At 38.2% G+C, this 282,381-nt stretch overlaps 1 protein-coding gene across 1 annotated transcript; it reads left to right on the forward strand.

The window, feature by feature from the left end:
• The first annotated feature begins 20,265 nt into the window (after positions 1-20,265).
• SPATA16 (spermatogenesis associated 16) lies at positions 20,266-243,422 on the forward strand. The gene is made up of 10 exons (XM_029215182.1): positions 20,266-20,880; positions 75,908-76,053; positions 118,543-118,632; positions 155,176-155,260; positions 176,603-176,750; positions 195,216-195,362; positions 196,391-196,503; positions 208,444-208,608; positions 211,222-211,305; positions 243,106-243,422. The coding sequence occupies exons 1-10, from the start codon at positions 20,266-20,268 to the stop codon at positions 243,295-243,297; spliced, it is 1,785 nt and encodes a 594-aa protein (XP_029071015.1). The 3' UTR covers positions 243,298-243,422.
• Positions 243,423-282,381: the final 38,959 nt, after the last annotated feature.

Genomic DNA, 282,381 nt, shown 5'->3' on the forward strand with positions numbered 1-282,381 from the left:
GTTTTCTTGGGGAGTTTGAGACATACTTGGTAATTTTTTGGGGTTTTTTTGCTGCATTGGGTCTTCATCGCTGCACAGGGGCTTTCTCCAGTTGCAGCGAGCGGGGGCTACTCTTCATTGCCATGCGCGTGCTTCTCATTGCAGTGGCTTCTCTTGTTGCAGAGCATGGGCTTGAGGCATGTGGGCTTCAGTAGTTGCAGCACGTGGGCTCAGCAGTTGCGGCACGTGGGCCCTTGAGCACAGGCTTGGTAGTTGTGGCGCATGGGCTTAGCTGCTCCACGGCATGTGGGATCTCCCTGGACCAGGGATCGAACCCGTGTCCTCTGCATTGGCAGGTGAATTCTCAACCACTGCGCCACCAGGGAAGTCCAGTAATTTTTTATTAAATGTTGACTATTTTGTATAGGAGCCTGTAGAAGATCCAGGTGATGTATCCTGCTCTATAATGGATTCATCATTCCCTTCACTAGGCAGACAACACAGTAATTCACCTTAATTTAATCGGGGACTGTTGCATGTTGAGACTGGGTTGCAGGCCTGGAAATGGTCTATCTCTAGTTCACTCTGGTTCTCAAGAGTTTTCAGCTGTAAGTCTGATGTTTCTTTGAGGCCATATCTCCTGCAGGTCTCACAACACTGCCAACACTTTGCATTGCTTTGCAGAGGCTTTCTACTTAGGTCTTTAGCATCTTGCCCCATGTAGCCCCTCAAGTTAGCCTTTTCTCTGGATAGTAAACATCTCTGTGCTTGAATTTCCCCAGATATCTACCCAAAACCATACTGGTTTCACCCAGTACCCTAAGTAAAATGCTGAGATTCTCAGCCCCCTCCCCATACCAAATTGGCAAACATTGCCCTGATACAAAATGGCTGTGAAAGTCAGCTCATTTCCATAAAGAAGTTATACCCTATCCATTTCTCATTGCCTCCCAGTACACTCATACTGATTACCTGGTATTTAATCCTGCTTTTCTACTTGGTCTCAACAGAAATTCTGGTCTGCTACAAACTACTCCACCTGGATAAGCAGAAGCTAACATGTAACTGAATAGTTCAAATGATATATTTTGGCAGGTTCAAATTGTTGAAATAGTAATTTTGAAATATGACTTTTTTTCAAGTTTGATACACATCAAAACTATTTTTTTCCCCAAGAAGTTCTTTGATTTCATGGTTCTCTTTTTCTGAGATCAGTGGGGAAATACTAGTGGATGATTAATATACAACCAGTTTTCAAATATTATTCAACTCTGTAAACCTGTAAATCTTCATTAAGTGTAATTGAAACATGATTGAAAAAATAAAAATTGTATTTCTAAACTATTTTGATATCTTCTCTAGCTTAATTCCAAAATTAATTTCTCTCACAGACAAATGTATTGATTTGTCTGTGAGAGAAATTATTCTAGAAAAAGTATAATTATTTATACTAGAAAAAGAGTCAGAAGAAATCTTCAAATAATAGTACTAAAAACTATACAAGAAATTAAATTATTATTTTTCTTATTTTATTTATCATGGGGGAAGAAGGGGCAGTGTAGTGTGGTTGAGAGGAGAGGCCCAGGGGACTCTCTTTGCCCCTTTACCCCCTTTTTATATCCCAAAGGAAAGTAGAGGGAAGCTGCCTCTGCCTTGAAATGAGGCTATGTGCTTCAAACTGGGGACAGGGATAAGAAAGGATCTGTGCTTTGGGCAACCTGAGCCAGAAGCAGAGGGGTATTGGGGAGGATACATGATACTTATTGCTTTGTATGTTTCACTGGGAAGGAGGGCACCACCAACAGTAGCTCACAGATTTGTAAACTGAGCCTACTGGCTTCAAGAGGGGAGCAATGAAGTCAAATTAAATATGAGTCATTTGTGCAAAAATAACAAACATATATACAAGATCTAAATAGTTCCATTTGAAAGAACTTCATAATTATCTTTAGTAAAATATCAAACTAAAACTCTTGCAAAGAATCAGGTAAACCCTACTTTTGGCTCAGAAATTTATGATGTGAAATGGCTTGGCATGCATAGGAAGGTAGATAAATAGTTCATATTCTAATCCTTCTCTCTCTCTCTCCTTCTCTCTCTCTCTCACTCTTTTTCTCTTCTCTGCCGGGTTCCATGGTAAGTGCATATAACATTGTACCATTAAGCCACAGGCAAATCATACAAAAATACCCCAACCAATAGTTTCTCAAGTGTTAAAAATGCCTTTTATTCTTCAGCCTCTAAAGGAGAAGACAGTTTAGGGTAAGTTAAAAGGCACTGTAAACATACTAGAAAATATTAAAATGACAATAGTCATAATTCTGTTATACAATATGTTTGGAGATTAGGGGATTTCTACGTTCACTCTCTACCTGTCTCCACCCCACTCCAAAAAATAGTTTACAGAGATTTATAATGATCTTAGGTGAAAATAAATATCCAGTTCAGCCTCAGGGGAAAATAATTTAGGAGCAGTCTCATATTCATGCCTCAGGTTCTACTTGTGAGGTAAGAGTGGCAAATATTAATTATTCATGCATTACCCATGATGCACCCATTTTATGGATCATGCACTATGTGACTGGTTATATGTGATAACAGTGAAAATAGATTAGCTATCCCTCTTTGTGTGGATATTCTCTAATTTTACCAATTGCTCTCCAGGACACAAAATTCCCAGAGAATAAATATCCTGAGATTCCATTTTTATGTAAATATTAGTCGCCAACTTTTGAAATTTAAGAAGAAAAATGATGTGTGTGTGCACATGCGAATGTAAACAAAGCTTCACAATGTAAAGCAAAGCATCAATTATTAAAAGTCATTAGTATGCTTTATATATGAATATTATGTTTATAATTTGCTCATGATATAGTATATATACTATATGTAACACCATAATAGCTACCCTTTGTAGAGAACTTATATGCTAAATGATGCATTAGTTCCTAACGAATGTTGCTTTGTTAATCCTTCAGTCATCCCTATGAGGAATGAACTGGATGAAAAAAACAAGATCCATCAAAGTAAAATAACTTACTGAAAGTTTCTTCAGCAAAGAAGAAACAGTTAGGATTTGAGCTTATATGTCCTCAACTCTAAAACACAGGTCCTGTCTACTACGCCATTTCAATTCTTGAGCTTGGAGCACCCTCCCAGGAAAGTCAGATAGCAGTTCTGAGCTCTTACTCCCAAGCTCCTATGAAGCACAATCCATTTTATTCACCTTTATAATTCCCCAGGAAAGAGCCTAGTATTTTCCCCTAGTAGGAACTCAACAAGTGTTGACTAAATGGATGAATGAACGTCTAACAATAGTCGATCCTTATAAACTTCTTTTTCGGGAAGCTAATCATATAGACTTTAAAGTATTTCCTTAGCATCAGATAAAGGAAGCATCTATCTACCTATTAGACTGCTTCATCAGTGCCAGCCCAGGTACCAGTTTTACCACAGCAACATGAAATATATACATCATTGGCTCAGTGCCAGCATGGTCACCCAACTACCTATATCAGACTCCAATGGAGTAGACTGACCTTGGACATACTTAGAGCACCAGTAAAGTAGCATTACCAAGAGAATAATTCTCTAGGAAAACCTTGCATTTAATCACTGTATTGTGTTACATAAGTGAAATCTCATTGATCTTAAGAAATGTACACTGAAGTAATAAAGGGTAATGAGACATGATACCTGCAACCTAACCCACAAATAACTCTGAAAAAAATAAATAATATAAATGTATATGTGTGTATGTGTCTCTGTATACCTGTCTACACTACACACACACACACACACACACACACACACACATACACACAATTATAAATAAGGGCAAAATGTTTAAAATTGGTAAACCTGGGTAAAGGGCAATTGAGAGTTCTTGATATTATTCTTACAACTCATCTATAAATTTAAAATTATTTCCAAAAAGTTAATTAGTTCCTTTTATTTCTTTTTTTAATATCTTTATTGAGTATAACTGCTTTACAATGTTGTGTTAGTTTCTGCTGTATAACAAAGTGAATCAGCTATATGTATACATATATCCCCGTATCCCCTCCCTCTTGTGTCTCCCTCCCACCCTCCTTATCCCACCCCTCCAGGTGGTCACAAACCACCGAGCTAATCTCCCTGTGCTATGCACCTGCTTCCCACAAGCTATCTATTTTACATTTGGTAGTGTATATATGTCAATGCTACACTCTCACTTCATCCCAGCTTACCCTTCCCCCTCCCCGTGTCCTCAAGTCCATTCTCTACGTCTGCATCTTTATTCCTATCCTGCCCCTAGGTTCCTCAGAACCTTTTTTTTTTTTGATTCTATATATATGTTTTAGCATACAGTATTTGTTTTACTCTTTCTGACTTACTTCACTCTGTACGACAGACTCTAGGTCTATCCACCTCACTACAAACAACTCAATTTTGTTTCTTTTTATGGCTGAGTAATATTCCATTGTATATATGTGCCATGTCTTCTTTATCCATTCATCTGTCAGTGGACACTTATGTTTCTTCCATGTCCTGGCTACTATAAATAGAGCTGCAATGAACATTTTGGTACATGACTCTTTTTGAATTATGGTTTTCTCAGGGTATATGCCCAGTAGTGGGATTGCTGGGTCATATGGTAGTTCTATTTTTAGTTTTTTAAGAAACCTTCATACTGTTCTTCACAGTGGCTGTATCAGTTTACATTCCCACCAACAGTGCAAGAGGGTTCCCTTTTCTCCACACCCTCTCCAGTACTTATTGTTTGTAGATTTTTTGATGATGGCCATTCTGACCAGTGTGAAGTGGTACCTCACTGTGGTTTGGATTTGCATTTCTCTAATGGTTAGTGATGTTGAGCATCCTTTCATGTGCTTCTGGGCCATCTATGTGTCTTCTTTGGAAAAATGTCTATTTAGGTCTTCTGCCCATTTTTGGATTGGGTTGTTTGTTTTTTTGATATTGAGTTTCATGAGCTGCTTGTATGTTTTGCAGATTAATACTTTGTCAGTTGCTTCATTTGCAAATATTTTCTCCCATTCTGAGGGTTGTCTTTTCATCATGTTTATGGTTTCCTTTGATGTGCAAAAGCTTTTAAATTTCATTAGGTCCCATTTGTTTATTTTTGTTTTAATTTCCATTTGTCTAGGAGGTGGGTCAAAAAGGATCTTGCTGTGATTTATGTCATAGCGTATTCTGCCTGTATTTTCCTCCAATAGTTTTATAGTGTCTGCCCTTACATTTAGGTCTTTAATCCATTTTGAGTTTATTTTTGTGTATGGTGTTAGGAAGTGTTCTAATCTTATTCTTTTACATGTGGCTGTCTAGTTTTCCCAGCACCACTTATTGAAGAGGCTTTTCTCCACTGTATATTCTTGCCTCCTTTATCAAAGATAAGGTAACCAAAGGTGTGTGGGTTTACCTCTGGGCTTTCTATCCTGTTCCATTGATCTCTATTTCTGTTTTTGTGCCAGTACCATGCTGTCTTGATCACTGTAGCTTCGTAGTATAGTGTGAAGTCTGGGAGCCTGATTCCTCCAGCTCCATTTTTGTTTCTCAAGATTGCTTTGGCTATTCGGGGGTCTCTTGTGTTTCCATACAAATTGGGAAATTTTTTGTTGTAGTTCTGTGAAAAATGCCATTGGTAGTTTGATAGGGATTGCACTGAATGTGTAGATTGCTTTGGGTAGTATAGTCATTTTCACAATGTTGATTCTTCCAATCCAAGAACATCGTATATCTCTCCATCTGTTTGTATCATCTTTAATTTCTTTCATCAGTGTCTTATAGTATTCTGCATAGAGGTCTTTTGTCTCCTTAGGTAGGTTGATTCCTAGGTATTTTATTCTTTTTGTTACAGTGGTAAATGGGAGTGTTTTTCCTCAATTTCTCTTTCAGATTTTTCATCATTAGTGTATAGGAATGCAAGAGATTTCTGTACATTAATTTTGTATCCTGCTACTTTACCAAATTCATTTATTAGCTCTAGTATTTTTCAGGTAGCATCTTTAGGATTCTCTATGTATAGTATCATGTCATCTGCAAACAGTGACAGTTTTACTTCTTCTTTTCCAATTTGGATTCCTTTTATTTCTTCTTCTTCTCTGACTGCCGTGGCTAAAACTTCCAAAACTATGTTGAATAACATTGACGAGAGTGGGCAACCATGTGTTGTTCCCAGTCTTAGAGGAAATGGTTTCAGTTTCTCACCACTGAGAACAATGTTAGCTGTGGGTTTGTCATATATGGCCTTTATTTTTATTTTTTTTAACATCTTTATTGGGGTATAATTGCTTTACAATGGTGTGTTAGTTTCTGCTTTATAACAAAGTGAATCAGTTATACATATACATATGTTCCCATATGTCTTCCCTCTTGCCTCTCCCTCCCTCCCACCCTCCCTATCCCACCCCTCCAGGCTGTCACAAAGCACCGAGCCGATATCCCTGTGCCATGCGGCTGCTTCCCACTAGCTATCTACCTTACTACGTTTGTTAGTGTGTATATGTCCATGACTCTCTCTCGCCCTGTCACAGCTCACCCTTCCCCCTCCCCATATCCTCAAGTCCGTTCTCCAGTAGGTCTGCGTCTTTATTCCTGTCTTACCCCTAGGTTCTTCATGACATTTTTTTTCTTAAATTCCATATATATGTGTTAGCATACGGTATTTGTCTTTTTCTTTCTGACTTACTTCACTCTGTATGACAGTCTCTAGGTCTATCCACCTCATTAAAATAGCTCAATTTCGTTTCTTTTTATGGCTGAGTAATATTCCATTGTATATATGTGCCACATCTTCTTTATCCATTCATCCGATGATGGGCACTTAGGTTGTTTCCATCTCCGGGTTATTGTAAATAGAGCTGCAATGAACATTTTGGTACATGACTCTTTTTGAATTTTGGTTTTCTCATATATGGCCTTTATTATGCTAATGGTAGGTTCCCTCTATGCCTACTTTCTGGAGAGTTTTTATCATAAATGGGTGTTGAATTTTGTTGAAAGCTTTTTCTGCATCTATTGAGGTTATCATGTGGCTTTTCTCCTTCAATTTGTTAATATGGTATATCACATTGATTGACTTGCATATACTGAAGAATCCTTGCATTCCTGGGATAAACCCCACTTGCTCATGGTGTATGATCCTTTTAATGTGCTGTTGGATTCTGTTTGCTAGTATTCTGTTGAGGATTTTTGCATCTATGTTCATCAGTGATATTGGCCTGTAGTTTTCTTTTTTTGTGACATCTTTGTCTGGTGTATTTGTCTGGTTCTGGTACCAGGGTGATGGTGGCCTTGTAGAATGAGTTTGGGAGTATTCCTCCCTCTGCTGTATTTTGCAAGAGTTGGAGAAGGATAGATGTTACCTCTTCTCTAAATGTTTGATAGAATTCACTTGTGAAGCCACCTGGTCCTGGGCTTTTGTTTGTTGGAAGATTTTTATTTTTTTTATTATTATTATTTTTTTTTGCAGTACGCGGGCCTCTCACTGTTGTGGCTTCTCCCGTTGCGGAGCACAGGCTCCGGACACACAGGCTCAGTGGCCATGGCTCATGGGCCCAGCCGCTCCGCAGCATGTGGGATTCTCCTGGACCTGGGCACTAACCCGTGTCCCCTGCATCGGCAGGCGGACACTCAACCACTACGCCACCAGGGAAGCCCCTGTTGGAAGATTTTTTTTTTCTTTTGCGGTACGCGGGCCTCTCACTGTCGTGGCCTCTCCCGTTGCGGAGCACAGACCCCGGACATGCAGGCCCAGCGGCCACGGCTCACGGGCCCAGCCGCTCCGCGGCATGTGGGATCCTCCCGGACCAGGTCATGAACCCGCGTCCCCTGCATCGGAGGCAGACTCTCAACCAGTGCGCCACCAGGGAAGCCCTGGAAGATTTTTAATCATAGTTTCAATTTCAGTGCTTGTGATTGGTCTGTTTATATTTTCTGTTTCTTCCTGGTTCAGTCTTGGAAGGTTGTACTTTTCTAAGAATTTGTCCATTTCTTCCAGGTTGTCCATTTTATTGGCATGTAGTTGCTTGTAGTAATCTCTCATGATCCTTTGTATTTCTACAGTGTCAGTTGTTACTTCTCCTTTTTCATTTCTAATTGTATTGAGTTGAGTCTTCTCCCTTTTATTCTTGATGAGTCTAGCTAATGGTTCATTAATTTTATCTTCACAAAGAACCAACTTTTTGTTTTACTGATCTTTGCTATTGTTTCCTTCATTTCTTTTTCATTTATTTCTGATCTGATCTTTATGATTTCTTTCCATCTGCTAACTTTGGAGTTTTTTTGTTCTTCTTTTTCCAATTGCTTTAGGTGTAAGGTTAGGTTGTTTATTTGAGATGTTTCTTATGTCTTGAGGTAGGATTGTATTGCTATAAATTCCCTCTTAGAACTGCTTTTGCTGCATCCCATAGGTTTTGGGTCTTCATTTCTTCATTGTCATTTGTTTCTAGGTATATTTTGTTTTCCTCCTTGATTTCTTCAGTGATCTCTTGGTAATTTAGTAGCATATTGTTTAGCCTCCATGGGTTTGTACTTTTTACAGTTTTTTTTTCCTGTAATTGATATCTAGTCTCACAGCATTGTGGGTGCAAAAGATACTTGATACGATTTCTATTTTCTTAAATTTGTCAAGCCTTGATTTGTGACCCAAGATATGATCTATCCTGGAGAATGTTCCATGAGCACTTGAGAAGAAAGTATATTCTGTTGTTTTTGGATGGACTGTCCAATAAATATCAATCAAGTCCATCTTGTTAAATGTGTCATTTAAAGCTTGTGTTTCCTTATTTATTTTCATTTTTGGATGATCTGTCCATTGGTGAAAGTGGGGTGTTAAAGTCCCCTACTATTACTGTCGATTTCCCCTTTTATGTCTGTTAGCATTTGCCTTATGTATTGAGGTACTCCTATGTTGGGTGCATAAATATTTACAACTGTTATGTCTTCTTCTTGGATTAACACCTTCTTGATCATTATGTAGTGTCCTTCTTTGTCTCTTGTCTTTATTTTAACGTCTACTTTGTCTGATATGAGTATTGCTACTCCAGCTTTCTTTTGATTTTCATTTGCATGGAATATCTTTTTCCACTCCCTCACTTTCAGTCTGTTATGTGTCACTAGGTCTGAAGTGGGTCTCTTGTAGACAGCATATATACGGGTCTTATTTTTGTATCCATTCAGCCAGTCTGTGTCTTTTGGTTAGAGCACTTAATCCATTTACATTTAAGGTAATTATCAATATGTATGTTCTTATTACCATTTTCTTAATTGTTTTGGGTTTGTTTTTGTAGGTCTTTCCCTTCTCTTGTGTTTCCTGCCTAGAGAAGTTCCTTTAGCATTTCTTGTAAAGCTGGTTTGGTGGTGCTGAATTCTCTTAACTTTTGCTAGTCTGTAAAGGTTTTAATTTCACCACTGAATGTGAATGAGATCCTTGCTGGGTAGAGTAATCTTGGTTTTAGGTTCTTCCCTTTCATCACTTTAAATATGTCCTGCCCCTCTCTTCTGGCTTGCAGAGTTTCTGATGAGAGATCAGCTGTTAACCTTATGGGGATTCCCTTGTATGTTATTTGTTGCTTTTCCCTTGCTGCTCTTAATATTTTTTCTTTGTATTTAATTTTTGACTGTTTGATTAATATGTGTCTTGGTATGTTTCTCCTTGGATTTATCCTGTATGGGACTGTCTCCGCTTCCTGGACTTGACTATTTCCTTTCCCATGTTAGGGAACTTTTTGACTATAATATCTTTAAATATTTTCTCAGACCCTTTCTCTTTCTCTTCTTCTTCTGGAACCCTTATATTTTGAATGTTGGTGCATTTAATGTTGTCCCAGAGGTCTCTGAGACTGTCCTCAATTCCTTTCATTCTTTTTTCTTTATTCTGCTCCCTGGCAGTTATTTCCACTAATTTATCTTCCAGGTCACGTATCCGTTCTTCTGCCTCAGTTAATCTCCTACTGATCCCTTCTGGAGCATTTTTAATTTCATTTATTGTGTTGTTCATCATTGTTTCTTTGCTCTTTAGTTCTTCTAGGTCCTTGTTCAATGTTTCTTGTATTTTCTCCATTCTATTTCCACAATTTTGGATCATCTTTAGTATCATTACTCTGAATTCTTCTTTAGGTAGACTGCCTATTTTCTCCTCATGTGTTTGGTCTGGTGGGTTTTTACCTTGCCCCTTCATCTGCTGCATATTTCTCTGTCTTCTCATTTTATTTAACTTACTGTGTTTGGGGTCTCCTTTCTGCAGGCTGCAGGTTTGTAGCTCCTATTGGTTTTGGATTCTGCCCCCAGTGGGTGAGGGTGGTTCAGTTGGTTGTGTAGGCTTCCTGGTGGAGGGGACTAGTGCCTGTGTTCTGGTGGGTGAGACTGGATCTTGTCCTTCTGGTGCGCATGGCCACGTCCGATGGTGCATTTTGGGGTGTCTGTGAACTTAATATGACTTTAGGCAGCCTCTCTGCTAATAGGTGGGGTTGTGTTCCTGTCTTGCTATTTGTTTGGCATGGGGCGTCCAGCACTGGAATTTGCTGGCTGTTGGGTGGAGCTGTTTCTTAGTGTTGAGATGGAGATCTTTGGGAGACCTCTCGCTGATTGATATTTATGGGGCTGGGAGGTCTCTGGTTGTCCAATGTCCTGGACTTGGCTCTCCCACCTCAGAAGCTCTGGCCTGACACCTGGCTGGAGCACCGAGACCATACCAGCCACGTGGCTGGGAAGGAAAGGAAGAAAAAAAAACACAACGAACAAGTAGAACCCCAATCCAAATCGTAAAAGCAAAACTAAACAGACAAAATCACACAAATAAACATACACACACGGTCATGAAAAGAAAACAAACAACAACAACAAAAAAATACAAACTGTCAGCACCCTCGGACAGAGGGTAAAAGCAAACCTAAACAGACAAAATCACACAAAGAAACATACACGTACACATTCACAAAAAGAAAAAAAATTTTTTTAATATTAAAAATAATTAAATTAAAAATAAAGAAAGAGAGCAACCAAACCAATAAATCCACCAATGATAATAAGCACTAAAAACTAAGATAAACATAAAAACCAGAAGCAAATTAGACGCAGAAAGCAAACCCCAAGTCTACAGTTGCTCCCAATGTCCACCACCTCAATTTTGGGAACATTCGTTGTCTATTCAGGTAATCCACAGACTCAGCGTTCATTAAGTCGATTGTGGAGATTTAATCTGCTGCTCCTGAGGCTGCATGAAGAAGTTTCCCTTTCTCTTCTTTGTTCCAACAGCTCCTGGGGTTCAGCTTTGCCAAAACCTAAAGGCTCTTCCCCGCCCAGACAGGAGGGTGTTACAGCAGCAGTTGATTGGGGCTCTCTTGCTCACTCAGGCCAGGGGGAGGGAGGGGTACAGTAGTCATAATTCGAATGCAGGATGAGCCTGCAGTGGCAGAGGCTGGCATGACATTGCTAAAGCCGGAGGTGTGCCATGTGTTCCCCCGGGGAAGTTTTCCTGGATCACGGGAGCCTGGCAGTGGCGGGCTGCACAGGCTCCCGGGAGGGGAGGTGTGGACAGTGACCTGTGCTTGCACACAGGCATCTTGGTGGCTGCAGCAGCAGCATGAGCATTTCATGCCCGTCTCTGGGGTCTGTGCTGATCGCCCATCTCTGGAGCTCGTTTAGGTGGTGCTCTGAATCCCCTCTCCTCATGCACCCTGAAACAATGGTCTCTTGCCTCTTAGGCAGGTCCAGACCTTTTCCCGGACTCCCTCCTGGCTAGCTGTGGCGCACTAGCCCCCTTCAGGCTGTCTTCACACAGCCAACCCCAGTCCTCTCCCTGGGATCTGAACTCCGAAGCCCGAGCCTCAGCTCCCAGCCCCGCCCGCCCCGGCGGGTGAGCAGACAAGCCTCTCGGGCTGGTGAGTGCTGGTCGGCACTGATCCTCTGTGAGGGAATCTCTCAGCTTTGCCCTTTGCCCCTATTGCTGTGTTAGTGCGTGGAAACTTTTCCTCCTTCACAGCTCCCTCCTAGAGATGCAGGTCCCATCCCTATTCTTTTGTCTCTGTTTTTTCTTTTTTCTTTTGCCCTCCCCAGGTACATGGAGAGTTTCTTGCCTTTTGGGAGGTCTGAGGTCTTCTGCCAGTGTTCAGTAGGTGTTCTGTAGGAGTTGTTCCACACGTAGATGTATTTCTGATGTATTTGTGGGGAGGAAGGTGATGTCCACGTCTTACTCCTACACTATCTTGAAGGTCTCAATTGGTTCATTTTAAAGATACATTTCCTACCTCTGGGTAGATATAACTTTAAAACATGTTTGAGAAAAGTTAATAATTTAAAGGGTAAATCAAAGGATAAGAAATCTTTGTGGTTACTGTTCATTAATTGTGTGACTTTCTGCAAACAAAGCACTAAACTGTTCAATATATGTTTCTTCATTTGGAAACTGCAACTGCGATAACCATTTACCTTGTGTATTATGGGGGAGGCAGTGGAGTGAGGTAGAAAGAACTCTGAGAGTTGCAAGATGTGGCTGAAAGCACTGATTCGCTGTGTGACCATGAGCAAGTCATTTCACCTGCACAAGACTCCATTTCTTCATCAGCAAAATAAGGATATTAGATGAGAGCGTATTGGGAAGGCTGTCCATCTCTATCCTTCTACAATTCTGAGTTATAGTTTAAGAAATAAAATGTTAAAGTCTAAGAAGTAAGAGCCATATCAACAGAATTAAAGAGATGGCCAAAGTTGGGGGAAAAATTTTTTTTTCTTTATACATCTGTACAGTCTCAGCCTCTTAGGTAAATAGAAACTTGGATTACTTTTATAGAAGGACAGAGCAGTGTTTGCAAAGAAACAGAACTTTCTCTCAGGATGCCAGTGAATTTGGCAGGCTGATTGCATTTGTGTTTCAAGAAGAAATGTAGCCAAATGTCTCTGAAGTACATTGAAACATGACTTGCCCTACCCTCATATTCCTCCCACAACAAATGAGTTACTGTTTTTACAATCAAATTAGATTAAGGATTTTTGAGAAGTACAGTTGTGTCCTCATGGACCACACTTGTAAAGATAGCAAGTTGTATCATTATCACTTCCCCCAAAAGCTCTGATTTTTCTGATGCTTTTGGTTCTGAATGAGCCACACTTTATGTCAACAAAGCATCAGGGAAATTATTTATTTCTCAACAAAGACTAAAGTAAAAGAGACCAGGATAGGCACATCATCAATATTGTTGAATGAGAGTAGCAAACAATAAAAATAGGAAAAACAAAACAAAACAAAAGACAGAATAAGGATGCCACAGTGTCTGGAGAAGCATTCTATAGTGAAGTCAATTTGTAAAAAGCTAGCTTATATTTAGGTGACTCCCAACTAAACTGTCTAAGTTTCTGTAATATGGTACAGCAGGAAAAAAGAGGTAATTTTGTATTTTTCAATAAATGTACAATAAAATAAGATACAGTCATCTGTTTGTCCAGTTAAAAAATATTAACTATATGCTTACTCTGTGTCTAGAACATTCTGAACATATAGCAGTGAACTAGCATACAAGGCGCATTCTCTCAGAGAGCTTATATTCTGTTGGATAAAAGGTATATATGAATGAAATATATATATATATACACACACACACACACATATATACATATGAGTAAATATATCTGTGATAAGTGGTATGGTGAGATTTAAAATAGATATATGACTGAGCGTTGTTACTTTAATTCATTAGAGAAGGTTTCTTTAGGAATGGACATTTAAGTTATGATCTGAGTAACATGAAAAACAGTGAAGAGAACACTCTAGACCAACTAGTGCAAAGGCTCCAAGGTGGGAATGAACTTGTTAAATTAGCAGAACAGAATAAAAGCCAGGTGGCTGGAATACAGTAGACAAGGGAGGAAATACATGATGAATTTTCAGAGGGTGCAGGGGGATAAGGGATTTGTATTCTATTCTAGGTGTTGTGGGCAGCCATTTAAAGGTCTTAAGCAAGAACATGGTGGGATCTGATTTTCATTTAAAAGGACGACTTGGGCTGCTGTGTGTGAGAAATCAATTGCAATAGTCTAGGCAGGAGATCATGGGGCCTAGAGGGTATCATCATGAATATGGAAAGAGGTGGACCTTTGAAAGAAAGAGTCAGTAGGACCTCATGATGGATTGGAGTTAAGTAAAGGAAAGGATCAAAGAAAACTTGTAAAGTTCTGTCCTGGCCAATGGATGTGGGGGCATGTACTCGAATGGGGAACACTAGGAGATGGGCAACTTGAGATGAGATTTAAGAAACCTGTTTTCAGCTTGTTAGTTTTAAGATGCATATTAGACAAACCAAGTAGAGATGTCACATAAACAGTGGGGTACACAATTTTGAACTTCTGGGAGTATTACATATTACATACATTATCTTTTTTGATTCTCACGTGATTCTCCTGTACCCAATCATTCCCGTTTCCAGAGGAGGAAAATAACATTTAGAGAGATTGAATAACTTCTCCTAGAGCATACAGTTCATACATAATAAATCTAGAATTCAAACCTTTCTTGCATCTCCTAACAGGATGTTCTTTCCACTGCGTGAAGAACAATGAAGGCACCTTTCTAATGCTCTCCTCTCCCTGATGCAACACAGCAGTTGTTCACAGTGTACCAGGTACAATGAAGCACAGTTGCTTTGATGCCATTATTCCCATTTGGTGACTTGGTGATCAGCAAACGGTTTGGCAATTTCAAGTCTGAAATCCCTGGAATCCACTCAGTGTGGAAGTGTAATGTCCACATTATTTTTTTCCTGAATTTAATGACTTCTGGAATACAACAGGACCATCCTTACACTGGCAACTAAAGATCTTATGAAAAACAATTAAATTCTAATGTGTTTCTCAACAAATTTGGTTCATATACTTGTTAACCATAAATCACCACTTCATTTTGTTACCATTTTAAAAGGAATCCTACCCAATAAAACAGCAGTAAAATTGAATGCCTAGTTACTAAACTTTTTAAAATGTTTTCTAAGGTAGGGAAAGTATAAATCCCAATCAATGATGGTGAAATGCAGAGGAATTTATTATCCTGTGGTCCAAAAGCTATGGAATTTGACATCAAATGTCCCAAGTTCAAGTCTTAGGTCTGGTAGATTCTCTTGGTGATCCCTCAAGTTGTTTAACCTCTTGCTTTCCTCATTAGTAAAATAAGGGTAATAATATTTATGCAAAAGAGTTGCTGTGAGAAACAAGTGGAATAGTCCAGTGAGATAACTTTGTACACTGGGAGTACCTGTTGGCTGCTATTATTATTCATGTAACACTACACAGTATGTTTTATTTTGTGTTTCTTAATAAGCGTCATGAGCCCAATTCACTCTCCCTTCTGATAATGGTGAGCTATTCCTTATGGTTACCTGGATAAAAGAGAAGAAAAATCGCCTGTATAGGGATGCCTCTCATTCTTCCTCCTCTCAAAAGCAAATCTCTTAAACTCCATCAGTCCCATGTTCCCACAGAAGCATGTTCATTATTGCTACCATACTACTCACACCAACCATGCACTCATATGAATAACAAATGTGTACTGAGGACCTACTATGTTCCAGGCTCTGAAGGAACTAAACATCAGTATAGAAAAGACTGTGATACATTTCTGCCCCTCCAGCAGTTCACAGTCTTGTAAGAGAATGTCTCCTCTGTATAAAGTTATTTCTCTGTACATCCCTCTCCCCATCCTACACCTTTACTCCCAGCTATGAGCTCTAGAATGCCAAGAACGCTGTCTTGGTCATCCTTAGTTTCCTTTATAACACGTAGCACAGTACATTTCTCTTGGTAGGTGTCCAATAAATAATTATTGGATCAAAAAAAAATCTTTCGTAGTGTGTTTTTTAAAACATCAAGGTGTACTAGTGGACTAACAAGCAAGATGTTTTTCCTTATGATGTCTCTCTGGTTACATTTAACAACAAGTTAAAATTAGATCTTTTTTTTTTTTAAGAAACAAAACCATAGCAACTGTGATGTTGAATGTTTCAAAGAGCAAATTTTTAAGGGTTCTCTTTTACTGGATTACCCATGTTTGAGCTGCCTATTTCAATCAAAATGCTAATAAATAATTTGTTTTACTAATAGCCATGTAAACCACTGATTGTATCTATGAAGCGATAGAATCTCCCACGTAAAACAGAATGCTTAATGAAATGCTTGTAGAAAAAAATAAATGTGTTGAAAATCCACTGAAAAAATTTTTAATGGTTACCCCCTGGAAATGATTGAACATTAACCTCTCCTTGTTTCTAGTACGTGTATTTATTATAAAACTTTCAAGATTGTTCTGTTTCATATCAATATTTGCTGGAGATCTTTTCTTAAGGCATGCCTCTATGAGGAAATCAATCTTACAGTCTTCTAAATGAAAGAATGGGCATTTTTACAGAATGTTATCAGTGAATACTTCTCTGACATACATAATGATTGTCTAATAGTTTTCTCTAAATGTATTTTTATTGAAATAATGATTAAAGTGTAACTCAGTGCCTCAGGAACACTGACTAATGTCATGTTAATCAACTTGACAACTAAAAAAATAAAATAAAAAAATGAAGAGGTTGATAGTTTAAATCTAGTGGTAGATGATTCACTTGAACTATCAAAGAAGAAAATGTACTTTACCCAGGACCAAATTTAAAACAAAACCAAACAAAATCTAGCGAAACACCTCTCACAAAGTTACAAAACCATACCTTAAAAAAAAATCCAATTTTGTTTCTCTTAAAATGTTTAAATTAGCCTTTGATTCACAGCATCCATATTGATCAACATCTATTGAATGTCTACTCTATGCAAAGCATTGAACTAATGTCAAGATAAGTAAAGCACATTTCTACTTTTAGGGAGCTTAGTGGAAGAAATAAGTCATTCGTGCATAATTGCAATGTAGAAAATAGGACTATGAATGCCATCAGTATTCTGAGGAGGGAGGGGCGGATAACTTCTGGCTAGGTTTGGACAGGTAGAATGAGGAGAGAACAGGAAGAGGGCGAATTCTTAGCAGACAGACTGAAAATAAGTATCTTTACGGAAGTAACAAGAAGTTCCCCTTGACTTCAGAGCAGTTTACAGAAGGTGTGCTAAATAAATCTGGAAACACACATTGAGCTAGCTGGTGAAAGGCCTTAAATTCCAAATTATTTAAATGGAGTTGTATATTTTTTTTAAAAAGCGGTAAGTGAGCAGTTTCATAACTCTTCTGTACACATGCAACAATTTTTATAAAGAACAGGCTCTAAATCTGAAGCTGACGTCACCCTGTTTGGAACAACACTGAAAAATATTGGTTGGGTTTGGCCATGCTTTTTCAGCCTGTACATTTACACCCTTTTTTTTGACATTAGGATATTTATTCTGGGTTTTTGTGGGGACCTGAATTATATGTTTCTTGGACAAATTTGGAATACTTGCTCTTCCAGATGCTTGAAAATGTTACAAATGTTTTTCCGCTGATTGCTCTATATATACAGTGTAAACTTTTTCCCCCTCTATTATTGTTTCTTGTAAAAAACTGCACTGAAGAACAAAATTATGATTTCTATAGAGAGGTTTAAGGACTAATGAAGAAATACCCAGAAACCTGTTTCTTAAAAACAATAAAACTTTCTTGCAAAGAAAAAGGTGCAAAGTTGGGATGGGGGTGCAGACAACTGACAGGAAGATTGGACTAGGGGAATTTGAAGGAAAAGAGGCAGAGGGAGGGAGGGAGGGAGGGAGGTGGAGGGGAAGAGGGAGAGAGAGAGAGGAAAAAAAAACAATTACCTTCTACAAGAAGTGGTTGTAGAGATAAGTTTATATGTTCAAGAGATATAAAATAAATATGAAAGAGAGAAGTAATGCTGCTATAGATGTTAAAACTGTTACTAACTACAACCAACTACAGATATTCTGACACATTTTAGCTACTGCTGCTTGAAGTAGGGAGAGAGTTTAGAAAAGATACGTGGGAGATACTATGAAAATTTTGAAATAGCTCACCGACATTTCCTGTTTGTATTTTCGAAGCTGATTGTAAGAACAGATATGAATCAGAGATCCTTAAAATCAGATATTTTGAGCTTTAAACAAGTCTCAAGTGCTTCACATCTCTTTTGCATTACAGATAGTATTTGACAAAGAGGGGAACACAAATATAATTTCTATAGTATTCATAAGTGTCAAGCTTTATTTGGAACTTAGCCACACTGCAGTATATAAATTTACTGAAAATTTCACATGACGCTTAAAAGAATCATACAATGCATGTGGGGCATTGGAGTTGTGCTACTTCCATTTCTGCATCTCTGCTACTGAAACTTATCAGTATAAATGTATATCTCAAGTGTCCATCCACTGGAGATCTTAATTCAAGGACTGAAGCTAACTTTTCTCAAACTAAACCATATGCGGCATAAAAGGGCAAATGTAAGATAGAGTTATGGCAGACAGTTTTTTCCTCACCACCCTGAGTAGCCACACTAGTGGTCCAAAAGATATATTGGATGCCAGCAATGAATCCAAGAGAGGAAAAGGAAACAGGACCCTTCCTGAAGTAAAGCTGCAGTAATGGGTCTCATGATGACCAGTCATGGCTATCTCCTTCAATATTGAGCATAACACAGACTGGCAAAATTTTTAATCTTTTAGGTGTCTTCCCCCTCATAGACACAAAACTCTAATACATCATTATAAATCACTGGGGAAATATTTTTCTAGTATTCAACTTTTGCTAATTAACATCCAAGATAGCTGTTATTAAAATTATTTGGAATGCCATCTTTCGTATGAGATAATTTGGATCATCACAGTAGATGTTTCGATACGTCCACGTTTGACCTAAACCTTTTTCTGATGACACAAGTACAGTGGTGGGGAGGAGGAAAGTGCCTCAAAAGTTAGAGTCATACATACAGTTTTGTATCTTCCTGTACTTTCCTTAAGAATCACTGTGTCAAATTTCAGGGTCTTTTAAAGGTTTTCTGGGGCAAACCAGTCTTTCAAGCAAACAAATAAAAATAATCAACATTAACAAAATCATAAGATTTGACAAGCTAGTCAAGACTTTATCTTGAGTCAGGCACTGTCCCTGTAGTAGATGAAAAGAAGCAAGAATGTTAGCTTTTATCTCATTATTATCTTATTGTAATACTCAGCCCTTCTTTCTTGCATTTTCTCTTTTCCTTGTGTTCTGATGTGAGTTTCCTATTAGCTATCCTAAGGAACAGCATGCTTTAGAGGAAGTACCCCAGACTAGGAGTTAGTGAGCAGAAGTCCCAGGGAGGAAATAGCAATCCAGGTTCTGCTAATGTGACTTTGACAAGCAAATTACCCTCTCTATTCCTTAGTTTCTTTGAAAAATGTGGTCCTTACTCCTATTTATCCTACAGAGTTGTTTCCAGGACAGGATATGATAGGTGAAAGAGTCTTAAAAATAGGAACCGAACTGACTACATCATTATTAGGTCTTAACACATTTTATATTTTGAAACTAACCTAGAAGCAGAAATTGTATGCAGAAACCTTTGAGTCGAAAGACTGTTAGTTATATTTTTTGAACATAAGTGATTTAGGAAAATGCCTCATCTTCATGTAATACAATATTGATACCATTGCTACAAAAATATGAATAGAGTAGACTGAAGATGAATATGTGACTCCATATTTAATGAGAAGGTGAAGGCCACGTTCTTCTGCTTTCAAGTTCTTTCTGAATAATAGTTACCTTTAAAGCTGTTTAAACTTGAGATTCCCATTCCTAATAGAAGAAACAAATTGAGGAAACATTGTGCTCGTAACATTTCTAGAAGCCTTTCAGAGGAAGCAGCTGTGGTTTCTTTAGACTCGCAAGTCTATAATGCAGGTTAACAGTATATTTTATAATGAGTTCTAGACCACCTGCCTTTCTGAAGAAATTAATATTGAGATAGACTTTTTGGGGGGGGTCCTCTTTTGTCCTCAGTGGCTATGCATAAGCTTTTCCTATTCAATGAGTTTGGGCACCCCATAAAAATGTTCATTCAACGTTGTTCAGCTATAGATGGTTATTTTTGAAAGACATTGTCTAAATGTGTTTTCAACAAATTCTTGGTGAATTCTGAGACTGAAACATATACTTCTCTAGTAAAACAGTCAGATGATGTACATACAGTTTTACTTTAAGGTGATAAATACCTATAATGAATTAAACAGTGTTTTCAATGAATTTGACTATAGTCTGACTAAATTAAAGCCACTGGAATTTCAAAATTTTGTTGTAATTATGTGTCTTCTTCTCACCCCTACAGGTGTTTCAGGGGGAAATCAATGGATTCAGGAAGCAGTAGGAGTTTGGAGAATACAATAAATAGGGTCTATCCTGATCAACTTGTTCCAAAGATAAACACAAACAAGAAAATGTCCACCTTAGCAAACCCACCCAGCATCCTGGAAATGCCACAAGAGATTAAGAAAAGCTGTGGAGATAAACAGGTAGAAATCACAGCTGAGAGAATAAAAATGGCAAAGAGCATCAAAAAAAACCAAAGCAATGATTTAGAGAAAGTGGCCTTTAAACGGAAGGCAGAAGGTGAAGAAAAGCCAGCTGGAAAGAAAGAGGCAAAAGTAATAGACTTTGACAGCCCATTGATCACCATGCCTCTGCCTCACATCCCCTTAAAGAATATCATGGATGTGGAGGTGAAGTTGGTCTACGTTAATGAAGAGGACGTGAGCTATGAGTTTATAGAGTCCTACATGTCCACTGGGAATCGGCCAACATGCCAAGCTGCTGAAATAGTAGTAGACCCTTTCCGTGTACCTAATTTCACCTTTCTGCCTCAGATTGACAAATGGCTTCAGGTAACCTTAAAGGGTGCCAGCTCTTGCTACAGACAAAAGAAATACGCCGTGGCAGCAGGACATTTCAGAACAGCACTGGAGGTATGGGATTAAAAAAAACATAGATTGGTGACGGGAAGCTGTGAAAGGGAAAGTTGTGATTACATTGAGCAGTTCTGATTATACTGTAATGAACAGCGATCATGGGGTGAAAATATTGAATGATATCAAGACTATGCAGTTCTCAGTTTACATAAATAAGATGTGCCTGCAAATTAATATGCTTGTGTGTACTTGACATACAGAAATCACCCCAAAAGCACATCTCATGCATTTTCTCTAACAAATTCTGCAGTGGGTAACATATATTAAAATGCAGTTGGTTTTGTAATTTAGATGTATACCTATAAAAACCATAAAGTCTTAGTACAGTGGTGATGGGTAGAGTATAGATTCTCTAGAAATAGGCAGTTAATGAATATACAAATTGTCCCCTTTTGATATGTAGTCTTCATGATTAAACATAACCATCTTACTTTTTAGCATGGGCTGATAATTTATGTATAATACTGATTAAAAACAAAACAACACCATTTTACCTTACCATCAAACTTCCCTTCCCTTCTCATTCTACTGAGCTTTACGAATAATTATTTTTCTCTCTGCAAGCAGGTAAGTTGGTCAATATCTTGGCATAAAGAAATAGCCCATGGGCTAAAATAAACGTGAGAATCACCAATAAAACACAAAAAAGGTCATGGGAAAAACTGCACCATCTCATGACCCACTGAACTTATAAAAGGACCAAAGTGTGTAACTAGAACTCCCATTGGCTTGGCAACATTCATGACTGCATATTTAATTAACTACAAAAAATAGTTCAAGGCATTTTATATATGCCTGGTGGCCACTGGAGATTTACAAAATGAGTTAAGACAAGGTGCCTCCCTCTAACAGTTGGTGAGGGAGAGAAAGCAGTAAACAGTTAAATAGAGATGGCATAAAGGAGTGACTGATCCACCATGGAACCTGGGGCATGGGCAGGAGTCAGATGTGAGATGTTTGTGATGGATATTTAAAAAGTCTTATTTACACTGCTACTTGCAGGTTAAAAATGACTACATCTACAATGAATTATTAGTGGACAATAGTAGACAATGGTGCCACTAAATATTTAAAAAGAAATTCTAGGCACAAAAAAGGAGGCCCAAAGAGACATGAAGTGGTGAGACAGTGCACAAATAGATGCATCTATAAATATATGTCCTTATAAAGGGTCATTTACACAAAGAGGCAAAGAGTGATGCACTATGTAAACTTCTGAACTATGTAAAAAGTGCCCCCAAATTAAGTTATCCACAAACCACTGAGAACCCTCTGCTGTTCTTTGAGCTAATGACCAGAAGCTACTGACTGGGAAAAGGAAGCTAAGTAAAGACTCCAGGAAGAACCATGGGCACTTCTGCTAGGGCTATTTTCAGCTGAAATTTGGTGGCGGTGGGTGGGGCGGGTATGCAGGGCTAAAGGTGTAATTTTTTTTTTTTGCGGTACGCGGGCCTCTCACTGCTGTGGCCTCTCCCGTTGCGGAGCACAGGCTCCGGATGCGCAGGCTCAGCGGCCATGGCTCACAGGCCCAGCCGCTCCGCGGCATGTGGGATCCTCCCGGACCGGGGCACAAACCCGTGTCCCCTGCATCGGCAGGCGGACTCTCAACCACTGCGCCACCAGGGAAGCCCTAAAGGTGTAATTTTGTAGATAAAGGAAAAGAATCATTTTGGCAATGGGAAAAAAAGGCATAAAATAAGAAAGAACATAAAATTCAAGTTAAGCCTATGTAGAAGTAAAAGATATTTGCAGTATCTGGAAGAAAATATCCGTTTTTCCCATAAAACCCAGTGTTCAGAAGTGTAAAATTTGAATCAGGTTTTAATGACCCCAAGATCTGTACTACAACTGTACTAGAAAATGCTTGTGTTCTGACTCTGCTGTGCACATCCTCTCTCTCTCCCATTCCCTCTCCCATTCCCTTTCCCTCTCTCCCTCTCTCCCTCCCTCTCTCCCTCTCTCCCTCCCTCCCTCCCTCTCTCTCTCTCTCCCTCTCTCCCTCTCTCTCCCTCTCCCTGCCTCCTCCCCCTCCCTCAAGGGTTTTTAGGAAAGTGTTGGATGCTGACACAAATTACTGGTAATTAACAAAAGTAATTAGTTTGAGACCAAAACTTAGCTTAGACATCTGGCCTAGCTTTTGTCTAATTACCTTGGGAGTTAACTTTTGAAATCTTACCTAGAATGTCTCTTAATAAACCAAAGTTACTGGGAATAGAAAAGATTTTTAACCTCTTTAACTCTTTCCTCTCCTGAATTTAACTTCTCTTGAATTTAACTTCTTCAGTATTAAGTGTTCTCAGGTATTACTTCATGCATCTCTTGCTTTTCCTTAGGTCCTAACATGACTGAGTAAGATAGGATGGATGACAGAGACCAAGGCATAATGATAAGGATCACACCTGAAAGATAAATGCAACAATGAATATTTCAGTGTGTGAAGTTAGGATTAGATTTGGCTACAAGTGACAGAAACCCAAAATACCTGTGTCTAAAGCAAGAGAGAAGTTTTTGTTTGTTTGTTTTCATATAAATGTTAGGTAGTCAAGCACCGGTATGGTATGACCATCAGGTACCAGATTCTATTTTGTTCCTTAACATGTGACTGTGACCTCTTAATCCAAAATGCCAGCTCCTGTTGGTGTCATCACGCCCACCTTCTAACCAGCCATAAGAGGGCAAAAGGAAGGAAAGAGTCACCCTGCGTCCTTCCAAGCACACTTGATGGGAAGTTGCACACACCATTTCCATTTTTTTTTCATTGACCCGAATTTGGTCATGTGACTGCACAAAGCTACAAGGGAGGCTGAAAATTATGGTCTTTATTCCCGATGGCCCTAACATTCATGGTCACTAACATTCTAGCTGTACTTTCATGGGGAAAGGAATAATTATTAATAAAGACCTATAGGAAAACTTAAAGGTCTGGGAATGTGCTAATCGTATTTTTCTTATTCCTATTACTGAAGAAGAAGGGGAGGATGGGTATGGCTATTGAAGGATAGCTAGCAACTCTCCCATGAAGTGATTATTACATGAGAGGCATTGTGAGGCATATAAAATGCTTGGCAACTGAGAGGTACAGAGTCAGCTGTAGAAATATACAGAAGACTGGTTGTGGTTAAAGGTAAGACCACAAAAAAAGAAACAGAAAGTAAAAACTGGGGAAAGGCCCTAGAAATTTGTGAATATTTATTAATAGACACAATAATTTCCAACTTATCTAATCAATGCATTAGAATGTTCTGCTTAAACATTAGTTTCCCTGTGCTCTTGACAAAGTATTAACTCCTTTTGTTTCTATAACATGGTCACAAACTAGACAGGTAAATTTCTGATATTTTATAAATGAAAAAGATAAAAATGATATGCAGTGATTCAGAAGATAACAGTTTAGCTTCCAAAAAGCAGTCAACTTTAATCTTTTAGGATTTTAGAACATGGGAGGCATTTACTTAAATGTGCTTAATGAAATAATTTATCTTTCTGTGCTTCCTTTTTACTATATAAAGTTGAACCAGTTAAGTAGGTTAGATTAGTCCTTAGCTCTGTGACTAATTCATCAATCCTTGTTAAAATCAGTCATCAGACTTCCCTGGTGACGCAGTGGTTAAGAATCCGCCTGCCAGTGCAGGGGACACGGGTTCGAGCCCTGGTCCGGGAAGATCCCACATGCCGTGGAGCAAGTAAGCCTGTGTGCCACAACTACTAAGCCTGCGCTCTAGAGCCCACGAGCCACAACTACTGAGCCCACGTGCCTAGAGCCCATGCTCCGCAACAAGAGAAGCCAACACAATGAGAAGCCCACGCACCACAATGAAGAGTAACCCCCGCTCGCTGCAACTAGAGAAAGCCCGCGTGCAGCAATGAAGACCCAATGCAGCCAAAATAAATAAATTAATTTTAAAAAATCAGTCATCACTTGCTCTTGTGTTTGAAATCACAGCGGAAATCATACCAGATGGGCAAAAGGTACAAATTGAAGATAAAAACCATAAATTCATATTAAATCACAGTTTTATGCCTAGATGCTATTACCTATAATTTTTAAAGAACTATATAAATTCACCCCCTATTAAAATAGTAGGGATTCTATAAAAAATAAATAAATAAATATAAGACATTGGCCTCATGGGCCAATGAGGCATATTAGGCAATACACACTATTTCCAATAAATTGCTTGGCTGTCAACAAAAAGTAAGAAGAGATTAATTAATAAACATTCTAGCTGTACTTTCATGGGGAAAAGAATAATTATTAACAAAGACATAGGAAAACTTAAAGTCTGGGAATGTACTAATGGTATTTTTCTTGTCATTTATAAGTTAGCAAAGGTTCTAATAATTTTGTGGCACACAACCTAAACCATACCATAATTTCAACCTTACTTATAGGATCTTAGTAATTGAGAGGCTTCCACCTTTTGAATCAGATCTATACCCACCCTTTAAGATTCACAGCTTCAAACAATCCCACTGAACCAGCCAAAGAAGTCAGACCACAACTTATCCCTCACCAAATGGAACTTTCAATTCTTCCAATTTCATCATGTAGGAATCCCTTGAGGGTTCCACCTTGAGGTGCTAATATTTTTCTTTTTTAATATCTTGGCGCTCCAGTCACTGATCTGTGAAGTTAGAGTAATAACTCACATTTATGGAGCTCTTTCTATGTGTCAGGTGCTGTATTTTACATTCTGGGAATATTTACGTTCAATATTCCATTTCACTTTCACAATAAAAATGTGAGATGGGACTATTATTCTTCTGTTGCTAATTAGAAAACTAAGGGATAGGTAGGTTAAGTAACTTGCTCAAGGATCAACAGCTAGCAGTGGTAGTAACAGGAGTAGTTGAACCAAGGTGATCTGGTTCAGAGCTCACCACCTTAACCGCTATGCCTTTGCTACTCGAAGTGAGAGTTTGTTGGAATTACAGAACTTTGGACTGTGCCAGACCAGCAGAATCAGGATCTGCATTTTAACAGATCCCAAATGGTCCTGGTACACACAGGAGTTTGAGGAGCATTACACTCTGTGAGATGCTGACACTAGACAAATTTGCCCTCCAATTAAAACTGTGCAGTTTGGTCCCCAATGTAAAATGCTCTCTGCCCCTTGCTAATTTCATAGGAAAGAATTTCCTTTTAAGCAATTTTTTCTATAACAATTGTTCAGAATTGGGGGATTTCAAGGACCTTAAAACTCTTGTTAAAAGTTGGAGGGGGGAGAGGATTGACCTTGTATTTGTATTGTACAAGAACATTACAAAAATTACCATCTATTATCATTATTTAATTAAAATATGGAGCAGCTGAACACCAAAAAATAGAAAATAGAAAGGGCATACTCTCAAAAAAGGGCATATGCTCAGAATGAAGGATATTTTTTAAATAGATTATAATTCAACTTTATGAAAAGTTGACTAAATTGTCTTTTTTTTTTCATTGCCCCTTGGATCAGTAAAGTATTGGTCTGAGAACCAGCTTTTGGGAACCACTGTTCTAGAACACATTCCCTTTATGGTAAACATTAGGTATCCAGGACCACTGAACCCGCACCAGGGCCTTCTTATGCGATTACTTCCAGTGTAATGGAATTTGGTATGAGGCAGGTCCATTTTGGAGCCCATGCAAGGGGGTTTATTTAATGAAGTAGCAAAGATATCTCATTATAGGGCAGCCTCACCTATAACTGCTCTGCTGAGAATAATTCTGTAGCAAATCTCTAGGGCATGAAAATGTGGACATCCCAGAAAGCTTAATTTAAATGGATTCTAACACAGATAGTTCCTAGTCCAACATAATCAGGAAATCAAGAGTTCACCAAATTCGCTGAATGCCTGAGCTGTCTTTTTACACATCTGTGGATTTGCATAGAGATTCAGTATGCATTTCTTAAACTCCTGCTGGGGGTCCAGGCCCATTTATTTAGATAATCATCAAAACAACCCTCAAAGACAGATATTATCATTCCCATTTCACAGATAAAAAAACAAAAACAAAAAACTGATGCTCTAAGAAGTTAAAAAAACTTAAAGTGCCCCAGCTAGTTTGTGGCAGGGCTGAGGTCAAATTCAGGTGCCCTGGTTTCACATCTGGAATTCTTTACACTCTTGCTTTTCATACTTTAAAGTTTATAAAAGTTGTATAGGAATATTGTTAAAAATGCATGTGGTCTGTGGTAGAGCATCCAGATGCCTCATTTCAAATAAGCTCCCAAATGACGTCCATGCCGCTGGTCCAGGGACCACTCTGAATAGCAGAGATTTATGCCACACCACTGGTAGGTTTGTAAACACCTGCCATTGCCCATCTGGCGAATTAGCAGTAAGCACTTCGATGTATCTAGCTCACTTAACCCTAGGTGGCCACAATGATCCAGAGCTCTGATGGACAGAGCACTGAATTTGGAGTCAGATTATCTGTATTGGATACTGCTTCTGGTACCTAATTGCTGTGTGACTTTGAGCAACTTTCTGAACCTCTTAGAACACTGTTAAGCAGGAATGGTAAGAACTAATGGCCAACCACAAGGTGCTTTCACAAAGGACTGCTTGTTGGGAAACATGACGAACTCTAAATCCATGTTCAAGTTGTCATTGTGTTTCATTGTTTTTTTTGTTTTGTTTTAACATCTTTATTGGAGTATAATTGCTTTACAATAGTGTGTCAGTTTCTGCTTTATAACAAAGTGAATCAGTTATACATATACATATGTCCCCATATCCCCTCCCTCTTGCGTCTCCTCCCCCCCAAAATCCCACCCCTCTAGGTGGTCACAAAGCACCAAGCTGATCTCCCTGTGCTATGCGGCTGCTTCCCACTAGCTATCTATTTTACATTTGGTAGTGTATATATGTCCATGCCTCTCTCTCACTTTGTCCCAGCTTACCCTTGCCCCTCCCCGTATGCTCAAGTCCATTCTCTAGTAGGTCTGCATCTTTATTCCCGTCTTGCCCCTAGGTTCTGCATGACCTTTTTTTTTTTTTTTTTAGATTCCATGTATATGGGTTAGCATACAGTATTTGTTTTTCTCTTTCTGACTTTCTCTGTATGACAGACTCTAGGTCCATCCACCTCACTACAAATAACTCAATTTTGTTTCTTTTTGTGGCTGAGTAATATTCCATTGTATATATGTGCCACATCTTCTTTATCCATTCATCTGTCGATGGACACTTAGGTTACTTCCATGTCCTGACTATTGTAAATAAAGCTGCAATGAACATTTGGTACATGACTCTTTTTGAATTATGGCTTTCTCAGGGTATATGCCCAGTGATGGGATTGCGGGGTCATATGGTAATTCTATTTTTAGTTTTTTAAGGAACCTCCATACTGTTCTCCATAGTGGCTGTATCAATTTACATTCCCACCAACAGTGCAAGAGGGTTCCTTTTCTCCACACCCTCTCCAGTATTTATTATTTGTAGATTTTTTGATGATGGCCATTCTGACCGGTGTGAGATGATATCTCATTGTAGTTCTGATTTGCATTTCTCTAATGATTAATGACGTCGAGCATTCTTTCATGTGTCTGTAGGCAATCTGTATATCTTCTTTGGAGAAATGTCTATTTAGGTCTTTAGATTCTTGACATAATTACAGTCACCTAGCGGAGCTATTAAACATACACACACACACACACACACACACACAGGGGTGCCCAAACCCACCCTCAGAAAGTCTTATACAATTGTCTGAGGTTCAGGCAATGACCATGCTTGGGGTTCTGGTATTTTGAAGTTCCTAGAGCAGCTAAAAACAGTTGAGAACTGCTCACACAGAAGATCCTTCTCCTTTAAAATTACCTACAATAGATGTTAACCCATGTGTGCTTTTTTGAAGGGAATTAAGAGAAGTAATATCTAAACATTCTAAAGCTATTACAAAGCATCAAGAAAAATGTGAATGTCACTGTCGTGAAAACGTACTCTTTGGAAATTTACATTTAAAACAATCTTCTCATATTCGCTTAAAAAGCAAATTAACTCAATGACTACTTTTCTATTAACACTAGTAAATAGGTTGATACTAAACACCAGTCAGTGGTTAGTTAGCATGTGTCTCTAAATTCATTTCATTAGTGATGACCTCACAAAAAATGAGTTACTAATCTACAGGAAGCCGAGCAAGATCTTTTCAGTGAGCAGGTTCATTTTCATAGTTTACGGGTCATCGTTAGGGGTTGGATTCAAACGACAGTTAACCTTAGGGTATTTTTTTTTTTTTTTTTTTTTTTTGCGGTACGCGGTCCTCTCACTGTTGCGGCCTCTCCCGTTGCGGAGCACAGGCTCCGGACGCGCAGGCTCAGCGGCCATGGCTCACGGGCCCAGCTGCTCCGCGGCATGTGGGATCTTCTCGGACCAGGACATGAACCCGTGTGCCCTGCACCGGCCGGCGGACTCTCAACCACTGCGCCACCAGGGAAGCCCAACCTTAGGGTATTTTTAAATGCTGTTAACTCTGTTTACATTGTTGTGAATCAAAACTCAACCAACTCACTCACTGAAGTCTTAAACAACCCTAAACTGTAATTCAATTTGATGATTCCATGTGGAGGTTCACACACATTAAAAAAAAAAGACGACTCGTATCCAAATATTGGATAATGTTGCCCAACATTTCTTCCACTATCCAACTTTCTAAATTTCTTGCAAGGCTTCCAAAGCCAGATAAAGTTTAAAACAGCAATCCTCTCTCTTTCCCCTACCCCTTTCCAGCTTTCATACACAACACAGGGTGATGTTCAAACAGACTCTGCATGTAATGAGCAGATGAGGTCCACTTAAATTTGTTCACAGTAATGTAGAACAGAGTAAGGTTGTGGTTACTCTTTTGATTCAGATGATCTAGAAGAAAGTTAGGGGGAAACTTTTATTTAATCATCTAGTTTAACACTTCGGTTGCCTCATTTGACATTCACTAAAATAGAGAAGACTTTCTTTCCACCTGAGAGATGATTCTGTTTCTATCAGAGAACAGGATGTAGATAGGCAGGGTGTAATAAAAAAGGGGAACCAAATTTTCATTACACTGTCTCAGTATGGTTTCATTATTTTGAATGAATTGTTATGAGTACTGAGAACATTGGATTCATATATACTTGAAGGTCACCACCAAAATATATTTTATATCCAGAAATAACTTCTGGAGTACTTGCTTTGGGATATGATGATGATTCAAATTATGCTGCTAATCTAGGAGTAATTAATCATTGACTTTGTGGGATACGTTTTGCTAAGAAATCAACCACAAATTATTAAGTGACAACTTTCTCACTACTTTCTGTCAACTTGTTGGGTGATGTTGGGGTAAGATCACATTATACGACAGGGATTTGGTTCTCAAAGAACTTAGATTCAAGTTTTAGAGAGAAGTTCTATAACTGTAAGGAAATTAGGAATCTATCAAGTGTTCAGTGATGTGCAATGGCCGTGTAGAGCAAAGCTTTAGGATAGGAATGTTTGATGGAGTTTGTGATACACATTTATGAGCATGAACTCGGTGGCAGGCACTTTATCTATACTAACACCTCTAATTCTCACAGTAACCCAGTGAGTTGGGAACTATTATTATTCTCTATTAAAGATAAAAAGATAAAAATGCATAAAATACAGAAATGCTGAGAGGATTTGTGGTGAATTTAAAGGTTTGAATGAACCTCAAAAATAAATAACTGGGGGGCTTCCCTGGTGGCGCAGTGGTTGAGAGTCCGCCTGCCGATGCAGGGGACACGGGTTCGTGCCCCGGTGCAGGAAGATCCCACATGCCGCGGAGCGGCTGGGCCCGTGAGCCATGGCCGCTGAGCCTGCACGTCCGAAGCCTGTGCTCCGCAACGGGAGAGGCCACAACAGTGAGAGGCCCGCGTACCGCAAAATAATAATAATAATAAATAAATAAATAACTGAATGGAAAAGCGCGTGGGTAGAGGGGACAGAAAATGAGTATGATATTGGAGATAAACATTGCTAACAGGATGGAAAACTTGAGGAAAGATGCATGAAACCTAATAAGGACAGCAAAGAGATGGGCAGGCCAGAGGAAGGCGTTATTGTGAAATAAAGGTGGAGAGATAGAGCCAGATGCTGGATGGTCTTAAAAACCAGGCAGAGGAAATCGGAATTGGTATTTAAGGCAATAAGTGGATTCTTGGATAGGGAAGTAATGATGTGAAGAAAAAAAAAAAAAGAAGAAGAAGGATTGCTTGAGAATCAGTGAAAAAAATATTGAATCGTTACTACTTTATCAACACTATGCTGGTTACTACTACAGGAGCTACAAGGAAGTATAAGATTTCAATCTTTATCTTCAATCTTTATCCTTTCTTCAGTTACATCTATAATATAACTATACTGTTCTTATAGCAGACATTTTATTTGCTATGATCCAAGTGCTGATTTTGGGAGAAAAGAGCCAGGGGGATGAAGGTGTGAAGGAACTAGAAAGAGAAAACTCCAGGGTAAAATAGGAATGCATAGAATGTTCCTATGGAAGAAAGTGCAGGGCAGAATAGGGAGAAATAAACCTAGAAGAGCTAGCAGGTTGCCAGGGGTCCATGCATACCTTGTCAAGATCTTGGACATTATTCAGTAAATAACAAGAGGCCTCCCAAAAGCATTACTGTGGGGAATGACGGTGTCAATTACATATTTATTTATTTTTGCTACATCACTCTAGTGTATGTAGAGAACAAAAACAGTGCTCAATCTCTGGGTTATATCTTATTACTGGGTTATGAAATCAGTTTAATGGATTGTGACCAGCATTATGTTTAACTTATATCAATAGAATAGAAATACAATAGAAAATATCAGAGTTCATGAAATACTGGAAAGTTTTACTCTGTGAAAATTTTGATCCTGTTATATACCCAGGTATATCTATATCTATCCATAAATAGAAATGTACCTAGGAAGAGGAGAGAGAAATAAATTAATTGTGCTGTCTATCTAGCTCTGTGTGTGTTTGTGTGTCCCTGTTGTGATGTAAAATGTATTTCTTATCATGGATCTTGGTCAAAAATATTTGAAAGCCACTGGTTTAGAGGCAGATTTAAGAGGGAAAAGACTAGAGGCCATTAGCAGGTTATACCATGACAATCTTGATGAGAAAAGTAAAGGGCAGAACCAGATAAGCAATAGTAAGTATAAAGAGGAGAAACCAAAATAAGGGAGGGAAGAAAGGAAGGGAGGGAGGGAGGAAATAAAGAGGGAGGGAGGGAGAAAGGAAGGGAGGGAGGGAGGAAATAAAGAGGGAGGGAGGGAGAAAGGAAAATGTTCACAACTTAGTGGCAGTTGAAAAACAAAGAAGCATTTTCTAAGTATCAAAGCGCCACCAACTCAGGAACCTGAGGTGAAGAAGATGAATGCAATTTTGGATGTATTTTGTGTGAAGGCTGCTGACAAGCTCAGTTGGTGCAGCACATTTGTTGCCTAGAGACAGGTAGGTAGGAAGCACAGAGGAAAGTTTATGACCAAAGATAGACATTTGGAGGAATCATCCATACTTGATGCCACCTGAAGTGTAACAAGAAAGAGAGATGAGGAAAGAATCCTGGAAAACGTGAATAGCTAAGAAAAGACTACCTCTCAGATTAAGAAATAATGAGACAAAATTAATTAGGAGAGACCTCTAAGAAGTTACTCCTCATGGACTGGAGGCTTTAGGAAAATATCTAGTTACAGAGTTTCTAAAGGTAGCATTTAGAGTGAAAAATAATCTTTGGCTGTCAAAGGTCTATGAAGAGAACAATTTTAATGGGTATCACTGAAACTCAACTAGAAAGCAAGAATAGGAGTGGACATGAGCTTAGCAAGCCCGGAGATGAAGTATCTTGGATCTGAAAAGTTAGACTAACCTTGTTCATATGTACCGTATTTAGAACGTGGACTAAAATTAAGCCAGCAAAATTTATACCCTGAAATTTCAGTGACATGATTAGTCTTTGTACTCATTATATGGTTGAGCATATGATATAATCTCAGTAATCTCTGTTAAAAGAATAAACCATCATCTGAAACTAATGCCTGATTTCATTGCTTGTAATCAAGGGTGTGCTTCTAAGACACAGCCTTTCTCATAGAGCTAACTGCCAGAAGCAATGGTGACATTTGGAAAGGGAAGAAGTAGGCACAGTGTCTAAAACATTTACCTCGAATGGAAGATGAGAAATGGAACAGTATTTCGAAGGGAATATAGAGTGAAGGGCTGATTTTTACTTTTTTTTAAGGATATGGACACTCGTCATGATTATACTGAAAGAGCCCTTAGAGACAGAGAGAGTAAAGGTAATGAAAAGATGATTGAAGGTGTGAGATCCCCCAAGGAAGCGTGAAAGGATGGGGGTCTGGAAACAGATGGAAAGGTTAGATTTGAACACATGGAAACCTGTTCCCCTGTGATAGGAAGGAAGAGTTTTTAAGACTTGAGGGTAAGTTGAGAGAATTTTTTGATTTTTTAATTGAGTCAGAAGCAGTTGAGGAATTTGAGAAAGATTGGACAGATAGCAGAGAAAAATTAGACAAAGCCTAAATAGGATTAAGGCAGAGGATTCAGGGATCCCTAAGAGGGACCATGAATCTATAGTGAGAACAAACTGCAAAGTTATGTGATTTTCTACATTGTGTCTCTGAGCATCCACAAGTTTTCATGGACTCAGACTTGAGGTTTTGATGAAATGGATGAGAGGGCAGAGCTACTGTGATTAATGATGAGAGAATGATTACCATGGTGGACTCCAGGTCTGGGCTGGGTAAGAAAGGACAGAACAGAGGGTATGTAGTGGCCCAGGGCCTGAGAGTTAAAGAAAAGGCATTTGAGGAGAAGAGAGGGAAAGAGCTGAAAGGCTAGAAGATTTGGTCAAGGAGTAGTACTGGAGTATAAGATTTGAGAGGTTATAAGTTTCATGAGATCGGGCTACTAAATTAGAAGAGTTCAGGAATTAAAAAAAAAAAAAAAAAGCAAGAGGCCAGGATATTAGATGAGTCATCCACAGCTGGATACTGGATATCTGAAGTCACTCAGGATGATGTTATGACAAAGAGCAAAGAGGAACCATAATCCAGGTGTCAACTCTTAGTAAATGTGGGGAAATAATGAGGAGTTTGTTAGGTGACAGTTAGAGAGGGTAGGATAGCCAGATGACACGGTTCTGTGATACTGTGCTAAGGGACAGGAAGGACAAAAACCTCCATGTGACAGAGGCTTTAGAGGACAAGGGCTCCTTGGAGGGTCCAGCTTAAATTGAAGAACATAGAAAGAACCTCTTGATAAAGCGTATGGGGTGATTTGTTTACAGTGGGAGGGACCATGACCCTGAGAGTAGATCAGAAAGGAAGGAAGGACAGATTTCACAGAGAAGCCACAGAGCACAGCTGGAATGAGACTTTGGGAATGTCTCATTCAAAGAGGGGTTGAAACATGCTTGGAGCAGCAGGTATGAATTATCCCTCCCCTCCATTCTGACTGGTCAGTGGTCTAGCCCCGGTGTATCCACTTGTGCTCAGTCATAGAAAGCTCAGCGAGCCTTAGTCTGAAGGAAGAGAAAAGAGGGTTTTCATACCCAGCAAAGCATAAGGATAATTTTCTTCTTTTTGTTACTCATACCTCTCCCATGTCCTTTCTTCCTATGTACAGCACTAATCAAAAAACAGGGTTATTAGAATTACTACAATGATAAATTGCTTTCATAATACATCTTTGAAGTTAATCAGCAAGGTTGTTTTTATATCTTGGCATGTTCATTTACATGCATTGGATTTTTCTCGTTTTTTGATATTTGGAATATTACTGAATAATAGTTTATGACTGCTTTAGGAGGAAACATATCAATACATATAGTGAGAAGCACACCTTTTTAATAAAAGAGTTACCTTAATTTACCTGAGTGCTTAAAAAATTAATTTAAAATATTGATAAATAAGAATTCTCAGTGGCTTTATTAACATACTGTGTGTGTGTGTGTGTGTGTGTGTGTGTGTGCGCGCGCGCACTCTGTGCTTTTAGTATACTCTATTTGGGATGTTTCCTAGAGCACTGGCTTTGAGATAGGGTGATAATTATTTGCTGGCATGTAAGATTTAAACACAACAAATAAATTATTTTAAATACCAAGCATAATGGTGAAAAATGAAAATTAATGAAACAGTCAATATTCACACTTTCTGATGCCTTCCTAAGGTGTGAATGTTGAAAGCCGGTAACCTCACACCAGTTGTTTCTTCTGTTTTTATTTTAATCATTTTTTAACTTTAAAATTTCACTCAGCAATGGACCAAAAAAAAAATACTGGAAGTAGTTTAAAACAGCTCAGTCCTGATACAAATCTCAAATTAGGAATGAAGGAGATGTCCTACCATTTGTATGGGTTATGGGAGCAGCAATCAAGTATCCACTTAAGCAAAAGAAGTAAGTAAAATATTATGATCTCTAGCACCAGAGACACATGTCATCGTAGAGTATGGGAGGCCATTGCTGGCACCAGGGGCCCACTCAGCATTTCTGGCTCCCACAGAGTTGTCCTCAAAGATACTTTAAAGGGCTTCCCTGGTGGCGCAGTGGTTGGGAGTCCGCCTGCCGATGCAGGGGACACAGGTTCGTGCCCCGGTCCGGGAAGATCCCACATGCCGCAGAGCGGCTGGGCCCGTGAGCCATGGCCGCTGAGCCTGCGCGTCCGGAGCCTGTGCTCCGCAGTGGGAGAGGCCACAGCAGTGAGAGGCCCGCGTACCACAAAAAAAAAAAAAAAGATACTTTAAAATTGAGTTATTGTATATTTCTCTCCACGTTATTGGCATGAACACTGAGGGTGCATTCTAAAACAGTCCCTACTGCTAAGTGATGGATTCAGGCAGAATTCTTGTCAGAGGAGGTGTCCAGAGAACAGGATCTCACATGTGGTGACGCCCATTTATGGCATCATACAGTTGCTGCCACTGCCACGAGTTAATTTAGGCTAAGGAGGAATATGAAAAAATGAAAATGAACGCCAAAAGGCTTAGCTGAAGCTGGAGAGAGGTGTAGGTGGCTGTGATAGGTTTCTGACCTCCACTTAAGTGCATCCTGATGACAGGTACATGCACAGTGCAATCTCAGGTCAATCATCAGCTCACCCCTACACAGCATGACTATCACAAGTGGGAGGTGTGCCGCTCACTGTGTTTGGATTATATATTTTAACTTTCTCAACTTATTTTTGGAATAGGTAATATATTTGCATAGTTCAAAATTCAAGAGGTATAAAATAGTATGCAGTGAAAAGTCCCCTTTCTAGCCCTATCCTCCAGCCACGTAATTTCCAAATGGGTAACCACGGTTTATCTTTTAAGTTATTAAATACAAGCAATATGGTAGTACATGATATTCTTTCTGCAACTTGACTTTACTTAGAAGTAAGTCTTAGAGGCTGTTTTATATCAGCATATATTTCCTCCTCTTTATCATTGCATAATATTCTATTATTTGGAAGATATCTACTCCCCACTGATGAACATTGATTGTTTCCAGTGTTTTGCTCTTAGAAATAGTGCTGCAATTAATAACCTTGTATGCATGTCATTTTGCACAAATGCAGGCGTGTCTGCAGGACACATTTCTTAAGTTAGAATCCAAGAGTTTGCACATTTGAAATTTTAATAAATATTGCCAAGTTATACTCCTATCAGCTGTGTATGAGAAGACGTATTTTTCTTTATTCTCACCAAACCAGTGTGTTTGTCTAGGAGTGCAATGGTTTTCAATTCAAAACAAGTTTGAAAAGTACCTTTTGGGCAAATGAGTTTCCCCCTATACAATTCTGGTAATTCTTTGCAAAGTAGGAGAAAACGACTTCCCTTTCATTTGTGTTGGGTTATAAACTTGCATTAGAACTCAGTTACCATCCTTTAGGAGTGCCCATGCTGACCCGATTGGCCATTTCTTACAGAGTGAGGTAAATGTCTCTAAAATGAAGTGCATGCTCATATTTTCAAGAAATGGGATATTAGTTAAGCAATAACATTTAGAAAAAATATTCCTAGTCTATAAAAGTCAGAAAGCTCTTTATTAGTAGTAAGGTTATTATATAAAAGCATAATTTCTCTTATATTTAGAGACTGTAAAATCTTTGGCACTTTAGGAATTGTGTATTATTTGAGGTTGTAACATTTTAGATTTTGATGTCATTTCTAATGCATCAAATCTAGCATTGTTCTCTCCTAGAAAATCCTTAGAGGAAAAATAAACGTGGTAGAAGTTAATAGCTACCTAAATGTAGATTTCACTTGGAATATTCATCTAATAATGTGTTTTATAGGTAGCATATGGTAACGCAGTCATATTAATTTTGGATGAATTTTTCCGTATTAAATTTTGTTGAAAGTGTTACATTTTAATTACTGTCTGGTGTAAACCATTGATTTCAGATAGAAAAATAATGTGACTCCTCCTATTACATATTTACTCTAGAACAAGAAACAAAAAGACTGTCAATAATGGCTAAGTCAATAATGATACCCAACTTGGAAATTCCCTCTGACTGGTGGGAGTGATTTGATGGAAAGGCTGTTTTTATTCCATGACATCAGTGCTGAACTTTGAGTAGCAACTGCCTCCAGGATTACTATTCTTTAAAAAAAAACCTGAAATCTATAGATGGATTACAGATACATAGGTAGATTTAAAAATTCTCTTTATTCATTCTCCATCTCTAAGAAACAAAGGAGAGGAAAAAACACTTCCCAGCCAAAAAAAAAAGAAAAGAAAACAGTAGTTTTCTATTGTCCTGAAATTGCTTCCATTCAAATACTTACAGGTACAGTCTTAACTCTGATTTGCTCTGTTGTTTGTGTGCTTAAGTCAGCATTTATTAAGTGGTGCCAGCTATTTACCGACTACACCTCTTTCAGTTCTCACAACCACCCAAGGAAGTAGGATTATCATTAGCCCCATTTTGCAGATAAGGAAACTAAGGCTCTGGGAAGTCAAATAACTTGCTTAAGATCACCCTACCTGTAAGCAGTAGAGTTAGAGTCTGAACTTAGGCCTATGTGATTCCAAACATATGGTAACTATAACCACTACGTAATGCTGCCTACTTAGTAGTGGAGCCACTTTTCAAATAAAATTCCTAAATAGAACCATGAGTGATATTCAAAATATTTTATAATCAACATAGCCAAATCACAGCATAATCATAAAAAGGGCACACACTAATGAACAGATGCCTACAACAAACAGCTGAATATGAGCTCAATAAATTTAGACAAATAAAGTGGAAATGTTCTGAGGCGGCTATGGAGGGCCTATGACTCACCTCTGTGGCCTGCCCATCACGGGAAGAAGCTCATTCCATCCTCACTTCCCCTTTCAACTCCCACCTCACAGAAACTGGGGTTTGGTAATAATGAAAAAAACAAAAACAAAAAAAACTCTCATGAAGCCACATACTGTATTTATTAAAACATGAGCCAATAGAAAAGTTTATATTCCTTTTACTTGTACTCTTTGTAACTAGAGATTAATCCCTTTAAAAAATCTTTTGACTAGACCTAAGTCTAATATTTCTAGTATCATTTCATAGGGAAACCTGGCCTTGTATATTTCAGCTTGGAAATATATATACCTGCTAAGAAATATATGTCTCTCCTTTATGGTCATTTACTGAATGTTCACAACTGTATACTTACAATTCCCCTTTAGCTCAAGATTACTTTCCTTTTTAAAATGTTATGTAGAGAGTATAATGTCCAAGAGGGGATTTGGCTTTTAAACATTCGATTCATTCATTTAAACAGTTACCAGGTAAACTGCACAGTGGGAAACTGGATATTATTCTTACTGTGAGAAAATCAGACAAGTATTAGAGGGAAGAGTGTAAGACAAGCCTAGTAATCACGAACATTCATGTATTGGAGCCTCAATACATCAGTGATTGAGCCAGTTAGTACCTTAGTTTCTTTTCAGAAAGCCCATGTGCTGGCTTACTATACAAAGAAACATAGCTAAAATAAAAGCAAAGGAACACAAGTCAAAAAGGGACTCAAATAGGGAAGGGGCAGAGGAAGTAGGACGGGAAACAGGAAACAAAGTAAATCAGAAAACCTATTCTCTGCTTACAGAGAGCCAAGGTGAAAAGGGAAAAGGAATTCATTTAGCTAGCTCACATTTACTAATTTTAAGTAATACTGACCCATAGGAAGAGACAGTCTTTTTATTACTACTGAGTTCTCAAAGAAATTTGTTATGTAGGAATCTTTATGAGGAGTATCAATACCTTTTGAGATCATTGATTTGGAAATATAAGTATAATTTTAGGAACAAGCAAAAGCAATGGCTCTGTTTTTGTCTCAAAATGCATAACTTTTGAAGGCTTTTATCTTGTGGCATTTGCATGCTTAATATAATCTTGATACTTATAGTACCATCATATACATATTAACCTCTGGGAAATTTTTATTTTGTATTGCAATGTGAATCAACAAATTTTTATTATGTGCCTGTTCTAGGTACATTAGGCTCTGGGAGTGCAGTCCAAAACAGTCATATTCTCTCCCTTTGTGAGGATTCTTGTTCAGAAATAAAAAAGCAATGAAAAAAAATGTGTGTGTTCCAGTGAAGGAAGAATGAGATGCTATGGCATCTGACAGCATCTAAAGCTGTGGTTCCCAGATTTTTTATTTCATGAATGAGTATGATGTTTTTTAAATGGGGGTCAATATAGGTTGCCAATATTTTATTAGCCAAGAAAAGTCATTTAAAAGAGAAAAAAAAAAAGGCACTGCGGTGGACCCTTTAACAACATGGGCTTGAACTGTGCAGGTCCACTTGTATGCGAATGTTTTTCACCAAATGAGTACTTCAGTACTGCGAGGTCCATGGGTGGCTGAATCCGCAGACGTGGAACTGAGGATATGGACAGCTGACTGCAAAGTTTTATGCGGATTTTTGACTGCGCAGGAGTTGGAGCCTCTGTTGTTCAAGAGTCAACGGTACTGCCTTCTAACAACATCATTTCATTGAAAGGACACTCTAAATTAAAAATACAGGGGAGAACGTAGTCTTAGAATGAAGGGCAGCTTGCCAGGGATGAGGGCCCAGGCGGCCACAGGAAGCCAAGGATACAGCATTACATTTAGTCTTCATGTCTCCATAGGCTCCTCTTGGCTGTGACAGTTTCTCATACTTTCCTCATTTTTCATGACCTTGACAATATTGAGGAGTACTGCCCTATTCTAAAGCCTCAGTGTCTTCTGCTTCAGTTGGCAGAAAGAGACAGTGGAGGAGCCACTTTAGATTCACAGAAACCCCAGCTTAGAGGAGTTGCCCATCCTTTTTATTTCTGGTATGGAGCAATGGAGATCACCTCTAGCATGCAGTGCTAAGGCAACATTTCCAAATTGAATATTCCATTGGTCAGGCTACTGCAGGCAGCCTGGCTTTAGGAAGACCATCCAGGTGGCTGACAGTCTTGGTGCTCCAGCCGGGTGTCAGGCATGAGCCTCTGAGGTGGGAGAACCAAGTTCAGGACACTGGTCCACCAGAGACCTCCCAGCTCCACGTTATATCACATGGAGAAAGCTCTCACAGAGATTGCCATCTCAATGCTAAGACCCAGCTCCACTCAATGTCCAGCAAGCTATAGGGCTGCACATCCTATGCCAAACAACTAGCAAGACAGGAACACAACCCCACCCATTAGCAGAGAGGCTGCCTAAAATCATAATAAAGTCACAGACACTCCAAAACACACCACCGGACATGGCCCTGCCCACCACAGAGACAAGATCCAGCCTCATCCACCAGAACACAGGCACCAGTTCCCTCCACCAGGAAGTTTACACAGCCCACTGAACCCACCTTACCAACTGGAGGCAGACACCAAAAACAACGGGAACTACGAACCTGCAGCCTGCAGAAAGGAGACCACAAACACAGTAAGTTAAGCACAATGAGAAGACAGAGAAATACACAGCAGATGAAGGAGCAAGGCAAAAACCCACCAGACCAAACAAATGAAGAGGAAGTAGGCAGTCTACCTGAAAAAGAATTCAGAGTAATGATAGAACAGATGACCCAAAATCTTGGAAATAGAATGGAGAAAATACAAGAAACGTTTACCAAGGACCTAGAAGAACTAAAGAGCAAACAAACAATGATGAACAACACAATAAATGAAATTAAAAATTCTCTAGAAGGAATCAATAGCAGAATAACTGAGGCAGAAGAACAGATAAGTGATCTGGAAGATAAAATAGTGGAAATAACTACTGCAGAGCAGAATAAAGAAAAAAGAATGAAAGGAATTGAGGACAGTCTCAGACACCTCTGGGACAACATTAAATGCACCAACATTCGAATTATAGGGGTCCCAGAAGAAGAAGAGAAAATGAAAGGGACTGAGAAAATATGTGAAGAGATTATAGTTGAAAACGTCCCTAATATGGGAAAGGAAATAGTCATTCAAGTCCAGGAAGCACAGAGAGTTCCATACAGGAAAAATCCAAGGAGAAACACACCAAGACAGATATTAATCAAACAATCAAAAATTAAATACAAAGAAGAAATATTAAGAGCAGCAAAGGAAAAGCAACAAATAACATACAAGGGAATCCCCATAAGGTTAACAGTTGATCTTTCAGCAGAAACTCTGCAAGCCAGGAGAGAGTGGCAGGACATATTTGAAGTGATGAAAGAGAAAAACCTACAACCAAGTTTACTCTACCCAGCAAGGATCTCATTCTGATTCGATGGAGAAGTCAAAAGCTTTACAGACAAGCAAAAGCTAAGAGAATTCAGCACCACCAAACCAGCTTTACAACAAATGCTAAAGGAACTTCTCTAGGCAGAAAACACAAAAGAAGAAAAAGACCTACAATAACAAAACCAAAACAATTAAGAAAATGGTAATAGGAACACACATATCAATAACTACCTTAAATGTAAATGGATTAAATGCTCCAACGAAAAGACACAGACTGGCTGAATGGATACAAAAACAAGAAGCATATATATGCTGTCTATAAGAGACCCACTTCAGACCTAGGACACATAGAGACTGAAAGTGAGGGGATGGAAAAAGATATTCCATGCACATGGAAATCAAAAGAAAGCTGGAGTAGCAATTCTCATATCAGACAAAATAGACTTTACAATAAAGACTATTAGAAGAGACAAAGAAGGACACTACATAAAGATCATGGGATCGATCCAAGAAGAAGATATAACAATTGTAAATATTTATGCACCCAACAAAGGAATACCTAATACATAAGGCAAATGCTAACAGCCATAAAAGGGGAAATTGACAGTAACACAATCATAGTAGGGGACATTAACACCCCATTTTCACCAAATAACAGACCTTCCAAAATAAAAATAAATAAGGAAACACAAGCTTTAAATGATACATTAAACAAGATGGACTTAATTGATATTTATAGGACATTCCATCCAAAAACAGCAGATTACACTTTCTTCTTAAGTGTTCATGGAACATTTCAGGATAGATCATATCTTGGGTCACAAATCAAGCCTTGGTAAATTTAAGAATATTGAAATTGTATCAAGTATCTTTTCCGACCACAACACTATGAGACTAGATATCAATTACAGGAATAAATCTGTAAAAAATACAAACACATGGAGGCTAAACAATACACTATTAAATAACCAAGAGATCACTGAAGAAATCAAAGAGGATATCAAAACATACCTAGAAACAAATGACAATGAAAACATGATGACCCAAAACCTATGGGATGCAGCGAAAGCAGTTCTAAGAGGGAAGTTTATACCAATACACTCCTACCTCAAGAAACAAGAAACATCTCAAATAAACAACCCAACCTTACGCCTAAAACAATTAGAGAAAGAAGAACAAAAAAAACCCAAAGTTAGCAGAAGGAAAGAAATCATAAAGATCAGATCAGAAGTAAATGAAAACGAAACGAAGGAAACAGTAGTTAAGATCAATAAAACTAAAAGCTGGTTCTTTGAGAAGATAAAATTGATAAACCACTAGCCAGACTCATCAAGAAAATAAGGGAGAAGACTCAAATCAACAGAATTAGAAATGAAAAAGGAGAAGTAACAACTGACACTGCAGAAATACAAAGGACCATGAGAGATTACTACAAGTAACTATATACCAAGAAAATGGACAAACATGAGGAAATGGACAAATTCTTAGAAGAGCACAACCTCCTGATACTGAACCAGGAAGAAATAGAAAATATAAACAGACCAATTTTAAAATTGGTGATTAAAAATTTAAAAATCTTCCAACAAACAAAAGGCCCAGGACCAGATGCCCTCACAGGCGAATTCTATCAAACATTTAGAGAAAAGCTAACACCTATCCTTCTCAAACTCTTGCAAAATATAGCAGAGGGAGGAACACTCCCAAACTCATTCTACGAGGCCACCATCACTGATACCAAAAGCAGACAAAGATGTCACAAAGAAAGAAAACTACAGACCAATATCACTGAAGAACACAGATGCAAAATTCCTCAACAAAATTCTAGCGAACAGAATCCAACAGCACAGTAAAAGGATGATACACCATGATCAAGTGAGGTTTATCCCAGGAATGCAAGGATTCTTCACTATACGCAAATCAATCAATGTGAAAAACCATATTAACAAACTGAAGAATAAAAATTCAATACCCATTTATGATAAAAACTCTCCAGAAAGTAGGCATAGAGGGAACTTATCTCAACATAATAAAGGCCATATATGACAAACCCACAGCCAACAACATTCTCAATGGTGAAAAACTGAAACCATTTTCACTAAGATCAGGAACAAAACAAGGTTGCCCACTCTCACCACTATTATTCAACATAGTTTTGAAAGTTTTAGCCACAGCAATCAGAGAATAAAAAGAAATAAAAGGAATCCAAATTGGAAAAGAAGAAGTAAAACTGTCACTGTTTGCACATGACATGATACTATACATAGAAAATACCAAAGATGCTACCAGAAAACTACTAGAGCTAATCAATAAATTTGGGAAAGTAGCAGGATACAAAATTAATGTACAGAAATCTCTTGCATTCCTATACACTAATGACTAAAAATGTGAAAGAGAAATTAAGCAAACATTCCCATTTACCACTGCAACAAAAAGAATAAAATTACCTAGGAATAAACCTACCTAAAAAGACAAAAGACCTCTATGCAGAAAGCTATAAGACACTGATGAAAGAAATTAAAGATGATACAAACAGATGGAGAGATATACGATGTTCTTGGATTGGAAGAATCAACATTGTGAAAATGACTATACTACCCAAAGCAATCTACACATTCAGTGCAATCCCTATCAAACTACCAATGCCATGTTTAATAGAACTAGAACAAAAACAAACAGATGGAGAGATATACCATGTTCTTGGATTGGAAGAATCAACATTGTGAAAATGACTGTACTACCCAAAGCAATCTACACATTCAGTGCAATCCCTATCAAACTACCAATGGCATGTTTCATAGAACTAGAACAAAAAATTTCACAATTTGTAAGGAAACACAAAAGACCCCGGATAGCCAAAGCAATCTTGGGAAAGAAAAACGGGGCTGGAGGAATCAGGCTCCCTGACTTCAGACTATAGTACAAAGCTACAGTCATCAAAACAATATGGTATTGACACAAAAATAGAAATACAGATAAATGGAACAGGATAGAAAGCCCAGAGATAAACCCACACACCTGCGGTCACCTTATCTTTGATAAAGGGGGCAAGAATATACAATGGAGAAAAGACAGCCTCTTCAATAAGTGGTGCTTAGAAAACTGGACAGCTACATGTGAAAGAATGAAATTAGAACACTCCCCATACACTCAAAATGGATTAAAGACCTAAATGTAAGGCCAGACACTATCAAACTCTTAGAGGAAAAAATAGGCAGAACACTCTATGACATAAATCACAGCAAGATCCTTTTTGACCCAGCTCCTAGAGAAATGTAAATAAAAACAAAAATAAACAAATGGGACCTAATTAAACTTAAAAGCTTTTGCACAGCAAGGGAAACCATAAACAAGACAAAAAGACAACCCTCAAATGGGAGAAAATATTTGCAAACGAAGCAACTGACAAAGGATTAATCTCCAAAATTTACAAGCAGCTCATGCAGCTCAATATCAAAAAAACAAACAACCCAATCCAAAAATGAGCAGGAGACCTAAATAGACATTTCTCCAAAGAAGATATACAGATTGCCAACAAACACATGAAAGGATGCTCAATATCACTAATCATTAGAGAAATGCATATCAAAACTACATTGAGGTATCACCTCACACCAGTCAGAATGGCCATCATGAAAAAATCTACAAACACTAAATGCTGGAGAGCGTGTGGAGAAAAGGGAACCCTCTTGCACTGTTGGTGGGAATGTAAATGGATACAGCCACTATGGAGAGCAGTATGGAGGTTCTTTAAAAAACTGAAAATAGAACTACCATACGACCCAGCAATCCCACTCCTGGACATATACCCTGAGAAAACCATAATTCAAAAAGAGTCATGTACCACAATGTTCATTGCAGCTCTATTTACAATAGCCAGGACATGGAAGCAACCTAAGTGTCCATCAAGAGATGAATGGATAAAGATGTGGCACATATATACAATGGAATATTACTCAGACATAAAAAGAAATGAAATTTAGTTATTTGTAGTGAGGTGGATAGATCTAGAGTCAGTCATACAGGCTGAAGGAAGTCAGAAAGAGAAAAACAAATACTGTATGCTAACACATATATATGGAATCTTAAAATAAAAAAATGGTTCTGAAGAATGTAGGGGCAGGACAGAAATAAAGACGCAGACACAGAGAATGGACTTGAGGATGCAGGGAAGGGGAAGGGTAAGCTGGGATGAAGTGAGAGAGTGACATGGACTTATATACAATACCAAATGTAAAACAGATAGCTAGTGGGAAGCAGCCACATAGCACAGGGAGATCAGCTTGGTGCTTTGTGACCACTTAGAGCATGGGATAGGGAGGGTGGGATGGAGACGCAAGAGGGAGGGGATATGGGGATATATGTATACGTATAGGTGATTCACTTTGCTATACAGCAGAAACTAACACAACATTGTAAAGCAATTATACTCCAATAAAGATGTTAAAAAAAAAAAAAAGAATTAAGGGCAGACTTTCACCAAAAAAAGGAAATAGACAAAGAGAATTTTCAATCTCACCTTGAGGCATATATAATGTTTTAGCTGCAGAAAAATCAAAACAAAACCCGATTTTAATTGTAATTTGTAGAATGTGCTACAAAAAGCATAGTGCTTTGAAAGAAAGTATCAGGAGTAGCCGCTTCAGAAAAGGAGGAAAAGGAGCTCTCCTGAGAAAAGGTAGAACATTTCATGTGAGGCCCAGAGGATGAGCGAAAGCCAGACAGGCAAGGAGGAAAAAAACCAAAACATTCCCTGTCAGGAAGGTTTAACACTCTCCCCTCCTTATTTGTGTTTTGCAGTTGCCCTAAAACAGTACCACCAGCTTAAACACAATTTATTACCTTAGTCTCACTGATGAAATGAGACTCACTGACTAAAATTAAGGCCCCGGCAGGAGGACTGCATCCTTCTGGAGGCTCGACTTCCTTTGCCTTTTCCCACTTCTAGAGGAGGTCGCCTGCAGTCCTTGGCTCGTGGCCCCTTCCTCCATATCTACAGTGTAGTATCTTCAAATCCCTCCCGACCCTGGCATTGACTCTCTTCTGCCTCTCTTCCACATTCAGAGAACCCTTGCAATTACACTGAGCCCACCCAAATAATCCAGGATGATCTCTTTATCTTGAAGGCAGCCGATTAGCAACCTTCATTCCACCTGCAACCTTAGTTCCTCCTCTCCTTGTTGCATGACATATTCCCAGGTTCCAAGGGGTAGGATGTAAACGTCTTTGGGAAGCCTGTGTTCTGCCTACCACACCCTCTGACTCATGGAGAACACAGTATATGCTAAATTGCTTCCATCTCAACTACTGGCTTGTGAAGAACTGTGAAGAGTATGAGATATTACTTTGCTTGCAAGCTAATAGGATGGCCTGACAGAGTTTGTGGATGGCAGTAGAAGGCATGAGACTCCTGGGTCACAGACAAAGGACTTTACTATTTGTGGCAGAGCAAGCAGCATGCGCATCACCACATTTGCCTCAGCTCCCCTTATCTCCAAGTCCCACAGGAGTGATACAGATGAGGCCTGATGGATACCTACACCCACTATGGACTGTGTTATAGGAGAAGAACCTCAAGTTTAGGGAGGCCGGATCATTTATAATGGGCAGTAAGCATGCCTTCCCTTTTTCTCAGAGGGAGACACTACCTCTTTTTTCCAAGGCTGTTCAATATACAAATATCCTTACAAAGATGATCCAGAACAAAGAGTGGTTACTGCCTCGTTTGCAAGATGTATGAAAAAACTAGAGAACCTTGGAAAATTGTCCACAAATATCCCTACACTGCATCTGCTTTTAATAACCTGGTCTGCAGCTTCTGAAATGCAGGGACTAGTTCTTTGAAAAACATTTTAAAATCAATACATTTTAAGTTAAAAGGTTTTCTCTTTTCAAATATAATTTTTTCAACTTTTTACTTGTTCAAGTCAACCTCTATTTATACATTGCATTGAAATATTTTTCTAGTACCTAATATGTTCCTTGTTATCCTTGCCTTATCGTCAGATAATTCTGTATGAAAACATGTTGACTTTTTGGCTAGTTTAATAAACAAATGACTAATGCAAAAAGACAGCTTGACCTCAGTTCATAATGAGGAAATAAATATTAGCAAATTTACTAATGAGGGCCCTGATACAAACAGGTAATTATGAAGAGAACCAGGTGCCAATATGACCTTAATGTGAAATGTCATTCTATGAAAAGAGTGACTTGAGAGGGGGCCTTTACTAAGAAGTGGAAGACAAACAGATTCGTTCATTTCTACATATTAAATCCAAACCCATTCTGAGAGCAAAAGATGGCTGCAAAGTTAGAGACCCAGTTAAATACGCAAATGATTATACTTGATATTAGAAGTATCAACATTTATGAATTTGCTAATGTGTCTCTTCCCTCTTTTTCTGACATTCTTTTAAGTTAAAACTACTGATTAGATAGGTTTCTAGTTTTAAGGGCAAAGAAGGTTACAAGGAACATCTTAAAGTATCTAATGATAAAAATGAGCTGGATCAGAAGAAAAAGGAAATGAAATACATTTTAGCCTCTATGTGCAGAAATGATGGTAGTAGATGCATATCAATAAGACATACTCTTTGAGCAACTTTTTCTTCGAAGTGGTAATACATAAGGCAAGTTGTCAAGGTCCTCCTGTCTAGTTGTCCTGAGACCAACACTGTGATATCAGACCAAGGGAAAGATGGCAGCCTTTATTCCTAAAAGAGAGTTGCTCAGAAGCCAACTAGATTATATTTATACTCTACATATGTAGTGATTACAATCTTGCCACTCACATTTTATCCTACTAATGCTTCTGAAAAACTGAAATAAATCACCATCCTTACTTTTACCATATCCTTGTGCTTCACTAGATCATTGCTCTCATGTTAAAGTTATCAATTTGCGTACTATGCTGAGAAAAGAAGCTCTTACAAATTGCCAAGGAGCATGACAAACGGCAGCGGCTTTCCTTGACAGGTAAAACGCTGCAGAAATTCAGTGGAAGGCATTTAGGAACCACAATCAGAAAACCTGCATTTGAAATCTGGCTCCTCCCCATCAGACCTCTGTGAGCTCTAAGCCTCAGCTTCCTCATCTGCAAAGAAAGGATGAAAGTGTGACGCCCTGTCTCTGATCTCAGGGTGACATGATGTGGCGTTTGTGGGAGCACCTTAGCTCATAAGTGTAAGACTTTTTTTTTTTTTTTTTTTTCAATTTGGATTTCATTCTTTGTTTTATTTTTGTTTTGGAATTTTCATTGAGGGAGTTCAGCAGCACCTGTTAACAACAGGATTTTTAGTAAACAGTCCATTTGAAAAATCCGTAAATAGTACATTTGAAACTATTTAGTAAATAGTTCATTTGAAAAATAGTACATTGAAAAATAATAGTACATTAGTAAATAGTACATTTGAAAAATAGTACATTTGAACATTTTTTAATCATTTGAAAAATCAGTAAATAGTACATTTGAAAAATAGTATATTTAGTAAATAGTACTATTTACTAAACACCATTTAGTAAATAGTACATTTGAAAAATCAGTACATTTTCAAATAGTACATTTGAAAAATTTTTAGTAAATAGTACATTTGAAAAATGTACTAAAAATAGTACATTTTTAGTAAATAGTACGTTTAAATCAGTGATTATAATCCACAATTTAAGACCTGCTCAAGTCAGAAATCTCCAAGCAGGTCTCACAATCCCACCCACGCCTTAGGGCCTGCTGTGCGGAAAGGGCTGCATGCGCTGAGTACAGGAGGAGCAATTTACCGGCATCTTCCCATTCCCTCCCGCCTGGAGTCCCAACCCCTTCCCTGGCGCTCATCAGTGACCCATCGGTGCCTTTCTCACTGCCGACTGCAACACAGCTCACCATGCTATACCCCTGACGGTGACAGCTCCTCATTCTCACCTTTCAGGTCCTGACACAAAACTGCCACCACCATTTCTAAAGGTCCCCTCAAGTCACAGAGACTTTCATAGAGACCTCATTTCCTGCAGAAACTAATGGGCCCTATCCTTGTCTCCCCTACAGCTGTCACTGATACAGGCAATCATGCTCTCCGTCTCCTCAGCTGTTAACTACACGTCCTCCTCTCCCTCCCAGTTCTTTCCTGAAGCTTCCTTTCAGGTACTGATTTCCTCAGCCATCCACAGATAAGAACATTTCAATAGCTAAGCCAAGATAAATTTGCAGCGGCCATCAGATGCTGCCTCCTGCCTCTAAAGGAGAAGAGAATGCTCCGCACAAGATGGGTGTTTTCACAGCCTCTGTCAGTGTTTCCTCTAACTTTTAGTCACAACCTGAAGTGAATTATTACTTTGAAAGCAAGTTCGTCCCTTATGTCCAAACCAATTCTCTACCAAGATAGTTTGAGTCTTATTTCTCCTCTTTGGTCTCCTCTGGAGCACTTGTCTATGATTTGGGCATGAGATAGAGGGAATCTCAAAGTTCAAAAGTCTTCTGGTCCAATTACATATCTACTTTTAAAAATACCATCACCGGGGCTTCCCTGGTGGCGCAGTGGTTGAGAGTCCGCCTGCCGATGCAGGAGACACGGGTTCGTGCCCCGGTCCGGGAAGATCCCACATGCCGCGGAGCGGCTGGGCCTGTGAGCCATGGCCGCTGAGCCTGCGCGTCCGGAGCCTGTGCTCCGCAACGGGAGAGGCCACAACAGTGAGAGTCCCGCGTACCGCAAAAAAAAAAAAAAAAAAATACCATCACCGCCAGTGGGTTGTGCAGGCTGAAAGGAATTTGGTTCATCGTAGGCGATCTGTCCATCCTTGAACAGCTCTGACCAGGAGAAGTGTTTAACTGAGTTCACTGAAATCTGACTTCCTGAGTGTTACATCCTCTGGCTATACTTTTTCCGATCAGGCCATCACAGTATCTTCCATGGTCACTCGCCTGTCTAGTACTATTCATCACTGCTTCTCCATCATCTAACATAGGCTCCCAAAGCATAGCAGGCTCTTAAGAAACATTTGTTGAATGAATGAATGTTTGTGGCCCTTTCTACAAGACTGCAATTTGTATCTAAGACATTTATGAAATATAATCTTGGTCTTCTCCAGGCTAGAAGTCCTTAGTTTTCAAAAGGAAAAGTTTCAAGTTCAAGTTACATTTCCTTTCCTCTGGGCTTTCTCCAGTGTGTCAAAATTTATCTCAGTAAACTATATAAAAATTAAAAATATAAATTACATAAAAAGATAAATTATAGTAAAGAGATAAATTACATTTAAATATACATTTTATGTATATGACTATATAATCATGTGTGTGTGAGTATAAAATTCAGTTAATCTACTTTTCTAAATAAAGTTATGTTAACGTATAGAGCACGAGTAAACAAAAACTAATTAAAAGCACTCTCTTAACTGAGAAAAAATATACCTTGGCACTCAAAATCTACTCACAGCTAAGTGGTTTTATTTAGTATTATTAATTTTTTTTAACATCTTTATTGGGGTATAATTGCTTTACAATGGTGTGTTAGTTTCTGCTTTATAACAAAGTGAATCAGTTATACATATACATATGTTCCCATATCTCTTCCCTCTTGCGTCCCCCTCCCTCCCACCGTCCCTATCCCACCCCTCCAGGCGGTCACAAAGCACCGAGCTGATCTCCCTGAAATTTTTTGTTTTATACAGAGGCTTTGTTATAATATCATTAAACTATTTTTAAAAGAGAAATTTGAACCACAATTCTACCACCCTGCTGCAGCTGTTATCATTCTTGTTTCCCCCCATCTTGTTCATATATAAAAATAACTTTGTTATTGTAAATACATGGTATACATTTGCATTGTACTTTTTTCACTTAAAATTATATTACACATATTTTTCATATTATCATTAATCTTTATTTTAATTTCATCAGCTTATAGTACTTCATCGATTTGATATACTATAACCATTTCCCAATTAGTCCTGATTTAAAATGTTTCCAGTTTTCTTTCTCACAGAAAATGCTGTTAGGAATATTACACATATATAGATTTTCTTCCTAAATATCTTGTCAAATTTAAAAATATTCACTTCTCTCTATTATCATTTGAAAGGATTTTTCAGTTTCTATGCGTATGAGTTTTGGTTATATGTATACTATTTATTTCCAGTTTTATATGAATGTAGTTAAAAGCTAAAGCCTGTCACATTTTGACTTTTAATTAAAATTATTCATTAAGCCCTAAAACATTAAAATGTTTATAAATTTCACAGATATACTTTCAAAGACATAGCCCCTTTTAAAAATGATTAGCATTTTTTTCATTCTAAGAATATTTATAAATACCTAATTGATGCCAGGCACCAGGCTAGAAACCTGTGATGCAAGCATGAACAAGACAGACCCCTGCCCTTATGGAGTTTAAGGTCTAGCAAGAAACAAAGAAGTGAGAATAAACTGTGATAAGTGTTATGATAGGACGGTTCAAGGTGCTACTACCCTCAGACCCAGGCAAAAAGGGTCCTTGGCCTCGGCCCCAGGTTTCAGAGAACCCCACTCTGGCCCTTCCCCAGCCATGCCCCTTTCTCACCAGGCAAAGAGACAACAGGCATCTGTGGGGCATCCTGGATATGCCCATCTGGAGCCCACAACAACCACTAAACCTCCTGTGAATAGCAGGGATGCCAGAATTCCCTGCTCAAAAGGTCCAAACCCACTCCTAGGGCCAGAGCAGACTTCTCTAGAGCCACCTGCTGAATGTGGAGCCTGTGCTTATGTGTCTACCAGTGAACACGTAAAACACAATGCTTGGGGAAGGTTGTGAACAGGGACGGAATGTGTGGTCTGGGTTGCCCACACACAGGCAGAAGAAGCCCCTGGCAGCTCTGGTCAGAGGCAGGAATGGGAAGGGAAGGAGGAGTGGCCACAGAGTGAGGACAAGGGGCTAGGCCACTTCCCCCCAAAGTCATGTTCCAGCTCAGAGCTCTGAAGATTCTGAAAATTGTAATTTGAACCTTGTTTTCCAGGTGGTTTTGAGGATATATTTGTCAAGGTAGGGGGATGGAACATATTTCATTTAATGTTTTGTTAGCATGACTGATAGTTTTAAAATATTTAGATATATGGGACGTATTCTTTTCATTTGTATTCTTGCCCCAGGCCTTAACAAATGTTGGGGCAGGCTTGGTACAAGGTACCACGGGGACGCCTAACAGGAGGATCTAACCTTCGATGGGGGTGTCATAGAAGGCCTCTCAGAGTAAACCATGGTTCAGGAGCCTAGGCTCAGCCACATGATATTCCACTTATGTAACCACTACATTTATAGGCTAACGGTGGAAAAGTCATATGCTCATCTTAATAAATGCCAAAACTGTATTCGATGGAATGCAAGAGACAGTCATGTTCAAATTAACACTTAAAACCCTAGAATAACAACATAGGTAGCACAATAAATGCTTTATCTATGAAATTAAACACTGACATCACATATACATGTTAAGTACCAACGGTGTTCCCTTTAAATTTAACCAAAGATAAGAATTTCAACGATCATTCAATTCTTTCACATGGATGTTAAATCTCTAGCCCATTCATTTTGGCAGATATTAATTTCTTTTCCCTTTTCCAATGGTTTAATGAACAGTTTTAAGTGAGAAGAACTGTGCCGTGTCATTTACTCCACCACTTCTTTAAAGTCCTTTACCTTTTTCTGGTTTGTCGTTGTTGCTAGTCTATACACCCTCTTGAAGGCACGAGTTCCATAAAATTACTACCTGCTTGCTAAAATATACTTTTATTTCAAATTTTCCTCTTTCAAGATTCAGTGGAAGCCTCCATTTTCCTCCTTATGATTTTGTATTTGTTTGGTCAGCCATTGCCTGGAGCTGGTGTTTAGACCAGGAAGCGACTCATTATTCTCCCAAATGGTTCCTGTGTCTCAGTTATTAACCCGTATCAGCTGGAGGCAATGGCATTCCCTCTACCCTCCAGTCTTAACACACAGCCAGGAACTTGGCACAGGAAAAGTGTGGTGGTGGAAGTTCTGGCCTGGCTGGCTACGAGGAGCAAGCGGTTAATTGAATAGAAACAAGTCATATGGCATGTTTAATTTGAGTAAGAATACAAGTCTATTTTAAAGTTGTTTGCCTGGTCACTGCCAGGCATCTGTTAGCTACTGTGTTTACAGATTCATTCTCTCTGTCCTTCTCCTTCCCGATGTCTCTTTCTCTTGTATTTCTAAACTATAAATTCCCAGATAAGATTTTGATTTTTGATACTTGATACAGGACTGTTCTTAAACAGTGACTAAAGGAAAGACAAGACATCTTCACAAAGCAGCAGTTTTGGTGTTCCTTTCTGGCTTCTTCTCAAATTTTACAATAGAACACGTGAGAACTGGGATGCTGCCTATTCTCAAAGTGTATTTTCGGAGAAATTATCTCACTCCGAGCTTGTATGAGATATAATTCTCTTCTCCCCTACAATTTAGGATCCATGATAATTTTCTGGACATCAAGCATGTTTATGCAAAACTCTTCTACTTTAACGAGAAGACAGGACTTGAAGATATGTGCTTTTGATCATCCCTGCAGGACCATTTTATAAGTTCATAAATCAGGGAATCCACTCAGGATTCGTCTAGCGACACCCTGTTTGCTTACGTTCCAAGTCTTGGCAAGATCAGAAATTGCCTAAAACTGATTCTCCCATTATTCATCAAGTATAGTTTTGACAACAAAAGTGATCTCCAAGATACTGTTTCCATAAAATAACAAAATTCTCCATGGTGGCGTCCCCATATGTCTCCACTGGGCCTCACTTCCCACCATCCTCATCCTCCTTTCTCCTCCATCCCCATTAACCCCTACAGCCCCGGGTCTCAGTGAGAACCATCAAACGACAAGTGAAGGGCACTGAAGTGGCTTCACCTAGCATTTTGGAGTCTCAACGTGAAAAGCCCATTCTTGGTTTCTCCTCCTTGAAGGAGAGGGCTCCATTCACCTCTGCAGTGCGCTTGCCTGCTTTCTGACTCTCCAGCCTCTGCCTAGGCTTTAACTAACTACTTGATCCTCTGAGGAATTTCTTTTCTGACCCCTCCCTTCTTCAGGGTACTTCAGAGGATTCTGGTAAAAAGGAGCCCTGGCCTGAGCCTAAAGGAATCTCTTACCTTAGGGCACTGCCAAACTATAAGGCTTGTGTTCTGTCCCCTCCCAGACTTCTGTTCTAGAAAATCAAGTTGCATACAACCCCACACACCTAATGCATAATGAAAAGAACATTACCATAACTCAACAATGATAAACATTGTTGACATTTTAGGGTATGGTGTGGCATGGTATGGTATGGTGTGGTATGGTATAGAATATGTAATATATGAGACATAATTATACTAAACAATTATTCATTGTGTATATAAAATTCAGTTTTAACTAGGTGTCATGTATTTTTATTTGCTAAATCTGGAAACCCTATTACAGCTCTAATCCCAACAGGCTTGTTTTCCTTCACATATATCCTGAATAATTTCACATTTTCACTAAAATAGTGTTTCAGGAGTAATTTTTCCCAGGACATTGATAACATTTGCTACTCATGCACTGGGTGGAAAAATTGTTTCCTTTATTCGTTAGTAGTATGTTAATGAAGAAAAGGAGAGAGATTTTAGTTTACACTTTTATGTTACCGATTGGGAGTTATAGCTTCCACATGTACTAACTACTTGATCTCTGTATACACCAATTATTTCTGTTGATTCTGAATACTAAGTGATGAAAGAAGACTTTTATTTAAAAGTAACTAAATGATAAAGTTGCCAGACAAATATCATACAAAGGAGAAATAAATTCATGTGGAAAACATATAATAATATCATTGCTTTTTCTTCCCTAATGCATTTTAAAAAATGTGAGAAACACAATTTTTGTAACCCTCTACAAAGGTAAAAAAATATATATTATTTTATCAATGATGGGGTTTCATTTCAGGGATGGAGCTTAGATTTTTTGGCTTATTTTAAATGAGGAGTTCATCATGGTTATGTTTTTTTCTTTTTTATGTTCACCATAATATTATCGACAATGCACTCCTTGAACCTAGAAGTGATTTCAAGTCATAATGAGGACTGCATACAAGATATTTGTGACTTGTCAAGCTCACCAGAAATACAGAGAATTGCACCTGAACTTCTGCCCTATCTATATCAACTCACTGTCGATCTTTTGACAGTATTATATTTCAGACAGTAACTTTATAAATTTGGGCACCTAGAGAAATTCTTCAACAAACTAAAACATTTTCAGGCTGACATTAACGCTAGACATTTTTAGGTATCACATGTAGGCCAGAAATGTAAAATGGGTTTGTGCTGCAAACTTTTCTAAGTTCTTGTAATTAGTGTAACCATAATAGGTGGAAAATAATGGCAAGCTTTCCTTCTTCTCATCTGCAGACCTGTTTCCTTCTATTCATTATCACCAAAGGCTAGTGTGAAAGATAGCCTAAAGGTTGGGCATTGGAGAGTCTGCAGCTTCTCAATGGGTATTTTTGGAAAGTGATGTGGCATCAGGGCTCACCAGGACCCTGAAGGAAGATCTGCAATACTAATTCGGGGAAAAGCAGTTCTCATTCATTTGGCTTGTTCTGATATCATTTCTTGGCGGTAAAAAGAGGCTAAGATAATGTGCAAATCTGACAATTGGGAAGTCGATGAGTTAAAGTAGTACTTGATATCATCTCTCCCTTCTGGTCATCTGGCCTCTGTGCTATTTTGAATATTATTTTCAGTGTTGAAATGATTTTACATGGTCAGAATCACTCAGGTACGGTCCACAGTAAATATGACATGGCAACAACGAAAATCAGAATCAATGCATGTTTCTAGTTGGTTCAGCCTTCAAATATATTTAACCAGTTGGTGTGTTTTTTATACAAAGAACTCTCCATCCTAAGGATATGTCGCTTTTAACTGTTTTTTTTTTTTCCCCTCAATACATTTGTCCTTTTAACTTTGCCCTGACTGATAAGGGGCAGATTCCTATAGAAAGATATACACACTTCCTGTCTGAGACCCAGCACTATAGTACCAGCACTGTAGTAGCCAGCATTTAAATAGTACTAGATTATTTTTAAATGCAGTAGTTTAACTATATATAAAATAAATAACTAATAAGAACCTACTGTATAGCACAGGGAATTCTATTCAATACTCTGTAATGACCTATATGTGAATAGAATCTAAAAAAAGAGTAGATATATGTTTATGTATAACTAACTCACTTTGCTGTACACCTGAAACTAACACAACATTGTAAATCAACTAGACTCCAATAATAATTTAAATAAATAAATAAATAAAATGCAGTAGTTAAGAGAACACCCTCTGGGCTCTCAGTTATGTGAATTTGAATCCAAGATTAGTTGTTTACTATGGCTTTGTGACCTTGAGGAAGTTATTTAAACTGCCTACACCTGAATTCATCTATCAAGTGAAAATAATAAGGTGAAAATAATATTGTATCTATCTTATAAGGTAATACAAGTAAAGGGCTTAGCAGAATCCATGGCATATGAAATCAGTTTCATTTATTACTATAAGAATATTATTAACAAATTTAAGTTACATTATAGTATAAGTCACTAGAGAAGTGTTATAATTATCACATTTCCTCATGAATTTTCTCCCCTCGCATATGACTAGCTAAAATATTGAGGTAGAAATATATTTTCTCCTTCATATATTTTTCTCCTAGGGGTTCCTGCTATTAGCTAGCATATAGACACAGACAGGAGATGGGAAGTGTTGTCTTTGTGTTAAACCTGTATTTCCCAAACAAGTTTAATACAGAAACTCACTTCCTATTTGCCTGGGTGAATCTTTCCCTTTCTTTCAGAAATGGAAAACATTTTCACAGAGCCTTTAGGAGACTCTGATGCCAGGGTATTATTAGTGAGAGAGAAAGTAATCGTTCCCTTCTTGTGCACTTGGACTGAGAGCCATCAAAGTAAGTTATCACCTGTTCTCACATCCCTTGAAATCCTGATAAGTTCTCTAGCAAAAGTAGTCCTTTCTGTAATGTCTCACCACCTGCTCTGGGAAACAGTATGCCTGCTTTTACGCTGAAACTTCAGTGGTTGTGCTTTAAAGAAAGTTTTATCCTTGTATGGAGGAATGACTTGTGTGTACTATAAAAACTTTTCTCTGCATAGATCCATAAATATTGCTTTAAATCCCTTTCAGGAATTCAGATCCTCTTATCATTGCTTTTATGCCTCTTTTTCCCCTAAAATATTTAGACTTGGAAACGATACTATTTTTACTAAACTCTCACCCTTTCTACTTTTTTTCAACTAAAGTCATGAGAGAGAGATGAAGTCTAATTTGTAACATGAACTATATACATTTGGAATCAGCAAACAAACCTTGTAAACAAAACATTTCAGAAAGAAACATACAAAGATAGGGGAAACATACTGAATTTGAAATGAGAAGAATTATTTTTAGTTTCTTCCACGGCTATTTATGAACCCTGTGACCTTGGGCAGGTTACCAGATTTCTCTGAATCTCAGTTTTATAACCCACAAAATGGGACTCAGTGGCTGCCTGACCTGCTTCTTAGAGCTTTGGTGAAGAGATAATGTATACAAGGTTATATAAATTCGAAATCCCCACGCAAATATTTTTAGTAGTACAGGATTAACTGTTCAGCTGCTCTCCAGAAACCCCCTTGAAAGGTTCTGAAGAGTTGCTGCCCTCATAACCGGGGATCATGCACTGCCCTGCCATGTTCACTACTGCCGGAACATCATACGCCACATAATCTTTCTTTTGACATTCGAATATATTGATAAGAGAGGGATTATGCAAAAACATACTGACATTTTACCGAAAGATAAGTGAATAATTTTCCTTTATCCTATTTTTAAGAGCAAACTCTTAAAAAAGTCACAATACTGATTAATATAATCCCCTCATCTACATAATATAATATATTCTTCAAACTTTTTACTATCCCTGACTGGCTATAAAATCTCAGCTATTTTAAATGATTTTTTTTTCAGATTTATAACATTCTATAAAAATTTTAGGTGCAAAAAAATATTTTCTACTGAGCCAAAACTGGCCTAGCCTCATGTGTGTTTCTTTAAAAGCTTTATTCTCCATGGCCTAACATCAAGGTGATAGTTTAAACATGTATTCTGAGAAGGAAAATATCCATTGGTATTGCTAATCTAAGAAAAAAACCAAACTTTATACTAACCAGAATTTTACACCTGACGTATAACAGTATGGATTAAATGATCCCAGAGCTCCATTCTTTCTGGGCCTAGAAAAAAAAAAAATCTCTTGACATCCACAAACGTTAATTTCTAGTATGCTTTAAATATGCAAATAAACATCTCTGAATGTTTAAAAAGAGAATTTTAAAAGACAGTGAGACATACCTGGATTTGACTAACTTAATAGTAACATGAGTAACATATACATTGAAATAGAGTATATCAGCTCACACCAATAATATAACTACATTGCCTTCTGATCAGATGTGCTAACCCTGCTTCTTCTTCTCCTCAAATTCTTTTTAGAAACATTTATCTCAAAATTGAGGTATTAACCAGATGCCAGCCCCACTTGAACTAAGAAGTAAGGAAGATGGAAGTTGCCTTAGGATAGCATTTCCCAAAATGAATTTCACAAAATTCTAGGCCCTCAAGATGTTCTTTTTAAAAAAATGAGTTTGTTGCAGGAAGGGAATTCTATGGACAAATAAGTTTGTAAAATATTGTATGCCGTATCTTCCTCTTAGATATTTGCATGTCTTAGTATACATTAGCATGTTAAGTAGTTTTAATAGCTCTAAACTACTAAAACTACTTAACATATCACCTGCTTATTTGATCTGAGAAACGTTTTTGATCTAATAACTCCTTAACTTTCTGTGGAACGTACAATTTCAGAACTGTTTCTGTCCTGAAGGAACCTGTGGTACTGAAAGAAAAGGAAAAAACCAGTGGTAGCAGAGACCCAGACTTTTATCTTGTATCATAACCCATGCGGCACACCTTCACATGAGGGTGAATGGATGAGGAATTTGAAAAAATAATTTAGAATTTAGAGAAAGAAATCTATTTCTCTCCTTGTAGTAGATTAAACTATTGGTTCCAATTCTTCTCTCCCACCCCCACCCAGTCATAGCATTATTCATCCACATCCCACCAGTCTCAGCCCTTGACATGGGGCTTGGCCATGTGACTTGCTTTGGCCAATGGGATGCGAGTGGACCTAAAATGATTGAGTCTTTAAATGTGCTTGTCCAGTTGTCTTACTCTCTTCTACTCCTGCCTTTTCCATGAGAAGATCATGTCTCAGATAGCTGCTGTTATAAGCCCTAGTTAACCTGGAATTAACTACCATCTTAGAGCCAAGCCTAGCTGAACATAGCCTAGATTGGCCAACCTTAGCCAACCTAAAGGTGTGTGGACAAAAAATAATTGCATATTGTTGTATGCCAGTGAGTTTAGGGGCTAGTTTGTTCTACGGTGTTTTCATGGCAATTGCTGAATTATATACTGCTCCACAGGCGTTTGCTCCAAAATAATTAATACTGCTATAAATGTCCATAATAGCTAAAAGAGAACATGGTAATGAAATCAAGTGATGTATCACAGGGCACTGAATTTGTGGATCATTGTTTTATTAATTCCCTTTATTCTTAAATTCTTGAAAATGATGTCCTGTCAAAAGCATAAAATTTTTTGATATCTTACTTCTTTTAGTACGGTTATCCCAACAGTTTTAAAGAAAAGAGACCCTCCCAGACAGCTCAGCTTTCCCCACTTAAACAAAATGAAGTAATGAAAAACATTTAATTGACATGAATATAAATTTTAAAAGAAATACATCTGCAGTTTAATATATTAAAACCAAGGATTCCACAGAAACCCCAATTATTATCAAATGTCCTCAAAATATTAATTTTAGTTTTACTGCTATTCAGCAAAGGGGATGAAGAAGTACATCAAAAACTCTCCTGCCTAAGGAACTAGTCATTCTGACATGACAAACTTTGGCCCAGCAGGCACCTCACTGCTACCCGCGAGGCCTTCATCCCCGGACCCCAGGCAAAGACCCTGTGTTCTTGACAAGAACTGTGCTCTTTTTCTCCCCAGAGCACCTCCATTCTCTCTTCTTTTTCTCATTTTTGTGCATCATCTCTCATCCTTCTTCTCTCCATTTCTACACGTTCTAGATTCCTCTGCTTCTAGTCATCCCTCTTTCTATAAAATGGGTGATTATAGGAATTAAGTGATTCTTGTATATAAAAGTGCCTTCCCTGGTTGCTCAACAAATATTGATTTATCTCTCTATTTTCCTGACTATCCTACCTATCCTACCAATTCCTTAATGGTAGTCCAGAGAGCTACAGACAGATACATACATACATACACACACAGATATCTATATCTCACTAGCCTACTATATAATCTGTCTCACTGCATGTATGAATATGAAAGAAGTAGTCATAAATAAGAAACCAGCGTTAACGGTAACTGCTGGGATTCACATCTGTCCTTCTAGGATTTGACTGTGACTCATATTAATGGCCAGCTGAGGAACACACTATCTAAGAAAAACAGGATCTAGGTGAGACAGCAGATCTGGATTTGAATCATAGCTTTAGAACTTACTGTCTGATAAGTTAGTACCCTCTCTTCAACCCAATTTCCTCACCTGAAAATTGGGAGTAATAATATTTAACAGGATACCGTCTATAAAAGATAATATCTAATGGAATACTACACATGAAGAGCTTAGCACAATGCCAAACACACAGCCAGCACTCAATAAATGCTAGCTATTATAATTATCGTACAAGAGCTGAGTTTGTAAGTAATAGTATCTTTACTTTATAATATAAACACCTTGAAACAAGCACACTATTAACATTATCTTCATTTTAAAATCACTACCTTTATGAGCTGAAATGCAGAGACAAGAAGGAAGGAAGATTTATTGTATTAATTCATCTCACTCCCACCATCTTTCTAATCTGCTTTACACATCAGATAGCTAGAGTTTAGGGGTATCCCTGAAAAAAAAAAAAAAACTGAAGGTTAATGTGTATCATTTACATGCTTCAGAGCATAAGCAAATTACTGGCTGGTCAGATCAAGGTGAAACGCAGTGGAATGAACTCACTATGGCCACGCCTCTATTTTAAGGCTATCTGTAAGGAAAAAAAAAAAAGATTGAAGCATAGCTATTTTAACAAATAGGAGTAGGAGTGATTAATTACTTTTTACTGTCATTCAACAGTGTGTCACCCAGGGAGCAACCTCATTTCTCCAATTGCGCTATAAATTTAATAGCGGTCACATCATGGCCTACTTGGCTGAAAAGCATTGCTCCTGAAACCCTGATGGTACTTTTAAGTCCGCTGATGTGTGAACATAATTCTCTGTGTCTCTTAGCTCCACATACCCTGTCTCTCCCAGGGATACACTTTAGTAGATCTATGTGGCACCATGTGGAAAGTTACAAGGGATGAGCTCTCTGATTCTTTCCTCTTTCATGTAACAAGATGAGATAAAATTTAAAACCAATGGGTGTTATTCTACAGTGTCGATATTCTTTCCACTCTGTTAAGGGAATATAAAAATATATTTATTAAAATTGAAAACTATTAGTTATGAGACCATTGCAGTCTGAACATTTAGTTTGGTATATAAAAAGGGATTGTAAAGATCCCATTGAAAAATTTGCAGGATAGGATGGTGGTTAGCCATTGTGCCTAAAGCCCATCCCTCTATTTGCAGTAACCCACAGGAAGAAATTTCTAAAAAGTAGGATCATCGCAAAGGCCTGCCAGACACCAGGTAGAATTTCCAAAAAACAAACCGTCAAGGAAGAACAGATGTTGGAAAGTAGATTATCACCTATATCTACTGCATGCCCAACTCAGAGACTCATGTTCAAGGACTCATTTCTGGGGCTCTAAGTGCTATTTCATCCCCTAATTCCAGTATTAGTACTCTCTTTTTGTATCTATGCGTAAATGTTAATCCATTCAACATTTAGGAAGTGGAAATGGACAAGAAATGGTTTATTTCACCTTGAGATATGAAGTTAATGAGAAGAAGAGGTGGTGAAAGAAAGAGCAGTGAACTCTGGAGGTTGAAATTTCTTTGGTTTTTGTTTTTTTCTCCTTACAATTCTCCCAGCAAAGAAAGTTCTATAGGTAAGTTCTAACAGTACCAAGGTGAGCTGCAAGGAGAACCAAGAAGAAGCTACCAACCCAGTCTCTAGTAAACATTTGGCGTGGACCAGGCTCCTGTGCAGTCAGACCTTAAGAAAGATTCTACATGGTGAAAAAAAAAAAAAAAAAAAGGAAGCATTAAACTCAGGTGGAATACTGAAGTCATGTTTTCCAAGAGAAAACCACTGGAAGTTTTCATCAGCAGTTCCACTGAATGTCCAACAGAGGTGTTAGGTACTAAGATTTAAAAAAAAAAAAAGAAAATTCAGGAACAGAATAATTTAGGACAATGAGCCTGATGTGGAGGAAAGAGGACTTTCCGTTAAAAAAAAAAAATCAGTTTTAGCCACTGTTAACTGGGAAAATCACTAGACTTCTCTTAGCATAAGATTTTTTTTTCTTTTTTAAAAAAATTATATAAGTTTCAGGAGGTTATCATTATAATTCAATATCTGTATACTACAAAGTGGTCACCAGCACAAGTCTATTTACCATCCATCACCATGCAGTTGACTTTCTTCACCCATAGGTTTTAATACCTGTCAAATGGGAAAATTTGTTTTATCTACTTTGTGGAGATACTAAAAAGTTAGATCTAATTATATACATGAAAATCTCTTAGAAATTTTAAAAATTCATGAGTAAAGGAGTCTTTAATATCTTTCCTGTTTTAGAGATTGTCCTCTGTACTTCTGATTTGATACTATCACTTATTGATTCTTGTTGCTTCCAGTTTAAAATTATGCTGCAATTTAATTTTTGATTTCTTTATAATTTATTTTCTTCAATTACCTAATCTCACTGTTTCAAAATAACAAATGTATACTGCCTTTACAAATTATCTTTTCTATTTAGATTCAAGGGAACATCTTCAGAATCCAGTGCTAGAACAGGGAAAGAAATGCAGAACATGCCAAAACACCAGGCATCCATGACTGATCTCATAGAAATTAACAAGAAAAAGAGTAAGAGCATAAAAGACAAATGGTAAAGGATCTGACAGATAATCCATAAATAATGAAATATAAATGACTAACAAATATGCAAAAAAAGGTCTAGTCTTACAAGCAACTAAGAAAAGCAGGTGGTAACATTTTAAAGAATAATAAGAAGCCAACACTTTCTTAAAGAGTTACTGGCAAAAAAGATGGAAGTAAAAGCAAATTCTCTTCCTGAGTAAAGCACACAAGCACACAACACACTTCTATATTAGAAAAACTAAAATAAAAGCCCAGGACCAGGTGGCTTCACAGGTGAATTCTATCAAACATTCAGAGAAGAGCTAACACCTCTCCTTTGCAAACTCTTCTAAAATATAGCAGAGGGAGGAACACTCTCAAACTCATTCTACGAGGCCACCATCACACTGATAGCAATACCAGACAAAGATGTCACAAAAAAAGAAAACTACAGGCCAGTATCACTGATGAACATAGATGCAAAAACCCTCAACAACATACTAGCAAACAGAATCCAACAGCACATGAAAAGGAACATACACTATGATCAACTGGGGTTTATCCCAGGAATGCAAGGATTCTTCAATATATGCAAATCAATCAATGTGATACACCATATTAACAAACTGAAGAAGAAAAACCATATGATCATCTCAATAGATGCAGAAAAAGCTTTCAACAAAATTCAACACCCATTTATGATAAAAACCCTCCAGAAAGTAGGCATAGAGGGAACTTATCTCAACATAATAAAGGCCATATATAACAAACCCACAGCCAACATCGTTCTCAATGGTGAAACACTGAAACCATTTCCTCGAAGATCAGGAACAAGACAAGGTTGTCCACTCTTACCACTATTATTCAACATAGTATTGGAAGTTTTAGCCACAGCAACCAGAGAAGAAAAAGAAATAAAAGGAATCCAAATCGGAAAAGTAGAAGTAAAACTGTCACTGTTTGCAGATGACATGATACTCTACATAGAGCATCCTAAAGATGCTACCAGAAGACTATGAGAGCTTATCAATGAATTTGGTAAAGTAGCAGGATACAAAATTAATGCACAGAAATCTCTTGCATTCCTATACACTAATGATGAAAAATCTGAAAGAGAAATTAAGGAAACACTCCCAAAAAGAAATTTTATTCTTTTTGTTGCACTTTTTGCAACAAAAAGAATAAAATATCTAGGTATCAACCTACCTAAGGAGACAAAAGACCTGTATGCAGAAAACTATAAGACACTGATGAAAGAAATTAAAGATGATACAAACAGATGGAGAGATATACCATGTCCTTGGATTGGAAGAATCAACACTGTGAAAATGACTATACTACCCAAAGCAATCTACAGATTCAATACAATCCCTATCAAACTACCACTGGCACTTTTCACAGAACTAGCACAAAAAATTTCACAGTTTGTATGGAAACACAAAAGACCCCAAATAGCCAAAGCAATCTTGGGAATGAAAAATGGAGCTGGAGGAATCAGGCTCCCGGACTTCAGACTATACTACAAAGCTACAGTAATCAAGACAGTATGGTACTGGCAGAAAAACAGAAATATATCAGTGGAACAGGATAGAAAGCACAGAGATAAACCCACACACATATGGTCACCTTATCTTTGATAAAGGAGGCAAGAATATACAATGGAGAAAAGACAGCCTCTTCAATAAGTGGTGCTTGGAAAACTGGACAACTAAAAATAAAAGAATGAAATTAGAACACTCTGTAACACCATACACAAAGAGAAACTCAAAATGGATTAAAGACCTAAATGTATGGCCAGACACTATAAAACTCTTAGAGGAAAACATAGGCAGAACACTCTATGACATAAATCACAGCAAGATCCTTTTTGACCCAGCTCCTAGAGAAATGGAAATAAAAACAAAAGTAAACAAATGGGACCTAATGAAACTTAAAAGCTTTGGCACAGCAAAGGAAACCATAAACAAGGTGAAAAGACAACACTGAAAATGGAAGAAAATATTTGCAAACCAAGCAACTGACAATGAATTAATGTCCATAATATACAAGCAGCTCATACAGCTCAATATTGAAAAAACAAACAACCCAATCCAAAAATTGGCAGAAGATCTAAATAGACATTTCTTCAAAGAAATACACAGATTGCCAACAAACACATGAAAGGATGCTCAATATCACTAATCATTAGAGAAAAGCAAATCAAAACTACATTGAGGTATCACCTCACACCAGTCAGAATGGCCATCATGAAAAACTCTACAAACACTAAATGCTGGAGAGCGTGTGGAGAAAAGGGAACCCTCTTGCACTGTTGGTGGGAATGTAAATGGATACAGCCACTGTGGAGAACAGTATGGAGGTTCCTTAAAAAACTAAAAATAGAACTACCATTTGACCCAGCAATCTCACTACTGGGCCTATACCCTGAGAAAACCATAATTCAAAAAGACTCATGTACCACAGTGTTCACTGCAGCCCTATTTACAATAACCAGGACATGGAAGCAACCTAAGTGTCCATCCAGAGATGAAGGGATAAAGAAGATATGGCACATATATACAATGGAATATTACTCAGGCATAAAAAGAAATGAAACTGAATTACTTGTAGTGAGGTGGATGGATCTAGAGTCAGCCATACAGAGTGAACGAAGTCAGAAAGAGAAAATCAAATACTGTATGCTAACACATATATATGGAATCTAAAAAAAAAAAGTTTCTGAAGAACCTAGGGGCAGGACAGGAATAAAGACACAGACATAGAGAATGGACTTGAGGACACAGGGAGGGGGAAGTGTAAGCTGGGATGAAGTGACAGAGTGGCATGGACATATATACACTACAAAATGTGAAATAGATAGGTAGTGGGAAGCAGCCACATAGCACAGGGAGAACCGCTCCGTGCTTTGTGAACACCTATAGGGGTGGGATAGGGAGGGTGGGGATATGGGGATATATGTATACGTATAGGTGATTCACTTTGTTATACAGCAGAAAGTAACACAACATTGTAAAGCAATTATACTCCAATAAAGATGTTAAAAGAAAAAGAAAAACTAAAATAAATGAATTAAGTATTAAGTAAAGATACTAGTTAAAAAAAAAATTACAAAGAAACAAAGCAAAAACCCAAAAACCCTTAGGAAAGAAGGGGGGGATAACAAAGCCAACATAAAAACCAAAATCAATGAATTAGGAAGCAGAATAGCAGAATTAATAAATTAATCTAAGAGTGTGTTGCTTTTTAAAAAACAGGATAATCAAACCCCTGCTATTCTAATTAAGAAACAAACAGAGAAAACAAAACTATATAGCACCAAGAGTGAAAAGGGGAATGACACCACTGGTACAACAGGCATTTAAAATGTTCTAAGAATATAATGTTCTTCACTGTAATGCCAGATTTTAGAGTCTGAATGAAACTGGTAATTTTCTAGGAAAATATAAATTAACAAAATTGATACACAACACTGAAAACCTACACAGTACAATAATAAAAAAACAAAAAAAAAAGAGGTGAAATGAGCTGGGCTGAAATTTTTTTAACTATTTATTTCCAAGTGTTCCAGAGTGTTGAAAAGACAGGGATCTTTCCAATTTGTTTTATATAGCTAGCATAAGCCTGACACCAAACCGTGATGAACATAACTCAAAATAAATTATATATTTGGGAAAAAATCTAATTATATATTTACTAAGTGAAAATAAATCAATATGAATTAGAACAGCCCAATTTTAAAATGAATAAAATTCATGAACAGCATACACATACACATGGCCAATAAACATGCGCGGTTGATTTAGTAATCAAATTAAGGTGAGGTGCCTTTGTTACTCATCTGATTAGCAAAGAATAAATAGATTAAAACATTGCTAACACCTAGTGTGCGTGAGGATATAGAAAAACAAGAACTTAAATACCTTGTTGGTAAAAGTGTAAAACTTTTCTGGAGACCACTTTCATGATGTATACTTTCTAAAATATGTTTTATGGGTTCTAATATATATGCCTGACTCGGCAATTCCGATATGTAAGAGTATATTATAACATATAGAATATGAAAATTTAGAAATGGATCAAATGTGTGGGCAAAGATGTATATACAAGGCTGTTCAATGTACCTTATTTATGACATTAAGAACTTTCAGTGTCTCTGGAGAAATTTCTCACTAGGAAAAACATTAAATGGGGATCTGGTAAAATTATGCAGCCATTTAAAAAATGGTATAAATCTATATTTATTAATGTCCAAGATACAGTCAAAGAAAGAAACATAATAGTATGGATCATGAATAATATCATTTTCATAAATGGAAGGAGAAAGACATAGATAGATGACAGAGAGATGATAGACAGACAGAGAACTAGCTAAGATAGATATATCCACACCAACATCTAACATCTAACAGTGGTCATTTTTTAATAATAGAATTGTGAATTTTTTCTCTTTATATTTTCTTAATTATCTAAATTTCTAACAGTTCAGTACAGTTCTTTTCATTATCTGTGTTAAAGAACCAATTCTCTTTGGTGTTGGTTTTGTCCCAATCTGTTGTGGAATGATACTTTATTAAACAGAGTAAAAATAAATTACTAGAAAAAAATGAAGTAAAAATATGACATAAAAATACAAAAGCTAGGGCTTCCCTGGTGGCACAGTGGTTGAGAGTCCACCTGCCGATGCAGGGGACACGGGTTCGTGCCCCGGTCCGGGAAGATCCCACATTCCGTGGAGCGGCTGGGCCCATGAGCCATGGCTGCTGAGCCTGGGCGTCTGGAGCCTGTGCTCCGCAACGGGAGAGGCCACAACAGTGAGAGGCCCGCGTACCAAAAAAAAAAAAAAGCTAATTTTCATTATAATTCAAGAAATATAATATTTCTCTATCAAACTACTATGAAAGTTTCTAAATGCTTACTCTGTTTCTGTGCTAATCTCATCATGGATCAGCAGCTCATGAACTGACACTGTAGCACTGGTGCAGTGATTAAACACACAGACTCTAGGGCCAGACATCTAGGCATGAATCCAAATTATTGTGTAGCCTGAGATGATTACATAACTCTCTAAACTTCAGTTTCCTCATCTGTGAAATGAGTAATGAGTGCTATGCACTGAATGCTTGTCCCCCCCAAATTCATATGTTGAAACTCAATCATATATGTGATGGTATTTGGAGGTGGGGGCTTTGGGAGGTGATTAGGTCTTGAAGGTGGAGCCCTCATGAAGAGAATTTGTTCCCTTATAAAAGAGACCCAACTGAGCTCTCTGGTCCTCTTTCTGCCATGGGAGGTTACCATGAGAAGTTAACAATCTGCAACCTGAAAGAGCGCCCTCACCAGAAGTGGACCACACTGCACCCTGACCTTGGACTTCCATGTCTCCAGAACTGTGAGAAGTAAATGTTTATTTTTTAAGCCACCCAGTCTATGGTACTTTGTTATAGCAACCTGAACTGACTAGGACAATGGGCATGAAAACAGTGATTATCAAATGAGGTAACAGACGGAGTGCTCTTAGAACATTCCTTGTAACATAATAAACACTATTTAAATGTTTGCAATTGTCACCATTATAAAAAGAAATAGAGTTAATAGTAGAGTTAATATAGGGAAATAAAGCCAATAATTCAGTAGACAATCCTGAGACACTCTCCCAGAATGCAGTGGTGAAATAAAACAGAGAACCTAACAGACATGAAGAACAGAGATGGAAATGCAACTTAATTACTTTCTTAAGAAAGAAAACATGGCAGTTGGGATGGGAACAATAATCAAAGATGTAAGTGAAGAAAACTTTTCTAAGTTAAAACAAAAAACAAGAAACCTGGGTATGGAAACACAAAGACCTTACCTCTTTCCGGGCAAAACAGATGAAAATAGAACACATCTGGATTCATGGTAGCAATAATTTTGAATTACAAGAAGATAGAAAAATGTATCACATGCGTGGGGAAAACCAAGAAATTTCAACACAGGAAGTTCTTTTAAATTATGTCTAGTTTAATCCAAAAAAGTATTATTTTTTTCCTCCTCTGCATGCTAAATATGAGAACATAAATGGAGAACTATGTGTTTACAGAGAAACGGTTATGTCTCAAGAAACATACACTCAGCCACATTCCTTTACATGTATAAAGTCAGCAAAAATACATTCTCAGTTATGCGTGAGCTCAGAGAAGTTACCATCCACATAACCTCTCTTTGAAAAATTACTTGGAAGTGGGGCTTGCAAACTGAAAGATGTTTAAGAAAAAATAAATAATGAAGTCATAATACAAAAGGACCTGCCACCTTCTCCCTGTGAATATCACTAAGTACAACCCTCACCTCATGGCCAATGTCCTTAAATAAGAGACCACAATAATGAGAATGTGGAGAAACTGATGCATTCTTTCACAATGGCTGCCAAATAAAACTTCAGAGCAAACTTCATTAAAAATTATTACCCTTCATTATAAAAATCAGTCTATAATTTGACAAGAAAAAACCCAAGAAGATTATTTCCCTCAGATATGATTAATCTTCTCATCCCAAATCTCAGTTAAACATGATAATGTGCTAAAACAAAAGGAGGGGGATAAAATGAAAGACAAACCTTAACATGATTATTTTTTAATTAAACTTTACTTTGAGATAACTGTAGATTCTTATGCAGTTGTAGAAAATAATGCAGAGAGATCCCATTTACTCTTTATGCAGTTTTCTCCCACTGGTAAGCTCTTGCAAGACTAGTACCATCACCAAAATATTAAGATTCAGGCATTCCACCAATCTTAAAATTTCTCCAACTTTACTTGTACTCGTGTGTGTGTGTGTGTGTGTGTGTGTGTGTGTGTGTGTCTTTACTTCTGTGTATCTACCCACCAAAGTCAAAATACCTTACAGTTTACAGTTCTAACACTACAAGGATTCCTTCCTGTTGTCCTTTTATAACCACAACACCCATTCCATCCCTAACCCCACACAATCACTAATCTGTTCTCTATTCCTATAATTTTGTCATGTAATCATACAGTATATAACCTCTAGGGATGGGTTTTTCTTCACTCAGCATAATTCCCTAGAGATTCACTTAAGTCGTTGCATTATCACTCACTCATTCCTTCTTATAGATGAACAATACTTTACAGTATAGCTGTATCACCATTTTTTTAATCATTCACCATTGAAGGACATCTAGATTGCTTCCAATTTGGGGCTATTATGAATTAACTTGCTATAAACATTCACATATGGATTTCTGTGTGAACATAAGTCTTCATTTCTCTGGGATAAGTGCCTAACGTTGAGTTGTACAGTAGTTGCATGTTTAGTTTTTTAAGCACCCGCCATATTGTTTTCTCCACTGGCTGTACCATTTTACATTCCTGTCAGCAATGTGGGAGTGATCCAACTCCTCACCATTCTCAGATTTTGGTGTTGTCACTATTTTGTATTTTAACCATTCTAATAGGTATGTGGTGATACCTCATTGTAGTTTTAATTTACATTTCTCTGATGACTAATGATGTCAAACAATAAACATGTCGAACATCTTATTATGAGCTTATTTGCCATCTGCATGTCCTCTTCAGTGAAAAATCTGTTCATGTCTTTGCCCACTTTCAAATAGGAGTCTTTTTTTTCCTTAACTGTTGAGTTTTGATTCCATTATGGTAGCGAATATACTCTGAATGATTTCAGTATTTTTCAATTTGTTGACGTTTACTTTATTGCCCGTGATATGCTCTATATCGGTGACTTTGCCATGGGTGCTTGAGAAAAATATGTATTCTGCTGTTGTTAGGTGGAGTGTTTTACATATATGTCAATTACCATTGGTTGACTGTGTTGCTCAGATCTTTATGATCTTTGCTGATTTTCTTTCTAGTATTTCTATCATTTGCTGAGAGTGGGATACTGAAATATCCAACTATAATTATAACATGAGTATATTTTAATACGTTTTAGATTTTAATTGAAAACATAAAAAGAAGCACGGCATATGAAAAAGAAATGCAAAGATTATATATGATACATAATTTATTATAAAAACATGAAAAGGATGTTAGGAATATGTAAAAATTAATGGCAATTATACATGGTGATAGGGTTATGGGTAACTTACTCTCCATCTTTAGATTTTTTTGTAATTTCCAAAGCAATATAAAAACCTTAAAAATTTCTGATTGGATGAATGATATATACTCTTATTTGTAGCTAATTGATAACTCAAATAATGCCACATTTTTCAAGATTTATTGTTCTCTCCTAGACCTTCAGGGATCACTCAAAATTATGTCCCAGGAATATGGTGGGCAAACACTCACCATACAGTATTCTAATAAGGGAGAATCTATTAGCAATATCAATCTTATTAATGATGATACTAATTAAAGAAAAATGTGTGGCTGTATTTTTAAGAATGGGACCATAATATAATATTTAATCTTGGTTATTTCTGCTATTATTGGGCTTTATATTATTTTTATCTGTGTTTTTAAACAAAACTTGAAATTCCTTTTTGCCACAATTTCTGAAAATAGGTTTGATATTTATTTCTTAAAAGAACTTTGAGATACCTTAGAAAAAGGTTTTATAACTCTGAAGTATTGCCATCCTGTTTTCAGAAAACTATCAAATATATTTTGTAAAATACATATTTTTTAATTAAAATTTGAGCTGTGATTCTAATTTACTACTGAAATTTCATTTTAATCTACCTTCTCATGAAAACAACAACAATACACATAAGAGTCTTCACTGCATTTTCCCTTAAATATTATGCTTTTAACTTGTCCATGCTTCATTCAAAAATATTTTAGGCTTCTTTTCAAAACAAAAAACCAACACATAATTTTTGTTTCCTAATTCAGTCTTCTCACTGATATACTATATCAGGTACTTTAAAAGTTTTTATTGCCTTATCTCCATGAGTTATTTCACCAAAAAGGTAAAGTGTATAGCTTTAGACAAATATAATTTGAACTAAGTCACCCTTCCTACATTCAAACAAATACCTCTCACATTAAAGTTCTTTATCTTCTAGAGAATTAACTTCTCAGTCTCTACAAATGTCTGCATGAAAATTTTAAAATTCAGCAAAATATCTGTAATGTTCTTTATAATCCTGACACCAGTACTTTGTCTATATTTACTATAATTCTACCTTTAACTTCAACATATTTATAACAATTTGCAAAGCTTATTTCAAAGATGCCCCACTTTGGCAAATAAATAAAGCAACCTTTGATAAAATCAGAAAGTACTCTATCTTAGAGTACTTGACTGATAAACCAAGATCACCACAATTATACATAAGCCTACCCAGCAGGCTGCCTGTTCTCCCATTTTAATGTGAACTGAAAAATTATCCCTGTCTCTCCTTGCTGTCTTATAGTTTGGCTTCATAAAGTATACTCTTTAGTGTGTTAAGATTGATCATTTTATTCCTTTTCTGGCCTTGAATCTCACAGAAGTAGAGAATATTGAAGACATTAGCTCAGGCATTTATTCTTCACTTTATCTCAATGTTCACAGGCGAAGTCTTTAATATTATTAAATCTGAAGGTCAGCTTCCTCTTACCATGTAGGATCTGAGTGTCCTTGTAGATGCTACTCCCTGAATGGCCCACATATTCATTCCACAAAACGTGTGCCTGAGAAAGGAAACATGCCTGCTCCACCGCAACAGAGAGGGACACAGCGGAGGAAGGGGCAAAGGACACATACACTGTGGGTCTTGTTTGTTTCTCTTTTGTTTCTTTAAGATTTTATGTGAAAAATCCATGAGATGTGAGCATTTAAGACTTGAAAAAAATGCTGATTTAATTTAGAGGATAAAATTAATCAAGAGGTTCTAGAATTTTAATATGATGATATGCTGGCAAATAAAACTACGTAATTTCTACTCATTTTGTTTTCTACTGATTTGGGCTTTATAAAGAGCTATGTCATCCAAAAACCTTTTTATCTTCCCCCTGAAAAACTGTTGCTTTAGGTATCTCTGGGTCCTACAAGATCAGGTTGGCCCTACAGGATCAGAGGAGAGGTGTGGTCTCAAGCTGTCTTGTTCAAACTATAACACTTTCTCTTAAGTGATATTTTATTCCAACTATATTGACATTCGTGAGGTCAGACTCTCAGGAATAGTTACTAAATCAGTGTTAAATGCTTTGTCTCTTTTATTATCAATTTTATCAGGTAATCTTTATAAAGCAACCAGACAACATTGACTGAGGTCATTTACTTTGTATCTTCCACAAGAGTCTTTGCTTTTTTTCCCTCCAAATAATTGAGAACTGTACTCTGAGGACCCTTATAAGAACATGAATAGAATTTGACTCTTTTCTAAAGGATAATTTGAGGGGAAAAATTTTACATTTGATTGTGTGCGTATAGTTGTTCAGGAAAAGGAATAATAGATTACATATCTAAAGAGCTCTTATAATTAGTAAGAAAAAGATTATGGAAATAGGCAAGGAACAGAAAACAGGAATTTACATGGAATTAAAAATAGCCAACATTTATTTAAAAGACCTATCTAATGCAAATTAAAATGTAAGGGCAGTAATTTTTGTCTGACAATTACTAGTAATTACTCAATAATTATATATTGACTGAATGTATGTATTATAGTAACAAATTTATCCCATCAAATTGGAAATTTTAAAAATGATATGAATTCTCAGACTTGACAGGATATCCAGGCAAAAGATAGTAGCACCAGGTAACTACCAATTCAAACTAGGGATGTTTAACATCTAGATTCACCTTCAGCTCATAGTTGTTGGATAAAATTAAGAAGAGAAATACATTTTCGAACAGAATATAGTCATTCTCAACCCATTTGCACTTTAAAAAATAACTGACAACAATGTTAATGTAAATGAGGTTGCAAGGCAACCTCAACTTACTCTATAAAAGAAAGATTAGGGGACTTCCCTGGTGGCATAGTGGTTAAGAATCCACCTGCCAATACAGGGGACACAGGTTCGAGCCCTGGTCAGGTAAGATCCCACATGCCGCGGAGCTACCAAGCCCATGCGCAACAGCTACTGAGCCTGCGCTCTAGAGCCCGCGAGCCACAACAGCTGACTGAGCTCGCGTACTGCAACTACTGAAGCCCGCGCGCCTAGAGCCCGTGCTCTGCAACAAGAGAAGCCACCACAATGAGAAGCCCAGGCGCCACAACCAGAGAAAGCCCGTGCGCAGCAACAAAGACCCAACGCAGCCAAAAAAATTTTAAAACAGAAAAATTAGTTTAAATAATATCATTTAAATGAAAAGGATTTAGAATACAAGAAATTTTACACTAAGGTATATATAAATAGATATTAACTCCAAATATTACTATCCCTGGTAAGAAAAGCATAGAGGATATAGAAAAGAGCAAAGAAGCAGATATTCGGAATAAGGTCATTAAACAGAGGTGGAGTTTCTCCTCCCCCATCAGCCTTGATTCTAAGACACAGTAGAAAACTCTGAGGGAAAAAAAAAAAAGTGCCGATCTATCCTTGTCATATTATTGACACTTCTTAATGTTTGGGCTTCTCCTCCCAAAATTAATTATTTTCTTCTTCTACAGTTTATCTGTGGTGCCCAGAAACCACTGACTTCCTGGAATTTTTATTAAGAATTCCACATTCCTGCCATGTTTTTCAGATACTGTGCCCTCCGCCAATAAATTCTAATAAATTTTCACTTCTTTTCTTTCAATAACATCCTAGAGAATATGATTCAGACTCAAATTAATCACCGATCATGTTAATGGCTCCTAGGAGTTTACTTCCGATACCCCTTATTATATTAAATCAACTTGATAGTGTGCTAGATCATTGCTCAGCTGGGTTTTCATAAAAGCATTGGTATTTAATATGATTTATATCTGGTTTTCTGCTAATATCTTTGCTTATTGTGTGCTTTATTTTTAAAACAGACATTCTTAGCTAATGGCACCCCTTTAAAATATATCATACTTTAAAAATATTTTACAGGAAGCATTTTACAGTAAAATATGTTACTTATATTACAGTCACTTAATAGTGAACAGGAACAATTTATTTAATTTACAATCAAAATGTTAATATTTGACTTGTAGTCTGGAAAAAGTACATGTACATATATATGTTTTGCTTGTTTAAAAGATCAATTATATGTCAAGATTATTAGAAAATTTGAAGCACTGTATTTTTTTAAAGCTTTGCAGCAAAGGGGCAGCTCTGGGAAAACCATTTGAAGCATCTGCTGAAGATGTAGCAAGTGTGGCGAGTTTCATTGAGACAAAGCTTGTTACATGCTATCTACGGATGAGGAAACCTGACCTTGCCCTGAATCATGCGCACAGGTAAAATGAAGTATTAATAACTACAAGTAAGTACTATCCATGCAAGCAGAGGGTATTATGTGAGCTTGTATGATTAACTTAGATTCCATCTAACTTTAAAGACAAAACAAAAAACATTTCTTTACTACTCGATTTATGTTAAACTAGGCAATCATAGAGATCACAAAGGGCATCTCAAAACCTAATGGAAGAAAGAGAGCCATAAATAATTATCCATAAAGCCAGACAAAATAAAAAGGCAGATAACTGTAGTAGCAAATTAGGGCAGGAAGAAAGGAGGGTACGAATAAGGTTAAGTAAGGAACGAGAAAGATCAGAAGAATTTCCAAAATTGCCCAAAATACAGAGAATGGTAGAAGGAAATTCCAACTGTGAAACATGAGCAAAGACTTGAAAGCTTATCGCTTATTTGGAGATAGCATAGCTGATTCGAAGGATGCTATGCAACGGTGAGTGTGACAGCTGTCCAAAGGTGTAAAACACTTTTTAATCTGTGTCCTTAAAGATTTCTTTTGTATGTTTCTATCCCTCTTCAGAACTCTGTTTTAGCTTGTGGCTTCCTAGAATCCTCAGGATTACCCAGCCCTATCTTTTTTTTCTATAAAAATGTCCTGTTTCCTAAAGGCCTTGCTCTTATCATGGGTAATATTCAGTTTAATCTATGGCAAAGATAAAGTGATTATGTTATGTCTTGCAAATAACTCTTTTCTTAAAATTATGAAGCCTCTACCCCTCTCTGCCTGGCTTAGAGTGATTGACCTAAATATTTAGTCTTGTTCATTTTCTGATCTCACACATCCTGGACTTCTTTTGGATACATATAATAAAACTAATATCAACATGAAAACATAATGCCTGCCCTGTTAATAACCACGAGGAAACACAGTTATCAATTATATTAATGTCAGCAGGAGATCCGCCAACATGCTAAAAATCATTTACAACTCTACATCCACAATGATGTAAGAGTTCCGCCAAAGATTCTTCATGGCTCTAAGGAGACCTCAAGCTTGTAGGCTTAAGCTTGACATCAAGGACAACAAAACCACTTTTAAATTCATAAGATAACCTGCTTGAAAGAAATTTTCTTGCTGTAAGTAAACTGCAGAACCTAAACACAGATTCTCTTTGACACCAAAGAAAATTAGACTCTATAGTTTCTGGAAACACCTTATGCAACCATCATTTTCAAACCCAATATCAGGACATATGGTTATGTCAAAGAATTTCATTCCATTTCCATTTGAAAGGAAAAAGCCACTTGGGTGACTTGTGAGCTCAATGGAAGAAAATATTTAAAATTGGGAATAGCCCAGAAAATCTATAGGCATACATAAACAACACTGAATTGAGATGCACTTGAAAGTAATTATTTATCACCTTCTCCACAGTTTTCACTACACATAAGAAGTGCCATCAAAATGGCCTGCATATTAAGGAAACTATCTCCTGGATATTAGAATGGTTTGATGGATTTTCAAATCATTTTTAATAATAAAAGGATTCAAAATGGTATGGTCATGTCAATATTTAATTCAGTGTTATAAAAACAAGTAATGAACATTAATCAAAATTGTACTATAAGAAACAAGGATGCAAGGATTAGTTTCAATAGATTCACTATTTAGGCTTAGAAACTTTTATTTTAAAACTAAGCATGCTCTTTCAAGACCTTGAAAATTACTGAAGGGAGGATATATAATGATGAATAGTAAACTAATCTTCCCCATTATGCTAGGATTAACTTTTGTATCCTTTTTATTCTATTGTAAAATAACTTTTGCTTCTTTTTCTAAGTTGAACATTAAGAAAGGAAAATCAATAGAGGTTAAACAGTCAATTCATACAATTAATAATGCACCAACTGAAATAAATCATTTTGCTACCCAGCAAAATGTCATATTGCAGAAGACAGTGCCTACGATTCTAATATTTAAATGTTTTTAAAGATCTCAGATTTTAAAGTAGAGCCTGAAACATAAATATATTTCTCAAAATAAATAAATTAATCAGGATACTCAGTCTATAAATAGCCTACAACCATTATACACCATTATACATTCAGTTATACACTGAATGCAGAATCTTGCTTTTGTATTATCACCACATTGTGATGGTTGATACTAATCATGGATCAAAATTAAAATATTCCCTTTTTGCATTTATTTGCATTTGCTGAAGCATCCTTTCTTTAATTTTATGTAAATGTGAGGTCTACTGCATATCTTTAGGAGATCTGTTAACACAAAAATTAGCTTGAAAACCATCACATAGTTTTGCTTCTGATAAAAAGTAACTGCATGTTGTTCTGTCATGTAGAAGACTACAAGAACCATAACTTTATGGTTTTAGGTTCAACAAAGATACATTTTGAAATTAATTAGGCAAGTGTTGACATTTAAAATATGATAATAAGTAATACAAAGGCTTTAGAAACAACTGTTAACAAGTTTTCCTTTTTTTAAATAACATATCCGAAGTGGCAAATATGGATATCATTTTTTTTTTTTTTTTACTTCAACCAAAAGTGATGCCTAGACTCATCAGTCAAACATATCAACTCTGTGCTCACTTCATCAAACTAGTGTCACTGTTTATCAGAGGTGTCTTGAACATTCCTAAGACTGATTTCTAATTACTGCTATCTTATCAAGAATAGAAATCCTACTATAACTCTTTTCCTATCATATAATTATATGTTTATTTGTATAACTGTAAAGATTCTAATGATGCATATCAAGTTTTTTGCATATTTCCCACCTTTATATTGCTGTTGTTTGCTTGTTTTTGCTGCAGAATTTTGATGCCACAAGGTGGCAGGCAAGACGAAGTCTAAAATAGCAAATATGTGGAAATGAGCCTCTTTTCAAAATTGTAATGGTGTCATCTACATTCACTCATTCATTCAACAAATATTTTTGAATGCTCACCAAGAGCTTGTGCTAGGCAGTGGGGGTGGTAGTTGTAAACAGGAAATATGTGGTGTTTATGCATATTAGAAGAGGTAGCAAAGTTTAAAAAACAAATACTAATATGAGAAAAAAGAGTGTGTGGTAAATGCAACGAAGGTAATAACATAATTTCAAGTTGCAGAGGCAGCATTGTATGTTAAATCAGAGCATGGAGTCTGAATCTGACTGCTCAGGTTTTCATTCTGACTCCCCCACTCACCAGTTAGCCTGAGTTTAATTCTCTATAAAATTGTGTTATAATAACACTACCTATTTCACAAATACTATATCACAAGGTTTTGTGAAAATTAAACATAAACCCATAGATTCTTTACTCCACCCATGATAGAGTTACTGGTACTGGGCCTGCCTTCCTGCTATAAGTAAGTATAAAACTGGACAAAATATATGAGACAACTCTGTTTAGGCACTGGAAAATGGTCATAGCAGGACTTTGATCCTTGAGAGAAGGACAGTATACATGGTGAGCCCCACAATTTTCTTAGCTTTTTGCTGGGGTTCTTTTCCTGCCCTTACTCAGGGAGTTGGAGATCACGTTAAATGTTAAACTGAAATCTCAATGGGCTGAGGAAGCAGAGATTAGAATATGATGCTGCCAAAAAAGCTGTAATTTACAGGGCAGGTGACCAAAGGAGAAATAGCTTTGTGAGTAGGTTGGGGTTAGAAGACTGCATGAGGATTTGCTGCAGGTTCTTGGCCAATATAAGAAGTGAGACGTCAGGTAGCAGAGACTGCCTGCTATGGGACTAAGTGCTAAGTGAAAATACCAGAGGACCTGCAGTGATGGGAGATACTGAAATACCAGTGTGAAGAGACTTCACTGAGTACCTAAAGCATTCAGCTCAAACCCCAGAAAGACCCATGCTTTAAGAGTTAGTACCATGACCTCCAGAATGGATCACTCCTTAGGATTAAACTCAAAGGCAAAACAGACCTGCCTTAATAGAGACTAAAACCATGCATGACAAGAACAAGAGTATTTTTCATTTAATTGCCTGATAGGAAAAATATTCAACAACTTTGCAGGGATGATGTCATAATCCCAATTCCTTACAAAGTTTCATCCAAAATGTCTAGCATAAAATAAAAATTTCTGTACATTCAAAGAAATAGGGAGATGAGACTCATATTTAAGAAAATAAATAGTCCATACAATCAGACCCCAAGATGACCCAGATGTTAGAATTGGTAGAAAAAGATTTTAAAGAAGCTACAAAAAATAGATCCAAGGATCTTCAGGCAAAGATGATCATAATAAGTGAAGAAATGAGAATCTCAACAGAAAAATAGAAACTATAAAAAAAAACAAATGGAGATTTCAGCATGGATTAATGAAATATCTAAAATAAAAATGTACTGATTGACCTTGACATCAGATTGAAGACTTAGTACTAAAGAAAGGATTAGTGAACATGAAGACAAACCAGTAGAAATTACCCCATATGAACACAGAGGAAAAAAAGATATTTTAAAAAACTAACCAATGCTTCAGTGACCTATCCTCAGAGACAGTAACAAGCAATCTACTGTCCCAAAGGGAAAAGAAAGAAAGAAAAGGGCATAAAAGTAATCAGTAGAAGTTTTCCAAATGTGTTTTTAAAAAAGTAAAATCTAGTTAGCCCCAACTAAAATAAATACAAAGAGAACCACATCTAGAAACAGCATAAGCAAACTTTTGAAAACTCAAGACAGAGAGAAAATATTAAAGGCAGATAAAAGAAAACAATATGTTACACACAGGGACAATGATACAAATAACAGGTGACTTTTAATCAGAAATAATGGAGACCAAAATACAATGGAACAGGAAGCTTAAAGTGCTGAAAGAAAAATGATGCCAAACAAGAATTCAACAACAAAAAAAAATTCTTGAAAATGAGAGTGAGATATAAATACATTTTTAAATAACTAAAGTTAAAAATTAATCTTGAGCAGATCTGTACTTTGAGAAATGATAAATAAGATATTTCAAGCTGAAGTAAATGACAGTAGAGCAAAATTTGGATCTACAAAAAGGAATGAAGAGCATCAGAAATGGTAAATTAAGTGAGTAAACATAAAACACTATATATCTTCTCAAAATGTATTTAAGGATGAATGACTAAGGAAAAAATAGTGTTCTATCATATTATCTAAGGTAAAAATAATAAATAATAAGATTACATATTTTGATGTGCAATATTTGACTACAATATCACAAAAACCTGTGGGAGGAGGCACAAATGGAATTTTACTACTGAAGTTTTTACATGAGGTAGCACAATATTAACTCTAAGTAGCCTGTGTTAAATTAAAAATGCATGTTATAGTCCCTAGAGTAATCATTAAAAATATTACGAGTATAGCTAGAAAGCCAATTATGCACTTAAAATTATATACTAAAGAATATTTAATTAACTGAAGTCAAGAAAGGAGGAAGAGAAGAACAAATAATGGATGGGACACTGGAAGATAATAGCAAGACAATAGGTTTGAACAAAATCATTAATAATTACACTAAACATACTACACTAACTAAATAATCCAATTATAAGGCAGATATCATCAGTCTGGATTAAGTCACAAGATTCAACTATGTTCTATCTACAAAAAGACATAGTTTGAAAGTAAAAGGAAGAAAAATGACATACCATACAGTAAACATAAAAATCTGTTTTTCTGTCGGGCTTGGCTATGTTACTATCAGACAAAGTAGGTCTCAAGAAAAGGAATTATTACCAAGGATAAAAATAAGGCTCAACAAAATTTTGAAAATTTGAAATCTGACAGAGCTTTTTCTCTGACTATAATGCAATTAAATTATAAATCATTAAGATATCTAGAAAAACCCCTCCAAATACTTGGAAATTAAGCAATATACATCTAAATAACCCATCAGTCAAAATATAAGAAAATAAAATAACAAAGGCATGGATTTGAATTTCTGCTTCATCACTTACTAGCTTTGACTTTCACAAGTAACTTAACTTCACTTTGCCTCAGTTTTCTCATCTTTAAATCTAAGTAAACTGGTTAAAATCACTCCTAAATCTTAAAATATATCAGATTTGTATTTTGTTTCAATCCCACCACCAATAACGAATGCAGATTATTTTCAATGGTAATAACAGCAATAAACTCTATATATGCATAGAGGACACTATTATTTTTAAAATACCCTTTAGATGTGAAAAGATGTTCAACATCCTTACTTATTGGAGAAATGCAAGTCAAAACTACAGTGAGATACCACTTACACCAGTCACAATGGCCAACATTAAAAAGTGTACAAACAACAAATGCTGGAGAGGGTGTGGAGAAAAGGGATCCCTTGCTACATTCCCATTAGTGGTAATGGGAATGTGCTGCAGTCACTATGGAAAACAATATGGAGGTTCCTCAGAAAACTAAAAATAGAATCACCATATGATGCAACAATCCCACTCCTAGGCATATATCTGGACAAAACTATAATTCAAAAAGATACATGCACCCCTATGTTCATAGCAGCATTATTCACAATAGCCAAGACATGGAAACAACCTAAATTAAATGTCCATCAACAGACAAATGAATAAAGAAGATGTGGTACATATATGCAATGGAATTCTACTCAGCCATAAAAAAAAGAAAATAATGCCATTTGCAGCAACATGGATGCAACTAGAGATTATCATACTAAGTGAAGTAAGTCAGAAAGAGAAAGACAAATACCATATGATATCACTTATATGTGGAAGCTAAAATATGACACAAATGAACTTATCTACAAAACAGAAACAGACTCACAGACATAGAGAACAGACTTGTGGTTGCCAAGGGGAAGGCGGGGTGGGGGAAGGATCAACTGGGAGTTTGGGGTTAGTAGATACAAACTATTACATATAGAATGGATAAACAACAAGGTCTTACTGTATAGCACAGGGAACTATATCCAATAGCCTGGGATAAACCATAATGGAAAAGAATATAAAAAGAAGAGTGTATATATGTGTATAACTGAGTCACTTTACTATACAGCAGAAATTAATACAACATTGTAAATCAACTATACTTCAATTAAAAAATAAGATAAAATAAAATACCCTTTTTGAACCCAAGATATACTGAATAAAGTAGACAATTTGGAATACTCTATGAAAATACAAGTTTGGGGGGCATCATTATTTATAACTTTGAGGATAATTAAAATGCTCAGAGGTGATATAAGCTTAAACCATTACAGATATTCATGAGTTTTAGAATAAACTGGTTCATAATAGAAGTAACAGAAATTTTGAAAATTTCTTGCAGATCTCATGAAATGAGATATTTAAAATACAACATGCTCCTCTTTACCATAACTGAATGTTCAAAGTTTGGCCAGGAGTGACATGAGAGATATGGCAGAACAGGATGTTCCCAGCTTGTATCATCCCCTGGCAACAATAACTTGGCAGCCATTCACAGACAAAAAGTGTCTTTGTGGGAGCTTTGGAATCCAGGCAGGACACTGTGAAACCTCAGGGGGGCCCACAACCAAGGAAGTCTGTTTTAATAAAGCAGGCCCAAATCAAGGGGGATGGCACCCCTATAGTGTCCCTAGCAAGACTCAGAAACAGTTCTGACCCCTGTGGATTTGTCTATAGCCCCATTTGACCTTGGTCCTGCCACCAGCACAGGATGCCAAGGAACCTCAGAGAAGTCATGCCTGTCTATGCCTCAGTAATAAACCCACAGCTATGGACACTGAAGTAACTCATGATCTGACTCCATCTCCTTTCAGCCACCATCCATAAGCAGTCCTACCAGCCCAGGGACGTGGCTGGAGACATACTTATTTGCATCCCCAGAGATCCTGAAATGTCCCTGTGACACAGCTCTAGCCCCTCCCCACTGCAGTCAGGGAACAGTTCTACCCACCTAGGGATCTGGTGGGAGACATGACCATCCATGCCTTCAGAGCTATGACTTCAGATCTCATTTCCAGTTGTGTACCCTGAAGGAATCTTGGGCCTCAGTTCCAGCTCCTATCAACCATAGTCCAGAGCCAGCCAGTCTGTCCAGGGACCCACCCAGTGGCCCAGTAGAAGCCCTCCCAAGGACTCAAAGAGAGGCATATCTTTCCACATACCTGATAACAGGACCACTGTCTGAAGACCCAACTGCAGACCCTGAAGTGGAACCTTGTCCCAGCACCAGCCCTACTAATCAAGGTTCTAGAGGCAGTTCTGTCCACCCAGGGACCAAATAGGATCCACCCCAGCCCAAATCCCTGGTAAAAGGCTCACCAAACACAGAGCCCATTGTGAACACAGCAACAGCCAAGTAACCTAGCTCTAATCCATCTCAGCTGTAATTCTGCAGGTAATCTCATCAGCCTGGGAAACCAATAGAAGCCAACACTGGAGCACCTAAATATTTAAGGCAAACATTAACAGACTGAAGGAATAAATAGACAGCAATACAATAATAGTAGGGAACTTCAATACCCCACTCTCAATAATGGATAGATTATCCAGACAGAAAATCAATAAGGAAAAAACAGACTTGAATAACACTATAGACTAAATTGATATAATTAACATATACAGAACATTCCATCGAACAGCACAAGAATACACATTTTTTCCAAGCACACAGAGAACATTCTCCAGGATAGATCATATGTTAGCCCACAAAGCAAGTCTTAACAAATTAATGAAGATTGATATCATATAAAGTATCCCTTGCCAACCACAATGATATAAAACTAGGAATAATAATGGGAGGAATATTGATAAATTCAGAAATACATGTAAATTAAACAACATACTCTGGAAAATCCAATAAAAAAGAAATCAGAAAATATCTTGAGACAAACAAAAATGAAAACACAACATACCAAAAACTTATGTAATGCAGCAAAAGCAGTTCTAAGAGGGAAATTTATAGCAGTAAACAACTACATTAAGAAAAAAGGAAGATGTCAAATAAACAAGCTAACTTTACACCTCAAGGAACTTGAAAAAGAAGAACAAACTAAGCCCAAATTTAGCAGAACAAAGGAAATAATAAAGATTAGAGCAAACCGGATGAAAAAGAGACTAAAAAAACAATGTAAAAAATCAACAAAACTAGAAGATGTTTTGAAAAGATAAATAAAATTGACAAAAGTTTAGCGAGACTAACCAAAAAAAGAGAGAGGACTCAAAATTATAAATGAACGAGAAGACATTACAGCTTATATCACAGAAATACAAAGGATCATAAGAGACTACTGTGAAATATTATACACCAACAAATGGGATAGCCTAGAAGACATGGACAAATTCCTAGAAACATACAATCTGCCATGAAAAACATCATGAAGAAATAGAAAATCTGAACAGACTAATAATAAGTATGCATTTTGAAGCAGCAATCAAAAGCCCCCCAACAAAGAAAAGACTAGGACCAGATGGCTTCACTAGTGAATTATACCAAACATTTAAATAATTAACATCAGTCCTTCTCAAACTCTTTCAAAAATAGAAGAGGAGGAAATACTTCCAAACTAATTTTACAAGGCCAGCATTACTCTAATACCAAAGACAAATAAGGACACTACAAGAAAGGAAAATTACAAGTCAATATCCTTAATGAACATAGATGCAAAATTCCTGAAGAAAATACTAGCAAAGCAAATTCAACAGCACATTGAAAGGATCACACATTATAATCAAGTGAGATCTATTCTTGGGATGCAAGGTTCCCAGGACATACACAAATTAACAAACATGATAGATCACCTTAAGAAAATAAAAGATAAAAATTATATGATCATCTGAATAGATGCAGGAAAAAAGCATTTGACAAAATTTAACATTCTTTCATGATAAAAACTCTCAACAAATTAGGTATAAAAGGAATGTACCTCAACATAATAAAGACAATATATGACCATCATACTCAACAGTAAAAAGTTCCTCCTCTAAGATCAGGAACAAGATAAGGATTCTGACTCTTGCCATTTTTAATTCAACATAGTGCTGGAAGTCCTATACAGAGCAATTAGGCAAGAAAAAGAAATAAAAGCCATGCAAATAAGAAAGGAAGAAGCAAAACTGTCTCTATTTGCAGATGATATGATCTTATAAATAGAAAGCCTTAAAGCCTCCACCAAGAAATTGTTAGAACCAATAATGAATTCAGCAAAGTTGCAGGATACAAAATTAATATACAAAAATTATTTGCATTTCTATACACAACAGTGACTAACCAAAAAAGAAATTAAGAAAACAATCTTATTTACAGTAGCATCAAAAATAATAAATAATACTTAGGAATAAATTTAACTAAGGAGATGAAATACCAGTACACTGAAAACTGTAAGACTTTGATGAAAGATGGAAGAAGACACAAATAAATAGAAAGGTATCCTGTATTCATGGATTGGAAGAATAAATATTGTTAAAATTCCATACTACCCAAAGAAATCTATATATTTAGTGTAGATTTATACACTAAATATAAAAAAGTTCAATGGCATTTTTCAAAGAAGTAGAAAAAAATCAGTCAAAATTCATGTGGAAGCACAAAAAAACTGAATAGCCAAAGCAATCTTGAGAAAGAAGAACAGAGCTGAAGGCATCAACTTCCTGACTTCAAACTATATTACAAAGCTATCAAACCATAATCGTACTGGCATATAAACAGGCACACAGACCAATGGAAAAGAATAAAGAGCCCAGAAGTAAATCCACATGTATATGGTCAATGAGTCTAAGACAAGGATGTCAAGAATACAAAATGGGAAAAGGATAGTCTATTTAATAAATGACATTGAAAAAACTGGATATCCACATGCAAAAAAATGAAATTAGACCCTTATATTATACCATATACAAAAATCAACTCAAAATGGATTAAAGACTTAAATTAAGACCTGAAACTATAAAACTCCTAGAAGAAAATCATAGGGAGAAATCTCTTTGACATTGGTCTTGGCAATGATGTTTTGGATATGACACCAAAAGCACAGGCAACAAAAGCAAAAATAAATAAGTGGGGCTATGTCAAACTAAAAACTTATGCACAGCAAAGGAAATAACAAAATGAAAAGGCAACCTATGAAATAAAAGAAAATATTTGCAAACCATATATTAGGGGTTGCAAACCATGGCAAGGAGTTAGACATCCAAAATATAGAGGGAAGAGATATGGGGATATATGTATATGTATAGCTGACTCACTTTGTTATAAAGCAGAAACTAACACACCACTGTAAAGCAATTATACTCCAATAAAGATGTTAAAAAATTAATATATATATATGGAACTCTTACAACTCAATAGCAAAAAAAACACGCTGATTTTAAAAATGGGCAAAAGATTGGAACAGACATTTTTCCAAAGAAGACATTAAAATGGCCAACAGATATATGAGCATCACTAATCATCAGGGAAATGCATATCAAAACAATGAACTACCACCTCAGACCTGTTAGAATGGCTATTATCAAAAAGGCGAGATAACAAGTATTAGCAACGATGCGGAAAAAGGGAACCCTTGTGCACTGTTGATGGGAATGTAAACTGCTATAGCCAAAATGGAAAACAATATGGAGGTTCCTCAAAAAATGTTAAAGGAACTACAATATGATCCAGCAATCCCACTGCTGGACATATAGCCAAAGAAACAAAGTCAGTATCTTGAAAAAACATCTGCACTCCCATGTTCACTACAACATTATTCACCCCAAGATGTAAAACAATCTAAGTGTCTGTTGACAGATGAATGGATAAAGAAAATGTGAAATAGATACATACACACACACAATATTATTCAGCCATAAAAAAGTAGGGAATCCTGCAATTTGTGACAATATGAATGAACCCAGAGGACATTAAACTAAGTAAAATAAGCCAGACACAGAAAGACAAACACTGTATGATCTCACTTATATGTGGAATCTAAAAAGTATAACTCAGAGAACCAGAGAGTAAAATATTTGTTGCTAGGGCCTGAAGGTGGGGAAAATGTGGAGATATTCGTCAAAGGGCATAAACTTTCAGCATGGTGACTATAGTTAATAATACTGTATTGTATACTTGAAATTTGATAAAAAGATGCTGAGAGTTCTCACCACACTGGGGAAAAAAAAAAAAAAGGTAACTATGTGAGATGTGAGGTGATAGGTGTGTTAAGTGATTGTAGTAATTTCACAATGTATACGTGTATCAAACTATTACATTTTCCACCTTGAATACATACAGTTTTTGGCAAGTATGCCTCAATAAAACTTAGGGGAAAATTAAAATAGCTAAGCTAAAAGAAAAAAAAGTGGCCATTAAATTCAACAAGTCAATAGCATTCGATGAAACAAAACAATTCTCACAATCTCAGGTGAACTTAAAACCACAATACTAACAGTAAAACAAAAGAGGACATTGCTGGAGCCAGTTTCTTATGAAAACATGTTTAGGCTACTAAGTATCAGTGTTGATACTACTTATAGGGGGATAATAATAGGAACACAAAAGAAAAAGATGTGATCTTACCTGAAATATACATAACCCTGGGTACCTCACAGTGCTTTGCTTTGAGAAAACATATGGGTGACTATTTTGATGACATTGCCATTCATAAAAAGACATTACATTATCCATGCTGTTTTTCTAAACTCTTAAGGAAAGGGCTTCAGTTTAAATATCCCTGCTCTTCCTATTCCTATCCTCTGTGTTCCCTAAATTACAGGGTGTTACTTTCAGTTGAATGAAATAAGCATAGTCTGTATGTGTTTGTGTGCCCGTGTATGCTTGTATGTTTGCATGAGCTTGCAAGTGCGGAGAAAACAAGGGGAAATCACAGCATGCCATTTTAAGGATATCAGGTTGGACTTTTAGCAAGTAGGCACTTTGCCTCTTTGAGAAGTTAGGCATATTAAAATACTGTACGAATCATTAGTACATTTATGTCTCTTTCTATTTTACCCCCATAAAAATATATTTACCTATGCAATAAAAAGATGCTTTCACTGAAGATTGTATTAAACACTCCAAGTTTTCCTTTCAACCCTAAAAAGGAATATAAAACATGCCAATTTCTATGGAAGGGCAAAGATTGTGTTCACTGTTATCATACTGCAGAGAACAGGTACAATACCTCTCTGCAGTGCAAAGCTGACCACGTTAAGCAATTGTTCTCGAGCAGGAACAAGAACAAGCATTTACTGAACACCTGCCAGGTAGCAGGTGTGAATTAGGCATTTCATATGCCATTTCAGTTAATCCTTCCAAATAACTTCCTGAGAAAGTTTCCTTACTACCATTTACAGATGAAGGAACTACATCCCAGCAAATCTATGATATCACAGTAATTTTTCTTTCTTCTAGATATTCTGGCTGTCATCACATTTCATCCTAAATTATGAAAATCATAGCATCTTTAAAAGTTGAAGGGGTTCCCATACTGACGATGGTGGCAGTGGGATGTGGTGGGCATTTTCCCTGTAATTAGAAAATCTAGGTGCAACTACCATTTCACTGGTTGTTTTGCAAAAGCCTTGATTTCCTCGTGTATGATCTGTGGATAATAATGCTTAGCTTGGCAAGGTAACTACAATATTGATGCAACATAGCTTTTACATCACAAGATTCTAACATAATTACCAGTTTTCACCCTTCCTTTACCTGAAGCCTGCCTCTTCTTTGTGATCATCACATGAATCAATAAAAATAGCCTTGTAAGGTAAATACATGGCCTTATTTCTGAAAGAAATAAATAATAAGAAAAAAGATAATGAAGATTAAAGCTAATAAATTCCAGAAAACAATTAAACATGGCCATATATTACCCAAGGAATATAAATGGCTAAGTGTCCCAGAGTCATTATGTGCTTATCTTAGTAAGAACCCAAGAAATAGGACACTGATGGCTCAGATACCTTATTAGAAATTTATTTTCTGCAGAAGGAGGAAAGGAGGAGAAGGAGGGGAAGGGAAGAGAGGAAGAGAGGAATGGGAGGAGGAAGAGGAAGAGATAACAATGACCATGTCTGATATGACAGGAAAATTTGAACACGTAGCAAAGGCAAAAAAACAAACAGACAAACAGAAAAAAACCACAAAAGTTATTGACCCCTTCTTAAGTTTTCAATTATAGGCAGGTTCTGAAGCTGGGTCAGATTCCTTGAGTTGCCTGTCCAAGTTGCAAAAGATGTGATAAAAGGATCATACTCTGTTTATATTACAGAGTAATATAAACAAATATAATAATGTAAATATGTAAACGTATTTACAACCTTTCATGGTTATATCTGTACCACTTTTCATTATAACAAAGCCTGCAATAGATTAATTAAAATAACCCCACCTACAGCATTCCTCTACTGCCTCCATGACCCTTTGCCATTCCTCCCATGGCTCCTCACCGGAACACATCACCTCCTACCCTTACATTCAAGTTGACCGCATTTTACTTTACAATCATCTTGCTTGGTGTTTTATTTCTTATCCTAGCTTCCACTCTTTTTCTTCTAACAATTTAGGCTAGTCTTAACTCTGAGGTCAGTTATCTATTCAGCTTTTATCTTTCCTTTCCACTTACTCATTGAGATAAAAATGGTTCATAAATTAAGAAGCAGTATATTAGTGTATGGGAATGGTATCTGATGCAACAATGCATCTGTCAATCAGGACCTCTATAAAACGTAAATCTACCAGTTATTGTTGGTTTATTCCCTTGTTTTTGATTTCCATATGGTTCTTGGAAAACAGAACAGACAGCACTAATGCACAGTTCCCATGCTGAGTACTGCCTTCAGGAAACGTTCATTTCGGTCCTCGAAGCTGGCAAGAAGGCTGCACAGACACTCCTTGTGGGTGGCTCTGTTCTTACATTATTTAAGAGGATTCTTTTATATTTGTTTCTCACTTTCTAATACACCAGCTTTTTTTCTTAACATCTTTACTGGAGTATAATTGCTTACAGTGTTGTGTTAGTTTCTACTGTGTAACACAGAAAATCAGCTATATGTATACATATATCCCCATAACCCCTCCTTATCCCACCCCTCTAGGTGGTCACAACCTACTGGAAAGCAGTTACACAGCACAAGGAGATCAGCTCGGTGCTTTGTACACCAGCTTTAAAATCCATTCTGACGGGATGAACAAGTCACTTAGCCTTTCTGCAATTTCTTCCTCTGTAAATTCTCACTGGGATATTAAAAGTATTGATGTACTCAGAATTTTGAAATGTTCTAAAATTTGTAATTGGTGTGGCCTGGGGTAAGTACACATAATGAGAAAGATGAAATGTTTGTTTCTACTTCCTGAAAGGTCAATTGATTTTTTAAAATGTTCTAGATTTTAAAGGGCTAATTCTGTAACTACAAGTAAAGAAGAATAGAGGAGCTGCAAGTTTGCTTGTAATGTAGTGAAACAAGCTTCAGAAACCAAAGTCCTGGATTTGAATCTCTGCACATCATTGAGTAACCTTGACTTTCACAAGTCATTTAACTTATCTTTGACTCAGTTTCTGTATCTCTGAACAAGGGATAATAACAATACCTTCCTATACACTTGTAAAGGGGCTGAAAGGATATTATAGATATGAAAGTGTTTTGTGGGGGGGGGATCACAGGGTGGGATGAATTGGGAGATTGGGATTGACATATATACACTATCAATACTATGTATAAATTAGATACCTAATGATAACATACTGTATAGCACAGGGAAGTCTACCCAATGCTCTGTGGTAACCTAAATTGGACGGAAATCCAAAAAAAGAGGTGATATATGTATATGTACAGCTGATTCACTTTGCTGTACAGCAGAACATTGTAAAGAAACTATACTCCAATAAAGATTAATTTAAAAAAGAAAGTGTTTTGAAAATGGAAAATGTTTGTGCAAATCTTTTTTTTTTTCTTTTATTTACTAAATCAGAGTTTCTAAAAGTATTCCATCTGTCCTGCAAGATGTTCCACGAAAAAGAAGAGGACTCCGGTCTAGAAGTTCATGAAACAAGAAACCCTAATCCTTTCTTACAGGTTTATCAAGCACACTAGCACATTAAGCCTGTGAAAAGTCCTACAGTCGAAAAAGTGATTTAATTTTTTTTATTTTAACGTTTTTATTGGAGTATAATTGCTTTACAATGGTGTGATAGATTCTGTTTATAACAAAGTGGATCAGTTATACATATACATATATCCCCATATCTCTTCCCTCTTGCATCTCCCTCCCTCCCACCCTCCCTATCCCACCCTTCTAGCTGGTCAAAAATCACAGAGCTGATCTCCCTGTGCTATGCGACTGCTTCCCACTAGCCATCTACTTTACATTTGGTAGTGTATATATGTCCATATATACACTACCACTCTCTCACTTTTTCCAAGCTTACGCCTTCCCCTCCCCGTGTCCTCAAGTCCATTCTCTAGTAGGTCTGTGTCTTCATTCTCGTCTTGTCCCTAGGTTCTTCATGACCTTTTTTTTTTTTTTTTTTTTTAGATTCCATATAATGTGTTAGCATACGGTATTTGTTTTCCTCTTTCTGACTTATTTCACTCTGCATGTCAGACTCTAGGTCCGTCCACCTCACTACAAATAACTCAATATCATTTCTTTTTATGGCTGAGTAATATTCCATTGTATATATGTGCCACATCTTCTTTATCCATTCATTTGTTGATGGACACCTAAGTTGCTTCCATGTCCTGGCTATTGTAAATACAGCTGCAATGAACATTGTGGTACAGGACTCTTTTTGAATAATGGTTTTCTCAGGGTATATGCCCAGTAGTGGGATTACTGGGTCATGTGGTAGTTCTATTTTTAGTTTTTTAAGGAAACTGCATACTGTTCTCCATAGTGGCTGTATCCATTTACATTCCCACCAACAGTGTATGAGAGTTCCCTTTTCTCCACACCCTCTCCAGCATTTATTGTTTGTCGATTTTTTGAAGATGGCCATTCTGACCAGTGTGAGATGATATCGCACTGTAGTTTTGATTTGAATTTCTCTAATGGTTAACGATGTTGAGCATTCTTTCATGTGTTTGCTGTCAATCTGTATATCTTCTTCGGAGAAATGTCTATTTACATCTTCTGCCCATTTTTGGATTGGGTTGTTTGTTTTTTTCATATTGAGCTGCATGAGCTGCTTGTAAATTTTGGAGATTGATCCTTTGTCAGTTGCTTCATATGCAAATATTTTCTCCATTCTGAGGGTTGTCTTTTCATCTTATTTATGGTTTCCTTTGCTGTGCAAAACCTTTGAAGTTTCATTAGGTCCCATTAGTTTATTTTTGTTTTTATTTCCATTTCTCTAGTAGGTGGGTCAAAAAGGATCTTGCTGTGATTTATGTCATACAGTGTTCTGCCTATGTTTTCCTCTAAGAGGTTGATAGTGTCTGGCCTTACATTTAGCTCTTTCATCTATCTTGAGTTTATTTTTGTGTATGGTGTTGGGGAGTGTTCTAATTTCACTCTTTTACATGTAGCTGTCCAGTTTTCAGCACCACTTATTGAAGAGGCTGTCTTTCCTCCACTGGATATTCTTGCCTCCTTTACCAAAGATAAAGTGACCATATGTGCATGGGTTTATCTCTTGGCTTTCTTTCCATTGATCAATATTTGCGTTTTTGTGCCAGTACCATACTGTCTTGATTACTGTAGCTTTGTAGTATAGTCCGAAATCAGGGAGCCTGATCCCTCCAGCTCCGTTTTTCTTGCTCAAGATTGCTTTGGCTATTCGGGGTCTTTTGTGTTTCCATACAAATTGTGAAATGTTCTGTTCTACTTCTGTGAAAAATGACGGTGGTAGTTTGACAGGGATTGCATTGAATCTGTAGATTGCTTTGGGTAGTAGAGTCATTTTCACAATGTTGATTCTTCCAATCCAAGAACATGGTATATCTCTCCATCTATCTGTATCACCTTTAATTTCTTTCATCAGTGTCTTACAATTTTCCGCATACAGGTCTTTTGTCTCCTTAGGTAGGTTTATTCCTAGGTATTCTATTCTTTTTGTTGCAATGGTAAATGGGAGTGTTTCCTTAATTTCTCTTTCTGATTTTTTATCATTAGTGCATAGGAATGCAAGAGATTTCTGTGCATTAATTTTGTATCCTGCTCTTTATCAAATTCATTGATTAGCTCTAGTAGTTTTCTGGTAGCGTCTTTAGGATTCTCTATGTATAGTATCATGTCATCTGCAAACAGTGACAGCTTTACTTCTTCTTTTCTGATTTGGATTCCTTTTATTTCTTTTTCTTCTGATTGCTGCAGCTAAAACTTCCAAGACTACATTGAAAAATAGTGGTGAGACGGGGCAACCTTGTTTTGTTCTTGATCTTAGTGGAAATGGTTTCAGTGTTTCACCATTGAGGACGATGTTGGCTGTGGGTTTGTCATATATGGCCTTTATTATGTTGAGGTCAGTTCCCTCTATGCCTACTTTCTGGAGGGTTTTTATCATAAACTGCTGTTGAATTTTGTCCAAAGCTTTCTCTGCATCTATTGAGATGATCATACGGTTTCTCTCCTTCAATTTGTCAATATGGTGTATCACATGGATTGATTTCCATATATTGAAGAATCCTTGCATTCCTGGGATAAAACCCAATTGATCATGGTGTATGATCCTTTTAATGTGTTGCTGGATTCTGTTCGCTAGTATTTTGTTGAAGACTTTTGCATCTATGTTCATCAGTGATATTGGTCTGTAGTTTTCTTTCTTTGTGACATCTTTGTCTGGTATTGGTATCATTGTGATGGTGGCCTTGTAGAATGAGCTTGGGAGTGCTCCTCCCTCTGCTATATTTTGGAAGAGTTTGCAAAGGAGAGGTGTTAGCTCTTCTCTAAATGTTTGATAGAATTCACCTGTGAAGCCACCTGGTCCTGGGCTTTTGTCCATTGGAAGATTTTTAATCACAGTTTCAATTTCAGTGTTTATGATTGGTCTGTTCATATTTTCTATTTCTTCCTGGTTCCTTCTTGGAAGGTTGTGCATTTCTAAGAATTTGTCCATTTCTTCCAGGTTGTCCATTTGATTGGCATAGAGTTGCTTGTAGTAATCTCTCATGATCCTTTGTATTTCTGCAGTGTCAGTTGTTACTTCTCCTTTTTCATTTCTAATTCTATTGATTTGAGTCCTCTCCCTTTTTTTTCCTGATAAGTCTGGCTAATGATTTATCGATTTTGTTTATCTTCTCACAGAACCAGCTTTTAGTTTTATTGATCTTTGCTATTGTTTCCTTCATTTCTTTTCATTTATTTCTGATCTGATCTTTATGATTTCTTTCCTTCTGCTAAATTTGGGGTTTATTTGTTCTTCTTTCTCTAATTGTTTTAGGCATAAGGTTAGGTTGTTTATTTGAGATGCTTCTTGTTTCTTAAGGTAGGATTGTATTGCTATAAACTTCCCTCTTAGAACTGCTTTTGCTGCATCCCATAGGTTTTGGGTCGTCATGTTTTCATTGTCATTTGCTTCTAGGTATTTTTTGATTCCTCTTCGATTTCTTCAGTGATCTCTTGGTTATTAAGTAGTGTATTGTTTAGCCTCCATGTGTTTGTATTTTTTACAGATTTTTTTTCCTGTAACTGACATCTAGTCTAATAGCGTTGTGGACAGAAAAGATACTTGATACGATTTCAATTTTCTTAACTTTACCAAGGCTTCACTTGTGACCCTAGATATGATCTATCCTGGAGAATGTTCCATGAGCACTTGAGAAGAAAGTGTATTTTGTTGTTTTTGGATGGAATGTCCTATAAATATCAATTAAGTCCATCTTGTTTAGTGTATCATTTAAAGTTTGTGTTTCCTTATTTATTTTCATTTTGGATGGTCTGTCCATTGGTGAAAGTGTGGTGTTAAAGTTCCCTACTATGATTGTGTTACTGTCAATTTCCCCTTTTATGGCTGTTAGCATTTGCCTTATGTGTTGAGGTGCTCCTATGTTGGGTGCATAAATATTTACAAATGTTATATCTTCTTCTTGGATTGATCCCTTGATCATTATGTAGTGCCCTTCTTTGTCTCTTGTAATAGTTTTGTTTTAAAGTCTATTTTGTCTGATATGAGAATTGCTATTCCAGCTTTCTTTTGAATTCCATTTGCATGGAATATCTTTTTCCATCACATCACTTTCAGTCTGTACGTGTCCCTAGGTCTGAAATGGGTCTCCTCTAGACAGCATATATATGGATCTTGTTTTTGTATCCATCCATCCAGTCTATGTCTTTTGGTTGGAGCATTTAATCCATTTACATTTAAGATAATTATTGATATGTATGCTCCTATTACCATTTCTTAATTGTTTTCAGTTTATTATTTTACGTCTTTTCCTTCTCTTGTTTTTACTGCCTAGAGACATGCCTTTAGCATTTGTTATAAAGCTGGTTTGGTGGTGCTCAATTCTCTTATCTTTTGCTTGTCTGTAAAGGTGTTAATTTCTCTGTCAAATCTGAATGAGGTCCTTGCTGGGTAGAGTAATCTTGGTTGTCGGTTTTTCTCCTTCATCACTTTAAATATGTCCTGCCACTCCCTTCTGGCTTGCAGAGTTTCTGCTGAAAGTTCAGCTGTTAACCTTATGGGGATTCCCTTATGTGTTACTTGTTGTTCTTCCCTTTCTGCTTTTCATATTTGTTCTTTGTATTTAATTTTTGATAGTTTGATTAATCTGTGTCTTGGTGTGTTTCTCCTTGGATTTATCCTGTATGGGACTCTCTTTGCTCCCTGGACTTGATTAACTATTTCCTTACCCATATTAGGGAAGTTTTCAACTACAATCTCTTCAAATATTTTCTCAGTCCCTTTCTTTTTCCTCTTCTTCTGGGACCCCTATAATGAGAATGTTCGTGCATTTACTATTGTCCCAGAGGTCTCTGAGACTCTCCTAAATTCTTTTCATTCTTTTTTCTTTATTCTTCTTTGCAGTAGTTATTTCCACTATTTTATCTTCCAAGTCACTTATCCGTTCTTCTGCCTCAGTTATTCTGCTATTGATCCCTTCAAGAAAATGTTTAATTTCATTTATTGTGTTGTTCATGATTGTTTGTTCGCTCTTTTGTTCTTCTACATCCTTGTTAAACGTTTCTTGTATTTTCTCCATTCTATTCCCAAGATTTTGGATCATCTTTACTATCATTATTCTGAAATCTTTTTCAGGTAGTCTGCCTACTTCTTCTTCATTTGTTAGGTCTGTTGGGTTTTTACCTTGCTCCTTCATCTGCTGTACGTTTCTTTGACTTCTCATTTTGCTTAACTTACTGTGTTTGGGGGTCTCCTTTTCACAGGCTGCAGGTTCATAGTTCCCGTTGTTTTTGGTGTGTGCCCCCAGTGGCTAAGGTTGGTTCAGGTGGGTTGTGTAGGCTTCCTGGTGGAGGGGACTGGTGCCTGTGTTCTGGTGGATGAGGCTGGATCTTGTCTTTCTCTTGGGCAGGTCCATGTCTGATGGTGTTTTTTGGGGTGTCTGTGACCTTATTATGATTTTAGGCAGCCTCTCTGCTAATGGGTGGGGTTGTGTTTCTGTCTTGCTAGTTGTTTGGCATAGGGTGTCCAGCACTGTAGCTTGCTGGTTGTTGAGTGAAGCTGGGTGCTCGTGTTGAGATGGAGATCTCTGGGAGATTTTCGCCGTTTGATATTACATGGAACTGGGAGGTCCCTGGTGGACCAATGTCCTGAACTTGGCTCTCCCACATCAGAGGCACAGCCTTGACGCCTGGCTGGAGCACCAAGAGGCTGTCATCCACATGGCTCAGAAGAAAAAGGAGCAAGGAAGTAAGGAAGGAACGAAGGAACGAAGGGAGAGATAAAATAAAATAAATGTTATTAAAATAAAAAACAAAATAATTATTAAGGAAAAATTTTTAAGTAATTAAAAAAAAAGAAAGAAGAGAACCAAACCAAAGAACAAATCCACGAATGATAACAAGCACTGAAAACTATACTAAAAAACAAATGGACAGACAGAACCCTAGGACCAATGGTAAAAGCAAAGCTATACAGACAAAATCACACACAGAAGCATACTCATATACATTCACAGAAAGAGAAAAAGGGGGAAATATATACATATATATCTTTGCTCCCAAAGTCCACCTCCTCAATTTGGGGTGATTCTTGGTCTATTTAGGTATTCCACATGAGTATCTCTGGGGTCCGTGGTGATAGCCACGGCTCGCGCCGGTCTCTGGAGCTCCTTTAAGCTTGCTCTTAATCCCCTCTCCTCACGCACCAGGAAACAGGCAAGACAAAGTCTCTTGCCTCTTCGGCAGTTCAGACCTTTTCCCGGATTCCCTCCTGGCTAGCCGTGGCGCACTAGCCCCCTTCAGGCTGTGTTCACGCAGCCAACCCCAGCCCTCTCCCTGGAATCCGACCGAAGCCCGAGCCTCAGCTCCCAGCCCCCGCCTCAGCTCCCAGCCCCCGCCCGTCCCGGCGGGTGAGCAGACAAGCCTCTCCGGCTGGTGAGTGCCAGTCGGCACCGATCCTCTCCACTTTGCCCCCCGCACCCCTGTTGCTGCACTCTCCTCCGCGGCTATGAAGCTTTCCCCCTCTGCCACCCGCAGTCTCCGCCCGCGAAGGGGCTTCCTAGTGTGTGGAAACCTTTCCTCCTTCACAGCTCCCTCCCACTGATGCGGGTCCCATCCCTTTTCTTTTGTCTCTGTTTTTTCTTTTTCTTTTGCCCCATCCAGGTACGTGGGGAGTTTCTTGCCTTTTGGGAGGTCTGAGGTCTTCTGCCAGCGTTCAGTAAGTGTTCTGTAGGAGTTGTTCCACGAGTAGATGTATTTCTGATGTATTTGTGGGGAGGAAGGTGATCTCCCTGTCTTACTCTTCCGCCATCTTGAAGCTCCTCCCGTTTGTGCAAATCTTAACCTTAAAGTCACCATCGTGTTTTATTTTCAAACACATCATGTAACTAACCTAAAATTTTATAAGATTCTAGAATTCACAAACTTCTTTTCATGAGCACATTTGCTCTAGTTAACAGTGTTCATCAACAAAGTGAAAACTATTTTGATAGTCCTCACGTGGCTGTTTTTAGCCTCCTAATTTGTTGCCTTTACGTGCAAAAAGATTTCCACACACGTCGTTAAAAAATGGACTAGTTTAAGACCTAAAAGTGAGGAAGTCTAGGGAAATACAAGCTCCTGGTGAATATTAGATGTCCAAAAAATGTTAGAAATAATTAATTTTGAGGGAAAATGGAGGACTATCCACATTTCCAAATTCAACCAACACCATTTTAAGGGATTAAAGCTTATTCCTACTGATTCTGCTTCCCATAGACTAAAATGTAAAATTGACATTTCAGTCTTATTCTCAAAGCAACTTCCTTCAATGTTTTCTCACACTCTCAGTCCTACAGGTCTTTCTGGGGATCCTTGGGGAAGTCACAAAATAGGCCATTACATATAGGGCTACAAGTAGCAAGAGAGAAACCTGGAACAGGTCAGTTTGGAGAAGGTGAAAAACATAGCCTAGATGCCTACCCCTATTCATTTCACAGCTCTTGCCAGCCTGTGTTTGATATTTAAAATTTTCTCTTTACTCCTCTGGATTCCAGAAAGAAATCTCGTGTTGGGTGAGCCTGACTTGCTCTCACTCTCACAGTTTGCCTTAAAAGAGCTGACTACCTTACAAATAAAAGTACAACTCTCCTATCCATCTTACTTTTTCACAACTGACGAATGTGTATTTAATGGATATGGAATTTTCATGAATATTCCATTAATATTTTATATCATTGACAACAGAGTACTAGCCTCAACAAGCATTTTGCAGATTCTGAGATTGTACTGTTACTGCTGTATTTACCCAAACCCTTTCTCATTTCCTCTTTTGTTGCTATAGCAAGAATTCCTCATGTTCATCCTGTGACCTTTCCTGATTTTTCATAGAAGTCTGAAGAGCAGACATATGTTAAGTTACAACTGTTAAAGAAGAGATGACTCCTTAGTGGCATTGCCTATGCTCTGCTCACAGGTCAGAGCTGTGACATATACATTTCTTAAGAATCTTATTCACTGGAGGAAGTGCAGACCATGTGTCTTTCCTAGGTCACCTGGGGCAAAATAATTTGGTAATTAGATATACATGGTCTTATGGTATTAACAATTATTAAGCTTTTAATAGGAAAGATGATTTTCCCACAGAAGACAGTTAATTTCACAGCAGTATTTGTTTTTTTTTAAGTGTTTCACAATAAGAGATTAGGAGAAGAAAGAAATCTAATAATATAACTTTACTATGTATTTAACCTCATTCTTTTTGATTTTTTAGACTTTTATTTCCCATAAACTTTCCTTATAGAACCTGTTCAATACATACAGGCTCTGAGAAAGCAGTTTTTGGTTTTTGCTGAAAGAAAATAATATGAGAATAACATTGATAAATCACATATACAGACCCCAAAAAAGAAGGGGGAAAGGTATTTGGTTTTAAGACTGAGGGCAAAAGGATAGTGTGATATAATGGAAATTATTAAACAAGTATGTCCCAAGTGCCTCTTCATCTTCTTTCTTGTAGTTAAAGCCTTCATGCAAAGTTTACTTGTACAGTGGTCCTCAAACTGGTCTTCTGACCCCATTATATTTTTATACACTACTGAGGATCCCAAAGATTTTTTTGCTTTATGTAGGTTATATTTAGAAAGGTTTATCATATTAAAAAAAATTTTTAATTATAAACTTAAAAATATATAGTTACTAATTTAATAACAATAAACCCATTATACGCTAACATAAAATGCATACTTTATTAAAAATAAGTATATTTTTAAATGCTCACAGGAGTAGCGTTGTTCTACATTTTTGCAAATCTCTTTTTTAATATATGGCATCATAAAAGAAAACTGGGTTCTCATATCTGATTCTGCATTCAATCTGTTGCAGTATGGTTGAACTATATGAAGAAATCCAGTCTGACACAAGATGTATTGTTAGAAAAGGAAAGAGAATGTTAATAGACTTTTCAGATAATCCTGAATATTCTTCTTTGATACTATACCAAGACTTGACAAGCAGTAGTTTCTTAAAAATTAATTGCAATGTGGATTCTGAAACCATATCGATCAACTTGTACTCTGCTTCATTAAAAGCCATTGGTCTTCCTTACACTTTGAATGGGTTGTTTACCAATGCATGAGTTAGTAACATCATACACTGGTTATGTGGGAAATAATGCATCACTTGCAGATTTCTATTATGCAATAGTAAATTTCAAAAATCCCACATGTTAATATCACCAGTATCATCAGAAAAGTCTTTAAGCATTGGGTGGCTGTCAAGCTCACAGTGACAGATATAAGTTTTCCAAAATTCTAATTTTTGCTTGAAAGCTCAAACTTTTAGCACTGGCAATAAATACTGTCAGTTGTGTTCCTTTAAGTGACAGGCACACTCATTTCATTTTCAAGAAATGTATGCCAAATTCCAAGTCTGATAATCATAGTTTGCTAGTTGTTCTTCCAAGTAAAACATGATGTTCCATGGAAACAGCATCTAGGTCAGCTCACAGATGCAAACAATGGCATGAGTGCACAAGTGCTTTTCCTCAAGGTAGCCATCATAGCTTGTTATGCTGGACAGAAGGGTTTTCTGCATATGTCCCATCTCATCACACCAAATATTAAAAAGACACATACTCAAGGGTTGAGATATGTAATTTTGGGGGCGGCAAGTGCATACAATGGTGAAGAATACACTCAATTTCTCTACAACCGTTTGCTATCACTGATTTGATTCCTGCAAAAGAGCCATCAGTTTTACCCACCATGGCTTTTGCAACATCAGTGCGAATATCAACACAGTGAAGAAGGAAAACGATATCTTAACATTATTATAAAAATAATAATAATATTGTAACACCCCCCTTGGCAATCTGAAGACCACACTTTGAGAACCACTACACCAGTTTATAGCATACATACTTAGGATCCTCCCAGCCTTTGTATCTCTCATCTTTATTCAGAATAGTTGCAATGACTGTCTTCTTAAAAAGTGTTTCTAAATGAGGTATTACTTCACACCAGTCAGAATGGCCATCATCAAAAAATCTACAAACAATAAATGCTGGAGAGGGTGTGGAGAAAAGGGGACTCTCTTGCACTGTAGGTGGGAATGTAAATTGATACAGCCTCTATGGAGGATAGTATGGAGGTTCCTTAAAAAACTAAAAATTGAACTATCACGTGACCCAGCAATCCCACTACTGGGCACATACCCTGAGAAAACCATAATTCAAAAAGAGTCATGTACCACAATGTTCATTGCAGCACTAGTTACAATAGCCAGGACATGGAAGCAACCTAAGTGTCCATCGACAGATGAATGGATAAAGAAGATGTGGCACATATATACAATGGGATAATACTCAGCCATAAAAAGAAACAAAATTGAGTTACTTGTAGTGAGTTGGATGGACCTAGAGTCTGTCATACAGAGTGAAGCAAGTCAGAAAGAGAAAAACAGATACCGTATGCTAACACATATATATATGGAATCAAAAAAAAAATGGTTCTGATGTACCTAGGGGCAGAACAGGAATAAAGACACAGACGTGGAGAATGGACTTGAGGACACGGGGAGGGGGAAGGGTAAAGTGGGACGAAGTGAGAGAGTGGCATGGAAATACATACACTACCAAATGTAAAATAGATCGCTAGTTGGAAGCAGCCACATAGCACGGGGAGATCAGCTCGGTGCTTTGCGACCACCTAGAGAGGTGGGATAATCACAGTGGGAGGGGAGACGCAAGAGGGAGAAGATATGGGGATATAGGTATATGTATAGCTGATTCACTTTGTTATACAGCAGAAACTAACACAACATTGTAAAGCAATTATACACCAATAAAGATGTTTAAAAAAATGTTTCTATCATGTGCTTGCTATGTAATCCCTAAAGCCTTAGTAATTTCTTCCATAAAATTAAAAATCTTTTAACGAATGAACAAATCCTTAATAGGATTCTGCCTTCCCCTATAGTGAATTTATTACTTTAGCTAAGCAAATTTACATGGCACTTTTTATTACAGTTTACCATACTCTATCACCAAGATATTTGGGGGCCACTCTTCCAATTTGGATTTTCTACCTCTTCCCTAAATGTAATCACTTCAAAGTGCAGCTCAAGACTCACTTCGTCCAGACGTCTTTCCAAAGTTTGCAGTTTCCTGTCATTTTAGATCCTCTACACAAACCTTTTGGTTTTTTCCATTGCTTTCATGTGTCCACAACTGTTTCAAGTTTCCCTTTATTTACTGTTGGTTATGTGTGTATTTCTATAGTTTTTACAATTGGATTAAGACTTCTTTTGGAGGCTAGTTCTTAGAACCTAACATAGCTTTTTAAACAAACAAACAAACAAATATATGCTGTTGTATTATATTCACAGAAATGGCAGCACTTTTAAAGATATCTGGAAAATGTATTCTTTCCAAAGTAATGTGAGATGACACCTTTTTTGGCACAGGTCACAGCAGGTTGAGACACAGTACTTCCAGACAAAGAGAACTGGATATCAAGACAGGAGATTTAGTCACCTTTGTCAACAAAGAGTTAATAAACATATTAGAAAACCCCTTTGAATTTCAAAGAGAAGCCATTAACAGTCTCATTTACAGTATTAGTAATTAGTAGACTTCCCTAATTGGAGTCACTTTGAGTGGTGACTCCACTTATTTGGTCTATAAATAAACATTGTATCCAAAATCGAGAGCCTTTCCCATAATCAAAGTCCATATCCAATTCAAATTTGGCTTTCAATTTGTAAACTATAATACAGTATATAAACTAAGGGTTTGGCTGGAATGGTCACCCTATACATAAATGCAATGCTCGTTGTGGTACATTTCCACTAATTTTGTTAATTCAACAAAGGAAGATCACAGGCAATTGTCAGAAGTCCACATGTTTCATCAAGCATGAGTCACATTAATATTTATCCTTTGGTATAGGAGCAAAAGGGGGCTTTATCGTAGGTAAAGTACTGTTCCTGGAAGACATTTATTAGTCTCCAGATCAAAATATCATGATGTCAATATGAACAATTTTAATACTTAATATATGAATAGCTTTGACTGTGCTATCAAAAATCCCTCTAATTCTCATATTTTAAAAGAAATAAGCATCCCATTTCATTATCCAGTAAAACAATATAGTAGAATTCACTATAATTTATTTCAGTTCATTTTAAAGATTCTTGCATAATTGCTGGTTGAAGACAGCATGAAAAATAATAGAATGCAGGCAGACATTTATTTCCATACAATGGGGCTACTCAAAATATTAGTTTAAGTATGTATTTACCCTTCTGGTTCTTTTCTTTAGAACCTGTACAGTGTCTGGCACATGGTTTACTCTCAATAATTGTTGCTGAATGAATCATAAGTAATTTCTGGTAGGTTAGAACAGAGGGGAATTTAGTAATTGTACTTTTCAAAGCAATCATTCTAAAATGCAGCCCACCCAAGTGACACAGAGAATAGAAAAAAACATGTGCTATTTGTCATGCTGTTCTTGAGCCACCGCCACCACTGCTCCAACTCAGTATTACACAGACAGATGAACAGGGCTTTACATCTACAACTTTGGTTTCCGAAACTTGATAGCTTTTCTACAAGAGAGTTGATAGCTGGTATTTGGCTCATGAACCCTACAGAAAAGATAATAGGGCCAACACTGTATTCTTTTTTAAGAGAAAACGTCAAGAACAAAAACTGAAAATGTCAAAAGATAGGTTGATATACTGTATTACTTAAAGACTGTTTTGTTGGGAGAACTGACCAAGTGATTTACTAACAGCTTTTACTGGACAGTCTTTGGCTTACAATGTAGATGAAAAATAAATGGGAATCCGTTTCATGTTTACTCTATCTAGGTATTTGACAGATGGAGAAAAAAATGGGAAGACACAATTACAGTCTACAAAAATGTGGGTTTTTTTTCAGGTTTTCAAATTATGAAAACTAATTTTGTAGTGGGAATTTTTTTCAAAGGGTCTACTTATCTATATCTCTACATCCTTTTATTACATAAACTGCCTTTCATCCCTCATCACATCTGCACACAGGTAGGGATTATGAAATTGTGTAAAGCTGACATTCAAACGGCATATAGGTGCAAAAGTCAGTGGAGAGAAGACCTGAGTATATTCAGGTCAAAACACATGTAGATCTCCCAGCGAATCTTAGACAAGATTGGGTTCTCTGGTGGCTCCTGAGGAAGACTGTGTTCAGTCACTCAGTAACGTTGCTTTATTCCACAAACATTCATTGAATGCCCATTATGTGTCATGAATTTGCTAGAGGTCTCCAATACAGAGTAAATAATAGAGTGAAAAAACTAAAAGAAATAGAGAGAAAAAGAAATGGTCTCCGTTGGTCAAAAAAGGCGTATCATTGCACACTTCTAAAGATCCAGTAAGCTGCCATATTTTTGATGATTATTTGATATACGTTAACTGATGATATTCATGTTGATGAAGAATATGGAAGACTAAAATGAATATGGAAAAATATGGAAGCCCTAAAAGCTCCTTCTAAAGGTTCCTATTTCTTGGTATTGATGACCCATTAAATCTGTTATTTGATTCCCTTAATCTTCACTCTAGTTTTCTAAACAAGGAAATCTCATTCTCAAATTCTAAAGTAAAATATACTTAAACATTGATCCTAGTCATTATTTAATGTGTATTCACTATTAGCTTTATAACAAGGACATACAATATAACATCTCCCTTCTAACTATATATTTTTCAGAACTGTGACAATATAGCAATTTTTTAAGATATTTATCCTATTGACTCTTGGTCATGTCGAGAAATTAGGTATTTGTTGCTCACTTGAGTAATTCCATAATTCAATATTTTCCACATATAATTAATTGTAATTTGGGGGATAAAACATCAGGGATGATATTCAAGTTACTCCCCTATTTGGCTTCTTCTTTAAATTTGTTTTCTTCTGCTGTGCTATGTACATGCTGGGATCTCTAGAAATAGTTGAGAATGATTTCTTGTTGTTGTTTCCCTAAAGAGTTAAGTTTGCTTTCATACTTTTGCAAAAACATGCTTTGCCACTAATTTGGCAGAGCTATATGCATTATTTGACAACAATCTACTGTAAATTTCTTATTTCAAAAGCCAATGCTTTTAATTCTAATTTTATGCTCTAATACTTCATAAAATAGTTCCATTTATCCCATGTAAATTAAATTGGGTCATTTCATTGTTCTGTCTTGCTTGTCAATGTAAGATATTTAAAGAGAGTACATGGACTTCTCGATTCTTCTCAATACGTTAAGGACTGTTATACTTTATTTTGGCTTTTAATTCTAATTATCAATCTTTCATAGTGAAGCAAGTGACCAAATAAAATACAACCACTAAGATTTCATTGAACCCTTGTGTAGTGACAGCACTATTGCTTAAGTTTCCTTTACATTCCTATTCCTTTCACCCACCCAGGAATTCTGGTTACTAGATTGAGATTTGGTATTATACCAACAGTCCATGGGGAAAGAAGTTCTAAGAAGCAACCACATGGAACAATTGCTGATCTTTCTGTAAATCTGTTACTTAGGACACAGATTGTTACATTATAGGACATCTTTGGATAAGGTGATCTTTCCTGTTGTGCTACAAAAAATATTTGAATTGAGCAACTGGCTTATTTAAAACAAACTCTATGCCCTTCTTTCCATTAGCTACCAGCAAACCTAGAAGAAAACATGTAGTCCATGTCAACCAAACTCTTAGAATCTTGTGACACGTCTTTTATGTACTAACGTCATCTAGGTGTCAGCTTAACTTCCCTACATTTAATCTTGCTTTCCTCATTCAGTTATTTTTTTATTTTTAATTGTGATGAAACACATGTAATGTAAAATTTACCATCTTATCCATTCTTTAAATGCACATTTATTTTGACTTAACTTCATAAATATTCTATAAGCTGCCTTAAAATCTACCTAAAACAGAACATAAATAAATAATAAAATAATCACTCATTCTTCAATATTAGGTATTCTGAGATTTTTCTACAATATTTTAATTTTTTGGACCTTGTTATGAACTCTTTTTTTATTTGTTAATGGTATGAATGTAACAAACACTGCTTGCCTATCTGAACAAAAATTATCTATGTGGGGAGACAATTCTCCTTGGGTTGTAAACAAGGCATTGACTGGCCTTTGCTCTGAACTATCGTTTCAAAGATGACTGTGTGATAAACAACCTTGGAAGAAAAGGCAAGTCTGCTTATAGGCTTGAAAGATGAAGATAGTGTCTCCCTCTAGATCTATAAACAGGCATGCTTACAATCCATTATAAAACATCTGTATTCTCTAAGCTCAGGATTCCTCTCCTATAATGCAACCTACTGAAATATGAAGGCTGCACCTGGATTTCTTTGCATTGCTATCTGGGAATTTCAGCTCAAGGAACCAGTACAACAAAAGACTGATACATTAGCTACTGCTGTTGCTATGAGTAAGAAACTGTCCTTTGTCTCTAGCCTTGGAGGTTCAGGTCTTCTACAAGTACCCATGAAACTATGTCATGTTAACTTGTGAGCCTGAAAGTGGGGGGACACTCAGACCCTTCACAGTGATCAACAACGTATTCTAAGAGATTTTTTGTGAATATCCTTGAAAGTCATTTAGCCTAATCTCCCACTCAGTCAAGAATTTCTTCTACACATCCTGACAGATGGCATTCTAAATATCACTTCAGTGATTCCAGTAAAAGGAAACTCTTCTCAAAGCCTATTGCATCGCTGGTTATTAAGTCCCTCCTTATCTTGAATTGAACTATCTGTAACTCTATAATACTGGGTTTTGCCAGATCTCATCTGTTTTTACATAGAATAATTATTCTATTTTCCACATGGCAGGCCTTTGTATCTGAAAGTACTTACTTAGTCTCCACTAATCTTACTTTACTCTCTAAACATATCAATTTCATTCTATATTCTTGACACACTATGTTCTCTAGATCCACTGGACACTCTAGACACAACCCAAAATGGTTGTGATAGATGTGTCTATATAGCTAAAGCAGAATTCAGTGGAAATATCATTTATCATTTGAACAGAATGCCTTTGATTCATTTGACATAAATTTTATGTACAGTTTTTGTAGCTCTATCATATTGTCCTATCATGTTTAGCTTGTGATTAGTTAAAATATTCAGACTTTTTCCACATGGCCACACTCAAGCCATGATTATATTTGTAAAACTGATTTTTAGAATCCGTAACATAAGATTTTTAACCTGCCCATATCATTTTGAATTTTGCTTCTGTTATCAGTGGTATTATTCTTTGTTAGGTAAAATTTATGCCATCTAAAACATTTATAGGCATCCTTTCAATCTCTTAATCTTAGTTACTAATGGAAATATTATCCACAAAAAGGGCTAAGGACAAGCCATTAAACTTTCATAATAATCTAGACATAATAATCTAGACATAATAATCTATTGAATGATGCCATTATCCAGCATAAATATCACCATCTTATCCACAAGGATATCATGCTTTGGCGAAATAAAAATGTTTCATATCCCTGGCATTCTCTAGGTCTACCAACTATTTCTAAAAGAATATGTCAGCATTTCACTAATATATTAAGAAGAATGTCATTCAGGAGAATGAGTCACTGCTAGTTTACTTTGCTAATGACTAAGCAAGGTAAAGGAAACTGAATTTAGGAATCTTGGCCTAAATAAGAAATTGCTTCCCTGACCCCTAATCTCATAAAAAGACTAAAGCCTTAAGCCCCTGAAGTAGTGATAACTAATGTTCTCACTCACAGATTTCAGGCTTCTGATGGAGACGTAGAAGCAAAACACATCTGTCTCTGGGGCAACAGGTATGAAATTCTCCTGCCTCCACTGCCACTTTTGGATGTGGTTGGGAAAAGTCTATAACGTTATTGTGGTGATCGTTATAAACTTGTCAAAATGCATCAAACTGTACACTTTAAAACGGTGAATACTACTATATGTAGATTATACCTCAATAAAATTGACTTAAATAAAAGTACATTAAAATAAGAAGTTAATTTTCTAAAAATTAGAGAATAAATGGAAAGATGTAAAAAAAGAACATGAAATCAATATTGCCTTTAAAAACAAACTGAATTATGAAATGGTAATAATCACCATTAAAACTTAGGTCTAGAAAGATCTCCCAAGGAATGTGAGTGAAGTAAAGGTATCTATCTTAATCCTTGACTTTAACATTCTGTTTATCAATTTAATGCTTTTTTTGAATTAATCCAAGTCATCCTTACAAAAGAAAAGGACAAAGGACACAATCATGTTGATAGATCCAGAGGATGTTTGAAAAAAAAAGTAAGCATTTATTTCTGATAATTGGAAAATAATACTTTTTCTCAAATTAATTCATAATCATAATTATCAGTGAAGTACTAAAGCATCCCTAGATCACCTCACTTATTTAAATTCCTTTTAAAAAAATTTTAGCCTATGCAGTAAGACAAGGAAAAAAAATGTAAATATTGAAGAGCAGTACCAAACTTCACTATTTGCAGATGATGTGAATAAAACTAAATTACTGCAATATTAAAAAACAGAGATACAAAACTAAGTAATTTTAAAATACATATCTAAATGCTAGCAATAAGAAGTTAGGAAGTATAATAGAAAAAATCCCATTCTTATCAGACATACATGCGGTGCTTCTCAAACTTTACTGTGCATACAAATCACCTGAGGGTCTTGTTAAAATGCAGATTCAGTAGGTTTAGGGATCAAGACTTTAGAGGTCTAGTGAGCTCCCAGGTGCGTGAGTGCACGCTCACACACAGACACACGAATATTATCGGTATAATTCCCATCGATAATTTTTAAACTTTAGAATTAATAAGAAATTTATAAAACCTCTTTTTTTTAAACATGTTTATTGGATTATAATTGCTTTACAATGACATGCTGGTTTCTGCTTTATAACAAAGTGAATCAGTTATACATATACATATGTTCCCATATCTCTTCCCTCTTGCGTCTCCCTCCCTCCCACCCTCCCTATCCCACCCCTCTAGGTGGTCACAAACCACCTAGCTGATCTCCCTGTGCTATGCGGCTACTTCCCACTAGCTATCTATTTTACGTAAAACCTCTATTTTATAAATGGTAAAGGAAGGTTAAAATATTACTGGAAGACATAAAAGAATATTTGAATGAAGAGAATGTCAGGTTCCTGGATTGGAAGACTATAGTATAAAAATGTGTGTTCTTCCTAAAATTGCTTAATGCCTTTAACACCAATGAAAACCACTAAATGTGAGGGGTTTTGCAACTTTAAAAAATGAAGATTATAAAGTTCATCAAAGAATAAATATGCCATACTAGGTCAATTTTTTCACAAAGAGATCATTAGGCAGTTCTTTCCCTTCCAGAGATTAATGACAAGAATTAAAGAGCAGAAGCAAGAAGAACTACAATCCTGCAGCCTGTGGAAAGAAAACCACATTCACAGAAAGATAGACAAAATGAAAAGGCAGAGAGCTATGTACCACATGAAGCAACAAGATAAAACCCCAGAAAAATAACTAAATGAAATGGAGCTAGGCAACCTTCCAGAAAAAGAATGCAGAATAATGATAGTGAAGATGATCCAGGACCTTGGAAACATAATGGAGGCAAAGACCAAGGAGATGCAAGAGAGGTTTAACAAAGACCAAGAAGAATTAAAGAACAAACACCAAGAAGAATTAAATAACAAACAAACAGAGATGAACAATACAATAAATGAAATGAAAAATACACTAGAAGGAATCAATAGCAGAATAACTGACGCAGAAGAACGGATAAGTGTGCTGAAAGGCAGAATGGGGGAATTCACTGCCATGGAACAGAATAAAGAAAAAAGAATGAAAAGAAATGAAGACAGCCTAAGAGACCTCTGGGACAACATTAAACACACAAACATTGCCATTATAGAGGTCCCAGAAGGAGAAGAGAGAGAGAAAGGACCCGAGAAAATATTTCAAGAGATTATAGTCGGAAACTTCCCTAACATAGGAAAGGAAATAACCACCCAAGTCCAGGAAGTGCAGAGTCCCAGGCGGGATAAACCCAAGGAGAAACACATCGAGACACATAGTAATCAAACTGACAAAAATTACAGACAAAGAAAAATACTGAAAGCAGCAAGGGAAAAATGACAAATAACATACAAGGGAACTCCCATAAGGTTAACAGCTGATTTCTCAGCAGAAACTCTACAAGCCAGAAGGGAGTGGCATGATATATTTAAAGTGATGAAAGCGAAAAACCTACAACCAAGATTACTCTACTGGCAAGGATCACATTCAGAGCCTTCGGAGAAATCAAAACTTTACAGACAAGCAAAAGGTAAGAGAATTCAGCACCAACAAACCAGCTCTACAATGCTAAAGGAACTTCTCTAAGTGGGAAACACAAGAGAAGAAAAGGACTTACAAAAAAAAAAAAACCAAAACAATTATGAAAATGGTAAGGGGAACATAGATATTGATAATTACCTTAAATGTAAATGGATTAAATGCTCCAACAAAAAGACGCAGGCTCACTCACTGAATGGATACAAAAACAAGACCAATATATACGCTGTCTACAAGAGACCGATTTCAGACCTAGGGACACATAACAGACTGAAAGTGAGGGGATGGAAAAAGATATTCCATGCAAATGGAAATCAAAAGAAAGCTGGAGTAGCCATACTCATATCAGATAAAAGAAACTTTAAAGACAATTACAAGAGACAAAGAAGGACACTACATAATTATCAAGGGATCAATCCAAGAAGAAGATATAACAATTATAAATATATATGCACCTAACATAGGAGCACCTCAATACATAAGGTAAATGCTAACACCTATAAAGAGGGAATCGACAGTAACACAATAATAGTGGGGGGGGGCTTCCCTGGTGGCACAGTGGTTGAGAGTCCGCCTGCCAATGCAGGGGACACAGGTTCATGTCCCGGTCCGGGAAGATCCCACATGCCGCGGAGCGGCTGGGCCCGTGAGCCATGGCCACTAAGCCTGTGCGTCCGGAGCCTGTGCTCCACAACAGGAGAGGCCACAACAGTGAGAGGCCCGCATACTGCGAAAAGTAATAATAATAATAATAGTGGGGGACTTTAACACCTCACTTACACCAATGGACAGATCATACAGACAGAAAATTAATAATGCAGAGTGTCATACAGGAAACAATAGCTTTAAATGACACAACAGACCAGATAGATTTAATTGATATTTATAGGACATTCTACCCCAAAACAACAGATTACACTTTGTTCTCAAGTGCACAAAAAACATTCTCCAGAATAGATCAGATCTTGGGTCTCAAATCAAGCCTCGGTAAATATAAGAAAATTGAAACCATATCAAGCATCTTTTCCAACCACAACGCTATGAGATTAGAAATCAATTATAGGGGAAAAAATGTAAAAAACAAATACACATGGAGGCTAAACAATACCTTACTAAATAACCAAGAGATCACTGAAGGAATCAAAGAGGATATCAAAAAATGCCAGAGACAAATGACAGTGAAAACACAACGATCCAAAACCCATGGGACGCAGCAAAAGCAGTTCTAAGAGGGAAGTTTATAGCAACACAATCCTACCTCAAGAAACAAGAAAAATCTCAAATAAACAATCTAACCTTACACCTGAAGGAACTAGAAAAAGAAGAACAAACAAAATCCAAAGTTAGTAGAAGGAAAGAAATCATAAAGGTCAGAGCATAAATAAATGAAATAGAAACAAAGAAAACAGTAAAGATGAATACAACTAAAACCTGGTTCTTTGAGAAGATAAACAAAATTGATCAACCTTTTCAGCCAGACTCATCAAGAAAAAGAGGGAGAGGACTCAAACCAGTAAAATTAGAAATTAAAAAGGAGAAGTTACAATGGACACCACAGAAATACAAAGCATCCTAAGAAACTACTACAAGCAATTCTATGCCAATAAAAGGACAACCTGGAAGAAATGGACAAATTCATAGAAAGGTATAACCTTCCAAGACTGAACCAGGAAGAAATGGAAAATATGAATAGACCAATCACAAGCAATGAAATTGAAACTGTGATTACAAATCTCCCAACAAACAAAAGTCCTGGTCCAGATGGCTTCACAGGTGAATTCTATCAAACATTTAGAGAAATGCTAACACCCATCCTTCTCAAACTCTTCCAAAAAATTACAAAGGAAGGAACACTCCCAAACTCATTCTACAAGGCCACCATCACCCTGATAACTAAACCAGACAAACATACTACAAAAAATGAAAGTACAGACCAATATCACTGATGAATATAGATGCAAAAATCCTCAACAAAATACTAGCAAACAGAATCCAACAATACATTAATAGGATCATACACCATGGTCAAGTGGGATTTATCCCAGGGATGCATGGATTCTTCAATACACACAAATCAATCAATGTACTACACCATATTAACAAACTGAAGGAGAAAAAACATATGATCATCTCAATAGATGCAGAAAAAGCTTTTGACAAAATTCAACACCCATTTATGATAAAAACTCTCCAGAAAGTGAGCATAGAGGGAACCTACCTCAACATAGTAAAGGCCATATATGACAAACCCACAGCAAACATCATTCTCAATGGTGAAAAACTGAAAGCATTTCCTCTAAGATAAGGAACAAGACAAGGATGTCCACTCTTGCCACTATTATTCAACATAGTTTTGGAATTCCTAGCCATGGCCATCAGAGAAGAAAAAGAAATAAAAGGAATACAAATTGGAAAAGAAGTAAAACTGTCACTGTTTGCTGAGGACATGATACTATACATAGAAAATCCTAAAGATGCCACCAGAAAACTACTAGAGCTAATCAATGAATTTGGTAAAGTTGCAGGATACAAAATTAATGCACAGAAATCTCTTGCATTCCTGTACACTAACAATGAAAGATCAGAAATAGAAATTAAGGAAACAATCCCATTCACCACTGCAACAAAAAGAATAAAATACCTAGGAATAAACCTACCTAAGGAGGTAAAAGACCTGTACTCAGAACACTGTAAGACACTGATGAAAGAAATTAAAGATGACACAAACAGATGGAGAGATATACCATGTTCTGGGATTAGAAGAATCAATATTGTGAAAATGATTATACTACCCAAAGCAATCTACAGATTCAATGCAATCCCTATCAAATTACCAATGTCATTTTTTACAGAACTAGAACAAAAAATCTTAAAATTTGTATGGAGACACAAAAGACCCCGAAGAGCCAAAGCAATGTTGAGGGAAAAAAACGGAGCTGGAGGGATCAGACTCCCTGGCTTCAGACTATACTACAAAGGTACAGTAATCAAGACAATATGGTACTGGCACAAAAACAGAAATACAGATCAATGGAACAGGATAGAAAGCCCAGAGGTAAATCCATACACCTATGGTCAACTAATCTATGACAAAGCAGGCAAGGATATAGGCTGGAGAAAAGACAGTCTCTTCAATAAGTGGTGCTGGGAAAACTGGACAGCTACCTGTAAAAGAATGAAATTAGAACACTCCTTAACACCATACACAAAAATAAACTCAAAATGGATTTGAGACCTAAATGTAAGACCGGACACTATAAAACTCTTAGAGGAAAACATAGGAAGAACACTCTTTGACATAAATCACAGCAGGACTTTTTTTGACCCACCTCCCAGAGTAATGAAATAAAAACAAAAATAAACAAATGGAACCTAATGAAACTTAAATGCTTTTGCACAGCAAAGGAAACCATAAACAAGACCAAAAGACAACCCTCAAAATGCGAGAAAATATTTGCAAATGAGACAACAGCCAAAGGATTAATCTCCAAAATATACAAACAGCTCATGGAGCTCAATATCAAAAAAACAAACAATTCAATTAAAAAATGGGCAGAAGACCTAAATAGACATTTCACCAAAGAAGACATACAGATGGCCAAGAGGCACATGAAAAGCTGCTCAACATCACTAGTTATTAGAGAAATGCAAATCAAAACTACAATGTGGTATCACCTCACACCAGTCAGAATAGCCATCATCAAAAGATCTACAAACAATAAATGCTGGAGAGGCTATGAAAAAAAGTGAACCCTCTTGCACTGTTGGTGAGAATGTAAATGGATACAGCCACTATGGAGCACAGTATGGAGTTTCCTTAAAAAACTAAAAAGAGAATTACCATATGATCCAGCAATCCCACTACTGGGCATATATCCGGAGAAAACCGTAATTCAAAAAGAGTCATGTACCACCATGTCCATTTCAGCTCTATGTACAATAGCCAGGACATGGAAGCAACCTAAATGCCCATCAACAGATGAATGGAAAAAGAAGGTGTGGTACATATATACAGTGGAATATTACTCAGCCATAAAAAGGAACGAAATTGGGTCATTTGTAGAGACGTGGATGGAACTAGAGACTGTCATACAGAGTGAAGTAAGTCAGAAAGAGAAAAACAAATATTGTATATTAACACAAATATGTGGAATCTAGGAAAATGGTAAAGATGAACCAGTTTGCAAGGCAGAAATTGAGACACAGATGTAGAGAACAAACGTATGGACACCAAGCGGGGAAAGTGGTTGGGGGTGGTGGTGGGATGAACTGGGAGATTGGGATTGACATATATACAGTAACATGTATAAAACAGATAACTAATAAGAACCTCCTGTATAAAAAATAAATAAAATTAAATTTTTTTAAAAAAGGGTATGGGGCTTCCCTGGTGGCACAGTGGTTGAGAGTCTGCCTGCCAATGCAGGGGACACGGGTTCATGCCCCGGTCCGGGAAGATCCCACATGCCGCAGAGCGGCTGGGCCCGTGAGCCATGGCCGCTGAGCCTGCGCGTCCGGAGCCTGTACTCCGCAGCAGGAGAGGCCACAACAGTGAGAGGCTCGCGTACCGCAAAAAAAAAAAAAGGGGGGTATGTCATTTTAGAAAGAATTGAATAAAACAATAAAAGGATAAAAACTAGGCTTTACAATCAGCACTAGCATTTTCATGCCAAATATCTAACTGGGCATATTATAAGCACACAGTGAATGCTGCAATAATTATAAGGGAGCCAAAAGTAATAAACTGCCAAATATAATATCTCATCTCAAATTTCTAAACTTCCTTTTATAGGTAGACCTCCACCTGTCAGGGTAGACTGGGTCCTGGTCTTTTCGGTCCCTCTTCTGAAGCTGTGATTTATGTGGCTTAGTATAGGGTGGTGTTATGGTTTAAGAGAGGCTAGTCTAGTTTAGCAATAGTGATCTCTAAACTCATGTCCTCTAATGTATTTCTTCAGCACCAAAGAAAGGACTTGTAATTACAAGCAACTTTTAAAAAATCTATTCTTTTTAAAAATTACACTGAAACAGTGTTTATCTCATCAACCCTCACTACCCCCAAAAATCTCCTCCTCCACCAAGGCCACTCTGATCATTCCTCCTCTCCCTCCTCCCTCTATTGTATTAAACCCTTCTCTCACACTCCTGCCCACCACACCCCATCCTTTTCTTCAGCCTAATCCATTTTTATCAAAAGAACATGTCCGGCAAAGTGAGATTCTTTGGAGAATAGCATAGCAAAACCAAAATACCACATCATGGGCAAAGAGATGTCAAAGGCAAGAAATGGTCATTCAGTAAGGATTTTGTCTCATCACATTTGCAGACATTTGCTAAAAATGCATAAGTGAGTAAAGATTACAAAGTAAAAGGAAAGAATTAGCTACAATGTGGAAGAAAAAGTTCTGGTCAGAGTCGGAAGACCCAGGCCCCTAAACAGAGCACGGTTCTTTTCACTCTGATCTAATTTTACAAGATTACTTTTACACAGATAAAATACACAAACATGCTTTATAAATGTACTTTCTCCTGAATTAATATAAAGTATTAGTAGTAGATATTAATAGTTCAGTATGGATGTGGAATAAACTTATGTAATAGGCTTTAAATTTCCAATATTTTAATCAACAAAGCAAATGGTCTGTGTTCTTGGGAGATTAATGTATTCATTTGTACAAACTACTAAGCATAGAATGCAGTGAAACTTTACTAACTCAGGCCCCGCTAATTCAGAAATCATAGAGAAGGAGTAAGGTAAAATATGAAGTGCTGTAGCTAGAGATGGGAAACATAATAATAAACTTGAAGCAGCACTGCAACTAACTACTTTATGATTTTAGAGAGGTCCCTTAGCCTCTCTGGATTCTGCTCACTTGTGTTTAAAGTGAGCTGAATTATTCAGTCAATCCATCTCATCGTCATATAATTCTATGATCCTATGTACGTCAGATAGATGCTTCTTTTTTTACTTTATTCTTTCTATAAGCAATGTTTCTGGGAATGGAATTATTCTTGTCTGGATTTTTTTTAGTCTGGAGTTCATGAATAGCCTTAAGGGGTCACATGAATTACCTAAATTTGGGCAACCATGTTTATGTGCATTTTTCTGGACAGAGATCCATAGCTTTCATCCAATTCTCAAAAAGCTCTGTGAACCTCCCCAGAAAAGATTAAGAACCACTTACTTCAATAATGAACTAATTCCAAGTGATTCTCAGCAACTTGTTAAAAACAGGCTCACAAAAAGATTGCTTAATAATCCTGTGTTGGTTCTGTAACATTTGTATCTTACATCAATAACACAACACTCTATTATGATATAAGCTACACCTTAAAATTTAACAAATGGCTGTCTCCTCATTCGGGGATGAATCATGGTCTATATCTGTCTAGTTCACCTCATTATATCAAATGCCTTGAACAGTGCCGGGTTCTCAGTGAAGCAAGGAAGAGGAATGGCTGCCAGTTTATCTCTGGAGGAAGAGGGCAGCTATGGAGTGATCATCATCTCATCTGAGCTGGAACTGAGACTGCAGAACTCTGAGATAATGAAAAAATCAGCAAGCAAGGATAGATAATCTTATCCAAGAGTCAAGCCTTGTAATTTCAATAAAAGAAAATGGAAACCCAAAGTGAACAAGGGTCTTACCAAAAGTGGCAAGTTCAGGACCAGATTCCTTAGCCAATGGTACAGGGCTCCTTCCATTCCACTACATTGTCCATCTGGGGGAAGACAAAGAACCCAACGTGGAGTGCAAGCAAACATGTCACCCAAATTCCAGTTCCTTTCTTTTAACTGAAATTCAGCAGCTAACAATCTCCCCCTTCATTATAGGTAGACATACCATAAATATGTCTACCTGTGATCTTTGCCTGATTTATTAATATATAACAAACAAAATAACACCATGTCTTATATGTAATATAAGTGGATTCAAATTTGTTGCCATTGTTATATCTATAAAAGTTAGCCTGTGCTATAAATAAAATTGCTTTTATCATGCAAACTTAATTTTTCAATAATGCTTGTTTATTTGTCTTAACTGACAATTACAGGAAGAAAAATGATCCATTTACTGGTATCTTTTAACATATATAGTATGTAAAATTGAATGAATGTTATTTCATTCCTATACACTTCTGGTAATTGACTTTTAAAAGCTTAATAACATTTGCATTTCTTTTATCTTTTCAGGAGCATTGTTTTAAACCCAGCCTATTTCCGAAATCATCTTCGTCAGGCAACAGTGTTTAGATGTCTGGAGAGATATTCAGAAGCTGCCCGGTATGTTTGTTATAACTTTTGTGAAGACTTATTTCAAGTTAAGCTAATTTTATTCTCAGCTTCTGGTAATAGCGTAATAGAACTTTCCATTTCTCACATGGAATATGATTTTACCAGAATTATTGTCTTATAAACATCAAACCAACAATTGTTGACTATCTTTTTCTTTAATTAAAGCCACTCTGTGTTCATAGCTCTTAGTAAAATTCAAACTTTCCAGCCATGAGGTCACTGATAATGATGGGAGAACTTCCAGGGAAGATTAGAAATGAACTTGACCTCTTGCTCTCAAGTACATTCCTGATCCTGGTTGTAAGGACACAATTTTGTGGCTATCTCTTTCTTGAGTTCTGGAAATAAAATCTAACCCACATAAAAAGGATACCAGCTGCCCATTTCTAGAGAAGACGGCATCAGTTATAACACCAAAGGTTGTCAGAGGTGTCCTAAAGTGTTGTCTCTTGGACCCACAGTATGTTTCATAAAAACCTGGGGAAGAAGCTCCTGATATTCTCCTCCCCAGAACCTAGACTTACGGCAAAGAATTGCAAGATTTGTGCAACAGCCTCTATGCTACACTCAGAATTCCTTTGCACCTGTGACAACCAACGCTTTTTATTCCTGAGTCAAGATCGTCATATCAGACTCCCCTTCTCTTTGATAAATTCTCTCAAACAATTTCCTTCATCTCTCAATGTATAGGTACCTATTGTTTCTTACCCATCCACTTTACCACCCCAGGAATTTATCAAGAAAGTGTGAGTGGTTTCTATACATACTCCAACCATAACTCCTAGGGAGAAAGCCACAGTAATAGGAATGGGGAGCCTAGGTTGCTGGTGGCTACTATCTCTAGAACATTTGCAAATAACATTTTCTTGGAAAATGAAGTTTAAGAAATTTAAATAGATAATAGAATGATTCCATAAAATTAATACCATGAGTTTGACATGAATTCCATTTTATAAGTTGGTCTTAGGAATTGCTTGAACTCAATTAAACGATGGATACGGAAGGCAGAATTAATCTCAACTACTCTCACTTTGCAGTCAAACAACCAATATGCCACAATATCTATTTACCTGTATGTCAGTGTCCACTTTTAAAAATTAAAATAGGTCTCTATCAATCTCGTTTTTACATTCTATTTTTCCTTATACTCTTTTCCTGAATGTTTTATCTTACATTACCCACATACGACTTCTTCCTACTTTTTTTTTTTTTTTAGTCCTACTTTTCATTTTGTCTACTGAGTTGTCCCTGTGGCTTATTTTCTTCCCACATACACTATGCGAATGAGAGGGAATTTAAGCGATGATAGTAAGCTTCCTTCTGTCCCACGCTTTGTAAAGGTCACTAGCTACAAATGAAGCTAATAAGCTCAGCATAAACAGATACAGTTATCTGTAAAATAGTTTCCTTTAAGAGGTGGTTCACTAATGTGTCTTCTGACTCTAATCAAGAGATAATAGGAGAAAGCTAGATGCAACTTCAGAACTAGATTGTAACTAGTTAAAGCTGCTAGTAGTGTGCTGGGTTAGCTTGTACAGACTCTAGAGAGCCCACTGTTAAATATTCAGGAATATTGGGAGAGCCAGTTGTTAACTGTAGGAGAAATTAGCATTGCTGGGAGAATTTACACTATGAAAACTGGCAAATGCTACAAACCCAGGATTTTGGAGTTTGCGGGAGAGCCAGATACCAGTAGATCACTGACTATAACTTAATTGTATCAGCCTAACTGCTTGAGTTAAAGTGGTGATAAAAGTTCTCTATAGTTCCTAAAATAAATGAATAAACAATGAGAACTTGAAAATTAGGAATTTGTCAGTGCTTACCATGTAATATTGGCACTAAATATCCATTTACCTTGACATGTATATCCCTGAAGTGCAATAAGTGTATCTGTGTAATATCATTTGTTGACTAACTTGACAATGATCCTTGAGAAAATTCCTGATAATTGTTGGCTATAGTGGTGTGGACTTTCCAACAGAAAAGCAGATACAAGTGTTTTCCATCTTGGTTTCCTTGGCAATTATAATCCTTAATGCCGAGTATTAGTCATCCTCTTTTCCCCTCAAGGGAAAGAATACTATGAACCATGAACACGAATATCTTAGTTTCTCTTAGCTATTTGATTTCTAGAGTAAAACACTAAACACAAATCAATGTATTAAGCATTCATATTTATCGATCAATTGCTTGGATACTTCGATAGTTTGGTTCAGGTCTCTTACAAGCACATTATATTAAAACTAATTGAAAAAGCCCACATATCAAGGTTATTTCCTCTAAGAAGCCCATCAATCACGTTTCTGAGATTGAGAAGCACCCACCAAAGAATGCCATTACCATGTAACTTAGGAAGTCTTAAAACCATGATTCCCAGTGAAGTAGATCATCTTCCATCTGGTCCAAGACAGTGCATTTACAACCAGTCCCTGGAAGCTGGGTTATCTAAAATTTTCTCAACCCTGGTTGAAAAATAAATATAAGAGTGTGCACATAGTAGTAAAGTCATGTGATAGGGTCATGCCTCCTACAGTGAAGATTCACGAGGCACAAAACAGATGACATTGCACCGAATCTTTATTTAAGACCACCCTGTGTAAGAGGAAGCAAACAGAAGGTAACACTAAGCGAGAAAACACAACAAAGCCTCTTTATCCATCACTAAGGAAGAATTAGCTGTGTGTTTCTACATACGTGAACTAGACAGGAGACACTAGAGCAGGAATAACACATTCAAATGCTTACAAAGCCCACGCATATGGTGTGTGAATTATAAGATAAAAGGGTGTTGTATGAACTACAGAAGACTGGAGCTCACTAACTACAGTGACTGTACAATTTCTCTCTCAGACTGAACACTGTTGAGGGTGAAAGTGGGCACACGTAAGAATTATACTAGGAAAACAGGCATAAACCAGGACTATCATTAGCACACTGGCCATGTAGTCACCCTACCACTGGCCCTTCTGAAGGGAGTAGCCTTACTCAAGTCCAGCTAATGCTACTGTATAGAAATATAGGTTCAGTGTTGCAGATTTTTCAAGAAATAGTATAATAATTCAGAGCTTTCCAAGAAATTTCTTGACTTTTAATTACTTCAAGTTTTTCAAACACGGTATCATCATAAGAAAGCTGAAGTAGTCCCATTCATGAAAATGTAATCCTCTGAAGAATCAATTGGCCAGGTGACCAATTTGCAGAATTCACCAAGTTTCAAGTTTACTAGAACCTTATTTTAAGAAATAATCTTACTGACAAATTAATATGAATACATTTTCTTATGTACATATTCCTCATGAATATATTCAGCAAATCTTGTTAATTTCTGAAAATTTTCAGTTTTTAAAAGCTATGGTTATAGAATGATTTATTCTCATAAATATGTTCTTCTTGTATGATTATTACTCTACTGTTCTTGAATATTCTATGACTATTTTCTTCTTATTAACATAACCAAAATTTTAATTTGGAAGTTTAACAATTTATACTAATTTCTTTCTCATATTTTAAAAGCCATTTTTTTTGTTTTTAACATTTCATCATTTTTAAGATCCATTCCCCAATTTTTGGAGAGTGAGCAAATTTGCCTGTGTGATCAAATGTATTTTTAACTGTTTATAGAATTTACAACAACTTGTATTTAATGAGGAGGTTTTAATAGCATTCTACTTTATCTCCTGAAGCTAGAAAAAGCCAAGATAGGGAAAATGAACAGTGAGCAACACAGCACAATCTGGGCTGTGGATCCCACAGAGGGGAGACTGAAGAACAGAGAGAAACCATAGACCACAGAACCCTGGAGCCCTGGCTCCTTCGAATCCGTCTGTAGGAGTAATACAAATTTTTTTAAAGAGTTAAAATAAGCTTTCTTAGTAGATAAGCATATTTATAAATTTAACAAATTGGTCATTTGACAAACTCACCATCTGATGAATTGATTGGGAGCCCACAGAAGGCTGTGGGCCACATCATCAGATTTGAAGCCGGAAACTCAAGTCCTCTCTCCAGCTCTAAAGGAATGCTGGAGTTTAATTCCTCAACAGTAAAGGCTGAGCTTCCTCCTACCAGCATGAGGATTCCTTCCCGCATCAAAGTTTGTGCAAGGGCAGCTGGGGGAAGATTTTAGTCTAAAAACAGCAGTCCACTGTTAGAAAAAGGTGTTACCTTACAGAGTTCAACAGCTTTAGTTTACTATCTACAACAAATCTGGTCTGCTCTATATTTTGAAATAATATTATTTAGCACCACGTAATGTATGTAATATTGTGAGAAATAGAGTAAATAATACAATATGTAGTATAAAATTTTTTTAATCTTTGCCCCGCTTAAAGTACTACACTGAATGACACACTGGATTTCGGAGCTCTTGTATATTACATGTGCTTTTCAGGATTAAAAAAACAAATTGGTGGGCTTCCCTGGTGGTGCAGTGGTTGAGAGTCCGCCTGCCGATGCAGGGGACACGGGTTCGTGCCCCGGTCCGGGAACATCCCACATGCCGCGGAGCGGCTGGGCCCGTGAGCCATGGCCGCTGAGGCTGCGTGTCCAGAGCCTGTGCTCCGCAACGGGAGAGGCCACAACAGTGAGAGGCACGCGTACCGCAAAAAAACAAATTGGTGAGATGCCACCAAGTTTTATCTGTCTGCTTGTTAATACACTAAGAATTTTCTCCCTCAGAGCTATTTCTCAGCTTTGCCTCTCTCACTCTTGACCTCTGACAGTGCCTTTCAGTTCACTCTTATTTTATCATTTTGGCTACCTGCTATTCCCATCCTCCTTCTCTGCACTTGCCTTTTTTCTTGTTTCATGATGCTTACCTTTTCTGAAAAAAATAAAAGTCCCTTCTTTGTGAGTATCCCCTTGCTTCTGGTCATTAATAAGCCATTCTCCAAGCATCTCATTCATTCTGTAAGACTTTGACTTTCCTTGGTAATTGCCATTATTTTAACTAATTAGTGGTTACATTTGTTTTTGCTTTATGTTATTTTTGATACTCTGAGACAAATTAGAATATTTGAATTTTCAAGAAATCTGCTCTATGGATGAATGTACAATGAAAATCTCAAACAATAAATTCCTTAAAACACAGATTCTTTTAGAAATGAATTGTCAGCTATGGCTAAGGTGTGACACATTAGAGTATCAATGTTTGAATGAGAATTAGTTTAAACACTTAAGGTCTGGGCTCTGCATGGGTATCAGGATGTTCTAGGGATGTTTCTTTGCCAGGTAGTACGTTACTGTTAAGCCAAATCAAAACATGATATTTCAAGATGCATGAATTCATAGCTACCAAAGCCAAACAGTAGAGGTTAGTAGAGGTGGGAGTAGGTGAGTTTCCTGAGACCCAGCAGGGGATTTGGGGATTTGATTTTGTTGTTGTTTTCTTATGTAAGTTGGTCTTACTGGAAATTAAAAATAATGCATATATAAATCACAACCTGTCAAAAGAAAAGGGTGACCCCAAAATAAACTGAAGTGCTTGTTCAGAAATCTGGTAACATAAAGCAGGGGTGTTGCTGTAGATAAGCAGTCACTCAGGGGTAGTAGTACAGTAGCAACAAGGAAGAAACTGTGTCAGCTTTTTTGGTGTCATGGAACTCTATGATTTTAAATGAGATTATTAGGTATCTTGCAAGGGAGGAGAATATACTGACAGGCAGACTCAAGACAAGTGATTCTGAAGAGATGATAGTAGTGTTGGGAGCTTATTTTAACAGTTCTGATTCAATCGGAAGTGTAAAATCCATTCATTCACCATGCAAGATGCTAAAAATACATCCCAGGGTTTTTTGGCTAAAGTAAGTTCTCATTTATGCCCACAAATAAATTAAATGAAGACTATAGGCTAATTTTTATTCTTAAATTGGCCATCTGCCTGAAGGGCTTTCTTTCTTTTTACTGGAGGCAGTTCACCACTGCGAGAACAGCTTTAGTGTGGTCTGGCATTAGTCAGTCATATGTAACATACAGTTAGGCATGATCATTCCACCACTAAACTGACTTTCCTTTTCCCTACATATGACAAAGCTGCATGAACCCTAAGCACTGTGAAAATGTTGCTTCCTTATGGATTTCTAAAACTGACATTAATAAAGAGATATTTAGTCATTTCACATGACTTAGGTTAAATATAAGACTACAGCACACCCAATTTTTATATGTGTAAGGTGTACTGTTTGTGATTTCAAGGAAAAAAGTGAACACTAAAATATACTACAGCTTCAAGTTTCTAGCCATCTATTAGGTATTAAGGATTTAACATTGCAGATTTATAAATGTCTAATTCTACAATAAAAAACGCTAAATGTAAGGCTATAATGACATCAGGTGGCTTAAAAAGTAATTTCTGTTGCCTTAAGAAAAGCTTTGGACACGATCCAAATTATAAGTAAATTACTGCAAGGACACATAATCTTACATAAATATAGAAAAAGATTTTACATCAGGCTGTTAACAACAACATCTGAAAATCCATCAGAGAAAAATGAACATTGATTGAATTTGTGAATTACCCATCTTGCTGATGTTTATGATGGTATTTTTGTCCCTTTTCTCTTTTGAATGGTATGCTATGCATTTGCATTACCTTTAAACATTTCTAAAATAATTTAGAAATGCACAATTCTTGGACTGTGCACACTGTCTGCAAATATTGGTCTAGAAAACATGTAGCAGAGTACAGAGAAAGATTTCTCTTTTTTGCTATAGATCCAACCTTGCATCTTTTAAAACGTGGGTGGAGCAATGAAGATAATGTAAGAGAGAATGCAGAAAAGCCCTAGAGTGTCACGTTTAAAATATGAAGAAATAAAGATCTCTTCCCTCCCTTCTTCCCTTCAATCTGACATCCATCTGATTCCATATTTTCTACAATAACAGAATGTAGAAAACCAATTAAACATTCAAAAGTTTAATCCAAAGGAGCTACAGTTTAACTCAGAGTTCTGTGCTGTTTTCTAATATCTAAGTGTTGCCAAGTGAATCAGAGTATAGTCTGTAAATGTTAAATTTATGGTAAATGGATCAAAAGCTCCATGTTTTTAATCTGTAACTTGGAGATAATAATAGCATCTCTGTCACAGAGGTTATTATGAGGATAAATGAGACAATTTATATTGTGCACTTAGCACAGTACTTGGCACATCATAAACTCTCAATAAAGAATGAGCTATTATCATTGTTTCTGTTGTTAACAATTAGAGCTCTTTGAAGATAGCTGAAGCTACCTCAAGAGACAATGAGTTTCTCAACACTGAAACCAGAATTTGTTGAGCAGTCCTGTAGCTGAAGTACTGCACTACGAGAGACGAGCTTGCACCCCAAGACTATTTGATCCCATCTCACTCTGAGTCAGCACATCTGTGTTTTTGGAAAGACCACTGTTAACATAGGGGTTGAAGGACAAGATTCTCGCTGCTTTAAGGAGTTAAAAGAGGCAAGACTGTGACTTTAAAAAAATTTTGTGTATGAATATATTATGAATGTTAGCATCCTGTTTCAGTCTGAGTGATATCCCAATTATTCTTTAAGGGAGTTACAATGTGGAGGTCTCTGGGGTTGGCAGGTGGAACTTTAAATCACACAGAGAAAGAGAAGTGTTCAGTCACCTGGTTTTTATGCCAATTCTCCCTTTTTTCCTTTCCTCAGTTCTGTCAAAAATAGCAATACCTTGCAAAAGATTTAGGCTGGAAATACTAACACTGCCAGAAACTGAAATTCTTCACCCTTCTTTTTAATACCCGCATTGGTCCATCATGCTATTTTGCACATAAATTAATTTTGATGCCACTAATTGTGAAAATTGCTTATAAGTCAAAAGTTCTGATTTTGTATCTGTCTGCTAAGGAGGAATCATCTACAGTAGAGAATTACAGTCAAGGCAGAAAGAACTGTGTTCTACTCCCAGGGCTACAAATGACTAGCTATGTGTGACCTCGGGCAAGTTAATTAAGTAAGCTCTTTGAGTTTCGATTTCCTCAACCATAAAATGAAGATAATAATACTACCTTACAAAGTAAGCATAAGGATTAAATAAAATAATGAATATAAAACACTAAACTCAGTGCCTGGCACATAATAAGTCCTCAGTTAATTATTGCTGTTGCTATTGTTGTTACAAGCTTTGAAGAATGAGGTTTAAAATCCTAGTACATTCACTCTGAATTAATTCTATTGAGTGAAACTTTGGTATAAGCATTATACTACTCAACTACTACCCCTATTTATCTCCATTTTAGCAGCTATCATCTATGACCTCCTGCTCTTTGCCAAACTTTATGTCAGATGCTTGTCTTGCATCATCTTTGTTCCTCACAACTCTGCAAAGAAATTATATTCTGCATTTTTTAGGTGAGAAAACTTAAGCTACAGTTTGAATGACTTGTCAGAGATCACACCATTGATAAGTAGCAAATCTGAAATTCGAGCTTAATCTTATCATCAAATGCCTATTCCTGCACACACACAAAAAAACACACTTGGCATTGTCAGACTTTTTCATATTTGCCATTTGGGTAAGTTTGAAATGGCATTGCCTTATTGTGATACACATTTTCTTTTTTATTATTATTACTAATAAGCCTGTGCATTTTTAATATTTATTGGTTAATCATGTTTCCTCTTCAGTGATATGTTAATTTGTATATTTACCTTTTGCTCATTTCTTATTGAATTGTCTTTTTATCATTAAATTTAGGAAGCTTTATATATTCTGTATACTAATAACTTTTGGTAATATGTGTTGCCAGTAATTTTTTCCAACTTATGGCTTGTATAATCATACTCTTCATGATATTTTTGATAAAAAATAAGCCTAAAGATTTAGTTTTAATGTAGTCAAATGTATCAAATTCCTTTACGATTTGCACCGTTTGAGTTTTAAGAAATATTCCTCTATTCCAAGCTCATCAAGATAGGCTCCTGTATTGTCTTCAAAAATTTTAAACTGTTCTCTTTGCCTTTAAAGTTTTGACCCAATGCTAATTGATTTTTATGTATGGTGTGAGGTAGAAATCTATTTATCATGTTTTTCCCTCAACGGACATTCAATTGTCTTGACATTATCTTACTAAATCCTTTCGCTATTGATCTTCAACGTTGATTCTGTCTAGATCAGTTTTACACATATGAATATGCTGATTTCTGGTCTGCATTCTACTGATTCATCTATTTGTCTGTTGCACTGCCAAGACTACACTATCCTACACAGAATGGTTTTATAAGATATCTTGATACCTAGTAAAGCAAACCTCCCCAACTGATTCTTTTTCAAGAATGTTTTACCTATTATTGGCCTTTTACTCTTCCACCAAAATGGTAGAAAGAGTGAATCTGAATTCCAAACCAGGATAGGGTAACTTCTGGTTAGGAATTCCCAAGGAAGACTTTCTTACTTTTTCTTGCGCTCCACCAGGATTCAAGGTCAAGACTGGCATGCACTTCCACTATTTTGCTCTGTAAGAGTTTCTCCTAGCTCTTTCATGGAAAATGTTATCTCTTAAAGAAACCATTATGCAGGTGTTCTTCTATTCAATCTTCACTATACTTGGACCTCAGGCTATGTCTCCTTTCCCCTATGCACATGTCTTCTTAAAAGTCAGCTACTAGACGAGTAAATATTAACCACAAGCAAACCAGCTGTCCCCAAATAGGAGAGACAGAAAAAGAGAATCCCAAGTTACTGGAGGAGAAATCTCTGAGCAGAAACCTCCATGGAAACCAGTGCTAGGATAGGAAAACCTGAACTGTAACTGACAAATTTCTGGAGGCTCAATGTTGAAAACTTTGAGAGGTTAAAAATTTCAGGGTGTGTGGGGTGCTCCAGTCATAGGGAGACCCCTACACTTTTGTGAGTTTTATCTCCAGGTGCTCTACCAAGTCCTCACAGTGAATATGGGAGGAAAATTCCACCATGCTTCCAGCAGAAGGAAGGGAAAAGAAACCATTTTGAAATATGCCAGAGCATTCTGTTCTCTTTAGGAAGTCCTGCCTTCAAGTGAACCTACTTTACCAGAGCCTGACATACCTGAAGGAAGAGAAATACCCAGCTCCAGCTCATTCTAGCCTTCCAAATGAGGAAAGAGGAATACCCAGCTCCAGTCCTTTTTTGCCATTGCATCACACCTAAATGGGGTTACAAACTGGGAAGCACTGGTGAAGTTCACAGTCCAGGAGCACAGGTTCACCTAATGTAAATCATAGACTGAGACCTAATCATAGAACTTCAGAATGCTTCCCCTCCCCCAAAACCTCACCACTACATACCAAAAGCCTATTTACTGCAGTTCCTTCTACCTAAGGAACTACCCATACTTCATGTCCCCCTTGTAACAGAAAGTTGTAATGCATACTAAAAAGCTAAAAGACAGAGTGTGAAGAAACTGAACAAGCATCAGAACCAGAATGATATGTAGCAAGAATGTTGGAATTATCACAATGGGAACATTTAAAAATACATAATTAATATACTAAGGGCTTTAAAAAAACAAAACATGCAAGAACAGATGGATAATGTAAGCAGACAAATGAAAATTCTAAGAAAGAAACAGAAATACTAGAGATCAAAAACAATGCAACAGAAATGAAGAACGTCTTCGATGGGCTCATTAGTAGAGTGCATATGGCTGAATAAAGAATCTCTGAGCTTTGAGGACATGACAATAAGAATTTCCAAAATAGTACACTGAAAAGCAAAAAGGAAAGGGAATGAAAAAAAAACAATATCTAAGAACTACAGGAAAACTATAAAAAGTATAACATATATGTAATGGAAATACAAGAAGGAGAAAAAGGAACAGAAGCAACATCTGAAGCAATAACTGAGAATTTCCAAATATTATTGTTAGACACCAAAACACAGATCAAGGAGCTTAGAGAACACCAAGCAGGACAAATGCCAAAAACCTACACCTTGGCATATCATTTTGAAATCACAGAAATTCAAAGATAAAGAAAAAATTCTGAAAAGAAGCCACAAGAAAAAAAAAATCTTACAAATAAAGAAGCAAAGATAAGAATTACATCTGACTACTCCTCAGAAACCATGCAAGCAAGAAGGAAGTGGATGAAATATTTAAAGTGTTGAGAGAAAAAAACCCACCAACCTAGAATTATGTATCTTGCAAAAGTATCCTTCAAAAGCGAAGGAGAAATAAAACTTTCTCAGACAAACAAAAATTGAGAAAATCTGTTGCCAGTAGATCTGCCTTGCAAGAAATGTTAAAAAAAGAAAAAAAGTTCTTCAAAGAGAAGGAAAATGATATGATATAGGGCAGAAACTCAGGTCTATAATACATAAATAAAGGGACAGCATGAGAGAATGAATAAGTGAAGGCAAACTAAAAACATTTAATTTTTTTTACTCTCAAATGAGCTAACTGATAAGTTTATTGAAAATAATAATAGCAAAATATATTCAATTATGAATGCTTGTGTCTATGTATATAGGCACCTATGCATGCTTAGAGATTAGTGAAATGAATGACAACAATGATACAAGGGATGGGAGGGATGAATTAGGAATATTTTGTTATTTTAAGGGACTTGCACTATCTGTGGAATGGTATAGTGTACTAGCATATTTGAAAGTGTACTTGGATTAGTTGTAAATGTATATTGGAAATTCTAGGGCAACCACTGATAAAAGTAAAAAAAAAAAGTATAATTGATATGCTAAAAATGGAGGAAAAAACTGAATCATATAATATGCTCAACCAAGAAGAGAAAAGGCAGAAAAATTGTGGAAGACAAAAATAGGAAAAATGGCAATATAAAACAGTAACAAATATGGTAGATATTAATCCAACTCATCAATAATCATTTTAAATGTTAACGCTCTAAATATACCAATAAAAGACAGAGACTGTCAGAGTAGATAAAAAAATAATACCTAACTATATCCTGTCTACAAGAAACTCAATTTAAATATAAAGACATATACAGATTAAAAGTAAAGGGATAGAGATATACTATGCTAACACCAATCAAAAGAAAGTGGGGGGCTTCCCTGGTGGTGCAGTGGTTGAGAGTCCGCCTGCCGATGCAGGGGACACGGGTTCGTGCCCGCGGTCCAGGAAGATACCACATGCCACGGAGCGGCTGGGCCCGTGAGCCATGGCCGCTGAGCCTGCGCATCCGGAGCCTGTGCTCCGCAACGGGAGAGGCCACAACAGTGAGAGGCCCACGTACCGCAAAAAAAAAAAAGAAAAAAGAAAAAAAGAAAGTGGGAGTATCTGTATGAATTTTAAACAGAGCAGACTTCAGACCAAGGAAAGTTTTCAGGGATAAAGAGGAACATTACATAATGGTAAATGGATCAATACTTCAAGAATGTATGACAATCCTTAATGTGTATGTACCTAACAACATAGGATCAAAATATATGGGACAAAAACTAGAGAAATGCAAAGAGAAATAGATGAACCCACCATTATAGTTGGAGATTTTAAGACCCCTTCATCAGAAATGAAGAGATCCAACAGGCAGAAAATCAGTAAAGACAGTTGAACTCAACAACACCATCAATCAACTGGACAAAATTGACATCTATAGACTACTTCATCCAACAACAGCATATTATACAGTTTCCTCATTCTCACAGGAAATATTCACCAAAACAGACCACTTCTAGGCCATTAAATACACCTTAACAAATTTGAAAGAACAGAAATCATACAATGTTTGCTCTCAGACCACAGTGGAATTGAACTAGAAAAGAATAACAGAAACATAGCTGGAAAATCCTCCAGATACTAGGAGGTTAAACACACTTCTGAATAACACATGAGTCAAATAAGAAATCTTAAGAGAAATTTTTAAATATTTCCAACTAAAAGAAAATGAAAATACAACTTATCAAAATGTGTATGTGCAGCAAAAGCAGTATTTAGAGTGAAATTTTTAGTCTTGAATGCATATATTAGAAAAGAAAGATCTGAAATCAATAATCTAAGGTTTCACTTTAGGAAAGTAGAAAAAGTAGAGCAAATTAAATCCAAAGTAAGCAGAGGAAAAGGTATAATAAAAATTAGAGCCAAAATCAATGAAATTGAAAACAGAACATTATTAGATAAAGAATCAACAGAACAAAAACTGGTTCACTGAAAAGATCAATAAAATTAACCAGCCACTAGCTAAGCTAAGAAAAATAGAAGGGCACAAATTACTATGTCCAAAATGAAAAAGAGAACATCACTACAGATTCCTTAGACATTAAAAGGATATTAAAGGAACACTATGAACAACTCTATGCCCACAAATTTGATAACTTAGATTAAATGGACCAATTCCTTTAATGACACAATTTGCCAAAATCCACAAAGAACAAGTAGACAATCTAAAATGGCCTATACCTACTAAAGACATTGAATCAATATTTGATAACCTTCCAGAACAAAAACAACCAGGCCCAGGTAGTAGATTCACTGGTGGATTCCGCCAAACACTTAAGGAAAAATTATACCAATTATCAACAATCGCTTCCAGAAGATATGACCAGAGAAAATACTTTCTAACTCATGCCATGAAGCCAGCATTACCCTAATCCCAAAATAAGACAAAGACATTACAAACAAACAAACAAAAAATATATATCTCATGAACCAATATCTCTCATGAACACAGATGCAAAATCCTAAACAAAATATTAGCAAATTGAATCTAGCAATATATTAAGAGATTATATACCATGACCAGATGGGATTTACCCTAAGTATGCAATGATTGTTCAGCATTTGAAAATCAATTAATGCAACCCATCACATCAATAGGCTAAAAAAGAAAAATTACATGATTATATCAATAGATGCAGGAAAATCACATGACAAAGTCCAACATCCACTCATGATAAAAAGCACTCAGAAAACTAGAAATAAAGGGGAACTTCCTCACCTTGATAAAGACTACCTACAATAAAAACCTACAGGTAACATCATGCTTGATGAGAAACTTGAAGCTTTCCCACTAAGATCAGGTATAAGGTAAGGATGTCCCCGTTCACAACTCCTTTTCAACACTGTAATGGAAGTTCTAGCTAAGGCAATAAGACAAGAAAAAAAGTATACAGTTTGGGAAGGAAGAAACAAATCTGTCTTTATTCTCAGATGACATGATCACATGTGTAAAAAATCTGAAAGAATTGACAAAAAACACCTGCAACTAATAAGCAGTTATAGCAAGGTTGCAAGATACAAGTTGAACATACAAAGGTCAATTGCTTCCTATATACCAGCAATAAACGGGTGGAATTTGAAATTTAAAACACATTACCATGTACACTAGCATCCAAAGAAATGAAATACTTGGGCATAAAACTAACAAAATATATTTGAGATCTACATGAAGAAAACTATAAAACTCTGATGAAATGTATCAAAGAACTAAATAAATGGAGAGATAGTCTATGTTCATGGATAGAAAGACACAATATTTTCAAGATGTCAGTTCTTCCCTCCTTGATCTATAGATTCATTCCCAACCAAAATCCCAGCAAGTTATTTTATGGATATCAACAAACTAATCCTAGAGTTTATAGAGAGAGACAAAAGATCCAGAATAGCCAACTCAATCTTAAAGGAGAAGAGCAAAGTTGGAGGACTAACACTACCCAACTTCAAGATTTACAATAAAGCTACAGTAATCAAGACAGTGTGGTATTGGGAGAAAAAATAGATACATAGATCAATGGAATAGAACAGAGAACCCAGAAATATACCCACATAAAAAGAGTCAACTGATCTCTGACAAAGGAGCAAAGGCAATATAATAAAGATAGTCTTTTCAACAAATGGTGCTGAAACGACTGGACATACACACACGTGCACTCACACACACACAAATCTAGACACAGACCTTACATCACACACAAAAAAATTAACTCAAAATGGATCATAGACCTAAATGTAAAACACAAAACTATAAAACTCCCACAAGGTAACACAGAAACTATGTTACTACAATGGTAGTTAAATGTCATTAAACATTCGTCAAAACCCATAGGATATACAACACCAAGAGTGAACCATAACATAAACTATGGACTTTGGATGATAACAATATGCCAGTGTAGGTTCATTGATTGTAACAAATGGATAATGAGGTGTGGGATGTTGATAGCGGGGGAAAGTGTGAGTGTGTAGGGACAGGGAGTATATGAAAAATCTCCCTACCTTCTACTCAGTTTTGTTGTGAACCTAAAGCTGCTTTTAAAAAATAAAGTTTATTAATTAAAATTTTTTTTTAATTTTCATAATTTTTTAAAGATCCTCTAATGAATGCTAAAGTTAGTAGGCAAACATTTGAGGAGAAACATGATATTAGCATAGACTCAAAATATCTCCCCAAATATTTCTCAATTGAAAAGGGAAACCTAGTAACTTGCTGGTGAAGAAAAACGGCAAATACTACCTTAATCATATTATCAAGGTTAATATCACCAGTAATAAAACATCAACATTGTACCCCTTGGTTGTATGCAATGAGAAAGACAACACGTTACTTCTATAGTATTCTTGCCTAAAATACATAATTTCACTCTAATCATGAGAAAACATCAGACAAATTCAATTTGGGACACATTCTATATAGTAACCAGTCATTACTCATTAAAAGTATCAAGGCCATGAAAGAAAAGGAAAGAATGAGAAAATATCAAAGACTGGAGGACACTAAGGAAACACAACTTAAAACGTGTTGTGGCCTCCTTGACTGGATCCTGGAACAGAAAAAGAGCATGAAGGAAAAAAACTGGTGAAATTTGGAAAAGTCTGTAGTTCAGTTAATAACAATGTGCCAGTATTAATTTCCTGGTTTTATTCATTGTACTATGGTTATGTAAGTTGTTAAAATTAGAGAAAGCCAGGGGAAACTGGGTGGAAGAATATATGTTAACTCTCTGTTCTATTTTTGCAATCTTTCTGTAAATTTTAAATTCTTTCAAAAAAAAAATTTAAGAACACCTGTTTGTTATGTTTGTTTTCAGTCTGTGTTGTTTAAGAGTATCAGCTGTTCTGAATAGGGTTTCTCTGATCATCTTATCCACCATAGTCCCACATTTGAAAGCCAAGACTTAACATTTTAAAGACACATTTATCATCTTTCTCTCCCAGCCTATTTTGGGATATCCTTTGCCTGCTATAATTTAAGAACATGTTCTTTTTCTACATTTTATATCTCCTACAGAATCCATCTTAATTTTAGCTTCTGAAGCTTATTCTGCTATTCTTTTATACTTTTCTTTAACTACCTGAATCACAAAATCAGGTGCTAATAACTTCATGAGAGTTGGGGTTAGACAGTCAGGATCAGCAATCCAGTATTATCACTTACAATTGTGTTGGCTTCAGCAAGACCCTTAGTCCCTATGAATGAGTATAATAATAATGCTAGTATCTGGACTCAAGTCTCTAAAAGCTATTATGAGAACCAATTTTCTCTTTTCCCCCAGGTTCCCTGACATCACAGTCTCTAAATTTTTTCCCACTTCTCTAACTTTTCCTTCCCAATCTCTTATTCCTAAACCCACTGCTTAAAAATCAGTATTTTCAAAGGTTCTATCCCCTTGACTCCTTTTTAAAATTGTGCATTTTCTTTTCCTTGGCCAGTCAATCGCCTCTCCTGGCTTCAACTAATCAATATACTAATGACTCCAAAATTCATGCCTACATTCTCAGATCTTGCTCCCAGCCTCCACATTTATATATTCAAGCACCTTCTGGTTATCCCCATTTGGCTGTATTATAAGCATCTCAATCAAAACATGCTCTAGGCTTCTCTGGTTGCGCAGTGGTTGAGAGTCCGCCTGCCGATGCAGGGGACACGGGTTCGTGCCCCGGTCCGGGAAGATCCCACGTGCCGCGGAGTGGCTGGGCCCGTGAGCCATGGCCGCTGAGCCTGCGCGTCCGGAGCCTGTGCTCCGCAATGGGAGAGGCCACAGCAGTGAGAGGCCCGCGTACTACAAAAAAAAAAAAAAAAAATGCTCTAAATTGAACCCTTTATTGCTCTCAAAAACTTAACTCTCCAGCATCTTTATTGTTGAACATAAGGGACTGATTAATTAAATAGTGAAAATACCCACAGAATACAATGCAACCATTTAAATTAATGGACAGATAATATTTACTAATGTGGAAGATATTCTCAACATATTCATTTTTAAAAGCAGGTTAAAGAACAGTATGTATAGTATGCTTTATTTAAAGAACAAATTTGGACACATCTCTCTCCAGACTAATTACTTCAAATGGCTCTCCATAATCTACAAAATAAATCCTGGCGAAAAATTAAAGGTCTCAGGCTTCCCTGGTGGTGCACTGGTTGGGGGTCCGCCTGCTGATGCAGGGGACACGGGTTCTTGCCCCGGTCTGGGAAGATCCCACATGCCGCGGAGTGGCTGGGCCCGTGAGCCATGGCCGCTGAGCCTGCGCGTCCGGAGCCTGTCTGTGCTCCGCAACGGGAGAGGCAAGGACACAACAGTGAGAGGCCCGCGTACCGCAAAAAAAAAAAAAAAAAATTAACAGTCTCATAATTAAGACCCTGTTTATGTCTCTAGACCCCTTTACACACATACAAACACACACACGTGCACACACTTTTCAATACTGACATACTACCCAAGCACAGCATGCTGTTTCATGCTTGTGCACATTTTCATACTCTTATCTCAGAACAGCTTTTCCCTCTTTGGTCACCTCTGAAGCCTTTCTTGGGGCCCACTCCCCTGGGAAGGTTTCCTTGTCTCCATTTCCTCCAAATAGGATCAATTATTCTTTTTTCTGTACTATTTTTGTACCTTCTTTTTACAGCTACTAGTGCATATTTTATGTCATAACTATTTCCTTAAATGTCAATTTATCTTAAAAGACCATTGGTTTCTTTAAGATGGAGAACTGACCACTTCACCTTTCGTACCTTCACTACCCATCTTCACGACTCAATCACATTAGTCACAGTATAAATATTCGTGGAACTGAAATTAGAATGCATATGAAAGCACATATCACAAATAGAGTGCTCTGAAATGAAAAATGGTATTATTGCTATTTAAATTCATGCTGTAACAACTGACATTTTAATCAGCATTACAAAGAACAAATTCTTGCAGAGGGGGCTTCTTATCTAGATTAACAAAATCTAGAATCTAATAGTAAAGTAGGTAAGATCCCCTTAGACCAGATGTCTATACATAAAAATACAGAATAAAAGAGAGGCACCATCTTCCAAAACTTTATAAAAGCCAACAAAAGAATTTACTGGGAATAATTTGACCTAGGCTCTGTAATGAAAACTTTATGGTTTTTATCTACATCTTACATGACTTGAGTTTCCCCAAGCCTTATCAACTCATGAACGCAAATCAAACCATAATAATGGCAGCAACTCAATATACTGGCTTATATCCCCACCTGCATAATATAAGACTTTACTTCTACCCCAGCTTTCTTGGGATTCTTGCAAACTGACTCACATGCACTCCAGAAAAAGGATACAGTTGAATAACATGATATGAAGAGGTTAGCATTTAATGTCGTTATCTAAGACCCCCGCCCAAAAAAAGAGGTAAAGTCAAATATCCTTCAAAGTCTATTGTCCACTATCATCATGTACGTGGTTTTGCATATACAACATATATACGAATATGCTCACAAAATAGGTAATGGTTATTGTAATGTTCAGTATATAATTCCAAAGAGATAATATATTCAGAAACCATCGCTCAAGGATATCTCTGCTTGGAATACTTCAGCAAATTAATGAAGATTCTCTTTGTTGGCCCTTTTTCATCCTCATCATTCCATCTTCCATAGATGACTTCAAACTTGCAATGATTATTGCTGATTTGACTGACTCCATTCCCTGCCTGTGGGCTTAAGCTTATTGAATAAAATGGTGAGCTCAAACTGGGCTCTATTTAAATCTTCATCTTTCCTTTTATCTTTTGATCAATATTTTGGAATCCAACTAGGTTAAATGCATGCATAATGTGACCTTGCTATTACTGGGGTTTCACATCAGTCTTGAGTCTCTGGGTTCCTCACCAAGGAAATGGGAACAAGTTCCAGCCCCAGGGGCTAAAGGAACTCTCTATCTGCTAGCATAATGTGGATACTTCCTTAGGGATCCCATAACATTCTTTTCCTAGGTTTGTTGTGTTCTAAGTGCAATTGCTCAAAAGAATATCTTTGAGTCATGGGTCTCTAACAATTTATTTCTGTGAAAGATTTTGCTTTCCTCAAATAAATTCTGTTAAGTCCTGTCCATGGCACTAGGTTCCCAAATCCCTGCCTCTCCTGCACGAATGACTGCATGCATTCAATCAGGGATGCAAGCTCTAACCCTTTTTTTTTTTAATGTCAAAGAGGGTTTTTCCTCTAAGAGTTTTATTTTTTTTTTTACATCTTTATTGGAGTATAATTGCTTTACAATGGTGTGTTAGTTTCTGCTTTATAACAAAGTGAATCAGTTATACATATACATATGTTCCCATATCTCTTCCCTCTTGCGTCTCCCTCCCTTCCACCCTCCCTATCCCACCCCTCTAGGTAAGCTCTAACCCTTTGATGGGAAGAGTCCTTTCTTGAAACACGAAGAGCTGAAATGGATCCCATCTGTACAGGGCCTTGAGACCTCTTGTGTCTCACCTTTTGATCATCCCCAGGTCAGTAGTAGCAGCTCAGAAGTTCATTAACAGGCTTATTATTAAATCTCTTCTACCCAGAATCAAGTGGATTACATGAGAGCAATACGAAGCAGGGTCTCCACTACACTCACTGTGAATATTAGATGCTTATAATTAACATTGAACCACCCTGGCCTTCACTCCTCCCTGCCAACACACCTAGAGCCCCATACCTTCCTTCAAGGGATACACTTATTCTCTTAAGGTTTTCATGAAATTTAGAATTTTAAGATGTTCTTGCTGCAGCCTACTCTTCTGTGAACTGGTATGATTTGTTTCTCCATGCCCACAGAACTGTTTCCTTCTTTCCTTAAAAAAACAACTCACATCAAAAAATACTTGCCAGCTGTTACTGCCTTCTGAAATTATTTATTTTTAAATTTATAAATATGCTACCATTACTTAATGCCTATGGGCACATTTGCAAAACCAAAATCACAATTTAAAAAATAAGGCAAACTGTGGTTTGGAATAAAAAAAGAGAGCATTGTCTCTGCCTATATTACACCCCCTTCGAGCAAACATCTAAATAAACAGATGGACAGTGTACTGTGCCCCCAAAGAAATGTAAATGCTTCCTCAAATCAATACCATGAACAAGTTCAGGGGTGCAAAAGCTTCTCCTGAAAATGAAAGGGTGATCATCTTGTAAACTTAACATCTGCCATGCTAGAAGCTAACATCTCCCTTCTAAGGTCTTCCATGCATTCTATCCCAAAAGCTCAATAATATAAATACTATTTTAAATGACACATAATAAGTTCTCAATAAACAAATAGTTGTTTGTTTTTAACATGCAGACCACTTTAATTCCCAACTCTTTTGCTTTCCTTATGCTGATCGCCATATCTGGAATCTCTCTCTTTTTTTTTTTTTTTCCTTCAACCTTGCTGTGTTCTCTTTTTATCTAAGGAACAGTCAATAGAAATTTTACTTATCTTAATGTAGTTGTTTGCGTGTGTTGAATAATCTACGAAGTAGTGAAAATACATCAACGCTTATTAGCCAGCCTTTCTGATTCCAACCTATAAATTAAAAGCTACAAAATGAGCATTCGGAAAGCACCATTTCAGCACAAATCAAAGGCTTCTATGGATTACATCTCCTGAAAAATTCTATAAGAAAGTCATACAGCAAGCTGTCTGAGGATAAATACAGGTATCTCTAAGAAAATATATATATATCCAATAGAAAAAATGCACATGTATATGCATTTTTTCCATAGACTCCTGAGTCGGGGAAAAAGTTAAATCAAATTATAAGAATCTATTGCAGAACATTACTACGCGAAAGAAGCCAATCTGAAAAGGCTACATACTGTAAGATTCCAAGTATATGACATTCTGGAGAAAGCAAAGCTATGGAGACAGTAAAAGTTCAGTGGTTGCCAGTGGTGGGGGTGAGGGAAGGGATGAATAGGTAGAGCACAAAGGATTTTTAGGGCAGGGAAAATACTCTGTATGATGCTGTAATGGTGGAAACGTGTCATTATACATCTGTCCAAACCCATAAAATGTACAATAAGAGTGAACCCTAAGGTAAACTATGGGTTTGGGGTGATTATAATGTATCAGTGTAAGTTTGTCAATTGAGACAAATGTACCAGTCTAGTGGGAAATGTTAATAATGGGGCAGAGGGTATATGGGAGATCTCTATCTTCCTCTCAACTTTACTGTGAACCTAAAACTGCTCTAAAAAATGAAGTCTTAAAAAAAAAAAAAGAATCTATTGCAGACTACTATATAATCAGCTGTGCCTGGAAGAAGGAATAGAACAAGCAGAAAATGAGATTCTTGTCCTTGAATAGCTTACAATTCTACTGGAGAAAAGGTAAACAATTCTCTCTACAGAGTATTAGACAGGTTCATTGAACCATGGAGGGTGGCATGCCACAATGCATTCATGCTGTAAAACATTTCCCCTTAGATGATAGGAGATCACATCATTTATCATCTAAATTAGGAAAATTTTGAGAGTGAAAGAGGCCCTATTGATTACCCTAGGACAACAGGCATAGACTAGGACTGTCTTGGGAAAACCCAGGTGTATGTTCACCTTAAGCATGGAGTCAAAAACACAGGCATCACAGTGCTGACCACTCTATCCTGAGGATTCCCCCCAAGCAAACATACTGCTCTCAAGATGTTTATCCATCAAGGTAGTCTGAAGTGTAGAGGAAGATGAAGGACAGGGGACCTAGAAGCGGTGGAGATCACTTTGTTTTTCTTTTCTATTCTCTTCCTTCTTTTTTTTTTATTGGGGTATAGTTGCTTTACAACGTTGTGTTTCTGCTGTATAGTGAAGTCAGTCAGCTATATGTATACATATATCCCCTCTTTTATGGATTTTCTTCCTGTTTAGGTCACCACAGAGCACTGAGTAGAGTTCCCTGTGCTATACAGTAGGTTCTCATTAGTTGTCTATTTTATACATAGTAGTGTATATATGTCAATCCCAATTTCCCAATTCATCCCACCTCCCTCTTCCCCCTTGGTGTCCATACATTTGTTCTCTACATCTGTGTCTCTATTTCTGCTGTGCAAATAGGTTCATCTGTAACATTTTTCTAGAGTCCATATATAGGCGTTAATATACGATATTTGTTTTTCTCTTTCTGACTTACTTCACTCTGTATGACAGTCTCTAGGTCCATCCACGTCTCTGCAAATGACACAATTTCACTCCTTTTTATGGCTAAGTAATATTCCATTGTATATATGTACCACATATTCTTTATCCATTCCTCTGTCGATGGACATTTAGGTTGCTTCCATGTCCTGGCTATTGTAAATTGTGCTGCAATGACCATTAGGGTGCATGTATCTTTTTGAATTCTGGTTTTCTCAGGGTATATGCCCAGGAGTCGGATTGCTGTCATGCAGCTCAATATCAAACAAACAAGCAACCCAATCAAAAAAATGGGAGGAAGACCTAAATAGACATTTCTCCAAAGAAGACATACATGGCCAACACACACATGAAAAGATGCTCAACATCACTAATTATTAGAGAAATGCAAATCAAAACTACAATGAGGTACCACCTCACACTGGTCAGAATGGCCATCATCAAAAAATCTACAAACAGTAAATGCTGGAGAGGGTATGGAGAAAAGGGAACCCTCCTCCACAGTTGGTGGGAATGTAAATTGATACAACCACTATGGAGAACAGTATGGAGGTTCCTTAAAAATCTATTCTCTTCCTTCTACTGACTGTTTCTCTTTTAAAGATCCTAGTTCTTATATATCTCTCATTGCTAGTCATGCACTTTTTGGCCTGGGTCACACCTCAACTGTCTGTAAAAGTTGACTGCCCAGCCTGGTCCATACAGAAAGAGGACCAAAGAGGATCAGAATCACCAAGACCTGCTCTTTCACCAGGAGGCACGTCCCACTCATTTTCTCTTAGAAGTGGACTGGATGAGACCATCACACTTTATTTACAATGGGTGACAGCACTGCACTTTTTCAGCTACTCAGACATAAACTCTATGATCAACATCTTGGTGTGTCCTTCCTGCCCCCTGCCACCCATCATCAGCCACAGTGCCTTTCACAAAGCGAGTGGTCAACAGCTTTTGTTTGAATGAATGAGTAGATAAATGAGGTGATAGCTATGCCTAGAGACAGGAGAATAAGAGCTTTTCTACCCTCCTCTACCTGCACAGAAATATCCAAAGGAGCAAACAAATATCCTAGCATGTGTGCCATATTTTGCTTCCCCAATGCACATTTTTTTCCTGAAGGAATAGATCTCAAAATATTTAATGTAATTCAGCGGAAAATTTGGTTCCACATGTAGAATCCCATTTTAACTTCAACAGCACATATGTGCCTCCCTTCATTTAACAAAATCATTAGCAAATGGTTACTGACCACCTACTATGTGCCAGTCACTGTTCTAGATGCTTGGGGATATGGTAGCGAGCAAACTTTCAAAAGTCTCTGTCCTTATGGATATTTCAACTCATTCATTTGATAATCGTGTAGCAAGTCACTGGTGAATTCATAATGACGAATGAGATGTGATCCCTGCCCTCCTCAAAATTGTACTATATCAGAGATGCCTTTAAAGAATACCAATAGCAGGCTTCCCTGGTGGCGCAGTGGTTGAGAGTCCGCCTGCCCATGCAGGGGACACGGGTTCGTGCCCCGGTCTGGGAAGATCCCACATGCCACGGAGCGGCTGGGCCCGTGAGCCATGGCCGCTGGGCCTGCGAGTCCGGAGCCTGTGCTCCACAACGGGAGAGGCCACAACAGTGAGAGGCCCGCGTACCGCAAAAAAAAAAAAAAAAAAAAAACCAATAGCTAATTCACAAGGGATAGTTAAAGGGCTCTAAGAAAAGCAAAGTGTTATGGCAGGGTGGAAGACAAGAATAAAGAATATTTAAATGCAGTATTGGTTAAAGTAGGCTGCACGAAGAAAGTGGCACTCTCATTGCACTCTCACAAAACTATACTACCTATATTAGTTATAAGGTTCTGTAAGTTTTTCAAGTGCAAGAAATGACTTTACTGATAATGAGAAAATCAATACACTTTTGAAGCAGTCTCAATAAGCCTGTTTGGATATAAGCTCCTCAGTGAAGCACTGTGTATTTCATTTTCCTAAATACCAGTGTTAGTGCCTGGGCAGAATAAGAATTTTCAAATTGAGTGCTTCCCAAGTATCAGGCACTGCTCAATGTGCATTACATATAATGGCACATTTAATCCTCCTGACAATCCTATGAAGGAGGCAACTGTTATTATCTGCACGGTAATATGAGGAAACTGAGGCACAAAGAGATGAAGTCACTTGTCCAAAGTTATACAGAGAACAAATGGCAGAGCTGAGATTCAAACAAAGGCAGTCCAGCTCCCACATCTGAGTTCTCAATCCCTGCACTGGATTGCCTCTCCCTTAATCTGATGAAAATAATTTCTTCAAAGTTATCAATGAAGATAATGCCTTCATCTTCAGAAAAGACACAAATGTACAAGACCATTTAATACTGCAACCAAAAGAAGTGACTAATGTGTCATTTTTTGGTACTTTAAGTCATTGAGGGAAACATTTTGGGGACAGGAGATTTTTTGATGCCTCACAAATTATCTACTTATTTTGAGATGTACCGCTGCCTTGAAAAAAATATATGCTTGAATGAACGAAGGTATTGAGAAAGGCAGAAACTGAATCCTATAGTACTGACCCGAGGCCAGGGGAAGGTGGGTTTCATCGTGGGGGATCTTTGGTGGCCAAAATACAAACAGAATACAGTGGAAGGAAAGAAAAGAGATGCCAGAACAGAGGCATGAACTATTTAAAGGGGTCTAGAAAAGTGCAGAAAGCAAATCTGAACACATCATAATTTTGCCTAATGTCCTCACTGACTACATATCATGCATAAAAATCAGCAAATGCTTTTATGTTACTTGTATAACCTTCTGCTATCTTGGAAGAGTGCGCCAGTCTTCCACCAGTGAGCTGTTAACACTTGGAGAACAGATTCTTTATTGTATCTTGACGAGATTTTCACAAATAGGTTTTGTTTTTAGTAATGGTGTTTTGTTAAGGTGGTTCTTCTATTTGGATTAAATTGAGAATGCTGCACATAAAATTGTTTTTAAAGATCCATTCTCCTTGGGTCACAAGTGTCCTGTGTAACAATTTCAACGTATAAAGATGTTCTCCATGTATAAGCTACCTCTCTCCGAGCTCTACATTCAACTCATTCTGACCTTTCACACCATTCCTATCCTTTCAGTACAGAAACCAAGCTTGCCTGAGTTGGGAGCATCGGATTCAACTTGAGACGCTCACCATCACCACATTCACCCTCTGGTTGACAACACTAATGTTAATAACAATGGTATCAACCTAAAATGTGTAGGTTTCATTTCATAGATTTCAAACCGTTTTACAAATATTATTACTTTTACACGCACACACACACACCCTTCCAGAATATAGGTATTATTAAAAATCATCTTCATTCTAGAAATGGACCACAGAATGTTAGGAGGAAGACTTGGATTAAGTGACTTGTCCAAGGTCAAGCATGTTCTAAAAGAGTAAGAGGCATGACCCATGACCTGGGTTCAGCCTTCACATAGGACCACACATGCAACATTCCCCCTTTCCTTTTCTCCCTCACTACTTGGTGCTTAGGCTATTACACCTAAGGGAATCTTTTCTAAGACGAATACACTCTTCCACCACTGGGCAGATTTCTTCTGACTTGTCTTTTTTGTTTCATTTTGGAGCCGAAAAATTATCCTGCTCAAAATCGGTAAGGAAAAATGCTCTTGATAATGTAGTCTCGACTAAGAAATGTTATGAAATAAAAGACAACCTTAAAAAATTGAAAACCTGTTCCATCAACCTTTTTTTTAAAAAAAAAATGTATTTATTTATTTATTTTTGGCTGCATTGGGTCTTCGTTGCTGCGCGCGGGCTTTCTCTAGTTGCTGCGAGCGGGGGCTACTCTTTGTTGCAGTGCGCGGGCTTCTCGTCACAGTGGCTTCTCTTGTTGTGGAGCATGGGCTCTAGGCATGGGGGCTTCAGTAGTTGTGGCTCATGGGCTCTAGAGCACAGGCTCAGTAGTTGTGGTGCAAGGGCTTAGTTGCTCCACGGCATGTGGGATCTTCCCAGACCAGGGCTCAAACCCGTGTCCCCTGCATTGGCAGGCGTATTCTTAACCACTATGCCACCAGGGAAGTCAACAGTTTGGCAAGAAATTAGCATCAAGGAACTCCAACAAAAGTTAATAAAGTCTTGTAAAAGATGCACAAGAAAAGAATGGCATTATGGAAAGAGTACATTACCAGAGTTAAGAGGCCAAATTTTGATGACAAATATATGTTTCAATTCTGACCCTTTCACTGCTTTTTTGGAAAACTAGTCTCCTCAATTTGAGGAACCTCAGTTTGGTTCTAAGAATTAAATGAGATGTAAAAGCAATTACCATGTACATGGTAGGCACTCAAGAAATACTGGTTGCTGTTACAAATAACGATACTATTACTGTTGTTGCGTGTAATGGTTATCAACTGAGAATCTAGAGACAGGCAATATTTGAAATTCCAGGCTAGTAGGCAGACAGTGAACTTCAGGAAAAACTCTCATCCATTACTGGACAATCTTGCAGGAGCAAGCATGGTTAGAACTCCATAATAACCACATTTGGAATGATAATCAAGGTAGGAACACATTAATTAGATTTGGTCTGCAAAAGATAGAGACTTGGTCTCGGGGACAACTTTCAAAGAATTAAGCAATTAGTTACAGAGGCAGACTTGTTACAAAGGTCCAGAGATGAAACTATAACTTCTTCAATGTCCACCAACTACTGAAATGCACGAACCCACAGGATTATAGGAGCTGGGCCTCCTGCTGAACCACGGATGACTTAGGGGTAATGGAGTGGGCGAGAGGATGACCAGGGCAAAGCACAAACAAAAGCAGATATAAATTACTGAGCACTGTATTTGTCAGGTTCTCCAGAGACACAGAACCAACAGGAGATAAATATACAGAGAATTGGCTTATGCATTTATGGGGGCTGAGGAGTCCTATGATCTGTAGCTGGCAAGCTGAAGACTCAGGAGAGCCAGGGCTACAGCTGTAGTCTGAGCTTAAAGGCCTAAGAACCCAGAGAGCTGATGATGTACATTCCAATCCAAGTGTGAGTCCAAAGGCAGGAGAAGACCTGTCTCAGCTTGAAGACAATCAGAAAGTGAACTCTCCTTTACTCAGCCTTTTTTGTTCTATTCAGGCCTTCCACAAGTCGGATGAACCACCACCACTCTGGGGAGAGCAATCTGCTTTACTCAGTCTACAGATTTAAATATTAATCTCACCCCCAAACACCCTCACAGAAGCGCCTAGAATAATATTTAATCAAATATCTGGGCACACCGTAGCCCAGTCAAGTTGATACTTAAAATTAACCCCACAAGCACCTACTATTTACCAGGTACTGTAAGAGGCACTAGAATGGTAGTTCCCTGTGGTTTAGTCTAGAGCTGCTTCCAGTGCTGATGGAGATGTTCTGTGTCATGCAACATAGTAGCCACTAGCCACATGTGGCTGTTGAGCACTTGAAATGTGCCTGTGTACCTGAGAAACTGAATTATTTTAATTTTAACTCATTTAGATATAAATAGCCACATATGGCTTAGTGGCTACCATATCAGATAATACAGGTCTAGGGAAAGAGGGTAATAAACAAGTAAACCAACAAGTAAGTTACACAATGTGAGACTCACGCAGGAAAAGGATAAGGTTCTGGCTGAGGTAGGGCAGAACTTGTTTAGATAAAATGGTCAGAGTAGGCCTCCCTGAAGAGGTTATCAATGTTTAAGCTAAAGCCTAAAGGCCTAACTCTTGAGAAGAAGCAGCCAGACGAATAATTGAAGAAACAGAGTCCAGGCAGGAGGAACCACACGCACAAACGTCCCAAGGTAGGAAACTTCGTATTTGCTTTGAGCAACTGAGTAAGCCACACTTGACTGGAGGATGATGGAAAATATGTTGAAGAGGAAAACAAGAACAGCCTATTACAAGAGTGGGAGGCCACCATAGGAGCTTGGGTTTTATTGAGGTATTTTACAGTTATGTTTTTTAAAGATCATTGTGGCTGACTGCTGCGTGGAAAATATATGAGCCTGCAAAAAGATGCATCGTGTGTGTGTGTGTGTGTGTGTGTGTGTGTGTGTGTGTGTGTGGTTGCTTGAGTGAATCTGCTAGTTTGGCTCTCCTCCCAAACAGAAAATAATCTTTTTAATACTAGTGTGTATTTGTATTCAAAAGGAATACGCACTTTGCATCAATGTTAATTTATGTGAAAGTAATGGCATGTATATACATACACTCGAGCTTTTTTAAGTACAAAAAGAAGGAAACAACATGTTAAATATGTCGAAAATAAAGAAGAATTCTGTAGTTAAAACTATCCAGTAGGGCTTCCCTGGTGGCGCAGTGGTTGAGAGTCCGCCTGCCCATGCAGGGGACACGGGTTCGTGCCCCGGTCCGGGAAGATCCCACATGCCGCGGAGCGGCTGGGCCCGTGAGCCATGGCAGCTGAGCCTGCGTGTCCGGAGCCTGTGCTCCGCAACGGGAGAGGCCACAGCAGTGAGAGGCCCGCGTACGGCAAAAACAAAAAAAAAACACAAAACTATCCAATAGATACATTTCTAAGAAGTACCCATACCAGTTACATAAATGAAATAGCTGCATACAAACTCCATAAGATTGTCCTTGGACTCTTGAGAGAGGTCAATTTCTGGTTGTAGAAGAAAGAAAAGGAGGAGGAATTTGAAACAAGTTGAAAAGACAACCATGAAACTGACTAATGTCAAGCAAAGAGGACCCACAGAGAAAGATTAAAGCAATTGGAGTTAATTAACCTAGGGAAGAGAAGATTAATAAATTATTGTGAGGATATGTATGCTATTCAGAGGATAAAGTCTACTTGGGGTTGCAAGCATCACTGGATAGAAAGCTGAAGCCTGCAGACTAAAACTGCAGAAGACGCTGTTTATGGCTGTGAAACTCTGGAAACAGTGAGGAAAGCAGAGTAATATCCTTCCATGGAGGTCTTTAAAACAGAATAGATTCTCTTCATCAGTCTCATTTGAAAGGTTGAAGTGTGATCCTGCCCAAAGGCAAGGTGCTGAACAGAATGACTTTTCAAGGTCCTAGCCAGTCAGCCCAATGTGACCACGCAGCTGATGGTGTGCTATGATTTTCTTTTGTTTACCCATATCTTACTGTTTTACACCACCATGTGGCCACACTGAGTAGAAATGCTATAAATTTTGAATCTGAACATAGGCCTTGAGAAATGTCAATAATTCTCATACTTTTAGAATTGCAGTCTGTTTAGAAATATTCAATGTGTAACGTCACCTGGCATGAATATATTTATATTGTACATAGTGACCCTTTTTCAGTATTAATTTGGAAAACAACACTGATACTTATCGTATAAATAATAACATGTCAAATTCTTTTATTGTGTATTTGCTGTTTGATAGAAATAGTATTTGATTCACAATAAGCTGAGTTCATGACATAAAAATCTTTTATTTTAGATGCATATATATTTGAAAGCCAGATTCTGACCCTTTTACATTTAACAGATGTATTAAGTAAATGAGACTTCAGAAAAAAAATTTTTTAATGAATTCAAATACAGTATCAAAAGAATGGTAGATTTGCTTGCAGAAAAACAATAATTGTTGACACATTTCTACAGACATCATGTTAAAAATAATTTTAGGGCTTCCCTGGTGGCGCAGTGGTTAAGAATCCGCCTGCCAATACAAGGGACACGGGTTTGATCCCTGGTCCGGGAACATCCCACATGCCGTGGAGCAACTAAGCCCGTGCGCCACAACTACTGAGCCTGCACTCTAGAGCCCACGTGCCACAACTACTGAAGCCCACACACCTGGAGCCTGTGCTCCACATCTAGAGAAGCCACCGCAATGAGAAGCCCGTGCACCACAACGAAGGGTAGCCCCCGCTCGCCGCAACCAAAGAAAAGCCCACACACAGCAACAAAGACCCAACACAGCCAAAAACAATAAAATAAAATAAAATAATTTTTTAAAAAATAATAAGAATTTTAAATCCAACACGTTAAGACACTGTGCTTCCTGGTACTTTTCCTCTTTAATTTATGTAATAAATACATCAGCATCCATTAGCATTTATTAAACTCTCATATGAGCTGAGTGTTGCATTGGATTCTACATTGGAGAAATTAAATTGACAAAGCCCAGTCTGTCCCTCCATTCCCATGTCACCTCTAGTACAAAAGCTTTCTGTTAAATACAGACAGTGAGGTAGACCTAGGGCAAGACTGCTTGTGTTACAATCCTAGTAAACTATGTAACTCTGTAGGCCTCAGGATTTTTGTAATGAGAATTAAATGCTTTTAGTTTAAATAAATAAATTAAATAATGCTTCATCACTTAATCAACAAACATTTACTGAGTGACAACTACACTATATAGTGCCACACTAACAGTGCCAGGCAGTATCCTAGGCACTGCAGAGAGAGCAGTGAATCAAACAGACCAAAACCTCTGCCCTCTGGGAGCTTCCATTCCAGTAAAGAGCCAGAGAGTAAATATTTTAGGCTTTGTGGGCCATAAGGTCTCTGTCACAATTATTCAACTCTACTACTGTAGCACCAAAGCAGCCACAGGCAAAATGTAAACAACGCACAAGTGAATGAGCATTGCTATGTTGCATTAAAACTTAATTAGCAAACCCAAGTGGCAGACTAGGTTTGGCCCACAGGCCATGGCTTGCTGACCCCCATAGTAGAGGAAGACAACAATAAACACCACCAAGATGAAAAATAATAAAATAAACACGATGTGGAATGGCGATAAATACTGTGGAAAAAGCAAAAACAAGCAAGAGTATGGATGGTATTGGAGTGCGTCAGGGTAATCCTTACTGAGAAAATAACACCTGATAAAGACCTGAAGGAGGTGAGCAAGAGAGTCAGGGGGTGTCTAGGGAAAGAACATTCTAGACAGGGACTGTCAGGTGCAAAATCCCAGAGGCAATAGAGTACCTATTCTTTTTGAGGAAAGCAGGTGGACAGTTTGGAGCAAGTAGGAAATAAGATCAGAGAAGTAATATGTGACCAGATGGCATGAGGCTCAACTGCCGTTTTAAAGACTGGTTTTCACTCTGAGTGAGAGAGAAGGCTTTGCAGTTTTAAGCACAGCAGTGACCTACTCTGGTGCACTAATTTTAATGGGATTGTTCTGTCTGCTGCGTTGAGAATAGACGGAGGGAGAAGCAGGGAGTCCAGTTTGGAGTCTGTTGCAATAATCCCGGTAAGACATGATGGACCAGATGGTAATGCTGGAGGTGGTGAGAAGAGGCAGGATTCTGAAATAGGTCAAAGATAACCTGACCAGAATTTTGTCTCAGATTGGATGGGAAATGTGAGAGAAAGAGGGGAATCAATGATGACTCCAAAATTTTTTGCCTGAGAAACTGGATAGATGGAGAAGACTACTAGAGCTTGGGGAAGAGGAAAAAAGGAAGATTAGGGTCCCAGGTATGGAAATAAGTTTGAAATACCTATTACATATCCAAGTAGAGATGTTGAAAAGGCAGCTTTTGTAAGAGTCTGCAGATCCAAGAAGAGGATTAAACTCAGGGTATAAATGTGCGAGTTGTCAACCAATGGATGGTGTCTAAAACCATGAAACTGGTGAGATCACCAAGTGATTAAGTACAGAAAGAAAGAGAATGGGTCCAAGCATTGGGCCCTGGGGAGCTCCTAGTTTAGGAGTCCAGAGAGAAAAGGAGACAACAGCAAAGGAGACTGAAAAGAGCAACCAGTAAGATCGGAGGGAAATCATAAAGAGCAGAGTTGTGGAAGCCCAGTGGGAAGTAGGTACTGGAAGAGAGAGCAATCGCATCAGTTACACCTGAGAGTATGTGTAAAATGAAGGCTGAGAATTGAGCCACTGTGTTTAGGAGTGTGGAGACCATTAGTAGCATTGACAAGAGCAGTTTCAGTGAAGTGGGAGGCATAAGAGCCTTGTTGGAGTGAGTTTTTTTGAGAGGAGTTTTTGTTCTTTTGTTTGATTGGGTTTTCTTTAAGAGAAAGAATTAAGTTAACTGGAAGGGAAGTGAATCAAGAGAGGTTTGGGGGCTATCTTGTTTTGTTTTAAGGTGGTAGAAAGAACAGCATTTTTGTGTGTTAGTAGAAAAGCCCCAGGAAAAAAGGAGAAATTTGAAGACAGAGCAAGAGGGAAAGAGAGAGAGAGAAAGAGAAAGAGAATTGCTGGAGCAGTTTCCATGGGTGGGCAAGACAGGATGAGATCTGGTGCAGAACTGTGGGTGGGCTGGATTCACATTCTGCATGTAAAGGGCTTATCATGGTACTCACTCAGCACTTAGTAAATCTCAAAACCCACAGATATTAAACTACTAGAGTCTGTCATACAGAGTGAAGTAAGTCAGAAAGAGAAAAACAAATACCATATGCTAACACATATATATGGAATCTAAAAAAAAAAAATTGGTTCTGAAGAACCTAGGGGCAGGACAGGAATAAAGATGCAGACATAGGGAATGGACTTGAGGACACGGGGAGGGGGAAGGGTAAGCTGGGACGAAGTGAGAGAGTGGCATTGACATATATATACTACCAAATGTAAAATAGATAGCTAGTGGGAAGCAGCCGCATAGCACAGGGAGATCAGCTCTGTGCTCTGTGACCACCTAGAGGGGTGGGATAGGGAGGGTGGGAGGGAGACGCAAGAGGGAGGGGATATGGGGATATATGTATATGTATAGCTGATTCACTTTGTTGTACAGCAGAAACTAACACACCATTGTAAAGCAATTTTTCTCCAATAAAGATGTTAAAAAAAAAAAAAGCGTTGGCTAATGTGATCTTACCGTTCCAGTGCAGCTACAACATTCAGTAGATTAATGAAAGTAAGCTGAACAGAATAAAGATGATGACAGGAGGACATTTAGAAGCAACAGTGAATCACACTGACTAGCATCTAGGATATTGGTATAAAGGTAAACAAAGATACCTGAAGAAAAGTAGGAAGAGTGATGGGTTACTGTTTCCTTTTGACTCATGAGGTGAGTTAGCCAAAACCAGGATCCCACTTGACTCCTTGTAGATACTCTGGGTTAATTAATTATCTTTGCCCTTTCAAAACTCAGCATGATGAAAAACCGCTACTCTTGCCTCACAAATACTACATGGTATACGTAATGTTATTTCCATGCCCTTTTCCTGTTTTTCCACTGATTTTAACACTGATACATAAATGCTAAGCTGTAGGACAGAACCATGGTAAGGAACCAGACAAAGGAAGGTGGGTGGTAAAAGTATAACTGCCATTTCCACTGGGAATAAAATGGGGTTGGAGAAACAACATATTAAATTGTGTTCCTAATACGAACACAGCTCTGTGCCAGGTACTGGAAGAAATACACTATACTTATGAAAAATATCCCAGCAGACATGCAGCTCTATGAAACCATATTTTGTTATTTAATACAGGTATCTTTTTATGATTATAATAATTGTGCTTCACTGAGGGCAGGTAGCAAATTTCAATGAATCTTAATTCCTCACTTATTTCAATATAAATTTGGAGATGTGTTCCTTGGGAAAAAGACTTGAGCCCCCAGGTGGCATAAAATCATACTTCAGAAAGTAGCAGTTTGGTGGACTTCCCTGATGGCGCAGTGATTAAGAACCCATCTGCCAATGCAGGGGACACAGTTTCAATCCCTGGTCCAGGAAGATCCCACATGCCGCGGAGCAACTGAGCCCGTGCGCCACAACTACTGAGCCTGCGCTCTAGAGCCTGCAAGCTACAGCTACTGAAGCCCACACGCCTAGAGCCCATGCTCCGCAACAAGAGAAGCCACCGCAATGAGAAGCCCGCGCACCGCAACGAGAAGAGTAGCCCTCGCTCCCCACAACTAGAGAAAGCCGCAATGAAGACCCAACGCAGACAAAAAATAAATAAATAATTTTTTTTTTAAATCATGCAAATAAATAAAATTTAAAGAAAAAGAAAGTAGCAATTTGACAACACATTATAATAGAAAAAGCAACTTTTGGAAAACATTAATAAAAATGCTAAAACTCCTAAGTTTACAATGGTGAACTCAAAACCAACTCACCAAAAGCTTTACAAATGCAGGAAAGCCCTAGAAGCCCACTGTCGTGACCTACCTCCTCATCTCTCACAGTTGTTCCAATCCAAGGATGGCAATAACTAATATAATAGAAACAATCGATTCAGATTTTGCTTAACTCAGGATACTGTGTCTATGATCCAGGGTTATCTTTAACAGTTTTTGCATGTTTCAAAATTGTAAAGTTTCTTTCCTGAACTCTGCTCAGTAATTTTAGTACAATATGTATGTTGTCCCTGAAATATTTAAGGAGGCCTGTGACCAGAATGTATAGAAGCTGGCCTCTGACTACTGACTGACAATTACATCAATGCTTGCCACCTGTTGCTCAACCTAGTAATTTGTTTATCTTAGAGTTAGGCAAACCATGCCAAATCTGACCCAGCACATATGTTTAGTAAATAAAGTTTTAATAGAACACAATCACCCTTATTTTTTAACTTATTGTCTACAGCTGCTTCTGAAAGGCCAAGGTGAGTAGTCATGGCCCACAAAGCCTGAAATATTTACTATCTGGCCCTTTACAGAAAGAGGTTGCTCACCCCTGGTTTAACTAATAGCAGTGTCCTCATCAAGCAATGTTTGCTTGAGCCATATTTACACATCCAAATGCTGAGGGAAGGAGGAATCAGAGTGCAGAATCAAGTCATCACGTCAGAGGACCCAACTTGTATGAATACAGTGTGCGCTGTCCTTGGCAGTGAGACTTTACATTCTTCCTTGATTTCTTATAAATCCAATTTATAAAATAGATTTCTATTAGGTGAGAGGCATCTACATGTCAAGTAGACTTCCTTTTTAGGTTGGCAGGGGAAGAAAATTTTTACAAGTGTTTCAATCAAAATGCAAATATTTGAAATTTACTTTGCCCCTCTCTAGTCTGAGTTTTATAACTTGTTTTCTACCCTGTACATGTTCATGCAATATGAAAACCTCCTAGCTCGCTTTATCTTATCATTAAACTAGGGCTTTGAAAAGTATAAAAGGATTTCTGAAAGATTAGTTATTCTTAAATTATTGCCAGTTATTTTGAAATGTCAATGGATAGCTTCTTTCCAATACCACATGTGTAAAAAGAGAAATGCTGAGCTGCGCAATCCTTCAAATGGTGGTATTTTTTCCCATTGTTAACCTTTAGAGTCCTAATTTTTGTCTGTCCTGAGCGAGAATCTAAACATTCTAATTCTTCAGCAGAGTACCATAGTAAGTTTATAGCTGCTCTGCCTTAGACAACGTATATATTTAGGGAAGGAAAATTTCTAATTCAATTTACAATTATGTCAGGAAACAACACGTATCTGCAGGCAAAGATAAGAAAAACATTCAGGGTACACAGTGATAGGTCTGCTTAAATAAATAAACTTTTGGTACTAGTGATTAGGTACACAGGATTATTATATGTCTAATTGGCCAACGTGACAATTTGGAATTACTTCCAGTCACATTTAATTGGATTTGGAATCTCTGGAGAAAAAAAAGGCCTAGCAGAGAAACAGCCATAAAAGTAAACTGTTTTTCCAAAGGGTGCTAAGCAATGAATTAATATCCATTGCACAGTAGTTTTTAATATGCCCTCAGCTTAGTAAGACTAATGCAGTGGTCGTACACACTACATTCCAAAACTAATTCAATTAAACACAAAGGCCGGGGAGGGGAGTGTTTGTTGAATTGGAAATTTTTTATTTTCAATTTTAAGGAGCCTACTTTAATCAGAGGTGAATAATCTTCAACTTAGGTAAAGTCTGAGATATGCTTTAGTACCAGTATAATAGTTAGCTATATATGCTGCGCTAGGTTTGAAGGTGTTCTAGAGTCTATAAAATATATGTTACTCTATAAATGCTTTGAAGCTTAATAAGAGGTAACCAAAACACAAAGCATTCTCTCATAGTCTTTAAATATTCTTATACTGTACAAACAGAAAAGCAATGTCGAAGACAAATGGTGTGTTGCTTCTCTTACAGTTTTAGTTTTGGTACCAAAAAAAAAGACCTACTTTCTACATTCTAAAATGTGCCTTATGCTTTGCTTAATAGTAGTCTAGTCACATTTATACGTTACAAAATCTTCTTCTTCAGTATTTATATATACTGCCTGTTATAGTTTTCCTTCTGTCCTATAAATTTGTTTTTTAAAAAATCTGTCCTTGTTCTTAGGAGTGCCATGATTGCTGACTACATGTTCTGGCTCTGTGGAGGAAGTGAACAGTCTATAAGCAAGCTCATCAAACTATACTGGCAGGTAAAAATTGATGTCCCAACTAGGGAGGAGGAGCCCATTTCATTTTTAGAACCAAAATGAAGGATTGGTGCTTAAAAGACTGCTGAAAAAGGTAGCTCTGGGCATATCAATCAGAAGGACACTACTCAGTAGTAATGTATTTATAATGAAGGAGATTTTCTGAGACTAATTTTTAAGGGCAAAATTCAAGGTTGTTAACCCTTGGCCCATACTTCAGTTTTACAACCCAATATAAATTTTACACATCCCAGGAACTACTTTCCCAGGCGTGCTGCTATAATGACATGATCCTTTAAAAAATGAACACTGTATTTTCATAGATTCTTCTTAATCTATGACCTGTAAAAGCAGATGCTAGAAGTACTACAAATTACATAATAAAGGAAAATACAAAGATCCATTGTATTTGTGGGGTAACGTAGTATTTGAAACACTTAACCAGTAATAAACTGCAGATCATCTTTTTTATTTGTTATTCAAAATGGCAGCAAGAAGTCATACCAAAGGTCAATTAGATGTCAAGACGAGAGTCAGAATTTCTTAGAATTATAAAAATTTAGAATTCACTAGTTCAGTCTCCTTCGCAACATACAAATCTATTCTTATCCTATCCTCTCCCCACAAATTGTCAATGACTTTCTGATGAAATATATTCAAAGTGAAGAGCTCACTTATCCCCCAAAAAACAACATCTAATCTGCTAATTATTAAACTGTTTTCCTCATTAAAATAGATTTCTACTCCCTTAAAACTTCCATCAAGTAGTTCCCAGTGAGGCCACATGGACCCAATGGAAACCCACTTCCAAACGAAATATTTTCAAATATTTGAAAATCCAGTACAGAAGCTAACTCCCTCCTCCAAATCTTCTCGTCTCCAAACTGTGTGTGGCCTTTTTTTTCTTTGTATTTCAAGATGGTTTAATGTAATTGAACATGAACCTTTTCAACCAACTAGAATAAGATCTGCTAAAACCCTAATATGAAAGTGAGAAATAATTGTCAGCAGTCCTCTGATACTTCCTGATTTTTCCCACATTTTCACTATTGTGTCTTGGCCCCTAGTTTTCTGTTTCTATATCACATGCTGTCTTCAGTAAACAATAAAGTATTAGGTTTATCATATAAAATTCTCATTAATTTGTATGGTTCTGTCTAAATACTTGGAGCTCAATTTACCTAAAAATAAAGATTTAAATTAGTCCTAATATACTTGACACTTGTAAATTGACCTTAAAGTAGATAAAATTATTATTATTTCAAAAATTATTAATTTGCTAATAAGTGCAGACTCCTAGGGGAGTCTGGAACATGCAAAATATAGCAGCTGCTTATGTATGTAAGTAAACAGTTGTAAAAAAATTGCTAGATATGAAAAATAAGCAAATAATGTCTATTGCACAGATATAGTAAAAAGAAAAGGGCTTTTTATTGAAGTATTTCAGAGGCTTTTGAAGGAAGGCGGGAAAGGAGTTGAATCTTGAGGGTCAGACGATATTCAGCAGGCCTGGCATTTACTAGTTCGCAAACGAGTGTTTGTTTCAATTTATTCATTCATTAAACAAACATATATTGAGTACCTACTGTTTTATCTACATTGAACTAGGAAAAAATAGATTCAATGTTGGTGCAACCTAAGATAGGTTAAGAGCTTGAAATTTCTGTAAATAAATTTTTGTCTGTTTTCTTTAGCTTTCAAAGAGCATTAATATCCCTATTTTATTTACCTAAAATAAAATAAAATTTTTTACTAAAAAGCATCTCCACTTACCAATACGTGCATGTTTGCTACACAAAAAAGGAATAAAAAGAATACTATTATTTTACTATTCTGCATTAATAAAAGGAACAAAAACCTATTTGTCCCTGTATTCTCTTTTTCTCCTTTAATTTGAAGCAACGTGGTATACTGAAAAACGGTCCTCGTCTGGAAGTCAGATCTGACTCAGTCCAAGTTCTAACACCAACGTCTAACCTAAAACAGGCTAGTCTCTAGAGGTACTTCAAGTAGAAAATAAGAGGTAACTAGCGTAAGACATTTGAGAAGGTCTATTCTTTTTTTTTTTTTAATTTTTTATTTATTTTTGGCTGAGTTGGGTCTTTGTTGCAGTGCACGGGCTTCTCATCTTGGTGGCTTCTCTTGTGGTGGAGCACGGGCTCTAGGCACGCGGGCTTCAGTAGTTGTGGCACACGGACTCAGTAGTTGTGGCACACGGGCTTAGTTGCTCCGTGGCATGTGGGATCTTCCCAGACCAGGGCTCAAACCTGTGTCGCCTGCATTGGCAGGCGGATTCTCAACCACTAGCGCCACCGGGGAAGCCCAGAAGGTCTATTCTTAAAGCCCATCTTAGCTCTAAAACCTCATGTTTTCAGGTATATCCAAATATGATGTCATACACCTACTGAATGGGAGAAAATATTTGCAAATGATATGACTTATAAGGGGTTAATATCCAAAACACACAAACAGCTCATACAACTCAACATCAAAAAAACAAGCAAACTGATTAAAAACTGGGCAGAAGACCTGAATAGACATTTTTCCAAAGAGGACATGCAGATGGCAAACAGGCACCTGAAAAGATGCTCAACATTGCTAACTATCAGGGAAATGCAAATCAAAACCACAATGAGATATCACCTCGAACCTGTCAGAACAGCCATCATCAAAAAGACCACAAATAGCAAATGTTGGCGAGGATGTGGAGAAAAGGGAGCCCTCTGACAGTGTTGGTGGGAATGTAAATTGGTGCAGCCACTATGGAAAGCAGTATGGAGGTTTCTCAAAAAACCAAAAATAGAATTACCATATGACCCAGGAATCCCACTCCTGAGTATATATCTGAAAAAAATAAAAACACTAATTTGAAAAGATACATGCACCCCAATGTTCACAGAAGCATTATTCACAATTGCCAAGATATGGAAGCAACGTAAGTGTCCATCAACAGATGAATGGATAAAGAAGATGTGGTATATATATATATATATATATATATATATATGCATACATACATACATATATACATATATATGTATAAATACATATGTGGTGTATACACACACACACACACAATGGAATACTACTCAGCCATAAAGAAGAATGAAATTTTGCCATTTGCAACATGGATGGACTTGGAGGGCATTATGCTAAGTGAAATAAGCCAGACAGAGAAAGATAAATATTGTATGATGTCACTTATATGTGGAATCTTAAAAATACAATAAACTGGTGAAGATAACAAACAAGAAGCAGACTCAGTGATTACCAGTGGGGAGAGGGAAGAGGGGAGGAGAAATATAGGGGTAGGAGATTAAAAGATACAAACTATTATGTACAAAATAGGCTACAAGGATATATTGTATGACACAGGGAATATAGCCAATACTTTATAATAACTATAAATGGAGTACAAGCTTTAAAATTTTTGAACCACTATATCATGCAACTGTAATTTATATAATATTGTACATCAACTATACTTCAATAAAAAACAAATATGATGTCACAAATTTAAGGAAATTTGTAACATAATTACAAATATAATTATGTTATGGAAAAAAGTAACATAATTACAAAACACGTCCTGCAGATAAGTTCCATAAACAAAACCCTTCTAACCTTCCTCAACATCGGCACACCACACCAGTATCTCAATAGTTATATACTTCCTTCCGCTAGCCACCCTCTCCCTGATCTTAATTCAAATGCATACATCTTCCCCCAAACCTTGCTCTGTTCTAAGTCAAAAGGGGTTTTTGGAACAGTGCCAGAGAGTATGCAGTCCATGCCAACTTTAAAGACAGGGCTGTCCCACTACCCAAACCACCATGGCAATTACACTGTTGAATGTAAGAACGCCCCACACATCACAGATTAGAAATTATGTCTGCATGTACATTTGTAGACATCCATTAAGGCTGAAGAGATGGGGGCTATTTTCACTACTTTTGTAAGTGGAGAAGTTACTATATATCTGCCTTTCAACCACATAAAATCCCTACCACCCTGGTCAGTTATTCTCTTAGAGATGTTAAACAGGAAATGGAAAATTTCAGAATGTAAAAATTTAAGAACAAGTCTACACCTACTTTCACAGATCGTTGACTTACAATCTCTTAGATGCAGAAGAACAGACCTTTGCCTTGGTGAGCTCAAGAACACCTTTTAATTGCATTAGGAATACTTTTCATGTCAGCAACTCAGCAAGGAAAAAAGGCATAAAGCTCTACACTATATGACAGCTCATACTGGGATATATCACTTTCATTAAAAGTGTTTGCACCCATTATTCTATAATAGTATCACCTCTTCAGAGCTAGAGAGAGTTGGAAATACCTTGTCACACCGTACCTGCATTCATACTTCTACAACCTGATACTCATCTTCTGTTATCAGCCAGCCTTCTCTTCTCAAACACCCCCAGACCTCATCACAATTCTGAACTAATTAGCAAAATGGGAAGTCCCTAGTCAGGCTGGGAATTAGCCATTTTGAAGCAGCAACTCTTGTGTATTTATATATTGTTCCTAAAGTAATAAAATTATTCCAAGAAGAACTTCAGAGTAAACTCTAGTCTACCTCCCAAGCCCCCTGACCCTTAGATCCAAGGATAGATTTAATAGCATCAGGAACTGAGCTAGATTTAATAGCATCAGGAAATGTAAAAACAAACAAGCCTTCCTCTTCCACTCCTGTTTCCCTCTCCTGTTTTCTTGCCTTCGTTTTCAGCCATGCTCTCAGACACGTGAGTTATCTGGTGTGCAGCTTTATCTCCTGCAATGTGAGGAACAGAGCCAACTCTGGTCTGCATCACTCAGCAAAGCGGAGTGAGAAAAGGTGATAACAGCTACTTTTGTTTCAGAACTCCCATGAAACGAGTACAGAGGAACCCCACTAAACAGGGGCAAGCTGCCCGATCAGTTCATTCCCCACCTTGATTGTTCATTTTAAATTTTCTTTCTTTCTCTCTTTCTTTCTTTCGTTCTATTTTCTTTCTTCCTTCCATTCTTTCTTCCTTCCTTCCTTTCCTTCCTTCCTTCCTTCCTCTCTCTCTCTTTCTTTCTTTAGAGTCATAAAACCCTCTGAGAATCTGATTCAACTGATAAGTATCCACTTAAAAACAATACTCATAAACACATACACAGAAAAAAATGTGCTATTATTTATCTCATTGCATTGGAAATTGATCTAAACATAGTTAACGAAACAGCATTGACAAGGAATTATGGCTTTCTCACACTTGTGAGAAGGTTGTACACTTTTTCTGGAATAAGAAACCGAAATAACATATTTGACATTGCATCAATGTCAATGTTTCATTTAATAGCAATAAGAGGTAAAATTCTGATTCACAAAGTCTGATAGCAAATGGAGCCAGAGCTCCTGTAGCTCACAATATCTCACATGGGGCATGTATCAAGAAATACCAAAATTCATATTACATCATTTCCTTTGTCCTCAAGTCAATGAGCTTATCTTTGTTAACTTCATATTATCAAGGCTATCTATGTCAGCAATTTGTTTCCATTCTAAAGTCATCTGGACAAAAAATGACCTTCATACGACATAAGCCATTTGCAGAGTGTCTGTAGATTTTTGTCTCTAGAAACTCTCCAGACTTTATCAGTCTCACCTCCAATATTAGAAAATTCAGATTTCTGTCTGACTCCAGCAACCTCATTCAGAATAGCAGCTCGACGAAAAAAACTCATCATTCTTCAGCAGTATCTCTAATAGTAAATTCAGCATTTTGATCAAAAGATTTGCCTCATTTATGTAACTAAGATATGAGCTGTTATAAAGCTAGTCCTGGAATGAACTTCTCACATCCAATTTGTTCTAAGAAGGGGTTTCTTTTCTCTTAAAAAAAAAAGTTAAAAGGAGTAACCAAACCAAATATCTCCTAAATCTCTTCTCTGGATTGCCAACACACTTCTCTAACAGGAAAGAACCTCATGGTGTGCTCTTATATCTTGACAAAGATTTACTGAAAAGGCAATGATTTGAGTTCTTGGCTCTGAGGAAGTTGAAGACTTTCACAGCAGTAGAAGGACCTCTTCGGGGATTGTTGGAAGGGCTGTTGACTCTAACACGGGCCCATGTAAAAAGCCTGACATGTGGAGCATCTTTCCTTAGTGAAGCAGCAGAGGCTGAGGAAGTGCCAACTTCTCGGGTCCTCCATCTGTGCAGAGAATACCAAGACTTCCCATCCAATTCAAGTTGTACTTGGCATTGAAATGTGCACCATCTTAAAGATATCAATGGCCTAAATGGTTTCCAAGGTGGGCTCACCAAAAAGAAATATTTTTTGGTGTAACAGTCTACTTTCAAGGGACAAAATCAGGAGCTGGCTGCCCTGAGAGACAAAAGATTTTCCCCAGGCACATGCTTGAGGAAGATGGTGCACAGTTTGTGGTCCCCTAAAGCACCTCCATGGCTTTCGGGGGTTCACAGACCATAGGATAACACACTTGCACTACTCCTTCTCTTTCCAACAGCCCTTTTTCACTTTGGTATTGGGCCTAACAGGAGACATTTACTGCTTCCAGCACTCAAAGCAAAAAATAGCACCCAGAATGTTAGTGTCATATAGTGCCTCCTCAGACTGCACTGTAGACATTCAAGCTTGAAACCTTTCCAATCCAGTGTCTCCAGATTCCTCTTAAGTTAGTGGATAGCCGCCTTCTTTACTTTCAAATTGTATTTGTCATTCATACTCATTCAGCACATATTTATCAAGTACTTATTAGTGACCATGTGTTAAGCACGGTGCTATGTGTTGGACATACAGCAGTGAAAGAAACAGACATCACCCTGTCTTCAAAAGCACATATTCTAGTGCAAAATACTTACCAAGAAAAACAACTGGGACTTAAAGTAGACATCACTTCTTAATCTGTTTTTCTTCCACAATACCGTCAAAGTACCAAAAACCATCATGGTTTGACATGAAACTCAAACCAATAAAATTGAGAATATTTTGGTATAGTGTTTTGTTTGCAATTTTAAAATTCAGTGCTTATGTTAATTCAACAAGTATTTTGTGTGTGTGTGTGTGTGTGTGTGTGTTTTAAGTTCAGAATTGCAGACAACCTTTGTGCTTTAGTTGAGTTTGGGATTCATAGGAATATTTGGAGAAGGTTACAGTTTTCCAAGAGTCTTTTGTCTCACTGGTCTCTGTGCTCACAGGTGTCTTCATGCAAATTCTAAGGTCTTAGCTATTAGCTTCTTCTTTCAGAAGTGGTGATCAAGGTAGCAGCAAGCTAAAGGATTTCTCTGCACTAACCAGAGAATGATGTAGGCTACCTTAACACTGAACAGAAGTTGACCTCTTAGACTTAACTTTACACTCCAGTTCTTTGTTTTTCTTCTTGATATTGTAAAATCATCCCAATATTAGTCATTTACCTGGTAAAAAGTTATGATATCTCACTTAGAATAAAAATAAAATCTTTAATATGAAATTACAGGCAAAGTAAGGTCAAGAAACCACAAAATTTTTATTATCTTTAACAAAACACCTACATATTCTGGAGAAGAAAAAATGTGTTCTCTCTAAAGATTTTCTTCTTGTGAGAATTTTTTCCACAGAAGGAACAAAATAGAAATACCATATGAGCATTTCTCTTAAATGGCCTGTACTTACAGTTTATTTATTTATTTATTTATTTAGCCTGTCAGACAGAGAGTTTATAAAATATTTGGACAAGGCATGCCTGAGTACAATCTAGGGCTTATAGTATTTGATTTTTGTTGTTGTTTTATATATATATATAGATAGATAGATAGATAGACAAATATATTCAATAAAGCCTTTATTGAATTTTTTACAATATTGCTTCTGTTTTATGTTTTGGTATTTTTGGCTGCAAGGCATGTGGGATCTTAGCTCCCTGACCAGGGATCAAACCAGCACCCCCAGCACTGGAAGGCAAAGTCTTAACCATTGGACCACCAGGGAAGTCCCTAGGGCTTATAGTATTTGGATTAGATATAATTTGAGAAACACCAAAGCTACTAACCTAAAAATATTTTCCCTATCAATTGCCATATATTATGCTTAAATTCCCACCATTTGGCATTAAGTCTCTAGTCATCCCCAAGTAATATGAAAAAGAAATTTTATCTAGAAGTGCTTAACTCATTAATGGGTGACCCCTAGACACAGTTGTGGGAATTAGTTTGAGACTTTCCTCATTTCTTTGGAAACATGAAAACAGAATCCTGACGGAAAAAGATGCGGAAGGAAAGGTAAGCTCTGATGAGGAAAGGTGACAACGTTCTGGAATATAGGGAATGTAGACTGAGCAGAGGGATCTTATGGAAGCAATGGATATCTGTGCTTCACTCTATGAAGGAAAAGAAGCAAAAAGAAACAGGCAATATAGAGCAGTAGAATGAAGTCAAACCTCAGATTCACAAGATATAACTTCTAATTCCAATGACAGGATTCAATTGTGGCTAAATCACTTCATTTCTGTATTAGTCAGCTACTGATACAATAATGCTGTATAACAAATCACTCTAAAACTCAGTGACTTATAATAATCATCAGGTTAACTTGGGTTTGACTGATCTAGGCTGGTCTTGGCTGGGTGTGGTTAGGCTTAGCTCTAAGCTGCAAAGAGGCCCAAGTGTGATCCACATGTCTCTCATCCTCCTTAGACCAATGGCTACCTGATGTCTGTTCTTCTTATGGCAAAATGCAGGATTCTAAGAGAGAAAGCAAAACCACAGAAGCACATTTCAAGCCTCTGCTCATACCATGCCTGAAACATTCCATTAGCCAAAGAAAAGCATGTGGTCAAGCCCAAGGACATAAATTCTTCTGCTTACTGCAAAGCCATGACAAAGCTATTGATATGATATTGCTATAGGGAGGGGGGAAATTGAGACCAGCAATGCAATCTACCACAACTGCTCTAGACTTTAGTTTCTGCTGCTATATGATGAGGAAGCTGGCTTAGGTAAATGGTTCTCAAACACTGGTCCAGCTGCATCAGAGGCACTTGGGAAAACATTTGAAGTATTAGATCCTTAGAGTCGGGTGAGGTCCTGAAAATCATATTTGCCTACTGACCCCCTACTAGGTGATTCCACTGCATAATCATGTGCTAGATGGTCTCTAAGACGATTTATAATTTTTTTTAAATTAATAACCAACTTAGTCTACCACAGAGTTTATGTAGGGCTTCCCTAGGTGCAAAGGTACAGTGGCAGATGACCTGCACAGGTGATGCTGCCTACCTGACAATGTAACTGATATAATCCATAAGCCCCAGATTCTTCCCTCCCTCAGTCTTTCCACTATATATAGATGCCTCCAGTAAATGAGGCAAACTGTGCTTCCCATTTTTAAAGGTCAACAACTGCTCTCCCCTCTCACCATGATGTCAGTCAGGTTTTCTTGCCCATGTCCCATCCTGAAAGCAGACTCCTTGGCTGCATCAGGATCCTTTCCCACATTCAGTGTTTCATCTGGACAACAATGGGTACTGCAATATTTTTTAGTCACTTGCCTACAAAGAGATTTGTCTATTAAGCTAGGCAATATTAAAATTCTCATTTTATGAATTCTCCTACTTTTTAGTTAGAAGACAGGCTAAAGAGGAAGTGTCCAAACTGAGATGAGAGGTAAAAGAGAGCTTCTTTTCCTAGGTCTTAGATAAATGTAGAAATGAATTTCTCATCTAATTATTCATTCCTGTTTATATATTCTTTAATGATACGTTTCTGTGGTTACCAGCGTTGTTAAATGCTGCCTGTGTTTCATTTTGCTTTGATGCTATTTGAGGTAGTATGCCAGTAAAAGAGGTTCACTTTTAAATGAAAGATGTAATTGAGGCATGTATTTGATCCAAGGTTGAGTGTTCCCGTGAAGGAGATAGTGACCGTGACATTATTTTCTGTTTGTATAGTTTTGCATAGTTTTTCTGTTGATGTTCTGTGAGTGTCCCAGGGACTAGGAAGGAAGAAAGGAAGGAGGAAGACAGGGAGGGAGGGATGGAGGAAGGAGCCTCAACCATACACATATTAAACTCATGCCTACATATCAGTACTATATATTTGATGGCACTGATTTGACCAGACTGTCAAGTAGGTAAGGTTGCTTTATACCTGCCCCATCCCCCCCTTCTCCCCACACTGTCCCTCCTCCTCAGTCCCACATGTACATGTGAAGAGGCAAAGCCTTCTTTGAAAAATGAGTCAAACACTCAATTACTTCACCTCAGTGTGAATTCTAGTCAAAGTGTCACTTTTCGGAGGTTGTCTGCCTTTAAAACCCTAATTCTCACTGAGAAATAAACGGCTTTGTCTCCTGCTAAAACAAGTCAGGCATCCTGATCATACAAGAATGTGGAGACAGGGGCTTCCCTGGTGGCGCAGTGGTTGAGAGTCCGCCTGCCGATGCAGGGGACACGGGTTCGTGCCCCGGTCCGGGAAGATCCCACACGCCGCGGAGCGGCTGGGCCCGTGAGCCATGGCCGCTGAGCCTGCGCGTCCGAAGCCTGTGCTCCGCAACGGGAGAGGCCACAACAGTGAGAGGCCTGCGAATGTGGAGTGGAGACAGAGCCTCAGAATGTGCCCTGCAGGGGGCAGCACACTTCACCTGTACATCAGCCCTATCTATCTGCAAGTTGGTAATTCAAGCTCCTTCGAAAACAGTGACATCATACCAAGCAAGAAAATTAATCCTCAGCCACCCCCAAAGAAATATTTACTTAGTACTCTTCTTCAGAAATGTGTGTGTGTGTGTGTGTGTGTGTGTGTGTGTGTGTGTATCTTTTTCATGGTGCTGGTTTGCTTTTACAGTAATATCCATAGGTGATTAAACAGAGTCAGCTTTTCCTTTTCTTTTTTTCCCTCCTAAAAGGTTTTTTGGGTTTCCGACAGTTCTTACGGGAGAAAAAAAAAAGTAACCTCTAAATTTCTTTTCATTTTCCTTCATTTGAGAATGATGTGGGTTTCAGAAATCTAAGGCAATTTGGGCCTTCTTTTACCTGAACAAATTTAGGTATAACTATGATTCCCAGAAGTCCTGTGGCTATTCTGCTCGGTTGCCATGAGGTTATTTTATTTATTGATACATAGAGGCTGTGCCTTCCAGTTCAAATTTGTGAACACGTTGACTCCTTCTTTGTTTTTGTTTGCATCCGAAAATCAAAAATTGTTATGAGAAAAACCAAATTTAGAGGGGTTTATGGTTATCTTTCATATTTCCCACAGATACTTATGGGTTATTGATTTACAAACTTGCTGATAAATTGAGGTCACATTTTTTTAGCAGTTGGAGATGTGGAATAACTATTCCATGAAATTATGAAATTTTTAAAGCTGTGCTCACCCAGGTATAAGATAATCTGTGAAGCTCAAAGCTTTTACTGTTTGTATTTATATTCAGCCATCTTTTTGATGGTGTTGCACACCAATTAAAAATAAATTCTCCTCTTTTCTTGAAGTCATATGATTGTATTTTCCTCACTGATTTTTTTGTAATAGATCTTTATTGGAGTATAATTGCTTCACAATACCGTGTTAGTTTCTGCTGTACAACAAAGTGAATCAGCTATATGCATACATATATCCCCATATCCCGTCCCTCTTGAGCCTCCCTCTCACTCTCCCTATCCCACCCCTCTAGGTGGTCACAGAGCACCGAGCTGATCTCCCTGTGCTACGCAGCTGCTTCCCACTAGCTATCTATTTTACATTTGGTAGTGTGTATGTGTCAATGCTACTCTCACTTCACCCCAGCTTCCCCCTTCCCCACCGTGTCCTCAAGTCCATTCTCTATGTCTATGTCTTTATTCCTGCCCTGCCACTAGGTTCATCAGTACCTTTTTTTTTTTTTTTTAGATTCCATATATATGTGTTAGCATATGGTATTTATTTTTCTCTTTCTGACTTACTTCACTCTGTATGACAGACTCTAGGTCCATCCACCTCACTACAAATAACTCAATTTCGTTTCTTTTTATGGCTGAGTAATATTCCATCGTGTATATATGCCACATCTTCTTTATCCATTCATCTGTTGATGGACATTTAGGTTGCGTCCACATCCTGGCTATTGTAAATAGTGCTGCAATGAACATTGGGGTACATGTCTCTTTTTGAATTATGGTTTTCTCAGGGTATATGCCCAGTAGTGGGATCGCTGGGTCATATGGTAGTTCTATTTTTAGTTTTTTAAGGAACCTCCATACTGTTCTCCATAGTGATTGTATCAATTTACATTCCCACCAACAGTGCAGGAGGGTTCCTTTTTCACCACATCCTTTCCAGCATTTATTGTTTCTAGATTTTTTGATAATGGCCATTCTGACCAGTGTGAGGTGATTCTCACTGAGGTTTTCTCATCTGTAACGTGAGATAATAATGCTTGTTTTCCAGTGTTGCCTTAACAAATAAACAGAATTTATTTACAGCACTTAGCCAATGTCCAGTGAACACACTATTAATAAATGAGTTTTCCAGATTTATCAATGAATTAAACAAAATCTACATAGGTAGAGTGCAAGAGCAGGTTGCTCTCTGGTGAGAGTCAGTTCATACAACCTATGTCTTGTCTTCATATTAAACATCCTAGGATTCTTTCAACTTCTTCTACAATATACATTTTTTTCGAGGGCAACCTTGACTTTTCCACTCAAAGTTGTCTTGCATAGCAGCCTGAGAGATAAAACAAATTCTTGGTAGAAAAAGCAGTACAAGCGTGGGAACCCAGTTCTTGTCCCAATCTTACCATGCTGTGGGTGCCAGCCATCCATACCCTAAGACCACCAGTCAAGAAATACAATCAGGGACTTCCCTGGTGGTCCAGTGGTAAAGAATCCACCTTCCAATGCAGGTGACGTGGGTTCCATCCCTGGTCAGGAAACTAGGTTCCCACATGCCACAGGGCAGCTAAGCCCGCGCGCCACAACTACTGACCTCGCGCGCCTCAATGAGAGAGCCCGCATGCTGCAAACTACAGAGCCCATGCGCCCTGGAGCCTGCACGCCACAACTAGAGAAGAGACAATCCACACGCCACAACTAGAGAGAACCCCGTGCGCCGCAAGGAAAGATCCCGCATGCCTCAACGAAGATCCTGCATGCAGCAGTTAAGACCCGATGCAGCCAAAAAATAAAAATAAAAAATAAGTAAAATATAAAAGAAAAAGAAATACAATCAGAAAACAACATACATACAGTTAGCAAAAGGAATACCTACTTTCAGATAACTAAACAAAGTATAGAGATGAAATGCGCAACAACCACAACAAAAAGGGTCCTAAACTGTGTTGGCATTTACCACTGAACACGGGCTAAAGCTTGTTAGTAATACCCAGTTGTGCTTATGAAATAATTACTGGTTATACAGCTATGTATTCCTGTGATACCTTTTGGTGATTCATTTTAAGTCATCAAGAATAAAAGCTCTGTGGCATCCTAAAGAGTCTGGAGGCTGCTGAAACCCATACTTGTAGCTCTGAGTTTCTATCAGCTAGTGTTTCTCCAATGTGCAAGCAGAAAATTATTCAGGGTCTTTAGAACAAGAACATATTTTATATTCTATTTCCAAATTATATGTGCTTTGCCATTAAATAAGTTAGACCAACCCAAGCACATTATTAACTTCCCCCATCAAGAAGCCTTTCATTTAATTTTTGTAAATGTTTCTCTTTGAGAGAGGCATGCTAATTGATAGCATATCCTAAATCTTATGAATGGCTGGTGGACAAAACAGTCTCATTATGGCCAGTAGGAGTGAAGGATCAATATTCTCTTTTGTGTTAGGACTGTTGTTGTGAAGAGGATCTTGACCTGGTTTAGTTTTGATGTGGTCCATTTGTTTCTTTGTTAGCATTAGAGTCAAATTCTCCTTGTCTCTGAAGACAGGAATTAGACAGTCATGAAAAAAGAAAATGGAAACTAATACTTGATCTTATACTTCTAGGAAACAATCTAATTACAAAGACATGAAAATTCTCTCAGTGTAAGAGAAAGCATTGGTTCAAGAGACTTGTGTTCTTGTCTTGCTTCCGTCTCTAATTTTGTGACCTCAAGTGAGTCACCAGAACTAACAAGCCTCAGTTTCCTTGATTATAAAGTTGAGTGATTTTAAAATAATATCTTAGGTCCCTTCTATCTCTTTAGTTCCATGCTGAAGGGGCATGGAAATAAAATCCTGCTACAAAATCTAAATTATTAAAAATTAATACAGGGTAAATTTTGGGCATTAAATGCTGAAGTTATTCAGCTAATGGAAGCATCATATATAATCAAAACCTTAGCCCTAAGCCAACTGGCGAGTGAGCAGTGGAGTACACACACACACACACACACACACACACACAATATGTGGTATATATATATGTTCTAAAATTCTATAATACTCTATACACTGCAAAACTAAGGTAAATTAAATACTTTAGAATTTAAAATGGTATATATTGTGACTTTTAAACAGGACAGGTTGCAAAGTAGAGAATTCAAAACAGCTATATAAAAATTTGCTTACCTTCGTACAAGTAACCTGTCCATAGAATAATTGGTAATTTTCATAAAATGCAAATAAAATTTTAAATACCTTGATTTACAATGCATGACAATATTTATAGCTTTCATATCACTGGGCTAATAAATGCAATGGAAAAGCTGCCAAATATTCCTTTATATTAGAAAAATATGGAACTTACAGTCAAGGTTGTTTAATAAAAGAGCTCTCATAAATCCAAGGAAATATTTCAGCATTAAAATGTTGATTACCACGGCAGGGACAAACAATCAATTATTACATATTTTATTCCAACATATCACTATATTAATAAAATTATCATAACAGTGTCAATCCAGGCTATTTCATAAATGATACTATGAAGAGGTTTACAGGTAAGTCTCAAAGTAAGATACTCTGCTCCTTAGGAAAATCTGCTCTTTAGGTTAAATCTAAATTTCAAGAAAATTGAAATCTTTCTAATTAAATCCATATATATTCAAAGGGATTAAGTTTGAAAAATATTGCTCAAAAATTTTATTTTTCCATTTTCTAGAAAATTCTAGGTATCATTCAAATTTTCATCATTATTAATATAATAACAAAGAGCCATATTAACCACTAAGGGCTAAAGGTTCCCATTCAATCATTTATAGCTTTCAAGTATAGCACTGCTTCCTTTAAATCTAATAATGTCAATACTGAAGATAAAACAACACAGTCATATTCGTCCACTAGGAATACTTACTTAGATGGACTTCAGGAGGATTAAAGGGTAGGATATATAAAAAAATTTTATCACACTGCTAAATGAAAAGTTATTTTATCTCAAAGTAGCTTTTCTTTCTTTACTTTTTTTTATAACACATAAGGCTTAGTAGAAAAAACAATGGATTATGAGAGATTCCAATTTTCCTTTATTATTGTATATTAGGGTAGACTAATTACTACAACAAACAACTCCAAAATTTCAGTAATATAAAACAATAAACGTTGATTTCTCACTCACACTATAGTCCAATGTGGGTGTTTCTGGTTGGTTCTCCTCCAGTCAGCAACAGGAGAACCCATACTCCTTCCATCCTGCAGCTCAATCTTCCTCCACATCCTGGGAGTCTTCCTCTCTAGGCAGCTGATAAGGAAAGAAAATAGAAGAGGTTTCTATTCTAAGCAGGGTTTTATGGACTAAGCCTGGAAAGAGTAACATTCCTGCCTACAAATTGGCCTTCACTCAGCCACAAGGCCACACCTAACTGCAAGGGAAACTGCCTAACCACGTGTACAGGATATATATGTGTGAGAGTGTGTGTGTGTGTGTGTGTGTGTGTGTGTGTATACATATACACACACACATATATTATAAAATTGTTCTAAAATTCTGTAGCACTCGCATATACTGCAAAACTAAATTAAATACTTCAGAATTTAAAATTATATTTATTATGACTGTTTTTAAACAGGAGGGTAAAGCCCAGGAGGTAAAAAGATAATTTTCCAAAGAGAAAGTGAAATATAATATTCGAGACCCTAATTCTAAATTCCATAAAATTAAAAAGCTGTTAATCCTTAGAAAAGTCACTTATGCCTCTCCAAGTCACTTAAGTCATCTGCAATTCAGTGAATTGAGTTGGAAAATTCCCAAGGTTGCTTCCAGATCTAATCTTGTAAGTAAAGCAATTTACTGCAATTATGGTCAACCCAGATACTGGGAGCATTAAAGGAATAATTTGATAATAATATATAATAATTTTATCACATTTTCTAATTAGTGATAACAGGAATTCTACTTACTGATTCACCATCATTGGACACATTGTTAAAAGTTACAATTTATCCAAATTCTCCAGCAAAAAGATAGGGGAAAAAAATATCATGATCCTGTCATCCTGGAAATGTTTGAGGTTTATGGTTACTGCAAGATTTATCCTGAGAACTTTGGGTGCTCTTAAAAATTCACCAGGAAGAATCAAGCCCCTTGATTTAGAAGGAGACAAATTTTGTTTCTTTTCTTTTTTGCTAGTCATCTTTTCCCTCTACTTTGCTTTTCCTTTACTCTTAATGGAGTAGCTCTCTCCCCCGTCTCTCCCAGTCTTTCCTGGTTATCCTAGGCAAGCTGATTTCTGAGGTAGCAAAGGCCTCTTTTTTGCTTAGCTGAAGTATAAGGAGAAATTATTATGTTACTGTTTGTAGAGGAAATGAGCTGCCCACAGACACTCTTGGTTTATGTAACTATAAGCTTTAAAACTTGCTAACAGGAGGATAACAACAGAGAGTTAGTAGGACTTGCAAATGTAAACACCTAATTTCAAAGCTCTTTTTTGTGTAGCAGCAAAGAAAGCATAATTAATAGCAATGTACACTTAACAACAGGACACCTGGACTGATTGTTTTCCCCATTCTCTGCACATGTGCAACATTTATTGACACCGGAGAAACTCACACATTGAGAAAGAAAGACTCAGTTGCAGAAAATTTTTGTCAAGTTAAAAACTATCATTTGAAATCTGCCTTCCTTTTCAGTGAAGCTTACTTTTTTACAAGCTGCAATTTCTCATCTGTTCTCTTTATTTTCAAAGATTTTCAAAAGAAAATCTTTGACTGATAGTAAAAGTAAATTAAAATTTATATTTTAATATCTATCATTCTTACAAAATATCTCAGTTTTTGAAAATCTTTAAATTTAAAATCTTCAATTTGCACATATTATTACACTGTTCATGCATCATTAAAAATCTACAAACAACAAATACTGGTCTGGAGGGGGTGTGGAGGAAAGGGAACCCTCCTACACTGTTGGTGGAAATGTAAATTGGTGGAAAACAGTATGGAGGTTCCTCAAAAAACTAAAAATAAAGTTGCCATATGATCCAGCAATTCCACTCCTGGGCATATATCCATACAAAACTATAATTCAAAAAGATACATGCACTCCTATGTTCATAGCAGCACTATTCACAATAGCCAAGACATGGAAACAACATAAATGTCCACCAACAGATGAATGGATAAAGAAGATGTGGTACATACATACAATGGAATACTACTCAGCCATAAAAAAGAATGAAATAATGCCATTTGCAGCAACATGGAGGGACCTAGAGATTATCATACTAAGTGAAGTAAGTCAGAAAGAGAAAGGCAAATACCATATGATGTCACTTATATGTGAAATCTAAAATATTACACAAATAAACTTATCTACAAAACAAACAGACTCACAGGCATAGAGAACACACTTGTGGTTGCCAGGGCGAGGGGGTCGGGGGGAGAGATGGACTGGGAGTTTGGGATTAGCAGGCACAAACTATTACACTTGGCCTTAGCCAAAAGGCCGAGAAGCGATAGGCGCAAACTATTATATATAGAATGGATAAACAGCAAGGTCCTACTGTACAGCACAGGGAACTATATTCAATATGCTGTGATAAACCACAGCGGAAAAGAATATGAAAAAAATGTGTGTGTATATATATATGTATAACTGAATCACTTTGCTGTACAGCAGAAATTAACACAACATTGTAAATCAACTATACTTCAATAAAATAATTTTTTTAAAAATGGACATAGACTGCTCATGAAAGACAAGTCCAATTCTAAATTATCAAATTATTACCATCACAAAATGAAACCCTGATATTTTGGTGTCCAACCAAAAACAGTCAAAAATTCCCACTATTTTAAATAATAATAATTATAATATTTATAATTATAGTAATAATATTTTAAAGCTAAATTTTTTCTAGATTGCTTCACAAATGAGTCATTCAATAATGTACCAGAAATGTTATATATCTGTATATTTATATTTAAAATATAATTTAAAAGTTTAAATATGTATATTTAAAATTACATCACAATATTTCTTCTTGGGGCTCTAATAATTTCCTGAGAAAGTATCTCCATTGAAAGTTCAATTCTTATTCTTGCATACACACTCTGCTCACTCACCCACTTCCTTACTCATCTTCAAGATGGAGGGCAGAAGCCACAAAAGAACCCCATTTCTACTGGCTCTGAGTGGGGAGCTCTAGAGGGAGGCCATGCTCTAGCACATACCCTCCTGAGTAGAGAGCCCTGTGAAAGCCTGAATGCCATGCCCTGAACATCAAGCCAAGAGCACAATGCCTTAAACAAGCAGATCAAGCTGCCACACACTTCAGCCACTTGCAAAAAAAAAAAGACTAGTGTAGGCTCTTGGGCACGAGTTTTCCTGTCCTGCTGTGTGATGGCTTAGCAAAGCTACCCTGCCAGCAGTTACTTAAGCTGCCAGCAGTTGAAAAAGAAATGGGATGGAGAGAGTGTTTTCTTCTGTCCTGGCCTTACTGGGATACTGTTAATACCTTTCTGGAAGCAAACTAGAGGATTAAATACCTTCACTAAATTTTTTGATCCAGAATTTAAAGCAAAATATCTTCAACAAAGATAATCAGAGACACCACAAGGAAAGCTATTTGGATGTTAGGAAGTGTTATGAGCTGAATCACGTCCCCCCGCAAAATTCACATGCTGAAGTCCTAACCCCAGGCTGTAGATTGTGACTGTATTTGCACATAGGGTCTTTAAAGAGGTAATTAAGTTAAAATGAGGTCTTTAAGTGGGATTTAATCCAATATGACTGGTGTTCTTATAAGAAGAGGAGATTAGAATACAGACACACCCAGAGGGAAACCCATGTGAAGACACAGGAGAAGGTACCTGGCCATCTACAAGCCAAGGAGAGAGGCCTAAGAAGAAATCAACCCTGCAGACACCTGGATCTCAGACTTCTAGCCTCTGGAACTAGGAGAAAATAAATTTCTGTTATTTAAGCCACCCAGTCTGTGAAACTTTGTTAGGACAGCCCTAGCAAACTCATACAGGAACTAACAGCTTACAAAAGGCAGTAAAGTCAGATCAGGACCTTAGATCTGAGGTCTAGAACAGCTCCCTTCTTCGGCACCTCACTCCACACGAATCCAGGTACAGCTACTTACTTTTTTGGTCTGGACAGGCCATCCCAGGATTGGTTCCAGCAATAAACGTATTCTAGCATATTCCATGTTCCAGCAATGAACAATGAAGCAAGGACCAAGCTGGAGAAAACATTCTTCTACTCAATATAAAGGATCTTTTACTTTCTTTTGGAGGACCAGAACCTGGTACCTAAACAGCTTGAGTTCTTAATCCACATCTCTGAATTCCAGACCCACTGCCTGTATTGCCACTGGTGGCCTTTCATAGTAGCATCCAGGCCTCAGCACCCAGACCTGCTGCACCCTCAGAATGCACTGCTGCATAATCCATGGCTACTTCCATCTAAGTGCTGGCTCCGGGTTTGGCATCACAATCATATTCTTTCCCTTCTAGTTCCTCAGACCTGGAAAGGACAGCGTTGGGGACAATTTCTTTCCCTCAGCCATTCAGAAATTTGTCCCACACCAAATTTAAATTGTAAATTAAAACTGGAATGCCTTTGAGGACAGATGCTTCTTTAGAGGTCCTTTGACCTGAATAGTTCAGCATTTGCATTGTTTTATTTCACTGTCTATTCAGAATCCTAATCATAGCCCATAAGAAAGAATGTGACTTTAATATTGGACTTTGCTGGTGTGCTTGAGTGTGTACTAGTTATCTTTCTTTAAATCATAGCCGTATGGTAAATTTTCTGTTTTGTTATGGTTCCCTTTCATTGGTGGGCATGCAGTGGGCATTTCTTGGAAATGGCCAATTTTTATTAAAATGTTTCTAGAAGAAAATTTTTTTTTAATTGTAAATTAAAAAATTGATCATAGGGGTCATTTGAAGTCACTGAGGAATGAAGCAAGCAATCAACAATTGAAATTCAGCTTCTCAGTTTCAAATCAACTCCTTATTGCTGTTAATATTAGTCTAAAACTTGTTTACAATATACTCTACCAGTAATAATATAAATTGCTGTTTGTTAAATGATTTTTCTTTGTTGGAAACTTCAAATCTATTATTTTTCCTTATTGGTTGTTGACAACTTTTAGTTGTCAGGGAAAAAAATCATTCCTATAACTAAATTTGGATTTTTATAATATTCTTTTATGCTATTTTCAGAAAAATGATATAACTATAGACACTTCTACTTTTGATTCAATGTTCAAGCCTTGTTAGAAGGAAAAGTTGTAGGAAAGGAATAAATTCCTTTTAAAACTTCACATAACTTTCCTTTTGGTCTGTTTCAAATAGTAATGGACCTAGTTAAAGCAGGAAGTTCAGGGTGATGGCAGGCTTTATGAAGAATGGTATCTTGCATGAACAAAGAAAATTTAAAGAAATTCTTAAATAGCTGAATCCATCTCAAATGGCTCTTGTGATCTGGAGGGAAGGAAAGCTTTGCTAGGAGGAAGTTGAGAAAGTTTTCTTTTTTTTTTTTTCAATTCCAAAAGGCTTTGCCATGTATTGGAAGAAGAAAAATATACAGTTTGTCTAGTTTGTCATGTTATTTATAGACAATACTTAAATCTAGATATTTTAATTAATTTTTTAAAGTAAAATTGCTCATCAGTGTCTGTTCATAAGATAATTACGTTAGACTTAAGAATTTGATTTTTAAGATCAAGTTTAAAATGACACCTCAGAAAACAGGATTTTTATTTTTATCTTAAAGCAAGCTCAGTTTAGAGGTGTCTGTTTACAAACTTTCTTCATTTAATTGGTTTTCTTAATATGAAATAGGATTTCCAGAACTAATTAAAAGTTCATTCTAATGAATATTCAAGACCAAAATACGTTATCTTTGCAGTACAGTATACAGATTTTTAAATCATCCATAAAGGTAATCATATTTTTTTATATTCTTAAAGTCATGTATTGTTATTGAGACCAAACGGGTTGTTTGCTTCCTCTCAGGCCATGATTGAAGAAGCCATCACCAGGGCGGAATCTTTCTCAGTTATGTACACACCATTTGCAACAAAAATCAGAGCTGATAAAATAGAAGAAGTAAAAGAGGTTTTCATAAAAACTCATCCTGCATATGTGGAATATATCTACACAGGTAAGATTCAATATCTTCAAAGTATCAGCTAACAACTTATTTCCATAAAAAACAAATACAGGCATGTTTCTGATTTTTTGTTGCTTATTTCAGTTTTAGGGATTTTTTTTTTAATCTGATGAGCAGAAATGGAAAGTTATTTTAAGGTTTTAAGTAGAGCTAGCCCTATAGGTCTAGCATAATATTCCTTGTGCCATCATGTTTCTTTTTTTAAGACGAGAGGTAAAACCGAGAAACTCTAAGATAATAAAAAATGAAAGAATAACCTGTAGTAAAATGTCACCTTTCCCCATATATTTCATCAGTAAACTAGGTGATTATAGTATTTTCCTGAATATGGATTTTTTTTTTCTCCAATCCCTGCTATTTCTACTTTCCTTCCTCCATCTATCTCACACCTCAAACGTCCCTCTTTTTTTATGTTCTCGGGCCACTGGTATCCAAGTGAGATCTGGATAGCCAGCCAAGTGTACACAGAGAACACAACACTATTGGTGTCCTTTTTTCCTCTTTTTGTCTTTGGAAGCCACTTGCTTTCATTCATTCATTCCAAATACTTTTTACTATCTACCATGTTCCAAGTGTTATTCTGAATTAAGACAAGAATTTTCTTGTACTAAATTGAGCCAATCTCTGATGGAGATGGAGATTTCCAGTTATCTAAGATACTAAGAGTTGTCAAAAGCTTTTGTTGTTTCTGTTTCACTGTCTTTAAATCACTGAGTCAAAACAATATTAAAGAGTATTTAGGGGCTTCCCTGGTGGCGCAGTGGTTGGGAGTCCGCCTGCCGATACAGGGGACATGGGTTCGTGCCCCAGTTCGGGAGTATCCCACATGCCGCGGAGCGGCTGGGCCCGTGCGCCATGGCCGCTGAGCCTGCGCATCCACAGCCTGTGCTCCGCAACGGGAGAGGCCACAGCAGTGAGAGGCCCGCGTACGGCAAAAAAAAAAAAAAAAAAAAAAAGGAGTATTTTGTTATTTTCAAAATAAATAAATTAACAATCAGCAATGACTACCATATTAAGCAAAATCTCTAAATACACACATCTAGTATCACATCCTCCTGTTAAGGCCCCTGCATTCCTTTTGTCAGGGTTTTGGGGCCAAGTCACTGATTTATATGATTAATAATATACTCCACTAGTGATCACGTTTAAGGTACCAGGCACTCTACATTCATTATCTCTTGTCACTCCCATAACTTAAGAAGTGAGTAAGATGATTCTCATTTAGAAATGAGAAAACAGCTACCAGAGAAAACAGTTTTTCCAAAGATACACAGCAAATCAGAAAATCAGTGGCTGCAGGCCTTGGATCTGAACCCACATCCTCGCATTGAACTACACTATTTCCATCTGATAGAAGCCGAGATGTGACAGAAGCATTAAATTTAGGTCCTATGGAATCCTTATTTCTTCCACAATGCTTCAAGCTCTTCAGAAGAAATACATTTTAAAAATATAACCAGGGATGATTAAATAGTGAATCCCTAAGGAACAATGAAAATTTAAAGGCAGAGAAAGGGAAGAAAAGAAATCACATGCGTGCTATAATGAACACTGATGCTGATTTACTTAGTTCCAGCATTTTATAAGGAAGGAGATAAAAATGTTTCAGAACTCACAATTTTTGCTAATTGTTATAAATCACTTATCATTTTGTTATGGATATCTTCAAGGGTTTTGCGGGGGTGGGGGGCAGAGAGGGGAATCAATACCACACAAAAGTTACATCAATCTAGTATCATGGAAAATTAATCCAATTCAGCTATTTCCATATCTACTCTCAGATCCACTGGTAATAAAGAGAGGTTCATTGAGGAGATTACCAGTTTGCCAATTTCTCGACTGGTAGAATAAGTTTAGTTATATTTAACCTACTTCACAGAGAAGTCATGAAGATTAATTAAGATTTAGGAAGCACTGTTGCCACTGAGGGTTTATTTAAAAACAACAATAACATTAATGAGCCAGATTCACATCTCATGTAACTCCATCAATCCTGTTATCAAGATGAATTATGATCTGTTGGCAAGATGATTCATGCTAAAGGATCTTATACTTTGGAAGAGAAGATAATTATAAGTTACTGATGATTGTTTCTATCATTATATAATTACTAATTGCTGGAGTGTGACAGTGCTATATGAGAACAGAGAGAAGAAAGACAGTTTCTGGAGGAGAAGGGGAGGTAGTGAAGGCAATCTCGAATTTTAAATTTCATTAGGAGTGGTGAGGTCCTTCGCTCTATAGAATGGGTACTTTGAACTAACAGGCTATTACACTGATGACATTATTTGCCTCTGTTGCAAATGATTAAAGGGTCACTCCAAAGCCATTGCTGGAACAACAGTGAAACCACTACTACGAACTATATGTGCAAGTCTTAGTGGCATCTCTTCTTTTCCCCCCAGGTAATTCCAAGGTGAGGAAGGGGGCAGGTCAAATGTGATCTTTAGCTTCTGGATATTTCTCACAGGAGGTGCAGAGTGGTGATTTGGGCAGGCATCAGTAGCCAAAGGCAGCAGCTAGAAAGTGAGTTACACAAAGAGAGATAGGGCCTAGGAGGGTAGTGCCCTTGTTTTGTTGGCACGTCCCAAATACCAGGATACTCCTTTTATCTGCCTTCTCTTTAAGAAGCTTCTGTGTTGCCAAAAATGTATTCAGTTATTTATTTCAACAGAGTCATGCAGCAGGTGTGAATGGACAATCACACAGCAAATGTGTGCAAACATCAGGCTTTTTTTTTTAACCTACACATATTCATCTTTGGTCTGTCCAGAGCCAAAAATATATTCTATCCCACACCAAAGGACTCAATCTCACCCAATCATTTCTAAAATTTAGTCTGTCTTCAGTAACTATCTAATCAAACTCACCAGCTTTTTTCCCCTTTCCACGGGACTTTCTTCTCCTACTAGTCTGGTTTCAACTTTGACAGAGCTCGAGCCTACCCAAGGGTCCAAAGAAGCCCATGGGCATGTGAGGAAAGAGTCCTCTTGGAAGTCTTGTGCAGGCTGGCACAGCTGATTATATGGCTAGTGCAACTTGAGACAGCTCTGTTGGCTTGAGCAGGACCTCATGGGCTCATTTATGTGACACATCAGGTCACCCAAGGGCACTATATGAGTTCCCCATGCTACCTCCTGGTGTAAATGCTTCTTTACATGTACACCAACCACCCCTACCACACAAGCTGGACCAGACTAGAACTACTTTCTAAGACTCCCTCTCCCTGCCAGAATGCGGAGTTCTAGATCTTACTCTAGAAATCCCCTCTACTCCACTGGAGACTGGAAGTCATTTTAGTCCTCTCTCCAACTTGCTATGTTAATTCTTCCATTTCTCTTCTCCTTTTCTCCATGCTTCAGAATCCCAATATCCTCAGGACAAGAAGAGGATCTACAATGGAGATGGGTGGTATATTCAGTTATTCATTTAGTCATCAAACATTTATTGAGCAGGCACTATACTAGGTAGTGCTAGAATATACCTGCTTCTAAGAAAGAATATGACTCTAGTAATTTATACTTCAGGGTGAAAATTGGACTATATTTTTTCCTCTCTTCTAGAGAATACTTCACTTAAAACCTAAGCTCTAATTGTGGAATGGAAGGCTGAGTCTAATTAAAAGAATGGTGGAGGAGAAAACAGATGAAGGAGCAGTTTGGGAATAGAAGTCCTTGCCACTAAAAGTGGCAAAGACTGGCTAGTTGTTTACCAAACTATTCTCTTTCCCCCACCCCCCCCCCGCCCATGCATATAACTAGAATACATTTCCAGCCTCCTTTACAGTTCAGTGAGGCTTGTGACTCAGTAACAGCCAATGGAATATGGACAGAAATAACCTGGGAGTATGACACTCCCAGGCCTGGCCCATAAACGTCTGCCATGCAGAACTCGCTTTCCCTAGCCACTGACTGAGTAAATAGGACTGCGGAACTAAAGAAGCTACAAGGCAAAAGAAGCTTGGATCCCTGAATGACCATGTGGAAGGCAACCCACTGAATACCCACACAAACGAAAACCAAAATTCTCTTGCTTTAGATCCCTAAGATTTGGAGGCTCTTTGTTAAATCAGGTAGCTTTACTCTAACTAATATACTGCCTCACATCAGTGAAGTAGGCGGCTTCCTACTCCATCTGCAGTGTACACAATAAAATTCATGTGAACTCAGGGGAGGATGGAGAAACATTCCTCCATGTGCAGTCAAATTCATCCTCAGAAACACTCGGAGTTTGTGTACATTCCCTTCTACCTCCCGTTCACTCATCCTTCCTTGGACAACTACAGGTAAATGTTCTCATACATATGTGTTTGTACCCACTCACAGAAAGGGAACATTTGAGGAGAGACACAGATTCCCCATGGGAGACAGAACACAATTACGTAGTTTTCATTGCAGCTAGAGAAACTGAGGCCATAAATAAGAATTACAGAAATCATCTAAATAAACAATCAACAGATGAAGGTCAGAAAATCTGTACCTTGAAGATCTTGGATGAAAAGCCTACCTATCAAAGTTCTGCTGGATAAGTAGGTGTTATCATTAAAACTTGGAGACTAATACATTTAGTTCTCCCAGCAGAGGCTGGCAGACAACCCTCCAACACAGAAACTCTGCCCAACTCCAGGTCACCTTCATCAAGCCTAGATAGTATTGAGTTCATTACTCCTTGGTCATGTGACAGTGCCATGAGCCCAGTAATAGCTGGCAGAGGTGGCGGTGATGAGCAGGAAGAATATTCATGATAGAGATCCCCCAGGCAGTGTATTCTTTCTAGCTAGCCCCTAATTCACAGTCATCCTTATCATGGATTTCCACATGAAAAATAGATGCAAAAGGAAAAAACTATAAAAATGAATTCATTTTGAAATGTATAGAGATCTAAGTATTTTTAATTTTTTACTGAATGGACCAACTAAATTAGTGATTTATTATGAGAAAAACCCACTTCACCCTCAGTGGCAGGCACTAGGACTATACTGCCTTTATAACTTCTACAAGACTGATAAGGGAGGGTTAAAACTCAAATCTGCCTTGTAGGACAACCAGGCTTACATATCCTCAGGAACTCACTGTGCATTCTTTGCTATTTTGGGGATGTGGTAAGACCCACCAAAATCTTAAAGCCATATTTTAATAGAGCTATACTGTATTATGTTTCACAGAGGAAAAAATTACTGAAGTTTTAGCAGTGTAGTTATCCATTTTTCTTATTTAAGGAAAAATCCAGTTTGATTCATGCAGAGTAGTCAGGGTATATAAAACAAATAATAATTCACCAGCCCCAGAATTATTATGTTTTCATTTATAAAGATTTTGCTTGAGATTTTAATTCATATATTCCAATGAAATAACACAATTCTTGTACAGTTCTTATTCTTGCATGATTGTATTTTAATAATAAAGTAATACAATAAGCATATCCTGTCTCCACTTGATGAAAATATCAAGATTTATTTGCTAAATAAAATAAATATTCAGTAATGGATCTGTGCTTAGAATGTTTAATAGAAAAGTTTTCTGGATCAGATATCAATTACTTTAACACTTAGGTAGATAGAGTCATATTTTGTCTCTCCAGTGCAATTTAACTCCCAAGAGTAAATATGTATGTTCAGAATAATAATATACTGTTTTAAAACAGACCTTTAAAAATTGCTTTTCACTGAAATTTATAACCTTGTTCTTGTTCAGTCATCATTTACCAGTAAGGATAATACATTCTATGCTCTCTAAAATATAAAGTTAAAATTTCTCATTTTATTCTTTCTTCTTTAAAATGTTATAATTTTACCATGATCAAGAGTTTCCAAGATTAGACTATTTTCCTCTTTCTAACTCACTTTATCAAATGGAAAAGTTTATAGAATTAAAGAGCCTACATCCCCAATATCATTATGAAAGTGTTACGGCTAGGTTGGTTATAACAAGTCATCTCATGTTTGTACCACAGAATTCTTTTCAGAAACAGAGAATCATTCCCAAAGAAAAGAAATTCCCCATATATGGGGCTAAAGTCTCTGTTCTTAAAATATTAAAACGTTGGTCTTCCCAATGGGAAGTGTGGTGTTCTGGCACTGTTCTGTCTAATCAAAGTAAACATGTCTCAGTGAGCAGCTCACTTGTCCTTTGCAGTAGCAGGTTACAACACCATTTGCCTCTGGTCTCCCTCATCTACTGTCTCTTGCCATCTATGATTGCATTCTTCCTTTTAATTGCATAACTCTCTTTTAATTTCATTTTAGCTATAACAGGTAACAATAACCAAGGGATTGTACTATTTTACTTTCTTCTTGTTAGTCTGTACTTCTTAATGCATCCAGTGAACCAACTTCCCAGGAGTTGGATTCATCTCTACGATCGGTAACTTGTACCTTTAGTAACTCATCACAGTACAGCTGCAGCTCCACACCATGAGTGGCCACCCAGGAATCAAAGATTCCTCACCCTCCACCCTGTTATCCTTTCTCTTCCCAAACCACATGTTTCCATGAGCCAGGACCATTCTAGCAAATCTCACTTCTGACTCTGATTCTGGGATTTTCTTTTCCTCACAACACTGCTGACACCAAATCTGTGGGGTTTTCCACACCACTTCTCCAGCTCTCAGCCACCAACTGGTGTTTTAACAATTCAGTTCAACTTTGGTACTCACTATCCAGAGTTAGCACAGACGTCACAGATTAAGGGCTCGATCCTACCAGACTGCCCCACCACCACTTCAGATGTCAGTCACAGGTCCCAGGCCTCCTGTACTTCTGACCAACCAGCTGTAAGTTGGGGGTTTCCAATGACCCCCAATTCAGGTTCTATAATTTTCTAGGATGACTCATAGAACTTAAGAAGTGCTTTACTTACTATTACTGGTTTATTATAAAGGATACAACTCAAGAACAGCCAAATGGAAGAGATACATAAGGCAAAATAAGGTGGGGTGTGGGTGTGTGCTCTCACTGGTTGCATGACTCTCCCAGCACCTCACTGTACTTCACTAACCCAGAAACTCTCCAAACCTCATCATCTCGGGGGGTTTATGGCGGTTTCATTATGATTGACTAAATCACTGGCCACTGGTGATTAACTCAATCTCCAGCCTGCCTCTCCTCCCCAGAGCTTGGGGAATGGGGTTGAAAGTTCCAGGTTTCTAATTAAGTCTTGGTTTTTCTTGAGACCAGCCCCCATCCTGACAGAAGCTACCTAGGGGCCTGCCAAGAGTCACCTCATTAGAACAAAAGACACTCCTACCATCCTCTATCACTTAGGAAATTCCAAGTGTTATAGAAGCTCTGTGCCAGGAACTGGGAAGAAAGACCAACTATTTTTCTATGGTACCACACCATCTCTCACTCATCGGAGATAATATCCTTGTGTTTTTTACTCTTGGGTGCAGACCACTATTCAGCATGGCTTTATCTGTGAGAATCCAGTACAGTCTGGGTTGATTTTGTATCCTTCCAGAGAAGATTTTCTTTTGATTTTTCCAAACCACATGGAGTACTACCAACCAGAGAGCCTCTATTTCTAGAGCTGAGATTTCCTGGGCCATCTAGGTAGTATAAATTCAAACCTTATGCCTAGACTTAAAATTCCCAGAGGGGAAAAAGAATCCTACTCCAGGCCCCAGATAAATCAGACAAGTTTATTTTGTTAACTTCATCAATGGTTGGATTTTTTTTTTTTGTCTCCATCATTCACTGGTACCCCAGTCTCACTTTTGTTTAAGAATGCACCATGTTATATTATAATTGACCGTGTATTTGTCTACTGCATGCACCAAATGGTAAGCAACACCATGGCATTCATTATCTTACCATTTTATCATAATGCCTGACATTCATATAGACTCTGGTAAGGGGAGCCTATAAATATTTTTTAGGTAAATTAGGTAATCAATTCTTCATCTAAGCTATATATCTTATTAAGATTATTTCTAATATTTCATCATTTTGTTGCTATTATGGATTAAACCATTATTTTCATTATACTGTATATTTTATTATACCTATATATTTTGATTGACCTTTTTAAATCTTATATCTGGTTATTTGGGGGTTTGTATATTTCCTTTTTTGATCCCTTACTGAACTCTTGTCTATACTAATAGATTTTCAGTTTATCCTCTTGGATTTTCTATATAAATAACCATCTATTCTTAAGTTATGACCATTTGGTCCCTTCACTTCCAAAATTTATATCTCTCATTTTTATTTCAGGTCTTATTCCTTTGGCCTGAAATTCCAAAGCTATAGAGAATAATAGTAGTCAAAGGCAGTCATTTTGTTTCTGAGTTTAACAGGAATAAAACAGATTAAAAGGAGTTTCACCACAACTAAACTGACTACTAATAGTGAATAGTAAAGAGTAATACCTAATAATCAAGATAACCTCCTCTTTTAGATTTCCATATGTAAGCAATAACTTACCAAATACAAAACCAAAGCCTTGCTGACTTTCAAATTTTATATATTAACTACAGGAAAGCACTGAGTCATTACCATAAGATCATTTGCTTATGAGCCATGATAATTCATGAGTAATAATAGTTCCTGTACATGATAATCATGATAATTCTTTGTTTTTTAATTGTCTTCAACAATTGCACTTATTGAATAAAAAACTGTAGAACTCCAAAACCAATTTCAACAGAAAACAAAAGAAAATCTCTGGTCTCAGGAAAAGAAATTGCTGTGCTTCTCTGGGATGGTAGTTTGTTGTTGTTATTTTATCTTAGGAACATTGTGAATGAGACAGTTGATCTTCTTTACTTCTAGAAAGTATACGGAAGCTTATAAAATACATTCTGTGTATTAATCTCACCTATGGCTTCATCACCAATCTCTTACTTTTCCTTCTGATCTGTTTTCTTCAAGAACTCTTTTACACATTTTTTTATGCTGTATGTATTTATTTAAGGAAAGTCATTACACTTCCAGAGTGAGATATAAACAAATAAGTAGATTACCAGTCCAGATAGTAAGGAAAACTAAGGCTTTCAGATTATGTAAGACTTTTATTATGCAGTATTAGTTAACTACCCAAGGGTCACTTTTTGCAAAATGTAGAATCTAATCGAAAGTGAAAAAAATCATAATTATGATGTAGATCAAGAAAAATGATGCTAAACATTTTTTTAGTTATTTCTGAGATATACATTTTAAAGTAATAACTAGAATTATGACATAACATTATACAAGAACATATAAGATTTTTAGAAATTTCATGTAATGTCTGAAACATTTATATTAACATATTTCCATACAAATATAAACATTTATTTTTTATTATCTCATATACTTAAGTCTAGTTATTAGTAATAGTATTACAATAATGTTATAATAATAGCATCACTAAGTCAATTTTGGTATCTTTGTACTAGATGTAAAAATTAATTATTCTTAATCCTCAAACTATTATGTTTCTTAAATAAGGCAATTATTCTTCTCAGATAGTCAACTTGAAGAATTTATAATATGTCTTACATCTCAGCTATGATATTTTAAGGATTCCATAGTATTTGTAGATATACTGAACTACTAGCTAAATCCCTCTATCAGAAATCTTTTGTTTCAAGTAATAGGAATCACAGCTTAAACTGATTTCAGTATATTTAAGTTTTAAAGGGGTAGGAGGAGGCATGAAATACATTGATTTATAATACAACTACAGGGGGACTACCTTTAAGCACAGCTTGATCCAATAGTTCACTCACTGCTCTATTTTCTACAGTCAGCTTTCTTCTCAAGTTCTACCTGGTGTTCCATCACCTGTACCTCAAGGTGGTACCTGCATCTCAAGGTACCTCAAGTGCTAGTATCTTGAGTCATAGCAAAATTCCCAAATGTCATTACAAACTTCAAATCACACTGTCCCAAGAAGCAGTGAATATCTCTTCCACCCAATTCCTGGGACTCACTCTTCCTCATTGGCCCAAATTACATTATATGCTTATACTTGAACCAAAACAGGTCAAGGTAATGCCATGGATTGATTCGTCTAAGTCAAATAGGTCTCACTTTTAGAGTAGGTAGGGAAAGAGAGAATTCTCCAAGGGTAGCAAAAGAGGGAAGGTGGGAATGCATGTTAGGTATCCAACCAACCAATGTCCATTCCAATGGCTGCAGAAATACAGCCACTTAAGGGCATTAGAGCAACAATATATTATTTCACTAACTGTGAATTTAATAAATATTGAAGGGAAGAGCAGTATATTTCATGTTTGTTTGTCTCAAACCTACTTTGTTGGGGATGGAATTAAGGAACTTCCCCAGAATAAATACAATACAGCTGATTAAACATAAAACTTTGGAATCAATAAGAATTCCAAGTGAAATAAAAATGAACTATGTATAAAAACCTTGTGTAATTATTTGTTTTTCAAAGCTTATAAATGGGTTATGAGGGGCAACTTACATATACAAAGATCAGTTTTGTAAAAGTAGAGCAGAAATCTGAAGGGAAAATTAGGAATCTTAGGAATGAAAACCAATGTTTTCCACTTGCATCTATAACTCTGAAATTATAATGAAGGTCAAAGGGAAAATACAACTTATTATACAAAGATTCATTATACAAATAGCTTTCTCACACATCAACTGCAAAAACCAAAATACACTATGTTTTTAAAGTGGAAACTGTTTTATTATTTATGGGAGCAATAATGATGTTAGCTGCAAAGTTGCTGCCTTTTGCTATTTTCTTGCTGATGTGAATTTGTGGATAACTTCCGATATAGAAGTACTGGCATTAAAAAGTGAACAAGATAAAACTCAGAAAATGACTGGGTGGGAAAGCAGTAATGACAAAGTGTTGGCATTATGAAGAGACTGGAGAAGCTAAACTCTGAAACTGATCACTAAGATGAAGTCATATAAAACTGACATGGTCCCATCTCACACTGAACAACTGGGACCTTTAGAAATGAGATTTTGCTCTAGCCTAAAATGTCAGAACATTTTGTTATGGACAAAGGGCAGAGAAATGACATAGACACTGGAAAATAGAGAAGGAAATGAAACAGAGAAAGGAGATGACAGAACCCTAACAAATCTGCATATTTCTAAAAGACTTTTAAAACCTCTATGATTTTTCTTTTTTCAAAATGGCTTTGAGAAGTTTATCCACAATCTGTTGACTGTGGTTACGATGAGGTGTCCAACAGAAAATACTGATGATGGTGGTATCTATGTTTTCTACTTTATGTCCAGAGAGCTCATATTTTATTTTACAGATATTTAACTGCATAAAAAATAAGCAGTCCCTCATATATAGAGATGAGTCTGCTGACCTACGATCAACAGTTCACATTTTTGCAGATGCTTTTCTGGTGCTGCTGACAGTTTCATTAAGCCAGCTTCTCTGTTAATCCAATCTTCTTTGTAACTAAGGGTCCATATTTCCCAGAGAACAAGCTGCAGCAAGGGCCCAACCTGAGCGTGAAACTAAGTTTTCAATCTAGGCAGAGCTGCTCTGTTCATTTGAGCATCAACTCCACTGAGTTACCTAATACATATTATTTTACCTCACTCCCCCTTCGTAAATTACACAGAAACCACTTAAAGTTTAGGTAAAATAAATAAAGATTGTGTGATATCCTTTTCTAAGTTTAGTGACAGAGAAATAAATCCTATCTCAGAAGCTCTGAACATTTCATTAGCTTTGAATTTTTTAAAGTTCTATTCTTATTTGGACGATTAAAAATTCAGGATTGAGAAAACTTTGTTTTTATATTCAACTCAAGTATTGATTGAGCACCTACTAGGTGCTTGGGGCATGAAGATAACGTGAAGATGTGATCTTGAAGAGGATTAAAACTTATTGGAGAGATGAGACATACCCCCATGAAACATTAGGAGATTCACTCTAGAGTGAGTGGTATGCGTGTTCTTTTTTTTTTTTAACATCTTTATTGGAGTATAATTGCTTTACAATGTCGTGTTAGTTGCTGCTGTATAACAAAGTGAATCAGCTATATATATATATACATATATATGTATATATATATCCCCATATCCCCTCCCTCTTGCGTCTTCCTCCCACTCTCAAATAACTCAGTTTTGTTTCTTTTTATGGCTGAATAATATTCCACTGTATATATGTGCCACATCTTCTTTATCCATTCATCTGTCGATGGACACTTAGGTTGCTTCCATGTCCTGGCTATTGTAAATAGTGCTGCAGTGAACATTGCAGTACATGACTCTTTTGGGGGCTTTTTTGTTTTTCATTTTTGGCTGCGTTGGGTCTTCATTGCTGTGTGCAGGCTTTCTCTAGTTGTGGTGAGCAGGGGCTACTCTTTGTTGTTGTGCGTGGGCTTCTCACTGCGGTGGCTTCTCTTGTTGCGGAGCATGGGCTCTAGGCGCACAGGCTTCAGTAGTGGCTCGCGGGCTCTAGAGCGCAGGCTCAGTAGTTGTGGCACACGGGCTTAGTTGCTCCGTGGCATATGGGATCTTCCTGGACCAGGGCTCGAACCCGTGTCCCCTGCATTGGTAGGTGGATTCTTAACCACTGTGCCAGCAGGGAAGCCCCACATGACTCTTTTTGAGTTATTGTTTTCTCAGGGTATATGCCCAGTAGTGGGATTGCTGGGTCATATGGTAGTTCTATTTTTAGTTTGGGTGTTCTTTAAGAGTTTGGGTGGGGGGAGTACTGAAATACTCAGGTAGCCCTTTATGGACTAGGTGGGACTTAAATTAGGCACATCTGGAAGTATAGTAATCGACTGAGTAAAAGAAATATTGAGAGATTAGGTAGATGTTTCTGGGTGGAAAAGCACAAAGAAAAATTCAGAGGCAGGATGAGCACAGGCTAGTACAAATTAGTGAAATCAGCAGACCTGATGAGAAAGGCTTGTACTAGAGAAAACATAGGAATGAAGAATAGACTGTGAAACACATCCACACAATTGAGAGCCCTGAATACCAGGAAAGAAGCACTGAAATTCCTGAGGAGTGATGTAACCATGACAAAGGTGATATTTCAGAAATATTCACTGGGTGGTGGTGTGGAGATATATTGGTGTGAAATCATACTGGTGGCAGCGAGGCTTGTTGGGAAACGTTTTCTGTAATCCAGATGCTATGTGATCAGAAATTTGACCAGGGTGGTCGCAATGATAATGCAAAGAGCGGGGTTAATATGAGTTGTATTACAGTGGGCAGATTTAATGAGTTTTTGAGATTCACTAAATGTCAGGGAATATGAAGAAAGAAAAGTTAACAATGACTTCAAATTTTTAAGCCAGAATAATTGGGTGAATAATGGCCATCCCTTCAATATGCTGGTGAAAAGTAGGGACGAGAGCTGTTGTGAACATTTAAAAAATCACTTTCAAGGAATATATTTGCTGTATTTGAGGTAACGTTTGTAATGGTGAGCATATAGCAATGACCCAGTAGGCATTTGGAAATGCTGTGTTTGAAACTGGTGAAATTTTGCAGATGAGACTATGGCTTTGGATCCCTAGTCTTTTGATTTAGAACAAGGGTCTCCAATCCCCAACCGGTACCGGTCCACGGCCTGTTAAGAACCGGGCCGCACAGCAGGAGGTGAGCGGCAGGGAGAGTGAGCGAAGCTTCATCTGCCACTCCTCATCGGTCTCATTACCGCCTGAACCATCCTCCGCTCCATCCATGGAAAAATTGTCTTCCCTGAAACCGGTCCCTGGTGCCAAAAAGGTTGGGGACTGCTGGATTAGAAGTAATAGCGAATGCCACAAGAATAGAGAAATTGGACTTCCCTGGTGGCACAGTGGGCTCTGGTCCGGGAAGATCCCACATGCCGCTAAGCAACTAAGCCCGCGTGCCACAACTACTGAGCCTGCGTGCCACAACTACTGAGCCTGTGCTCCAGAGCCCGTGAGCCACAACTACTGAGCCTGCGTGCCACAACTACTGAGCCTGTGCTCCAGAGCCCGTGAGCCACAACTACTGAGCCTGCGTGCCACAACTACTGAAGCCCACGCGCCTAGAGCCCATGCTCCGCAACAAGAGAAGCCACCACAATGAGAAACCCGCGCACCGCAATGAAGTGTAGCCCCCGCTCGCCGCAACTAGAGAAAGCCCGCGTGCAGCAACAGACCCAACTCAGCCCAAAATAATTAATGAATTAATTAATAAAAGAAAGAATAGGAAAATTCCCCCGAGAGTGTTAATATGAAGAACATATCAGGGAGTCACAGACAGCTAGGAGGTGCACTGAATGAGATGCAGGAGAAAAAGGGAGGAAGAGGAAGCAGCGTGTATATGTGTAGGAGAGATGGGGAGACGCAGACAGAGAAACAGGCAGAGAGAAAGACAAAGAGAGGGAAACAGAGAGACAGAGAGAGAAAGAGAAGAGACTGTCACTGAACTCCAGGGAGGTGACTTCAGGGAGGGAGGAAGGAACATACAGAAGGTCAAAGAGCATGAATGTCTTGAGTACCTAAAGCTGGTCAGCTCCAGCCTCCTGAGGTACAATAAAAGGTTCTTGATAAAGGGCAAACATTACCCTTTTTTGCTGAGAGTCGGACATCTTTCATTTGGAGGATAAAGAATTGAAAGATCATGTTTCTACAAGAAACTTAATCTGCATAATCTATCTTTGATATTCTTTTTTAAAACATCTGCTTCCCTAATGGTACAAATTTGGAACTGCATCATACCTGCAAATTGATTTTTTAATAATAAATTTGGTCCTAGTCATCTAAATTTCATCTGCAATTGTGATAAATTGTAAAGGAATGCATTAAGGGATTTATTTCTCTCACGTTTTCTTCTCACGTGACAGGAGCAAAGAAGACATTTTTAATCAACTCAACCTTCCTACCAAAGGACAATATATTCTGTTTAACTTTCATATCCATCAGAGGCACAGGGCTTTTCGGACGTAGGTAGAGGTTTATAAGCATAAAATTGAGAACAATTAGCACTCAAATTAATGTTACATGAGATTCAACATCTGGTAAGTGTGTCATCATTTTGGGTCATAGACCACTTGCTAGGCTAAATGTTCATACAACTGCAATTTACTCTGCATACAAATGGAATAAAAATGATACTTTAAAAATATTTTTTAACTTAACAGTATGTACGTAGGGACCTCTCTCATTTCAAAACTTTTACTAGAATTCAACAGCGGATTGAACAGGATGAAACATACAGCATCAAAAGGAACAGAAAATACATTTTTGCAAGTATATTTCATAACAAATTAGCTATAGTGCTAATATTAGTTTCTCTAGTTCATCTAACCACTGTCACTATTAATACAGGTCTCCTCTTTATCCATCAAATATTTAAGAGCAGGAAGAGGTCAACCTCTCAAAGTCTTTGTGCTATTTATATAACAGAGCCCTCAAACATCGGCTGCTTCTGGCAATAGAGGGGCATCAGAAAATGCCAGATCTCAAGATGCCTCCTGCAACTCACCACAAACACCAGCCCATGCACAGCACACCGTAAACTATTCTGAACCTCAGGACTCCGGGGCCTCCAAGAGCACTTTAATGTACACCTTAAAGTCCTAGAGGTGTCCTGCAGGGAACCCTCTCTGAGCTGGAAGCAGCTGCTGGCAGGAGGCTTCAGGGTACCTGGGATCCAGCGGCTTCTATGTCAACAAGCTACATATACTCTGGGTCTGTGGGGAAGTCAGAGCGTCCATAAAGCCTACCCACATCCATTCAGGGGGCCTCTGGGCATCCAGAGTTGCCCAGAAAGCCAAGGCTCTCCCCAGAGGATGGCCCCAGACTTCACCACCAGCATGGCCAGGAGCGCTGAGGCCTTCTAGGTCAGGGAGCAAAACCAGATTAAAGAGCAAACCATAGCCAGGGAACACATACCTTCTCCTGCCCTCCACCTCCATAGTATGCTAATTCCTGAAAATACTGACAATCTAGACATGCCAGCATCTTAGAGAGTGCTAAAGAATAACCACAATCAAAAAAAAACGTTATGACCATCTATCAGGAGAATGAGCTAGTGTCCATTTTACTTTTACTTAATTGCCTTTTCACATGATCCGGTTATTGGCAACTTCAGTAAAACTGGTAAACTCTTGGTTGGGTGTGTCTGTATCTGCAGATTTCAAAAGCAAAGAAACTTTCTGCACTCTTGAGATGGAGATGCAGAAATCACATTTTACCTTGTTTATAGAAATGAGCCATCCTTTTAAAAAGAGGCAAACACCAACTAAAGAAGCATCTAATACTAGAATCTGCTTTTAAAGTGCCTAAAAGTTACGCTATTAATTCTAAGAACCCCTGAGCCTTTGTTGTACTTTTCTAGATAGAGTAAGGAAGTGTTCTATCTAGAATTGTGTCTGTTAAAACCATCTATGTATTGACATTGCCCTGCTTCTGTAACATGCTTCCCACTGACTGTCAGAGTGATAATCACTGTCGTAGGATCGTTCTGAGAGTTAAGCCCTGTGCTTCAACGTTCAGCAGTCTGACTCTCAATTCTGGTCCCTCCATTTGCTGTGTCGGGCAAGTTTGTAATTTCTTGAAGTTCCAGTTTGGTCATCCGTAAGGTGGTCATAATAATGTGGCCTGCTCTACACTGTTGTTGAATGAGAAAGATAATCCTGATAATGTGTATGGCACAGAAGAAGTGTCACATAAATGTTAACCCTCAATAATATTTAGTGGTTACCAGATCCTGTCACCAAAGACTAAATCATGTTTAATATATTTTTGTTCGGTGCTTGTGTTTAAAAGATATTTTGTAATATTTTCTTTTAATTATCAGCATACATGTTAACTCTCTGTTTGACAGCCGTATGCTATTTACTTAACCAAAATGTGCCAAATAGCTTACTGCAGTGTTTTCCAAACCGTGCTTTGAAAACTTGGGATTCTGTGGAGGGGTTCAAGGTGGCTATTGTGTGTGGGGTATATAGAATGGGGTACAGTGATGAGAGTGAGTGGTCAGTGATCCAGGCTTCAAATGGAACAGCTCTACCTTTACCAACTTTGAATATTGGGCTTCTCAGTAAATTTTAGTTTGAACAAAGGGTTCTGCAGCTAAAAATCAGAGGGGGGAAGTCAGAGAGGGTGGATAAAAACACTCATGGTTTACTGTGTCTATTATTTCTTAAAGAAATACTACAGATAGCAAAGACTGTATTTGAAACACTGCCATTTGAGTTCTGACTCTAGATTAAAAATTGGCATTTAAATCATGATTCAAGGATATTTGGAATTTCATCTTTTTCCCTTTCTGGCAGTGTTAAATAGGGAGGGCTCATTAAACCCTCTGTTCATCATCCTTCATTTGAGAAGTCTATTGTAATAAACCAAAGCATTATTACCCAGAATGAAAATGAATGAAGTAAATCTGGCCTCCAAGACCCCATGGCTGACATCTGTCCCTGTCCCAAAAGTCACCCAAAGTCAAGCAAGCCTAAAGCAGAGTGCAGTGGTTACGCCCACGGTCTCTGGAGTCAGACTGCCCAGGTGTGAATCCTGCCTTGTCCACTTATATGCATGTTTCCAGACAAGTCACTGCCCATCTGTGTACCTCAACCTCCCGGTTATTTGTAAAATGAGGACAAAAGCACCAATTATGTGAATGTATCGTGAGGATTTAAAGAGAATGCACACAAAACAAACATGATTACCAAAGGGGAAAGGGAAGGAAGGGAGGGATAAATTAGGAGCATGGGATTAACAGATATAAACTATTATACATAAAATAGATAAGCCACAAAGATTTACTGTATAGCACAGGGAACTATTTTCAGTATCTTGTGATAACCTATGATGGAAAATAATCTGAAAAAAAAAATATATATATATATATATAATTGAACCACTTTTTGTACACCTGAAACACAATATTGTAAATCAACTATATGTCAATAAAAAATTTTTTAACAGAATGCACACAAAATGTTTAGCACAAGGGAAGGTAGAAAATAAGTACTAAGTAAATATTAGCTCTTCTAGTCATTAAGAACAGTTTGTTTTAGAACCATTTTCTTGACGCATGAGTTATTTCCAAGTCTAATTACAAAAGTTAGTACATTTATCATTTTAAATTTCCTTCAACTATAGGACGGAGAGCAACTAAATTAATTAGCCTTATATTTTAATTCTTACTTGGTAATTTTTCTCTTTCCTTTCATATAACATTATTTTCTTAAACAAACTGTGGACAGAAAAATCAAATTCTCTTGAAAGGTGTCACACAGAAAAATATTAAGCCTGCAACCTGGTCCTGAATTTTGTATTATTTTGAATATGGGGAAAGAGGAACACATAACCTAGCCATATTCTATTGCTATACTTTGTGTATGTTTATATTTTAATAAAAATATGAAGGATAAAGTATGATTTTGATATATCATCTATTTGACCTTTTGATGCACATACTTTTACTTTGTATCTTTAATTTTTTCCGAGTATAATTCTTGAAATCTGGGGGGGAAACACCCTGAAAACAAGAAAATGATAAATTCTTTAGTTTTTTCTGTCATATTTCAGACCTTCAAGGACTCCACGTGTTGCCTCAGACAGCTGACTGGTCATCTTTTCCTCCTCAACAGTATCTCTTGACTCTTGGGTTCAAAAACAAAGAAGATGGGAAGTTTTTGGAAAAAGTATCATGTAGGAAGTTACCAACATTTACAGGTAAGTCACCTGGACTTGTTATCTTTCAATACTGTTTTAAATTAGGAATTGTGCATTGTTCATTAAGCTTTATTCATCACAAGCCTAGCATATAGTAAGGCCTGGGCACCAAAATGTTTGTTGGGTCATACTTAACTCCTTCCGATCTTCTTTGTGGGTTAGTTAACAATACCTGGAATTCTGGTTCCCCCAAGAGTGCCCACCTCCCTCACCCTAACCATCTCACTGCAACCACATCACCACCCATGCCTGATCATGGGGCACTCAAAGATTACAAGCTTTTGTCATCACCCACCAGCAAACACAGAAGAAAATCGTGCAACAAAACTATTGTATGAAATCAAACATATAGCCAATGACCACCTTAAATCACTTGGATCATCTGCCATTGTATTAATATCTGTTCTACTCTTTTCTTATGTAATTAACCAAGATCTCAGATCTCCTGAAGAGTATTATAGTTAAATGGTGCTCAGCAATTCTAGTTGAAACTTTCAAAAATCAAGTAAACATTCAGGTGAAGTCTCATACTTATGGGCTGAATTCATGACCAGGTTGAATTTATCCCTTCAGCTCTACCCACATAATTAAGGATTTGTGTTTTTGTCTGGCACTCTGTCCTCTGAAGCTTATCTCAGCTTCGAGCTACATTCAAAGTCAGTGCAATCTGCACACTTGAATAATACCTGGGAGGAACAAGACAAGAATCAGACACATTTATGATGACATTTTTTTCACAACTCAGGAAAAGCATATTCTGCAGAGAGAGGTGAATTGTCATAGGCTGTCCCGTGGATCTCTCAATCAAGAAACACAACAAAAGGAATAAATGATAGTCTCTAAAGGGCAATGTCTCCTCATAGATCTTTCACTGTTATACTTCTGGTCTTTGAGATGGGACTCATTTCTATACTAAAGATTTCATATCTATTAATATTGAGGTATCTGTTTATAGCTTGCTAAGGAAAGCATTTTGAAATGGAAGTCTGGGGGAAAAAAGTATAAAAGTTTATTGTTACAATTTTTAGAACATAAAACTCCCTTCGGTCTGCTGACAAGAGAAGACACAATGAGACACATGCAGAGAATGGGGAAGCGAATCTTGCCAATACTGGATTTTATTAGAAGCACCCAATCGAATGTAGGTATATAAGTCTTTTATATTTTTTCAACATATAAATATCAGACAATCCTAGAAGTATGGAAAGTTTATGGTGTAAATATTGCAAGTGTCGGACGATTTTAGAAACTTTCACAGTCAACCTTCTTTGCAAAACCAAGCAAAGTTTAGCTAATGATTTTATTCCTTTTATATTTTAAAATATATTAATCATAAAGTTACACTTCGCAATTTCCAGCATTTCTCAGGCTAGAGCCTTTTCTTTGTGGCTTCCTGATATCTAAATGAAGGCTGAATTGAATCTCTTGCTTCAAATCAGTAACTAAATTTTAGTGAACACAGTGCTTTCCCTATTTCATACATTTGGCTACTGCATATAACCATTTTGTTGCCTACATAAGAATTCAAAACACTGAAAGCTAGCTCCTCCACATTAACTGATACACTGGATGCTACTCTAAACATTGGCAATTGATCTTTTTTGTTGGTAACATCTTTACTGCAGTATAACTGCTTTATAATGTTGTGTTGGTTTCTGTTGTATAAAAAAGTGAACCAGCTATATGCATACATATATCCCCATATCCCCTCCCTGTTGCGTCTCCCTCCCACCCTCCCTATCCCACCCCTTTAGTTGATCACAAAGCACCAAGCTGATCTCCCTGTTGCTATGCAGCTCCTCCCCACTAGCTATCTATTTTACATTTGGTAGTGTGTATATGTCAATGCCACTCTCTCACTTCATCCCAGCTTACCCTTCCCCCTCCCCGTGTCCTCAAGACCATTCTCTACGTCTGCATCTTTATTCCTGTCCTGCCCCTAGGTTCATCAAAACCTTTTTTTTTTTTTTACATTCCATATATATGTGTTAGCATAGGGTATTTGTTTTTCTCTTTCTGACATACTTCCCTCTGTATGACAGACTCTAGGTCCATCCACCTCACTACAAATAACTAAATTTCATTTCTTTTTATGGCTGAGTAATATTCCATTGTATATATGTGCCACATCTTCTTTATCCACTGATCTGTTGATGGACACTTAGGCTACTTCCCTGTCCTGGCTATTGTAAACAGTGCTGCCATGAACATTGTGGTACATGACTCTTTGAATTACCATTTTCTCAGGGTATATGCCCAGTAGTGGGATGGCTGGGTAATATGGTACTTCTATTTTTACTTTTTTAAGGAAGTTCCATACTGTTCTCCAAGGTGGCTGTATCAATTTACATTCCCAACAACAGTGCAAGAGGATTCCCTTTTCTCCACACCCACTCCAGCATTTAGTGTTTGTAGATTTTTTCATGATGGCCATTCTGACTGGTGTGAGGTGATACCTCACTGTACTTTTGATTTGCGTTTCTCTAATAATTAGTGATGTTGAGCATTCTTTCACGTGTTTGTTGGCTGTATCTGTATATCTTCTTTGGAGAAATATCTATTTAGGTCTTCTGCCCATTTTTGGATTGGGTTGTTTGTTTTCTTCCTATTGAGCTGCATGAGCTGCTTGTATATTTTGGAGATTAATCCTTTGTGAGTTGCTTCATTTGCCAATACTTTATCCCATTCTGAGGGTTGTCTTTTGTCTTGTTTATGGTTTCCTTTGCTGTACAAAAGCTTTTAAGTTTCATTGGGTCCCATTTTTTAATTTTTGTTCTTATTTCCATTTCTCTAGGAGGTGGGTCAAAAAGGATCTTGCTGTGATTTATGTCATAGAGTGTTCGGCCTATATTTTCCTCTAAGAGGTTGATAGTGCCTGGCCTTACATTTAGGTCTTTAATCCATTTTGAGTTTATTTCTGTGTATGGTGTTACGAAGTGTTCTAATTTCATTCTTTTCCAGGTAGCTGTCCAGTTTTCCCAGCACCACTTATTGAAGAGGCTGTCTTTTCTCCATTGTATACTCTTGCCTCCTTTATCAAACATAAGGTGACCATATGTGCAAGGGTTTATCTCTGGGCTTTCTATCCTATTCCAATGATCTATATTTCTGTTTTTGTGCCACTACCATACTGTCTTGATTATTATAGCTTTGTAGTATAGTCTGAAGTCAGGGAGCCTGATTCCTCCAGCTCTGTTTTTCTTTCTCAAGATTGCTTTGGCTATTCGGGGTCTTTTGTGTTTCCATACAAATTGTGAAATTTTTGGTTCTAGTTCTATGAAAAATGCCATTGATAGTTTGATAGGGATTGCATTGAATCTGTAGATAGCTTTGGGTAGTACGGTCATTTTCACAATGTTGATTCTTCCAATCCAAGAACATGGTATATCTCTCCATCTGTTTGTATCATCTTTAATTTCTTTCATCAGTGTCTTATAGTATTCTGCATACAGGTCTTCTGTCTCCTTAGGTAGGTTTATTCCTAGGTATTTTATTCTTTTTGTTGCAATGGTAAATGGGAGTGTTTCCATAATTTCTCTTTCAGATTTTTCAACATTAGTGTATAGGAATGCAAGACATTTCTGTGCATTAATTTTGTATCCTGCTACTCTACCAAATTCACTGATTAGCTCTAGTAGTTTCCTGGTAGCATCTTTAGGATCCTCTATGTACAGTATCATGTCATCTGCAAATAGTGACAGTTTTACTTCTGCTTTTCCAATTTGTATTCCTTTTATTTCTTTTTTTTCTCTGATTGCTGTGCCTGAAACTTCCAAAACTATGTTGAATAACAGTGGTGAGAGTGGACAACCTTGTCTTATTCCTGATCTTAGAGGTAATGGTTTCAGTTTTTCACCATTGTAAACGATGTTGGCTGTGGGTTTGTCATATATGGCTTTTATTATGTTGAGGTAGGTTCCCTCTATGCCTACTTTCTGAAGAGTTTTTATCAAAAATGTGTGTTGAATTTTGTCAAATGCTTTTTCTGCATCTATTGAGATGATCATATGTTTTTTCTCCTTCAGTTCATTAATACGGTTTGTCACATTGACCGATTTGCATATATTGAAGAATCCTTGCATTCCTGGGATAAACCCCACTTGATTGTGGTGTATGAGCCTTTTAATGTGCTGTTGGATTCCACTTGCTAGTAATTTTTTTTTTTTTTTGCGGTACGCAGGCCTCTCACTGTTGTGGCCTCTCCCGTTGCGGAGCACAGGCTCCAGACGCGCAGGCTCAGCAGCCATGCTCATGGGCCCAGCCGCTCCGTGGCATGTGGGATCTTCCCGGACCGGGGCACGAACCCGTGTCCCCTGCATCAGCAGGCAGACTCTCAACCACTGCACCACCAGGAAAGCCCCGTTTGCTAATATTTTGTTGAGGATTTTTGCATCTATGTTCATCAGTGATATTGGCCTGTAGTTTTCTTTCTTTGTGACATCTTTGTCTGGTTTTGGCATCAGGGTGGTGGTGGCCTCGTAGAATGAGTTTGGGAGTGCTCCTCCCTCTGCTATATTTTGGAAGAGTTTGAGAAGGATAGGTGTTAGCTCTTCTCTGAATCTTTGATAGAATTGTCCTGTGAAGCCATCTGGTCCTGGGCTTTTGTCTGTTGGAAGGTTTCTAATCACAGTCTCAAATTCAGTGCTTGTGCTTGGTCTGTTTATATTTCTTCCTGGTTCAGTCTCAGAAGGTTGTGCTTTTCTAAGAATTTGTCCATTTCTTCCAGGTTGTCCATTTTATTGGCATACAGTTGCTTGTAGTATTCTGTCATGATCCTTTGTATTTCTGCAGTGTCAGTTGTTACTTCTCCTTTTTCATTTCTAATTCTATTGATTTGAGTCTTCTCCCTTTTTTTCTTGATGAGTCTGGCTAATGGTTTATCAATTTTGTTTATCTTCTCAAAGAACCAGCTTTTAGTTTTATTGATCTTTGCTATTGTCTTCTTCATTACTTTTTCATTTATTTCTGATCTGATCTTTATGATTTCTTTCCATCTGCTAACTTTGGGGTATTTTTGTTCTTCTTTCTCTAATTGCTTTAGGTGTAAGTTTAGGTTGTTTATTTGAGATGTTTCTTGTTCCTTGAGGTAGGATTGTACTGCTATAAAGTTCCCTCTTAGAACTGCTTTTGCTACATCCCATAGGTTTGGGGTCATCATGTTTTCATTGTCATTTGTTTCTAGATATTTTTGATTTCCTCATTGATTTCTTCAGTGATCTCCTGGTTATTTAGTAGCACATTATTTAGCCTCCATGTGTTTGTATTTTTTACAGTTTTTCCTATAATTGATATCTAGTCTCATAGTGTGGTTGGAAAAAATACTTGATATGATTTCAATTTTCTTAAATTTACCAAGGCTTGATTTGTGACCCAAGATATGGTCTATCCTGGAGAATGTTCCATGAGCAGTTGAAAGTGTATTCTGTTGTTTTTGGATGGAATGTCCTATATATATCAATTAAGTCCATCATGTTTAGTGTATAAATTAAAGCTTGTGTTTCCTTATTTATTTTCATTTTGGATGATCTGTCCATTGGTGAAAGTGGGGTGTTAAAGTCCCCTACTATGAATGTGTTACTGTTGATTTCCCCTTTTATGGCTCTTAGTATTTGCCTTATGTATTGAGGCGCTCCTATGTTGGGTGCATAAATATTTACAATTGTTATATCTTCTTCTTGGATTGATCCCTTGATCATTATGTAGTGTCCTTCTTGTCTCTTGTAATAGTCTTTATTTTAAAGTCTATTTTGCCTGATATGAGAATTGCTATTCCAGCTTTCTTTTGATTTCCCTGTGCATGGAATATCTTTTTCCATCCCCTTACTTTCATTCTGTATGTGTCCCTAGGTCTGAAGTGGGTCTCTTGTAGACAGCATATGTACGGGTCTTGTTTCTGTATCCATTCAGCCAGTCTATGCCTTTTGGTTGGAGCATTTAATCCATTTACATTTAAGGTAACTATTGATATGTATGTTCCTATTACCATTTTCTTAATTGTTTGGGGTTTATTTTTGTAGGTCGTTTTCTTCTCTTGTGTTTCCTGCCTAAAGAAGTTCCTTTAGCATTTGTTGTAAAGCTGGTTTGGTGGGGATGAATTCTCTTAGCTTTTGCTTGTCTGTAAAGGTTTTAATTTCTCCATTGAATCTGAATGAGATCCTTGCTGGGTAGAGTAATCTTGGTTGTAGGGTTTTCCCTTTCATCACTTTATATATGTCCTGCCACTCCCTTCTGGTTTGCAGAGTTTCTGTTAACCTTATGGGGATTGCCTTGTATGTTATTTGTTGCTTTTCCCTTGCTGCTTTAAATATCTCTTTTTTGTATTTAATTTTTGAGAGTTTGATTAATATGTGTCTCAGCATGTTTCTCTTTGGGTTTATCCTGTATGGGACTCTCTGTGCTTCCGGGACTTGACTATTTCCTTTCCCATGTTAGGGAAGTTTTCGACTATAATCTCTTCAAATATTTTCTCAGATGCTTTCTCTTTCTCTTCTTCTTCTGAGACCCCTATAATTGAAATGTTGGTGTGTTCAATGTTGTCCCAGAGGTCTCTGAGACTGTCCTCAATTCTTTTCATTCTTTTTTCTTTATTCTGCTCCCTGACAGTTATTTCCACCATTTTATCTTCCACGTCACTTATCCGTTCTTCTGCCTTAATTATTCTGCTATTGATTCCTTCTAGAGTATCTTTAATTTCAGTTTTTGTGTTGTTCATCACTGTTGGTTTGCTCTATCATTCTTCTAGATCCTTGTTACAATGTTTCTTGCATTTTCTCCATTGTGTTTCCGAGATTTTGGATCATCTTTACTATCATTACTCTGAATTCTTTTTCAGGTAGGTTGCCTATTACATCTTCATTTATTGGTCTTGTAGGTTTTTACCTTGCTCCTTCATCTGTGACATATTTTTTGTCGTTTCTTTTTTTTTTTTTTTTTTTTTTTTGATGGGTGGGGCTGTATTCCTGTCTTACTGGTTGTTTGGCCTGAGGGGTCCAGCACTGGAGTTTGCAGGCAGTTGGATAGAGCCGGGTCTTGGTGCTGAGATGAGGACCTCTGTGAGGCCTCACTCCAATTGGTATTCCCTGGCGTCTGAGGTTCTCTGTTAGTCCGGCAATTTGGACTCAGAGCTCCCACCACAGGAGCTCGGCCCTGACCTCCGGCTTGGGAACCCAAATCCTGCAAGCCAGTCGCTGGAGGTTCATCCCGTCCCCTTAGCTGTCTGTGGTCCCCCACCAGTGCCTGGTAGGTGTCCTAATTGTATGTAGACACGAATCCTAGTCTGCCATCTTGACTCCGCCCTCCACCTGGCAATTGATCTTTATATACCCTTAAGGTAAATTATCTAATCCCTTTCTGTGACCCAGGGAAAATATGCCCTTTCTACTTTCAGTCTTAAAAAAAGCCCAAAATAAGACCTGATTTATGCTGTGCTATTTTACAAAATTTAAGCTATTGTATTGAAAGTACATAAAGAGGGCTTCCCTGGCGGCACAGTGGTTGAGAGTCCGCCTGCCAATGCAGGGGACACGGGTTCGTGCCCCGGTCCGGGAAGATCCCACATGCCACGGAGCCGCTGGGCCCGTGAGCCATGGCCGCTGAGCCTGCGCGTCCGGAGCCTGTGCTCTGCAACAGGAGAGGCCGCAACGGTGAGAGGCCCGCGTACCGCAAAAAAAAAAAAAATGAAAGTACATAAAGGGAACTCCTCGTTAATGGGCTCTAAAGGCTGCAGATTTCCCCTTTTAAAATATTTTTCAAAAGGCCTTTAAGCTGGAAATTTTTAAGAATTCTTTTTTTGTGGTTTTAGTATTACATTGTTGATTTGATGTTCTTACCTTACAAGGGGAACCAAGGGGGTTATCACAAACAGCTACTTAATATCTGTTCAGCAGTTTACCTGCTCAGTAACATTATTCAGTATTTTATAAAGGCTATAAAATCCCTAAATTTATTTGCATGATTTGTAATTCTATGCATTACAAATCCAAAAGCACATTTTTACTGATTTTCCTACCACATAGCTTCCTTCCCCTTCCTCACAACTGTGTTCCACTCAACTATCTCCCCTATACTACTACTACTACTAAGAAATCCATCTCTATCTTAGTCATCTTGCGCTGTCATAACAAAATAGCATAGACTGGATGACTTAACCAACAGAAATTTATTTTCTCACAATTCTAGAGGCTAGAAGTCTGAGATCAGGGTGCCAACATGGTCAGGTTCTGCCAAACACCTTCTTCCTGGTTTGCAGTCGGCTAAAGACCCTCTTCCTGGCTTGCAGTTGGCTACTTTCTCTCTGTGTCCTAACATGGCAGAGAGCAAGCCCTCTGCTGTCAATTCTTATAAGAGCACTAATCCCAAGATCAGGCCCTACTCTCATGACCTCATCTAACCACAATTACCTCCCAAAGGCCCCATCTCCAAATACATCACATTGGTCACCAGGGCTTCAACATAGGAATTTTGGGTGGACACAAACATTCAGTTTATAGTGATCTCATTGGATCTATTGCAAATTTTGGGTCCTGTTCTCCAATTCACAACCTCTTCCAGACACACACACACACACCCTCACCAACCACCCCATCCTAATTAGAGACACACACACACACACACACACCTCATTACTGTCATCACCAGGCTCTTGCAAGCGGAAGCCTTGCTAGCAAGAACCATCACCATATAGTATTACTTCACCTCATCTGCACATGGTTAGCCTTGCAGTGCCAGCGTGCTGGATGCTGGGGAGGTAATCTGTCTGTGCCCCGGCTCTTTGGGGCGATGCCCGCCGTAGCTTGCTACTTGTCAGATACCCGCCACCTCATCATCTGTTGCCAGCTCACATCTCCCAGTGTGCTGTGAAGGCAGGTTAGGCCAATCTAGGCATCATGCACTTTTTAAATGCTTCTAACACATTTTCCTCTCACGTTTCAAAGGGCATTCTGGCCACTTAGAAATGTGTATATGCATGAATCTCTATGTGTCCATAAAGCAGACTTGAAACCCATAATGAATAAGATTCTTAGCATCTAATGAATGACTCGGTCTTCTTTAGAATGAGTCAGCACCACTTTGTTAACTGTGAGGGATTTCATCAACTTTCTTATGTTTGCGTCTATGGGAAATAGTTTTTGGAAGACTGTCTCAAAGAGCTTGAATGAAATTGAAGCAAGTGAGCCCACAGGTACCCAGGGACCACAAGAATATCCAAATATTGGCCTGTAGGTTTCTCATTATATGCCCAACCACAGCTTCATAAAGCAGGACTGAATAAAATTGGCTGCAAAGGTAACCTAGTTAATGAAGCAAGAAATGAGTTGGTGAGCAGAAATTATTCCTACATGGTACAATTAATTGTGACCCAAGAATCCCTCAACAGTGTTTTCAGGATCCCCTGAGGTGTTTTTTTTGTTTGTTTGTTTTTTGTCAGATGTCAAATGCCATCCACTTGAATATTTAAGCATTGCATTGTCCTTATTAGCTGTGACCCTAGCTTGTGACACGTATGGATGAAGACTCGTCCAAGGCTGTGCTCTCTGGCTGTGTAACCCTAGGATATCACTTAACCTCTGAGCTGTTTTTTTCTCATTTATAAAATAAGCTGTTATCTGCCATGCTCACCTCCCAGAGTTGTGAGACCAAAAGTATATAATCCACATTGAAGCACTTTGTAAAGTATTAAGAATTTTTAGAGTTTTAATTAATTGTATTGGTTTTCATTTGCTATGACAAAAGGACTGTTTTATAGACCCTTCTTCTTCTTTATAAATGCTGTATACTTTGAAATTACATACTCTTCTAAAATGAAGACTGTGCAAGTGTCCTGTGGATCTTGAATTCTTTTCCTTAGATCACTGATGCACTCAGATCTCCTCACAAAGGCAGGATTAGAGGTGTCATCTCTAGCCATGGAGTAGATCTACTGCCCACAGTAGGGCTTGTCAGGGAACATGAATTTTCACCTCTTGCTATGAGGTGGTAGAAAGAGTTGGTGAAGGAGACAAAGACATTCCTGGTATAATGCTTCTCTCAGAAAATAATTCTCCTTACACTCTGACACCAGTTTCCTTACCTTTATAGATTCCTTTGTTAGGCACACAGCACATGGCTGTGTGACAAGAATGATTCTGGCATTTTCAGAGTTATTGTCTAAAATATTCTCCCACCTTCCTATCTGGTGTCTTTTAATCTCACTGAACATCAACCCCATTCAACCAGTAGCTCTGCTCTAATGGTATTTTTTCTTCTATGGTTCTTTGTACTAATTGTTTCACGTGCTACTGAATGCTGCTGTGCTTTTCCATGTATTAACTTTACAGGCTGCTGTCAGTTTGCACCTTATGTACTGTGCTTCCTGGGGTGTTAAAGAGTTAAAATAATAAAATCTCTTGCCAGGCATGAAGCTTCCTTCACAGGCAAAATGACCTAACTAACCAGGTTTTGAATACCTTGTTAATTTTACTTGTAATTTCCTCCAAGTGAAGCACAAAAATTGTTTATATATGCACATTGGAAATGAACAATAATATGTGTTTCCTACCCCTTTTCTTTGCAATTAATGTTTCTATATGTTATGGCAAATGGAAATACATTCCCAATACTTGGGCTCTGCTTTTCAGCAATATTATGCTGTGCCACTTACTTTCCAAACATTCATCCATACCTGCTATTAAATCTAGACAATTGTCTGGCTGAAGCTTTCATCTGAACTTGCTATTTACCTAACCTTCATTGTACCTGTGTGGCCGCTTCATTACACTCTCTCCAGCAGCTAAGGAGCTCTTTGATCACTTCTGAAGTCTCATTGAGAGGGCTACTTCCTTTTAGATTTAGCCCTTGCTAGCATTAAATGTGAGCTAATTCCTTCATTTTTCATTATTTCCTTGATTTTCTTAAAGCAACAGCATTAAAGCATTCCTGCTGGCATTTATTAATTTTTCTTTCTTTTTCACTTTATCTCTCAAAAGCCCCAACCTTGTATAGGTAAAATATTAATCTGTAGTTTCCTGATGACCAAAACTGCATTTGGCTTGGGGTGGGGGTGGGGGGGTAGGGGGAGGACCATTAGCAGTCAACTGTATCCTTTCCCTAGTGTCCTATCCATAAGGAGCACTTCCTGTTTTGCTATGCATCCAACAATCCAGCTAACAAAGCACCACTGCCTTCCACTATTTTTATTGTCCTGATGTTTTGGAAAATTACACTGATAGATATGTTTCCATGCAGGCTGCAGTTGTTTCTGCACTTTGGAGTTGAGTCACTATACCACTTTCCTACAACCAGCCCCACTGTTTATTTTAAAGAAGGACAAAGAAAGTAATTTTTCTTGGGAAGGAAAACTGTTTCTCCTGCAACTTGCTTTCCTCTATTTGACAGTATCCATTGTTTAGCTACATGTTTAAGCTCTGTGGGTAGGCTGGGTATTTCTTCAATTCAGAGAAGGGATCTCAAATCCACAATTTGCAGTCATTGCTCCTATAGGTTTATAGGTTTTCAGATAAATGATTAATTGGAAAGAACAAATTAGCAGGGATAAAGAGACATTAGTCAAATGGCAGAAAGAGATGTTAGGAAGAAATACAGCAAATACAATGCAACAGTGCTCAGCCTTTCTTTATTACCAAGATTCTAGGAAAGCGCCAAATTCTACAGGTTGGTGTCAGTCAAGATATGTGTATGACATTTCAGAAAGGACTGCCTTCTAAACTCAAGTTAAAATCTCGATGCTCTTCAGTAACGCTAGTTTCTAATAATTTTTCTCCTTAGAAGAGAATATTTTAAGAAGGAAAAGTCACGTCTGCCTTCTCTAATTTCTGGGAGAAAATCTGTTTTATAAGTATGCACAAACTAAAATAGTCCTTGTGCAGATACTAAGCTTTAAGGTAGTAGTTTACTCTCCAACTTCTGTTTGAGATATTTGAATATCTGAATTTTTGTATAGCTAAAATTCATATTTCTAGGGCCACATATCAAGAGATTGTGATTCACTGAGTAAGGTCCAGGACTCTTCCTAGTTAACCAACAAGCCTAGTAATTCAGGTGCAGGTGATCAAAGAGGAAACCTCCACTCCCCGACCGCATAAAGGGATGCCGCTCATCCAGGCTTCCACTTCTAAGCACCAAGATTCAGAATATCATCACCAAACTAAATCCTCCTGTGACTTCCCATTTCTCATCACCCTCCAAACATGACAGGAACCCTCAGATGCCCCCTTATGTCAGAAGTACTTTTTCCTAAACAGAAATGTGAGAATTTTACGATAAACTTTGTCTCACCTATCAAGCAGTACAATTTGTATTAAACTTTTTAGAGAAGGTAACATGTCCTCTCTATGGCTGGCAGTAGCAAACACAGAGGTAGGCCACCTTAATTATAAGTGTGCCCCATTTTAAGAAAGCCCAAAATACCAGTAGATTCATGGAGGACACCAACCTCCATAGACAAGTGCACAACAGTCTATTTCAAGATGGATCATGTCAGTTGCTGGAATGGTCCTAGGACCCAGAATAAATCACTAAAATGCCACAGGAGAGGAGCCAGAGTCCATGGCCATCCAATGAGAGCTAAAGATAAAAGCAGAGCTGGAGGTTTAATGTAAGCCACTGGACTAGACAGAAATCCACTTGCATAACATTTTTCAGGATTCAACTTGCATAAGAAATCTTCCTTTGTATAAACAAGACAGTGGGCAACTCTTAACTCTTATGATGCCTTGGTGACATAGATAAAATCACCCCCGCTCAATGGACACAGCTCTGTGGGATCCCCACTGGGAGAGTGGAGCTCAGGTTCAATTTCAGTCCTTCTTTTCCCCTCATCCCAGATTCCTTAGGCAGGGCCACCTGCAAATCCTTCTCAACAGTCCTGCCAAGCGTTCCCTTTTATATATCAACACATTCATCTGTTTGAAGGAAGGGTACAGACAATTCTCTAAAATAACAGAAGAAAACATTTATTTGCACTAGATACCATTACTTCAGGGGAGCTAAATATGTTATTATTTAGCTGACCTGACTTCAATCCCTGGGGAGAGGTTATTTCTGTGGTTTTGTTCTAAAACATTTCCTTCTACTGGGAGACTAGGGGAGTCTTCGTGCGTGCTCAGGTGTGATGGAGAAGTTGCAATATGCCAGCCTCCTCAGCCGGCTGCAGAGAGTAAAGGAGCAGTCCCAGGTGATCAATCAAGCAATGGCCGAGCTAGCAACCATTCCCTATCTACAGGACATCAGTCAACAGGAGGCGGAATTGGTACGCATTTGTTTTTCTTTGTTTAAGGCTTTCACAAGCCCTGAGCCAATAAAAGAGTGATATGGTCTGAAAAAGAATGTGACAATAAATGCAGTCCGAGGGCAAACTCCCCAACCCTCATGAAGCATTCTAATGAAGAAACTGGAAAATGTAGAAATGTGTGTGTGTGTGTGTGTGTTTTATTTGCCCACCCTAACTAGCTTCTTTTTTTTTTTTAATAGCAAGACCTTTGTGATGTATGAAAATATGGAAGAGAGCTGATTATTCATATTTTGAGTCAGGCTTTTTTGTTTCAAGTAAAGTGAAATTTTAATACATTGTTTCTTAACTCCAAGATATGTTAATACAGGATGCTCTTCAATGGAAAAGTAAGAGGAAAAAACAGTCATTGCTGGATAGAAAACTGACCCTACAAAATCATCCATAGCATTTTCTTATTTACTTCTAATGTCACATATATGCTGGCAGTGCCAACACTCGCACACATATGTACATTTAGTTAAGAGAGGTGTCTTGAGGGGAAAATGTAGTCAAATGGTGGGGTGTTTTTTTTTTTAACTGAATTGACCAGTTAGCTCAGAAAACACAGAGCCTGTCAAAAACTAGTTCAAGAAATATCTTATAGAACAAATCTCCAAACAGGTGTTTATATTATAACCATAATTTATATTAGAAACAATAGCACCTCGTTTGAAAAACGATTATTAATCAGTGTGATGGCCATTCAAGGAAAGGTAAAATTCACTCCATATAAAGCCCCTAATGTGTTGCTGGGAAGGGCTCTTTGAGGCTCTAATTGAATGTAGCGAAAACTAATTACAGACCTGAATTGAATTCACATAGCAAGGATGAGAACAACCCAAACTTATCACCTGTAATTTTCAGATAACTAAAGGAACCCTCCCTCTTTGAACTTTTTAAATTGTTACAAATTAATCAAGAAATGAACCGCCAACATTTATAATGTTCATCTGAACCTGTAAAAGTATATTAAATAAATACTGATATTCAAAGTAAGCATATAAAACCGAGTAGTTTTATATAATAAATAAAATATTTTATATAATAAAATATTTTATATAATAAAATAAAACTCCACATACTAAACATTAAAACTATGAGAAAAAAAGTCTATTAGTCAAGAATTTACTAAGTCAAAACTGGCAATAATACTTTCTAAACCTGTATGGTTATGTGCACAGAACACCTTCTAAAAGGCTAAGTGTTTATCCTACCGTTCGTAAGGCATTCAGGAGTGCAGTAAGTGTGGAGCTTTCAAAGTGCATATTATAGTCAATTTTAGATGATTAATGCTCCTCTGAGATAAAAGAAAGCGAAGAAAATGTTAATTTAAGAAGCTGGCACAATGTTGATCCTGTCTTCCTGAAAAGCACATTCAAGATTTAAATGAAAAATACAAGGGAGTTTTCTGCACTTAGGTCTTCTTAACCACACATCTGCAGCCTTCTTTTTCCTGGAAATACTTATATTTCTAAATATACACAAAGAGCACAAAACTAGCATTATTAACATCACTAACTAATGTGTTAGTGCAACATTCCACTACCCGAAAACTTGGAAAACAGGATTTCATGGGATATTTTCATAATTTATATACCTACTAGAAAAAAAGTAAATGTATAGGGATGTATATGTGCAAGCCAAATATTTAAAAATCATGTATCTTGCAAGGGTTCATCACCTTAAGTAACAGATTTTACTTTCCAGCTTCCAAGCATAGGTTAACCTAGATACAAATCCTCGAAACACCTTTTATGATGCTGTATCAACAGTGACTACTCAGTAGAAGAGTTTTGAGTGACTCAACTCCCTACCCTCCTGTTTAAGCTCTGCAATATCTAAAGAACAGAAAGATTATCTAAGGGTTCATAATGTTTGACGCCATGGTGAACTGAGCTGGAATATGTTCATTTTTAGAGAACTTTCTTTTTTAGCTTTGAATATCACATGGCTTCATGTGGCCTCATTACTTTGCAGCCACATATAAAGTGTGTGTATAGGATTATTTTAAATTGGAATATGGCAGTTCGGGGCAAAGGGTGGAATGTTTTAAACTTGCCTTTGAAATGGAACCTAAAAAAGTAATTCTGGTTATTTTGAAATTTTAGAAAAGAAAAGCATAGTAAAAGAACATAAATGAGCTAGATCCTTTAAGAGGCAATAAAACAACACAATTTTAGTATGGTCCTCTGGTGAGCTTTTGCATGATGCCTAGAATTATGATACATTAGCCTCAGGAGAAAATATTAAAATGTGTTCATGTACTACATGCCATTCCCTGAGAGAATTAACTACCGCCTTCATTCTTTACAACCCAAATCTGTTTTTACAAAACATCAACACTTACTACATTAAAATCTATATGTTTTCTACAAATTTTCAAGAATCTTTCCATTATTTCAGTATTTTATATCTGCAATAATACTTCGTAATGACTGAAGCAGAGATGAGGTGGCAGTGTTCATTGTCGGAAAGTTGAGTAATAAAATCATCAGCGTACAAATGATTTTTTAATTAGGTTTTAATCTGTGTATTTAGAGAAGTTATTTCTGTGTGAATTCCACACTGATAATTTTTATCTTGGTGCCACAGCTGCAGTCACTAATGGCAGATGCTATGGACACCCTTGAAGGAAGAAGAAACGATAAAGAACGTGTGTGGAATACAATTCAAAAGGTAAAACTTTCAGCTGAAGGAAAAAGACATATTATTCTCAAAGAAAATGTCCATCTTGGGTCAAATCTGTTTAAAAGATAAAAAGAAAAGGAAATTCCTGGGGTTGTTTTATTGGTTGTTTTCTTTTTAAAATAAATGCAGCTCTCTCCCTGGAAGTGTAGCCAAAATCAAATATGGATTTATTTAATCTGTTTCCTAAGGTCTGCTGCTTTTCTGACTGTGGTCATATGCTTTTATGGGTCTCTTATCACGCTCATTTTCATATTGTATTTTCATTATCTGCTCCTTCATTATTGGTTATTATAGATATTTTTAAAGCCCTTTCATCAATGTTTTAGTTTGCTCCCCAACCCTTTCTTCCATAATGGTCACTTGAGGAATAATGGCTACATTTCAGGGAACTACAAATGAACTAGCACATTGATGTTTGGGGTGAAGGAGTAACAGACGGGTTGTTAGAAGTAGAACATCCCTTCATTGGTTACCTGAGTTATGCAAAACAAGCACTGAGATGCACCTGGCCCCAGCTACTCGGGAGACTTGTGTGATACCACAGGCCCCTCTGGCAATGCAGGAAGGAGTAAGTAGTGTTGGGTCTCCAGTCCAGCTAAAGGTGATAAATTCTGGTCAATCTACTCCCCACTCAGTCTCCTCCAATCACGGTAAGAACCCACAAAGGGAGAACTGGTGTCAGGAGATGTGAGAAGAGCAAACCAAAGAAGCCTTCAGTTTAAGAGGTAAAGTCAGCCATGAGGGATTCCAGTGCATCTGCAGAAATGTGTGTCTTCTGTAATCAATTCAGAGGCCCTATGATAAATGCATAGAACAGAAATCAACAGAGCTCAGCAAATATTGGTTGGATATCTACTGTGCCTGAAAGAACACTGTATGTTAAGGATATTGTGCTAGACAAGACAAACACAGCCCCTGCCTATATGGGCCTACCCATCTAGGAAAGAAGACAGTTATTAAACAGCTACTTATAAGTTTAGTAACTATTATATTTAAAAAGTGGATGTTCAATGATCTGTGGGAGCAAAGGCAGGAATATAATCTGGTCTGAGAGATCAGAGAATCCATCTCTGAGAAAGTGATATTTATAAAACATTTAAAGGAGAGTAGTAGTTATCCAGATGAAAAGGGAGACTTCTACACAGAGGAATAAGTTTGTACCAAGAATGCTAAGAAAGCATGGCAAATTCAAAAACTGACAAAGGAACGAGGAACATATTTCAAAATGAAGTGCAGAGGCAGAAGTAGTCAAATCACAGAAGATCTTAAAAATTACATTAAGGATTTTTTAAGGATTTGGTCCTAAAAACTATGGTTGGGGAAGTATTAATATTTATCTGATAAATATTTTTGAGACATCGCTAGGGCTGTAGTGGGAAAACAGATCGGGGCTACAGAAATTTGGGGAGGTCAGTTATAAGGAGGTGACTTGATGTACAGTGGTGGGCACAGAGATGGAGAGAAGCAGACAGATGTAAGAAATATTCGGGAAGCAAATATACAGGCCTTATTCACTGATTGCATATGGGAGTTTAGAAAGAAGAAAAGGTTAGAATGATGCCCAGACATTGGGCTTGAGCCACTAGGCAGGGAATAGGAAGAGGTTCGCTGGTGCAAAGGAAAGAAATACTTCAACGAAGCAGCTTTTGGCTGAGAACATAACCTCTTTCAGAGTCCACAGAAACCACACCAGGTATTTGAAAGGGAACTTAATATATAGAATGGTTAACTGTGTATGAAATAGGTAACTGAAAAGGAAAACAATAATTCATTACCAAGGAAGCAATTAAAGGAAAGAGCTACCACCCCCTAGGGCTGGAGAATCAAAGAGAAGAGGTTGCAATTACTAAAACTTAGAAACTTGGAGCAGGGACCTGGCTGGGCCAAAACTCAGATCTCCTACTAGGAGGTGCTATTTAGCTGGTGCTAGTGTCCCTGAACTTGGAGGAGGGGTCGTGAAGGGCTGAGACTTAGACTTCTGAGGAATGGGCACTAACTCACTAGTGCTGATGGGGAGTGAAATAAGGCAGTTTTAATGGGGGTAATCTGGCAACTTTTGGAAAAACCAAATTCCACTGCTACTACAGAAAAGAATGTATGTTTCTGGAGCAAAGAAACTTTGCTGAATAGATGCTCACGGGAACTCCAAGCAGACAGGAAGTCCGCAGCAAATAACCAGGAAGCAGCAAGTCCCTCCTTTCTCCTTGGGTTTTACAGTGTCCCTCTATCGACCCCTATTGATGGAGACAAAGAGCTGGCAAAACAGAAATGGGGTTTCCAGAGTTCCAGTCCCAGCATCAAGGAGCTAATTACAGAAGGGTGGGTTTGGAATTAAGAGACAATAGGCTAATAACTAGGCCAAAAGTGCACTGAACTTAGGGTGCCGGCAAGATATCCAAGGTGAAGTACAGGAGTCTGGAGTTCTGATAGAAAATTGAATAGAGATAGAGTTTTCTAAGTCATTGGCAAATTGGTGGTAACTGAAATCATTTGAGTGGATGACATGGCAGAGAAAGAGCGTATAAGAAGAAGAGAGGTTTGGGGAGCACATTTCAAATTTAGGAGGAGACTAAGAAGGAGTGGCAAGACGAACTGGAGCTAGAGGTAAACGAAATCCAATGCTCATGAGAGTCAAGTAATATAATTAAATATTTCTGCTGACTATAGAAATAATTGTTTAGCACAGGGGGTAGCAAACTACAGTTCACAGGTCAAAACCAACCAACCACTTATTTTTGTAAATAGAGTTTACTGCACACAGCCATGCCATTCACTTAAGTATCATCTATGTCACCTTGGCCAAGTTGAGTAGTTGCCACAAAGACCATATAACTCACGAAGCCTAAAATATTTACTATCTGACCCTACACAAAAAGTCTGCTGTATGCTTATACCCTGCTTTAAAGCATTATCCCTCCCAGAAATATTTGCATTTGTACAGTAAATATTTATAGTTGCAAATCCAAGAGAGAACAGAATAGTCCAATTATGAAATTCCAAGGACTAGCCAAACAGGTAGAAGAGTGATTGACATTCATCTATACCTGTCTGCATCTTGTAGACAACCACCAGTTTCACCTCACTCTACACTAGTGTTCTGACGCCCACATTCATAGGAGCATTTAGCCCACAGCTTCCCGCTTTGCCCTTACTGCAGTTATCTATTGCTGTGTTAAAAATCATTCCAAATATAGTGGTTTAGAACGACAACGTTATCTCTCACAGTTCTATGTGTTGACTAGACTTAGCCAGGTGGTTCTTGCTCAGTGTCTCTCATGCAGTTCAATCTCGTGGCTTCTGTGCCTGGGACTGGAGGAGTCACCTGAAGGCTAAAATGGACTGGACTCACACATGTGGTGACAAGCTGATACTAGTCAGCTGAGACACTGACTGGAGTGCCTAAATGTGGCTTCTCCATATGAATTAGGCTTTAAACAGCACAACAGCTGGGTTCCAAGAGGAAGTATCTCGAGAGAAAGGGAAGTATTTAAAAACCACCAGTCCTCTAAAAGGCTAGGCCCAGAACTGGCATAGCAACTGCCACCCTATTCTATCGGTCAAAGCAGTCACAGCCCAGCCCAGAATCAGGGGATTGGAGAAACAGATTCCAATTCTGCAAGGAGGAGTGATATGTGCATTTGTGGAAAGAATGAAATGATAGCATCCATCTTGGAGATAAGCTTTAGCAGTAGAGCCATGGATCAGGGCCCCGGGCTGGAAAACATACCTGCAAGCAAGCAGGAGTCAGGAGAATAGTCAAGTCAAGGCCTCTGAGCCTGGAACACATCAGAGCCACTCAACCCAACCACTGGGTATCTAGAAACACTTACTGGTGAGCAGCCAATCTTTCCAAATTAAAAGCCCTTAGCTTTCTAAATGGAGGCTCCTGAGAGGTCTTTAAGAAGATGTGAATGGGAAGGAACGCGGTGCCAAATTTTTCCCAAGGGCTTTTAATTTGGTCAGTGTGACTCTACAAAGCATGATCCTATCACTTTCAGACGATTCCGGTAGCAAGTAAGTAATTTCCTTTTACTGCTACAGAGTTCATTTGTGTGTGCAGGAAAAAAAAATAATTATTTTTTAAAAAGCTAATTGTACAAGCTACATTGTGTTCTGAGCCCACTAGAAGTTGATATCAGCATCACCACCTCTGAGATATGTTATCTGTAATAGAAACAGCTGTTGTACCTAATGAAAACACTTGAAATTTTCATCTGAAGCAGAATTATAGCAGCACCTCCTAGTTCCATGGAGTTAAAGGGTCTGTCAGAATCCCTATTACCTAACACAATTTTCAGGGCTCCACTTTGTTACAGGTCTATAAAAAGACTGTCAAGATGAAGCCTGATTCATGAGGGCTGACCTCCTGTCTATATTTTGTTATCTTTGAGATTTCTCTAAGAACCCGGAAAGAGAAAGAATGAGAAAATTCTGGGCTTTTTTCCTGATTCACCAGAACTAAAATACTGTGTATTCTTTATAGAGTTTTAGGAAAGTGGCTCTTGTTTTTCTTTGGCTTTACAGAGTATTGGCTTTCCAGTAGTTAATTCCAGAAAGATATATGTATGTTGGTTTAGCTGTGCAAATACAAAAATAAGCAGATTGTGTCCAAAAAAAAGGGTAAATTTTCTTGTGTTGGAAAGTCCCATGCCATGACAGGACTCTTTAAATAAGAGTATCACACTTTGCTTAGTTTTAGTCTGTAACAAAAATACCTGAGAAAACACACCCCTCTGAATATCCCACACGTCCTGTTAGCACACTGCTCATTCCTGCATTCAGTGACTGGGGCAGACACTGTCCTAGATGCTGGAGATACAGCAATGAAAAAGCAGTGCCCTCATGATGTTTGCATTCTGCTAGAGAAAAGTAGGCAATAAACTACCTAAAGAAATATGGAATATAAGTAATAAATGCCATGGCTGGAGAAAGCAGGAAAGGAAAATGGAAAGTACAAGATGACTGCAACTGCAATAGAATACCCAGGGCAGGATTCACCAAGGTGATAACTGAACAAATATCTGAAAGAAATGCAAACCATGCAAATATCTGGTGAGAAGCATTCCAAGTAAAGGAAACAGCAAACTCAAAACCTTGAGACTGGAGGGTGCCTGGTACATACAAGGATCTGCAAGGAGGGCAAGGTGACTGGAGTAGAATGACACGAGTAATACGAGATGAAGTGAGAGAGCAGAGGAGGTAATGTTTTGTCAAACAGAAAAACAAAAAACACTCTAAGCTGCTGAGGTGAGAAGACATGGAAGGGGGCAACGGTGGAATCAGGAAGACCAGTTAGGAGGTTACTGCAATGATACCAGAGAGTAATAACGATGGCTGGAACCCAAGGTTGCGTGGCTTGAACCTTGAACCTAGATAGTGGCAGTGGATATGAGAAGTGGTCTGATTCTGTCTTCTATCCATAAGAAGAACAAAGACTTATTTACAGGGAGGCTAGTACAGTAAAAAGCACCATGAACTAGCGATTCAAAGACTGGGTCTGTCACAAATTAGCTCAGAAGCCACATCCTTTCTCTAGGCCTCAGTTTTTTCATCTGTAAAAATAAAGATATTGAGCTAGAAGATTCAAAATCCCCTCCCAGCTCTGAATAAATGGGTCTTTTGAAAGCCAGATCATCAAAATGCAAGAAGAGTTCATGTTTACTGAGCTCTTAATATGGGTCAACACTCTCCTATTCACTTTACATACAGCAACTCACTAACCCTCACATAAGGTAAAAGGTATAATTTATTAAACAGAGAAATTTACCAGTTTTCCTAAAGTCACACAGCCAGTAAGTGGTAGAACCAGGACTTGATCTGGCCTTAGAGCCTAATCTCTTTCTTGATAGAAGCCCAAGCTTTGTGCAACCTGAAAAAGCCCGACTGACCACCATTTTTATATATGGCTGAGCGTTCAGGTGTGAAGCCAAATGGGGAATTATGATGGCCTCCAATCAAAGTGGAATCTGGCCATAAACTAGCCCAGTGTGTCTGTCTTCAATTCTCAAAATAAAGTTCTTTCAATCTGAGCCAAAGAAGTCACTAAGGAATTTTCGGTTTAGTCTACCTTTGTGATCTGCCCATATAGGATCCTGTTCCTCTGTACCTTAGTTTTCCATCTCTAACCAGAAAGAATGCAGAGTCTCAATCTACAAAATCTTGACCATGAATTCAGTTCCCACTTGTGGGACCTTGGGCAAGTCGCAGCCTACTGAGAAATACAGTGTGTTCATACCCTTACCACCTACAGAGCCTATGATTCTGTGTTACTTAGCATTGAATCCTAAGGCCCATTATGAACTAAGCCTGAAGAGAAATAGAAAAAGGAATCTTTAGAAAAAGGAGTCTTTTAAAAAAACGTGCCAACTGTTAAGTTGGAACATTCTTATTTCTTCTCACCAGAGACTCAGTTTAGAGAAACATTTAAGCAACACTGTCTACAACTCAGAAGACAAAGCTGCTGGCTCTTAATTTACAAAGTCTAAATTTCACACAGAATTTAATCTGGTATGACATAAAATATTGTCTTATTCTGATCCGCCTCTAGATCTCTGATTTGAGACTAAATAAAGGGAAATAAAACTTTGTTACTTTACAAGTAGTGAGAGAAATACTTCAGCATCTAATCATTATCCTATGAATTTTCATGAGAAGAAATGCTACCTTACAATTTCTTCAAATATTAAAATATAACACAGTACATCATAATCTTTAATGAGTCCAATGAATGGAGTTAAGGTAGATATCTTTAAACCATCCATATGAACTTATTCAAAATGATTTAGCTTTTGGGGGTTCCTTTATCTCTTGAAATCTTAACTTATAAATCATACTCACCTTCACTGTCATACAGGAGTGACATTCATTGATATAGTAAGTTGGTCTTTTAAGATAAAAATAGGATAGAATTGTATGTCACTTAACTCTGTTCTGTGCAAGGCTGTTGACATAGGCAGAGCAAGAAGGGGAGAGTGCAAATTCAGAGATGGGCTGGGGCAGTTGGTTGAAGACTAAAGAACAAATTGGAACATTTTATTTACTTTCCACATCAGCATTCAAACCTGAGTCCTTCCAGGAGCTCCGCTGAGAGAGATTGCCCATGTGGCACTATCATTCATCAGCCAGTCGTCTGGGCTGACTAATATGCGGTTGGGGGCTGCAGTTGTGTCTCTGACAGTGCTGCTGTCTTTTCAAAGATGCAGCAACCGCACCACTCATCTGCAAAGCAGTTTGTCCAGCAATCAGGCTTTTCCTGTGTGTCTTGTTCTTTAAGGAGTCTCCACAGATTTATTGCAATTTGATTCTGAATCTTCTCAGCTTCTGGTTATGGGCTTCCTCGTTAGCATATCCCCAAATTCCTTTAGAGCATGTGCTCCGAGCACTGCTAAGCAGTTCCGTCCGTGGCATAGTGCAGATCATCACGCACAGAAACCAAAGTGCTCTTGTTGCTGACCAGGCTGAGGGGAAGGGGCAGGGAAGCAAGGCCGAAGGGGCTAAGAGGACAGGTGCCGGGATAAACCACTGAGGTTCCGGGGACGAATGAGTCTGTGCCAGCAGGCTTCTAAGTCGGCAATCATAGTGGAGGAGCCACCGGCCAAAGCCCTGGCAGATCCTCCTGACTGAGGTCAGAGGCTGAGCCCTGGGGCTGTCAAACCTGGAGGGAGGACCTCATCCTCACATGGACAGCAAAGCCACGTCTAGCCTGGCGAGCGGAGAAAGCCAAGAGCCTTGGTTTTGGCCATGGCCACTGTACAACACTCCAAACAGATGCTGAATTTCAATCACCATTTAAACCAAACAATATCTTTCTCCTCTAACTTAAAGGAAAAAAATATGTGGTTAATTTGTTAACCATTTTCTACAGCTGCGTTTGCTAATTACTCACTTTCCACCTGTACTTGGCCTCTCCTCCAAAACTGGGAGTACCTCTTTTATATACTTTGTTGGATGAAATTATTCTAAAACTTTGATGATTTGGCAGGAAATTTCTGCAGCAGAAGCATTTCTGTGCAGGAGTCGGATCTAGCATGGCCCTCAACTAGGGAGCATGAATCCAGGAGCTGTGTCTTTTTACCAGGAGCTATCAAGGGGCAGACAAAACTAATCAGCCATTTATTAGGTGCTCACATACTTAATAAAATACTGTGATATCCAACAAATTATCAAACTCTGTTAGTCTGAAGTTTGCTTTTGAATAACTATCACAATGGAAACATGCTATAGAAAAATTTATTTCAGGTAAATAATTAAGTTAATGTGATAAAAAATTAATAATGTGATGACAAATATCATCAGTGATGACTACTGATCTCTTAGTATATGCCAAGCACTTCAAGAAGTTATCACAGAGACTTCCCTGGTGGCGCAGTGGCTGAGAGTCCGCCTGCCAATGCAGGGGACTCGGGTTCGAGCCCTGGTCCGGGAGGATCCCACATGCCGCAGAGCAACTGAGCCTGTGCTCTAGAGTCCACGAGTCACAACTACTGAGCCCGTGTGCCACAACTACTGAAACCCACGCACCTAGAGCCCCGTGCTCTGCAACAGGAGGGGCCCCCTCAATGAGAAGTCCGCGCACCACACCGAATAGCCCCTGCTCGCCACAACTAGAGGGAGCCCGTGCGCAGCAATGAGTACCCAATGCAGCCAAAAATTAATTTAAAAAAAATTTTTTTTTAATTATCACATTTAATGACTGCAACAATCCTATGAGAGATATGTCATTATCTCTCCTTTGAAAGACGAGGAAAAGAGCTTCATAGAATTAACAAGGAAACAAGCCTATGTTTGTTAGGGACAGTATTTGGTTTTGAATCAGGTTTGTTTGGGTCAAAGTCTCTGTTCCTAGTCATTAGCTAGAACACTTATAGTAAACCAAATGCAGCTACTAAAAGTCAATGGCACAAAGAACACTGCCTGACCCAAGCTCAGTTTCTGTAAGACAACCAAAGAGACGATCTTTGAGTCAGCTTTTCAGCAGTGAGTGGGATAGGAGCATTGCAGGCATCTGTTCTTCTCTAGATCACAGCTCACAGACCCAGCTGGCGACTTACCCAGACTGTTTTACAGCAGCTGCCTGACCAAATCTGAACCCTGGCACCCACTATCCCCTGGATCATGCTACTCTTACTGTCCTCCTTCACCACCTCTCCCTTTATAGACATATCTGTTTAGGGTGCTTTGATAGGTCATCATTTTCCTTCTTCCTGCAACATCAGCACCCCAAGAAAACAGCTTGCAAGTCTCGTTATTCCTGTAATATATTTACTGTTGCTCCAAGGGTCACTTTCTGGTGAGATATCTGAATAAGTATTTTGAAATGCACCAGGATCTCAATGAAAACATAGTTTCAGAAGCACATATCACTGTAACCCCTCCACACCTTACCTCACAGCACAGAGGCCTTGTGGCCAGGACTGGACAGCACACTGTTTACTCCTCCACTTCCAGGAACCCCTCCCCTTCCAGGAACCCTTCCCTGCCTGTCCTACTAGGGAGCTAATAATATAGGGAGGTGACTAAAACATAAATTGGAAATGCTCAGATGACTCCAAACCTATCAGTGTTTTTCTCTCTGTAAAGGCTTTTCAAAATGAATCTTTCAGAAGTTCAGTGAAATATTCTGGGGCAAGGGAGGGGAGCATATATCTCAATTTCATTTTGAACTGAAGAGTTTGCTGTTCATTCTAAAAGTTACTTTCTCTAAATTACCTAATATCTCTTTTGCTTGGCAGCCCAGCATTTACTGCATGTATTTTACACATTGAGTTTTGCAATCCTTTATAATTCTAGAGAATAACAAAATACCAGCTTATACCACTTGGTAGCTAAATGAACAATAGGACATCTTCTCATTCTGTATTGAAAGTGAGATTAATACAGAGTTCAGAGCAATTGCCTTGTCACTCTTTCAGTCAATTTATAGTGTACTCATTATATCTTTCATCTTTTGGAGAAGGGTAAAAATAAAAGTACCTTTACATGCAGCCCTAAAGGAAGGTATGGGGTCATTTATCATTCCGATTGTGACTTTCTTAAAATCGTGCATGCGGAGGAGGGAACAAGACTGTAGTCAAAAACACATACAAATGCCATAAGCACCAACACGCCCATATCTCTTAGCATCATTAAAACTGGATGTGTAAAACATATGTGTACTCTGCTAATATGGCTTTCTGCTGGAGAAGAGATTCTGGAGAAGAACATGAGGTGGCTGGTGAAAAGATGCATATGGACCAATGTTAGAGATCCTAACCCACAGATAGGATAAAGTTAGGCTTCTTTCTTACTGAATTGAAAGGAATTCGAGAAGCTTTTAACTTCCCAATACCTCTAATGGAGAGGAGACCCCCTTCAGCTTCACTGATTCACTTCATCATACTGATGATGATTTTCAGAAGCAACTGGGAAAACAGATACAAGAAATAAAAGTACATCTCCCTGAGGAACAGAGGTCAGGAATCATTTTTTTAAAGCCGTGATAGAGGGCTTCCACTTTCAGGAATATGGAGGAGACATGCTTTTCCCTATTCCTCACATTAAGTGAAACCTTGGACATTATATACAAATATAAGACTCTGAAAGGTGGAATGAAAAGGGAAATGACCTAGAGACATGGGGACCTGAGCAATAACATGGTGATGAGTTCACTGGATTTTTTTAAATTTATTTATTTTGCCTCATACATTCCACACTTCTTGATGACGAAACCCGGTAACCCAGAAACACTAACATGTGCAGACACACACAAAAAAACCCAACAAAATCCAGCTCCCTCCAGCCAAAGGACAAGGAAAAAGGCAGCCTAGCAAGACAGAAAGTTCTTAGGCAATAATCATCCTACTCCAGCCAAACACCACAGAAAAAAGATGGTGATCCAACCCCAGCCATGTCAGCAAAGCCCAAGTGAGGAGTTAGACTTCTTCCCTCACCAGGCTATAATAAGGTGTCTCAACCTTCCCACCTGAAGAGGGTGGTGTCAAAGAAACTAAATAGGGAGCCTAGATATTCGTCCCCACTGGGTGTGGTGTCAGAGGAGGCCTAGTAGACGGTCAGAATTTTCACCACCCACCAACAATCATGAGCCTGCCTCCTCAATGTGATGTCAGTGGAGGTCACATGGGGAGCAGTGATGAGGTACTGCTGGAGAGGTATCAGTGGAAACCTAGTGAGGAGCTTGAATGCTCATGCCAAGCCAGAAGTAATGAGGAACCCCTCCCTCAAGTGTCAATGGAGGCTGAGTGTGGAACCTGAACTTCTATCCCCACCTGGCAGTAATGAGGCAATGTCCCTCCCACCTCTTGCCATAGCAGTTTCAGAAAATCCAGCTAAAGCAGAAGGCTTAAATAAGATCCAGACTCTCATAACATTAATACCCCAAATGTACAGATTTCAATCAAAGGTCATGCATCATACCAAGAAACAGGAAGATCTCAAACCGAATAATAAAAGACAATCAATTGATGCTAACACAAAGATGTTAGAGCTATTATAATTATCTGACAAAGATTTTAAAGCAGCCACCATAAAAATGTTCTAATGAGCAATTAGAGACACCTTAAACCAAATTTTAAAATATGACATCAGACTATACTACAAAGCTATAGTAATCAAAATGGTATGGTACTGGAACAAAAATAGACACATAGATCAATGGAACAGAAAAGAGAGCCCATAAATAAACCCACACACTTATGATCAATTAACCTATGACAAAGGAGGCAAGAATATACAATGGGGAATAGAAAGTCTCTTCAGTAAGTGGTGCTGGGGGTCCCCGTGGCAGAGAGCAGGGTGAGAGGCCAACCGTGGCCTTCTCCCCGGGCCCTCCAGGCCACCTGGCCTTGGGGCCAGCAGGTGAGCTGGGTGTCTGGGGACAGGCTGAGGGCTGTGTCCCATGGAGCCCCAGAGCCCTCACCACAGCCACCCACCAGCTGAGCCCAGGCCTTGAGGCAGCGGTGAACCCCTCCCCCCATCCCCGCCTCTGCAACCTCATGGCGGCAACATCTCCATGGGTCGCAGTCCATGGAGGCTTCAGAAAGTGAAGGATATGCACACTGCCATTCAGGCTTGTCAGCTCCCCCATCTCAGCTGTCCTCTGCTTCCTGCATCTCTCCAGTCTCCTAAATAACCACCACCACTTGCCCTAGAAATGGGATCTGGGCTTGGACCCAGCTGATTTGATTTGAGCTTTAAGCTCCCAAGTCCTCCAGCCCATCAGCCACCCCTGAGAGACTGAGGTTGACACCCAAGGAGACACCCATTCCACATCCCTGGTACGATGTCTAAGGAGCTACTATCTGGATTTGGAGTCACGACTACCCTCACCCTCGACTCACATGTTCCTCAATGTGTCTGGCACAGAGAGCCAGCCACTGTTCTAAAAATGACTTCCTTTTATTAATCTTCCTTTGAGAGCAAGAAGCTAATAAGAGAAGGAACTTGCAGAGCACTCTTCTAAAGAGTCAGAAAGAAACAAGAACACAGCCAGAAAAAATTGGGACTTAATAAATAACAAGCAAAGGAAATCATCAACAAACGAAAAGAGAACCTACAGAATGGGAGAAAATATTTGCAAACAATGGAAACAACAAGTGGTTAATTTCCAAAATATACAGACAGCTCATACAGCTCAATATCAAAAAAACAAACAACCCAATCCAAAATTGGGCAGAAAATCTAAATAGACATTTCTCCAAAGAAGACATGCAGATGGCCAATAGGCACATGAAATGATGCTCAACATCGCTAATTATTAGAAAATGCAAATGAAAACTGCAATGATGTACCACATCACACCGGTCAGAATGGCCATCATCAAACAGTCTAGAAATAATAAATGCTGGAGAGGGTGTGAGAAATGGGAATGCTCCTACACTGCTGGTGGGAATGTAAATTGGTGCAGCCACTAGGGAGAACAGTATGGAGGTTCCTTAAGAAACTAAAAACAGAATTAACATATGATCCAGCAATCCTACTCCTGAGCATATATCTGGAGAAAACCATACTTCAAAAAGACACATGCGCCCCAATGTTCACTGCAGCACTATTTACAATAGCCAAGACATGGTAGTGACCTAAGTGTCCATCAATAGATGAATGGATAAAGATGTGGGGGATATATATATATATATATATATATATATATATATATATATCCACAATGGAATATTACCCAGCCATAAAAAAGAAATAATGCCACTTTCAGCAGCATGGATGGACCTAGCGATTATCATAATAAGTGAAGTAAGTCAGATGGAGAAAGTCAAATATCATATGATATCACTTATATATGAACTCTAAAACAATGATACCAATGAACTTATTTACAAGACAAATAGACTCACAGACAGAAAACAAACGTATGGTTACTAAATAGAAAGGAGAGGGGAGGGATAAATTAGGAGTTTGGGATTAAAATGTACACACTACTGGGCTTCCCTGGTGGCGCAGTGGTTGAGAGTCCGCCTGCCAATGCAGGGGACATGGGTTCATGCCCCGGTCCGGGAAGATCCCACATGCCATGGAGCGGCTAGGCCCGTGAGCCATGGCCGCTGAGCCTGCGCATCCGGAGCCTGTGCTCCGCAATGGGAGAGGCCACAACAGTGAGAGGCCCACGTACCACAAAAAAAATAAAATAAAATAAAAATAAAATATACACACTACTATATATAAAATAGATAACCAATAAGAACCTACTGTACAGCACAAGGAACTATACTCAGTATCTTGCAATAAGCTATAATGGAAAAGAATCTGAAAGTTATACATATATATGTACAACTGAATCACTTTGCTTTACATCTGAAACTAACACAACACTGTAAATCAACTATATTTCAATAAAAATTTTAAAAATAATTTTTAAAAAGTGGTGCTGGGAAAACTGGAACAGCTACATGTGAAACAATGTAATTAGAACATTTTCTCACACAATATACAAAAATAAACTCAAAATAGATTAAAGACCTAAATATAAGACTGGAAAGCACAAATCTTCTAGAAGAAAACATAGGCAGAATATTCTTTGACATAAATTGTAGCAATATGTTTTTGGATCTGTCTCCTAAGCCAAAGGAAGTAAAAGCAAAACTAAACAAATGGGACCTAATTAAACTTAAAAGCTTTTGCACAGCAAAGGAAACCATCAACAAAACAAAAAGGCAACCTACTGAATAAGTGAAACATATTTGCAAATAATATAACTGATAACAGGTTAATATCCAAAATATATAAACAGATCATACAACGTAATATAAAAGAATACCTGATTAAGAAATGGGCAGAAGACATGAATAGACATTTTCCAAAGAAGACATACAGATGGCCAACAAGCACATGGAAAGATGCTCAACATCACTAATCATCAGGGAAATGCAAATCAAAACCACAATGAGATATCACTTCACACCTGTCAGAATGTTATTTGTGTTCTTTTTGAACACAAATATGTGTTCAGTGTTGGTGAGGTGTGGAGAAAAGGGGACCCTTGTACACTGTTGGTGGGAATGTAAACTGGTGCAACCACTATGGAAAACTGCAGGGAAGTTCCTCAAAAAACTAAAAGTAGAACTGCTATATGATACAGCAATTCCATTCTTCTGGGTATAGATCCCAAAAAACGAAAACACTAATTTGAAAAGATACATGCATCCCAATGTTCATAGCATTATTTACAATAGCCAAAATATGGAAGCAACCTAAGTGCCCATCAACAGATGAATGGATAAGAAAGATATGGGGGGTGTGTGTGTGTGTGCGTGTGTGTATAAATATATACACAAACAATGGAATACCACTCAGCCATCAAAAAGAATGAAATTTTGCCATTTACAATAACGTGGATGGACCTAGAGAGTATTATGCTTAGTGAAATGTCAGAGAAAGACAAATAGTCTGATATCATTTATATGTGGAATGCAAAACACAAAACAAATGAATATAACAAAAAAGAAACAAACTCATAGAAAACATACTAGAGGGAAGGGGGAGGGGCAGATAGAGGTAGGGGATTAACAGGTACAAACTACTACGTATAAAATAAGCTACAATGATATATTGTACAGCACAGGGAATATAGCTAATAGTTTATAGTATAAATGAAGTATAATCCATAAAAATTTCAAATCACTATAGTATATACCTGAGACTAATATAATATTGTAAATCAACTATACTTCAATAAAAAAATAGAGAATCTCAGCAAAGAAACAGAAGACTTAAGAAGAACCAAATAGAAATTTTAGAACTGCAAAATACAATAACCAAAATAAGAAACTCAATGGAGGGGCTTAACATCAGAATGAATGGGAAAGAGGAAAGAATCAATGAATTGACGATAAGACAGTATAAATTATCCAATTGGAACAACAGAGAAAATAGACTGAAAAAAAAAAATGAAAAGATCCTCAAGGAGCTGTGAGTCTAAAACAAGAAATCTAATATTCATGATAACAGAATCCCAGAAGGACCGGAGAAAATGGACAGGAATGAAAAAGTACCCAAAGAAATAATAGCTGAAAACCTCCATAATTTGGCAAAAGACAGAAAACTATAGATTCAAGAATTTGAGGGGCTTCCCTGGTGGCACAGTGGTTAAGAATCCGCCTGCCAATGCAGGGGACACAGGTTTGAGCCATGGTCCGGGAAGATCCCACATGCCGCGGAGCAACTAAGCCCGTGCACCACAACTACTGAGCCTGTGCTCTAGAGCCTGCGAGCCACAACTACTGAAGCCCGCGTGCCTGCAACAAGAGAAGCCACCACAATAAGAAGCCCATACACTGCAACAAAGAGAAGCCCCTGCTCACCACAACTAGAGAAAGCCCGTGAGGAGCAAGGAAGACTCAACACAGCCAAAAATCAATCAATTAATTAATTTTTTTTAAAAAAAAGAATTTGAGTGAATTCCAAACAGGATAAACTCAAATTCACACCAGGATGCAGCATAGTCTAAATTTTAAACCTTAAAGACAAGGAAAGATCTTGAAAGCAGCAAAAAAAGAAATGATTCACTAACTATAGGGGAAAAACAATTTGAATGACAGTGGATTTTTCAGTAAAATATATGGGGGCCAAAAATAAGTGGCACATTTTTCAAATATTGAAAGAAAAGAATTGTCAACACAGAATGCTATACTGAACAAAAATCTTTCAGGAATGAAGAGAAAATCAAGACATTCTTAGATGAAGGAAAACTAAGAGAATTTGTCGTCAGATAACTTACCCTAAAAAATGCCTGAAGGAAGTTCTCTAAATAGAAAGGAAACAATAAAAGAAAGAACTGTAAAATATCAAGAAAACTGAAAGAACACAGCAAGCAGAAGTATGAGTAAAAACAATAGACTGTCCTCTTCATTATGTTTAACGGTGCAAGCAAAAATAATAACACCGTGTAATGTGATTCTAAATATACATGGAGTTCTGTTTTTCAGTTCCACATATAAGGAGCTTGGAATTCACCACTCCATCCTAAAAACAAGTAAAAAGCTGAACAGACTGAAAAAATCAATAACTCTTCTTGGGCAAATAAGAGACTGGACAACACAGGACAAATCACTGCTCCCAAGAAGGGAGAGACTAAGAGGTGAATGCAGGGAGATGTGGCTTTCTGGAGCAGAGACTCGTGAGCAGAAACTGCCATGGGAACCAGTGTTGGGGTTGGAAAGCCGGAATTATAACTGATAAATTGCTGTGCCAACAACTCTGAGTATTAAAATCTCTGGGGTGGGGGGGCTTCCCTGGTGGCGCAGTGGTTGAGAGTCCGCCTGCCGATGCAGGGGACGCGGGTTCGTGTCCCGGTCCGGGAAGATCCCACACGCCTCAGAGCAGCTGGGCCCGTGAGCCGTGGCCGCTGAGCCTGCGCGTCCGGAGCCTGTGCTCCGCAACGGGAGAGGCCACAACAGTGAGAGGCCCACCTACCACAAAAAAAAAAATAAAAGACTAAAACATAATCATAGGACTATAGAATGCTTCCCCTCCCCTCACAGCTGAGGACCACATTACTAAAGGTCTATTTATAGCAGTTCCTTTTACCCAGTACATCATGTCCAGCTAACAAAAAAAAAACTACAATGCATACATACCAAAAGGCCAAAAACACAATTTGAAGAGACAAAGCAATCATCAGAAGCAGATATGGCAGACATGTTGTAATTATCAGACTAGAAATTTAACACAACAATGATTAATACACTAAGGACTCTAATGGATAAAGTAGACAGCATGCAAGAAAAGATGTGTAATAATAATAGCAACAATATATTACATATGCTTATGTATATGTTTTAGGCACGTGTGTTTATATAATACATATATATGTACATATATAATATATATAATACATATATAATATACATATATGTATATATAATACAAATGCTTATATATAAATAAAATGACAGCAAAGATACAAGGGACTAGAGAAAGGAATTAGGATTATTTTATTATTATACAGTACTGACACTACCTGTGTAGTGGTATAGTGTTGTTTGAGAGTAGACTTGGATTAGTTGTGAATGTATATTGCAAACTCTAGGTCAACCACTAAAAAAAGTCAAAAAAAAAAAAGAGGTATAACTAATATACTAAGAAAGGAGAAAAAATAAATGAAGGAAGGTAAAGAGACATTTAAAAAGGCAAGGTTTCTTTTTTTTTTTCAATATTTATAGATTATACTCCATTTAAATTTATTACAAAACAGTGGCTGTGTTTCTCTGTGCTGTATAATATATCCTTGCTGCTTATCTATTTTTTTTTTAACATCTTTATTGGGGTATAATTGCTTTACAATGGTGTGTTCGTTTCTGCTTTATAACAAAGTGAATCAGTTAAACATATACATATGTTCCCATATCTCTTCCCTCTTGCGTCTCCCTCCCTCCCACCCTCCCTATCCCACCCCTCCAGGCGGTCACAAAGCACCAAGCTGATCTCCCTGTGCTATGAGGCTGCTTCCCATTAGCTATCTACCTTATGTTTGGTAGTGTATATATGTCCATGCTAAAAAGGCAAGGTTTCTTAACTTCAACAGAACTTAAAACAAAGACATCAGTAGACTGAAAATATCTGTATATCCTAGAACAACTACTAAATATGTTATACAAAAAATACACTAAAAAAACTCTAAATATATTAAAATGAAATTATAAAAAATGTTCAAGTATCCATAGGAAGGTAAGGAAAAAAAAGAGAAGCAAAAACCAAAGAGAACAAAAAGAAAGCAAAAAATAAAATGACAAAGTAAGTCCTAACATACCAACAATTATATTAAATGTAAATGGTCTAAATACAAGAATTAAAAGACAAACTGGCAAAATTGATTTAAAATTATAATCCAACTATATACTGTCTACAAATTCACTTCAAATATAATGACATAGGCAGGCTAAAAATCAAAGGTAAATACAAATATTAATATAAGGAAAACAGTAGTGACTATATCAATATCAGACAAAGTAGACTTCAGAGAAAAGAAAGTAGACAGAGAGGACATTATAGAGAGAAACATTATGTAATAGTAAAAGAATCAGTCCACCAAGAAGACACAGCAATCCTAAATGTGTATGCACCAAACAACAGGGCTGCAAAATATATGAAACAAAAACTCAAGGGACTAAAAGGAAAAATAGACATGTCCACAATTATAGTTGGAGATTTCAAACCCTCTCTCTCAACAGTTGATAAAACAAATAAACAGAAAACTCAGAACTCAATGACACCATCAACCAATGGGATCTAACCAACATTTATAAAATAATCCATCCACTAACAGCAGAATACACATCTTTTCAAGTGTCCATAGAACATACACCAAAACAGACCATATCCTGGGCCATAAATAAACTTTGACAGATTTTTAAAAACAAATATTAAGGAAGGTTTTCTTCAACTACAGCAGAATCAAACTAGAGATCAATAATAAAAAGATAACAGTAAATGTTCTAAATACTTGAATAGTCCATGGAACAAAGAGGTATCAAGGAAAATGAAAAAATACACTGAATTGAATAAAAATTAAAATATAACATATAAAACTTTGTGGGATACAGCAAAAACAGCACTGAAAGAGAAACTCAGAACACCAAATGCATACGTTACAAAAGAGGAAAAAAATCTCAAATCAATAATTGAAGCCCTGGGGCTTCCCTGGTGGCACAGTGGTTGAGAGTCCTCCTGCCAATGCAGGAGACACGGATTCATGCCACGTAGCGGCTAGGCCCGTGAGCCATGGCCGCTGAGCCTGCATGTCCAGAGCCTGTGCTCTGCAATGGGAGAGGCCACAACAGTGAGAGGCCCACACACTACAAAAAATAAAAATAAAAAAATAATAATTGAAGCCCTGACTCAAAAACCTAGTAAAGGAAGAGCAAAATAAACCCAAAACAGAAATATAAAAGGAAATAATAAAGGCAAGGCTAGAAACCAATGAAATGGTAAACAGAAAAATAGAGAAAATCAATGAAACAAAGAGCTGGTCTTTAAACATATCAGTAAAATTTACAAACCTCTTGTAAGACTAATGAAGAAAAAAAGAGAGAAGACAAAATCATCCATATCAGGAATGAAATAGGATATCACTATAGACCCTGCAGAAATCAAAATTATAATAAGGGACTACTACAGCTAACTCTACGCATAAAAATTTAACAATGTAGATGAAATGTACCGATTTCTCAAGAAACACAAAGTACCATAAGTACCATAACTCACCCAATATGAAATAAGTTGAAGCACTCTGTAACTATTAATGACATTTAATTCATAATTTTTAAACTCCCTCAAAAGAAATCTTTAAGCCCAGTTGGTTTGACACCAGTTCCACACAATCTCTTTCAAAAAGTATAAGAGAAAGGAAGCACTCTCCAATTCATGCTATAAAGTTAGTATTACCTGATACCAAACAGACAAAAACAGTACCAAAAAAAAAACCAAAACCGAAGGAAAAAAAACACCCCTAAACCCTGCAAACTAATATCTCTTATGAATATACCTGTAAAAATCTTTTTTTAAATTTTTAAAATGTTAGCAAATAGAATTCAGCAACATATTAGAATTATATGCCATAACCAAGTGAGGTTCATTCAAGAGATGCAAACAAGCTATCTGAATATTTAAAATTCAATGTAATCTACCATATCAACAAAATACAGAAAAAAAAGTCACATAATCATATCAATTGAGGCATTAAAAAATTGACAAAACTTAACACCCATTCATGATAAAAACTCTCAGACAACTACAAATAGAAGAGGATCTCCTCAAATTGTTAAATAGCATCTACAAAAATCCTAGAACTAACATACTTAATTGTGAAAGACTGAATGCTTTCTCCCTAAAATCAGGAACAAGACAAGGATGTCTGCTCTCAGCACTCTTATTCAACACTGTTGTTAGAAATTCCACCTATTGCAGAAAGGCAAGAGAAAGGAAGAAAAGGCATATATATCAGGAAGGAAAAAATAAAACTTTGTCAATAATGTAAGTATTATTGTCAACAGAGAAAAACAAAAAAAAAGTAAACCCAAAAAAAAAAATCTTAAAATAAGTGAGTTCATTAAGGTTACAAGGTAAACATACAAAACTCAATTGTATTTCAATATACTAGCAATAATCAGGGACAGTAAAATGTTAAATATAGTACCATTTACAAATTTCAGAAAAAGTGAAATGCTTTGGTGTAATTCTAACAAAACATACACAGGGCTTGTATACTGAAAACTACGAAACTGTAACGAAAGAAAGCAAAGATCTAAATAAATGGAGAGCCATGCTGTGTTCATGGACTGGAAGACTCAACACAGTATAGACATCAATCTCTCAAAATTGATGATTTAATGCAATTCCTATTAAAATCTCTGTAAGAATTTTCATAAAAACAAGACTATTTTAAAATTTATGGAAAGCCACAGTAAACAGAATAGCTAAGACACTTTAGAAAAAGAGTGAACTGAAAGGAATCAGTCTACTGGATTTCAAAACTTTTTATATAGCTACAGTAATCAAGACTTCGTGGTATTAGTGGAATGTAGACACAAAGATCAATGAAACAAAATTGAAAACCGTAAGTAAATTCACATAAATATGCTCAATTGATTTTTTTATAAAGGCACAAAAGCAATTCAATAAAGCAAAGATAGGCTTTTCAATAAATGGTGCAAGAGTATTTGTACATCCATAGGTGAAAACAAACAAAAAATTTGACCTAAGTCTGACACTTGATACAAATATTGACTCAAAATGTAAAACTTTTAGAAAAAAACATAGGAGAAAATCTTTGGAATCTTAGTCTATGCAAAGCATTCTTAGACGTGACACCAAAAGTATGATCCCTAAAAATCTAATTGATAAATTAGACTTCATCAAAATTGAGAACTTTTACTCTGTGAAAGATTCTGTTTAAAAGGATGAAAAGACAAGTTACAGAATGACAGAAAATATTTGCAAACCACATGCCCAAAAAAAGACAAGTATTTCGATTTATAAAGAACTCTCAAAATTCAACAGTAAAAATTTAAAAAGTTAATTCAATTTGAAAGTGGGGAAAAGACATGAACAGACATTTCACCAAAGAGAATGTCAAATAAGCACATTAAAACATATTCAATATCATTAGCTATTAGGGAAATGCAAATTAAAACCTCAATGCGATAAATTACTCCACACCTATCAAAATGGCTAAAATAAAAATTAGTAGCAGCATTAAATGCTGGTGTGAATGCAGAGAAATTGGGTCACTCACACATTGCCGGTGGGAATGTAAAACAATACAGCCACTGAGGAAAACAATATGACAGTTTCTTTAAAAAAACTAATTATGCAACTAACAAATGACTCAGCAATTATACTCCTGAGCATTTATTTATCCCAGGGAAATGAAGTCTAATGTTCACACAAAAACCTGTATACAAATGTTCATAGCAACTTAATTTATAATAGCCAAAAATTGGAAGTAATCTAGATATCCTTCAAAGAGTAAATCATTAAACTGTGGTGCATCCATACCATGGAATACTACTCAGCAATAAAAAGGAACAAACTGTTGATACACACAACAAACTGAATAAATCCCCAGAGAATAATGGAGTTATATACTATATGATTCCATTTATATAATCTTCTTAAAATGAAAAAATTACAGAAATGGACAACAGATTAGTGGTTGCCAGGGATTAAGGAGGTGGAGCCAGGAGGAAAGTGGGTGTGGTTATAAAAGGGCAACACAAGAGATCTTGTGGTGATGGAACTGTTCTATATCTTGACTGTATCAGTGTTAATATCCTGGCTGTAATATTCTACCACAGTTTTGCAAGATGTTACCATTAGGGCAAACTGATAAAGAATACACAGATTCTTCCTGTATTACTTCTTACTGATGCATGTGAATCTGCAATTATCTCAAAATAAAAAGTTTAAAAAACATATACTCAAACCTCCAAATAAATTATGCCATTCAATGTGGAAAAATAAAATTTTATTTTATTTTTTAAAATATTTATTTATTTGGCTGTGTTGGTTCTTCGTTGCAGCACACAAGATCTTCCTTGCAGCACATGGGATCTTTCGTTGCGGCGCTCGTTGGGGGACACAGGCTCTTCACTGAAGCGCGCGGGCTTCTCTCTAGTTGTGGCATGCAGGTTTTCTCTTCTCTAGTTATGGCGCGGGCTCCAGGGCACGTGGTCTCTGTACTTTGTGGCACACGGGCTCTCTAGTTGAGGCTCAAGAGCTCAGTAGTTGTGGCGCGCAGGCTTAGTTGCCCCACGGCATGTGGGATCTTAGTTCCCCCACCAGGGGTCGAACCTGCATCCCCTGCATTGGAAGGCGGATTCTTTACCACTGGAACACCAGGGAAGTCCCCAAAACTAAAATTTTAAAAAGCCATGATACATTGTTTCATGAACGAAGTGATAGCAAGGTTTCATAATTGCGCTTTAACTGTATACTAAACATAATTTCTTTAAAGTGCTATCATTATGGGAATTTTCAATTAGGACTTGGTAATACAGTTTAGCTGGAAGTTTTTTGCACATTTTATAACATATCACAAGTAGATGACTTAGATTTCCACATTGTACTTTTTTATGACTAAAATACCAACTAACATACAAAATTCACTAAATTTAAATGGAGAAATATGAGGCTTGTTTGCCTATTTGAATGCTAGCCAAAAGCTAAAGGAAACTGCTATACTATGAATAGCAGAAACAACTCTGTTTCAGAAACTAAGTTTATTTTAGAAATTAATTTCAAGCCTGTTTGAAAACAATTGTCATTCTAATAAGAATTAAAATTCAAACCATTTTGGATGATAAATATTTAAAAGCATTTGGTCTGGAAACTAAACTGGAACAGAGCAAGGAAACTAATGTTATCAAATCCACTGTGGTCCACACTGCTAACCGCTGGAAAAACATCCTCCTTCTGTAACCACCACTACAGTCAGAGAAACATGATATTTATTCCTGAGGATCCAATTCTTATTTCATCTATCTTTTGTCTTCTTAGAAGACATCTTTAAAAGCTTTATTAAAAAAAAAAATCCTTTGTGCACCCAATTCCTGATGCATGAACAGGTACAAACATACCTAATCTTCTCTCCTAAATCCAGACTACATGAAATCCAATAGGAAGTCCCATTTCAAGCCCAGTGTCTTCCTTCTCTGCGTAATCTACCCATGCGTTTATGTTTGAGATCAACCTCCTCTAATTGCCATTATTGGAAAGAAACTACACTGTTTCCCAAGGTATATACTAAGCCTGTGCAGGGGACACCAACAAAGTAGGGAGCATCAACCGACAGGAAAAGTGAAAGGTAGAAATTATCAAAGTTATGTATGAGGGGAAAATTAGAACTTAATTGAGCTATATGGCTTAGTACAGATCTCCTCAACTTACACTGGGGTTACATTTCAATAAACTCATCATAAATTAAAAATACTGTAAGTTGGAAATTATTTAATACATCTAACCTTCTGAACATCATAGCTTAGCCTAGCCTACCTTAAATGTGCTCAGAACACTGAAATTAGCCTACAGTTGGGCAAGATCATCTAACACAAAACCTATTTTATAGTAAGTATTGAGTAGCTCATGTAATTTACGGTACTGAATACCGTACTGAAAGTGAAAACTAGGATGGTTGTATGGGGACAGGATGGTTATAAGTGTATGGGTTGTTTACCCTCGGGTCACAGGGCTGACAGGGAGCTGCAGCTCACTGCGGCTGTCCAGCATCACAGGAGTATCAGACCCCATATTGCTAGCCCAGGAAAAGACCAAAATTCAAAATCCGGTCTCTACTGAATGCATATCGTTTTTGCATCATCATAAAGTTGAAAAATTCTGAGTCGAACCATCATAAGTCAGGGACTGTCTACAGCTGTATTAATTTGCTAAGACTGCTGTAACAAAGTACCACACACTGAGTGGCTTGAACAACAGGAGTTTATCATCACAGTTCTGAAAGTTGATAGTCCAAATTCAAAGTGTCAGCAGGGTTGGTACCTTCTGAGGGCTGTGAGGAAGAATCAGTTCCATGCCTCTCCCCTCGTTTCTGGTGGTTTGCTGGCAATCTTTATCATACCTTGGCTGTAGGAGCATCACCTCAACCACTGCCTTCATCTTCATAAGTTAGTCTTCCTGTGTGAGTGACTGGGTCCAAATATCCCGTTATCCAGTCATTTGGGGTTAAGGCCCACCCTAAAGACCTCATTTTAACTTGATGGCCTCTATAAAAGCCCTATCTCCAAATAAGGGTACATCCTGAAATACTGGGGGTTAAGACCTCAACACAGGAATTTCGAGGGAACGAAATTCAACTCATCCCAGTAGTGTTTCATTTTAAATGACTCTGGGAGGGAAAGGGCCACCCAGATCTTCACAGTGACTCTCCTCCCCCTCACCACATCTGAATGACTCCCCTTCCAAAGCTCTATTAGGCCATGGCTGTGTGTCCCTTTCTGTTATCATCTCTTATCAGCTTTGCTTGTGTTGAGCTTCTTGTCATTTTTTTCCTTAGTTTGTCCCCATTTCTAACTCTCTATGTTCTAAAACTCAGTTTCTCCCCCAGCAATGCCCTTGGTCTCATGGCCAGCCTTTGCATAAGAAATGGAAACTGGTACTATTGCTTTCACCTCTGGCTCACATGCCTTCAATTACCAAATGAAAATAGGTTGGATCAATGTGCAAATGAAGCCACAGTCAGCCCCACAAAATGAGAGTGAGTCAGTAGCAATCCTCCTTCACAAGAAAGCTCTCAAGTGAACAGAGGGTCTCCTGACCTCAAGGCATCCCCATACTTCCCACCTACACAAAAGATACAAACCAATTTTATAGTAAAAGACTACTGGAGAAAATATTCAAGTACGTTTTATCACGCCTATACTGAAAGTGACTATGAAGTGGTTTTATGTGGGAAAACATTTTAATCTGTAAAAACGTTGCATTTTATCCTGGAATCTAGTAGAAAAATCTTAAGTTTCGATACGCTAAAAAAATCATTAACTGAGAAAACGAATAATCTGATGATTGAATAATCTGAAGCAGTTAATAGGGTAAGAAGGAAAGTGTGCTATAAACTACCTTCTAGTGTTAAGCTAATCCATAATAGGGGTCCTTTGGATGCAAGATAAAATATTGATACATCTGGAGAAAAAGATATAGGTCTTATAGATATGATCATTTTATAAGTAAAATACAACGAAGTACTGAGAACCCTAGTATCCATGGGGGTTTATATCAACCAGTTCGATACCTTTCTTTATATATAAAACTACAACAACAGAAGTGGTTGGATCCCTCCCATTTCCATAGTGCTTCTCCAATGTGGTACAAGGCAAATTGCAATGGGTCCTTCTTGCACTGAGCACATTTCTATACAGTGAATCCAGGCCAAACTAAACATCATTAAAGTAGTACCTTAAAGTTGGAATGGATGTTAAAAGCTTCCTTAATCCAACCCTCAGCTCACACATGACCCAAATAATTCATACCTGCCAAAAAAGTCATCTAATGTTTGATTTCCAATCTCTGGTGATGAGGGTCACTATACCTTACCCTAAAACCCCTTCCATTTTTTATACAGTTGTGAAAATATAATATCTACTTTTTTATTCATTTAACTACTCATTCAGCTGTTTATCACTTCAACAAATATTTACTGAGAACCTATTATGAAACCACCAGGCACTACACAATGTGCTATTATAATCCTTGTAGAGGGCTTAGACATTTATGAAGAGCTTTCCACAAACATCAAGCCATTTAATCCTCACAAAAACCCTGTAAATAGACTCTGGTTATTAATTTGTTATTTCCACTAGAGATGAGAAAATTAAAGTTCAGAATTTAAGTCACATCACCAGTGAAAGAACTGAGAATCAAACTCGTAATTCTAGATAGTACTCTTTCAAATGTATAAACTAACACAAAACAAATTCATCACCCCTTCACATAAAAATTCTGATATACCTAAAGATATCACAGATTCCTGTTATGTATTCTCTTCTCCCCAGTAAACACCTCCAGATCCTCCAACGTTTCATCATACAAATTGGAGTTAAGACCCTGGACATACCCAGAACCGAGCATGATAGCCCATATGAAACAGGACCTGACCAGAAAAAGGAAAAAACTATTGCCCCCTTTGAGACACATTTTAAATATTGTAGTCTATAATCAGATCAGTTTTGGGTAACCAGGGAATACTGTTGATTTACATTGAATTTGCAGCTAATATGTAATATCAGAAACTCATATCTTCCCACTCCTTTCTCTGCCCCCTCTTAATTTTGTCTGTTATATAGTGGAATTTTGAGACCTAATCACAAGACTTTAAAGTATGTCAAACACCTACACTTAGCACAGTTACTGAGGCAGCAACCTCCACAGAGTGGAGGTCAAAAACACAAGAACTATTAGATAAAGTTGTTTAACTTTTAACTTTATTTCACTTTTATAGGTATGTTTTATTTATTTGGATTTTTTTCTATTTACTGGGCATACACTTCCAGATTCAAGTACTAATACTACCACTAAATAATAGCAATTCAAACCTATGCAAATACTTCACATAAATTGTTTAATTTAATCTCATTAGGACCCTGTGAAGCAATTGACAATGAAGAAACTTTTGTTCCAAGAAATTAAATAAGTTTGCCCAAAAGTCACCAAGAACATGCTGGAGCTGGGATTCCAACCCAGATACATCTGACTTTGACCCAGCAGGCTGTCTCTCTGCCATGACCACCTTTTTGTTCTGAATAACTGAAAGCGTCATTTTTTGTTTGTCTTTCTTAGGGCTGTTTAACTGCCAAAATGCTTTTCACATGGTAAACTACAAAATAGTGGGTTTTTTCTTTTCTATTAGGAGTTTTCATCATTCTGACTTTTAGCCTAGTACTAGGCTATTATTATAGGTCCATTTTTTTTAACACATTCCTGATTATGGGACCTTTTTCTACCTCTTACATTTCTCACTAATCAGACTCATCCTTTTTCCCTAAAACTGTTCATTGAATTTTATTCCTTACCTCATTAAGATACCATCAATGTCTCAAATGAGAAACTTCAGAGTCATTACTAATTCTGCTTGCCTTCTAACCCCAACACAGAATTTTTCATCAAGACTATAGCTCTTACTTCCCAAACATCTCTTAAATCCTTGATGCAGGCCCCAATAGTATTTTTCATATCATATTGCACTGGGCCCTAATTGATCCACCTGCTTCTAGTCTCCCTGGCTGCATTCCACCCCACACAATGCACCAGATTTATCTTCCTAACCACATAGCTAAGTATTTTTCAACTTTTTATAAGCTGACCCCAATCTATATTTCCTGCTGTGTGTATCTCTACTCTCTGTTCCCCCATGCCCACATCTATGCTATGTGACCCACCCCTATCAAATAGCCCATGTTCTTTCACAACCTTGCTTTTTTGGATGCCATTTCCTCTGTCTGGAATGAGTTTCTTGTCCTGGCAAAGACCCAGCTCCTATCACCTCCAATACACCTCCACATTCCTTCAGATAGAACTCACTGTTCTGACATTTTTGCTAACACAACTTTTTGTACATAATTCTTATAAAAACATTCATGCTTTGTTGCAATCATGTTTTCATTAACGGCCTCTCCTACATGAATGAGTTCCTCATAAACAACCATCTCGATATTTTTGCTTATCACCTTAGTACAGTGCCAAATATTGTACACAGTAGATGTTTAATAAATATTTTCATGAAAGAATGAAAGCACTTCCTTTGAGATCTGAGCTGACTAGAAATTTTCCTGTAATACATATTGGTCTGTTTAGTTACCTCCACATTTCTTCTTAATTGGTATTATTTGTTTTTGTACTGTTAGAATTTCAACTTTGAAATCTCCTGTACTTCTCAGGCTGTCTTCTCTTTTATGGTTTCAAAGTCATCTTTGTTATGAACTTTTGACTCCACAGTAAGTCATGACTGACAGACTTTTGTGCATAAGAATTTAAAAATCCTCAGAAACTAGTCGATAACAATTTCCTAACTCTTTGATGAGGATTATGATTGACAACCATATGATAGGTGAGAATCTGCCCTTTTACTGAGAACTTCAGTTCCCCTCAATCATCTGGAATCCCCAAATTCTCTACAAACTCATTTGGTCTGATATTCACATCTCAGTAATGCCAAGTCAGCACTGGCGCACAGATAGACAAGAAAATGTTATCTGCCCATTTTGCAAATGGGAAAATTAGACCCAGAATGACCAAGGAGACTATCTGATATAGTTAAGCAAGTAGACCCTATACTAAAAAGAAGGTCTAATAAGGCCTCTGCTCCAAAAACTGGCTCATTTCCTTCCTTACATATTTCTTTGTGTTTTATTTCCCTAAGGGCTTTATAGAAATTTCTATCATTTGCAATCTGTTCTTCTTAGTTATATGAATCTATTTTCTCTTCAACCATCATTTTTCTTTCCTTGACTTAAAAAAAGAAAATAAAGAACCAGCTTTACTAAAAACATGTTGCAGCTCTCCTACACTTCAGTAAGTACAGAAGCTAAAACTGACTTACTTTACTGCATGTTCTGTCATTCATCTAATGGTATAATCTAAGAGAATAACCTCTGGTTTGAAAATTTTAAGGGCACATCTTAAGACTGGACAAACTTAAATCTGATGTGAGTACAAGTCATGGAATTTTTTGGCTTGGTGTGTCCTTGGAAATTATCCGGGCTAACCCTTTCTTTACTAAAGGCTGGTGAAAACTGAAGCTCAGAAAGGCCAGTGACTTTTCTGGTGTCACAGATCAAGATTATAAGCCAGGCCAAGAACAGAACTCAACACTCCTGACTCCTTTCCCAGTGCCCTTTCTACTTTTGGCTGTTTCAAGTATGGAGACCACACCTTGTTATTACCTTGCCTAGACTCAAAGCTAAACAATGGTAATAGAATGATGGGATATGAAAGTGATTAATCTTTAAGAGAAAAGAAAGCCTTCTGATATGCTTCATACCAGTCATCACTTTGAGTATGGAAAAACACATTGGTTTCTGAACACACTGATGTCTTCAGCTCTATTATCAGAGAGTAGGATTGTTGAGGGTCTACCATATTCTAGTTATTGGGAATAGTGAACACCATGGACCTAGCTGCCTGCCTTATGGAGCAAGCCCAGACGGGAAGATAGATATTATATAAATCATTATAAACAATTAAGTAAAAACTTACAATATGCAAAGAGATGAATTGGCTGCTGTGGGAATATGTTACTGAGAGCCCCAACCTGGTCTGGGTTATCAAGAAGTATGTCCCTGAGGCACTGATGTTGAACCTGAAATCCAGAGGATATGTAAGGGTTCCAATGGGAGTATTCCATCAGAGGACATAGAATTAGGAAGATCAAGGGTGCAGAGAATGCTGCACGGTTGTGTTTAGAAAACTGAGAGATGTACCACAGGGCTAAGGCAAATGTAGTGACAGGAGACAGAATTAGAGACAGAAGTGTAACCAGATCACCCAGAGCTGTGTAGATCATGTTAAGGGCTTGGGAATCCACTTAGGCATTTTAAGCAGGGGGAAATGTGACCAGATATACATTTTAAAAAGATCATTCCAGTATTATTAGGAGAATGGGTTAAAAGGATAGCATGTAGACAGACCAGGCAGGAGGTTAACACCTTAGGCCAGGTGAGACATGTACACAGTCTGTACTCTAGACCTCCCAGTTTAATTCAGCAGTACTCTCTATTCCAATGACATAGCTTGTGTTTCTTCTTTGCCTTTTTTAATGAAAGGCAAACCAGTTAGTCAACACTGCTCTTAATAAACACAATCTTTAAAAAAGATAGCAGCCATCTAATGGATATTTTAAAACAATTATTTTTCTGTATCATTGAAGGAAGCTCTTCTTGTTGCATTAGGGTTGTAATTGTAACTGTATTTGGACTAACTGCAAACATTATCACTGTAAAGAGCTTTGACTTAAACCATACATTTTCAGCGCAAATAACATGAGTAAGTAATCAACTCTATCGAAGCAACAGTAAAGTGCTATCCATCGTGTTTATTTTGATTGTGCTCTGTGTTAATTTTTTACTTATGGTTTTGGTGTAAGTTGGATAGTAAAAGTGGATGGAATACCTAGAATAATGCATTGACTTCATGACAGGATCCCAAAATATTCTGTCAAATCATTTTGATGATTGCTGCAATAATCAGATATCGTAAATATGTACTTTTGGAAAAATTTACCTGAAGTAATTTTAGGTTTTCAAAAAGAATTGTTTTCACATAAATAAATTATCTTATTTTCTTAAGGAAACCAATGGACAGTTTTCATCACCTTGTGTGATAGAAGACCTAACTATAACATATAAATGAGTGCTACCATTTATTACTCTCTTTTTGACAATCTGAATTATCTTTTGGATATTACTCTGAATGATAAATCAAGTGATTTAAAAGTAGAGCTCAAAATTGGAAAATTGAACTTGTAAGTGCTTTTATCTTAAGTAGACAATATGTTAATATACCTTGAAGAGTAAGTGCTCTAGCTTTGAGCTAACTTTACGACAACAGGTTCTTCAGTGAGTGATTTTAGACTAATACAATATGCAGGTTTTGGGAATCAGGGTTAAGTATGAATTGTTTTTCATCATGAAAGCCCAACTCAGCAGATATGTAAACTGTTTTACTCTGACAAATAGTATAATACATTCAACCAACTGTCACTGAATAATGATAAGTTTTCTTTGGAGAAAGACAATTTATTTCTAAGAACTATTGTTTTGTATATCGTTATTTTATCTTATTTTATTTCAACTTTTGATTTAAAAGAGAAATGGCTCTTGCTAAGACAATGTGGAATATTCATTTTTCTCCCAAGTTGGCCTGGGGTATACCAGTGCTAGAATCTCTGGTTTTGAGGGGAGTAGATTTTGTTTCATTATTCTTTTAGAAAATTGAATAATTTTTCACCATTTATTCCTTTTCGAAATCCCTGGTTTTACTGACCAGTAAAGACAGCAGGTGATGATAATCCCCAGTCCCATCCCCAATATGGGGATACCACTCATTACCACTGAGTGGTAAAGCAAATTCCTGCATGTCTGCTTCACGTTCCTAAAACAAAGGACCCTGAAATTAAAACAAAAAGGGGGCTTTTACACTTAATTGTGTCTGTCTCCGCCAGTTCTGTTCCAACATGGACCTGTATGTGCCGTTTACTTTTAAGTTCCTCACCATTTTCCTAAGTACACAAAACCTGGGGAAACAACAACGAATCTTGTTGTATCTGTTTATTTCTTCTAGGTTGGACAAATTGAAGACTTTCTATACCAATTAGAGGATAGTTTCTTAAAAACTAAAAAACAGAGAACTGCTCGAAGGCAAAAAACAAAAATGAAGCGGCTTCAAACTGTGCAGCAAAAGCTAGTCACTGGAGAGCAGGCAACACCACCGAGACGTTCCAGAAAAAGGGCCAATGGCATCTCGCCAGCCTGACTGTGACAGCCCAGCAACAAAGGCCTATGCCAAAAGAATGAGGTGGTGCCCCTCTTGGCAAAGAGGGTCTACACTTCGTTAATCTCAACTGGCAGCAATAAATGTTCTCAACAAGTTTGGCCTGACTCTTGCTCAAATTCGTCTTACTTAGTTAAACAGCTTATAAAACAACCATTGCCGCCTCTTTCACCTGTCTTGCTCTTTCAACGTTGACTAAAGTACACCAGGTCTACCCAAGTCCACTTACAGTATATGGGCATATTCATGTGTATTCACTAAGGATTAGTCACATACCATATACAGATATGGATAATATAAATGCAGATTTTTTTAATTATAAAATGGATAATATACTTTCTCAATCCTTATAGAGATAGCCCTATGTGGTATGGCTGATATCATCAGTTATTTCACTAACATCTGTATTCTTTCCTCTGGATCCTTCATATCCCCTCCCCTTAAATGACTCAACACAAATGCATATATTTGACAAGATAATGAGTCAAGAGCCATTACTCAAGACCTCAGTTAACAACAAGGAGGTCTGAAGATAGAGTAAGAAGATGGGACCCATATACAGAGTAAAATAAACAAGAAAATGTAAATTTTAAAAATAATGGAAAAAATAAGATCTCAGAGTACATTAATAACATGAAAAGGAAAAAAGGGAATAAAATATTTAGTGCTGAATTTTTCATTATACGGTGAGATTGTAAAGGAATCAATAATTTAGCCTTACGTATATGTTAGATTTGTGTAGTCATAATTATGCAAGATATAAATATTTTGAAACTTTGAAATAAATTACGACCTTGATTTCCCTGTGGACCATTTGCTTAATTCTCACCTTTATCAAATAGTTTCCTCTTTTACCCCACTCCACCCAGAGATCATCATCATTGCCATCATGTTCCCTCAGGTTAGTTATTAATATAATGGTAGTCAGTTAAAGACAGGGGCGTTTAAGAAACTCCTTTTTGTTTCTAGACTCACACCAGCAAGGCATCTCAGTTCTGTTCTCATAAGTACTGGAAAATAATTTCTTTCTATGGACACTTGAGTCTGTAACCAAATGTGGGAGTCTAAGACAAATGGCTCAGCCTCCCATCCAGCCAGTTCTGCTGTTATCCCTTTTGACCACTGTCCAGGAACTTCCTATTAATAAATATATATATATATATATATTTATATCCTTATAACATTTTATATATATATATATATATATCCTTATAACATCTCTAGGAAACAGAACTTGTTGAGCTTTGAATTTAACTTCAGTGTTAAAATTTTATTTCCAAAAGAATTTCTATGTTCTGTAATACTTTAATTAATTTTTTAATTGGGATGGAATCTTAGCACTGCCTGTTTTCTGAAAGCCCTGTTGATATTCAGTAGCTGTTCAATTGCTTTATCTTTGTTCTTCAAAAATTAGTGTTCTCTCATTCCACAGTGTTAAAAGATTATATTTGAAAATAATATAGTTACAATTATTAGATTATGGTTTCACTGTTTGACCACTTCCCCCAAATCCAATACTAAATATCCATTGGTTGTTTTTGGCTGGGGCTTGGGTAGGGAAAGGAAGGCAGTTCCAGCTGGTCTTAGGAAAGATGATATAAAATGGAAATCCAAAAAATTCAAAAGAAACTTTTTTTCAGAAAAAAATTAATCAACACTCATAGCTCTTCAACAAGGTATCAAATAATCAGAATTCTTAATAGGTGTAATAGCAAGGTCCATAGGAATGAATTTCGCTCATTGTTTCAACATTAGTGTCAAGAGCCTTGAATAGCAATGATGCAGATGAAGGATTTGTAAAGCAATATGATATTAGTTTAAAAAAAATTAATACCAGAGAAGGCAAAGTTTACAAAGTACTTTCAGAATGCTTATTTTATATCAACTTCATAAGAATTTCTTCATGCATGCATTTTCTCCCTTTACAGTTGAAGAAACCAACACCCAAAGAGGTTAATGCCTTGCTTGACTCTAAAGACTTGTTCTGTCCCATACTTGCTGTTTGAAATGTGGTCCATGAAGCAGGAGCACCAGCGTCACCAGGGAATTCATGAGGAATGCAGAATCTTAAACTCCTCCCCAAACCTACTACCTCAAAGTCTGTACTTTTAACAAGCTCCCTAGGTAATTTATATATGCCCATTAAAGTTTGAGAATTGCTCTTTTATCATATTGGAAAATATTTTCCTGTCTGTTCAAAGTTAACATGACACAGGGCCTGATGATATGATACTCTTAGGTTTTGGTCCAAAAATATTTCCTAATATGATCATTTCTACAAAGGTTTATGCACCAAAAGAACGAAAAATTAAAAGTTCAGTAATTATAGAAAATGTGTTTTTCCTCTGCCATTTTATTCTAAGATAGATAGGATTTTATTCTGTAACATTTCAAAAACATGAAGCAAAACAAAAGAAAGACATATGGGCCAAAAAGAAGTGGTATACGCTTGATGATCAGACCAATTTAAATATTATTAATTGCATAGCTAGTCCATGACCTAAATGCTTCAATCGTTTCCTCTGTCTTCCCCTATCATTTCTCCTATGTCCCTCCATCATTTACTGACGTATCTAGATGGGAAGCAGAGCTCTGCTGATCTCTAGAGCTAGGGGCAACTTATCTTTCAAAATATCTAAACAGATTCTTTCCAACTTGTCTACATCAGGGTGATTAATTCTGTCCATAAAATGTATTTGAGGAGACTGCCACTGGGTATTATTCTGTAAGAAATAGCTCAAGTTCAGGAGTCCCACCCCCAGAGGAGGAATCCCAAAGGAGGCCACCTATGATCACATGAAAATCCTGTGTGTTCTGATCCATGTCTTCCTTAATGTCAGGTACTTGATCATTCTCAGTCATTCCTTCATCATTCTTCAAGGCACTTTGGTATTGTTTGTATGTGTAGGGGTTCAGAATATGTCATCCTAAAATATGCTACATTGGCATACTTATTATTTTGAATTAAAGGTATTTGAGAAACTGCCAATGCAAGAAGAACATTCTGAACTTCCTTTGTCCCCCGAAAGCAGGAAATAAATCTCCCATATGAAAGGTACGCTTCTCTGTAAAAGGAGGTAAAAGACATACTTACTGCCAGAGACAGGGAAATCGGGGCCATAACAGGCTATATTAAACAAACCTTGTTATTTCTTCACTGTTTACTAACCCCAGCCCAAACACCTCTGTCTTGGTAATTATAAACAAATTTATTGTTTCTTTGTCTAAAAGGTACAAAAGCTTCCTGCTTTGGTCACTTCTTTGAGTCTCATATCTTGGTGAGGCTCCTGCACATACATATGTAAATTAAATATGTTTTTCTCCTGCTAATCTGTCTTTTTATTACAGGTGGATCTGAACCAATAACCTAGAAGAGTAAAAGGAAAATTATTTTTCCTCCGCTACAGATGTTTTTCTCAGCTTTTCAGTTTCAAATTTTTCAAACCTATGGAAAAGTGGCAAGAATAGTACAATATAACTGATATACCCTTGGCGTGGATTTCCCCAATTATTATCATTTTGTCTCACGTGCATTTGCGTTCTCTCTGCTCCTTGTCTCTCTCTCACCTTCTCCCCTTCTCTCTCCCTCTCTCTCTCTCTCTGTCATCAAGTAAAACGCATTCCATAAAAAACCAAATTGTTTCTTTTAGTAGAATTACCTTATCATGAATACACTATGTTAATCCCTCATTTGCAGGTCTACATTTGTTCTCTGCATCAAATCAGACAAGTGAGCACAGCTACTTATAAACTGCTGGGGCAAGTGGCTATGGACAGCACGCACCACACTGTCTCTGTCTTCCTCCTCCCTGCCGGCCTTTCTGGAGCATTGCTTTAATGATCACAAGAGCATTCAGCAGGGGCAGGGTTCTTGAAGAAGGAAAAGTAAGTAACAAATGCTGTTTGTTACTTGCTAGCAAGGTACAACCTCAGAACTGGTAATTCATACTTTTTTGTATCTTCAAGGATGGCCAATCTTTTTGAGCACACATGTTGCAATTTTTGAAAACAGCCAAATTTTACTCAGAACCCAGATCAGTGACTACAGTAGATGGTCAACTGAGTAATGTTACTCTGTGTCCAAGACTGTGTGCCTCTCTGAAGTAATGGCAGGCACAAAGGCAACTGCACTGAAATAAGAAGAGCTTTCCAAGTGACTTCTCTGAAGAGAACCAGGTGTACCTTGGTATCTACACGCTATTGATAGTATGTTTGTTTCCATTTGCTTCTGATGGAACAGAAAATTGGATAAATTTAAAAACCTCTCTAGAAAGCAATTTGTCAGTGTGTATCGTGAGCGCTAAAGATGTTTATAGCCTTTGCCCCAAAATTTCTTTTAGGAAACTATACTAGAGGAATAATCAAATACATGTTATAAAAGTTTATATTCATCACAGGGTTATTTTAAATAGAAAAATAAAATGAACTCAACCAAAATTTTCCAACATAGGTAATAGACTAAATGATTAATGACAGTCTATCCAATGCTTAACCTAATCACAATATAAAAAATTTATCATGTTAAAAGAAAAAAGTAAGATATAAAACTATATAAGCACAATTATAACTAGGTTATAAAATATATGCATATAAAAGACTGGAAGGACATACAATAAGATATTAAAAATGGTTATATTTAGTGGAGACAGTTCTGGGTGATTTTATTATCTTTTCCCTAATATTATACAATAAGTATATGTTCCTTGATAATAAGAAAAAACCTTAAAATATTATTATTTAGTATCACTCTGCAGAGAAAGACCAATTCATATCAGCTTTCCTTTGCCTGTTTACAGGAAAAAAATTATATATTCTGAAAAATTGCATCTCAGATAACTGCTGTTGCATAGACAGAAGCCAGTGGAAACATTTTATTTGCAGAACTCTAGATGGCATAAAAATTTTTATGACTACCTCCACCAAACATCCATGGGATACACAGTCCAGAAGGTCACTGAAGTAACTATTACACAGAGCACCAATTATGGTGTTAACCATAACCATAACCATAAAAGTAACAAAACTGGAACTTCCCTGGTGGCACAGTGGTTAAGAATCCACCTGCCAATGCAGGGGACACGGATTTGATTCCTGGTCTGGGAAGATCCCACATGCATTGGAACAACCGAGCCCGGGTGCCACAACTACCGAGCCTGAGCTCTAGAGCCTGCAAGCCACAACTACTGAGCCCGCGTGCTGCAACTACTGAAGCCCACACGCTTAGAACCCGTGCTCCGCAACAAGAGAAGCCACCGCAATGAGAAGTCCGGCGCGGCAACGAAGAGTAGCCCCCGCTCGCCGCAACTAAAGAAAGCCTGTGCGCAGCAACGAAGACCCAACACAACCAAAAATTAATTAATTAATTAATTAATAACTGATACCACATATGAGTTGTCCCTATTTCCCTTGCTTGTGTTCCTCATAACTTTCTCCTGATTGTTTTGTTTCGTTCTTTCCCTGTACTCACAGGATATCACCCTATAAAATATGAGACGATCACAGACCAAAGTCCTTTAAAACAAAATGTATTGAAAGTTCAGAGGCCACTGGCAGAGCAAAGCTTTGATTTATAGTGGCTTGATTCACTGAGATGGGGTGATGGAGTCCAAGTTCAATCAGATATTTCACAAGTTGCCTGATCCACTCAGCAGTTCCCTGGGCTCTCGGGACATGGATACAAAGGACTACTGTGCAGCCTTGACAAGCAGCAGATTGTCAAGATGTAATAGAATGTAATGACACACCTGGGGCAGGCACCTATCTTTGACAAGTCATCAAAGGGAGGGAAAATCAGAAAACAGACCCAAAAAGCATAACAAAAGTTATAAATGTAAGCATATCCTGCTTGTGCCTCAATAAAAAGAAGCCAGAAACACTCAGACTCCATGAAATAGAGATTAAAATTACTCTCTACGTACATTATTTAATAAATGGTATGGGAACTTGAAAATTAAATACTGGATATGCTCTTTTGTTGTGATCCTTTATTGATCAAAGGCAATGTGCAGAACTAATATGCATTAATAGTCAAGACTTTAACTTTCTTCTTAAATAAGTGTTTGGGGAAGTACAAAGGTAAATATTCATTGAGAAATGGGAAGACTAAATCCCTGATATTGATAACAAACCAGTCTTTCTCTAAGCCTTGTTCAGTAGGTTTACAGGCTATTCCCTAAAACCAGAAGGGGAAGTTGGTGTAGTACAGCTATTAAATGTAAAGCCCTAAGAAGAGTACCTCTCACAGGTACTGCTCAGTTCAAGTTAGCTGACGATGGTGGTAATCATGACGTGGAAAGCAAAACGCGCTTTGATTTTGATGACCTGGGTTTCAGTCCTAGCTGTGTTGTAATGAGGGATAATAATTTTGTTCCCTACGTAATGAGGTCTCAGTAAGGAGCAAATAAGATAATGAAATATGAAATGATTTTTAAACACTGAAGCAATAATGCCTTTATTGACAACTCACAATAAGCTAGGCATTGCCCTCTAGTCCTCACTACAGTGCTGAGACAGGAAATGTTATTATCTCCTTTTACAGATAAGTAACCTGAGGAGCAGAAGGCGAAGTACTTCCTTAGAGCTAGAAAGTATCAAAGCTCCAATTCAAACCCAGGCAGCTTTACTCCAGAGTTGGGACTTGACATTTGTACTTGAAGGCTTGTGGCAACCTTGTGTTTAAGCAAGCCTATCAGCGCCATTTTTCTAAAGCATTTGCTCACTTCATGTCTCTGTGTCACATTTCACTAATTCCTGACATATTTCAAACTTTCTCGGGGCTTCCTGGTGGCGCAGTGGTTGAGAGTCCGCCTGCCGATGCAGGGGACACGGGTTCGTGCCCAGGTCCGGGAGGATCCCACATGCCTCGGAGCGGCTGGGCCCGTGAGCCATGGCCGCTGAGCCTGCGCGTCCGGAGCCTGTGCTCCGCAACGGGAGAGGCCACAGCAGGGAGACGCCCGCATACCGCAAAAAAAAAAAAAAGTGTCTAGGAGAGTGAATTCTCCAAAAATCTTACAAAGAAAAATAGGGGTGATGAAAGAGAAGGGGGATGTTTAGCAACTGAGTTTAGAATTCAACACAATTGGTTTATTAGCCTAGTTCCTACAGATGAAGTAGCTATGCTGTGACCAAAGACAACCCACATTGTTTCTCTATCACTCACCTAATCTGCGAAATAGAAATAGAAATACTAATAGTAGATCTTACCTCCCTGGTACTGCTCCAGGAACAAATAAGTTGAAAGAGTGCCTGTAAAATTCCAATTTTGAACTGAGTCCAAGGTTACTCCGTTTTTAAAAATGTATTTTTCAGAAAAGGAAAATTGGAAATTTGCTCTAAAATTTTTATTGAAAAAATATTCTCTTTTGTTGAATAATGATAGGAGATAAAAACATGCCACAGTTCCAACTCATCCCCCTTTGTTAATGAATTAAGCCACATCAAAATGCAATAAAAAGGGTATAAGGGGCTCCTAAGAATCATTCAAATTTTTATCATTTTCCCTCCATAAAATGAGCATTTCTGTTAAAATGATATTACATAAAAATGGGATTTTTTTTTTTTCTTTTTTTGCGGTACACAGGCCTCTCACTGCCCCAAATGTGGAAGTGTCAGGATATCCAACTCAAAGATGCCCACAGTTAAGAGTATTGGACTCTTGGTCAGCAGTAACCATGGGAATGAGAAGTTCTGCTGGAGTGGAAAGACCGCGTGGGTTATGCAGGAAGGCACAACTGCAAGGGAGAGACAAAGTGACTAGAAAACAGGAATTGTGACATCATAGCACAGTCAAAAACTTGAATTACTTGCCAACAAGGTACCTGCCATGAGAAAGAGTCACAGTAGACAAAAAGTACAATAACTTTGAAAGGACGGTCACTTCAGAGGGAAATGGGCTCCTCAAAGCATAGGAAAAGGATCCTTTTGATAAATTTGTATTAATAGGCAAGCCTCGATGTCTTTTTCAAGATACGACTACAGTGATGAATAGAAAGCACTTCAAATTGAGAAGTGTTGAGATAATAAGTATAACACTTCATACATTGTATCTGTAAATATTTGGGGGATGTGAATATTTATCTTGGTCATCTCTGGAGAACTTCAATTTGAAAAAACAATGAAAAATGTATGTGACAACAAAATATCCAACAAAGATTCTTCCAGGATATAAGCTGAGCACCTTGGAGAGTGTATCACCTCTGTTGTCCCCTAGGACACAGCTAAGGAAATATCTTTTCTTACACCCAACGTCACCCAAGTGCACTAGAAGAACTGGGTCTCCCAAGGGACTTCATTCACTGCTAAGAGTCTTTTATAAACAAGAAAAATCTAGCTCAAAGTATTCAGTGTATTTGAGAAATCTACACAGTCACAAATCACTATTAACAACATTTTACATTTGTGATATTGTGATTCATAAGAAATATATATTTGGTCTGCATCCACATTTCCTGTCTAACAGCTCCCAAAACGCTTGGAATTTCCTAAGTGTGGAGAGTGATAAAAGTGTCTCTTGGTATATTAATGAAGTGACAGGGAAAGCACCAAAGGATGGGGGCTGGTTGCCAATGGAACCAACTATGTGATTAGAGGGTTGGAACTTTTAGCACCATCCCCTGACTTTCTGGGAGGGGGAAGGGACTGGAGGTTGACTCAATGGCCAATGATTATATCAATCATGCCTATGTAATGAAACGTCTATAAAAACCCAAAATGGATGTTATTAGAAGAGCTATGGGGTTGATGTACATGTGAAGGTCAGGGAGAGTGGTGAGCCTGGAGAGAGCATGGAAGCTCCACACCCTTTCCCCATACTTTGCCCTAAGCATCTCTTCCTTCTGGCTCCTCCTGAGTTACAGCCTTTGATAATAAACCCATAACCTAGTAAATTCTGTAAGCCACCCTAGCAAATTAATCAAACCCAAGGAGGGAATCTTGAGAAACTCTGATTCATAACCAGTTGGTCAGAAGTAAAGGTATCAATCTCGGGCTTGTGACTGGCATCTGAAGATATGGTGGGTAGGGGGCAGTCTCATAGGACCGAACGCTTCACCTGTGGAGTCTGATTCCATCTCCAGGTACATAGTGTCAGAATTCAGTTAAATTGGAGGACACCCAGCTGGCGTCTGGAGCACTGTTTGTTGCTGTGGGTAACTCTCCCCTCCATACATGTCGCAACTGGTCTCAGAACACCACTTCAACAAATATTAAATTTTCAAATAAAAGCTCGTCGTAGTTCCCAAAGCACGATCATACACATTAGCTCCTTTGATCTTCAACACAGCCCCATGCAATAAGTAGTGCAGTTACGTGCTGTTTGAGAAAACAGTCTCGGAGAAAAGGTCAAACTCCTAAAAAGAGGCACACTGAAGATAAAAATCCAAGTCTTCTGGGTCCAAACCTACTGTACCTCCCACTTCCATTTTAAACTAAATAACGAACATGAGGATGGTTCAATTCTCTGAGAAAGAACAAAACCTTTGACAAGTGCTCCTAAATTTTTTCAGAGCCCCTTGGAGGAGTCAGTGCTGTGTTTTAATCCCTGGGAGGGGAAGAGACTGGTGGGCTAAACTGTGCGAGGCGTCAGCAGCAGGCTCAGGCTGCAGATGGGCAGGGGCAGCGGAGACCAGGGTGCCACGCGCCAAGCGCAGATTAAACATCCAAATCGGAAAAAGAACAGCTGTAGCCCCTTTACATTGCGGTTGTCAAATTCTGTGCGTATAAAGAACTATAAAAATCACAAGTAGGCTCCGGATCATAACAGGTGAATAGGGATTTATAATCTTTAAACTGCAAGGAGAATGGCTTACATTTGTACCATTTCCTATTTTGATTACAAGCATTGTCCTGAGAGCAGATTCGTGTTGTGCCTTTTCTGATTCATTTTGCAATCCATCACAAGGAGAAACAGAATGATGATGCCACTGTACATTCTTACATTCTTTGAAAGACAATAAAAGCCTGTGTAACTTCAGGCCTCTTTTTTTTTTTTTTTGCTTGTTTGTCATAACTTGATTGGGCAGCTGTTTTCTACTGTGGCGTGTTAGCTACCTCATTAACCTAGGAGGGTGAGATGGTCTGGACAATGAGCTTCTGGAAATTTTTAAAGGTTAAAGCAAAAAGCCTGCTACTCAGTGCTTTTCATAAACTAGCTGGGATATTAAATTCTGATAACTTGTTCCAGGGTCCCAGACTGTTTCATAAGAAATGGCACAAAGCAAGGCTCTTCCCGAATTGTTTTTTTGTTTTGTTTTTGGTTTTTTTTGCGGTACTCAGGCCTCTCACTGTTGTAGCCACTCCTGCTGCGGAGCACAGGCTTCGGACGCGCAGGATTAGCGGCCATGGCTCAAGGGCCCAGCCGCTCCGCGGCATGTGGGATCTTCCCAGACCCGGGCACGAACCCCTGGTCCCCTGCATCGGCAGGCAGACTCTCAACGACTGCGCCACCAGGGAAGCCCCCGAATTGTTTTAAAATGACATTCTTCTTCTAATGCTTTCTGGCCCTATGTAGTTTATATGTCAATAAGTCTGGCGGAAATGTCTACCCTCCCTTCCCTATAAAACTCTCCTACAGCAGAATGGCCTTTACTCCTCAGGAGGGACTTTTTTTCAGCTCAGTCGGTTTTCCTTTGTATTATAGAAACTTCTATAAAATTGATAAGAACCTCTATAGCAACCAAATTCTCTATTTTTCTAGAAATTCATGAAATACAGTGTGAAGATGCTGGAGCTCATATGCAAAAAACAAATGCAAAAGTTTTAGAACCAATGCGTCTGGGCTCTAGCCTGGCTATTAAGTATTATGGCCTATAGTAGGGCCATCACAGTGCACACCTACCTGTATTATCGTGCTATATGTGTGACCATCTGGAAAACTATAGCTGCACCAATGCAAAAAAAGTGAAAAAAAGAAAGACATGGATTACAATTTTTCAGATGTTACTCAAATCCCCCAGTTGGGTAAATGCAGGAAGGACATAAAAATCCAGTAATTTCTAAATTAAAAAGGAAACATTCATTTTTCTTCTCTGTGTTGATTATTTTTTTCACTCTTGATCCACCTAGATTGCCTAGGCTTTTATAGCATAGAAAATCTATGGAGCATTAGAAATTGGTAGCATGCCCCCAGCTGACCTAACCTTATGGAATTGCACCCCTATCCCTATCACATATATCATACTCCAACTTCACCTAGGTGGCTTTGTACACAGGTGACAGTTGGGATCTGTGGGGATTTTCCCCTAGAAGGCTGCAAAGCTTGGGGTAAATTATGTCACATGTGGCTTATCTAGGAGCTCATGAAAGCATTTCCGCACAGTGCTTTATGATGGATATGGAAGCCTCAGGAATTCCAGTTGGATATATAAACAGCCTCTTGTTTGTTATTCTAATTGTGGTCATTATATAAATGTAAATGAAATGTACACTCTGCTCTTCATTTACATGTAAATTTGGCAAGCCGTATTTGAAAAAGTCTTGTCACCCACTTCTTTTACCAATCACTACTCTTCTCAGACAATAAATTAACTCATTCATTCATCCATTCATTTATTCCACAAACATTTACTCTACTATGCACTAGACAGTGTGAGAGGGTAACAGGCATGGGATATACAAAAATGATAAAGAGATAGTCCCTTCCCACAAAGAGCATATGTCTAGTGGGGAGAGAAGTAGATAAATTACAAGCACTGTTTGTTAAGTGGTGGAATTTGGGTACAAATAAAATTCTGTATCAGGAGACCCAAGCAGGCAGGTTTAACAGAGATATTATTTGAGTTGGATTTTGAGGAATGAGCAGGACATTTCCAAATGGAGACAGCACAAAGGACATACTTGATAGAGGAAAGAACAGAGGCATAGAAAAAATGTGTGTCAAGAGAATGCAGGGGGGACATCCCTGGTGGCGCAGTGGTTAAGAATTCGCCTGCCAATGCAGGGGACATGGGTTCCAACCCTGGTCCGGGAGGATCCCACATGCCACGGAGCAGCTAGGCCCGTGAGCCACAACTACTGAGCCTGCACTCTAGAGCCCATGAGCCACAACTACTGAGCCCACATGCCACAACTACTGAAGCCCATGTGCCTAGAGCCTGTGCTCTGCAACAGAAGACACCACAATGAGAAGCCCACGCACCGCAACTAAGAGTAGCCTCCGCTCACTGCAACTAGAGAAAAGCCCACGCACAGCAACAGACCCAACGCAGCCAAAAATAAATAAATAGAATGCAGCGTTAGTTCTGGCCTCAGCAAAATTAAGTAAAATTAAAATTAATTAAGTTAAAATTAATTAAGTAGGGGCAATCCACTTTCCTTTGCTGCCCCTTCCCCAAATCACATGACACAGGCAAATTCCAATACAAATAATTTGGGACTCTGCTTCTGTTCTTCTCCATTCTCATGAACAAAGATAAGATTTTGTTACTAACAATCACAAAGACAGCAACTAAATTGGGTCCCATGCTCTTTCACATCACTGTCTCCCTTGATTTTATGGGTCTTAGGAAATAATCAGACCAGGCTTACTGAGAATTGTCAGCTGACTAAGGCCTACTTGGAATTGGGAATAAATGTTTGCGCCAGGGCATGAGAAGTTTTCAAGGGGGTCAGTCAAGATTTCAAACCACAGTGACCTCAGCTGTGCAGCTGTACTGCAGGGACTAGCTAAGCACATGGTTCCTGCCTTCTCAGGGCTGCAGCGGGGCTGTATATATATTCTGAAGATAAAATGAAAACATATGGTCTGGTAACAGCACCTAGTATCTGAAGGCAAGACCACCTTGAAAAACTGCCAAGACGGAAGGGCGCAGCAACCATTTCTCTGAGGAGTTGCTCTTCATACCGTTTCTGTCCAATAACAATGTAAGTCACAACATGAACCACATGTAATTTTCAACTTTCTTATAGCTGCATTAAAAAAACTAAAAAAAGGTAAAATTCATTTTAATAATATATTTTATTTAACCTAATCTGTCCAAAATATTATAATTCTAAAATGTTAACAGTATTTTTAAAGTATTAGGATATTTTACTTTTTTTGTTCATACTAAGTCTTTGACATCCAGTATGTATTTTCCACTGACAGCCCATCTCACTTCAGACTAGCCACACTGCAAGTGCCCAATAGCCATGAGTGTCTTAGCAGCTATGGTGCTGGACAGCATAGCTCTACCACCAAAGGAGCTAGCTGTCTGTGGTCCTCCCTTCCCTGCACACTCTGCATTGATAGTAATACCCAAATAACCAAAGCATTAGCTAGGGTTAATCAAGACTCTGGCTGAGGACATATAGTAACTATCCTTGGTTCTTTTATTCATTCATTCATTCACTTAATAAACATTAGTTCAGCAGCTGTTATTGTGTGCCAAGTGCTTCTTGTGGAAACACAAAATGAAAAAAGGGGTCTCTGCTTTTGAGAGTCTAGTTGAGAAGAAACAAGTAAAACAATAATGGTGCAATGCCTTGAATTCTTTTCCAGTGTGTGCACAGGGAGCCTTGGGAACCCAGGGGCAAGTCAGGGAATGAACAAGGAAGAGAGGAGAGCTGAGGAACCATTCAGAGCACTGCAGGACTCGTGCAAGTTTACTGGACAGTTGTAAAGTGAAAGGAAAAAGATTCCTTGGAAGAGAAAGGGAACAGGTGCAAAGACCTAAGGCACCATTCCACAGAAGTCAAAAGTATAATCTGTAATAAGGAGGTTCCAGGGATGTCAGAGAATGTGTCAGGAAAGCTTGTGTGTCTGTGTTGCATACACCCCAACATAGTTTGGCACGGCATGGAACCAGAGAACCTGCAGGCATCCGACACCTAGTTTGGAGTCTTCTGATAAGTTCCAGGCAACTCCCTGCAACTTGTTTTTAGACAGGGCCAGTAGATGTCTGTTTTCAACATTCCAGAACGAAACTAAAAATCCAACAAATTATGCTGTAAATGTATATGCTATATATATATGTAAGGTTCTGTCATAGTTATTCAAACTTACAATATTTTCAGAGCATAGGCTAGGCACTTAAGGTCAGGATGTCCTGCTTATAAAAAAGTTTTACCAATTCAGAGAACTCTTTGCTAAAATATTTTCAGCAACAGTAGCAGGATTACATTTCCCTGGGTTGAGTCCCTTTAAGACGACAGACAAGGTCCCTCCCTTGCCTACATTGCCACCTTCATCCCCAACCTGACACTCACTCAATCCACTGCACTCCAGTCATAGGAAATGACCTATGGTTTCTGAAACACAGAGCTGCAGTCACTCTCAATTGCAGACCTTTGCACATATGACTCCCAGAATGCACTAATTTCTACCTGACTGCTTAAAACTCAGCTCAAAGCGCAACTTCCTTGAGGAAGCCTCCCCATCGTCCCGACTCTCTATCTGGGTGGGTGCTACTCTGATGTGCTCCCATAGACCCCAGTGAATATCTCTACCATTGTTTTTTTGGCCATTTGCTTGTTATCTTCTGCCACAAGACTGTTAACTCCTAGTGGACAAAGTTTTTTGTTTGTTTGTTTAATTTCTATATCCCCCACCCCTATTCAATAAGTGATTGATAAACAGACGAATGAAACAATCAATAAACCATACTGTCTTTAGAACAAAAGGATTCAGGTTGGAAAAGTTATATGTTATAAATAACTTAAATACAGAAGGCAGAGTTATGGGAAATCAATCAAATTTTTTTTAAACAGAGTAATGCATGGTAAAGGAGATAAAGAGTTGTGACTAATTTAAAGGGAGACAGATTTTGCCTCAAGGTAGAACTTTCTAACACCTAGGGCTGTCCCACAAAAGAGTGCTCCCTCTGGGGGTAGGCAAATTATGTCTTTGGGCCAAATTTAGGCCACCATCTGTTTTTATAAATAAAGTTTTATTGTAACACATCCACACCCATTTGTTTACATGTTGTCCATAGCTGCTTTCACAGGCAAAGGCAGAGTTGAATAGTTGCAACAAAACCCAAGGACGCGGAATTCCCTGGTGGTCCGGTGCTTAGGACTCCATGCTTTCACTTCCAACGGCACAGGTTCCATCCCTGGTCAGGGAACTAAGATCCCCCGAGCCTCGTGGTGCAGCCAAAAAAAGAAAAAACCCTAGGGCCTGTAAAGCCTAAAATATTTACTATCTGGCCCTTTACAGAAAAAGGTTGCTGGCCCCTGGTCTAGTAATGAGGTTGTGAGATTTCCATTGCAGGAAATACTCAAGTAGAAGCTGGGTCTGTCCAGGATGTGGAAGGAATATGGTCTTTAAAAGAGAGAATGGTTACCTTTAAATGTCCTCCCCTCTGGCCAGGTCTGTGATTATAGGCCTACTTTTCTATGACAAAAACGCATCATACTTTAATTTGTCTTTGACTGACAGTTCTATAATGGGCACTATTGCTAGTAAAATGGAGCAGGACCTGTACCCTCCACCCCCCCACCCCGGGTTCAAATCCTTTCAGTGTCCCACCCAAGTAGAGGATGGCAACTTCAGGCTGAGCACAAGATTCCTGGAACACCACCCTGTTACCTCACCACCAACCAATCAGAAGAAAGTCTGTACACAGTGGAAGATAATGAAGACTCTAACCCCCTCCCCAAACGATCCGCCTTTAAAAACTTCCATGGGAAAGCAGAATCTTTGGAGTTGGTTCCTGGACACAAGTCTGCCTTCTCCCCAAGTTGCCAGCCTCCTGAATTAAGTAACCTTTCCTTTCCAGCTAACACTTGTCTCTTGAGTATTGGCTTTCAAGCAGCAAACAGCCAAACCTTAGCTCAGTAATACTAGTTATAGAAGAGGAAATCATCACATATACAGCTATGGTTTAGGTAATGCACTCGACTTCCTAAATACAGTTTACACTCTGAATAATGAAGGAAATATGTTTTTGGCTTCAAGCATCACCAGGAAGCTATCATAGGAAGAAGTCAGGAAAGATTCAAAGGAAGCCAAGGACTTAAACAGACTTAAAATGAGGCTCTCCGTCTGGACCACAGGTATTAATCAGGGGGCAGACCTTCAGCCTCTACTGTTCTTTATGAGGCTATGTGGTCACAGTGGAAAGGAAAGGGAGACACCTATGAGATTACCTCTTCTGCTTGCTTTATTCTGTTGACTCTCCTCAACATCATTGGAGGTCAAGTCTCCAAAGCTGCTTTTTCATCCTTTAGCAGGGTTATTTACTTGGAATGAAAAATTCTCAAACTGAAGCACTCTGGATGAAGAATTCCTTTTCAGAAATCATTCCATTTTCACATATTACAATGCCACACCACGAAATGTTTTTAATGGTGAAGTAAAGCCATGTGTGTACATTTATTTGGTGTTCCTTAGGAGGGTTGAAATGTCTGCATGCTTCCATATTTTCAGTTCTAGAGGATGTACCTTCGGGTAGATTAAGGAAGGAGCTGCTGCGTCAGGAGGAGAAAAGGCATTCCTGCAACCTGTTATTCTGGAGAAGGTGTTGCTGCAGGAAACTGGCCAAGGAAGGCAGGTCTGGGGGCAAGGTGCTCCCATCACCACATCAGTCAAGCTCAGCAGTCATCTCAGCACATTTCCTGCATTACCAGGTATACTGTTCTACAAATAAAGGAGGGACAGGAGCAAGTCCTAAAAACCCCCAATTTTAAAGTGGTTACACGGGCTATCCCCAAAGACACTTACCATCCCCTCTTCAATGATCTCCTCACCAACTATATCAAGACTCAAAGATGAGGGCAGCTGAAAAGACCCCAAATATTTCTGGTGGAAATTATTTATAGCTGTTTACTTTCTAGTGGTCACATTTACAGGTTTCTAGTAAATCCTCCAACTTTCCCTCCTATTTCTCCATGAAATGATTCTCTCTCTCCTCATTCACCACAGCAGCTGTGCAAGTGAGCTGCACTCTTTCAGATTTCTGCCAACTCTTGTTATCAGTCTGCAGGAACTGGCTGCTTTAGGAGGAAAGGGAAGCAACCTCTCCAGCATTATGTAGTATAAGGAGAGGATCACGTAAGTTATAGCTGTCTGGGGTCAACTTGTGCAGATACTTAGCATTGTTCTTTCCTTCTTCTCCCCATCTCTCCCCCCTGTGCTGGAGGATACTTGCTGTAATAAAAAATAGTAGAGAAAATTTGCTCCCGTGAAGTCTTATTGAAATTTTCCATTGGAAGGAGCGACTGTAGGTCAGGAGGGGAAACATTCGGTCAATGGGATTCAGAGTGACGCTCCCTCTTCTGAACTCCGGTGGCGCCAGGGTTCAGCAATTGGCTAAACCAGTCATTGGCAGTTATCAAATCCTGTTCTGCTGTTCTCTGTGTGTGTCTACCTCATCCACTCAAGGAGGGTGTAAAAATTCCTTAAAGGCACATACTCTCCTTTGGATCTCCAATAGCTCCTAGCACAGGGCCTTCCACCCTGAAGTCATTTGAAAAAAATTTTTTGCTGTGCTACTTCTGAAGCCTGTGAACTAGTTCGAATGCATTTTAAGAACTTTAAAAACTTTTTAAGAGTAACCAGAACACAGAAGAGAAGGGGGCAGATTTTAAAATCCTTCCTTACTGGGATAGGCAGAATGATATTACTCCCAAAGATAACCAAGCGAATATGTTATGCTACATGGCAAGGGGGAATTAAAGTTGCCGATGGAATTAAGGTTGCTAATCAGCTGACCTTAAGAGAGGGAGACTTTTCCTGGATTATCTAGGTGGACCCAACATAATCACAAAGGTCCTTGAAAGTGGAAGCAGGAAGCAGAAGACAGTGTCAGAGTGATGCTATGTGAGAAAGACTGCTAGCCATTGCTGGCTTAGGAGATGGAAGGAGACACAAACCAAGCAATGTGGGACGCCTGTAGAGGCTAGAAAAGACAAGAAAAATTCTCCAGGGCCTCCAGAAAGACATGCAGCCCTGCTGACTCCTTGCTTTTAGCTTAGTTCTGAACAATAATAAGTTTGTGTTGTTTTTAAGCCACCAGATTTATGAAAAATTGTTGCAGAAGCCATAAAAAAACAGATTCAACTATCCTTGACTTATACAAAAGAGAGGAAGGTTTAATATTGAGGCATTTTCTTCCTGAGAGTTTCTGCCTTGAAGAGGGCCTTCAGTCCTATTTGGCCATAAAGTTTCTAAGTGATAGGGACTAAGAAGGAGTCAAGTGACTATACAGCAAAATCTTTGGCCTCCAAGGCCCTTGCATGTTTCAGGTAATACTACTGTGGAAGGCAGAGCTAGCCCTGCTCTCATATGAAATGAACAGTTGCCTCTGTAGTGTTATTTCATGGGGAAGGATAAGGTTTCCCAACCTACTTCCCCAAAAATGTCCCTCCTCCTTCCTCACTGGGCCCTGAGAACAGGGAAAGTAGTATCGCAGCCAGTTGAACAGGGTACCATTCCTTGCTTTCTATAAGGAAATCTTATATCTATGGATATCAAGGGTCTAGTTTTCACAATGGAAAACCACTTGCTGTAGTGCCTGCACAACAAAATGTCACTTGAAAGTGGTGTCTCCAAACCTGATAAGCATCAGATGTTGCCAACTGAGATAGGCTCAGAGCCAATGGTACTGGCTGGAAACACAAGGGGATGCATGGAGACACAGGTATTTTCCAAGCCAGGGAGGAAAATAGAGAGAATTGGGCTCCAAGGCGATATTTGCTAATATCACAATTTTGCTTACTTTCAACACTTAAAAGGGGCAGACTCCCCAATTCGGTCTTTAAAAGTTGATTAGCCTGGAAGGGCTGCAAAGGCTGCCTCTATTATATCCTCTGAGTGAAATAGGAACCTCCAGTGTTCTTGTAATTGTTCAGTACTGAGGTTCAAGTCGAACACATTTATGGGACTTGGCCTCTAGCCCACTTCGTATGAATACACACAAACGTAACTTTTATTGCTCAATAATGCTTTCACTTTTGCAACTTCTTATGTTTCTTATGAAACACTAAAAAAAAATGGGGATTGTATTTTAATTTTTTTACAGAAGAAACCACAGAAATACCAAATCTTCCAAATGGGAACTTTTCTTGTCTGCTGCCTCAATCAAAAATTATTTGTCAAGGGACTGGTCAAAGCTTCAACATAACAACTCAAGATATTCATTTGGTCCAAATCCAACTGACTTACTCTCCAGACTGAGTTTCTGCATCCCTCTTTACGAGCCCAGCCTCCTTCTCTGGGATGCTTAAGGTACAACGCAACAGCATTCATCAGCTCTATATGCCTATGGAATGTGCTCCCCACTGACTCGGTTACAAATCCGCATTCTCTCATCTTGGTTCTTGTCTAGAAGAACAAGAAGCTCTTTCTTACATGCACACCTTTGCATTGCCACCTCTACATCATGACTCCAGGCCTTCATGACCCCCCACCTGGACCACTGCAAGAGTTTCCTACCTAATCACCCTGCCTCCATTATCCACATTCGACAATTTGAATAAGCACACTGTCATCACATTACTCTTGAAGGAGAGATACAATCATATTGCCCCAGCTTAGATGCTCCAATAGTTCTCCATTTTTCACCAGGTGAAGTTCAGTCTTCTCAACCTGGCATTCAACCTCATACAACCAGGCTCCGAATTCCCTTTCCAGATGTAGCTCTCACTACGCTCTTTCATGCACTCTGCACTGCTGACGATCTGGATGGTCCAGCACTCTGCAATGTACCCCACACATGCCTTTATTCTTGCCACTTTGAGTTCTTTGTTGCAAGCCACAGAAACTGACTTTGGCTACCTTGGGAGCAAGGGGATGGGCTGGAAGGATGTGTGGAAGTTCACAGACTCTGAAGAGCAAAGCACAGAAAGGACAGGAACCAGAGTTGTTCAGGGGGTTGCTCAGTAGTGGGAACTGTTGGACAATCTCTTCGAGGCACAGACAAAGTGAATAGGTGAGCCCCCGATTTTTGAGTTTTTTGTTTTTTTTGTTTTTTGCTGCTCTACTCACATTCCAACTCCAGAGAGCATCGAATGGAACTGGCTTTGGCTGGAGGCAATCAGAGCACCTTGATAGATCATTTTACAAACACTATTCAATGGGAGAAGAGAATTCTTCAAAAGTAAGTCAGAGCATGGGCTTCCCTGGTGGCGCAGTGGTTGAGTGTCCGCCTGGCGATGCAGGGGACACGGGTTCGTGCCCCGGTCCGGGAAGATCCCACATGCCACGGAGCAGCTGGGCCCGTGAGCCATGGCCACTGAGCCTGCGCGTCCGGAGCCTGTGCTCCGCAATGAGAGACGCCACAACAGTGAAAGGCCCACGTACAGCAAAAAAAAAAAAAAAAAAAAAAAAAAGTAAGTCAGAGCGTTAGTGCCGGAAGAACAAATAATAGAGGCCTGGCAACCAAAAGCAACAAATACCTATGACACATTATCTCCACCTGGAATATTCATTTTCTACCTACCATTCTCTGCCCATTCTTCAAGACCCAGCTGAGATATCATTTTGAAGCCAGAGCCCATCTCTTTCGTTGTGAGCTTCCAGTTCAGAATGTGCTCCTCTCTTTCAGTCCTCCTTACTTTCTTCCTTCTTTCATAGTTTTTATGTTGTATCCCTTTCCTCACTAGCTTTGTAATGAGAAAAGTCACATCCCCTCTCTATGCTCCAGTTTCTGGATCTACAAAAAGGAGATAATAATAAGCATTTCACATAATCATTGTGAGTAGGATTAATATCCATATGTAATGAAATTAGTTTAGTGTCTGACATGTTGTGGTTGTTATTTTTATTAGCCTGTCGTCATCATCATTATTATCAGTATTAACACTTTTAGACTGGGAACCATGATTTGTTCGTCTTTATGGACCCTAGTCAAATATTTTGCACACAAAACTATTTGCTACTTCTGGTGAAAGAATGACTCAATAAAGTAATCAATTAATGAAGGAAGAAAATTCCGGAAGCTGAAGTTGAAACTGGGATTTCAGTAGGCCTTCCCTTTCTACTTTTACCATCCAATAAGGAGACCCCAACTGCAAGAGCAAGGATTATCACAGATGTTCCAAGAAACAGATAGGAAAAGAGCTTTCCATTGAACATTCTGTGGTTCTGAGGCAGTTGGAAATACAGCCCCAGTTCTGTTCTTTTGCTGTAATAGCCTCTGTCTGTAGGAGATTTTAAAATGGATAATGAAAAGAAGGAAGGAAGGAAAGAAGGAAGGCAGTGGGCAAACATTAATAAGAAATTTAGAGTGACCCATGGGATAGGAAACAGGTATCCGCCCCACCCCGACCCAGTTTACCAACTCTGACAGTGGCCCCCTTAGGAGCCATTCTTGGCGATACCCTGTGCAATAGTTAGGGATGCTCCTCAGGCATCCTTATCTCCCTTGGTTACCATTATGGGTCTGTCATCTATGTATTTATCTAAATCTTCTTCAAATCTATTTGTATGTTTAGTCTTTGCCACTTTCCACTTGTATTAAAGCTTTGCTTTAAAATTTAAATTTTAACCTAGATGGCTAGGGAAAAAAGAAAAAAACTCATCCTTCCAACAGAGAACTGGAGAAAGTTCCGTTTAAATTGTACCTGTGCCACCCACTCAACAGCCTGGGCCAGGCATTTGCCCTCCCTGCTTCACCCTGATCCATTTAAAATTGATAGAATAACCTTCAGATCAGTACATTAAATGATAATTAGATTTTAACTTTTTCATGCCACTCAGAATATGAAGGAGATTATATAAATATTACATCTTACTATAGATTCTAGATAAGAATCCTTTCTTCATTTGACTAAATTTGTATCCCTCACTGATCAATTCCTTGTCCTCCACACCATCATATTTTTATACACTTTGGATAATCCCTTTATTACCACAATGTGTGGGTGTATAGATTATGCACCGTACTACTCTAGGGGGTGACATTCATATCCTGTTTATCATACATATGTCCATGCACTGTGAAAATTTCCAGACAAAATGTCAGTAAACTGTCTTGGGGAAAGGGTACCTTTTTCTACTTCACACAAAGATATTAAGAAGACATTATGGGGACTTCCCTGGTAGGCACAGTGGTTAAGAATCCGCCTGCCAATGCAGGGAGGAGACACGGGTTCGAGCCCTAGTCCGGGAAGATCCCACATGCCGCAGAGCAACCAAGCCCGTGTGTCACAGCTACTGAGCCTGCGCTCTAGAGCCTGCGAGCCACAACTACTGAGCCCACGTGCCACAACTACTCAAGCCTGTGCGCCTAGAGCCCAAGCTCCGCAACAAGAGAAGCCACTGCAATGAGAAGCCCACGCACCACAACGAAGAGTAGCCCCTGCTCGCCGCAGCTAGAGAAAGCCCACGCGCAGCAACAAAGACCCAACACAGCCAAAAATTAATTAATTAAAGAAAAAAAAATCCATGTTAAAAAAAAAAAAAGAAGACATTATGACTGGATTTGAGACATCACTACTATGTCTTTCCCAGCTTTATCCTTGAACCTTTTAGTAAACTTCCATTTATTAGGTAGATTCAAGAGAGTTCAATGGTATTTTCAAATATAATACACATGTAGTAGTTACCTCCTGCATCAGACTTCCCACTCACTGCATACAGCCCTTTGAGCTGAGCTGTTCCTCTTGGAGTTCGTTTTTGAGGCCCAGCACTTCCTCTTCTAGACCTGGTTCTGGGTCCCTAAGATACATACTTTAATGCAGGTGTATAAATTAATCAGGTTTGAATGTCTTCACTCCAGATTCCCCATGTCTGGCACAGAAATCTTTCTCAGATTGGGTGAGAGAATGCAGGCAAATCCCTGGAGTAGCATTAAGTGTTGTTCCAATTAACAGTATCTTTTATTTTCTCCTTAAAAGGAGATGGCCCCCTGGATCTGGCTCCTTTGGGATACTGAAGAGTATGTTTTTAACCCTTAGAGTAGAGCCAAGAAAAACATCTCTTGCTCTGTTTCTAGATTTAATATTTCCAGGTGGATTTAAGAAAACCACTATTATTTTGCTCTCGGTATGAGTACGTGCACACACACACACACACACACATTTAGATCATCAAGGTAAAACAGATTTCACCATTTTAACAGGAATGGCTGTCATTTCACAGATTTGGGAGCCAGAATTCTCAGGATGATGCAAGCAATCGTCCATCAAGTATTTAAGTGCTCTTACCTAGAACTCTGCTTTTGTTGAAACCACAGGGGAGACAAAATCCTTGCCTCAGGATAAGAATGGAAAGATGTCAAGGTACTTACTCTACTAAACCTCATTTGTCTAATCTTTAAAATGATAATAATAATAATACCTACCCCACGGACCATTAGCTGGTTGAAATAATAAACATGAAATCTTTTAAGTAGCTAATACTCAACAAATGCTTATGGGAAACGTACTGCACTAATTAAAAAGAGAAGCATTGTTCCTGTCTTCAAGGAGTTTTACTTTTTATAGGGTTTTTTTCCCCCTCAAGAGGTTTTTGAGCAAGGGAGCAACCAATGGTGTGCCAGAGGCAGTGTGTGTTGACTTGCAAGAGCCAATTAATAAAATATTCAGAACTAGTTGCTAAACCATTGGTAGTTGAAATATGGGAGTATTTGCACCTCAGAAATTGCCAAGCACTATAAATCAGCCTTTCTTTCCCCCCCCCCCCAGAAAGCCCATTTTGTAGCACACCGTTGAAAAATACGAAAGCATGAAAAATACAGCGTAGTGGTTAAGAACAGGGATTTGGAATTGGGGAGAGATGGATTAAAATCTTAACTGTACAATCTACAAGCTGTAAGTCATTTAGCTACTCTAAGCCTCATTATGCTCATTCATAAATGAGGAAAATGGATTAATACTGTAATCTACATATGTTCATCTGCTCAGGTTGCCATTATAAACGTAGACTAGGTGGCTTAAACAAGTTTTCTGACAGTTCTGGAGGTTAGAAGTCCAAGATCAAGTTGCTAGTATAGTCAGTTTCCAGGGAGGGCTCTTTATCTGGCTTGCAGATGGCCATGTTCTCACTGCATCTCCACATCACCTTTCCTCGGTGTGTGGGCATAGAGGGACAGCAAGCAAGCTCTCTAATGCCTCTTCTTATAAAGACACTAATGCTACCAGATCAAAGTTCCACCCTTAAGACTTCATTTAACCTCAATTACCTCTTTAAAGGCTCTATCTCCAAATAAAGTCACATTGGGGATAGGACATATGAATTTTGAGGGGACATAAACATTCAATCCATAACACTATCTCACAGGAAAATAGAATGAGACACAGTGTGTAAATGCCACGCCTAGTGTTTCTCAAGTGCTCGATAAATATTAGATATTATTACCATTACTCATTAGAGGAGTAAGACTGGCTTTGTGGGGTGGTAGGAAGGGAGACTAGAAAGTGAAGACTACAGTCAAGAGGATCATTAAGCAGACCGTTGGAAAACATCAGACAAAGACAGATCCCAATAAATGAAAAATTAACAAGATATAGAAACTGACTACATATGGAGGTGATAAGAAGAAATGGTCATGGGCTTCCCTGGTGGCGCAGTGGTTGAGAGTCCGCCTGCCGATGCAGGGGACACGGGTTCGTGCCCCGGTCCGGGAACATCCCACATGCCGCGGAGCGGCTGGGCCCGTGAGCCATGGCCGCTGAGCCTGCGCCTCCGGAGCCTGTGCTCCGCAACGCAACGGGAGAGGCCACAACAGTGAGAGGCCCGCGTACCGCAAAAAAAAAAATCAAAAAAAAAAAAAAAAAAGAAAGAAATGGTCAGAGTTACTCCAAGGAGCCTAGGTGGGAAGGAACTGATGGGAAAAAGACACCAGAAGATGAGAATCGGTTTTAGGAGTTTTAGGAAATGAAATGAAACAATTGAGAGTTTAAGATAATGGCCAAAAATATCCAAACTCCCCAATTTAAAATCCTTAGAGTATGTATTCATTGACCAAATATTTCTTGAGTTTTTATGCAAGACACGGACTATAAGGGATACAAAAATGGTTAGGATATGGTATCCCTGTCTTTATGTGCCTATGGTCCATTATGGATGAGAACATAAAAAGGAAATTGTCACTCAAGCTTGAAAGAGATTCAAATTAGGTGCAATAAATTTTCACAAAAAAGGGAGATGGCTTCTTGCTGAGGATAAATTAGCATTTCATGGAGGCAGAGGGATGGAGCATGAAGGATAGATAGGAAGGTGTGGACTTAGATAAACAGTAAGATGTGGAAGAGGGTAGAGAAAGGCTTCCTCATAGAGGCGTTCCTCTAGCATAAGAAAAAGCATTGAATTGAGAAAATGTATTCAGGGGGCAGTTCAGTTCAGCCAAAGCATGGACAGCCAATTAGAAAATAGTAGGAAATCAAGTTAGAGAGGTATCAAAGACCAAACCACAGAGGATCTTAAAATCTAGATTAAAGAATTTGAACTTGATACAACATTGATGAAGGGAATTAAAAGAGACACAGATAAGTGGAAAGACATCCTCTGTTACTGGATTGGAAGAAGTAATATTGTTAAAATTGTCCATTACCCAAAGTGATCCACAGAGTCAATGCAATCCCTATCAAAACACCAATCTCATTCTCTACAGAAATTGAAAATAACAATCCTAAAATTCACATGGAACCATAAAAGACCCCAAATAGCCAAATCATCTTGAGCAAGAAAACAAAGCTGGAGCCATTTCAAAATATATTGCAAAGCTACAGTAACTGAAAGATTATGGTTCTGGCAGAAAAACACACGTGAAGAGCAATAGAATAGAGAGCTCAGAAATAAACCTATAGTCAACTGATTGTTGACAAGCGTGGCAAGAACACACAATGGGGAAAGGATAGTCTCTTCAATAAACAGTGCTGGAAAAACTGGATATCTACATGCAAAAGAATGAAATTAGACCTTTATCTTACACAACATAAATCAACTTAAAATGGATTAAAGACTTAAAAGTAAGACATGAAACCATAAAACTCATAGAAGAAAACAGGGAAAAAAAGTTTGACATTGGTCAGGGCAACAATTTTTTGGATATGACACCAAAAACACAAGCAACAAAGACAAAAATAGATAAATGGAATTTCATCAAGCTAAAAAGCTTCGCACAGCAAAGGAAACCATCAACAGAATGAAAAGCAAACTTACAGAACAGAAGGAAATATTTATAAACCATATATCTGATAAGGTGTTAATATCCATAATATATTAGGAACTCATAAAACTCAATAGCAAAAAAAACCCCAAACAACCCAATTTAAAAGATGAACAAACTATTAGATATAAAATAAGCTACAAGGATATATTGTACAACATGGGGGATATTGTCAATATTTTATAATAAGTATACATGGAGTATAACCTTTAAAAATTGTGAATCACTATACTGTATACCTGTAACTTATATAATATTGTACAGCAACTATACTTCAATTTTTTAAAAAATGGATGAAGGACCAGAATAGACATTTCTCAAAAGAAGACATACATATGACCAAAAGATATATGAAAAGGTGCTCAACTTCACTAATAACCAGAGAAATACAAATCAAAACCACAATGAGATACCACCTCAAACCTGTTAGAATGGTTATTATCAGAAAGATAAAATATAACAGGAGTTGGCGAGCATATGGAAAAAAAAACACTTGCACTGTTGGTGGGAATATAAATTGATACATCCATTATAAAAAACGGTATGGAGGTTCCTCAAAAAATTAAAAATAGAACTATCACAGGATCCAGCAAGCCCACTACTGGGTATATACCCAAATAAATGAAATCAGTATCTTGAAAAAATATCTGCACTTTCATGTTCATTACAACATTATTCATAATAGCCAACATGTAGAAACAACCTAAGTGTCCATGAACAGATGAGTGGATAAAAAAATGTGGCCTACATTCCATACAATGGAATATTATTCAGCCAGATAAAAGAAGGAAATCCTGCCACTTGCAGCAACATGGATGAACCTGGGGGACACAATGTTAAGTGAAATAAGCCAGACACAGAAAGACAAATACAGTATGATCTTGCTTATATGTGGAATATAAAATACTCATCAAACTCACAGAAGCAGAGAGTGTAAATGGTGGTTACTAGGGGCTGAGGGGAGAGGGAGATGGGGAAAGGTTGGTCAGAGGGTACAAAGTTTCAGTTATGCCTGATGAATTTCTTCTGGAGATCTCATGTACAACAATGTAACTATAGTTAATAATTCTGTATTGAATACTTGAAATTTGTTAAGAGGGTAGATCTTAAATGCTCTCACCAGAAAAAGAAACTAATAACTATTCAGGATGATGGACATGTTAATAAAATTGATTGTGGTGACTCTTTCACAATGTATACGTATATCACATCATCAAGTTGTACACCTTAAATATACACATTTTTAAACTGGCAATTATACCTCAATAAAGCTGGAAAAAATTTTTATGTAAAAACTGCCCCCCCAAAAGAACTTGAACTTGATTTATTGATAGTAGTAAGTGGTGAATCACTACCACACTGATAACCAGCTTTCACCTCATCCACAATTGATTTACTCAGACCCTTTCATTCTCCAAATATCTAAATAAACTTTTATCAGCTGTGCTGACTTTTTTTTTTTTTTTGCGCTACGCGGGCCTCTCACTGTTGTGGCCTCTCCCATTGCGGAGCACAGGCTCCGGACGCGCAGGCTCAGCGGCCATGGCTCACGGGCCCAGCCGCGCCGCGGCATGTGGGATCTTCCCGGACCAGGGCACAAACCCGTGTCCCCGGCCACCAGGGAAGCCCAGCTGTGCTGACTTTTAAGGTGCCTAATTCCTGGCATTAACCCTTTTGCAATTCCTTCAGCAACCAGGTCGTCCAAGATCCCAGAACTCTTCCTGATCTCTGGAAAACTAAACCATCTCCCGCCTTTAACTACCTTAGCTTTCAATCTCAGAATTTCCTCAGAAAGATTAAGCAGAAACATCTGCTCTTCTCAATTCTGCTCGTACTCCTATATGCAGTGTGGTCTATGACAGTACTCCACATACAGTCCGTAACAGTTATTGAGCGAAAGAAAGAGAAGCTAAAACATGGAGGTGACTTACCAAGAACCTTTAGAAGGTATTCGGGAAGAGGAATCAGAGGAAGACTGTGGAAGCCGAAGTTTGTGAGGTTCCAGAGCACAGACACGTACACACCTCGCGTCTCCTTCACCAGCATTTGCACCTCTGCCTCTTGCTCCCCTCAGAGGCTGCGAATCTCTGCAGAGCACGCCCAGTTCCTTATTCAGGCCTGTGCCCTGCTGTGGGCGGAGGTCACGGGAAGAATGCGACTGCCGGCTGACCTGGAGCTGAACCTGAGCGCCCGGAGGCTCCGCAGCCCCTCCCTGTCCTTGGATTGTACGTTCCGCCCACGGTTCCCACAGCTGGAGCCGGTTTCAGAGGCACAGGCTTGAGAGAGCGCTGTGGTGTTCAGACCATCTTGACGGTGTAAGTGACTGAACCCAGTTAAGGCCTCTACAGAAACTTTTAAAATCTGGCAGGCGGACTTCCCTGGTGGCGCAGTGGTTGAGAGTTCGCCTGCCAATGCAGCGGACACGGGTTTGAGCCTTGGTCCGCGAAGATTCCACATGCCGCTGAGCGGCTGGGCCCGTGAGCCGTGGCCGGTGAGCCTGCGCGTCCGGAGCCTGTGCTCCGCAACGGGAGAGGCCGCAACAGTGAGAGGCCCGCGTAACGCAAAAATAAAAAAAATCTGGCAGGCGGGTGGGGTGATCTACCCGCAGCTGCGGGAGACAAGTCTCCTACGCAAGTTTCCTTGCTCGTTAAACCTGCCACCTACCAACCAGAGTGGTCTCCTCTTTCTTTAGTCTCTCCCTGCCCTCCGTACACGGGGCCAGTTTCAGATTTCACCGGGGAAATTTCAAGGTTGTGAACCAACAATTGTTGAGGCAGCCAGGGGACGGAAGAAATGGGCCTTGGGAAGGAGACATCCTGGGGGCAGGGAAGCCGACTTGGCCATTTACTTCTATATGGGGAAGGGTGGCCCGTATGTTAGATGCTTGTGGGCCATCGAGTGAGTAAGGGGAGAAACCCCAAAACGCTGGCTGCTGTAATGTGTTTGTTTGAGGAACTGCGCAGGGCGAACCGCCGCAGAGAAGGGAAAGAAACGGCTGCCCCAGTGGGCAGGCCTCTAACTGTGGGCAGACGGGCTGGACCCCGACGCCCAACTGGAGGCTGAAGCTCAGGTTAGAAAATTGGAAGAAGAGCTGAGGATAGAGAAGGACGTGCAGTGTCCACGGCTCTGCTAGCTTCAGTGCAGGCAGGCGAGGTGGGAGAGCCAGGTAGTAATTTGGAGGCCTTAGCGGTGAGGGTTCTGTGAAGTGAGGAGGGCGCAAGCTGCCGGGAATTAAGGTCTGAGTGTTTGTAACAAAGCGGATTGGGACGGTAAGAGGTAGAATCCCTGGAAAAGTGAGGAGAGCAAAACATTGACAGTGTTTGACACGGTGATTGACAGTGAAACGCACAAAACGCCTCGAGCGGTATAACCCCTAAAACAAAGGAAACCAAAAGCACAGCAACAACAACATCAGCCAGCATCCCCCAGTTCAGGAGACGTTCATGATGAGAGAATGTTCTCCCACTGAGCTTATTGATCTAGCTACCAAGTTCCAGCCAAAGGCCAGGGAAACTATCCAGGCATGGTTCGTGGGGCTGTGCTATACAGGGGACAGTGACATTTCTCTAATGTCATTGGGCAGCAGGCAGAAAAAATGACCAACATCACCACACACCCTGTCTTCCAGCAGTGCCTGCCTGGTGTTAAGGTTGGGGGAGGAGGGTGTTCTAGGAACTCACTCCCTCATAGATTGGATTATTCTAGCCTACAGGGAGGCTTGGCCCAATGATTGGGGTGGCGGGGGTTGGGGGGGGAGCCTCCCTGGGCCTGTGCAACCCTGGAAATCTATAGAGGAGGTACAACAAATTCTTAGGGATTTGGGAATGAGACAGGCTATCTGCACCCCTGTCTTTGAAGGTCCTGAATTGGCCACATTCACTACAGGAATTTTAGTCAAGATACTCCAATCCAACCCCCATACCTGCTTTGGGGTGCGGATATCCATGCCGAGCCCAGTCGTGGGAGAAGACATTTATGGTGTTGGGCAATTCATCGCTGGTCTGGGTGTCGGGGGGGGGGGGGAACTGACAAATCCCCGGAACAGGTCCGGGCTGTGGGCAAGACCCAAGATGGAGGGAACTCAAAAAGCTATCCCAATCACCTGTAAAGGGTTGGGTAAAAGTAACCCAGAAGCAAAAGTGGTTTGACCTCACTGCTGCAGGGGCCCCACCTGAAAAGATAGAGGCAACACAACATTGTTTGGTCAGCCTATGGAAAGCTTTAAAACGTGAACAATTCAGATCTGCCTCACCTGCCCCTGCTATCCCTGACGCCCTGCCTGCTCCTGCAGAGGCTTCGGGGATTCACGCTCTGGATACATGATACAAGCCAAGATTGCCTCCAGGTGAGGGCCCTTGGAGGCCTCATGTTGAGCTCACATTCACTGTTCCCCAGAAATAAGCAAAAGGTGATGGCTCTGGTTGACATTGGAACCAAATGTACTCTCATATCATGGTAACCCTCAGAAGCAGCCATTGATGGTTATGGAGGGCAAATGGTTATGGTCAGAAAGGTCCCTTTGGCACTGGAAATCAGGTGTTCTCTTGCACTAGAATACGAGGGTTTTTTCTCTTCAGTACTAGAGAACATATTGGGCATTGATATCCTACAAGGTCGAATTTTGCAAACCTCTATCAGTGAATTCCACATCCAGGTTAACGTAATCAAACCAGTGTTGAGGGGAAATGCCAGCTGAGAACCAGTTAGTCTACTGCCCCCTTGAAGAGTAATAACTGTCAAACGATATAAATTGCCGAGGACACAGCATAAGGAAATAGGAGAAACTATCCAAGAACTGCACTGAGTGGGTATTGTACGCCCTGCCCCTAGTGCTTTCAACAGCCCAGCATGGCCAGTAAAAAAGCCAGATGGCTCATGGAGGATGACCATGGACTACCAAGAGTTCAGCAAGCCCCCCAAGAATTGAAGGAGTCATCCATGTGGCTGTGCCCAGCACTGCACCATCTTAGATACCTGGCCACCACCTTAGGAGTGGACCAGGCTGCACTAGACTTAGCAAATGCTTTTCTCGGTGTGCCCCTGGCCGCTGAGTCACCAGATCAATTTGCCTTCACACGGGAGGGGCAGCAAGGGACTTTAAGGAACTTCCCCAAGATTACCAACACAGCCCCACCAAATGGCATGGGACGGTAGCTTGAGATCTGTCCCTGTTCTCTTTCCCCACATCAGTAAAATGAGCCCATTACATTGATGCTAAAGTGTTAACATGAAGATTGGCCTGTACTGCAGAACACTCTGCAGGCTTCACTGGAACACCTGTGAGGGAGAGGATGGGCAGTGAACCCACAGAAAATTCAAGGCACGGACACCACTGCAAAGTTTTAAGGAGTCATTTGTGTCAGGTAAGATGTGTCTTGTCCCAGAAGCTGTGTTGATAAGGTGCAAGCCTAAATGGCCCCTAAGAACACAAGAAGTACAAGCTTTTGTAGAAGTTTAGGGGTTTGGGAGGACTTTTATTTCCCACCTGGCACAGTGCCTCTATCCCTTCTACTGTCTAGTAAAGAAAGGGCATGGGAGAGACTGAGGATCAGGGCATCAAGCTGCCTTTGAGAAGAGAAAAAGACTTGTGAAACAGACCTGGGCATCATCTCCCAGGCAGGGCCACCATTTGAGGTAGATGTGTCTGTGAATCTGGGAGGTATGGGTTGGGCACTATGGCAGAGACCACAAAAGAGAGGGTCCCAGCTCTGGAAGGGGGCAGGAACCTGATAAACCACCATAGGGCACAGCTCCTGACAGGGTACACAGTGCTCCTTCAAGTAGAGCCTCTCCCAAAGGAACAGCGTATCGTGTAAGGATGTCCCTTCCTAGCAGGGGGAAAGTTGAGAATATCTTCCAATGACCCACCTCTGCCATGGCTCAAACTCCCAGTCTAAGAGGCATGCCTATTTGCAACAGAGGAACATCCTGTCTGCCAGCCCACTCTCTCTAGAAATACGGGGGCTACTTGGCCCTGTAGAGTATATAGATCCTCCAGATGCCTCCAGCCCTATTCCGGTGGCAGCCCCTGCGGCCTGTTAGGGAGGGACTGGGGGAAATTCCCACTGATGCCTGGTATATAGATGGGTCTAGTAGGGCAAACAGCTTCTGCACATGGACTGCAGTCACTATTCAGCCCAACACTGACGCCATCTGGCTGAAACAGGAATAAACTGGTGATCACTCGTGAGCCCTGACTGTTAACTCTTTTCACTGATGGCTGGGCTGTTCTAAAGAGATTAACCCTATGGTTTGCACAATGGGAAAATGAGGGGTGGATAACAATGAAGAAGCCCTTGGGGGTTGGGATATGTGGGAAGACATTTGGGTTCGCCTCCAAGGGCCTAAACTGTCCTCACTGTCTTCCACGTCCCCGTTCATAAAGTACCGACACCCACTGGCAATCAGGAAGCTGATGTCCTAGCTTGGGTACAAGCCCTAGCAACTGACCCTTCGGTAGATACAGCAGATTGGGTGGGATGGCATACTGCCAAGGATGCTGTGTTGCCCTTGAAATACATTGGCTTGATTAATGCAGTAATGGCATGTCCTATGTGTTCTAAACAAGGCCCAAGGCCACAGCCAAAGGAGTCTAGGGCCGTCCACTGGAGTTCCCAACTGGTGAGGGATTGGCCAGTTGATTATATTGGCCCCCTCCCTCTAGGTGAGGGTTCTAAATATGCCTGGATCTGTGTGGACGCTGTGTCTAGCCTAACCCAAGCTTTCCCCTGCTGCTGCACAAACCAGGCTGCCACTATAAGGGGTTTAGAGAAACTGAGCACCATGTATGGATACCATTATCGAATCAGCAACGACTGGGGGTCACGTTTCAAAGGTCATGATATGCAAAGGGCAAAGAACATGACATTAGATGGAGCTTTCATCCCCTCTGTAACCTACAAGCAGCAGGGTTAGTAGAAAGGAAGAACAGAATATTAAAGCAGCAGATTAAATTACAGGTAAAACCACTTTGGCCAGCTGGACTAAAGCACTATCTCACGCTTTAATACATTTGAATGATCAGCCAGGAGGACCTGCTGCCTCATACACCAGACTGGGGACCCCTGCCGAGGCACTCAACACTGTAAAGGTATGGAAGTTGCTGGAAACAGCCATTGCCCTGATTCTCACCTTGGATGTGCTATGCTGCTGAGAATACCAAGCCCCATCATGACTGGGAAAGGCAACCTATCTACTGGAATTTGCAATGGGATGGGTGAGTTATTAGGCACCACTGGGTGAGAGACCTACTCAGACTCCGCTGGGATCCCGTTGTCCTGGTGCAGGCCGGACCTGTTGAAATGCACTGTACCTAGAATTGAACACATACTATTGGGGGTCCTGGTCTGGCATATCGCATCCCCATCCATCTCCTCAAGCCTGACAGTGTTGCTTCCCCTGACCAACATGTATGGTGTGCACAACCGGGTCAAATTCCTAAAGCTGCAGCCATATTTACATCTAAGGATCAGGCCATAGTGTAATTCTTATAGAAAGGAAAGAAGATCCCATCCAAGTTCCTACTAACTATCTTTCTTTTTGGTTTTCAGGGAAGAGTTTTTATTTATAATTAATTACATTATTTATTTATTTGTTTGTTTATTTTTGGCTGCGTTCAGTCTTCATTGCCCCATGCAGGCTTTCTTTACTTGCGGCGAGTGGGGGCTACTCTTAGTTGCAGTGCACAGGCTTATTGCAGTGGCTTCTCTTGTTGCAGAGCGTGGGCTCTAGGCGTAGGGGCTTCAGTAGTTGTGGCACACAGGCTTCAGTAATTGTGGCTCACGGGCTCTAGAACACAGGCTCAGTAGTTGTGGCGCATGGGCTTAGTTGCTCTGCGGCATGTGGGATCTTCCCAGACCAGGGCTCGAACCCATGTCCCCTGCATTGGCAGGCGGATTGTTAACCACAGGGAAGTCCCTAACTGTCTTTTTGACCTTAGACTTCTGCTTCTCCTGTGGTGTTGGGTAATGGAATGGGCACCTGATGACTGGTTTGGCACTGACTGGTCATGCTACCCAGGTATTTATTAGGTAGCCCCAGATGGGGCCCAATGGGTGTGTGGCACAAATCTTTGGCCATGGCTTCCACCTGGTTGGACTGTTACACCCTGGGTTTTCCCTGGGCACAGGGGAGAATCCACCCCATGGTAACAGAAACTGCCCACCTACCTCTCCTCAGGGCTGGATGGGCATGTTCTGTTTTCCACTGGTACAATCATTTAGCCACCACCTTTATTCCTTCCATTGGCCTGGAGGACATTATAGCACACATAGAAGCCCTTATTAATTCACCCAGTAACACTTCATCAATAGCCAGCAAAGCTGGTCCTTACTGAACACTGAAATGTCTCTAATGAGAAAGGCTGTCCTCCAAAACAGAAGGGCCTTGAACTTACTTCGTTGCAAGGCGGCACCTGTGCCGTTGTCCAAGCAGAATGTTGAGTGTTCGTACTTGATGAGTCTGCTCAGGTATCATCTTTATTAAATATGAGGACACAAGTGAAGGCCCAGAGTGATCTGACCCCCAGCCTAGGGGACTTAGTCAATCAGTGGTTCCCATCATGGGGCTCTAGGTGGAAAGAACTATTACTGGGGAATTATTATCTTAATCTGTGTTTTCTCTTGCATGTGCCTGTATTGTCACTGTGGTGTCTGCCTCCAGTGCAGCCAGACAGCCGCCAAGTGAGCCACCTCCATGCTAGTGAAACCCCTTGCTGATCGCTCAGGGCGCCTTGCAGAAGAGCACAGCATGTGAGATTGTAAGAGCCGGGCACAAGGGGAGGAGTGTTGAAAGAGGGCATCGAGAGGACCCGACCACCAGTTGACCTGTAAGCTGAACCCAGGCGATCAAAGGCTCCTCACGCCCTCCCCTGTCCTTGGGATGTATGTTCTGTCCCCCTTTTTCACAACCAGAGCCATTTTCAGGGATGCAGCCTGGAGAGAGCAATGTAGTGTTGAAACCATCTGGACAGTGTACGTGACTGAACCCAGGTAAAGCCACTGTATAAACTTTTAAGATTCTGGCGAGTGGGTGTGGAGATCTGCTCGTCCAGAGGCAGCCCAAGCCTGCCACCTACCAGTCTGCAGTGGGCGGCTGCTTCCTTCTTCAGTCTTTCCTTGCCCTCCTTGTACTGGGGCCAGTTTCAGACTTCACCCGGCGAAGTTCCCAAGGTTGCAAAGCAACACCCCAGCACCTGGCCTTGGGCCTGACACAAATAGGTGCTCAACGAATGGTGGCTGAAGGCAGGGATGGAGGGAAGGAGAAAAGGGAGGGAGAAGGGGGCAGCAGGATGGCAGGGCACAGAACTTTGGCACGAAGACCTGCCAGGCTCTGTTACTTGGGTGCAAGTTTGCCTCCACTCTAGATTTTGAGCTTAAGAACAAAGATCGTAATCTAGAATACTCTATATACTCTTCCAGCCAAAATGCCTAATATGGGATCAAACACAATAAAGCTTCACTAAATTAAATTTCCTCAGTGCGATGAGTCTGCTTTTTTCTTTCATTTTAGGGAGGGTGATGGGTAGGCTAGCCATAATTTTTAAAATCCACAGATTTTTGTAGATAGGTAACTGCTAAATTCAAAATTATAATGGGTTCAGTAGGGGGAAGTGCAGCAGCATTACTGTTACTACTATTACTGTTACTACTGCTGCTATTCCTGTCTCTTGTGCCCAGGAGTATTTAAACATTCCCATGGGTAAAGGAGACTGGAGTCTTTTAAAGACTCAAAACCAAAGCACCAGCCTTCACCTTCTCTCTAGCACACCAGCAAGAATTAATTACCTACCTGGGGGGAATTAACAGAAGCATTATCCCATCTAGAATGGGAAAACCAGGGCCTCAGGATTCAGAGGGCTCCAAAGCTGAGCCTGCTAAACTGCATCAATTAAGGAAGATTTAAATGCTCTACCCAGCTTTCTCTCTGTCAGAAATGAATAACATTGCCATGAAAAGGAAGCCTAGCAATGACAGCAAGCCCTGGCTTGAGGTCTGTTGGCATAGTCTATCCTAGATACTTGAAATGTGAAGATGGCAACTGGGTCTCTGCAGTCAGTGCACCTTTGAGTTATTAGGAACAGGGATTAGAAAGAAGCCTTGCATTTAAAAACAGGTGGGTTTCTCTTAATTTCTAGGAAAGTTAGGAGTGCCCAGATGCCGCTGCTGATAGAATTAACTTCTATTCGCGTACTGCAGGTTGATGCTGTGTCATTTGTGCTTTATAAAAATCCAAAATCCTTAAGTGCTCTGATCAGTAACAGCCTAAGTAAACTGGAGCTGAAGGAGCTCCTTTGTCCACATCACCATCTTCCACTTCCCCTCTTCTGCTCTGCACCGAGCACTCTCTGATTAAAAGGCAGTCACCTATAAAAAGAATGCAGAGGGCTTCCCTGGTGGCGCAGTGGTTGAGAGTCCGCCTGCCGATGCAGGGGACACGGGTTCGTGCCCCGGTCCGGGAAGATCCCACATGCCGCGGAGCGGCTGGGCCCGTGAGCCATGGCCGCTGAGCCTGCGCGTCCGGAGCCTGTGCTCCGCAATGGGAGAGGCCACAGCAGTGAGAGGTCCGCATACCGCAAAAAAAAAAAAAAAAAAAAAAGAATGCATAAGCCCAGCACAGGTAATGTGTTCTTTCCCTTTGCACAATGAATGAAATCTCAAGCTTTTAACCAATCTAGCAGCAACCAGTTTTAAAGATCTGCAGCAAGCTTCCTTGGTGGTAATCAGTGCAAAAGAATTCACTGATTAGTTCAACAGACTTTTCTTGAGCATCTATGTTATGTCGGGGATTGGGCTTTCAGAGGTGCTGGACAGAGTCCATTACTAAGAGTTTATGGCAAAATGCCCCAGGCCCAAAACTCACATGCACTAAGGCCAATGTAGTCCAGACAAATGTGGGCTGTGGTATCTTCCCAAGGATACACTGGCAAGATTGAAAGATGTTCTTCATAGTACCTGTAATGGACTTTGAAACAAGTTTTTATAAATCTTGTGACTATCTTGTGAAAACCCTATTTATATTGCACTGTATTTTTGTCTTAACAGAATTAATTGATCATAGATAAATAGGTATACACATATTTTTAATACTCTATGGTTTTTAGCCCGATTTTAACATTTCTCCATTTGTAAACATACTGGCTACCTCAAAATGTGGAAGTAGCTCAGGCGTCTCAGAGTATAAAATAATAAAGATAGCATGAAACCAAAATGACATCATTGTTTTCTAGCCCTTAAATCATCTCAGAGTAACTACTCTTTCCTTTCAAATCTTCACTAAAGGTTTCTTATTGACTCTCTTTATAATGGCATTTCACTGCGGTTTGAAATTGTATTCTGCTGCACTTTAATCTAAATCCCTCCTGCATCAATTTCACTCCATTCTTTCTTGACCTATTGGTGTAAATAGAAACAAAGAGTCATTTACCATCTTTTATACTGGCCCTGCCTTACCTTTTTGCAGTGTATGTGGACAGAGTACTTTGCTTATCATAGATGCTGAACAAATGTTGTTCAAATTTAACCAATCAGGTCAAGTGGATTTATACATGCACACACACACACACACACACACACATACATATATATATATATATAGGCTACTGAGCAAACTACTTCTTCCAAAACACTTTACAAATATTATTTTACAACATTCCTGTAAAACTTGCTTTTATTACCCCTGATTACGCAGCTGAGGAAACTGAGACTCAGAGAGGCTGAGTAACTTGCCCTAGGTCACACAGCTAATGAATTTTAGAGTTGGAACTTATGCCCAAGTCTATCTGACCTCAAAGCCCTGTTTTTGGCTCCAGACTAGTAGGTAGCATCTCATCTTTGGTCCCGGGGCTAGATTTGGCTGCTTTTAATTGCCAGTAGACTCTACATGCACTTTCTAATGAAAACAATTCTCAACTCTGAACAACTCTACAGAGAATTTGAAAAAATGAAGAGGAAATTTGAAGAGGTCAGAGCTTTGAAATTTTTTCCCATCATATTTCTTGAAAGTAATTGCTCAGAAAGATAAGGTGGTACTTACTTCCAGTAAAACTGGGACAGTCCCAGAAATGCTGACTCACTTGTAATGGAACATCATTCCTGGAACCATGTCCCATATAAAGTGGCCTCTCAGAGCTCTAGCAGACACAAGAGGCCTCTGTGATCATAGCACCTCTTCCCCTTCACTCCAGCCAGAGTGTTCATGGGACACCTTCTGTCTGCTTGATGCTCACGTGACAGGTTTGTGTTAGAGAACCCAGCACTCCTCAGGTTGTATCCTAAACTATGTAGCTACCAGGGCATTTGTTTTCTTCAAAATGAACAAAGTTTGCTCATTTTTAATAATTTATTTTGTCTCCTTTACTAATTTTAGCATTTCATTTTTGGGGTTATTTTACCCTACTTCATTGATGTGCAAGTTTCTGTTTTGTTTTGTTTTGTTTCGTTTTGTTTTACCACGCCACTTGTGGGATCTTACTTCCCCCACTAGGGGTCGAACCCAGGCCCTCAGCAGTGAAAGCGCGGAGTCTTAACCACTGGACCACCAGGGAATTCCCATTTGTGTAAGTCATTTTTATAGAGTTCTGTCCTATATCAGACAGAGCAGGAAGCAGGGCTCTGGACACTTTCTCTCTCCAAAACCCCCTGCCCCAAAATTTCTAGTACTCCTCTCTGGCCAAGCTTTTTAAAGATTCTTTTCTACTCTATCACTTCTCATTCTTTCTTCAGTACTCAGCCTTCAATCCACTATTCCCCTTACTACAGGAAAATGATCTCACACTTGCACCTCCAAAGAGTCACGTAGCATGGATATTTCCATTCCTTATTTGTTAGATTTCTGCAGTATGGGACTCTGTTCACCATTCCCTCCTTGAAACTTTTATATCCCTTGACTTCCTTGGTATAATTTTCTTCTCTTCTCATTTTCCTCCTGTCTGGCCAATCCTCCTCATTTTTATTCATATAAAATCTTTCATATCATTCATCCTTCTTTCTCCTGCATCTTAAATATTAATCATTCCTGGGATTCTGGGATTCCTGGGATA

This window comes from Monodon monoceros, unplaced genomic scaffold, assembly GCF_005190385.1.
Source record: "Monodon monoceros isolate NGI ecotype Baffin Bay Population unplaced genomic scaffold, NGI_Narwhal_1 Super_Scaffold_11, whole genome shotgun sequence".
In the NCBI taxonomy this organism is placed as follows: domain Eukaryota; kingdom Metazoa; phylum Chordata; class Mammalia; order Artiodactyla; family Monodontidae; genus Monodon; species Monodon monoceros.

Bases quoted from the DNA above. Each gene is read 5' to 3' on its own strand.
- SPATA16 (XM_029215182.1), top strand. From the start codon at position 20,266: ATGGATTCAGGAAGCAGTAGGAGTTTGGAGAATACAATAAATAGGGTC. The intron at 20,881-75,907 runs GTATGGGATTAA...ATTTTTTTAAAG, and splicing joins ATTTCAGAACAGCACTGGAG to CTTTGCAGCAAAGGGGCAGC. The intron at 195,363-196,390 runs GTAAGTCACCTG...TACAATTTTTAG, and splicing joins GAAGTTACCAACATTTACAG to AACATAAAACTCCCTTCGGT.